Source organism: Bos grunniens, chromosome 1 (assembly GCF_055505025.1).
Source record: "Bos grunniens cultivar Pamir isolate PY7600 chromosome 1, Bosgru_T2T1.0, whole genome shotgun sequence".
In the NCBI taxonomy this organism is placed as follows: Eukaryota; Metazoa; Chordata; class Mammalia; order Artiodactyla; family Bovidae; genus Bos; species Bos grunniens.
In genome coordinates, this window is record NC_141165.1 from 57,747,219 (window position 1) to 58,035,576 (window position 288,358).

At 37.8% G+C, this 288,358-nt stretch overlaps 3 protein-coding genes and 1 pseudogene across 12 annotated transcripts; 2 read left to right on the forward strand and 2 right to left on the reverse strand.

Annotated features, from left to right (window-relative positions):
- Positions 1-6,989: 6,989 nt before the first annotated feature.
- On the reverse strand, positions 6,990-54,805 carry PDCD10 (programmed cell death 10). Of its 9 annotated transcripts, XM_086318270.1 has the most exons (10): positions 54,718-54,805; positions 53,517-53,577; positions 38,020-38,230; positions 25,194-25,247; positions 18,270-18,387; positions 16,461-16,587; positions 11,069-11,147; positions 10,679-10,761; positions 9,762-9,831; positions 6,990-7,476 (listed from the first exon to the last, which is right to left on the reverse strand). In XM_086318270.1, exons 3-9 carry the CDS (start codon positions 38,113-38,115, stop codon positions 9,801-9,803), a joined length of 588 nt encoding a protein of 195 aa, XP_086174396.1. In that variant the 5' UTR covers positions 38,116-38,230; positions 53,517-53,577; positions 54,718-54,805; the 3' UTR covers positions 6,990-7,476; positions 9,762-9,800. The 9 variants fall into 9 exon arrangements, with proteins under 9 accessions (XP_086174396.1, XP_086174377.1, XP_086174345.1 ...); XM_086318251.1 differs by lacking the exon at positions 53,517-53,577; XM_086318219.1 differs by lacking the exon at positions 9,762-9,831.
- Positions 54,806-55,632: 827 nt separating this feature from the next.
- Positions 55,633-138,639, forward strand: SERPINI1 (serpin family I member 1). Of its 2 annotated transcripts, none has more exons than XM_086318174.1 (9): positions 55,633-55,724; positions 107,915-108,182; positions 109,207-109,437; positions 111,812-112,006; positions 113,836-114,040; positions 120,628-120,725; positions 136,466-136,552; positions 137,992-138,081; positions 138,312-138,639. In XM_086318174.1, exons 2-9 carry the CDS (start codon positions 107,933-107,935, stop codon positions 138,386-138,388), a joined length of 1,233 nt encoding a protein of 410 aa, XP_086174300.1. In that variant the 5' UTR covers positions 55,633-55,724; positions 107,915-107,932; the 3' UTR covers positions 138,389-138,639. The 2 variants fall into 2 exon arrangements, with proteins under 2 accessions (XP_086174300.1, XP_086174311.1); XM_086318185.1 differs by having other exon boundaries at positions 55,633-55,713.
- A 76,297-nt stretch (positions 138,640-214,936) lies between these two features.
- LOC147379483 (peptidyl-prolyl cis-trans isomerase A pseudogene) lies at positions 214,937-224,139 on the reverse strand (annotated as a pseudogene).
- Positions 224,140-229,731: 5,592 nt separating this feature from the next.
- LOC147379484 (uncharacterized) lies at positions 229,732-259,909 on the forward strand. The gene is made up of 9 exons (XM_086415307.1): positions 229,732-229,864; positions 232,686-232,711; positions 234,880-235,045; positions 237,896-238,092; positions 243,055-243,148; positions 249,052-249,170; positions 251,769-251,911; positions 256,250-256,447; positions 259,729-259,909. Exons 1-9 carry the CDS (start codon positions 229,732-229,734, stop codon positions 259,838-259,840), a joined length of 1,188 nt encoding a protein of 395 aa, XP_086271433.1. The 3' UTR covers positions 259,841-259,909.
- Positions 259,910-288,358: the final 28,449 nt, after the last annotated feature.

A 288,358-nucleotide genomic window follows, 5' to 3' on the forward strand; every position in this document is an offset into this window, starting at 1 on the left:
ACATGTGAAAACTAGAAGAAATGGACACTTTCCTAGAAAAGTATATTTGACAAGCTGACTCCTGTAGAGATAGAAAGCTTAACATTTTTTTGCATAAGAGAAATAAAATTATCAAACAATTACTCCACAAAAAAACACCAAGCCCAGATGCTTTCATGGAGGAATTAATAAATATGTCTACATAAATTCTGCATGGTAAGGAAACAGAAGCAAATTCAAAATCAGAGATAACAAAATTGGTCCTTAAACATGAAAGATGCCTAACTTTACCCATAGCAGTGAAATGCAGATGAAGGTATAATGAGTTACTAGTCAAAAATTCAAAAGCTTGACAATTTTAAGTGAAGTTTTGGGTAAATAAATGGCCTCATACATTCTTGGCCGAATATGAATTGCCTCAACCTTTATGGAATTTGTCAATATCTAATAAAATGTCATATATATATATGTTGTTGACTAGTAGCAAGCCCACTTCTAAGAGTCTCCTCTGAATGTATACTTCAAACAAACCAGAAATAGGTATGTAAGAACATTCACTATAGCATTACTTGTAGTTTTGCAAAATACTGAATACTATCTGAATGCACAAGCATAGGAGATTGATCAGATAAATAAATTAGGGTACCTACACATGCTGGAACACTAGGCTGCTACAAAAAAAAAAAAAAGAGAGAGAGGATCTCTAATAGACTTAAGCATAGAGTGATTCCTGAAGATATTAAGTGAAAAGAACCATGTGAAATACTAATATACACATGAAAAACATTGCACTTCATTCATCATAAGGGAAATGTCCCTGTGAGATATCATTTTACATGTACAAGAATGCCTACAATAAAAAAGTCATTAATAAATGATGGTGAAGATGTAGAGATACGGGAACCGCCTTAAATTGTTGCTGGGAATGTAAAATGGTATACTACTGGAAAACAGTATGACATTTTCTTAAAAACTTAAACATAAATTTATCAAACAACCAAACATTTCCACTCTTAGGTATCCATTTAAAAGAAATGAAAACCCATGTCCATAAAAGACTGGCAGGTGAATGTTCATAGCAGCAATGTTCATGCAACATTATGCATCTTAGTGAAGAAGGAAGCAACTCAAATGTCTGTCAACTATTTAAAGGATAGATAAAATATAGGAGATTCATATAATGGGATATTCATTAGCAATAAGAGTACTGATAGAAATACTAACATGGCTGAACCTCAAAAACATTATGCTAAGTAAAAGAAGCCAGACTAGAAATATAACATTGTGTGATTCTATGTATATGAAAACATCCAGAAAGAGGTTAAGGGTTCCTGGAACTGGGGAGAACAAGGATTAACCAATATCTGGGCATGAAGACTTTTTCTAGGATGATAAAAGTATTCTATAATTGTGGTCATGTTGCACAACTCTTAAAATGGGTGAATCTTATTTAACTTATATGCAAAGTACATCATGAGAAACGCTGGACTGGAAGAAACACAAGCTGGAATCAAGATTGTCGGGAGAAATATCAATAACCTAATATATGCAGATGACACCACCCTTTTGGCAGAAAGTGAAAAGGAACTCAAAAGCCTCTTGATGAAAGTGAAAGTGGAGAGTGAAAAAGTTGGCTTAAAGCTCAACATTGAGAAAACTAAGATCATGGCATCTGGTCCCATCACTTCATGGGAAATAGATGAGTGGAAACAGTGTTAGACTTTATTTTTGGGGGGTCCAAAATCACTGCAGATGCTGACTGCAGCCATGAAATTAAAAGACACCTACTGCTTGGAAGGAAAGCTATGACCAACCTAGATAGCATATTGAAAAGCAGAGACGTTACTTTGCCAACAAAGGTCCATCTAGTCAAGGCTATGGTTTTTCCTGTGGTCATGTATGGATGTGAGAGTTGGACTGTGAAGAAGGCTGAGCACTGAAGAATTGATGCTTATGAACTGTGGTGTTGGAGAAGACTCTTGAGAGTCTCTTGGACTGCAAGGAGATCCAACCAGTCCATTCTAAAGGAGATCAGCCCTGGGATTTCTTTGGAAGGACTGATGCTAAAGCTGAAACTCCAGTACTTTGGCCACCTCATGCGAAGAGTTGACTCATTGGAAAAGACTCTGATGCTGGGAGGGATTGGGGGCAGGAGGAGAAGGGGACGACGGAGGATGAGATGGCTGGATAACATCACTGACTCGATGGACGTGAGTCTGAGTGAACTCTGGGAGCTGGTGATGGACAGGGAGGCCTGGCGAGCTGCGATTCATGGGGTCGCAAAGAGACACGACTGAGCAACTTAACTTACTTATGACACTGAATTATACCTTATTTTTGTGAAGGCATATATGTAAACCATACACCAATAAAGTTGCATTTTATAAAAGCATGTATATTAAATGACTAATTCTCCCAATTTGCCTGATTCTTCCAGATTTTGCAGTAAATAATCCATGTGCCAAGAAACAGCGGTCCTAAGCAATAACCTCAGATATGCAGATGACACCACCCTTATGGCAGAATATGAAGAGGAACTAAAAACCCTCTTGATGAAAGTGAAAGAGGAGAGTAAAAAAGTTGGCTTAAAGCTCAACATTCAGAAAACGAAGATCATGGCATCTGGTCACATCACTTCATAGGAAATAGATGGGGAAACAGTGGAAACAGTGTCAGACTTTATTTTTGGGGGGTCCAAAATCACTGCAGATGCTGATTGCAGCCATGAAATTAAAAGACACTTACTCCTTGGAAGGAAAGCCAACCTAGATAGCATATTGAAAAGCAGAGACATTAGTTTGCCAACAAAGGTCCATCTAGTCATGGCTATGGTTTTTCCAGTGGTCATGTATGGATGTGAGAGTTGGACTGTGAAGAAAGCTGAGTGCCGAAGAATTGATGCTTCTGAACTGTGGTGTTGAAGACTCTTGAGAGTCTCTTGGACTTCAAGGAGATCCAACCCGTCCATTCTAAAGGAGATCAGTCCTGGGTGTTCATTGGAAGGACTGATGCTGAAGCTGAAACTCCAATACTTTGACCACCTCATGCAAAGAGCCGACTCATTGGAAAAGACCCTGATGCTGGGAGGGTTTGGGGGCAGGAGAAGGGGACGATAGAGGATGAGATGGCTGGATGGCATCACCAACTCGATGGACATGAGTGTGGGTAAACTCTGGGAATTGGTGATTGACAGGGAGGCCTGACGTGCTGCGATTCATGGGGTTGCAAAGAGTCAGACATGACTGAGCGACTGAACTGAACTGAAGCAAACTGGGAGGGTTGGTTTCCCTGCATGAATTCTATCTTTTGGATAAGAAAGGAGGGATATGAAACCATATTTTTTTTCAAAAAAGAAACATGGATAAACATCAAAAAACAGTGGAGTTGGATACCTACTTGGCAGGGTGGGAAGTGGCGCAGAAGGGTATGAGTGACACTTCTCTAGTATACTTTTTGGTACAGTTCTTATGTTTAAGTTACAGTTCTTATGTTTAGAAGCATGCTAATGTTCTATATATTCTTAATAAATAAATGTGTAAGGATGTGAAGAGGGTGGTGTGGGTGAGTTGGGGGAAGGAACCTTAAAGCTGGAAGAAAACTGAAACAAATGAACCCAATTTATTTAGAATAAAGTACATAATCACAGTGACGGAGAAAAAAAGGATTGATCCAAGTAACTCATAAACACAGAGTTAATTACATATCCTCAGTCTTGGGCAGAGTACAGTTAAAGAACTGTAAATGATCTTATACTCTTTTAAGTGTGCTTTCTACATTGATAGGGCAAAAGAAATTCTAAAACTATTTCGAATATACTATAGGACTGAACAAGTGAATACTGATGTTTTGGGGAGTTGGGATTCTGGGGAAGAGACATAGAAATATGGAATGCGAATGTAAGAGTGAACCCTAGGAGGATGGATTGCAATTGGAGGTATTACTGTAAACTCACGATTTCTGAAATCACACATAATACGCATATAACATGTAAAATGTACATGTACATGCAGATTTGTGTGTACATGTTTGTACACGCACATTTCCTAGTTGTCTGAATCAGCCTAGAAGCAGACAATGTCCAGTAGTAATGAGCCCACTCAGTAGCCAGACCTGTGTATCTCTTATCATCCCTCAGGGTTCCCTGGAAAAACCGCTGATTCCAAATTGTGGGACATACTTAAGATAATGTACTTACGGAAAGAAAAAAAAAAGACTAAGTGGAAGCCACAAGGACACAGAAGTCACATTGAAATAGAAGGTCCTCATACTGATCAAATCTAAGACCATTTAAGTATCAAAATAAATAATGAATTATAAGCCATTGAAAAAATAGAAAACCAAAATAAGTTTAAAAATTCATGTGGGTAGATATGGATGAATAAGAGGGTGGAGAGAAAGGAAGGTTCATATTTAGACAGTAGAACAGTGTCAACGGGCATTGGGAAAATCACCATTTTGAAACCATCAAAGTAAAGACTGAATAAGCAAGAATCATCAACGGATACTAAATGCTGGGGGTAAAACACTGATGTTGCTACTTGGCTGCTAATCGTGTGCAGCTCTTTGCGACCCCATGGATTGTAGCCCGCCAGGCTCCTTGTCCATGTGATTTCCGAGGCAAGAATACTGGAGTGGATTAACATTTCCTTTTCCAGGGGATCTTCCCCACTCAGGGATCCAACCTGAGTCTCCTACACTGACAGACAGATTCTTTACCGCTTCCTCAGATCGCTTATCAAGTGCAAGATAAAAACAGTAACTATACATTTGAGAAATTGACCACCACCTTGACCGAGTGACCAAAATTACCATCAGTGAGGAGCAGATGGGTCACCTTATAGTATTCTGACCAAGAATGCATAAATTGAATCTAATCATGAGGAAACCCAAAATAAGGAATATTCTATTATAAAGCAAGGAGTGGGCAAGAGACAGAAGACTATATTTTTCAAAAACACAAGTAAACACCATGAAAGAAAAAAAGCCATGGAAATGACCCAGGGTAAACTGACCCAGGAGTTTAAGAGAAGGAAAACACACAAATGACAAAATAAAAATGGTAAAATCTTAACAATAGGTCAATCTGGATAAAAGACGTGTTGATGTTCTTTGCACTATTGTTCCTCTTGCTAAGTTTTGGTAAATTTGCCATCAACTTGAAATTATTTCCATATGAAAAGTTAGTAACCAATTAGGAAGGCCTTACACTGGGATACCAACCTCATTTTGCCAAACAAGGTTATCACAATAATGCAATCATGAAAAAACCCCAAACTACAATTATATCACTTTGTTTAAAAATACTGTGAGAAGGCATTTTAAACATCTAAAACATAGTTATGGTCTCAAATAAAAGGAGGCCTCTTTAAAATAAATTTAAGATTTATGAAAAAGACTTATCACAATGTCTTCTCTCATTTCTTGCTATGTCAGCTTGGTTAAGGAAACTGTAACCGAACACTGCATTTTAGGCAATGGATAAAGTACAGTTCAGTTGAAAGTGTGTGGAATCTGGAGACAAATGTTGAATTCAAGTCCTGGCTCTAGCAATTACCAGTTTTGTAGTTTTGTAACTGAAGCTCTCTTAGCCAGTTTCCTCAACTGCAAGGCAGATGACAAAGTCATAGGACTGCAAAGAGAATTATAAGAAATTGATGACTCTAGAAAAATGCTTGCTACAGAGGTGCTCAACAAACGTCTCCTTTCTTCCTTCCCTCGGGAGCCACGTTTCTGTTCTCTAGAGTTGTATCTGACTCCCTGACCCCAAAACACAAACCACTAGGATCGTGTAAGAAACTGAATTATCCTGAGACTAAATCTCCTTTCTGGAGGTAAATTTCATGAAAATGGGGAAAAAAAAAAAAAATGGAGATACTGCATAGAAGAATAAAAAGATAAAAACCATTTAAAAAAAAAAAAAAAGATGAGCTGAGGCATGACTGGTTAACAGGTGAGTTTTCTTAAGGAGGGAAAACAGGAAGACAGATAGTACTCGTTCATGTTAGAAAAGTCTGCTGCTCAAAGAAAAGAAAAGCAGTATTTCTTTTCTTCATATATTCACAAGTCTGTTTTGAAAATCACCATTCATCTGCTTCCAAGAGTGAAAAACAGCTTATGCCTAAAATACACAGTATTAAAATCACCAATTATACGTGTTTTACTAGCTAAGTATCACTGAAGAAAAAAAATCAGTATAATGTCTGTAAGTTATGATATTTCATTCAATCGTCTATCAGTTTTTTTGCTTTCTTCCACGTTTCCTGTTTACAGCTAAGTGGATGATTTCCTTTTGTATTGCTAATGACAGCAATTCTTTAAAAATCTATTTTCTAAAATGGGGAAATTTTAAAGAATAAATTGCATTATAGCAAAAAATTTATATTTTCAACAGAAATTAGTTTAACATTTAAAATATAAAAGATAAACAAATTCTGATTTTTTCCTTTATTTTATCATAATTGAAAAATGAAATCACTTAACATGAATACTTGATACATAATTTCCTTAGAATTTCTCTATGGTGAAACAAAACTGTACATATTTAAAGAGTGTATGTAATATTATTAACACTCATGACAATTTCAGACCAACTAGCATTGGTATAGCTTCAAATTACTATTAGTTGTGGCTATTTATGGAAAAAAGGCGCAAAGCTTATTAGGGCCCAGCATACCAGAAAGACTTAATCTTACATTGTCACAGAGCTCAAAAATGGCAGCAGAATGTGAAGACACTACACACTGCCATCTGCTTCTCGTAAGTCTCTTAAAACAAAGGTTGGAAAAATACTCAGTACCTCAAATATAGTAACTAACAAAAATATCTCCATCAACTACTTTTTGCCCAGAGTGATTAAGGACAAAAAAATACGAATTCTTGTTGCTTTATTATCCGATAAACTGCTAATAAGCTCCCCTTAGAAGTTCTTTAGACATTACACCAAGTCGTCTTGGTCTTCTGATCATATATATATTCACATATATATATGCATTTTTTCAAGTAAAGAAATGTTTAACAGATGTAAACTATTTATTGAATATTTGCCACCAAATATTGTTAAATACATTATCTTGCAGCATATCGCTTTCAAGTTAAAATGTCAGAAACAAACACCAATATTTACAATTCTTTTAAGGAATGTTATATAATGACACATTAAGGCGTAAATTCTTTTGGCTTATAATTCTTAAAAGAATGATAATAGCAAAAGTGATGCAAAATCTTCAGTGTGAGATTATGATTAAGCTACATTTTACAAAAATATGGTGTAAGATGGCAATAATCCCATTCAACATCCTGGATTATTAAATCCCTTCAGGAGGGACTGATAATTTATACAGTCAAACTTTAAAATTTACAGATAAAGGCAGTCCAATACTGCCACTGAGAAGTACATCTCTTAACATATACAACTCTCAGGCCACAGTTTTGAAGGTCTGAAGTATCAAGTTGGTTTGATGAATTAGTCGGTTGGCACTTATGAACACATTTATTGCCCTGTTTCAAAAAAAAAAAAAAGAGTAAGTATTAATTTTATCCAAAAAATTAACCCTTTAAAAATATTTATACTTAAAATGCCCGACTAGCAGCAGCAATAAAATCTATTTAAGAACAACAACAACAACAAATGCAAGTTAGTACTGAGTAGCAACTTTTATCACAGCTTGGAAGTGTCCTGCATTATTGGAAACTATCTAGGAGTTACTGCCCCCTAGTGGTCCTGGCTGGCAATAAGGTGTTGGTGGGCTGCTAATGATGGGTGGTGCCTCAACAACCAGAGTTCATTTTATAGGTCAAACATGTAACTGGCCAAAGAGGAGGATTCGAACGTAGTCTCCAGCTGTGATTTCACAGAAGTTATCAAAATAAGACCTGCTAAAATACCATATTCAGTCTCAAAATTTGTATATCAATGGGATGATACTTGGGAAAAGGTTCATTACTTTGAATCTGATTCATCCCTATCCTTACCTTCCTTCAAAAAAAATTGAATTACTTTTAGAATTAATATACTTTTAAAACAAAATAATCATGTGGTTTCAATATTTAAGAGTTGACAATGTGTAAAAGTATGTTCTTAAAAATTACTTCATTTTGAACCACATTTTCTATCAGCCCATCCTCATGTGATCTGGAGCACAGAGCTGATGCTAGTCCCCCTGCATGCCCTTATCAGTTTCTCAGGAGCATAAGCTTGTACAATCACCCCTTAGTATCAGAGAAGGACTGGTTCCAGGAGTCCCCTCAGAAACCAGAATCTGTGGATGCTCAAGTCCCTTATATATAATGGTGTAGTATTTGCAAATAACCTAGGCACATCCTCCAGTAATATCTCTAGATTACTTGTTATTCTTAATATAGTGTAAATGCAATGTAAATAGCTGAAGTACAATATAAATGCCATGAAACTTTCTGGAATTTCTTTCTCCAAAAATTTTCAACTGGTTGGATCCAGGGATTTGGAGTTTCCCAGGTGGCTCAGTGGTAAAGAACCCGCCTGCAATGCAGGAGACGCTGGCTTGATCTCCGGGTTGGGAAGATCACCTTCTCCTGGGGAGAAGGCTACCCACCCCAGCATTCTGGCTTGGGAAATCCCATGGACAGAGGAGCCTGGAGGGCTACAGTCCATGGGGGGCAAAAGAGTTGGACACTGAGCAACTAAACAATAACAAAGGGATTTGGAACCTATGGATACGAAGGGCTGACAGTATCTTTATCTTAGGCATTCCTCAACAAAGGGGGCCTAGGAAAAATTAAATGAATCAATGCAAATTCATCCTCCTATTGAAAAATGGCTCAAAGATCAAGCTCTAATTAATAATTTTCAACTTTGAGGACACAGGGAGAAAACTTGTGGTATGTTATTCATATGCAAATAATGGTAAATTAAAGGAAGCTGCTGAACGGAGAAAAAGTAGTAGCAGGGAACCTGAATAATCCATATGCCTGTTTAAGCTGTTAAAAATAACTTTGGGACTAAGGACAAAGATTTTTAAAAACTGAACCCAAGTGATTCTACTGTACAAACAGGGATGAGAGTAAATAATTTCACATTAATCAAAGTTATGCTCTAAATGAATTTCTACCTTTTAATGTGCTTTTCCCATGTTGTTCTTAATTAATCAGTATCATAAATAATCTCCTTAATGCAAATTATTCTTTTGATGTGCTTTTTGGTTATTTGGACTTAGCAGAGGAGACCAAGGAAAAACAGGTGTAAGTTTATTTTCAGAACACACCTGCCAGCTTATTAAACTAAATCAACAAGGTACATTTTCCTTTACACAACCTGAATAGCAGTATTAAACAACACAAAATTATTAATAATATTTAGCTCAATATCTTTAATTTGTAATAAAATGGAAATATTTCAATCTGTTTGAACTATTAAAAATGACTCTGAAAATCATTATACCTTTCTAATGTATTTTATTACTTTTTAATATTACTACAATAATACTGTAATAGTTTGACATGGATATCAGGATCTTACAATGTCAGTGGTGGGACAGGATGTTAAAGCTCCCTGCCAACAATAGCTGAAATAATCACTGTTTATTCTTCTGCTTCAAGCACTGATAGAAAATGGTCTTGTCCACAAAATTCTATTTGAGATACAAAGAATTCTCTATAAAGTATGAGGTTGCAGAAGACATAGCCTTTGGATCAGTTTATACATTGTATGTACATGTGTATTATACATAAATCACATAGTATTTTTTGGTTTTCTAGAATGTTCTGTAGCCGAGTATATGTAGATTTTAAAATAATATCTAATTTACCTTTTTAGTATACTTTCTGTCTTACACAAAGCCTCTCTTCTAGGACAGTGGATCACAACCTTTTGTGGCCCTTTAAAAACACATGAAGTACTTTTAAAAAAAACCTGAGCCTGGGCCCACTCAAGCCAATGGAATCAGAAGCTCTGAAGGTGGGGTGTCAAGGCACTGGGATTTTAAAACACTGAATACAAGTGATTTTAATGTGCAAAAAGGATTGAGAACCACTGTTTTAACTATAGTACAACAGTTCTTAACAGACCTGTAGCATTCATATCATCTAGAAATTTCTTAGAAATGTTACTTCCTGGGCCCACCCTAGACCAACAGAATCAGAAACTCTGGGTAGGACCCAAAAACATTTTGTCTATAACAAGCCCTCCAGATGACCCTGAGGCTATTAAAGTTTGAGAATCACTGCTTCAGGGGTTGGTAAAGTAGCCCAGTAAGCCAAATCTCACTACTGTATGGCCTGAAAGTTAGGAATACTTTTACATTTTTAAACAGTAAAAATTTTTAAAAAATCAAAATAATATTATGAGACAGTTGAAAATTATTCAATTCAGTGTCTATAAAGTAAGTGTTTATTAGAACTCAGCCATAAAAATGCTCACTTGTTTCCATATTGTCTACAGCTGCTTCTGCACTACAGCAGCAGAGGTGAAGTGCTATAGCTGCAACAAGCTCACCAAGTTAAAATACCTGCCATCTGGCCCTTTTCAGAAAAAGTCTGCAACTGCACTCCAGACTATAGTCATGGCTGGATTATCAAACACCCCCTTTCCATTTTTAATAGTCTATCTTAGTAGTTCACTTAAGTATTAATAATATAGTAAAAGAGTTAAATATATATGGTTTCAGTATTATAGAAAGCCACATAATTTTATAATTTTAAAAGGGGGATAAATGATAATACTTACTTGCCATCTTTAAAATAGGTTTTCAGAGTATCACTGAAACTTTTAGAGTACTTTACGAATTCTTTCTTTTGGTGTTCGAGTGCCTACAGACATCAAAAATAATAATAATAAAAAAATAAAAAACAAGTAAGAAAAGAGAAATAACACAAAGGCCAAAGTCAGAGACAGAAGATTACACAGAATTAAGAATACACCTTATATTATAGATAATCAGTTTTAGGAGTATTCACTTAAATACACATTTAACAGCACATTCAAATTCAAGGACAAATCCAGTCATTAATGATACAAAACCATTTTCAATAATTCAACAGTCTTATTATTCAATAAAACAACTAGATGTAAACCAACATCTGAGGTGGCAGCTTGTAAGGTTTCTACTAAACTTACCCTGCGGTTCTGGTATTGGTATTTCTTGAAGACATTGTTTACTGTATCAAGAAGTTCTTTTATTGCACTAGCTATATCCCTGTTGGGTGAGGAAAAAAAAGAATCTTCTTAAAATCAGTTTCATTTGAAAGAAGTCTCTATACACAGCTATGTTTAAGAATCACTATACTTAATTACCATATGAACACTGTATCAAGCCAAATATTTGACTTGCTGGTTAAGTGGGGGATTTAGCCTGTGTCCTCCTGTGATCCCAGCTACTTTTGCACTGCTGAGGAAATACTACACAACTAACATCAACTTTCCCAAAACATTTTCATTTTATTTAGCATTACCTACTCAAATTTATAAGAGACCTCTGACTTTCATCTTTTCCTGTTATGACTTTTCCTTTCTCATGTAGGTGAATTTGAGCAACTGTATTATTCACTTTTGCCATCTCATGAACAATTATATGAAATTTTGCTATTACATGTAACTCATTCCTGTATTTAAAACACTTCAAATTATAGACCTGATAGTTTCGATGTTTAAACTATTTCCTCCTCAGATGTAGCTATTCTCCCTTAAGACACATTTATCTAGCCTCCTCTCTAACAACCACATATTCTCCTCTTTCAAATCTTTGCTGTCACTATTTTCCTTAGAAAATATATTTATATTTCTGGGAGAGACAAAATCAGAATATTCTTCTACCTTAACCTTTCCAACAATCATCCTTTGACTACACGTGCATCAGCATTTTTCTTCCCTTTCTAAAGAGAGAAGAAATCAATCATTCTCATTTGAGTTGACTTTTCTTCCTATCCCTGTATCATTTTTAAAAATTCTCATCTTTTCTATGTACGCCCTTTTCAATTTCCGTGTTCTAACTTCATAGCAATATTCTAGCAAACTGAACTTATTGTAATTCTGTATTCTCAAACAGCCTCTCAGTCTCTAAGGCAAATCTTCTCTTTTTCATATCCATTCTCTTAGCTGTTAACTGCTACAAATTTTGCTGTTCAAATGCAATGCAAGTGTAAGGAGATGAATTAGTAAAACATCAGTCTAGACTACCCAAAATACAACCTTTTATTACCTACCTTTTAATCACAAATGTCAGATTTTAGTTATTTCATACTTAAAACATTTCAGCTAAACTATTTAAAGAAAACCAAAAAGCTCCGTGTCCAGATTTTTCTGTGTGTTTCACAGTTTATTTTTAGTAAATAAGCATATGGAAATTCTAAAAATTACAAATATAAAAGCTTTTAGTATAAAAAAGCATTTTAGCTTATTCTGCAGTAGTAATGACCTTCTAATTCAATATTTCAATAAATATTTCCTTATTACCTCTTGTAAGTCACTCGTCGGTAACAGGCTGAAACATTAAAACATCAGATATTCAAAAAGGACAATAAGTTTACATAGAAATTATACCTGTCCACTCTTTTTTTTTGACCTCTAGTAATAACAATTTTTAGTTACATTAACTGTTCCTTTATGTTTTCAGGAAAGCTGTATCCCTGTATTGCTGAGACAGGCATTAAGCCCCCTACTGCTTAATGACGGTGTCGTACAACCATCCTATTATGTGAGAAAAATGACAATTTCAACAAATTAAAAAATGTCCAATCTCTGGATATGGAAGATTCTTCAAACACCTGTGGGTTTGAAGTAAGCTTATTCAAAAGGAATACAATAAAGCAAATTACAGTAATCAGACAGCTGTTTATAAGACAACCATATTTTGTAGTGTACTTTATGGAATATTGGGAATCTGTACTTCAAAAGAGAAAAAAGCTCCCCACATGATTCTGCTGATGAACCAAGTTTGGAAACTACTGTTTGGGAACTCAGAACCTAACGTTGAGCTTTGATCCCCTATTTGCCACAGAGCTTTATAAAAACCAAGATTGTCCCTAGGCCTGGCCTTCTCTAAGATAATCTGCAGCAATTTATGTCAAATATTAGATGATCTGTGTGTACACAGAAATGCATCTTCATTTACAGCACTAAGGTTTGCGCCAGAGAAGGTAGTTAACAACCTGAGGGTCTGTGTCCTGAAGAGAAAATACCAGTACACACGCGCGCGCACACGCACACACAACTTCAGACAATTAAACAAATAAAAAACTGAGGAAAACCTGAGGGGTAAAACAATTGTAGTGCATCCCTGGGTTGGGAAGATCCCCTGGAGAAGTGCATGGCAACACACTCCAGTATTCTTGTCTGGAGAATCCCACGGACAGAGGAGCCTGTCACGCTACAGTCTATGGGGTCGCAAAGAGCTGGACACAACGGAGCGACTAAGCATATGCAGAGTTTGGAGTTTATGAATTCTGCGATAAGAGACATATAGGATGGATAGAGTAGGAAGGAATTTTAGCAACTTGCATGTATTTCGTGGGACAACTTTGGGGAAACATATATACTGAAAAGGGCAAGAGGCATCAGAAGAAATGTAATACATCTTACAAAAAACTTGCATGGGACAGTAGAACTTCTGTCACCCAAATTTGTGTAATTATGTTTATACAAACATACTGCAGGAAGGAAATTCCTATGCTGTATGTTCAGTTTGGTCTAGACTGGACACCCTGGAAAAGCTATTTTGAGGCCATCATCAAAACCAACCCTTACAAACCCTCACCTATGAATATTCAAATATAGATAAGGGTAAAGAGTTAAATGCAGAGATTTCTGGACTATTAAATCCAGATTCCACTAGTTATCTATTAATTGGAAAGTATCCTAAGAACTAATTTTATAAAGTATTTGCATAAGCTCAAATGCAGTCAAACAGAAACATTAATCAAATCATTTTTCCTATTCAACTTCATAGAGGGAAAAAACAAATCTTATTGCACAATGCTTTATGTGCTGTGGTGCTAGATTCTGTGCTAGGCACTATGTATACATTTTCAATTCACAACCGTTACCCTCATCTTCACAGGCAGAAACTAGAGTCACAGAAGCTAAGCAACTTACCAATGTCACAAAGCAAACTGTTAGCAAGTCAAACCTAGGTTTGCCGGTATATACAGATATTTGTCATCTGACAGGAGTTTCTTTCTCACACAGCATTTTGTACAGTGCTAAGACAGTAAGTATTTGATATAGGTATATTGAGAAGTATTGTGAAAATAATGAGAGAAGAGGATATTCACCTTAAGTATGAGAAAGTAAAATAAAAACTGCACAATTTGCTGTGCTTGAAGGATAAACTGTTTTTATTTCGGCTCAATTTTATCCACTAATTTGTCAAACAATTAACAGCAGTAACAATATATATCAAAATTTATCTATATGTGTCAGTGATACAAATAGCCACAGCCATCCATGCTAATACACACATGGTTAAATTTCAGTCTTAGAAACAATACATATTATCAACAAAATTTCCACGGCAAGTTATCCCTCTTAAAATGGATACAAAATAAATTTTAATTGCCAGTAATCTTAATTCAGTTGTGCAGAGCACATTCCAGAAAACAGAACTGAAATACTATTATTGCCCCATAAATGAGAGACAAGACCCTAATTCAGCCTCTGTCAATGACTAAGGACAAGGCTCAGAGACTCTTGACATCAACTTCCTTATGATTAAAATGTGGCTGGTAATAAAGTAGTTTTCAAACTCTCTCTCTTTACAGTAACAATGGGTTTAGCAGAGATGAGTCCGGGAGTCCTTGAAGTGGAAAGAGGGTATCAAAATAGCAGGCTGAGGGTTCTGGGCATACCATCTCACTTCCAGCTTCAACCACAACACTATTTTCCCTCTTACCTACTGACATCCAATATACAGGATGTCCTTTACCAGGCCTCTTCCAAACAGCAGAAACATTCTTTTTTTCAATCACTTGATTAGACTGACATTATGAATCTCTATGATTGGCAAGCACCAGAGAAGTCCTTGGAGTCAGTCTGCTTAAGTTCCAACCAGGTTATAGAGATGTAGCATATGATTATCGAAATAAATTATATTATTTAAAAATTCTAGAAATACGTGTTTAAACAGCTGTGTTTGAGATCACTGACAATTATCCTTTTATGGGCCAAACATGTTCACTTTACACAAAACTGAAAATAAAAATCTGTAATAAAAACTACTAAAGAAAGCTGAGGCTTGCCAATAAAAGTAAAAATATTTACCTTAAGGTCTTAGTCTCAGTGACATGGACTTTGACTAGTCAATGGAGTCTTTTGTACTTTCTGATACTCAATCAGAGGACCAAAAAGAACACAGTCATTCCTTGATAGCCGAGTTGGTACCTATTACCATCATTTTCTAAAATGGGTCACACTCCTCCCTCTATCCCAATACAATGTAGCCAATCAGCTAAAATATAATTTTGCTATGTGAATTACAAAGAACACTCTTCCTGTGAGATGTATGGTAATATTTATTATTCCAGGGGAGCCTCCTTCAGTTCTTGAAAGATATAATGTTATGTTGCAGCTTCTTCCAGAAAAAAATCTGTGCTAAATCCTTCCTTTCTAGCAATTTTTTACACAGTCTTGTTCCAATAGTGCTTACCTGCTTTTTTAAACTTGTTTTAATTGGAAGATAATTGCTTTACAGCGCTGTGTTGGTTTCTGCCATACAACAACATGAATCAGCCACATGTAGACATTTGTCCCTACCCTCTTGAACCTCCCTCCCACTCCTTTCTAGCAATTTCTACTTGTTTCACAAAAGGTTGCACTGATAGTCCCACTAGTTATTCCCAGTTTTGTGTTCTACCCATTGAGGTGAAATAAAATTATCAGATTCTTTAGTTTAAAAATACTCATCTAGAAATTACGTTTGGAGTTCCCTTCTGACTCCTCCACCCTCTCACCCCTGAGAATGCCCCTGGGTGGAGGTGCTATGTCCCTGCTTGAGAAGAACACTTCTTGCTGCTGCCCATCAGCATGCTTCCTGGCTGAACTGAACTGTGTCAGCTCAATTTCTTTCACTCTACATCCCAAATACAAGGATTTTGGGAGGTTCACAATTTGGTCAGTATTAGAAAGTGTTATTTACAACTAAGAGTACACCATTGTGCTAATAACGTGAACTATTTCTGAAATAAAAAACAGTATTTGTATCCTTTGTTATCAATCTCTTCAACTACCCTCTTCACTTTAATCTGACATTTACATTCTTCCACTTATGAAGTTCAAACTGCATTCTAGTTTATGTACATTCCATTCTCTGCTTTTAAATGAAACATTCTAAAATATTTTACTATACTCAGAAGCCAGAGACAGTTTAGAAATTAATAAAAAATATGGTAATTTTCAAATTTTTAATTTCAAATTAATATTTCAACTTAAAATTAATGTCATACCACAGTAAAACATCTAAAATGAGTGGTCCTTTTGAAGTACTTAAAAAAGAAAAACCAAACAAGAAGCTGCTTACTTGATTGTCTGCAGAAACCTCACTCTGTCGTTGATCTCATCTGGGATCTTGCTGAGAATTTGTTTAAGTGCTCGTGCCTTTTCATTTAGGTCCTGGAATTCTGGCTCTGGTCGTTCAATCATATACTCTGATGAAATAAATACGTAGTAAAAAACATTATGCAACTTGCTGCCAAATTCAAGTCTAAGAATTTCCAATGTGTTGGTCAAGGAGGTGAGAGGGGAGATAAAAGGCTAGAAAACTAGGAAGAACAAGGTTGCAAAGCAGAATTAATTACAGTTTAACTCAGTTCAGTAGTTGTATTAGGGTCCCTCCAAGTAAAATATCAGAAGATAAAAAAATGAACATCTTCAATATGGGATAAATGGAAATTCCATGAAATCTTAGAAATAAATAAAATTTTAAAGGAAGGCTTAATCAAATTTTTCAGGCCTCTCAAGTTACATTTCACAAGGAACATTTGGTAAGTAATGACATTTGTAACAAATACAATGGCAATATATATCTGCCAATGGTGAATATGAGTTTAATTAAAGAAACCTCTACATTCAACATACAACGGCTCATTACATCAAAACTCCAAACCTACTAAAGTCTTCAGCACATTCTTGAAATCTCACTTAAAACAAAAATACCACCATAGAAAGTCCAACATAAGGCTTGGTATCAAAAAACAGCAACTTTGGTAAGGAAGTTTAGTCAGATGCAGCAAAGGCAAAAACTTCACAACCAGATTCACCGTAGGCTTGGAAACATTACAACTCTACCAACTCATCAATACAACCTGGCCTGACAGGCTGCAGGTGCTCAATCCAGAATAATAATGAGGACTTTCTCATAATTTACAGAATCAGTTAAAACATCTATTTTTGTTCTCCCTTAATAAACATGAGATATTATACTATACATATTATATATATGTTTTTCTAAATTACAGGGAAAATGACTACTAAATTTAAGTGAAACCCAGGGCTTTCTAGGTGGCTCAGTGCTAAAGAATCTGCCTGATAATGCAGGAAATGGGTTCAAACCCTGGGTCGGGAAGATCCCCTGGAGAAGGAGATGGCAACCCACTCCAGTATTCTTGCCTGGAGAATCCCACGGACAGAGGAGCCTGGTGGGCTACAGTCCATGGGGTTGCAGAACTGGACATGACTTAGTGACCAAGCACACAAACATTTCTAATCATTTTAAAAAGCAAAAATGTGAAAAGAGGCCAAAAGGATGATTAGTAATATTGTTCTCTCAAACCTATATTTGAATACAATATTGTAATTAGCCTCCAATTAAAATAAATAAATTTATATTAAAAAATAAATAAATAAATAAAAAGCAGAGACATTACCTTGCCAACAACGACAACAAAAAAACCCCCCACAAACATGCTATACCAAAGTTTAAAAAGAAGAAACTCATTACTTTCAAACTGGTATCTACATAAACTCAACACAAAATAAAACCACCATTCCAAAGAGCTTGTCTCTTCATTAAACTAGAACTCATCAAACGTATTAATTAATAGGGGGAAAAATAAACCATGCAGCATAAACAAATGCTTTACTTCTAGTAACTCAATCTGACAAAAAATAAAAAGAACTACATTTCTATTTTATATGGGTTCGTACCTCCTGCGCCAACCCCCCATTTTCATTTCAAAATAATAACAATAACACTAACAGTAAGAGGGAAGGGAGGAGAAGGGAAAGGGGAGAGGAAGGGAGGAGAGGAGCCACTTTTATCAAATAAGAAAGATTTGGAGGAAGAGCTTTTCAATATCTGTAAGAAAACTAAACAAGACTTTCTGATTACCTTCTACATCATCAGCTGCCATTCGAAGAAGGGACTCTGTGAAGTTGACTTCTACACTTTTTTTCTCTAAAATTTTCATAATTATGTCTTGTGTGAGTCCCGGATTTTCTTTTTCAGCCTATAAGAAAGAGAAAGCTAGTTTTGAAATACAGAAACTGAATCAATATTTTAAAGCCAAAACCTAACCATTCAGAATCTCTTAGGACCTCCTTAAACTGATCAACTTAAAAATAAGGGCAGAAATCTTTGCAAAGCAAGCGTCGTGATGCCATTCACTTATGTATGGGGAGAGTTTGTGCATCCATAAATTACTACAGTCACGATCCAAACTTCCATCTGAACATAATGTATTTAACATTTCCTACTTCTCATTTATACTCTCTTGCAATCAAACTAATAACAAACATAGAAATGAAGAGTAAATATACGTACAGGTATATATATACATAAAGACAGTTTTTCAATTACCTTTTTCAAGAGTTTAAAAACACTGAAGATTTTTAGCTCTTTTTCATTAAGCAATATTTCAACTTGAAAATCAAACAGTAACTCATCTCACCAATTTTTTTCCTTCAGATTCTCTGCATTTAAATTAACAAACTTTCAGGAAAAACAACAACAAAAAAAACCAGGATTCATTTTGGAAGTTTTATTGAAGCTATATGATTCCTTAACTACATTCTCACACAATGATTTTCATTTCCTACTTTATTTTTGCAGCAAGAATATTATTTCCTTCACTAGCTTTCAGAAAACCATTAATCCTTTTACTACCTCCTGAGCTTGTTTCACTAATGAGCTTGCATTGATTCTGTTACTTAAATTCCCTAGGGCACTAAAATCTTCTAGCCATTTCAAGATTGAACATAAAAAGTCCTGAGTTTACCAAAGTTAGTTTTCAAGATTTGGATTTTCCCTTGTAATTCTGCCCCATTTTACTATTTAAAAAAATTTTTGTAATCACACTCTGTTTCTTTTAGGATGCCTGCCAATTTTAATCATTATGCTGATGATTTCCTCTTTTTTTTTGCCCTGGTACTACGTAGTAAATATGATCTATCAAATGGCAATTTATTTGCCTCCTGACGGACCAAGTTATGTTTAGCCTCTGCCTCCTCAGTTCTGGAACCACTGCAGTTTTAGCTTTCTTCAGCTCTTTACATTATAACATCTTGCTTCTTATTAGATTTCAAGTACCAAAAACTGAAAGGTTGTGGAATGAAAGCAGAAAAGAAAACACACACATTTAGTTCAATCCTGGGATCATTTTAACTGTTGTCAAATGCTTACAGGAAAGTCATTTAGACAGATAATAAAGTATGTCCTACTGATTTCTTCTTTAAAATCTGTTTAATTTTCCCTCTCATGAATGTATTTAAGAATCTATTTTAATAAAAAGAGTTGTTGAAAGATAAGCTGTACAAAAAAGGCTTAAGATGGTGTCAACATTATTAACTTGGTAAACTGCCACAAAATAACATAGTTATTTGGTAAGAGTGAAACAAGCCAGTATTTGGTAAGAGTGGTTTATTTTCTCTGAGTAACATTAAATCTACCTACACAATGAATTATCTTAGAAAGTGGGGGATTTTCTATGTGCTTCCAGAGAATGTCAACAGAAAAATACAACTTCTTTGGTTAAGTTATAATAAAGTACGGAAAAAATAAAACGCTTCTGCAAGTCTGAGAAGAACGCTTTCAGTACCCAGTTCATCTGGAGCCCTCACATGCCATAGCTGCAGCATTAGAGTCCTCACAGACATCCCTACTCTTTCTTAGTTCAGTGTTCTCAGTGCCAGAAGAAATACCGAAATACCTAACACTGCTGTGCAGTAAATAAAGTTCAAACAACTTTAGTAAGTACTTACGTCCCAACAACTCAGTAGCCTTTAAAAATCACATGAATTGAAAGAAAAATATTTTATTTATTCTTAAATAACCATGATTTATTTTATTAATGAGATGTGAGAACCTGTTGGGCACTGCACGATTTCTCAAATGTTATTCATTTCCTATTATACATTGATTTTCTTGTGAACTTGCTTTCTATCAACAGCAGTTTCACAAAGATATGACATCACTGAAAGGAATGCAGCCCAGTTGAAGATGTTGAAACTGCAAACTATCTCAAGCTAGTAGTTCACACAGTGTCAAGCTAATGTTGAAATCACTCTATTCCTTCAAATGTTTAAAATATCTCATGACCCCCTCTGAGTTTTCTGCGGGGTCCTGAGGTAGCTTGGCACATACTCTGGGAACAGTAGTTTAGCATCTTCTGGCTGACGTCCTAGTTATGCTACTTTTTATCTTAGAGGCCTCAAACACAACCAGTGACTCAACTGAAAAACCCTTAAATCAGACACTGTACCTATACCTTCAAGTTTTCCTTCAGAATACAATCTTAAACTTTGTGCTATCCAACTTTTATGAAAAGCCAAGGGCAGAAATACCCTCTCTTGGGATCAATGATCCTTAACATTATCAGAAACCTCCCAGAGGGGAAAGCAGGATTGATATCATAAGAGATAATAATCACTAGTATCTTGGGAAAAATTATTTTTCTCCAAATAACAAAAATAGGTATTAAAGCTTGATAAATATCACTGGTGCTATGAACCAAGAACTGGAAACATGAAAATATAACTGGATATAAATACAGACATATGGCTAGGCATGGTTTTTTTCCAAGTAAATTAAAGTTTAAAAATCACAAAAATCTTAATGTTTTTAATGCATGCCCTCCTTTAAAATCATTTGAAATTTTTACCAAACAGAATACAGTAATTAAGAATAAATCAATGCAAAACTAATATACTTTCCTCCAAATAACTCTCACTATCCCTAATTAAAAATCAGTGCCATGCTGTTTACAACAGCTAGGACATGGAAGCAACCTAGATGTCCATTGGCAGACGAATGGATAAGAAATTTGTGGTACATATACACAATGGAATATTCAGTTCAGTTCAGTCACTCAGTCATGTCCAACTCTTTGTGACGTCATGGACTGCAGCATGCCAGGCCTCCCTGTCCATCACCAAGTGCTGGAGTTGACTCAAACTCATGTGCATTGAGTCGGTGATGCCACCTAACAACCTCATCCTCTGTCGACCCCTTCTCCTCTTGCCTTCAATCTTTCCCAGAATCAGGGTCTTTTCAAATAAGTCAGTTCTTCACATCAGGTGGCCAAAGTACTGGAGTTTCAGATTCAGCATCAGTCCTTCCAATGAATAGTCAGAACTGATTTCCTTTAGGATGGACTAGTTGGATCTCCTTGCAGTCCAAGTGACTCTCAAGAGACTTCTCCAACACGAGAGTTCAAAAGCATCAATTTTTCAGCACTCAGCTTTCTTTACAGTCCAACTTTCACATCCATACACGACGACTATTGGAAAAACCATAGCTCTGACTAGATGGACCTTTGCGGGCAAAGTGATGTCTCTGTTTTTAATATGCTGTCTAGGTTGGTCATAACTTTTCTTCCAATCAGCAAGCATCTTTTAATTTCATGGCTGCAGTCAGTATCTGCAGTGATTTTGGAGCCCCCCAAAATAAAGTCTGTCACTGTTTCCACTGTCTCCCCCATCTATCTGTCATGAAGTGATGGGACCAGATGCCATGATCATAGTTTTCTGAATGTTGAGCTTTAAGCCAACTTTTTTACTCTCCTCTTTCACTTTCATCAAGAGGCTCTTTAGTTCTTCTTCACTTTCTGCCATAAGGATGGTGTCATCTGTATATCTGAAGTTATTGCTATTTCTCCCAGCAATCTTGATTCCAATTTGTTTCATCCAGTCCAGAATTTCTCATGATGTACTCTGCATGTAAGTTAAATAAGCAGGGTGACAATACACAGCCTTGACGTACTCCTTTCCCTATCTGGAACCAGTCTGTTGTTCCATGTCCAGTTCTAACTGTTGCTTCTTGATCTGCATATAGATTTCTCACGAGGCAGGTCGGGTGGTCTGGTATTTCATCTCTTGAAGACTTTTCAACAGTGTGCTGTGATCCACACAAAGGCTTTGGCATAGTCAATAAAGCAGAAGTAGATGTTTTTCTGGAATTCTTTCACTTTTCTGATGATCCCACATATGTTGGCAATTTGATCTCTGGTTCCTCTGCCTTTTCTAAATCCAGCTTGAACATCTGGAAGTTTGCGGTTCATGTACTTCTGAAGCCTGGCTTGGAGAATTGTGAGCATTACTTTGCTAGCATGAGATGAGTGCAAAAGTGTGGTAGTTTGAGCATTCTCTGGCATTGCCTTTCTTTGGGACTGGAATGAAAACTGACCTTTTCCAGTCCTGTGGCCACTGCTGAGTTTTAGAAATTTGCTGGCATATTGAGTGCAGCACTTTCACAGCATCACCTTTTAGGATTTGAAATCGCTCAACTGGAATTCCATTACCTCCACTAGCTTTGTTCATAGTGATGGTTCCTAAGGCCCACTTGACTTCGCATTCAGGATGTCTGGCTCTAGGTGAGTGATCACACTGTCCTGAATGGAATACTACTCAGCATTACAAAGAACACATTTGAGTCAGTTCTAATGAGGTGGATAAAACTGGAGCCTATTATACAGAGTGAAATAAGTCAGAAAGAAAAACACAAATATAATATATTAACACATATATAAGGAATTTAGAAAGATGGTAATGACGACCCTATATGCAAGACAGCAAAAGAGACACAGATGTAAAAAACAGACTTTTGGACTCTGTGGGAGAAGGCAAGGGTGGAATGATTTGAGAGAATAGCACTGAAACATGTATATTACCATATGTGAAACAGATGACCAGTCCAAGTTCGATGCGTGAAATAGGGCACTCAAAGCTGGTGCACTGGGACAACCCAGAGAGAGAGGATGGGGAGGGAGGTGTGAGGGGGGTACAGGACGGGGGGACACAAGCACACCCATGGCTGGCTCACGTCAATGTATGGCAAAAACCACCACGACATTGTAAAGTAAATAGCCTCCAATTAAAATAAATTAAAAAAAAAAAAAAAGAATCGGTGCCATGAGTAAAATTTATCCAGATCTATCATATTTAACCAGATTTATCATAACCACATACTTTTAACAGTTTGCTTTTTAATTATACTTTAGAGTTAAAATGTCAGCTTATATATAAGGATATTACAAGGAAAAGCTTAATAAAGTTCATTATTTTATGTCTTTTATGACTGTCAGTGGGTATATAATAAATACTTCAGAGTGAGTCGTCCTTATGAGGACACACAGGAGAAGTTTCTCTCTCTTCTTGGTATCAGAAAAGCCAAAAACCCTTTTGCCTTATCAATATTGTGGTGTGTAACAGATCACTTTTCCTTCTTTGGCCACAAAGATGATTAAAATAGTCCCTATGATGCCACCCTGACAACCAAATATACCATTCAAAATCACACTGATACTTAATGCAAAGAAGAAAATGAAAAACAAATAAACAACAAAAAACTCCACTAAGGATGGTGCTACTTCATTCATTCTCTTCATTAATCCAATGATTTGGCAGGATATATTTAAATAAAATTAGTATGCCTGTGTATACGGGCACTGCATTTAGAGTATTACATCAAAATAGTACTGATCAATACACAAAATGTAATTTCTAGTAGTGAAATAGATGTCTAACGGCATTATTTATGCTACCAGGTAAGCAAGGTATCAATAAGCTAACCTCTGCCATAAAAAGAAATCAAGCTGAATATTCACAGTTTCAACTCCAATGAGACTCAGCTATAAATTTATTCTAGATTTAAACATTAAAATACTTGAAATATAAGTTGTTTTAGCTATTGAAGGGAGAAAACACACAAAAAGTAAATAAAAATAAAAATTTTGGGTATCCTGATACGTATTTAGGTCTTCCCAGGTGGCGCTAGTAGTAAAGAACCTGCCTGCCAGTGAAGGAGATATAAGAGGATCAAACGTGGGTTGAATCCCTGGGTCGGGAAGATACCCTGGAGAAGGAAATGGCAACCCACTCCAGTATTTTTGCCTGGCGAATCCCATGGACAGAGTACCCTGGCAGGCTACAGTTCATGGTATCACAAGAGTCAGACACAACTGAAGTGACTTGGGATGGATATGTATTCAGGATGAAATGGATTAAGTCTTATATGAAAGGCTGCATTCAGTAAGTGAGTAGGGCTATCCAATAGAAATATTTGGTAGGAGCCTATCTGATTTAAAATTCTTAGTAGCCACATTAAAAAAATAGAAAAAACAAATGAAGTTATTTTAAGAGTACACCCAAAATATTATCATTTCAACATGCAATCAACATAATACATATTACTGAGTTGCTTATAAACCTGGAGTACAACTCAATTTGAACTTGCTATGTTTTAAATGCTCAACAGCAACATGTAAGCTAGGGATTATCAACTTAATATCTTCAGGGCAATGAAACAATAAGACAATGAAAAAGTTCACCCTGAGTGACTCAGCTGATCCTCAAAATATCCTCGATGTGATCAACACAGAGCTCTTATTTTCCCATTCAAAACACAGTTTTACACTTATGTTCTATAGTTAAAAACAGCATGAAGAAAATCTTTGGGTTTAACTTTATAAAAGTTTTGAATATGTCAAATAAAACAGAATTTTAAAATATACTCTAAAGCTAAAGAGAAAACATTCTGAAGAAGTCAGTTTAAAAGCACAAAGTGATGAACAGCTGAATGCTACTGAAAGAGCACTTGTTCCAACTCACTTTTTAGAAGTGTTTTAAGCTTTAAAAGTGTAACACTAAAACAGGCACAAGATGACTGAAAAGGTTTTCACTAAACAGCAGAACAAAAACAAAAGAGAAAGGTACCCAAAAAGAAAGGTTAAAAAAATAAACTGACATTTATGACATGGTATTTAGATTTCTTTATAAGATACATTTTAACCACCATAATAATAAATTATCTGTGCCTCACCTTAATGAAAGCTGCTCTCAGTGTCTGAGCTGCGGACAGATTTACTCGTTCTAGCTGCAATAAAAATTTTAAATCATTAATATCAGTTTTCTGGAAAAAATACATTTCTGATACTGCATTTTAAAGTAATCACACTGATACACCCATCAATTAACAAACATAACTTGCTAAAGATTCTGAATCAACATAATTCTTCAAATAGATGATCTAAAATTTTCATTAGAAAGGATGAAAAATTAAGGTCTGTGTATTAGTCCCTTATTTATTCCTTTGGGGCTTCCTAGGTGGCGCTAGTGGCAAAGAACATGTCAACCAACACAGGAGACTTAAGAGATGCGGGTTTGATTCCTGAGTCAGGAGGATCTCCTGGAGGCAAGCATGGCAACCCACTTCAGTATTCTTGTCTAGAGCATCCCATGGACAGAGGAGCCTCGTGGGCTAAAGTCCACAGGGTCTCAAAGAGTTGGACACAACTGAAGCGACTTAGCACACATCACCTTAAAGACTGATTTAAGATAAGCACAGAATTCAAAATAGTCTATGTCCCTAGTAGAAATAAACATATTCACTTAAATTTTTGAAAATGGGAGGATTCAAGATTAACTTTCAATGTTCAGTTAAAAAGAGATGGCAAATTATGTGTGTATCGACTATAAAATGACCAAAACAAAGAAAATATGTATTACTTAAGATTTTTTGTATTTACTACCTTACTCTTTTATTTTTTTAATTGGAGTACAGTTGGTTGACAGTATTGTGCCAATCTCTGCTGTACAGGAAAGTAACTTAGTTATACACATACATTCTATTTTTAATATTCTTTCCCATTACAGTTCATCCACTGCATAGATAGATTACAATATATCCATTGTATATATGTACCACATCTTCTTTACCCATTCATCTGTTGATGGACATGTAGGCAGTCTCCATGACCTGGCTGCTGTGAATGGTGCTGCTATAAACACAGGGGTGATGCATCTTTTTGCATTATAGTTTTGTTCAGGTATATGCCCAGGAGTGGGATTGCTGGATCATATGGCAATTTGTAGTTTTTTGAAGAACCTCTATACTGTTTTCCATGGTGGTTACAACAACTTACATTCCCACCAGCAGTACAGGGGGGTTCCCTTTTCTCCACACCCTCTCCAGCATTTTTATTTGTAGATCCTTTAATGATGGCCATTCTGACTGGTGTTAAGTGGCACCTCACTGTAGTTTTGATTTGTATTTCTCTAATAATTAGTGATGTTGACATCTTTTCATGTTGCCTATTGGCTGTCTGTATGTCTTCTTTGGAGAACTGTCTATTAAGATCTTCTGACAGTTTTTCAATTGGGTTGTCTTTTTGTTGTTGAACTGTATAAGCTGTTTGTATATTTTGAAGATTAAGCCCCTGTCTGTAGCATCATTTGCAAATATTTTCTCCCATTCTGTAGGTTGGTTGTCTTTTCATTTTTTTATGGTTTCCCTTTGCTGTGCAAAAGCTTGTAAGTTAGATTAGGTCTCATTTATTTTTATTTCTAGTGCCTACTACCTAACTCTTTTAAAACTGCTTCTTCATCTCCTCAGTTAGGCATTAAACTAAGGTAAGTCTTTTTTTTAATTAATTAGAAAACAGTACTGATAAAAGGTTTGTTACTTAAATTGAAGACTGTGGGTCATCTGGATTTTACAGATGTTTATATCTGTCTTCTTTTTTTTTAATCAGAATTAAAAAAATGGCTACCAAAAGTCCTGAATTGAAAGTTTAACTCAAATGCTTTTAACTTTTATTATCAAATGTATAAGGATTATAATTCTGAAAGATAAATGTCCTTATTAAACACTGTATTAAGTTGCTTTTCATTGGGCTAAAGAAGGTATACAATTTCATAAAAGTTACTACATTTTTTGAAGAATTAATTGCCAGGCTTAAAATAACTAGCTTCAGTTAAAATCAGATTTTGTTAGTTCCTAAGAATTAGGCCAGTTAACTCAATAAAACTCAATGTATATATTTTTTATTTGGGATAATAATAAACCTTCAAAATCAATGTAATCTTTGTAGATTTTTATGCAAGTATAATATTTCTAAAAAAACCTTATGGTTATAGATCACATAATGATTTCATTATGCAATAACTATTATTTTCAATTCTTTAAGGCAATGAAAACAGTTTTACACACACAGACATACAATTTAGTGACTCTCCAAACAGTTTAAATTAATTTATTTTCTAAATAAGACAGAAATGCCAAGAACCTTATCTCCCTGTGAGTTACTTGCCTTAACAAAAAGAAAAGCATCAAAACTGGCCAAGATTAACAATTTATCTCCAAAATAAACAATGGGCCATTCAATTTAGTATTTATTTAACTTGGCTTCTACAAACCTTGTAAAATCTAACACTGCCCTGGTAAGTAAAAGGAAAGACACAAGGGGATCCAGGTAGGCAAAAATAGCAAGTAAGCAACTAAATAAGATATTAATTAACTAATGAAGGTATACCTCCAAGAAATTAAAATTTCCTCTTCCACCAAATTCACTTAATTATAATGAATCACAAAGATATAGTAATATAGTTCTTCTGATCTCAAGTTCTTATTGTACAAGGGAGGCAGAGGGAGACAGAATGAATGCTTCCTCCCTGACAGGAACCCATTTCCTTGTTCGGGTTTACACCACACTGACCTCTTTAACCAAGTCAAAGGTCTGAGTCAGATGAGTGCCTTTCAAGTATCAGCATTAACTCACTCTGTACTGCCCTAACTGGTATATGAAAGGGTCAATGCAAGTAAAAGGGGTCGCCAGTCAGTGAGCAACTATATAATTAGCCAAGATAGACATCTACAGCTCTAGATTTCTAGATTAAGTTTACATATGTGTATCTTAGAAAGGAGAGAAAGCTCAGACTTAGCATACCGAATCAAGTCAGTGATCTGGGAAGCATCTGACAAGAACTCCACTGGGAGTCATTTGGGATACAGTATTTACCCACACATCTTGCAATAATCCCACCAGGATTTATCACTCATAAGATATTCACAATGCCCAGGCAATACCAGGCATATAGGCACCTACATACATTCAAAAAATACTTTGAATGAAACTTAACCTTTCATCCATAAATTTACCTAAATTGTTTTTTAATATATTTATAATTTCAGCCTCTAATTCTCAAGTAGCACAGTATGTTTACACCTTCCCTATTATAATGGGCTTCTATTTTAGGCCTCTCACATGTGATAGATGATTTCATAATAAAATCATGTTCACCTTACCTGTACTTTTCATTAAAGTATCAGGTTCCAGTAATATACCAGTAACAGCTACCACTGTACTAAGCACATATTATGGACTTAATCATGTATTTTTATAGAGTATCTCTAACTAACCGTCATAATAAATCTGTAACTATCTATCATCATCTCCATTTTATAGAGGAATAAACTCAGTTTGCATAAATTTTCCCAACATAAAAGAGCTAAAAAGTACAGAAACAGGCTTCATACCAGATCTGTCTGGCTCTAAAACCAATACACAAGCCACTTAGCTCCCTGTATGCACCCACCCTGTACTCACCCTTTACAGGCTGGCTTCTGTCCCATCACTGAATCTCTTCAACTGCTTAAGAACCAACAATGTACTGAGTTTCTACCATGTGAGAGAAGTCAGTTTGAGAGATACAAAGAAACAGACTATATTCCTGGAACCCCAGAAGACTAAGTAAGTAGCTACAAAGAAGCTGATGGGATCACTGTCAGCTGAAGTAAAAAGTATGAAGATGAGAGCTAAACTGGTCCTTGAAGAATGTGACCTCCTAAAATCCTCCTCCTTAGTGTTTCTTCAGGGTTGCTAGCACCCTGTGGATATAATGACGGTTATGTCAGTTTGGAACAGATAATAATATCCACTTTGTTTCCAATACTTCTACTACTGGGTCCAGTATTTTTTTAGCTTTTGGGATAATGGTCTTTGACTGGTGTATGTTTAAGGAGCCAGTGGAATCATTTTTCAGCAGTGCCTGACAGTGCATATACCATATTTTAAATCCAAAGAAAAAGGAAAGGGATATATGATGACATTTTTGTACTAATGGATACTGGGACATGGAGAGGCACTCCTGGATCTCTGCCATGTTGGATTTCCATGCCGCCAGTAAAAAAGTTAAGAGAGAGGGAATCAGAGTAAGAGAAAAGGGCACATAACACCTCTCCTCACTTAGAGACGAAAGTGCAACTGGAGGGAAACTATAGGCTGGGTGAGCTTAACATTAAGGTCTCACCTCAACCTCACATTTTGTCTCCTTCTCAGTTGTGTGAGCTCCTCCTGTAACTTACTCTTCACAGCTTTTGCATCCACTTACTGCTGCTGCTGCTGCTGCTGCTGCTAAGTCGCTTCAGTCGTGTCCGACTCTGTGCGACCCCACAGACGGCAGCCCACCAGGCTCCACCGTCTCTGGGATTCTCCAGGCAAGAACACTGGAGTGGGTTGCCATTTCCTTTTCCAATGTGTGAAAGTGAAAAGTGAAAGGGAAGTCGCTCAGTCACAACCCCATGGACTGCAGCCCACCAGGCTCTTCGATCCATGGGATTTTCCAGGCAAGAGTACTGGAGTGGGTTGCCATTGCCTTCTCCACCACTGTTAACTAACTGCAAACTTTTCAAACTTAACTTTTTGGATCATTTCTAAACATATTTTAAAAGCTTATATAATTTTGAATCCATAGAGTGCTTTTATTATATCACTCCCTCTAGAAATAACAGTTCATTTCTGTACTTTATTTTCTAGTATCAAGCCAATTTCTTTTTTTAAAAAAATACATTAAAAAAAATGTTTGATCACGCTATGCAGCATGCAGGATTTTAGTTCCCTGACTAGAGACTGAACCCCAGTCCCCTGCAGTAGTGGCTTGGAGTCTTAATCACTGGACTGCCAGGGAGTCCCTCAAGCCAGTTTCTTAAACCTGAAATTAAAAAAATATATATCCACTTAACACTTGCATTGGAGAAGGAAATGGCAACCCACTCCAGTGTTCTTGCCTGGAGAATCCCAAGGACTGTGGAGCCTGGTGGGCTGCCGTCTATGGGGCTGCACATAGTCGGACACGACTGAAGCGACTTAGCAGTAGCAGTAACACTTTAGTATCAAGTTTTAAACAGTCTTACAAAACCTTTTAAGTTTTTTTTTTAGGTCAAAATAATTATAATTAATTAGTTGGTTCCAAATTGTCTATAAAACCTGCTTCCTCAAAATCAGGCCAATTTCCCCCACACTGATACCTTCTCCCTTTTTCCCACCCTCCCCTCAATGCCATCAAGATTACTGACCATATTCTTTAAAAGAAAGTTAAACTGAGCCACGAATAAAAACTCCACATACATCTCTTGTGATTCAAATGATGATGAGAAGAGTTAGGTTAAAAAAAAAAAAAGCCAGAACAAAAACAGAAGTAGACAGAATCGAGAGGCCACTCATTAAATTTTACGAGTTTACAAAGGCAAAGTGCAATCATCTGTTCTGTACATAGTAAGTCCAATAACTGGCTCTAAAAGAATCAGTTTCTGGGATTGCTAAGTTGTCTAGCAAAAAAATAAGCAGAGCCATCTAACTACTGTAAGAATATCCCACTAAAACATTGCCTAAAAATGTGCACACTCTCAGGTATGATCACAATTTTATATAAAATTATGTGGAAGACTACTTAATAATAAGATCTAATACTTACACATGTCTGGTACTGTTCTAAGCACTATATCAATTCACTTACTTCCGAGAGTTGTGAGAATTAAATAAAATATTTTTTATCCTCATTTTGCAGAAGAGAAAACTAAGACAAGATTATATAGCATAGTAAATGGCAGAGAAGTAAATCAAATCCAAAATATTAACTATGATCACTTCTAAATATTGGGATTATAAGTGAAGCCCACGTCTTCACTGTGGAGAAGTATAAATATTTACTTAAAATTTGAGGTTTGATTTTTTTAATAGGAAAAATATTTATATTTGCCTTAAAAAGTTTTCTTTCAAGTCACCGGGAAAGAACATACATAACATGTCCTTTCCCGGAATGAAGAACCGAACCATACATCCTTCCTCCTCCATATACAAAGAGTCAGCAAAAAAGGACACAGAACGTGAGAACCTGATCTATATAAGACTTGGCCTGAAGTTTCTATAAACTCATTATTCCATAATGCAACCAGGAGACCTATTTCACAGTACATTTACAACACACGCAATATACTTGGACTCTGAACTGTGCAGCAGCTGACTAAACAAGCAGCTTACTTTCCGCATAGCTTCATTAAGTTTAGCAAGCATCTTGCTCCCAGAATGTCATAAATAACTTTCCCCTGTGAGCTGGAGTAACAGTACTAACATTTCCCCAGGTGTAAGGATATCCTACTATCTAAAAATCGGTTCTGCAAAATGGCTTCTAAGCTACCATTGTTAGTTTTATGAATGTAACATTAAAGTGAGCATGCTTTAAAGTTTTTTACTCTTCCCAACACAGTGGACAAAATTTAGTGAATCATTTACCTTCAGAGTAAAACTTTATCCCTATTGTGGTGGTGTTTTTTGTAAAATTAATTTGATATCCATTTTATCTTTAAATATGCAAAGCAGAGAAAAGCAGAGCCAAACTAGATTTTAATTTCCCCATTACTAGATTTATAGAAAAATCCATGTTTGAACTATAGTTAAATAAAGGTATCTTATTTAAGATGTTACAATAATACATTGGAATGCCAGAGAACAATGCTTATATTTTATTAAAAAAAAAAACTGATACCATGATCAATAAACTCAGTATGAGAAATTAGACCCTGAGAAGAGCTACCCAAGTCCGAGGCCAGGGGCGGCGGCTGGGAAGACCAACTCCACGCCCGAGGCCGGGGCTGCGGCCAGGAGGACCAACCCCACCTCCAAGGAGCAGTGGCAGCTCCGGCGCAGGAGGGCCTAGAGGAGCTATCCCACGTTGAAGGTCAGGAAGGGTGGCAGTGAGGAGATACCCCTTGTCCAAGGTAAGGAGCAGCGGCTGCACTTTGCTGGAGCAGCCATGAAGAGATATCCCACGCCCAAGGGAAGAGAAACCCAAGTAAGATGGTAGGTGTTGCAAGAGGGCATCAGAGGGTAGACACACTGAAACCATACTCACAGAAAACTAGTCAATCTAATCACACTAGGACCACAGCCTTGTCTAACTCAATGACATTAAGCCATGTCCATGAGGCAACCCAAAATGGGCGGGTCATAATGGAGAGATCTGACAGAATGTGGTCCACTGGAGAAGGCAATGGCAAACCACTTCAGTATTCTTGCCCTGAGAACCCCATGAACAGTATGAAAAGGCAAAATGATAGGATACTGAAAGAGAAACTCCCCAGGTCAGTAGGGGTCCAATATGCTACTGGAGATCAGTGGAGAAATAACTTCAGAATGAAGGGATGGAGCCAAAGCAAAAACAATACCCAGCTGTGGATATGACTGGTGATAGAAGCAAGGTCCGATGCTGTAAAGAGCAATATTGCATAGGAACCTGGAATGTCAGGTCCATGAATCAAGGCAAACTGGAAGTGGTTAAACAAGAGATGGCAAGAGTGAATGTCGACATTCTAGAATCAGCGAACTAAAATGGACTGGAATGGGTGAATTTAACTCAGATGACCACTATATCTACTACTGCGGGCAGGAATTCCTCAGAAGAAATGGAGTAGCCATCATGGTCAACAAAAGAGTCCAAAATGCAGTACTTGGATGCAATCTCAAAAACGATAGAATGATCTCTGTTCGTTTCCAAGGCAAACCATTCAATATCACAGTAATCCAAGTCTATGCCCCAACCAGTAACGCTGAAGAAGCTGAAGTTGAATGGTTCTATGAAGACCTACAAGACCTTTTAGAACTAACACCCAAAAAAGATGTCCTTTTCATTATAGGGGACTGGAATGCAAAAGTAGGAAGTCAAGAAACACCTGGAGTAACAGGCAAATTTGGCCTTGGAATACGGAATGAAGCAGGGCAAAGACTAAGAGAGTTTTGCCAAGAAAATGCATTGGTCATAGCAAACACTCTTTTCCAACAACACAAGACCCTACACATGGACATCACCAGATGGTCAACACCGAAATCAGATTGATTATATTCTTTGCAGCCAAAGATGGAGAAGCTCTATACAGTCAGCAAAAACAAGATCAGGAGCCGACTGTGGCTCAGATCATGAACTCCTTATTACCAAATTCAGACTGAAACTGAAGAAAGTAGGGAAAACCACTAGACCATTCAGGTATGACCTAAATCAAATCCCTTATGATTATACAGCAGAAGAGAGAAATAGATTTAAGGGCCTAGATCTGATAGAGTGCCTGATGAACTATGGAATGAGGTTCGTGACATTGTACAGGAGACAGGGATCAAGACCATACCCATGGAAAAGAAATGCAAAAAAGCAAAATGGCTGTCTGGGGAGGCCTTACAAATAGCTGTGAAAAGAAGAGAAGTGAAAAGCAAAGGAGAAAAGGAAAGATATAAGCATCTGAATGCAGAGTTCCAAAGACTAGCAAGAAGAGATAAGAAAGCCTTCTTCAGTGATCAATGCAAAGAAATAGAGGAAAACAACAGAATGGGAAAGACTAGAGATCTCTTCAAGAAAATTAGAGATACCAAGGGGACATTTCATGCAAAGATGGGCTCGATAAAGGACAGAAATGGTATGGACCTAACAGAAGCAGAAGATATTAAGAAGAGGTGGCAAGAATACATAGAAGAACTGTACAAAAAAGATCTTCACAACCCAGATAATCACGATGGTGTGATCACTCACCTAGAGCCAGACATCCTGGAACGTGAAGTCAAGTGGGCCTTAGAAAGCATCACTACGAACAAAGCTAGTGGAGGTAATGGAATTCCAGTTGAGCTATTTCAAATCCTGAAAGATGACACTGTGAAAGTGCTGGATTCAATATGCCAGCAAATTTGGAAAATTCAGCAGTGGCTACAGGACTGGAAAAGGTCAGTTTTCATTCCAATCCCAAAGAAAGGCAATGCCAAAGAATGCTCAAACTACCACACAATTGCACTCATCTCACATGCTAGTAAAGTAATGCTCAAAATTCTCCAAGCCAGGCTTAAGCAATACGTGAACCGTGAACTTCCTGATGTTCAAGCTGGTTTTAGAAAACGCAGAGGAACCAGAGATCATATTGCCAATATCCGCTGGGTCATGGAAAAAGCAAGAGTTCCAGAAAAACATCTCTTTCTGCTTTATTGACTATGCCAAAGCCTTTGACTGTATGGATCACAATAAACTGTGGAAAATTCTGAAAGAGATGGGAATACAAGACCACCTGACCTGCCTCTTGAGAAATCTGTATGCAGGTCAGGAAGCAACAGTTAAAACTGGATATGGAACAATAGACTGGTTCCAAATAGGAAAAGGAGTACGTCAAGGCTGTATTGTCACCCTGCTTATTTAACTTCTATGCAGAGTACATCATGAGAAACGCTGGACTGGAAGAAACACAAGCTGGAATCAAGATTGCTGGGAGAAATACCAATAACCTCAGATATGCAGATGATACCACCCTTATGGCAGAAAGTGAAGAGGAAATAAAAAGCCTCTTGATGAAAGTAAAAGTGGAGAGTGAAGAAGGTGGCTTAAAGCTCAACATTCAGAAAATGAAGATCATGGCATCCAGTCCCATCACTTCATGGGAAATAGATGGGGAAACAGTGGAAACAGGGTCAGACTTTCTTTTTTTGGGCTCCAAAATCACTGCAGATGGTGACTGCAGCCATGAAATTAAAAGACGCTTACTCCTTGGAAGGAAAGTTACGACCAAACTAGATAGCATATTCAAAATCAGTGACATTACTTTGCCAACAAAGGTCTGTCTAGTCAAGGCTATGGTTTTTCCTGTGGTCATGTATGGATGTGAGAGTTGGACTATGAAGAAGGCTGAGTGCCAAAGAATTGATGCTTTTGAACTGTGGTGTTGGAGAAGACTCTTGAGAGTCCCTTGGACTGCAAGGAGATCCAACCAGTCCATTCTGAAGGAGATCAGCCCTGGGATTTCTTTGGAAGGAATGATGCTAAAGCTGAAGCTCCAGTATTTTGGCCACCTCATGCGAAGAGTTGACTCATTGGAAAAGACTCTGATGCTGGGAGGGATTGGGTGCAGGAGGAGAAGGGGACGACAAAGGATGAGATGGCTGGATGGCATCACTGACTTGATGGATGTGAGTCTGAGTGAACTCTGAGAGTTGGTGATGGACAGGGAGGCCTGGTGTGCTGCAAATCATGGGTTTGCAAAGAGTAGACACGACTGAGCGACTGAACTGAACTGAACTGAAGTTGATGTAGTATCTCTCAGTCTGACACAACCAGCCACTTCGTTTTCAAATTTCTAACAAAACTTCTAACAACAACTATGAATCATCTGGCAACGTGTTCTAATCTTGGGCCCATTATATCCCACATGTTGTTCAAGTTTCAGATTTCTGAAGAGATTTACTGGTCCATTCATAGCCAATTCTTTTCCTTTCAAGTTAATTCTTCTTACACATGAATAAAGTAGAAAAGGTATACCAGTATTAATCCTAAGACTTCACCCAAATCCTACACGCTACACAACTGTTTTCCAAAGTCAAGCATCACATAAAATGATTTCACCATATGGAGGAAAAGGTCACTCAAACTCTTAGAAAAAAAGCTTTCCTCATTCCTCTTTCATTAACTAGAGAGTTAAACTGAAGTTCAGCAATGCAAATTGACCTTCCATAAACACTCAAAATACCAGATAAATATAGAAAATGCCCCCAGACAACTTGATCCAATAGCCTACAGAGTTAGCTACATAAACATGAAAAGAGGGAGCATCTCTGGATGGAACTGTCATGATGGCTCTTGAAGAACCTGAGAAGTTTAAATACTAAATGTCAAGACAGGTTAATCATCATCTTCAGTGACTCTCTTTACCTCATACCTGGTACAAGGATAACTGAACAGTTAATAATCGATTTGCTTAAACATCTGTATTCCCTGAAACTCTTGAGAAGCATGCTGACTTTTTCTTCCTCATATCTACAGACCCTTGCAGCGGACTCGACAAACAAATGACTGGTATTTAGTAAATATTTACTGAACAGCACTGAAGCACTGCTTCCAACAATACCTATAGTCTTGCAATGCCTGGCTAAAGTGTTAGAACAAAATGGCAAAATTAATGACTGGAGTGTTGGCTACAGCTGCCAGAGATGGGTATAGCCCGTCCTAGAAGAGTGCCTCCAATGCTATCATGGTAGCAGGATAATCAGGACAGGTTTTCCAAAAGATGCCTCCTCTTTGTTTCCTCTCCAGTAAACTTCTAAATTTCCTAACTGCCCAGCTAGGTGTGGTCATAAGTCTATATTCTTGCCAATGAGATGTAAATGGAAGTCTCAAGTACGACTTTCAGAAAGGTTACTTTAAGGACGCTTTATCAGCTGGAAATAAATTCCCACTCCCTGCTTCGTTTTTTTACCCCTTTCAGACAACTTAGGACAAAACAGCAGCAGCTATCCTACATGCTGAAGTGGCCTTGACAAGGGAAGGCAAGCACTAGGATGATGAAACAGAAGACAGGAACCTCAGTTTTTGATGATACTGACTCATAATACTATTAGTCCTGGAGCACTTACCTCCAGAATTTTTTATGTAAAGAAAGAAACTTTAAAGCAAAATAATCTCAAAAATCAGGACCTCAGTTCACCATTAAAAGGAGGGGAGAAATTATCTCTTACAGATCTTCCAGTTCTAAAAACTCTACATAGCTTAGCCTATTAAATATCAACTTAAAAAAAAAAACCAAAACCTAAAATGTATCAGTATTATTAAGTTCTAGAAAATTCCTCAAATAAAAAAGCAATTATATCTTCTCTAGACACAAAGCAATGGTATCTTCCATTTATCAGTAAAATTATGCTTTGTCACTACTCACTCTAACTTTAACTCGGGGCTTCCCTCATAGCTTAGTTGGTAAAGAATCCGTCTGTGATGCAGGAGATCCTGGTTCCATTCCTGGGTTGGGAAGATCCGCTGGAGAAGGGATAGGCTACCCACTCCAGTATTCTTGGGCTTCCCTGTGGCTCAGCTGGTAAAGAATCTGTTTGCAATACTGGAGACCTGGGTTCAATCCCTGGTTTGGGAAGATCCCCTGGAGAAGGGAAAGGCTACCCCTCCGGTATTCTGGCCTGGAGAATTCCACGGACTGTGCATATGCAGTTCATGGGGTCTGGAGAATTCCACAGACTGTGCATATGCAGTTCACGGGGTCGCAAAGAGTCGGACACGACTGAGCGACTTTCACTTTCACCTTTTCACTTTCACTGTAACTCATTAGGATATTTTCGGGCTTGCTCTTCTGGATACCTAAAAGGTGCTAATCCCCAACTCTTCAACACACTAAGCCTTATTTACCACTTTCAGATGTTAGCATATGTCTCTTATTCCAGTGAGGCCTGTCCTGGCCCCTAAAATAGGTCTCACCTGCTACTTTACTTAACACATTTTGTTTTTACACTTCATAGCACTCATCACAATTCTTCATTTATAAAATTACTTGTATTCTTTTGTCCAATGTCTCTCTCTTCTACTATAGCGAAACCTCCAGAGGAAGAGCAAAAGCTCAGGGCTTTTCCCTCACTGTTTTATGTCGAGCCCTGGAACAATGCTTAATACATAGATGGACTCCATTTATATAAGTACTTGTTATATGAGGAAACAAACAAACAAATGAATAAATGAAGCAGACATAAAGAAATTCCACAGGTCATATGAAGAAATGTTTATCCACTTACCTCATTAAACACAGGATACATGACTGCATAGAGGGGCATAGAAACCATAGAAGTGGTCTCAGCTTCATTCTTCATCTCTTCCATTGTCATCCTCATTCAAAAGCCAACTACAGTAGAAAAAGCAGTGCTAAAATGCAGAGGAATCTTCATTCACTGCAGTCTTTCTTCTCTTCTTTGTGATAAAAGAATAAAGCACAAAACATATACTGACCTGGTTAAAGGGCAAGAAAGAACAGATATTTACTATATTAGAATTAAGAATAAAAACTTCAAGTGTTTAACATTTTCATTACAATTTTTTGCTAATCCTTCAATGATTTGGTCACCTAAAAAATAACAAAAACATGGCAACCATCAAAGATTTAAAGCAAATTTTTAAATTGGGAAAATTCCACCAAATGTGATCTATTTGGGGGGAAAAATTGATCTAGTTTCTTAATTAAATAATTTATTTAATATTATTTAATTTTGCCAGTGGCATTTTTTCGAATCTTTGTTCAAAGTTAACACAGAAACTAGGAAGAAAAATCCATGGGTACTGAAAGTTTGGAAATAAAATATTGAGAATTGAACAATATAAGAGAGAAATTTTGCCTTGAGGAGTTGAGGAAATGTGTTGCTTTTGAAAAGAAAGCAACTATATTTAATTCCTTTGCTAGGGTGAAAACTGAGCCTAATTATAAAGTGAAAGAGTAATAGTAGTTAACATATTTATATATTAAATGATACATAATATGTAAGTTCAACAAAAGAAGCTATCAATTTTGAATAATTTGTACCTTTTATAAAGCATTTTCAGATTATATTTTCACATGCATTTCGTCCTCCCAATAACTTACCTTATAGTAACTGTCATTGTAATTTTACAGATGAAAAAGCAGACTCAGATGGTAATAACTTGCCTAAGATCACACATGCAGAGGTCTATGAATTCAGATCTGACACTCCCAAATCAAGAAACAGAGTATCAAGTGAAAACCAAGAACCTCATCTACCCAAGAAAGTACCCAGATGTTATTCATTTACTTTATAAATATATGTTAACCACCTACTACATGCATGTGCAGTGGGGGATGAAAAAGATGTGGTTCTAATCGTTAAAAAATTACCTGATGCAGAATGTGGAAGACCTAAGCAGTTTGAAAGCTACAAAGGCTACTGCTCATAGCTTCAAACACACTCCAATGAACTGTCCCATCTGAGAACTGCTTACTATTCCTCCATATTCCTACCAGTGAAGGGGAACTCAGCACCAACTGACATCAACTGAAAGTTTAGTCTTATTTATGGTAGTTCTAAACATGGAAATTTTTTCCTCTTTCTGAGCTTACATCTGCTTCCTGAATTCACAGAATCAAATAATGAAATAAATAATAAATAAAAGGAAGAAAAGGCCAATTCCTAAATTTTATTCTATAAGACAAGACAAAACCATTATCTGATTAGCCAACTGGTACTTAAATAGACTTCTTTGGTCATAGCATTAAGGACAGAAAGGAGGAACGAAGCTGAAGGCAGGAAAAAACTTAAGAAACCTAATGCATCCAGATCAATAGAACCTGAGTAATAAACAAGAGCAAGTAAATATCTGCTGTTACTATCTGACTACTTAATAAACCACTTGATAATCTGCCTTTCCACTTATATTTAACTGTGAATACCTTTTCATAATAAACTTGGAACAAAAAAGAAGGGCTGAAATGCTGTGATACTAATCAAAGTGAAAATGATGGATACCAGATGTACAGTATTGAGAGTAAATGAAAGGCATAGCTATCTATGAAAAAAGAAAGTGAAGACAGTACAGGGTCAACAACAGAACTTGAGGAACTATTTTACAGAATGACAGGAAAAAAAATCTTTCATTTATTTAATAAATATTTCTTTAAAAAAAAATTTTTGACTATCCATACAATATTGGGTCTAGTACTAATACAGAACAGTGAACAAGACAAGACCTCAGAGACCTTGTACTATAGAAGGAAAGACAAAATGAACAATTGTGAAAACCACACAGGATGCTATGCTTTTATGGGAGAACTAGGTAAGAGGACCAGCATCAGGTGTTTCCAAGAGAAAGACGTCAAAAGTTTTAGATGCTTCTGAATATGGACAATAACCTAAAAATTTTTTTATTTTATTTCTTGATGAGATCAAGTATAACACGCAAAGAGCAGTGTCACTTGTACACAGAGGGCACTACCAGCAGAGGCTGAACTGGTGAGCTGGCAAGAGAGGACTTTAAGTTTTAAAGGATCTCAGTCAAAAGGAGGAAGAAATTAAAGGAGGTAAGACACTGAAGTACGCTCAATGGGATCATTTTTGTCTTTCACTCTTTTGAACACATGCCTATACCCGCATATACAAAGGCAGACACAGTTGAATGGATTAGTAAGGTGGCTAGTCACTTTCTGAATTCCTGCTGATATCTACCTATCTACCCCACTAAACTCACTCGAACACTTAATTTTACCTTTTCAAATACTGGCATTGATTTTTTTAAAAAAACGTTTTGTCTAATAAGTGGTACTGTACCATGTTGGAAATTTTCTCTTAAGATATTATTTAAATTAACTCTCTCTCTCTATAACTGTCTCTTTCTCTAATTTACTTATACATATATAAATACATACATAGTTTTTCTTGCCTCCAAAACTAACTTTACTATCAGCTACTATTTGTCATCAAAAAGACAGTATTATAGCAACATTATGGGCTACACAGGTGGCTGGTTACTCCACAGTTAACCGCGCTTTTAAAACATTGTTCCCATGGGAAAACTGTTCCAAAGAACCAATTTATAGCTGAACTTTTCAGAACAGACAATCACAAGCTGGGCCAAACAGTTTCATTAGTGTTTATATGTGAATAAAAATCAACAATTCCAATAAGGCTTTTTAAATATTAAACTGTTCTGCCAATTTTAACTTCAAGTTAAAATTTTGTTGTCAATCCTTCTACATGCTTCTTCATTTGAAACAGTTCAATAAACAACGTGCAACTCTATGCCAATTTAATGCCAAATTTAGTCTTAAGAGTTTCTGCCACACACTATGCAACCAAGCAAAGGAGTCTGTTCATTTAAAGAACCACACCTGGGTATATCACAAGGCTCAGAATTAGCATTTCCTGAAACAGCCTCACTTTCTCCCTTTGGGGCAGGGCCAAGGTTATTTACTCTCAAATCAATGTGTGAACAAATGGAAGTTCTTGGAATTGATGCATACAGTTCTTGGGAAAAATAGAAGCTTCCTAAGTAAAGGAAATTCTAGACTTGAAAAATATTTGTAAGCAGGTTGTCTTGCTTTTCTCTATAGTCAAATCTAATACTAGCCCCCTTACATGATCCCAAATTCTTATAATTCCTTTCACTTCCCTCCCTAAAGGAGGAAAGTTTTATTTATTTTCGTTGGCTCTCCAAACTGTCCATAATATTTAGCTAAAAGAAGTTTATTAATTCCAGCAGTAAATAGAATCCATGAGTTCATGTTATAATTTATAAGTGTATTTCTTTTTCCCAATAGTGACATTACCAGTAAGCATTAGCAGGTACACAGCAGACCTTAATAAACGTTTGCTGAATGCATAAATTAATCAGACAAGAGATGGGCAATTTATAAGTTGAATCAGTCTTGCTAACACTTTTCAAATACTAAGCCTAGCAAAACAAAAACAAACACAGAAATCTAAATAATTCTATTAACGAAGTCTGGACCCAGTTACATTTACCAGTTTTTATCTCTTTTGGCTATCCCAAGCTCTTCCTACTGTAGTAAACTGAGAATATAAGCATCAGACCACTGCAAATAAAATCAGAATTCCAAAAGAAATTTACAGAAAGCCAAAGGAAAACAAAGGAAACTAAAACAGAGATGATTAATTCTAATGTCTTAATTTTATTAAGGATACAACTGGTGTATAATTTAATAGTTCACAAAATTCTCAAAGGGGAAGCATTCCAACATTGGTTAACCTTGCTTTACACATAAGCAAGACCCAAAAAGTTACCCAGCTTTCAGGAGAAAGCAAAACTTCATGAGAAAGAGTGAAGAGCGCTGCAGTTTCCAAATGCTGGACAACCTAAGCCATCACAATCACTTCAGGGCTTATTAAAAACACAAGTTCTCAAGGTTACTCATGATCGCCAAGAAAGGGTTAAGGAAGCTGTATTCTGAGCAGCCAGCCCAGATGATTCTCGTGAACAGGACAGGTTGGATATCACTGGTATGGAAAGAACAATGGCTAGAGTCAGAAGAAAGGAAAAAAAAAAACTGCTAAGGACAGTCTCCAAGACACAGGTAAAATTAAGTTTAACTCAGCACCTGAGACAAGGGTTTTTGGTCCTCCTGACTTGACAGAAGTTTCACTTAATCACTGGCCTTGTTTCCTCATCAGAAAGTACAAAGGAGGTAAAAACTGTATCATTTTAAAAAAGGCCATGGAACTTTAAAATTCAAGGACAGTAAAACTTTATTCCTGGTGTCTACTAAGGGTTCCAAAGGAATCTCATGGGAAATTAAAAAAAAAAAACTCATGAGATCATAGAAAATATTTACAAATTCTGATAAAGGAGATCTTCTTGAATGATTGACTCAGGGTTTCAAATAACTAACACCACTTTGCTTTCTCTCAAGCACCCAGCATCACAAATCATACCCAGAAACTGAATTTTTTTAAAGGTAGGAATAGATCAGTCTGGCCAAGTCACATAGTTGGAAAGGTGAGCATTTGATATCACGACCTACCTTTCAGGACCTTCTCAGGTCAAAATGTTGTAGCCACTTCCAAACAAGAGACAAAAGTTTAGAGGAAGATGCTAGGAAAAAGGCAGGCAGAGGAAAAGGGCACGCAAGAGATCCTACTTAGACCAAAATGAATTTGGTAAAGAATCTACCTGCTACACAGGACTCGTGGGTTCGATCCCTGGGTCAGGAAGATTCTCTAGAGGAGGAAATGGCAACCTACTCTAGTATTCTTGCCTGGAGAATCCCATGACAGAGGAGCCTGACAGGCTACAGTCCATGGGGTCGCAAAGAGTCAGACACGACTGAGGCGACTTTGTAAGGTTCTAAGAAAGGCTTAACACTTCACCTAAAAGTGAATACGAATAGGGCTGTTTGAATTACACGGTGGTTTACCCCTTACTTTAACCAGTTTCACCTAAGGTCGACAAAGGTCCAAAATAATAAATGGAACATTTCAGAAATAAACAATTCATAAATTTTTAACTGTTTGCCATTCTGAGCAGCATAATGTAATCTCACGCCCTCCAGTCTGAGACCCCCTAATCATAGATATCATCTGCTCCTAACATGCCACTACTCACATCATCATGGCTTGATGATCCTCCTTCAGATGTATCATCAGGTCAACAGTAAGAAAACAAAAGAAGGTCAATAGTATCCTAACACTAAATCACAATGCCCATGTCATTCACCTCGCTTAGTCTTATCACTCAGACATTTTATCACCTAGTATCATCACAGGAAGGTAAGTACAGTACACTAAGATATTTTGAGACCATAATTGCATAACTTTATTACACTGAATTATTATAATTGCTCTATTTTATTATGGCTGCCAATCTCTTGCTATTTATAAATTAAACTATCATAGATATGGATGTATAGGAAAAAAAATAATAGTATATGGAGAGCTTGGTACTATCTGAGGTTTCCAACATCCACTAGGAGTCTTGGAACCTATAGACATAGCAGGGGGAAGTTGTGAGGGGGCTACTGTACTTAATTAACATTATTAGCACTGTCATTAGAGTGGTGAGTAACAAGCACAGTGACTCTAGAACCAGACTTGCTTGGATTCAATAAACTGTTCATTTATCCAATAAATGTACTGGGTAATAACTACAGTTTACCAGCCCTTTCTCTCACAGGAGCCTTCTCTCTCCACAATTTGAGAACCACTGCTCTAGGCACAATCACTACACAAGCATTATGAACAAAAGTAAGTGGTCCAAATGTAAAGGTAAGCGCTGGCAAAAATTATCCAGACCCAGATTTTTTTCCATAATTCAGATAGTTTCAGATCTCAATCTCTCACCAGTAAATTTATCTGTATTGTTGTCACATACTCATGCATTTAAGAAACCTAAACATTAAGACTATAAAATTTTAAAGCAAAAACAGCCATTAGTACATATTCCTCTATACTTTCAAGTCCAATCTCCAAATCTCACAATTTAGAAATAAAAGTCCCCAGAAATTCACATTAATAAACTAAACAGTGACATATTGTAAGTATATATTCTACAGAGCTACTATAACCCATTGTGTGGGACATGCCTGCCACGTCTTCTGTCTGCCAAAGTGATCTACTTCTAGGATCACCTGCCCTGCTCTCTGTGTCCTCCACGGATCACTCAGCTGAGAGCCAAGACCCCCAGACTCCAGGCAGAATGTTTAGAGACTAACGCCAGTGGGAACGTGGCTCTGATTCAAGGTCGCCTTAGGGTATACAGCAGCACAAGTCTGTGGATCTTCCATTTTTTAATACCAAGACCTCTGACTCAGGTACTGTAAAAGTTAACTGCATCACGTCAGTGTAAGAATATTTGGGGGGAGTAGTGTCTAAATCGGAGAAGGCAATGGCACTCCACTCTAGTACTCTTGCCTGGAAAATCCCATGGATGGAGGAGCCTGGTGGGCTGCAGTCCCTGGGGTCACTAAGAGTCGGACACGACTGAGCGACTTCACTTTCACTTTTCACTTTTCATGCATTGGAGAGAGAAATGGCAACCCACTCTGGTGTTCTTGCCTGGAGAATCCCAGGGACGGGGGAGCCTGGTGGGCTGCCATCTATGGGGTCGCACAGGGTCGGACACAACTGAAGCGACTTAGCAGCAGCAGTGTCTAAATACAGAAATCATAAATGGACAAGTAACTAACATTTTCTACATATGTATGGATAGCAGAGTAGTAGGTAAGTGCTCAGATTTAAAACAGGTTTAAGTCTGAATGGGTGATACCATTTAATCTCTTTTTAAACTCAATGAGAAATTTACTGGCAATACTGGCTGAGGTATTCACATCACATTCACACTGAGGTATGTCAGATACTGCAATAAGTACAAAATGCATGTACTTATTGCAGTATCTGACATACAATGAATATTCATATTATTAGTTACTGATATTTCATCCAAGATTCTATGAATCTGACACAGCATCAGGACTGGAATGAGTGTGAGGCAAACCAGATGGCTAGAGCACAAAATTAAGCTCTTACTTGTAGGACACAGAGTGAGTGCCTCTTAAAATTTTGTATACTAAACTCTTTGCTTGCCTCACCCTAGTCCTGCCCCTGCACAGTACACACAAGGATGGGCTAATACTGATTATCACAATGTCAAAAAGGACACTTACAATAGCCTTTTAAAACCTTTCCTTCCCCACTTGCCAAAATGAAGGCATATATAAATTACCTGGGCCACCCAAAAAGTTACAGGTGTCATCCAAAGCAAATTACAGTTTAGGAATTCTTAAAAAATGTGATCATCAAATGCATTTTAAAATTATTTGCTAAGTCTGTGTTAAAATTTTTATTCTCTTAATGTATGTAGATCAATTTAATAAAGAAAGTTGTGGCCCAGAAGCAGGCTTGGTAGAAGAGTGATATCAAGATGTGGTCAAAGAACTTCCCAAAAAAATCTGTAAGAGGGGATAATCTATACAGGAAAACCAAAAGAGAATAGAATCAAAAGGCTTGTTACCTCTGATGGGAAAGGGGAACAACAAAAATAGCAACTGCTATTTGAGCTTCTAAGATATTTCTGCACAAGTTCAGGGGAAAAGACACATCTCTTTGGCAGTGACAATATTCTATTTTCTCCCCCTATTCGAATGCCTAAAGTTTTGTTCAATTCTGGTCTGAACAAAATTTAAATGAAAACATTTGTTGAAGGGTAGGAAGCAAATTTGTTCCTTTGAATGTGTTCATCTTTTGCCCATGAAGTTCTTAATCTAGTGGTTCATGAATTAAACGCCTAATTGCCTTAGTGTTTAAGATACATCTCTATATTCTTTTGCATTAGTATTTGTGAGTTTCAATTTCTCTAATACAACTCTAAAGCCTTCCTTTAAAACCCCTTAGAAATTCAACTTAAGCTCTCGTGGGCTCCCTCGTGGTTCAGATGGTAAAGCATCTGCCTGCAATGTGGTAGTCCTGGGTTCTGTCCCTGGGTTGGGAAGACACCCTGGAGAAGGGAACGGCTACCCACTCCAGTATTCTTGCCTGGAGAATTCCATGGACAGAGGAGCCTGGAGGGCTAAGTCCCAAAGAATCACACACGACTGAGCAACTAACACACACACATAACACACGGCTCAGGCTTACCTGCTCTGTATCACTTATAGTCTTACATTTTCCTTAATAACTCCTTATCGCCTAAGGTTCGCTACAGTATGCAATGTGTATTTTCTTTATCAAATTTCTTTGCACCACAAGACTGCCACAAGGTGCTTAAATGTTGATAAAATTATTAGCCCCAGATATTAGGTTGGTACAAATGTAATTGCAGTTTTGCACTGTTGAAATTTGCTGTTTGATATTGGAATATATTCTTAATAAATGTGGTTATGTTATACATTATTTTAAAGTGCATTTCTCACTTTATGTTTTTTTGCTAATCATTTACTACTTGCTGTTTATTTTATATTTATTTTGGACTATGGAAATGATGTTAGACAAAACGCAAATTCGGGCAATTTTCTCATCTGAGTTCAAAAAGGGTCATAACGCAGCGCTGACAACTCACACCATCAACAACGCATTTGGCCCAGGAACTGCTAACAAGCACACAGTGCAGTGGTGGTTCAAGAAGTTCCCCAAAGGAGGTAAGAGCCTTGAAGATGAGGAGCACAGTGGCCAGCCGTCAGAAGTTGACAACAACCGAGAGCAATCATTGAAGCTGATTCTCTTACAACTACAGGAGAAGTTGCTGAAGAACTCAACATCTCAACCATTTTACAATCACTTGGTATTCGAAGCAAACTGGAAGGTGAAAAAGCTAGTTAAGTGGGTGCCTCGTGAGCTGACTGCAAACCAAAAAAAAAACCATTGCTTTGAAGTATATTCTCTTATTCTACACAACAACAACAAACTATTTCTCGATTGGATTGTTATGTGAGATGAAAAGTGGATTTTATATGACAACTGGTGGTGATGCAAGTTCAGTGCTGGACTGAGAAGAATCTCCAAAATACATCCCAAAACCAAACTTGCACCAAAGTCCTGATTACTGTTTGGTAGTGTCTGATCTACTACAACATTCTGAATCCCAGTGAAACCACTACATCTGGTAGGTATGCTCAGCAAATTGATGAGATGCACCGAAAACTGCAATGCTTGCAGCCAGCACTGGTCTACACGGCCTAATTCTTATCCAGGACAACATCTGACCACACGTTGCACAACACTTCAAAAGTTGAATGAATTGGGCCTTACCTCATTCGCCAGGTTCACCTGACCTCTCGTCAACCAACTACCACTTCTTCAAGCATCTCACCAACTTTTTGCAGGCAAAATGCTTCCATAACCAAAAGGATGCAGAAAATGCTTTCCAAGAGTTTGTTGAATCCCCAAGCATGGATTTTTACACTACAGGAATAAACAAACTTCTTTCTCATTGGCAAAAATGTGTTGATTGTAATGGTTCCTATTTTGATTAATAAAGATGTATTTTAGCCAAGTTGTGATTTAAAATTCACGGACTGAAACTGCAATTACTTTTGCACCAACCTAATAAATGGACTCTGACTCATTTGTTTAACAGTAAGTGAGAATAAGGACAAGATTCTATCTAGATAATGACATTTAACTTCACCTTTAGCTCCAAGTGATCTCAAATAAAAATGCTATTAGTCACAAGAAGAAATGAAGGAGACAGAATGGCATCTGTTTGTATCGTATATACAATTCTTCCCATGACCTTCACTTATAAAACTGTAATTCATTTTTCAAGGAAGGACACCAAAATTAAGGGAGGACCTCAGAAACCTCTCAAGTTTTGACAGTACTGTCAAAATGCCAATTTTATTACGAATAAAGTCATCTGCCAAGTGTCTACTCCTGAATAAAAGGCCACAGCATTATTTGAAATCCTATGGAATTAAACTAGACAGCCTTGTAACAATGTGAACTGCTATAGGGAGCAGTTGCACTCTGGAGGCTAGGTATGACTCATTTACCATTCCCAAATGCCTTTGGTTCCAGCAACATAAGAAGTCTAAGAAGGAAGCAAGAGTTTAACACCTGAGGGTTTTGTCCTTCCTGAACTCCAAACTCCATTAGATTTCCAGTTCATCCTGAAGACAGGATGGCTGAATAAGGCAGAAAGGCATATTTCAGTGCCAGGGACCCGAAGGTAACTCAGAAAAACTATCATTTTTTCCCCCCTTCCTATTGGCTCTGATGCAAAATTATCAAATGAATTGATGCATGTGCAAGTACTTAATATATCAGAAAGACCAAATGTCCATATAATGGTCTTTCCACCCCGCTACTATCCGCTAAATTATAAACACTGTACAGAAGTTTTATTCCTTTCTCTATTTCCTAGTACCTAGCTCAGTAGTCTGCATAAGTAAGTGTAGTCGCTCAGTTGTGTCCGACTCTTTGCAACCCCGTGGACTGTAGCCCACCAGGCTCCTCTGTCCATGTGATTCTCCAGGCAAGAATACTGGAGTGGGTTGTCATTTCCTTCTCCAGGGGATCTTCATAGTCAGTCTAAATCAGCAGCAGGGTAGGAGATGCGATAATGAAAAGCTAGATATAGTCCATGCCCTTGAGGGTGTGCAGTCTTGTAGGGAAGAGAGACAATAAAGAAATACATGTCAAGCTGCCACTTTACATAACTCCGGGGAGCATACCTGTGCCATACTATACATATACTTGCCCTATGCAAATTCAACGGGCACGTTTAACATTTTTCATTTTTGAAGAAAACAAAAAGAAAAATAACTATTGAAATACTGGATGATTTTAACTCCATTCCGCAAATATAAGCCCCTGAATGAAAGTGATAAAGACATGGATCTGCTGCTACCCACCACTGGACTGAGAGCCACAGCTGTCCCCCAAATGAGAGGCTCACCACACTGTGACTCTTGTAGTATAATGTACATATTTCCTTTCCAGAAAGATCTCTGAATAGCAAGTTAAATACTTGACGCAGCACTCAAAGGAAAAGTAATTCTATTCCAATGCTAGAGAAAAAATGTATTTGTTAATGCTATGTCAGTTTCCAATGTGGTAACTTTCAAAATGTTCCTTTTAGAGTAAATTTTAAGTAATTTTTGCCTGCCACCTTGACTTTAGTATCTAAGACACAACGTTTTGTAACTGGAACTCTTTAAGTTGAGCCCTCCATCGGTGCTCAAAAACTAACATCATTTTTACTGCCATGATTAAAAATATAGTGTCTTAACTTCACCAGCATGGATTTAAATCCTAATTCCAAGCAATAAGTGGTTGTGTAAGGTTGCGAAAGTTACTTAACCTCCCTATACTTTAGTTTTCTTAAACTGGGGATAATAGTGCCTCTACATCACAGGGTCATACAAAGATTTAAGGCAATTTTACACATAATATATATTTAACAAATATATGATAAATGAATAAATCAAAGTATCATTATTATACAATCTATCTCTTTCTGGTAAACTTATTGCCAAAGGACTGGCCTGAGTAAACAGTAATGACTACTACTTAATATGTTCCACTGCTGTTACCCAATAATTCATAAGCCAGCTGATGAAAAAGAAAAATCTTTTTTTTTTTAAATAGCAACACCTGATTCTAGACAACTGTACAGTGACACTGAGTTTGAAGACCCATTTCACTTTTTAAGTGGTTAAAAAGAAAGATTATGCACACCAAAAAACGTAAGCGTGACCTTGAAAAATATGATAATATTACATTGTATCTAAGATGCAATTAATTGTGTAGCTAAAATGAGAAAACTAAATTCTACATAGAAACAAAAATGGACCACCAAACTACACAGTTTACCTTTCTGCAAATAAATTATTTCTAACTGCTACAAGAAAGGTGCTTTCACTTTTTACATCATGTGCGCGCGCATGCTTGTACTGCTAAAATATAAATCACTAAGACTGCAACTTTCTATAACATTTCAAATGCAGTAATATACACCATCAATCACACTATTTAACTTCTAAATCACTTCTGCAGTTTATATTGTGGAGAAAAAATTAACATGGAATTAGCTTAAAATTCTTGGCACACGTTACCAATCATAACAACCTTAATAACTGAACAAGATATAAGAAGCAGTACCTCAGTTTTATCCTTCACTTATTGGTATGCTAGGTCAATATGAATTTTATTATCCCCGATTCAAGTAACATAGGGACTTACTTAAAAATATAAGTTTAGGATTTACCAAAGACTTGTATTAATAATAAAAACTGGGCTAAATATGAGCAAGCACTTTTTGACAATATTTTGTGGGACAGTGAACTGGTAAATTCATGAAGCCATGCAAGGCTACAGCAACTCTGAGCTGCTGAATTTATTCTATACCATTATAGTAGTACTATGAAGGATCAGAGAATTTGTTTTCAGAACCAAAACCTAGCACAATTTATTTCTGAATTGTCCTCATGTTTCGAAAATAATATTTTTACTCTTGTAAGTACTGAGGTTTAAAGAAATAAGATATTACCTTAAGACCCACTGAAATATGACAATTTTCATGAAGCTCAAACTATAAGCTCCTTTGAAATAAACACCACTCAGTTTTACAGTCACCTTGTCTAAGGCAAGTTATATTAAAGGTAAAATTCAAAGGAAGATTACTGTGGTTAAAAAACAACAAAGAAAAGGGAAAATCATGAATTTTGTTGAAGACAGACGAGCTAACAGGGAAGAAGAGAATTCACAGAAAGTTAGTTTCTTGCATATCTATATTTTATTATAATTAATGTTGCTTGCAAGAGCAGGATAGTGATAAGGTCTCCAAAACACTGTTATACAGAAATTTTGCTGTAATAGAAAATGATTCCTTTGCCATTTCCACACAGAAAACTAGCCCCATTTTACAGACCTCCAAGAAAGAACAAACATCTTTCTACAATTTGTATCCAACTTCTGTCAATAACCTCTTTTTATCCAAAGGTAGGAAACACATCTCTTTCATGCATTTTTGTATTTCTGCCCCTTGCAGAGTGCTGGATGCACTGCGTATGGACGCACTGTGCATGAAAGCACTTACATTTATTCATACACTCAGCAAATAATTACTGACTACTTAACTTTGTGCTGGACACTGTGTAAGTAATGAGGTAAGGCACATGACAAATAAGGGCCCACTCAGGAAGCTTACTGTCTAGTGAGGGAGACAGACACTTATAAAATAAACACAAAAATAATTAAGTTCCTATTGTGATGATGCTACAAAAAAGTACAGAGTATGGTGAATATATAGTAGGAACTTAGTTTGAGGAAGGAGGAGTCAAAGGTCAGGGAACATTCCCTGAGAAATGACATCTAAACTGAGACTTGAAAATTAACTAGGAGTTGGCCAGACTTGGGGCCTCCCTGGTAGCTCAGACAGTAGAGTCTGCCTGCAAGGCAAGCAGGAGACCTGGGTTCAATCCCTAGGACGGGAAGATACCCTGGAGAAGGGAATGGCTACCCATTCCAGTATTCTTGCCTGGAGAACTCCATAGATAGAGGAGTGTGGTGGGCTACAGTCCATGGAGTTGAAAAGAGCCAGACTTGGGAAGGGGAGGTGAAGCAGTTCAAGCAGGAGGATGAAACAGGTATAAATGCCCCCAAGTCAGGAAAGAGCTTATGCAGGTAGTAACTGAAAGGCACAGTAATGCAGGTAGTAACTGAAAGGCACAGTAAACAAGAAAGGCTGGAGATAAGGCTGGAAAGCTACACAGCAAACAAGAGAGAAACTGTCAGCACTGAATAGAGTACAGGGTAATAGTACCTGAATATTTAAGTAATTTTAAGTCTTTTTCTCATGTAAAAATAAATAAGGAAACTGAGTCTTTATCTCAAAGTATTAAAAAGATCTATAGTTAAAAGACCTGGATTATGCCTTGGTACCACCAGTTACTAGTTACAGAATCCTGCACTTAAAACCAATCTGAACTTCTTTCTTTATTCTCTTTGTAAACAGGTACTCAGTTATACCACCACAGTACTCCAGCATGTGACTGAAAGATGATAAACACAATAAAAACATTATCTTACCATTCTGTTACTGACCAGACAAAATACCAAAACTACAATGACCCTCAGAGATGAAGAAAAGTTAGTGGTACAATCTAACCAAGGACAAAAATTAGCATGCACTAGACAAGTGCGTTCGGAGAAGGCAATGGCAATCCACTCCAGTACTCTTGCCTGGAAAATCCCATGGACGGAGGAGCCTGGTAGGCTGCAGTCCATGGGGTCGCTAGGAGTCGGACACGACTGAGCGACTTCACTTTCATGCATTGGAGAAGGAAATGGCAACCCACTTCAGTATTCTTGCCTGGAGAATCCCAGGAACGGGAGAGCCTGATGGGCTGCCGTCTATGGGGTCACATAGAGTCGGACACGACTGAAACGACTTAGCAGCAGCAGCAGCAGACAAGTGTGTTATATCAATTTCACTAATTCCCAAATTTTGCTGACTTTTGGTTCAAAAGTTCATTCCACAACCTCCCAAATGCATGCCAAAAATTAGAACTCATTTCTCACTTCCTCCAACAAACCAAATGCCTGTATGTGGCCATATAGAAAATATATTAACATTCTTTCTTTACTATCACTGACTCATGATCAGTTTATGGTTTACTTTAACTACCGCACCCGTCTAACATAGCACTGAGTCAGTTGTCTCCACATAATTGTCCACTTGCTCAGCTAGGTCTTCCTTTCTTGTGTACTGCATTTCTTACTCATGGTGCTAACTATTCTTGATTTTACTTCATTCTATAGTATTACACCTCTCTTTTATTTTAAAAGTCATTTTTATTTTAAAAGGAATGTAATAGAACTCCTGATCCTAGAAAGTGTTTTTGCATTCAAAAGTTAAGACATATTGTGGGTAATTTTAATAACTGCAGAGTACATTCAAATGCGCCATATTTCAATGGTCAATGCATACAACAGTAAGCCATGACAGATTACCTGCGATCAGCAGATAACTGATTCTTATATATAAACTTATTAGGAACAAATGTCAATGAATGTACTACTAAAACTCTATTAAAGAACTGTCTAATATTTATGCACTGTAATTATATGTGGTCACAACAATGGATAAGACTGGAACAAGCACACTACTTTCTGCTCAATACAAAACATAAATGTACTATTTTTCCATTCTTTAACATAAAACAAGGATGAGTTAAAACTCATAGATGATAAGAAAAATAAAATATACAAAAGCCTGATGTTATTTACACACACACACGAAAAGAAAATGAGGGGAAGTAAAAACAAAAACGTCATGTTACCTCCAAGAAATGCAGCATATCTTCTTTTCTAGTAATGAGCACACTAAACTGTCTCTTGATGCTGTATTATTTGAAAAAGTGTAAAATAAGTTTCGTGGAAGAATCCCAATCCCATTGTTCTCAGTTGAGAATAATAATAATAATACAGTCCTAAAGTAGAAAGGGAAAGGAGTATCTTTCAAGAGTAAAGATGAGCCATATTGTTACCTTTCTCCTGTCCCATTAACTACCCTTTAAAACGGTAGCACCATTCATTACTGAATATACCTCTAATATGAGGAAAAAACAGCTAAGTTGAAATTGATTCTTATTTTTCCAACAACAGATTAGAGTGAGTGCTTCTTTTATTGAGGAATTCACAGATGGCTTCTTAGAAATACCTAAAATGCATTACTTTGCAACTTCCTCTTCAAAAAACACAACCAACCTCCCCACTTTTTCTTTCTGGTACGGCAGCTCTGATTTAGAAGCTGGATTACAAATGGATTAGAGTCAGAAGATCTGTCCCTACGTGTGTGACCTTGTGCACATCATTTACCCCCTCAGTTTCCTCATTAGCATCCCACTAGGAATACTCCTTGAAACAGCAAAGGTGTAAATACATATTAGGAATTACATCTTTATAAAGTTAAACTTGCCTATTCGGAGCAAAATTACCTCCTTAGAGGGACCACATCATGAAACTGGAACTGAATCCGTAGATCTCTGTCAACATTTTGACTCTTCCTTCTACAGTTCTCTTCTCTCAAAGGGCATAACCCGAGTCACCTCAAGAGTCGACTCCAAGTGCCCCTTCCTTCCTCCACTCCTTCCCTATCCTACTTCTAAAGCTGGGGGAAAACAGCAGTCTCATCTCCCCGCCCCAAGCCACACCTTCAGAGGACCCCACCCCAGGCACATCCGCCCTCTCCCTACTCCGGGGGCAGCAGAGGCCAACCTCGCCCTTCCCCTCCCGCCCCCACCTACAGGAGACTTCCTGGAGGCGTTCAGGCCCGAGCAGGGCAGGCGGCATTTACAAACCCGCTTTACGCCACTCGCGTAGGGTAACCTCGCTTACGCCCATAGGGCCCCGTTCCCAGCCCTGTCCGCTCCGCCTGCCAGAACCAAGCCCTAGTGCCTTAGCCACGGCCCCCATGTGACCCCAGACCTCTTCTGCTCCACGCGGGACCACGGGGACTGGGACAGAACAGCCACACCTTACCGGTTACTGAGGTACTGACTTCACTTCCCACCTTTGAAGCCCTCTTCAACTCCCGGATCAATTCACTCCGGCGACGCCGGAAGGACCCGAGAGGAACCAGGCGTTGTCCGGAATCCTGCCCAGCCGGAGTCGCGCAGGGGCCTATGGGAACTCGTAGTCCCGCTCGCTGGCATCATCGGCAATTCCTGCATACCCAGGACTACAATTCCCGTCAGGCTATGCGATGCAACCGAAGACGATGGGTGGGGACACTTTTAGCCAATAAGGAGAGAGTCCCTGCCTTTGCGGGAGGAGGTGAGAAGAAGAGAGAGAGTGCACGGAAAGAAGAGGAAGGGAGGGGTCAGCTCTCACCTGCGCCAATCAGGATGCAGGGTCGGCCCGGCAGGCGTCTCACCCATTGTGGGGGCGGGCTAGCGGAGGCTAGGAGGGAACGAGGGTGGGGGAAGAGCTTCAAGTGGCTAAAGTGAGGCGGCTGAGCCTCGCGGGCGGCGGGGAAGTCACTGGGGAATCGCCAGGGTGGAGGGAAAGCGAGATGTGGGGATGCGCTCCGGCCGAAGGATCAGTTTCCCCGAAAGCGGCCAAGCACCAGGCACACCGATCGTTCAGACCTGCGGGTCGGGCAGGGATAGGTTGAGCCTAGGCTACTCGCGGATATGCCCTGACGGGGCGGGGAGCTGCTCCAGGTGTCAGGCTACTGCGTGAGGGGAGAGGGGTCACCAGGGGAGGGAAGCGGCAGAGAAGCTGCAGGAGCGCGAGGGAACGCTTAGGTACCAGAGAAGCAGCTTCCCGCTGCCTCCAGCCAGGACAGCAGCCGGAACAGCAGGGGGAGGAGCAACAGCTGCTGAATTCGCCAACTAGAGGAGGGGGAGGCGGAGCTTGGGTCCCTGTAGCAGCCGAAGGCGCAGCCTGGACTCTAGTTTCCCGGGAGAGAGAGCAGAACAGGAGCGGAGCGCAGTCCTCGAAGCCTCAGGTCCAGCATCCCGCCAGGGGTTGCAGGTGTGTGGGAGGTAAGCGTGGGTGCCTCTCCTGGGCTTCTGCTCTGCCCAAGAGAAAGCGTCTTCCAATGGGAATTTTATCAAGGCACAGCTAAAAAGAGTCTCTGACTAAGGTTAGCGAACTGGTGCAAACCCTTTTAGGTGAAAGATATACGTTTTTGGAGTTTAAGGGAGGATAAGGCAGCAAAAGGTGGCTTGACTCGGGGCATTAAGGGCGTGGTTAGTGTTTTTGATCTGAGTTGTACCATTAAACTGTTCTGGGAGATTTTAATATTGAGGAAACCCTGCTAATTGAGGGCAAGGTGGATGATATTTGGGTAGGTGCGTAGCTGGTAAAATACAGAAAATTTTGTCATTGATAGAGAATTACTTCAGAACTGTTTCGCTGGTCAAATAACTTTGCAGTTTTCCTCACTATGTGCCCTTTATGTTGTTTTATCAGATTGTCCTGCTACAGATAGGTTTTCGGTGGTTATACTGCAGGTTTCTAGAATTGCAAGATCTCTATTAAATAATCAAATGCAGTCAGAAATAATCAAGATGACTGAACCTATCAGAAGTATAACTTTTGCCAGCAATCATGTAAAAATGCTTTTTATAATAGAGGGATACTTAGCTTTCCCTGCCAGTGGCTCTAGAATATCGGAACAAAGACCAGGACTCAGCCTACAGTGGAAACGTATGTTGTACTTCACTGCTGCCCCTTATTCGCTCATTTGTGTCTAGTAGTATTTGTACATTTTAACAAACAGAAGTACCAAGAGAGCTGTGCAAGGATCTTTTCTGTTTAGAGATCATGTGCTAAGTGATTTCCCTTAGTATGCATTATGATGGATTCAGACTTAACACATGTAATGGTATTATAAAATAATAGTTTATTCTCAGTACGAAACCATATGTGGTTTCTTTGACTATAATTAAATACCTGTAGATGGAAATATGTTTTTAATTCTAGATAAAGATGAAAGTCCCATCTACCTTTGTGTAACTATGACAGAATTACAGCCTTTTTTTAAAAAGAAAGGTTGTAAAAAGCTATTTGCCCAGTTCATTTTCTTTTTGTTACAGAGGTTCCCCCAGATTACATAGCTTTTAATCATAGTAGCATATTGCAGCACATTTTGCCCAGAAATGCTTTCTTTGTGACAGTTGTATATTTCAGAGTCTGCCTGAATACTTTAATTTGGGATTTTTTTTTTTTTTTTAACTAGGGTCAGTAAAATGGAATAATTGCCTTCTATTTTTTTGTTTCCATGGTTTGCTGATTCACTCATGATTTTTGGATTTTATTTCTGTAACACACACAGAATTCTTTTCTGAAAAGAAATGGCTAGAAAAAATTCATAGCTTAAAGTTCAATCCTACTGAGCGCTACCACTGATAAGCCTAAGTGACTTATCAATGTATATACTCCAAAAGCCCCTCCCATAGTCTCACAATTAGAGAAATATATAGGGGACACATGTTAGAAAAACAGTGTCTTTTTAGATTGTACTCAAGTAGATCAAGTAAGTATTAGAAGCAACAAAGAGCTTAGAAGGAAGAAAAGGCAACAGTAGCCACTAAACTTCGCAACTATGGTTAAGGAAGGGATTTTATCTTTGCTGCATCACCAGAGAGTCTGTGAATCTACATATAGCTGATATGACCTGTGGAAATGATTTTAGGTGGAAAAATGGGTACTAGGGTGTAGTTAGGTTTGGAAAAGATTGTGTTTGCCCTTGTTATTTCTGATTAAGTAGATCATCCTGAATCAGTCTGTTTCTGTCTCAGGCTCTGCTACTGATTCATTTTGTGAAACTGAATACTTGCTGTCACTGGGTTGTTTCTACCATGTAATAATAATAATTAAGAATAATACTGGCACTGAAGTTCTTTCAGGGTCTTTATCAAAAGATCTTTTTGACAGGGTTTGGTTGGGAGTCAGTTAGTAATCAAGTAAATAAGATAGAAAATACATACCAAAACAGTTGAAATTCAGATGTACTTTGAGTCCCAACTATTTATAGGTCTTGATGCTTTGAAGCATCAAAAAGGAATTCTCATTATGAATGAATGAGTCTCTGGTATTAACAGAATTTTTCACCTTTTTCCAAGATATGGATCTTTTTTATTGTGTCAGTGTAAAAGATTGGGTTTCTGTATCATTTGAGAATAAGAAAACCATGTTTTTATAAGGAAGAAAATCATTGGCAGTATGTGGCACTTGAGTATTTGTTACCTTGAACTCTTGACACGTTTTAAATTGGTGTTCACACTAAATCTCAGAATTCTTAAATGTTACTGGTGAGAAGTTCCTCATATGACAGTTTATAGTTTTCTGTGAAGCATTACTTGGATTAAAAGCACATTATTCTGCTCTTTATTTTTACTATTTGCGTATGGCTATCAGAGTATGTATAGGATGAGAAAGGAAAAAAAAATCAGCAGAATGCAGAATGTCTCTCAAGTGGAAGATGCTCATGGGATTAGTATCCTTTAGCTGAAAGACCTGGTTAATTTCAAATTACAATATATATTGGACTTTTTTTTTACATAACATTCTAACTCTAAGCCTATTGAGTAAAAATAATTGAGTAGCATGGATTTCTCTCTAACAGGAGGATTCACTGTTGCATGCAGCACAAAAGAATAAGATTTAAAGGTTCAAGATCAAATGGTTTTGATGTGGGACAGGAATAGGTGGCATAGAGGACAAGGGGGGATAAATATGAGGAAAAATGTATGAGATACATACCCTTAGCAAGAGAAAAAAGAGATTTGATCCTTTTTTGGTTGAATGCCTGTAAGTGATTTCATGACCTTTTTTTCCCCCCAAGTTATTAATTTCTAGAGGCCTACACCCATTGTGGGAGACAGTACTTTCCTACATTATCATTTTAACTGAAGCCAAATAGACATTAATTCATTACATGTTGAATAATCATCGGTTATTGAAGCAAAGTGGAAAGACTACTGCAGGTGTATACGTATACGTGAAACTTAGTATTATTTGGGTATAATATTAAAAAGTAAAAACTGAGGTTTTCCCCTAAATAACAGAAGTACTTGAACTAGACACTAAAGCAAGATACCCCTTGCTTCCTGCCCCTGCCACCTTTAAAAGCCATCTTCTAAAGTTAAACACTGCTTTGAGGATCAAGATTAATTGTCATACAGAGGTAAAGATTTGTTTCTGTTTTATTTTCAGTCTTATGTTTAATGTCAGCATTTAGTCATTAAAGTTTGGTTAACTGTGTTTTAAGTAACAATTATTAGCTCCTGGAGACTCTATGCTCCTTTCCTATCTTTTGCTCTTAGCACCAACATCATGCCCAGCAGAAAGAAGTTGCCCTATAACCACTTACTATTTCAAGAACTTGGAACCAATACTTCTTTAATGTATGTGTTGAGACATCTTGCACTTTGATGAAGAAGTCAGTTGCCCTCACAGAATAATTACTCTACATTAGGCCTTCTGAGAATGTCTTTGTGCTGTTTAGCCTTTACCAAAGTGTTACTTGAGCCCGATTTGATTCCAACTGGGCTGCAAAGATTTACCTACAACTTTGTGTGCCCCCATTTCTAAATTCATCGCAGAGACAAGGAATTATAGGCAAGGAAAAGGGCTCTCCTGCTAGTGGCACTTAAGATCTGCCTTCTACAACCAGAGGAACCTGTGGCTCACCACCATACACCTTAATAAGATACCTTTGTTGAAGCTTATCTATTAAAAATCATATTTCATTCTATAAAAATTGAATTTACTCTTCCATTTTTTCTAATCATTCTTTTTTTAAAAAGTCAGATTTATTGTGTTTAAGCACATGTGGATTGGGCATTTATTGTTTTTGTACTTGACCTTCCAGAAACAATCTGATTAGTGTTAGAATTAAGAATTCAAATGTGATTTTCCTTTTATTATTATAAGACCTTGAGAATTTAATTGTAAATAGTTCTTTAGCAGTGAATTTAATAAGGGCAGATATTTAACTTGTCTTTTGTTTACTTTTTAATATGCCTGTATTAGCATACTAATAGATGGAGTTTGACTTAGATGATTGATTAATCTTCATGTTTCGATGGCATTACTCTTTAGCTCAGCACAGTGTCTTGTATAGAGTTAGCTGAGTTCCTGTCTTCCTCACCAGATGTGTAGTATCTTCAGAATTAAAACTGAGTTTCATTTCCCTTGGTATTTACTTTGACAGCCTTATACATAGTTTAACAATAACAGTCATTATATTTTGACAACCTATAATGAAGCATTCTACATTTTTCACAAACAAGTACAACTAGAAAAATGAAATTTTCTTAGATATCTCTTTTTACACTAAATTCAGCCCACTGCCCACAACAGTTGCTTATATCAAGCTAAATATAAATATCACTGCCTTTTCCTGGATTTCTGAATGAATAAACATTGCTTAGTTAGTGGCAACTTTGCATGTGTGTATACTTTAAATATAAATTTATTAATTCAAAGCAGTTTGGAATTTGTGTGGTCTCTCGTTGTCTCTAGAACTGTGCTGACTTAAAGGTGTACTTTTATGTAACATTCCCCACTATACACATATATACGCATTTTTTACTTTTTTTTTCCTTAACGCCTGAAAGTAGACTTAAAGTACGTGAATACAACATGAGGCTTTCCCTTAACTAAAACTTAACTGCTCTTGAATATTCTATTTTCAGTGAAATGGTTACAATGGGAGACCGTACTCAGACTTATTAAATTTAAATTATTCAAGTATTTGTCGTCTTTGAGCCAGCATGGGCAGAGGATGAGTTCTGAGACATTGACAGAGCTCAGTGCTGGCCTTCCATACAGCACAGCTGCTCAAATGCGCCTGGTCCCTCAAGCTCAAGCCACTGCTTCAAGGCCCTCTTCTGGTTCAGGCTAAGAAAGGAAAGCCTTCTGATCCCACAGCTCATAATTTAGTATGGGAAGGAAGGCAGATGGAATTTACTTTGATTTAATTACTTCATTTTCCTAAGTGTATTGTTTTTCCCAGATATACCAAAGTTCCCAGTAACAGTAACTCAAGTGTCAGAAAGTATTTCTGTAGCACAGTCTAGCAATTCAGTGAATACCTATCAACCCATAGTTTGTTTTTCTGTTAGTATCTTAACATTTTTGAAGGGACCTCCAAGAGCTCACTGGGATACTTCTGATATTTTGCCCCCATTGGACTGCTTCTGTCTTTTTCTTGATAACCTAAATTTTGTTCTGAAACCTAAGTTTTATTTGAGGTCTTTTAATCCTATATAACTTAAAGAGTTAATTTTATTGTTTTTTCACCTTTTAGTAGTATGCTATAGATACTGTATTATGATGTATAATTTTTGCCATTCGCTTGAATTAAATCAGTTATTGGAGCAGTTAATTGTTGTGTACTTCACAAAGTAATTTAAAATCACTGAAGCAATTAATGCCTTTTAGATACATCCAGCCTCCCAGTTAGGTAACCTCTACTAACGATCTAAATCTCTTTTAAAAATAAATGTCAGTAACAAAATTATAAAGACCTAATAATAGCTATTAATTTTTTAGTATAACAACAGATTTAGTTAATAATTATTAATATATAATTAAACATTTTGAAGGAGAAAGAAGTCTTATTGTCCAGGGTTATGTTAAAAACCAAATTTCATTTACATTATGTGGCCAAAATTAATTGACAATTTAAAAAGTAGTTCTTAAGTATGTATCAGTTAGAAATGCTTTCAGCTGCAAGTTTCATGCACAGTGACATAAAATAATGGGGATTTATTTTTTTTCCAGGACAAAAAGTCTAGAAGAAAGTGGTTGTGTCCTTTTGTTTAGAGGCTAGTTGAATGTAGTCAGGATTTTGTCTTCACACTTTCTCTTGTGCCTGATACAAGATGGATGCTTCTGCAGATGAAGACATCATATTCTAGTTTAGGGCAGGAAGACTGAGGAACAGCTTGTACCTATTGAGTTTTTCTCTTTTAATAAGGAAATAAAAGCTTTTCCAATGACCTCTACCAAATGTCCACTGTGGACTTAGTGGCCCATGGCATGTAGCTACCCCTAGCATTAAGGGATGTTGAGATATCAAGGACTTTGGGCCTTTGTAGTGGATGAAGCAGGGGAACAATGGTTTGAATGTAATTTGGGGTAACCAATCAATAGTGTTAGCCATAGTCTGATAATTAAAATTATACTAACTTTACTAACTTTAAAATGTATTCCATCTTCTGACTCATTGTTTCCTGTTTGTTCATTTGGGTTTTTGTTTGTTTTTCTCCCCAGGTTAGAAAACTCTAATCTTCTTACACCAAGTTTTCGTTTCTGACTACCAGAGTTGAAGTCTCTGGGCAAAGGCATTTCCCAAAGACTGATGATATCTCTAATTAAAAGACCATCTAGCCAAATCACATATAACACTTGCCCTGTTCTGTTCATTACAGATATTTTCTGCAGCATTGAAAGGATGTTTCTATTTTTAAATCTGCTTTAAGCCTCAACGTATCAAAGAATCTTCATATAGGTCAAATTGAAAAATATAGGTGTAGTGTAAATGAAAGAACAATTGAATAGTAAACAAAGCTTAAAAACAAATGCTATCTATCAAAAAAAAAAAAAAAGCCAAAAAAGCCACTGCTTCATAGACAGGAACTCACTCTCAAAAAATTTAATCCTGGAAAATGGTGTTATTACCATTTTTAAAATGTAAAAAATATTACCAACATCTATACACTGATTATTACCTAAAGTATTACTCATTCTTATAAAGATACATCATAGGACTTATTAGAGTTTTGTAAATTATGATTCCTGATAAGAAAGTGTGAAAAAAGTTGAAACTGAGACAATGGAAACAAGTATTTCTTCTACACTGAAAGAGCTCATAGTCAAAGATGTTGACCATAGGACTCTTGGCTATATTGCAGTTGTCTGTATTTCCATATCAACATCTTTATTGTCCAGTTCTTAATATTTCCTTTATGTGAACTTATATCAGTGGTTTTATTGAGGCAAAACTCTAGATATAGTCATGTAAATTTCTAAACTACTATAATCTGAAGCATCGAGTTGGGTGTTACACAAAGATGCAACAAAATACATAAAATCATTACTCCTTGGCATAATCTTTTGTCAATATGTTTAACAAAAGATGACATTGTAAGATATATTTGTATAAACAAGGACATGTGATTTAGGATGATGGCATTACAATAGTTGCTGTGACACATGTCCAGAAGCAGAAGAAATTGAACTATGTGGTAATAAAGGAAGGCTTTGAAAAATAAGTAGGCCAGTGTGGTGTGCTGGTGAAGAGCAGGGGACCACAACCTATGGCTGTGGCATACTATCTTTTTTTGTAAGTCAAATTTATTGGAACAGCTTTGTGCATTCATTTATGTATTGCTAAGACTGTTTTCTTGCTACAAGAGAAGAGTTGAGTCATTGTGGCAAAGATCATATGGCCCACAAACTTAAAATATTTCCTATCTGGTCCTTTTTAAAGTTTGTCAGACACTGGTTAAGAATGTGGGTTCTGCTGTTGTACAAAACTGGGTTAAAATTTGGTTTTGTAATCTGTAGCTTAAAGAGATGTTTATATTGATAGAGGGAGATTTCACATAAAGTACATTGTATAATACTTGGCATGTGTTACATACTTATTAAATATTTTATTAAATGTTAGATTTTATTTTATTATGACTTATTATTTTAAGTGAATTATAACTTTTAATTCAAGTAGAAATTAGAATCTCTAAAGTTAAGTACTCCCTACCCCTGAAATAAAAGTTCAGGAAGCTGGGAAGCAAATCATCTAATCTTAAGAAATTTTCAGGAGTTGCACAAAATGTTATATAGAGACAGGGATCTTGATGTAAGAGATGAACAAATGTACAGAATAGTAAAACCAAGACTTTAAAATACAATTAATAAAGACTGACTAGCATATTGAATATTGTAGGAAGCTATGAGAGTCAATTAAAGAGAAATTAAGATACTTTATTAAAACTTAGAGGAAAATGAAATTTTTAAGTGAATTTAATAAAGAAGAGACATTACTACTAGCCTTGGAAAAATAAAAGATAGTAGTAAGGAATACTATGAACAATAATATGATAACAAATTAGGTGACCTAGATGAAATAGACAAATAAGTACAAAAACACAAACTACCAAAACAAGAAGAAATAGGAACTCTGAATGTAAACTCAGAAGTCCTTATGTCAAATCTGACAACAAATAAAAATTATATACTGTAATCAAGTGTGATCTATTCCAGAATGCAAAGTTGGTTGAACCTGAAAATCAGCAGTGTAATATACCATATCAGTAGAACAAAAGTCACATGATCATCTGAATAGATACAGAAAATCATCTGACAAAATCCAATACATCTTCTTGGTGAAAACACTCAACAAACTAGGAATAGAAGGGAACCTCCTCAACTTACAAAGGACATCTGCAAAAAACCCATAGGTAACATCTTTCTTAATAGTGAAAGACTGAATATTTCTCCTTAAGATCAGGAGGGATGTCTGAAGAGATGTCTCCTTTCATCTTCTATTCAGCATTGTGGTAGGGGTTTTAGCCAGGGCAGTTGTCAAGAAAAAGTAATTAAAAGCATCCAGATTGGAAAGGAAGAAGTAAATCTATCTCTATAGATTAACTTATATTTTATATAGAAAATTCTAAGAAATACACACATATACACAAACTGTTAAAGTTCAGGAAGGTTATAAGCCATAAGAGCATAATAAAGATTTCAGTTGTTATTTTTTTATACGCTAGTGAACATTCAAAAACAAAATTAAAAGCAATCCATTTACAATAGCATCTAAAAGAATTAAATATTTAAGAATACATTTAATAAAGGAAACATAAACTGGAAGGTAATTTGTGTTAGAAGAATTAGAAGACTTAATATTGTTAAGATGGCAGCGTTCCCCAAGTTTAATCTACAGATTTAATGCATCAAAATATCAGCTGCCTTTTTTTGCAAAAATTCATAAGCTGATCTTAAAGCATTTAAAAATGCTAAGGACCCAGTGGAATAGAAAGTTCAGGAAGAAACCCTTACATTTATGGTCAGTTGATTTGCAACAAGAGAACAGATAGTCATCAACAAATGATACTAAGATAATGATATATTGTGCTTAGTCTCTCAGTCGTGTCTGAGTCTTTCTGACCCCATGGACTGTAGACCACCAGGCTCCAGGCTCCTCTGTGCGTGGGGATTCTCCAGGCAAGAATACTGGAGTGGGTTGCCATGCCCTCCTCCAGGGGATCTTCCCAACCCAGGGATCAAACCCAGGTCTCCGGCACTGCAGGCAAGTTCTTTGCCATCTGAGCCACCAGGGAAGCCCAAGAATGCTGGAGTGGGTAGCCTGTCCCTTCCTCAGGGACTCTCCCCAACCCAGTAATCGAACCGGGGTCTCCTGAATTGCAGTTTTCTTTACCAGCTGAACTATCAGGGAATCCCGTGATATCCACATGTAAAGAGTGAAACTGGTCGCTAACTCACACCATATGTAAATGTAACTCAAAATGGACTGCAGGCCTAAACAGAAGAGCTAAAACTATAAAACCCTTAAAACATAAGGAGTAAATTGTCATCATCTTGCATTAGTCAGTGGTTTCTTAGGTATGACGCTAAAAGCATAAGTGACAAAAGAAAATAAAAGTAATCATATTTAAAACTTTGCGTTTCAAATGACAAAACCAAGAAAGTGAAAGCATAAGCCACAGGAGAAAATATTTGCCAATCAAACAAATCTCTTCTTGAGAAGAGACATTCATAGGACATATATTCACAGCCACTATGCTATGCTATGCTAAGTCACTTCAGTCGTGTCCGACTCTGTGCAACCCCATAGACGGCAGCCCACCAGGCTCCCCCGTCCCTGGGATTCTCCAGGCAAGAACATTGGAGTGGGCTGCCATTTCCTTCTCCAATGCATGAAAGTGAAAAGTGAAAGTGAAGCCGCTAAGTCGTGTCCGACTCTTAGTGACCCCATGGACTGCAGCCTACCAGGCTCCTCCATCCATGGGATTTTCCAGGCAAGAGTACTGGAGTGGGGTGCCATTGCCTTCTCCTAGGTGGCTAAAATAAAAAAGACAATAACAAATACTAGTAAGGATGTGGAGAAAATTGAACCCTCCTAAAGAAAGGATGGCATCACCAACTCGATGGACGTGAGTCTGAGTGAACTCCAGGAGTTGGTGATGGACAGGGAGGCCTGGCGTGCTGCAATTCATGGGGTCGCAAAGAGTCAGACACGACAGCGACTGAACTGAACTGAACTGAAATTCTTGGTGGGGCTGTAAAATGGTGCAGCCACAATGAAAATGGTTTGCGTGTGAAGTCACTTCAGTCATGTTCAACTCATTGCGACCCTGTGGACTGTAGCCTGCCAGTCTCCTCTGTCCATGGGATTCTCCAGGCAAGGCTATCAGAGTGGGTTGCCATGTCCTCCTCCAGGGATCTTCCCAAATCCAGGGATCAAACTCATGTCTCTTAGGTCTCCTGCCTTGGCCCGTGGGTTCTTTACCACTAGCACCACCACCTGGGAAGCCTGAAAATGGTTTGATTAATCCTCAAAATATTAACCATATATTTAGCATATGACCCAGCAGTTCCACTCTGGACACAAGCCCAGAGAATTGAAATAAAAATATTTCCATACAAGAACTTTTACACAAATGTTTATAGTATTGTTATTCGTAATAGACAAAAAATGAAGACAGCCCAGTGTCCCTCAATAAATACATGGATAAGCAAAGAGTTGTACAACAATGCAATGGAATATTACTTAACCACAGAAAAGAATGAAGTACTGATAGACGCTACAATACGGATGACTCTTGAAAATACTATTCTAAACAAAGCCAGACACAACAGGCCACATTTTATTCTGTATAAAATATCCAGCATAGCCAAATCCATAAAGGCAAAAAAAGTAGATTAGTGTTAAGGGACAGGGGAAATGGAGAGTGACTGCTAATGGTTAGAGGGTTTCTTTCTGGGGTAAAATGTTCTAGAACTAGATAGCAGTGATGATTGCAGAGCTTTTAAAAACTACTGACTTGTATGCTTTAAAAATGAACATATAAAAAGTGTAAGTGAATATAATATGAGGTGATTGTTTTTAAAAATAAGAGTTATAGAAGATCAAATTATAAGGAATCCAGACCAGCAGATAAAAATGAAGGAAATATTCTCATTATATATGATTTGGCCTTAGAACACCAGACAAAATTAATGGAGACTGAAATCCAGCCACACTTTGGTAAACTTGTTTTATTTTTTAATTTTAAAATGAAGGGGGAGAAAAGAACCTAAAGTACTCCAAACAGATAAAAATAAAGGGAGTAAAAACATTAGCTTGTGATCAGACTTCTCTTCTGTGGCATTTAATGACAGAAAGTAATGGAATAATGTATATACAGCTACAATGAAATAAGTTTATGATTCAAAATTGCTTATCGAGATGAGCTAGGGTTCAGTGTGAAGAGCAAAAGAATGATCTTCTCAGCCATACAAGGGCAGACACACACACACACACACCACCACTGCTACAACAACAAAAAATGCTTACTTTGCTGGCCAACTAATCAGAATCAGGGATTCAGGACTGGAACTATAAAGTGATGAAGTGGATGACATTTATTTTGTTTTGTTTTATTTTTGTGTTTTTGTTTTTTTTGTTTGTTTTTGTTTTGTTTTGTTTTTGTGTAATAAAGTTTTATTAAATTATAAAGGAGATAGAGAAAGCTTCTGACATGGGCATCAGAAGGGGGCAGAAAGAATACCCCTGGATGACGTTTAAATAAGCTGTTCCTATTTTGTTTCTAAACAACTCAGATGTTAAAAATGATTCTTATAAGATGCCTTATGGTAGAAAAAATAATGTTCTGTGTCAAATACCCCAGATCACTTCAAAAACACAGAGAAGGATGTATAAGAAAGAATATTAAATCCCTTATTTTACAGATTGTGGAGTCAGTAGATGTTGTTTTATTCTTCATATTCACAGAAAAACAGTATTTAAGAACAGAGGAAATATGTGATCTATGCAAAAAGAAAACATAAGAAGCATGACAAAATGCTAAGCAAATATATTACAGTTATCAACAGATTTACTCTCTTATTGAAAGGTAGAATCTGCCATGGTGGATGAAAAGCAAAAACTTGTTTTTAGAGACAATGCTAAGCAAAGTAGCATCAGTTAAAGTAAAAGAATGGCAATGCAATAATAGACAAAAATAAATTTAATAATACAGAGTGACATATTTGTTAGGTGACAGAATTCAAAGCAAAAACTTTAATCTGGTCAGTAAAGACAATTTATATTGGAAAAGATATAATACACACTGAAGCTTTAATAGCCATGAATCTATTCATGCTGGTCATGTCGCCTTAAAATACATAAAACAATGTGACACAGAAAACATTTTGTTATCAGATCTTTTGTTATCAGATCTGGACTCTAGGGAAACAAGTAAATAAACATGTAAAGCTGAGAATAAGGAAAGGACAAAAGTAGAATTTGGGAGGAAGCAGAAGTGATCACAGTGGCCCAGAAGTGATAGCAGTGATGATATAGATTCAAAGAAGATCTGGGATACAGAATCAACAGGTTTTGTCCCTTTATTAGCTACAAGCCAAGGATTTCAAAACAAGTCAGAGGTCAGCCCACACGTGTGTGTGTGTGTGTTTAAATGTCAGTTTTCCACAACCATTCTCTCTTCTCTTATATTGAACTCCTTGGGTCCCATTTATCACCTTGCCTGCTCCCACTTCCCATGCCAGCCTCTGTGGGCATTTCAGTGTATGACCCCAGGGATGCAGTAAGGGAGATGGCTAAGGAAGAATGACTAAGAAGGTTGTGAATCTGAGGAATAAGAGGAAAATGAATCATTGTAGTGGTTCAAAAAGTAACAATTGTATACACTTAAAAATGTTAAGATAGATTATTTTTTACTACAATAAAAAATAAGTTTAGAGACCTAAAAATGTGGTGATAATTATAAATCAGCTGAAGCATTTAAATCTGTGTTAAGAGGATTATGTTCATTTATCTACATTCGATTTGCTTCATTTCGTAAAAAGTACTGGCTTACTTGACATTGAAACATCCCTATGAAAAAAGGGTCTCCTTGCTTTTAGATTAAGGAAGTCAGCTTTAATTAAAATATGTCTCATTTCCTTTCTTTTCAGTCTTAAAATTTTTGTCGTTGCTTTAGTTTACTTTCATATCATCTTCCTTTTTCTGTCACCCTAATTGGAAAATTTTAGTTTTTGATTTGACACCTGCTTCTTAACTGCCACAAAACATATTAATTATGCTTTTACTATTATAGAAACATAATGTTCAGCTAGCTAACTAGCATGAATAATCCATCACTAAGAATCATTAACTACAGTAATTGCTGTCTTTATACAGGTAAAGACAGTCATTTGATGATATGGCTGACAACTTAAAATCATAAGCCCAGTTTCACTTTAAATATAATAGTGTACCAGCTGATATTTCAAAAAATGTTTTCCTCTTTCTCTCTCTTAGAATAACTTTTAGAAAACCTTTAACAGAAAGATCTTATTTATCGAGTTGATCCAGACTTCATTCACCAAAACATACCTTAGAACCCAGCTTTCTAATCCAGCCATATTTCTTGCGGTAAAATTACTTTCTGCATTCATTAGCCCCTCAAGCCCTTATTCAGAGTCTGTTTACTTTTAATAAGCTGTTTAATTTACTGTTTAATTTGTGTGTTTAGACAAATTGGCAATGGTTCAATAATATAAACCCTCCCATAAAAATGAGAGGGGGGAAAAACTGTGAAACTAAAGAAATGTAGTCATCTGAAAGGTACATGTCTTGAAACCTCAGTGAAGACCTGTGACACGTGTGCCCTAGGATGGTGAGAGGTGCTTAGTTGGATGAGCGAAGAACAGTAAGCTGAGTGACAAAGAGGTTAAATAGTTACATTTCCAGTTTTCTGAGAAAAAAATAGACTATGAGTTTTCTGTTTCATGCAAATGGTAATAGAAATTTTGGTGAATAAGTAGTAAATTAACAGCTATTGGTAAAACACCCAGCCAGGATGACATTTTCAGAGAAGTTAAGAAAAAACAAAATTTTGCTTTTTCTATGTATAGTTACGTATCTATTTATTTGAGTATCAAAAATAATGGTGTTAATATTGGTGTATTTACTTTAGATATGTGCATATAAAGTGACTAATTGTACCTCATGTTGGCTTTTTCTTGTCCTGGTTGAGTTTTAGGAAGCTCTCTCTGAGAAGTATAATTTTATCAGTACAGTTTAGGGTGGGAAAAGAAGAACAAGATGACTGTACATAGAAATTACTGAAATATTAAAGGCCACATTGAACAATGGGTTTACAATCCTATGTTCCTGATACTTGTTTGCAGGTCATGTAGGGACTATTATTGTGAGAGAAGGTAAAGTGAAAGGTTTTGAGGAAGCAGTGGATGTTGTGCAGAGGGAAATCCAGGTACTTTATTGTTTTCTGAGTCTGGGTTTTTACCTCTACTTCCACACTGTGCTAGTATCTTTATATACATACATGATTCCCCTTAATTTCTGTAATAATCCTATGAGACAAGTACTACTTTAGTCCCCATTTCACAAATGAGGAAACTGAGGCACAGAAAGTTGTGTAGGTTATCTCAGGTATCGCCACACAGGATCAAGTTTGTGTTGTTGTTGTTCTTAGCCTAAACATGGCTTACAATCATTACTTCAAAAGTGACCAACATCCTCTGTGTATTTCTATAGACTTTTCCATAGTTACTACACAGCATTTGTGTCATGCACCTTGCATTCTGCAACTATGAAGTCTCCTTCATTCTTAAACAAATGAGAACATTTACGATTGTTAGGTCTTAACCCTTTAAAAAATAAAAGCAATATTTTAAAGTTCTAACTTCACATAAAACTAGAGGGTGTTCAGTGATAATACCAAAAAACCCACTACAAAGTTACTTTAAATCATATGTGTCAAACTTCCAGCTGGGCAGACTGAAATCCTGCCACCTTACCTCATCTGGATTGTTTTTGCAGAGTTTATGTTTTTTGGGGAAAAAAAAATTTCTTTATTTGCTGCAGATGCCACTCCTCTCTATTACACTGGTCCAATTTACACATTTGACATCTTGCAATCCCAGCTTGAAATCATGAAAGTGTGAAAATGAAAGTTGCTCAGTCGTGTCTGACTCTTTGCGACACCATGGAATGTGTCCATATAGTCCATGGAATTCTCCAGGCCAGAACACTGGAGTGGGTGACCTTTCCCTTCTCTAGGGGATTTTTACAACCCAAGGATTGAACCCATGTCTCTGGTCTTGCAGGCAGATGTTTTACAAGCTGAGCCACAAGGGAAATCACAGTCCTAGGTAAATTGAAAGTATACTGAATTATTAACTTTTGGGGGGTGAATATGTCTGATAAAATGAAAGAGACCTATGATTATACAGAGTAACTTAAACTTTCAAAGCGTAGTCCCTACGAACTAAGATTAAATTATAGAGCTGTCAACCATGTCTATTAGTTTCCTATTAATGTTTTCTTTTTCCCCGTAGAAAGAACTGGGAAGTCAGATTTTTCTTAACTCAGACAGAAAATTCAAAATGTGTGAAATTGAAAATGCGTACCCTGATAGATATGTAGATTTCCCAGGGAGTAGTGGTTTGGGGATTGTCAGTAGTCAGAATATGATAATAAGTTGTCAATGATATTTTCAGGCTGTCAGCTTGATTGCCAGGGTGAAATTAATTGGTTAAGTGGTATGCAGCATTACCATGTATGATTTTTTAAATATCTTTTATATCTAAATTAATAATGAAGCTTCTAGAGTTAGCAAAAGATTACTCTCCATGTGTGAAAGGGCAATGTTTTAGAACTATATTCTTTGATATAATGGATTTTCTTCCAACTTATGTTTGTATAATGATAAACTTAATAAAAATGCCAAAATTTGACCAGTTTTGACCTACAAAAAAGAAAAAGACAGTTGACTTATTTTAATGTAGTACATCAACTATTCCAGCCTAGATATTATACAATTGTTTCAAATTGGGAAAGTGTTTTTCACTAGACACTAAAATATGGCTTTTTTTCTTGGCTAGTAATAAACAGGCATTGTGTCCTTGCTTTCTGCCAGGCCCAGTGCTCACGTGGATGGTCATTTTTTTACTTCATCCTCCTAGGTCTTACAAGTATTGGAATTTTCCAGTGCTTGGCCATTGGCGGCTGTTCACCACACCCACCCCACCCCCACACCCCCCCCCCCCAGAAAATCTCATTTGTCTTGATAGGCTTAAATGTGCTGACAACTCCCAAATATCCCTCTCTCCCAGACCTGTACTCTGAACTCTGTGTGCATTTGTGTTTAATCATTCAGTTGTGTCCGACTCTTTGCAACTTCATGGATTGTAGCCCACCAGGTTCCTCTGCCCATGGGATTTCCCAGGCAAGAATACTGGAGTGGGTTGCATTTCCTCCTCCAGGAGATTTTCCTGACCCAAGGATCAAACCCAGGTCTCCTGGTTTGGCAGGTGGATTCTTTACCACTGCGCCACCTGGGAAGCCCCACTCTGAACTCTAACCTCATTTAGCTAACTACACTTCTTTGACTTTTCAAGTGAATGTTTCAAGGGCATCTCAGATTTACCTATTCAAAACAAATTTTCTGATCTCCTTCTTTACTTCTGTCTGTTCTTGGCTCAACTTCCTGCATCCTGGAGAAGGGCACCTCCACCCTGCTCTCTGGTACTGGAGAAACCAAGGAGTCGTCTCTCCTTACCATTACCTATTTTCTATTCAGTCTATCTCTTATATAATAATATTGAGAATCTGTCTACTTCTCTTCTATCTCCATTTTTTTTAGCCACCTTAATCTAGCCACTATCTCCTTTCACTCAGATTGTTACAATAAGCACCCAATTTGTCTTTAGGATTGTACTTCTAGACTTCCTTGAAATCCATTCTGTAAATATCAGCTTCTTAAACTGTTCTCCATTTAGGAGAAAATGCAACATACTTGCTGCCTATAAGGCCCTATATGTTCTGACCCCTAGCTACTTAAAGCCAGCCTCTTCCCTCCCTTTTGTTTAATGATGTCTATCAGTTCCTCACAGTCACAAAACTCTCTCCTGAACTCAGGCCTTTGTGTTATTCCCTCCATGTGGAATACTGCTTCTCTTCTTAACTCTTACTTATCCATCAATGGTCAGCTTAAGTGACACTTGCTCAGAAAGGCCTTTCCTGGTCTTCTCTCATCTAAACTAGGGCCCCATGATTCTATGACATAGCACATTGCCGACTTTTCTTCACTGTACGTAACACAGTTTGTTATTGTTGTTAAGTCATGTCTGACTCTTTGTGACCCCATGGACTATAGCCCACCAGGCTCCTCTGTCCATGGGATTTTCCAGGCGAGAATACTGGAGTGGGTTGCCATTTCGTTCTCCAGGGGACCTTCCCGATCCACATAGTTTGCAATTAGATATCTATATGTGTGATTTATTTGTTTTATATAAGCTCCATAAGGCAGGCCCCTTGTGTATTTGTGTCCAGGGCCCAGTTCATAGTGACTGCTATCAGCTTGAAGTGCAAAACAATCTGTCTTGACATTGGTGCTCAAAGAAAACCAGATTGTTCAGAAGAGCATGCAGTGATGAGGGGCCTCTGAAAGTGTGTTGTATGAAACATGGAGTGGTCTCAAATCTCATCTTTATTTGGGGTGAGTTAACTTTTCTGAGCCCCTAAATTAACCCTTAATACAAGATTTTGAAAGTACATACTTTCTCTGTTTTGTTCACTGCTGTATCCCCAACACCTAAAAAGTCCCTGGTGAATAGCAGATGCTTAATAAATATTTGTTGAGTAAATAAACTTTTGTTTATTCTTTGGCAGAGTTCCTTTCTAGTGACACTCTGAGAGGGTTAATAAAAGAAACCATAGGAAGTCCCTAGTACATGGCAAGTACTCAATAGATGTTGGAAACCCTAATGCCTTTTTCAGATAGTAATTTTTTTTTTTTTTTTGCGAATCACACAAGTAGTTCTCAAAAGCCCTGGATCCCCGTGAGTATTAAAACAGTGGGTAGGTGCATGCGTAATTTCTGTAACATTTTTCAGACTCCTTACACTTACACCTCACCTCCACTGCTTACTAGAGTGTAGGTATTTTTAAGTATATTATATTCCTCAGGTATATTGAAGCAAAAATTGAGAAACACATTTTAAATCTTGCCTAGAACCAGTTGTCACTGGAATAATAACTGATAAAGGCTCCATATTAGAAGGCTGTCAATTTTAGGCAAAAGTATTTTTAAAAATAAAAGATACTATGCAGTAGTTGTATGGTAATGGTACTGTCTCTCTGTAGGTAAAACATGTCAGAACGTGTGCTTGATGGAGTGTTCCTCTGGCTGTATTACTTTGGATTGAATCCTGAAAGCAGTTGCTAGCCCATAATTTGTTTGTTTTTCTTTAAAGAAAGGGGAGAGAGGACAACAGATTTCTTAACCCTCTCAAATCATGTCTTAACCTTACTTCAGGCCCCTTTTTTAAGGGAAATATTTATATTCCCAAGGACTGGTTGGAAGAGACTCAGTCATGCCACATTTACCTTTGTGTTATTTCAGTTTAAGAATTTGTGAGCTCTGCATTCATTTTTATATCAGTTAATTAGGCATGAAATCCAGGAGGGAGAGAAGGGTGAGGGTTAGAATCACCAGAGGATGTCCACAAATCCCAGAAATAAGGGAAGTGAGAATTCATCAACCAACAGAACCACATATTACAGCCCAACCCTGGGCTATGAGAAGTAACTTGAGCCATCAGAACAGATGAAAGTGCCTCTTAAAGCCCTCTACTAGTGTATAATTGTAAAATGTTTACAAGCATTTTATGCAATTGAAATATTAAGCAGTTCTAAGTGCCCTACTTCTATGGGGCATATATTTTCACAGGCTGCAGTTTTGAGCATAAAGCTGTGCTTTCTGTAGTATATGGAGGCTCTTCAAATTTGAATACTTTAAATGTCAACATAAAATAGCATTAAAGTTTAGGATCTGGGTTTAAGGAAATATATGGTGCAAAATCTGATTTTATGAATCTTTGGAACACACTGTGAGTGTCACTAACCAGATCTGTCCATTAGAAATAAAACTACTTCTGGTAGAGCTATCTTCAAGAAGAGAAGTTCATGGAACACATCCTCATCATTTGTTTCATGATAGCGTAGTTCATTTTAAGTTGCAATTCTATGTGTGTGTTAGTCACTCGGTTGTGTCCGATTCTTTGCAACTCCATGGACTTTAGCCCTCCAGGCTCTTCTGTCCATGGGATTCTCCAGGCAAGAATACTGGAGTGGGTTGCCATTCCCTTGTCCAGGGGAGCTTCCTGACCCAGGGATCAAACCCAGGTCTCCTGCATCACAGGAATATTCTTTACCGTCTGAGCCACCAGGAAAGACTGACTCTGTAGTGCTCTCACATGGAATGAGCTAAATCCTTTCATTTACTTCCATTTTGGGATTTCTCAATGTTCCATTGATGGTCTGGGATCCCATTTCAGTTCAGGGCTAAGTTGATCTTGGCCGTGTCTTCTGCAGCCCCATTAGCTGCTTGCTTCCTGGGCTCCCACCAAAACTTTTTTTTCCTCTTACTGACCATCTAATTGGTCTCCCTGAGTTACTTTTCTTCCTTTCCTGCTGTTCACAAACATCATCAAAAACCCTTTCCTGCAGCCTCTAACAACTCAATGAACCCAATCTGTTGTCTGAACTGGTATTCCCAAAAACATATTCATTCAATCCAAATCCCCCTTCACTTTTAATCTTTCAACTCTCCCAACAGGTTACTGGGTCATATCTCACACTAGAAGAATTACAGTTACTACCCCAGGCCTACATTTCATAAGCTTATCTGTAGGGATGCAGGAAGTGGTACATTTTTATCCATGGTACATTTCAGGATGATAGTTTTGAAGTGTTTCTCCATTAAGAAACTGAAAGAAAGCAGATGGTATTGGTATTAAAGTGATTACTCGAAACTGACCTCCCTTTAGAATGAGTTCAGATTTTTGTCTGCAGCACCCGTTTACCTCTGATTTAGAGTGGGCAAGTAACCAAAGGTATACTGGTCCATTCAGTGTTTTAAGTCAATATACAAGTGAAAAATCTGTTCTTGCTTTATAAAAATGAAATAATAGTTCTAAAACTCCTTCATCCAAGCCCATTGTGATATGGCTATGCTTTATGAAAAGATTTGTTATTTTAAACTAAAAGATTGGAAGAGAAGGAACCATAAGAAGACTGTGATTAGTATCGGGACTTTGTGCAATGCAGACCAGTATCACTCACTGTTCATATTTGGAACTGTAGTAAGTGTAAAATACAAATTTGATAGTGTGGTATCAGTAGTTTTTAAAATATCTTGGATTTTGTCTGTTTTTCTACTCTTCTTCTCTGTTTTCTCTAAGATACTAGTCCTGCTGTCATAGTTTAGATTTAGGTTAGTAAACTTAACACCTGTATTATTAACTATTAAATGTGTTGCTGATTTGCTAAAATTGTTTTCTTACTGAACTTCCAAATAAGTATGTCTTACCATAAAAAAAATAAGGCATCTTTCTTATTTTGGAAGATACAGATGAGCATGTGTCCCTTGTAATGAATATGACAGTCATAGCCATGAAAGCAATTTCTGTCCACCACTAAAATTATTTAAATTAGCTATTTGATTTCTCTTCATCAAGAGAAGACAAGAAAGCTAAGTAGCTACAATATGCCATGTGTATACAACATATAATATGTATATTGTATATTGCATATACATATACAATAAACACACAATATACAATATGCTTCTGACTTTAAAAACTGTGTATTCTGAGTCTCAGCTGACTTTTCACTGTGTCAGAAGTCTAAGCCACTGTGTGAAAAATAGAGTTGGTGACTGTATGTAAATGAGATTTTCTGCCTCAAGGGAATCAGCTCTGTGAGACTCAGTAAGCAGCTACAAAGGATTTATTAAAGAGAAAAGTGCATCTATTACTGATTAGGATATTTTGAGAGAAAGGCACATTAAGGAGTAATTTTTAAATAATCAGTTTAGCGAATTACAATATCAAATGACTTCAATGCTGGAAAGAATCTTAAAGATCAAAGACCAACTCTCCCATTTTACTGATGAAGCCCAAAGCTTTCTCTAAGACCACCTGGAACATTCCAGCTTTCTGAAATGACCTCAGTTCCACTGAAGTGCAAGGTCAGCAAAGACAGTGTTTAATTGTTGCTTATATCTGTGGTGTTTGTGCAGTGCTAGGAACATTTTAAACATTCAGAGTGTGAGTCCGTGTGATGAATTAATAAGTGATTTTATGAACAAATGTGATCACCTGTCTGTTTCACAGGGATTTGTGTTATACAAATCATGTTCAAGGTCGATTTTATCTGTTTTCAAAAAGTTCTCATTACAGTAGCCTAATCTGCTGATATCTTAATCTCTCCCTGTACTATGCACCCTGCCCTCTGTTCACACTCGAGCGTGCACAGGCATACACATGCACACAAACACGCATATACCTGTAAGATAGAGTTATTGAACTTGTAATTATGACTTCTGGCTGACCTCTGTATGTTCAGATGATACAGACATATAAATATTTTCTTAAACCTTCTTGCCAATTGCCAGATGGTCAGATCTCCAGCCAGAGTATAAAAGTCAGGGGTATTTGGTACCCTGAGCTTCTGTATCCATATGAGCCTTTTGTCTTTCATTCTTGGAGCAGCCAGGATCTGGTTTCAGTACCCTTTGTCCTTCATACCCTGGGCATTTTTCCTTCTCCACCTATACATTTTCATTTTTTCTCCTATACCACATCGCCAAACAGGCATTTCTTGAAGTGGATTGATTTTAAGCAAGGCACTGATCTGTGAGTTGAATCATCTAAAAGGCCATAGCAAACCTGGGACAATTTGTGAAATAAATAATGATAGTAATGGACTGTAATGCATATAAAACAAATACCCACAAGTCCATACTCATACAAATAAATAACTTAAATACATTAATAAGGAAGAAAAAAGGGACAGCTGTTGCTTGCAGGAGAAGTCCATTTGATGAATGAAGAAAGAATGATAGAAGTAGAAAAATCACCATTTGGCAAACACTGTGTTCATTGCTTCAGATAAGAATAATCAATGGATGTTAAAATTAGTGGCCAAAAGTATGATGAGAAATAGGATATTTTCAGTCTTAATGCATCCACTCATGAGATACTTTTTTAAACATTGGAGGATACTAAGGGGCTAAGTCACTTCAGTCATGTCCAACTCTGTGCAACCCCACAGACGGCAGCCCACCAGGCTCCCTCGTCCCTGGTATTCTCCAGGCAAGAACACTGGAGTGGGTTGCCATTTGACATGACAACAAAATGCAGCGTGGGAACCTGGACAGAATCCAGGACCAGAAAAGGACATTAAAAGAATAATTGGAAACATTTGAATGTTAATTTCCTGGTTTTGATCATTGTGTATCAGTTATAAGTAAGATGTTAATATTTGGAGAAACTAAGTAAAGAGTATATAGGAATACTTTTTGTACTTTACTTAACCTTTTTCTAAGTGTGAAATTATTTCAAGACTAAAATTTGAACCTAAAAATAAATAAATAAAAAAGCTCTAACATCTTCTGACATTTGAAAACTTTTTAAAAAACCTTAAGAAATAGAGAAGTTTTTATGATCCTCCTTTGACACAGGAAATAGATGCCTGTCATTTCTGTGATTTGCTCAAGGCTACCCATTATAGACAGCTTCCCTGGTGGCTCTGACAATAATCTGCTTGCAATGCAGGAGACCTGAATTTGATCCCTGGGTTGGGAAGATCCCCTGGAGAAGGGAATGGCTACATACTCCAGTATTCTTGCCTGGAGAATTCCATGGACAGAGGATCCTGGTGGGCTACAGTCCATGGGGTCCCAAAGAGTTAGACATGATGTGAGAGTTGGACTGTGAAGAAGGCTGAGCGCCGAAGAATTGATGCTTATGAACTGTGGTGTTGTAGAAGACTCTTGAGAGTCCCTTGGACTGCAAGGAAATCCAACCAGTCCATTGTGAAGGAGATCAGCCCTGGGATTTCTTTGGAAGGAATGATGCTAAAGCTGAAACTCCAGTACTTTGGCCGCCTCATGTGAAGAGTTGACTCATTGGAAAAGACTCTGATGCTGGGAGGGATTGGGGGGCAGGAGGAGAAGGGGACAACAGAGGATGAGATGGTTGGATGGCATCACTGACTCGATGGATGTGAGTCTGGGTGAACTCCGGGAGTTGGTGATGGACAGGGAGGCCTAGTGTGCTCTGATTCATGGGGTCACAAAGAGTCAGACACGACTGAGCGACTGAACTGAACTGAACTGAACTGAAGCGACTAACACTTTCACTTTCCCCCATAATAAAGCCATGTGTTCATCACAGCCACTTCTTATCATAGCTACTTTACAAAGTAGAAGGAGAAGGCATTATGATTGCTATTTTGTAGACTTGGAAACAAGAGTCCCAGCAAGAAGAAAAGCTTTACCGCCACAGAGTGGCGGTGAGGGGTAGGGGTGGGGGGTGAGAGTTCAAGTTCAGGTCTTCTCTTTCTCAGTCCAGTTTTCTTTTCATTCATGTTCCCCAAATATAGTTATCTTTCTCTACTATTCAAGAAACATCTGTTCAGAGTTTTCCAGTCAAAGCATTGCACTGAACACTATATATACAAAAATAGAAATTACTTTCTGGAAGCCACTTTCAATGAGGTGAGTTTTTGAAAAGAAATAGAAGTTAGCCAAGTTAAAAAAAAAAAGCTAAGGACATCATTCTGGGCAGGAAAGAGGGTAACTTGGCCCTAAAGATTAATCAAGAGTGCAACAGAATTGGCCTTGAAGCCCAGTATAGTCACAGTTCCTTTTATTTACAACTCTGTAAGCATTTAGCGCCCACTCACTAGTGAAAGGTTCTTACAGACTGCTGTTTAAATGTAAAGTTCATTTTCTTCACCTTAACTTTGCTTTGGAAATTGTTGTAGAATTTACTTGCATTCTGCTTCACTGGCAAGCTTAAATTAGTCTTGCCTGTACATCTCTGTGGGAGAAGGCAATGGCACCCCACTCCAGTACTCCTGCCTGGAAAATCCCATGGATGGAGGAGCCTGGTAGGCTGCAGTCCATGGGGTCGCTAAGAGTCAGACACGACTGAGTGACTTCACTTTCACTTTCCACTTTCATGTATTGGAGAAGGAAATGGCAGCCCACTCCAGTGTTCTTGCCTGGAGAATCCCATGGACGGAGAAGCCTGGTAGGCTGCAGTCCATGAGGTCACACAGAGTCGGACATGACTGAAGCGACTTGGCAGCAGCAGTACATCTCTGTGGTCCAACCTCAACAGTTTCTCTGTATGGTACCACCAATGGGATCATCTTTCCAAAGTTATAATAGTACCTAAGAAAGGTGGCTGGATAACTAATGTCAAGAGAAGATGCACCCGCCTGGCTTTAGAACTCAGCATCACACACTGGTTTGACAGTAGGGCTGCAGAAAGCAACTGACCAGAGAACAAGTGTGACCTCCAGTCCTCTCACAGTGTGTCTCTGGGCTGATCATATCCCCCAGCTGAAATTCTCCAGCTGGCAGTGGGAGATTCTTCAGTTCTGATAGCTTGGCTCCAAGTTGTGTGTATGCATAGTCTTGACTGCTTTACAAGTCTTAACCTGCTAAACCCTTTAAATAGAATGCCTTTCTTGGATTTATCTAACCTGGCCACACATTACATAGTTCAAATTGTCTGAGTTTGCCTTTCCTTCCCTGGTTTCACATGCACTCTTATTAGTCTGTGAGGGAGTATGAATTCCACATTGTGAGGATTTAAGGCATTAAACTCTTAACAGTCATTTATCACAGTCCTACAAATAATTGTATCCAAGTTCAGGGAGAATAAAACCAGATGATTAGTCTCTGCATAATGGGTAATCTTGGATATTTAGCCTTGGAGTGCCATTGTTTTGGTGCATATGTAATTTATACATCTCTGTTTGAGCAAGATTTAATACTAGTGCAACAGCTACTGCTGATGCACAATTAGGGCCGATGAACTCTTTGCTTGTACAATGACTCTGTTCAGTTTGACCTAGAAGTAGAGAAGGCAGTGCCTTTTGTATGGTGTATTCAGTTGTGATCTTTTGTTCTGAGCCTGCCTTCAGACATTAGTATGATAGACTTTTGGGATCATCATAGGTTTTGTTAGGTTTATCTGTTCAAGACTAGCTACCGAGTTTCAAGAGCTTTGAGACTTTAAGAATACAAATAACAACTGAAAATTCAGTAATACCTATATCAATTTGTTAAACCATCCATTGGCCCCAGGTTGAAAACTTTATGGGCCTCTACTTTATGGCTGAGGAATTTGCCCAGATTCTATGTTAATAAAACTAAATTTCCAACTATATCAGTTTCCAATTATATTATCTGTTGTGTTGGCATAAGAGCTTCAAGCCACGTCATCCTTACAGATTTGATTCATATGACAGGGTGGAGGAATGGTGAGTAATACTTTTATTATCTAACTTATGTGATGGTGGTTTAGTTGCTAAGTTGTGTCTGACTGTTGTGACTCCATGGACTATATAGCCTGCCAGGCTCCTCTCTCCATGGAATTCTCCAGGCAAGAATACTGGAGTGGGTTGCCATTTCCTTTTCCAGAGGATCATCCCAACCCAGGAATCAAACCCAGGTCTCCTACATTGCAGGCAGATTTTTTACCAACTGAACTACAAGGGAAGCCCTGATCTAATGTATGTATGTCTTTGAATAGTATGCTAGCTTTCAACCAAAATTACTTGTTTTGCATTAACTCTTCAACACTTGTATATTCTACTGATGTCCTAATTTCATGAGACATTAGAGTGATTTCTGTTGCATAAATGATAGCTTTCACTGCTTATAAAATGTGCTTTGACACACTCAATAATGTCTTCTTCACACTTATACTGCACTGATTACATCTGGCAACCCCATATGGTAAAACTTAGTTACGACCCTTCCAATTAAACTATGGTTGGAAACCCACTTCTGGGGTGCAGCTCAGCTATCTACTAAATTTCTCAGTGACATTCAGGACATGAAATAATTTTGAGACAATAAATTTGCAATATGAATGAGAGCAGATGAGGTTTTCAATCTGTATTAATTTATTTTTCAAAATTCATTACTTATACAGTTTACTTTCCAAGCTAATTCTGACCAAAGATGAGTAACACTACGTTGGCAAAAGTTTGTGCATAAGGTATTTCCATATGCTTAAGCAGAAACTCCCAAGTACCATGTATATATACGAGTAGAATGCAGTGACAGAGAAAGCATGGCATCCCACTCCAGTACTCTTGCCTGGAAAATCCCATGGACAGAGGAGCCTGGTGGGCTGCAGTCCATGGGGTCACTAAGAGCTGGACACAACTGAGCGACTTCACTTTCACTTTTCACTTTCATGCATTGGAGAAGGAAATGACAACCCACTCCAATGTTCTTGCCTGGAGAATCCCAGGGACGGAGGAGCCTGGTGGGCTGCCATCTACGGGATCGCACAGAGTCAAAAACAACTGAAGTGACTTAATAGCAGCAGCAGCAGCAGCAGAATGCAGTGAAAGATGTCCTTAAGGAGGTTCTCTAGCACATGCTCCCAGACTTGTTCTCAGCTAATGACTTTGCATCCTATTTCATGGAAAAAAGAGAACCTATCAAAAGATTGGCACAGCCTCTCACTACCACAGGCCCCTACCTAATAGCTCTCTACCCATGTACTTTGCTTTTTTCTTTTTCTTTTTTTTTTGGCTGCGCCACACAGCATGTAGGATTTTAGTTTTCCAACCATGGATCAAACCCATGCCCCCTGCATTGGTAGCGTGAAGTCTTAATCACCGGACTACCAGGGAAGTCCCTCCATATACTTTGTCTTTTCTCCTGTTTCTATAGATGAAGTGTCTGTGTTTCTAAGGCCACCCCCTACCGGTGCACAGGTTCTCAACCTTCTCAACCTCACAGTTCTGCTCCTGCAATGCCCTTCTCTCCTGAATCATCAATTCCCCCCTCTTCCCCTGGAGCATTAATACCAGAAAACAAGCATCCTGTGTTTCCTCCTACCTTAAGCAAACAAAGGAAACTCTCTTGACTAACCACTTCTCCACCCCGCTGCTGCCCAGCTGCTGCCCAATTTCTACTGTTTCTGAATCATCTCTTCCGGTTCTTCTGTAACTCATTCTGATCAGGTTTCACCTCATCCTCCCTACCCTCTCTGTTCCATCTGTGTTGGCTTCTTGTAGATCTTTGGACTAAACAGACCTACTCCTTCCTCAGGCATTTGCTCTTGGTGGTCCCTGGCCTCTGACCCCAGGTGTCAGTGGCTTGCTTCTTCCTCTAAGGCTTTGTTCAAAAAAATCACCTGTTTAGTGAAAACTTTCCATCATTTTATTTAAAATTGAAATAGTTCTTCACATCCCCTCACTTCTTATCCCCTTGTGCTGTGTTGATTTTTTTTTAACATTCTAATAGGAGAAGGCAATGGCAACCCACTCCAATACTCCTGCCTGGAAAATCCCATGGATGGAGGAGCCTGGCAGGCTGCAGTCCATGAGGTCGCTAAGAGTCGGACACAACTGAGCGACTTCACTTTCATGCATTGGAGAAGGAAATGGCAACCCACTCCAGTGTTCTTGCCTGGAGAATCCCAGGGATGGGGGAGCCTGGTGGGCTGCCGTCTCTGGGGTCGCAGAGTCAGACACGACTGAAGCGACTTAGCAGTAACAGCAGCAAAGCACTATAAAACTTATTTTGTTTTCTAAATAAACTCATTAATTGGGCTTTTTGAGGATTTGATTGTTTAACAGGCAAAGCTGATATAGATCCCCTCTACGACCAAATTGAACGTCCCATGACAAGGAAAGGGCCTGGGCTTGGAGCCAGCCTGGAAGGACATTCTGCTCACCCTCTGAGTGGCTTTGGGCTGTCTACCCTTTCCAAGACTCAGATTGCTCACCTGTAGGTGGGCATAATATACTTAAATCATTCACTCAGTGAATGTTGAGGGCAGTCTAGGTCAAGCAATGGGCTACGTCTTCAGACAGTCCTGAGTGAGACAGAGATGATTCCTGCCCTCGTGGAGCTTGGAGTCTAGGAAGGAGGTAGGTATGTTTAATACCTAGATATGTTCAATAATCCTAGAAACAAATGTAACAATGTTACTCTCTCGCCACCACTGCCTAAAAGCTCAGTTTTCCTGAGAGGCATATGCTAGTTGGTAATCTTCCCAACTTGATTTTCATACTTGATTGCATCCTGAAATATTTCATAAAAAATACAGGCGAGGAGGCAGGGGGTATATGTCTGGAATGATTCAAGAGGTTGGTAATATGGCCTCCAACCTGCATTTTCACCATCTCCTAGGAAATTCTGATACAGACCACACACTGAGAAGTGCTGATTTAGAGAAAGAGTTTTATCATCTTTCTTTTTAATAATAGGTAATAAAAACATTTTAAAGTCATGTCATTTTGAATAAATCATGCTCTCCTAGAAGCCATTTATTCCAAGACTTTGCCTCATATTAATGATATTAATGATCCTTAGAGGCTACACACATGCTATCTAATCTTACTAGGGTCTCAATCTTAAAATAACTCACCCCCCTGAGAACATCTTTGGTTGCCTTGTAGCTTTATTGCAAAAAATACAAAGGGTTTTAAAATGTCATCCATTTATGTGGCTAAGAAGTACGGACTAGCAAAGAGAGCCACAACCGAAAAGAAAATTGACCTCAGAGAGCCTTCCTGCCACAGACACTAAGGAAAGCAATCAACAGATGGTGCTGACTGCTGCCATGATTGAGCCATGCAGATTCAAATGTGAACATCATTTCACTCCGTTAACATAATTATGCTAAGGCAAGTAATTTTGATGTATGACATGTGGCCATGTTCTACAATAAGGTCATAAACCCACAAAATTATTCCTTTGTAAATAATCAGAAGGTGTTAGATATTACTCAATTCAGAATGATTGAAGGTGGAAAATCTGACTTGTGAATTAAAAGCAAAAGGCGGAAAATCTGACTTGTGGGTTAAAAGCACACCAATGACAATTTATTATTTGTCTCTCATTTTTTTGGCCTCTCTGTGCAACTTGTGGCATCTCAGTTCCTTGACCAAGAACCGAACCAGGGCCACGGTAATGAAAGCCCAGAATCCTAACCATTAGGCCATCAGAGAACTCCCTGTTATTTGTCTTTTAACCTATGGTAATGTCATAGATATTATGCGAAGATACCATGTGAAGAGTTGACTCATTGGAAAAGACTCTGATGCTGGGAGGGATTGGAGGCAGGAGGAGAAGGAGACAACAGAGGATGAGATGGCTGGATGGCATCACTGAGTGGATGGACGTGAGTCTGAGTGAACTCTGGCAGCTGGTGATGGACAGGGAGGCCTGGCGTGCTGCAATTCATGGGGTCGCAAAGAGTCAGACACGACTGAGCGACTGAACTGAACTGAACTGAATACCATAGATAGCTGTGTCCAAGGAAAAATTTGTTTTCACTATGTCTAGAAAAAGACAATTGAAATTTATCCTGGTAAATATCCCAGCATTTTGTGTCAGATGACTTATGGTAGTTTGTCTATTTGTTATTTATATTCCTCCAGAATCTACTGAGCAGAATAAGCTAATGTTTTTGAGATGGTTCAAGGGCATCCTCATGAATATCTAAAATTGGGCACTACGTTAATACCCTCATCCTCATAAGAAATGTACCTGTAGTAAGTGGTCCTAGACTTTAAGGCCATTGTGTTATATCTGCATAGTTCAGGCCATAATATTACTTTTATCAGTCCGATAAGTAACTAATGGTACGTCAGTGTAATTTTACTATAATTAATAATTGTAGAAAAGTTTGATCATCTTTTTATGTGTTTAAGAGCTATTAAAATCCTTTGATGTCTGTACTTTGCCTATTTTTCTGTAGGATTTCTGTTGGACTTATTGATTGATAGAGGTCTTATATAGAGTAGAGAACTTATCCCTTATCTTTAAGATTTAAATTGATTTTTCAGTTTATCCCTTCTGTTTTGACTTTACCCGTATGATTTCTGCTGTGCAGAATTTTAATCTGTATGTATATAGTAAAATTTATTAATCTTTAATGGCTCCTGTGTCTTTGTCACACTTAGGCCTTCTCCATTCAACACTGTGTGTATAATACATTTGTGTGTATAGTATATATACATAAAGCATATACATAAAGATAGTACAATATAAATATCTGTTCAGTTCAGTTCAGTCGCTCAGTCATGTCCAACTCTTTACAACCCCATGAATTGCAGCACGCCAGGCCTCCCTGTCCATCACCAACTCCCGGAGTTCACCCAGACTCACGTCCATCAAGTCAGTGATGCCATCCAGCCATCTCATCCTCTGCCATCCCCTGCTCTTTCTGCCCTCAATCTTCTCCAATGAGTCAACTCTTCGCATGAGTGCCCAAAGTACTGGAGTTTCAGCTTTAGCATCATTCTCTCCAAAGAAATCCCAGGGCTGATCTCCTTCAGAATGGACTGGTTGGATCTCCTTGCAGTCCAAGGGACTCTCAAGAGTCTTCTCCAACACTACAGTTCAAAAGCATCAATTCTTCGGCACTCAGCCTTCTTCACAGTCCAACTCTCATATCCATACATGACCACAGGAAAAACCATAGCCTTATATGTATATACATATATATATGAACTATATATATATACATATTTATGTGTGTGTGTATATATATACACATATATCTTTACTTATGAATATATTATTTAAAATCCCCGTACTTTCTCCCTGGAAATTTCAAGTTTCAGTGTTCACTTTTAAAGTTTGATCTATCTGGAACTTATTTTGATTTAAAATACAAACTACTCATCTTCTTTATTTTTAATCCCTGGAAATTTATCTTCACCTCTTTCTAACACCAGTTACCACTTACTGAATAATCTCTGCTACCCCACTGATTTGACATGCTAAATTTTATGATATACCAAATTATATTTCTCACCATTCTAATTATTGAAGCTTTTTTTAAAAAAATTATTTTAATTGGAGGCTGATTACTTTACAACATTGTGGTGGTTTTTGCCATACATCGGCATGAATCAGCCTTGGGTTTACATGTGTTCCCCCATTCTAAACCCCCCCTCCCACCTCCCTTCCCACCCCATCCCTCTGGGTTGTTCCAGAGCACTGGCTTTGAGTGCCCTGCTTCATGCATCAAACTTGCAGTGGTCACCTATTTTATATATGGTAATATATATGTTTCAATACTATTGTCTCAAATCATCCCACCCTCACCTTCTCCCACAGAGTATTATCATAGCTTTTAAGTGCATTTTATTATCTGATCACTATTTTATCCCCAGAGCTTTTCTTGCTATTCCTGCTTTCTAATTTTTTTCTACATAAACTTTAAATTTTCTTGTCTAATTTTTTAAAGTTGTTATTTTTATTGAAATTGCATTAAATGTACGGAGTAATATAGGAAGAACTTACAGCTTTATGATATTGAATTTAAGAATAAGATATCAATTTCCATTTATCCTAGTCTTTCCCCTAATTGTCTCACAATGCCATAAATGATTTTTACAGCTTGTTTGCTTCAACCAGCATTCAGATAAAGTCCAAAAATTACAATTTGTTGATATGTCTTTGAAATCTTTTTAAACCATCTGCCTCCCTGCATCTCACTGGCCCTTTATTTTTACATTTTATTTGTTGAAACAATCACTTGTCCTGTGGAGATTCCTGCCATCTGGATCTTGTTGATTATACCCTGTTGGTGGTGTTTAACATGTTCATCTGTCCTTATTTTAGGAAGAATACTACATAGGAGACAAAATATTCTGTGTTTTCTTTAATCTATTTCTCAGCGACATTTCCATTTTTCTTGTGTATATCTTCCTTATTTCTTTCTGAGTGTATTCCTAAGATTTTTTAGTAATCATATAACCTCTAAGGAGAGCAGCTTGGCACCATTTATCAAAATTGCAAGAACTTGTGTCTTTTGACCTAGCAATTTAACTTCTAGGAATTTATCCTACAGAGGTAATTGCACACCTGTGAAATGATGTATTTCTGAAATTACTCATTGTCTCATTATTTGTAATAGCAAAAGATTGCAATAATCTAAATTCCCGTTGGTTGGAGACTAATTAAGTAAATTATGGCTTGCCCATGTAGTGAAATACTATAACATTGTTAAAAAAAATTAAAATGAGGGACTTCCTTATGTAAGGGTAAGAAATATTTTCCAAGATATATTGCTAAATGAAAAAATGAGGTTGCAAATCAGTATGGATATTATGCTATTATTTCTGTAAGAAAAGGGGACATATATATACTGAATATACATAAGATATTTCTGGAAGATAACATTGATTCACCAAGAGAAATTGGCTGACTGAGGGACAGGAGAGTGTGGGAGAGAGAATCTTCATTATATGCCTTTTCATATACCTTTGAATTTGTACTCTGTGAATGCTTTACCTATTTAATGATTTTTACTTTAAAAGTTTAAGTATTATAATGTATTATATAACAGGTTAAGATCCAAATTAAGATGCTTTATGTTTAAAGCCTGTTGTAGCATTATTTGGCACACAGAATTCACACAGTCAGTGTTGTTGAGGGAATTCCTGCCCAACATGTTTGGCATGGCACAATAAAACTAGCAAGGGGTTTGAAGCCCTCAGGCAAAAGTTCAGCCGCCTTTTCTCTTTCTTAGTAAACTTATCAACGTTGTAAAAATATCTTAAACTTACTAGGTTTCAGTTTCTTATTCTACAAAACAGAATTACCTTCACTTAACTTCCAACTTGTTATGAGAATGAGTGGTAATTTACATTATGCCCAGATGCCTGGTCCATTATGTTATTTTTTAGCTCTAGAATTCCATGAATTAATTAGTCCCTGGGGAGAAAACTGAGGTCAAAGGATATATTTTATGGGAACATTTCTCCTTTTTATTTTGAAACTGAGATATCCCTAATTGTGTTCTTGAATTTTATTAGCAATGCCCTCCTCTTCAGGCTCCCAGCAGCTATATGTAAACTCTCAAGCAATCCTAGAAATGAGAAAGCAGGCAGTGTTTCCCATTCTATTTGGGTGGCCTCTTACCCACTTCTCTTGACTTGAGCTCTGCCTTTCATTGTTTTTTCTCCTTGGGCCTATAAAACTGTATATTTAAAATTATAGTTCTATAGCTCTGTTACAAGCTAAAATCTATGAGGCTCAGGTTGCCCACCATTCAGTCATTCTCTGCAAGGCCAATTATCTGAATTTTTAAAAAGCTAAGTTGAGAGACCTATTTCATTTTATTCCAATTTACTTATAGATGTCTCATCTGCAAGATAGACTCTGACAGATACCTTAGAGTCATAAAAATATTCTCTGAAATTTCTCTGATACAGCTAGCTTTCACATTTTATAAATCTTAAGATGTGTAAGAGGCAGCCCGCACGCAAGGTAACACAATGAAAAGCCAATATCCTTGCCTCCATTTCTCCAGACTCTTCTGGATCCTTTAATTGTTAACCCAGAGGAAGACAGCTGCACCATCAGAGGGTGCTGGTCAGTGCTCGTTCTCACGATATCAGAACCATGAGATAAATCCCTCCATCTAACTGTACAATGATGGGGAAAGCCTTAAGCTGCTATGCAAGGAGAGTGCTAGGGACCATTTCCTGTCAGTGAAGACTATTAAACTTGGAAGACATTAAAAAAAAAAAAGAATTAAATCTATTGATACATCTCTACAGATCTCTGAAAATAAGACACATTGGTTACCATTTGGAATGATTTAACTCTGCTTTGTGGAGAAGTACCCTAGCCATCTCTATTTTTACGTTTTTGCCTTTGCAACATTTCATTGGCTGATTTCCTTGATTCGTCTTTCTACACACTTCCTAAAGCTGTTACTATATTGTAAATATTGTTCTGAAAATTACAGGAAGTGAAACCAGGATACTTTCATATAGCCCATATATCTGCATACAGGTTTCACTTATTTGCCCACACTCAGCAAGAAAAATTACAAGTTGCTTTTTCAGTCATTCACAGTGATGAACAGGAAGAGGAAACCAAAGTACTTTTAGAAATCCCCTGTTATGGTGTGTGGCAGGTTTATAAATAGAATTATCAGGTGGATATTTTCAAATAGCATTAATACAACATTAGTCAATATCAGGAAAATTTTGTATTTTAAGTTTTAAGTGTATAAACAACAAAGCAGTGAAAAATTTTTACATGTTCTTTCTCACTTTCACTTTCCCCATTGTCTATCAGATCAGATCAGATCGGATCAGTCGCTCAGTTGTGTCCAACTCTTTGTGACCCCATGAATCACAGCACGCCAGGCCTCCCTGTTCATCACCAACTCCTGGAGTTCACTGAGACTCACGTCCATCAAGTCAGTGATGCCATCCAGCCATCTCATCCTCTGTCATCCCCTTCTCCTCCTGCCCCCAATCCCTCCCAGCATCAGACTCTTTTCTGATGAGTCAACTCTTCGCATGAGGTGGCCAAAGTACTGGAGTTTCAGCTTTAGCATCATTCCTTCCAAAGAAATCCCAGGGCTGATCTCCTTCAGAATGGACCAGTTGGATCTCCTTGCAGTCCAAGGGACTCTCAAGAGTCTTCTCCAACACCACAGTTCAAAAGCATCAATTCTTTGGCACTCAGCCTTCTTCACAGTCCAACTCTCACATCCATACATGACCACAGGAAAAACCATAGCCTTGACTAGACGGACTTTTGTTGGCAAAGTAATGTCTCTGCTTTTGAATATGCTATCTAGGTTGGTCATAACTTTCCTTCCAAGGAGTAAGCGTCTTTTAATTTCATGGCTGCAGTCACCATCTGCAGTGATTTTGGAGCCCAGAAAAATACAGTCTGACACTGTTTCCCCATCTATTTCCCATGAAGTGATGGGACCAGATGCCATGATCTTCGTTTTCTGAATGTTGAGCTTTAAGCCAACTTTTTCACTCTCCACTTTCACTTTCATCAAGAGGCTTTTGAGTTCCTCTTCACTTTCTGCCATAAGGGTGGTGTCATCTGCATATCTGAGGTTATTGATATTTCTCCTGGCAATCTTGATTCCAGCTTGTGTTTCTTCCAGTCCAGCGTTTCTCATGATGTACTCTGCATATAAGTTAAATAAACAGGGTGACAATATACAGCCTTGACGTACTCCTTTTCATATTTGGAACCAGTCTGTTGTTCCATGTCCAGTTCTAACTGATGCTTCTGACCTGCATACAAATTTCTCAAGAGGCAGGTCAGGTGGTCTGGTATTCCCATCTCTTTCAGAATTTTCCACAGTTTATTGTGATCCACACAGTCAAAGGCTTTGGCATAGTCAATAAAGCAGAAAGAGATGTTTTTCTGGAACTCTCTTGCTTTTTCCATGATCCAGCGGATGTTGGCAATTTGATCTCTGGTTCCTCTGCCTTTTCTAAAACCAGCTTGAACATCAGGAAGTTCTCGGTTCACATATTGCTGAAGCCTGGCTTGGAGAATTTTGAGCATTACTTTACTAGCTTGTGAGATGAGTGCAATTGTGTGGTAGTTTGAGCATTCTTTGGCATTGCTTTTCTTTGGGATTGGAATGAAAACTGACCTTTTCCAGTCCTGGGGCCACTGCTGGGTTTTCCAGATTTGCTGGCATATTGAGTGCAGCACTTTCACAGCATCATCTTTCAGGATTTGGGATAGCTCAACTGGAATTCCATCACCTCCACTAGCTTCGTTCATAGTGATGCTTTCTAAGGCCCACTTGACTTCAAATTCCAGGATGTCTGGCTGTAGGTGAGTGATCACATCATTGTGATTATCTGGGTCGTGAAGATCTTTTTTGTACAGTTCTTCTGTGTATTCTTGCCATCTCTTATTAATATCTCCTGCTTCTGTTAGGTCCATACCATTTCTGTCCTTTATCGAGCCCATCTTTGCATGAAATGTTCCTTTGGTATCTCTGATTTTCTTGAAGAGATCTCTAGTCTTTCCCATTCTGTTGTTTTCCTCTATTTCTTTACATTGATCGCTGAAGAAGGCTTTCTTATCTCTTCTTGCTATTCTTTGGAACTCTGCATTCAGATGTTTATATCTTTCCTTTTCTCCTTTGCTTTTCGCTTCTCTTTTCACAGCTATTTATAAGGCCTCCCCAGACAGCCATTTTGCTTTTTTGCATTTCTTTTCCATGGGGATGGTCTTGATCCCTGTCTCCTGTACAATGTCACGAACCTCAGTCTATAGTTCATCAGGCACTCTATCTATCAGATCTAGGCCCTTAAATCTATTTCTCACTTCCACTGTATAATCATAAGGGATTTGATTTAGGTCATACCTGAATGGTCTAGTGGTTTTCCCTACTTTCTTCAATTTAAGTCTGAATTTGGCAATAAGGAGTTCATGGTCTGAGCCACAGTCAGCTCCTGGTCTTGTTTTTGCTGACTGTATAGAGCTTCTCCATCTTTGGCTGCAAAGAGTATAATCAATCTGATTTTGGTGTTGACCATCTGGTGATGTCCATGTATAGAGTCTTCTCTTGTGTTGTTGGAAGAGGGTGTTTGTTATGACCAGTGTATTTTCTTGGCAAAACTCTCTTAGTCTTTGCCCTGCTTCATTCCGTATTCCAAGGCCAAATTTGCCTATTACTCCAGGTGTTTCTTAAAGTAATGTATGTATCTGCCCTTATTTAGAATGTTTTCCCTTATAGGTCTGTATAACTGATTCACTTTGTTGTACAGCAGAAAGTAACACAACATGATAAATCAACTATACTCCAATAAAAATTTAAAAAATAAAAAAAGTACTTTTTACAACTGATGTTTAAAAAAAAAAATAAGGCATATAACAATTTCCTCAGGGTACAGAGGGTGTGAGCCACAAGGATTTTGTGTTTTTTCTTCTAAAGAAAGAGCCACCTAATTTAGGTTGGTGTTTTGTATTGGTTGGAGAGTTCCTCTGTCAGTTTCTAGCATTTCCAGCAAAAGATAAAGAGAAAAGACTTCTAAGAGGAAATCATAATAATTGTTTCCCCAGATTTCTTAACTAGGATGCCTATTAAAAATATGAGATATTGTGACCTCTGAAAACAGTGAAACAACTGTATGAAATACTAAATAACAAAACAATCTGTTAATGTTTTAATATTTAGCCTGGGACACAATAGATGCTCAGTAAAGTGTAGTTGGAAGCATATGAAGTTGCTGATACCTAACCACTTTCACTTATAAAAATGGTAATTTCACAAGACTTGATCTAATATATTAACATCTTGCCTTATTCATTTGGTGTCAGAATTCCATGAGCCGAAACCATATTACTAAAAGGGCAAGCTGATCTTGGGAATATTATAATTATTAGCCAGGATAAAGAAGTAGACTTGTATGGCCTTAACAGACCCTGAGACAAAGAGAACCTATGCATTTCACCTCAGGATAGTTCAGATGTCCCCAAACCTCACCCATGATCTCTTAAAATAAGGCAAGAGGGTAAAGCTAGGGGAGCAAATTAACAATAGCTGTAGGGCTCCATTATCATGGGGAGAGACAGAGAATCAAAAAAAGAAAAAAGGAAAGAAAAGAGAGAGGAAGGAGGGAATGAAGGAAAGAAAGAAGGAAGGGAGAAAGGGGAGTTGGAAACACTGTAATTATAACCCAGATATAATTTTAAAAACATGCAAATATACTGAATATCTGAGATTCTTCTGTGTGTCTGATCAAGAGCCCTAACCACTACTGTTCTCTGTTAGAAGATCAGTTCAGTCACTCAGTCTTGTCCAACTCTTTGCGACCCCATAAATCGCAGCAAGCCAGGCCTCCCTGTCCATCACCAAGTCCCTGAGTCCACCCAAACCCATGTCCATTGAGTCAGTGATGCCATCCAACCATCTCATCCTCTGTCGTCCCCTCCTCCTCCCGCCCTCAATCTTTCCCAGCATCAGGGTCTTTTCCAGTGAGTCAGTTCTTCGCATCAGGTGGCCAAAGTATTGGAATTTCAGCTTCAACATCAGTCCTTCCAATGAATACTAAGGACTGATCTCTTTTAGGATGGACTGGTTGGATCTCCTTGCAGTCCAAGGGACTCTCAAAAGTCTTCTCCAACACCACAGTGCAAAAGCATCAATTCTTCAGCGTTCAGCTTTCTTTAGAGTCCAACTCTCACATCCATACATGACCACTGGAAAAACCATAGCCTTGACTAGATGGACTTTGTTGGCAAAGTAATGTCTCTGCTTTTCAATATGCTATCTAGGTTGGTCATAACTTTCCTTCCAAGGAGTAAGCGTCTTTTAATTTCATGGCTGCAGTCACCATCTGCAGTGATTTTAGAGCCCAGAAAAATAAAGTCTGTCACTGTTTCCACTGTTTCCCCATCTATTTCCCATGAAGTGGTGGGACCAGATGCCATGATCTTAGTTTTCTGAATGTTGAGTTTTAAGCCAACTTTTTCACTCTCCTCTTTCACCTTCATCAAGAGGCTTTTTAGTTCCTCTTCACTTTCTGCCATAAGGGTGGTGTCATCTGTATATCTGAGGTTATTGATATTTCTCCCAGCAATCTTGATTCCAGCTTGTGCTTCCTGCAGCCCAGCATTTCTCAGGATGAACTCTGCATATAAGTTAAATAAGCAGGGTGACAATATACAGCCTTGACGTACTCCTTTTCCTATTTCATCACGTTACAAAATTGTACTTACCCTTCTGACTGTACATTATCAAGACAAGTTTAAAACTGGATTTGAATGTTCCGATAATCTTTCTGTAAAATTTTTTTTTTAGGTTGGCACACTGTAAAACTTCTCCGGGTATTTTACCTCATTTCTCAGCCTTTCAGGGTGTACTTAAGTGTTAGTAAATGACCATGCAATGAGGTTACTGCTACTTCTTCTACTCCTTCCACTGGCAAATAATTGAGAAGCACCCTTACACCTGGGTATTCTTTAGATTTCTAGAGACATATTAAACTTTTAAAAGCTTTATTACACAAGCAATATTTTAATATTGAAAAAATAGAAAATCCAATATTTTTTTATTGAGAATAGAAAAAACCTGAAATCTGAAAAAAACTGAATATCTCTTTAAACAATGTAGAACTAACACAAGAAGGCAAATACCATAAAGGCCTCTCTTGTGTCTCTCTGTTCTCATCTACATTCCTAGTAACTAGTATAGGGTGTGACATGTAGCTGTCAAGGACAGGTATTTATTGAACGAATGAATGAAATTCAGTATTCACATTGGAAGTTTTAATTTTTCTTTAAGTATCTATCGTAACTCATTAAATATTGTTTGTGTACAAGATGTTCAATACAAATGACTTTGTTTCCTCATCTATAACATGAGGGTCTGGGCAAAGTGTTTCTGGCAGAAATGTTCTATAGTCTTGTAAACAGCTAAGCCTTCAGGCTAGGGAAGAGAGTGAGAGCGAGCACAAGCATTTCTTAAAACATTAATGGGTAAGCTAAGACCATTAATGTCTGGCTTAGTTCCACAGTGGCCTTGGGCCACGCGTGACCATGATTGACCATCAATCATGGTGAGGACTTTTTAACCTATGTCTCTGAAACTATTCACTGAATTTTGCTGTGGGGCTCGCGCGTCACTTGTTTAGCTTTCCTGACAGTATTCCAGAGGAAGTTGGTTGTTGGCAAGTACAAAGTCTCTCCCAATTGTGCCAAACAGAATTATTCATTACCATTTTATGGAAAGCCCAAATCATATATCTAGGAGGACTAAGCACCTGCCAGCTCACCAGTTTTTGTTGATATTGACTTTGTTTTCCTCAGTAATCACCAGCATTAACCAAACGTTTTTGAATTCCAAATGGAGCCTCCTTATGAGTTAAGATCTGAAGAAAGGGGGTCTATTTTTAAAGAAACATGTTTTGTGAGGTCCATGCTGATTTTTCTGTTTTTGTTTCAAGCACTTGTATCATGGTCAGATTATGAAGAGTAAATGTGTTTCGCCTACTTCTAGCTCTACACTTGCAAATATGGTAACCACTTGTTGCTGTTCAGTCGCTCAAATATGTGTCTGTCTTTTTACATCCTCATAGACTGCAGCACGCCAGGCTTCCCTGTCCTTCAGTAACTACTAGCTACATTTAAATCAATTAAATTAAAATTCTTATTCCTCTGTTGCACTAACCACATTACAAGAACCCAATAATTACAAGTGTCAAATGGCTATCTTGTTGGACAAGGAAACATAGGTAATATTTTTATCATTGCCAAGAGTTCTTTTGGGCCACATTTTCCTAACTTTCTGAAGGATACAGAGTAAACAATATTTTGGCTTTTAATTTTAAGAAATTTCTTAGGGCCTAAAGTAGGAAAAGTTTTGGCCAGAGATTTATTTATTCAGAATTTATTCACCGAGTCAAAACAATTTCCCAAGAGGTTATCTTTGTTGTGAAATATTCCTGAAAGTTTATGGCCCCTGCTTCTTACTAGATCGATGATATTGTGGCCCAGGGAGATTACTGAGAAAACCCAAAAGCTCCTTGGAAGCCTTAGCTGCTATCAGAGAAAGCCAATCTTCTCAGTCACTGTTCATCTTCATTCCAATTAGCCTGAGGACTATATATTAATTATATTAATATGTATCAAAGCACTTTATAAATTCTGGGAAGTTTTGGTACCTTTAATTATTTCTCAGCATTACCCGAACTAGTTAGTCCCTAAATGAGCAGACCTCCATTGTCTTTTGCAGGCCTAACCTTCATCTGGGATGCATGCAAAATACTCAAGAACTTTAAAACTATAGGAGAGCAGCTCAGTGCTGGCTGCTATATAATCATTAATTCCACAGAGTTCTATGAAACTCAGAGTTCTATGAAGTCACTTTGGGATACCACTGGTACAATACTAATTCAACCAATAATTAAGGAATAGTCAGTAATTAAGTAAAGTCTAATATCACAGTTCCTTCCTATTCTGCTTATTGGGGTATCCCATGAAAATAAACATTTTTTGAAAGAAAAAAATTCTAACTTTAAGGATTTTAAAAAATAAAGAAAAATTACCTTTTTTCTTTATTTTTAAATATTATTTATAATCTTTTTAAGATTATAATCTTGATTTTCATCCAAATATAAAATGAACAAATGTCAAAGATTTTATTTAGCTCATTAATTAGTAAGAGATCCAGTAACATGTTAAAAACAATTCATGAGAAAATCCAGGAAGCAAATGAATACATAAGTCTATCAGGACTACTGAAATGTATTTGCTTAATAGATGCAAAACTAGTCACTACCACAGGACAATATGCAATTAGTTGCATTCTAACCATCCATATACACTATGCATTTTTATAGACAAGAATCATTTGCATCACTATCAATTCTCTGTAATTTAGAGAGTTGTAAAATTGTTCAAAGACAATGAATGGTCCAAACCCACAGTTAGATAACTTGGAAGAGTATGTTCTAGATAATGCATAAGTTTTCACTGAAGACACCCAGTAAATATCCTAGTCCACTTCCAAGCCTTTTATAATTTTTTATGGTAAATTAAATCTCTATAGGTTTTCTCTCTCCCTAGCTCTGGTCCTTTGATTTGCCTGGCCATTTCCCCCTTGTTGGAGAGATATTTGATGGGCTTTCTTTTTTTTTTTTTTCTCTTGATTCAACAGAACAGGAAAAAGAACATAAATATATATCTTACAGAAAAATCTAAGAGACTATCGAAAAGTGTCCCAGTGGGCCGAATAGCTGAAGGGAGAAGCAAAAGAAAGAAAAAGATGAAAAGATGAAATCATTGATATCATAATTTCATAGATGTTGCAATTACAAAATTAAACCTCTTTGTTTCTCTTATTTCCTTGCTTCTGACCTCTTGGTTTTAATAAACCAAGTTTAAAAAAACTTGGTTTAAAAAAACACCTGTTTTTTTAGAAGGGATATTTAAAAAGGAAAATGGTGTACATGTCTTTTTAAAAATAACACAATGGAATATATTTATTCATTCCATAGTATATTATTCCCTTAATAAGCAGAGTTTAAATCTAAGGCTTCTTGTCATCCTTCTGAATCAACACTGGGCCATTATTTATCATGCGTATGACATGATACTTTACATAATGCATTTTCTGATCAAAAACTTTTAGTGCTTTTGTGATTGAAGTGTAATCCTAAGACATTTCAAATAGTGATGTGTTCTCTACATTTCCGTTTGATGATTTGATTAGTCCGTCACCATACCCCTACACTCCACATGAGTATATAGCTATTTTTGAAAGTTATCAGGATGATTTTGACAGCTTAGCACCTGAGCATTTGTCCTTAGGCTTCTCCGGTGGCTCAGACAGTAAAGAGTCTTCCTGTAGTGCGGGAGACCCAGGTAGGATCCCTGGGTCAGAAAGGTCCCCTGGAGAAGGAAATGGCAACCCACTGTAGTTTCTTGCCTGGAAAATCCCATGAACAGAGGAGCCTGGCAGATTACAGTTTATAGGATTGCAAAGAGTCAAACACGACTGAGCGACTTCACTTCAGTAGTCCTAGTCCTTCACTCGGAGAAGGCAATGGCACCCCACTCCAGTACTCTTGCTTGGAAAATCCCATGGACAGAGGAGCCTGTTAGGCTGCAATCCATGGGGTCGCTAAGAGTCGGACACAACTGAGCAACTTCACTTTCACTTTTCACTTTTCACTTTCATGCATTGGAGAAGAAAATGGCAACCCACTCCGGTGTTCTTGCTTGGAGAATCCCAGGGACAGGGGAGCCTGGTGGGATTTAGCAGCAGCAGCAGCAGCATTCTCCTTTTTATTCTCTTCTGTATATGTGGTCCTCTTTCTTTCTAGGACTGCCATCATACTATAGTCCTTTTGAGGGCAATTCTAGATCCAACGTGAAGCAAGAATTTAATTATGGGAGCCAACATCAGTCGAAATAAGTCAGCTTAGAGAGCAAGGACAAACAAATAGCCTAAAGTTCACATTTTCCAGGCTATGATGCTTATACAGGTAATGGCAACTTGCCTCTCTGTCTGAGAACTAGGTGGTTTCATTGAACATTGATTAAAAGAATCATTCCAATTTCAGAAAAGTTAAAATTGGGGATAAGAAGGAACACCATGCATGTTACAGTTGATGAAGCTTGCTAAATTATGGGTTGTTTAAATATATATTGTTTCACAAGTAATGACTCTCTCTCTCTTTTTTTTTGTATGTGACAAATTCTTTGAAAAATTTCCCAGTTTCATTTCTGCAGATCTAGGTTAAACCTGTCTCTTAATCAGAAACCACAGATCTAGAAACGTCAACTTTCTTGTTCCAAATTTCATCAAGTGAGCTAGAACTAACCAAAATTAGAGTAGTGGTTTCCAACCACTCAATACCTTCTCATGGGGGAAGAGAAACCTTCATGAATTTAAGTATATACACTATAAGTGACTGTCTTATTTTCATTTGGAAATGTTTGCTCTTTTATGTGATTCATTATTGTTGTGAATTTTTTTGCCCCTTCCCAATATATGTACTTGGTAAAGTAAAAATGTAGCAAACCTAAATTTAGTTCCCTCAATTAAAAAATTTTCATGCAAAAATCTGAAAATTTATAGGCCAGAGGGCTTCAAGACAGTGTTCTTTAAAAAAAAAAAAAAACAACTTTTTATTTTGTACTAGGATATAGCTGATTAACAAAAAAGTATTGTGATAATTTCAAGTATTCTTTGCAGTAGACGTTTCTCCCTAGTTAAGTCCCATGGCTGTTTCTTGCTGGAGAAACGACCTTCTTCAGCTATTTATCTCACCTTCTTAAGAACACCTCCCTTGCCTTCTCAACTCAAAATATGAAAACACTTTTTAAAAATTTCAAATAATTGGGTTATCAAAAAAGAAATGTTACATATATGAATAATCAACCTCTCTATAAATAATACTATCTTTTTTTTTATTGTTCTAGCTTTGGGTTCTGTGATTCCTCATACCTCAGTTATAAAATGATTTAGTTCTCTAACCTGTTTCAGTGAGGTTTTTTCTGAAGCAAGATACTCACACATGTGTCCACAACCTACCTGACCAATAGCAATAGGAGAAGAAATGCAAGAATTAACATAGTTTATCCACAGCTCAGCTGCCTTTGCCTTTCCTAGCACCAAAACACAGTCCATTATTAGTCTGGTACTGTAGCCCCTTGTTTTTACGAAGAAAGTATTTTATTCAATAGCTTGAAAATAATCTACAAAGTGATGTTCCGTGTGAGAGTAATACATTTTAGAATGCATGGATTGTTATGATTAATGGTGGGACCCTGGCATTTTGTAGACAAATGTTAATACAGTAACATTTGGGTATCACCTTTTGTGATTTTTCAAGGTGGTATACTTGTTTGTTAATGCACCCCGTGTCCAGCCATCGCACTATGCCAGCATTGGTGACAGTGCCACTCTGTCAGGCTGGAAAGACAGTCTCAGACTCAATAAGGAAACACTTTATCAAAGGCAGTAAAAAATGGAAATGAGCTACTACCTGTGGGCTCAAATTAAATTAGCCTCAAGAACGCAGAAGCCGCACTACTCTTGCTGTTCCTTCTAATGCCGCTGTGTAGACCTTTGGATCCCATGCTGTATTCATTCCACAGATATTTATTGGGCACCTAGTATGTGGGATGCATTAGGTGCTTATTCTGATTATCCTAAGATATAAAAGATGAAAGTACTTCTATTGTGCCTTCCAAAAGCCTCGGAGAAGAGAGAACACATGTAGAGAATTGTCTGTAATAGAAGGAAGCGGTGGTACATGCTGTTGGAGAGGTAGAGATAAAATGTGCCAAGATTTCAGAGAAAGGGGAAATAGATGTTTTAACTGAAGAACTAGGAGGGTATTCATAAAAGAAAAGGAAGTGGTTAGGAACCCTGATAAGTGGTTAGGATTTGAACACATGGAACCAGGTTAAAGTTGTTCCAGAAAGAAAACTACACAAACCAGAAACAGGAGGGAAATTCTGGGATATGTATTGCAAGAGGGATTCTCACTAGAAATGCAGGATCCAGGAAGGAGAGTAATGGATAGAAGGGAATGCTGGCATAGCACAGAAGTGAGTTATATTCAAGACTAAAGATTTGGGGGTTTAGTCTCCGGGCATAAGGGTGAGTCCAAGGTTTTATAAATACAGGAATACCTGTTTGTAACAGCACATCAAGACAGTTCATCAGGAGGATATGCAGTTGTTGGAATGAGGAGGACTGTAGCCCGGAATTCAGAGAATGGCTGAGGGTTCTTGGTGGAGTCCTTAGGAATACATTAAAAGGAAGAACTGCCACCATGGTCAGGGGAGTGATCATGGGATGATAGCTAGGAGGTGTCAGGGATGCAGTATGGTTGAACATAAGGGGAAAAGAGATGGGGAAGCATCAAAGACTTTGACACTGACATTTTTAAAAAGGGTGGGTTTGATTGATAAGACAAAGATTCCTATTTGAGCCACCTTGAATTTGAAATGCTGGCAGGAGTCAAAGACTAAATATCCCAAGAATGATTTGCAATGCACACTGGAAATGAAGATAAAAATAAAGCTAGAGCTAGAATTTTACTTATTTGGGAATAATATGAATAGGAACAATAGTTAAAGTACTTTTTTGTTTTGAGACATCCACCAGCAGGAACAAGAATAGCATTACACGGGAGAAGGTCAGGAACAGATCCAGAGAGTATACCTACTTGATAGAAGGGGAAAGGAAATCTTCCCCTCTCCTCTGGGCAGGAGGTGGGGTGGGGGGGAACCACTCAGGAGTCAGAAGCAACAGAGGTGAAGGGGGCCAGGGACCAAGGGTAGAGTAGGTGGGATCACAATAGCTGGATCAGGCTAGCAGAGTTCATTTTGCTTGCACATGATCTTGCCTTCAAAAGAAGGAAAAATCACTTAACTATAGATCAGATGTCTGTTTCCAGAGGAGTGTTCATTAAATCTTTATTAAGGAGTTTCCTGATATCACTTGCTTCTGCTAGAGATTTTCTAATTTATTAGAATTTCTAATTCTCTAGCAGAACATGTAAATCAGTGTCCTGCTGCTCACTCCCCTGGGAAGAGCCCTGTCTCACAAACCTATGGCTGGTCTTTCCAGGAATCCTCTAAAAGCTTGATGGGACATGATAGGTTTAGACATTTCTTTCCCCTAGTAAGGCAATGTTGCAGAGCTGTGGGTCCATCGAACACTTCTTTCTGAAATGGACCATCTGCTGTAGATCAGGGATTCCTAATGTGAGGCCAGCAAATACCCTGCCCAGGGAATATAATGTTCTGTTCTCCATGCATGCATTTCTTGAGGAGATGATTTACCCTTCACCTGATTCTTAAAAGTATCTCTTTTCTTAAAAAGATGAGAAGCACTGTAATAGATCATGCAGTGTTGCACAATGATGTGAGTTCCTTGAAGATAAGAGCCAGTCCTTATAAATTTTGGTATCTTCCTGATACCTCTGTCAGTCTTGGCTGAATGACTGGGTAATGGTGCTGCATTCAGTGGGCCAGCACTAATGATAAAATGCTCATTTTGTCTCTACAATCTCTTGCTTGACTTAGCAATTATACAAGCCTAGGAAACATATTTTCTAATAATTTTCTAGTGTCCTTTACTAGTATAACTTTCAGCATAAAATGAGTGCTTCAAACATACACATGATCTCATTTCTTTCTTTAATAAGTGTGCAGAGTAGGGATTGATATCTTCATGTAATGAATGAGGAAGCCAAGACACAGAATGCACATGACTTGTCATAAGCCATATGTCATATGTCAGCTATTACTATTATCTCATGGTACATACATTAGTCCTGGAGAAGGGAATGTCTATCCACTCCAGTATTCTTGCCTGGAGAATTCCACGGACAGAGGAGCCTGGTGGACTACAGTCTGTGGGGTCACAAAGAATTGGGACATGACTGAGCAACCAAAACACACACTCATATACATTAGTAAACAAAAATGTCTACAAATGCAATAGAGTTGGCCATACTTCCTGAAATATTTATTGGTTGGCAATGGGTTTTGCTTTTATATGAATGAAGGCTTTTTATTAGCTTAAAATATAACACTCATGTTCAGTTCAGTTCAGTTCAGTTGCTCAGTCGTGTCCGACTCTTTGTGACCCCATGAATTGCAGCACGCCAGGCCTCCCTGTCCATCACCAACTCCCGGAGTTCACTCAAACTCAAGTTCATCGAGTCAGTGATGCCATCCAGCCATCTCATCCTCTGCCGTCCCCTTCTCTTTCTGCCCTTAATCCCTCCCAGCATCAGAGTCTTTTCCAATGAGTCAACTCTTCGCATGAGGTGGCCAAAGTACTGGAGTTTCTGCTTCAACATCAATCCTTCCAAAGTATACCCAGGACTGATCTCCTTTAGAATGGACTGGTTGGATCTCCTTGCAGACCAAGGGACTCTCAAGAGTCTTCTCCAACACCGCAGTTCAAAAGCATCAATTCTTCAGCGCTCACCTTTCTTCACAGTCCAACTGTCACATCCATACATGACCACTGGAAAAACCATAGCCTTGACTAGATGGACTTTGTTGGCAAAGTAATGTCTCTGCTTTTCAATATGCTATCTAGGTTGGTCATAACTTTCCTTCCAAGGAGTAAGCATCTTTTAATTTCTTGGCTGCAGTCACCATCTGCAGTGATTTTGGAGCCCAAAAAAATAAAGTCTGACACTGTTTCCACTGTTTCCCCATCTGTTTCCCATGAAGTGATGGGATCAGATACCATGATCTTAGCTTTCTGAATGCTGAGCTTTAAGCCAACTTTTTCACTCTCCTCTTTCACTTTCATCAAGATGCTTTTTAGTTCCTCTTCACTTTCTGCCATAAGGGTGGTGTCATCTGTATATCTGAGGTTATTGATATTTCTCCTGGCAATCTTGATTCCAGCTTGTGCTTCTTCCAGCCCAGCGTCTCTCATGATGTACTCTGCATATAAGTTAAATAAACAGGGTGACAATATACAGCCTTGACGTACTCCTTTTCCTATTTCATCATGTTACAAAATTGTATTTACACTTCTGACTGTACATTATCAAGACATGTTTAAAACTGGATTTGAATGTTCTGAAAATCTTTCTGTAAAAAAAATTTTTTTTTTACATTGGCACACCGTAAAACTTCACCCGGTATTTTACCTCATTTCTCAGCCTTTCAGGGTGTGCATAAGTGTTAGTAAATGATCATGCGATAAGGTTACTGTTACTTCTTCTACTCCTTCCACTGGCAAAGAATTGAGAAGCAACGTTACACCTGGGTATTCTTTAGATTTCTAGAGACATATACTCCTCTAGAGTATATGTAAAAGGAGACACGTACTCCTTTTCCTTATTGGAACCAATCTGTTGTTCCATGTCCAGTTCTAACTGTTGCTTCCTGACCTGCGTATAGCTTTCTCAGGCAGGTCAGGTGGTCTGGTATTCCCATCTCTTTCAGAATTTTCCACAGTTTATTGTGATCCACACAGTCAAAGGCTTTGGCATAGTCAATAAAGCAGAAATAGATGTTTTTCTGGAACTCTCTTCCTTTATTCACGATCCAGTGGATGTTGGCAATTTGATCTCTGGTTCCTCTGCCTTTTCTAAATCCAGCTTGAACATCTGGAAGTTCACGGTTCACATATTGCTGAAGCCTGGCTTGGAGAATTTTGAGCATTACTTTACTAGCATGTGAGATGAGTGCAATTGTACAGTAGTTTGAACATTCTTTGGCATTGCCTTTCTTTGGGATTGGAATGAAAACTGACCTTTTCCAGTCCTGGGGCCACTGCTGAGTTTTCCAAATTTGCTGGCATATTGAGTGCAGCACTTTCACAGCATCATCTTTCAGGATTTGAAAGAGCTCAACTGGAATTCCATCACCTCCACTAGCTTTGTTCGTAGTGATGCTTTCTAAGGCCCACTTGACTTCACATTCCAGGATGTCTGGCTCTAGGTGAGTGATCACACCATCGTGATTATCTGGGTCATGAAGATCTTTTTTGTACAGTTCTTCTGTGTATTCTTACCATCTCTTATTAATATCTCCTGCTTCTGTTAGGTCCATACCATTTCTGTCCTTTATCGAGCCCATCTTTGCATGAAATGTCCCCTTGGTATCTCTAATTTTCTTGAAGAGATCTCTAGTCTTTCCCATTCTGTTGTTTTCCTCTATTTCTTTGCATTTATCACTGAAGAAGGCTTTCTTATCTCTCCTTGCTAGTCTTTGGAACTCTGCATTCAGATGCTTATATCTTTCCTTTCTCCTTTGCTTTTCACTTCTCTTCTTTTCACAGCTATTTGTAAGGCCTCCCCAGACAGCCATTTTGCTTTTTTGCATTTCTTTTCCATGTGAAACGCAGTCATTTCCCAATAGTTGTGTTACTGAATGACAGATACTACTATCATATAGTGACTTTTATTTCTTGGTCTTATACTAGATAACATTAAATGAAAACAATGTGTCTTTGCTAGGTAAAGTGAAGATGGCACATCAGATAGTAAGCAGTACGGTGACATGATGAAGAGCATGAGCTTTTGAACCCCATTTGGATTTCAGACTTTCCCTAAATACCATTACATCTTCAGTATTAAATACTAGATATGTTTTAAGTTCTCTTTCAGCTTACGATAGTATATGCTAAATTTGTTCCATCTGAAACTAGAGAGAAAACTCATATCTTCTACTTTGATTTTCCCTGGAGAGGACAGAGGAAAAGAGAATGCCACAGCAGCCTCTATGGTGGCTGAAGTCTGTGGACCACCAGGGCAGCTGTGCCCTGGCATCTGGCTTCTGTCTGGATGCTGTTTCCACTGCAGACTCTGTTCTGCAACCATGCACTTCATCTCCCACCAGTAGCTATTCTCGGCCTCCTCACCGCATGGGTTGTGAGAGTTCATATTTACATATCGGCTCAACGTTATCTTCCTAAACAAGCAAAAATTATTCAAACCTTATTGCAAAATGTGTGGGCTTCCCTGGTAGCTCAGCTGGTAAAGAATCTGTCTGCAATGCAGAAGACTCTGGTTCAGTTCCTGTGCTGGGACAATACCCTGGAGAAGGGATAGGCTACCTACTCCAGTATTCATGAGGTTCCCGGGTGGCTCAGACAGTAAAGGATCTGCCTGCAATGTGGGATACCCGGGTTCTGATCTCTGGTTTGGGAAGATCCCCTGGAGGAAGGCAAAGCAACTCCCTCCAATATTCTTGCCTGGAGAATTCCATGGACAGAGGAGCCTGGCAGGCTACAGTCCTTGGGGTCACAAAGAGTCAGACGTGACTAAGCGCACACACACACACACACACGAAGTGTGTGGGGGGATGGATGTGGGGGTGGGGAGTTTGGAACTTCTCAGACAAAAAACTGATACCTGAAACTTAACCCTAAAATGTGAAGGATTTGCAAAGTGACTAGGCAAAGTTCTCTGAAACTGATCAGAAATATTACAGGACTGGTTAAAGCATTCTGACTCAAAAACCTGTCAGAAGCATGCTGCTCTAAATGTGTATTCACTCTGTTAACTGAGTAATGGGGACTGTTTTGCATCATACTAATTAAAATACAATTTTCCAAATATGTTTGCTCACTACCACTTTACTTGTTTTAATGATTATTTGTTTTTTAAAAAATATCAAGAACAAGGAAGCTACTTCATTGTTTGAATAGGTAGTTTAGCTACCAGATGCCTACAGTGACAAAGTGTCAGAATATGAGGAGAGAGGGAATCCTGTTTCCAGTCTGTGCCAGTCAGGCTCTTTGTGGGGAGACAGGACATGTGGAACACTAGTTGCCAAGAGGCAGGAGTATCATTCTAAGATATCTGGGCGGTGACACTGCTTTCTCTTCCCAAAGGAAAATGGTTCAAGGACCAGATGAGCTTGATATTTTGAATAGTTATTTAAATAGAATCGCTAGTTTACTGGTGTGAGCTGAAATAGTCCTATAAGCCTGAGTATGAAAGGATAGTATTGCTGGAGCAAGGCTCCTCCCTGCACAGAGACAGGCACCTAGGACAGCAGCCTCCTAGGAACTGATGTGTAAGGAAAACCACACAGGATCTGCCAAATCTGCTTTTTCTCAGGGTTACCACTTCCTGTGGGTTCAGCAGCTTGGGCTGAGTAAACTGGGGCTCCTGGCAGGTGTGTGTCTGATATCTCCCCTCTAGTTGGTAACCCAGTTGGTGTATTAACTTCATGTGAAAATGTTAGTTGCTCAGTCGTGTCTGATTCTTTGTGACCCCATGGACTGCCAGGGGGAGTAATAGCCCCAGTAGCCCTCCAGGGTTCTCTGTCCATGGGGATTCTCCAGGCAAGAATACTGGAGTGGGTAGCCATTCCCTTCTCCAGGGGATCTTCCCAATCCAGGGACTGAACCCAGGTCTGCTGCATTGCAGGCAGATTTTTTACTGTCTGTGCCATCAAACTGTAGTAAAGGGGTAAAGGGGCATTTGAAAATGCCTAACTTCAGTAACTGATCTTAAACCCTGTGAATATTTTTTGGTTTTCACTTGGATTGTCCTGGGCCTACATAGTTTAGTGTTAGCTAGAATAAACTGTTTCAAAGTCATGACCAAAATATATATGATGAAAGTGGTAGTCGCTCAGTCGTGTCTGACTCTGTGACCCCATGGATTGTAGCCAGCCAGGCTCCTCTGTCCATGGAATTCTCCAGGCAGCAATACTGGAGTGGGTTGTCATTTCCTTCTCCAGGAGGTCTTCCCAACCCTGAGATCAAATCTGGGTCTCTTGCTTTGCAGGCAGATTCTTTACCATCTGAGCAACCAAAGAAGCCTCATATATGATGAGGCTGTGAAAACTGATAAATTAGCCTCACCACACATTGTTAAATATGTATCTATATATACTTAACCTCATGAAGATGGGACCAGGGCTATCTTGTTCCGGGGAGTATCCTCAGAAATCAGCAGCATTACTTGCTCATTTGACTATTAATTGATTAATAGGATCTTCCAACAAATCCCTTAATGAGCTTTTGTTATAGAGACAATAACACTGCATGTGTTTAAAAATTTTGGTTTGCTTTACAGCTTTTCCAAGAAATTATTTTTATTATTATTTTATGGTTCCATTTCTCTGAGGTAGTAATTAATATGTAACTTATTGTTCTCCAGGCTTGAGATTATTCCAGCATGGCTTTTCTTGGACTCTTCTCTTTGCTGGTTCTGCAAAGTTTGGCTTTAGGGACCACTTTCACTGATGAAACCATTGCTGAGTTGTCAGTGAATATGTATAACCATCTTCGAGCCACTGGGGAGGATGAAAATATTCTCTTCTCTCCACTGAGTGTCACCCTTGCAATGGGAATGTTGGAACTTGGGGCCCAAGGGTCTACGCTGAAAGAAATCCGTCACTCAATGGGATATGACAGCCTGAAAAATGGTAAGTGTGCTTAGGTTTGATTTCTCAAAATAGTTTGACTTTAGTTCTCAACTCAATTGTGTTGTCTATATCTGAGGCAGCAGTATTTAAACAGGGTAAGAAAGTGGTCTCACTAAGATGGTATGAGGAAGACAAGCATTAGGAAACCCAAGAAAGTTCTTTTTCTTAGCTGCATCCCTGGCTGAGTTAATCTAAGGAAATGATATCTTTATTATTATTATTATTGTTATTTAAATAAACTTCACTGTGATTAACAAAGGCAAACATGGTTCTTGCTCTGATGGCGTTTCCAATTTAGAGAGAGAGGCATAAATTAATCAATTATCACATAAATAAATGAGAAATTACAACTGTTAGGAGTGCTTTAAAGAAAAAATTCTCTAAATATCAGAAATTTTTATTTAAAATCAACTGTATCTTCATTATTCAACTAGCAACCATGAATTTTTTTGGAATGTTGTATAATACTATCATGAAAATCTTGTATTGGAGAAAATTTCTAGCCAAAATGTATATTGTAATCACTTTGCTATGATGTAAAATTTCTATTTAATATTTCCAATATACATATGAATTAACTCATTAAAAACTTGAGAATTAATACAATTTTGACTGGATTTTCTATGTATAAAGTTAAAAAGTTTACTGAAAGTAAAATTTAAAGGAATATTTTGATTTTTAAACTAGATAATAAAAATTAATTCATATTTCTGATAATTATAAGACTAACTTAAAGTAACCTAAGTACGTTGAAAGAAAACAATCCAAATATCTCTACTTTATAGATAGATAATCAATAAAAAATAAAAATAATAGCAGTAATAAAACTGCAAAAGTTAATCTGAACATCTAGAAATAGCGCAAATCTTGCAACTTCCACACCATGTCAGTGTGGGGAAGAAGCAAGTGCTTCCTCTTCGGGCCTGTTCGCTTAATCCTCCTTGTTACATTTTCATGGTCTTCCACTCTTCAGAGTCTTTCACTGTGTTTGTTCCACTAATAAACATCCTTTGTCATTTTGCAGGTGAAGAATTTTCCTTCTTGAAGGATCTTTCTCACATGGTAACTGCTGAAGAGAGCCAGTATGTGATGAAAATTGCCAATTCCCTCTTTGTGCAAAATGGATTTCATATCAGTGAAGAGTTTTTGCAAATGATAAAAAAGTACTTTAATGCAGAAGTCAATCATGTGGACTTCAGTCAAAATGTAGCTGTGGCCAACTATATCAATAAGTGGGTGGAGAATAACACAAACAGTAAGTTATTTGGCTCCTTTCTTTCTCTAATAGCTTAGTTTGAACTTTCTTTTCCTTCTGACATTATTTGTCCCTTTGTTCCTTTTACATGTTGAATGTTAGATTGCATTTAGTTGAGTATCTACTAATTATTTTTTATAGATTACAACTGATTTTAGAAACCTTGTTCATGAATAAACATTAGAGAAAGATGTTAAGTCTTTTGACATATATAGAATATTGGCACTGATAAATTAATATGAGATGTGTGTCTCCAGTTGGTGAGTTTCATCTGAACAGTAATTTTATTACTGTATGGAATTTTACTACAGCTGACTATTTCATAAGTTAGATACTATTTAGAATGACAGTTGGTGACTCTCTTAACAGTGTGATTAAAATAGAATAAGAGAGTTTAAAAATATTTTTTGACTTTTAAACCACAGAACTTAATTGGTAATCAAAAAATTATACAGGATTCCTTTTAAAAAGAGAAGCCCATTTTAAGCCAAATAAATGGAGAGGGATTAGAAAAAGATGCATTTGTTTTAATTTTTACTTCTAAATCTTATTATCCAAATGTATTCGAACTCTCCAAATGTTTCATATGTTATCATTTTATTTTCCAATTTTACCAAAAAATAATTGAAATTGGAATTAAAAAAAAATAAGACCAAACTGAAAGTAGATTACTTTGGCTGTTCATTAAATTAATTAACTCATGTTGTCAAGACTCCAAAAATAATATTAGTCTTAATACATTTAATGCTGGAACAGCAACAACAAAAGACCCTGATCACATACTCTTTGTCCCATAATCCCCAAAATGCTGACTTTAAAAAAAAAAAAAAAGAAGTGCTGACTAATAAAATGAGAGAGTGCCAAGCAAATATTGGCTCTATGGTCTCTAACTATGAGATTAAAATGTAACATAAAAGAAACACAATTGTGTTTTAACATTCAAAGAGTAAGTTAAGAATAATAATTCACCTGCATCAGACTGAATTATTGAAAGCTGTTTAATTCCAAACTCCCCTTAAACAATTTCAGCCATCACCAAAGTCCCAATGTCTTTCACAATAGATTTAGATAGGAACATTTAAATGATGAGAAATAAGATATCATGAGTTAAATTGGCTTTTACACATCTGTTTTCACTTACTCAGAAGCAGTTGTTGCATTTGGTAAAAAGATATCCAATGTACATGGGGAAACCATTTGAATTGAATGACATTTAAATTACATACATTGTACAAGAGTAAACTTAGAAATGTTTGTTGAATGCTTATTCTGTGTTGGGGGGCTTTCCAGGTAGCTCAGTGGTAAAGAATCTGCCTGCCAATGCAGGAGACTAGGTTCTATCCATGGGTTGGGAAGATTCCCCGGAAAAGGGAATGGCAACCCACCCCAGTATTTTTGTCTGAAAAATTCTATGGACAGAGGAGCATGGCAGGCTATAGTCCACAGGGTCACAGAGTCAGACACGACTGAGCTACTGAGCACATGCACACTCTGTGTTGAGTTTTACGTTTATCATTGCAACTAGGAAGTAGTGAAGCCTGAGATTCTGTTGTATGTGGTTCTGTAGTTTGTGAAAATGTCAGAATACTACTAGTGTTATTTTAGATGGTGTGGGTGTTTTAGATCCCCTTAGTCTGTAAGTGTGTGTGTGTGTGTGTATAACATTTTTTCCTTTAAAAGTTCAGTTCAGTTCAGTCGCTCAGTCATGTCAGACTCTTTGCAACCCCATGAATCGCAGCATGCCAGGCCTCTCTGTCCATCACTAACTCCCGGAGTTCACTCAAACTCATGTCCATCGAGTCGGTGATGCCATCCAGCCATCTCATCCTCTGTCGTCCCCTTCTCCTCCTGCCCCCAATCCCTCCCAGCATCAGAGTCTTTTCCAATGAGTCAACTCTTCACATGAGGTGACCAAAGTATTGGAGTTTCAGCGTTAGCATCATTCCTTCCAAAGAACACTCAGGACTGATCTTTAGGATGGACCGGTTGGATCTCCTTGCAGTCCAAGGGACTCTCAAGAGTCTTCTCCAACACCACAGTTCAAAAGCATCAGTTCTTCAGCCCTCAGCTTTCTTCACAGTCCAACTCTCACATCCATACATGACCACTGGAAAAACCGTAGCCTTGACTAGATGGACCTTTGTTGGCAAAGTAATGTCTCTGCTTTTGAATATGCTATCTAGGTTGGTCATAACTTTCCTTCCAAGGAGTAAGTGTCTTTTAATGTCATTAGGTACTTTTAATTTTTATTGTAAATATTACAATGGTATAAAGTTCTTAATCACTCTGTCAGATGATAGTTTGACAATCTTTTGATATTCTTTCATCTTTTGATTTAATATGAATTTTCATCCATTTGTCTTTTCCTGAATAGGTCTGTTGAAGGATTTGGTATCCCCAAGGGATTTTGATGCTGTCACTCATCTGGCCCTCATCAATGCTGTCTATTTCAAGGGGAGCTGGAAGTCACAATTCAGACCTGAAAATACCAGAACTTTTTCCTTCACTAAAGATGATGAAAGTGAAGTCCAAATTCCAATGATGTACCAACAAGGAGAATTTTATTATGGTAAGACATTTTGGCTTTTTTTCTCTCTTCTTAGAGCACATCAACAAATTTCTAAGAAAAAACATGAAATATTTGTTATTCAGATTTCTTGTCAATCTGATTTGGGCTACAATTCAATTTTCTTGGCCCTATTTTCAAAGACTTTTGATTAGATCCTGAGTGAATATTATATGTTGTGACAGTTTTCCAATATGTTTAGTTTATAAAGTTGATTACACATACAGAGTGACTTTATTCATGTGAAAATATCTGACCTTGTATAAGAATGTTCTGAGTTCCTCCAGAAAGCCATTCACTTTGGGGTAGTTTTCAGTGAACCATATGTTCTACCCAGGTCTTGGTTTGTACACTCCATCACTTTTTGAACTATAAGCATTCTTTTAAAATTTTGCTTTCAGACTTATGTATGTGTGTGTGTGTGTGTGTGTGTGTGTGTGTGTGCTCGGTCACTCAGTCATGTCTGACTCTTTGAGACCCTATGAACTCTAGCCCACCAGGCTCCTCTGTTCACGGGATTTCCCATGCCAGAATACTAGAGTGGGTTGCCATTTCCACTCCAGGGGATCGTCCTGACCCAGGGATTGAACCCATATCTCTTGCATCTGCTGCACTGGTGGGCAGATTCTTTACCACTGTGCCACTTGGGAAGCCCATAAATATGCATGGTCAGGCATAATTATTCATAGTTTCACTTACTGAGAGTCTATAATTTGTGATACAAGTCAGCATCTTTGGCATTATTTTCAGGGATATTTTGTTGGACTTTTCAGAATTTTAGGGTGCTAATCCTCTCTATATACCATGCTGAACTGTGATAATTTATTGTCTTAAGCAGAAATGTAAGTAAGCTAAATATATATTAGAACAAATATTTTATTCTATGCAAAGGTACATTATAAAAGTAACAGATTATAATCACAGTTAATTAAATTAACAGTCAAAATATGAAAGGAAAATATCCATTTATTTGAGAACCAAAATATTTAATGTGGCGTCTAAAGGATATCAGTTAAATGAAAATATTCAGAACAAAAACATTACATTTTTTAAAACTAGTTGCAGGGTTATTTATTTTAAAGACTTTATTATTATTATTATTATTATTATTAATGAAAGCCTGGTCAATTTAGCTAAATTCATGGAACACTAAGCCAATTACCTAATTATCTACTTTGGAGATTTTAATCACCATAAATGCTCTAAATTTCATGTTGGCTGTGCTACCTTGGCCTCAAAACTTTTAGCTGTGGTAATAATAGAGTAGGCTTTCCTGGTGGACTATCCCTGGGTTGGGAAGATCCTCGGGAGAAGTGAATGGCAACCCATTCCAGTTTTCTTGCCTGGAGAATTTTATGGACAGAGGAGCCTGGCAGGCTAGAATCTATGGAGTCAGAAAGAGTTGGACATGATTGAGCGAGAGTACGGGGTATTACATGGTCAGTTTTTCCCTTCTTAGAAATCAGGTGGATATTGGTAAATGTGATTCACATCCAACATGGATCTAGAGCTTTATTTTTCTAATCATGACTTTTCATTTTTTTAATGATATCCTTAAAATATATTCATTTGAGGTATGTCCCTTAAAAATAAAATGTTAAGTCTAGAGAACATGCTATGACACATGTGAAACAGTTCTGGAGATCCTAAAATTAATTTGGTAGGACTGAGGAATCACAATTTCAGGGCCTACTTTAAAATAAATTGTCTTCTTCTCAGATGCCTGAAATTTTTATATTCTATACATAACTTTGGAAGAAAGTTATAACAAATATAAACGTTTTATTCAAGCCTTGATGGAGGCCTTTTTTCTCCTTTCTGTCCTTTTTTAGGGGAATTTAGTGATGGCTCCAATGAAGCTGGTGGCATCTACCAAGTCCTGGAAATACCATATGAGGGAGATGCGATAAGTATGATGCTGGTATTGTCCAGACAGGAAGTTCCACTGGCCACACTGGAGCCATTGGTTAAAGCACAGCTGATTGAAGAGTGGGCAAACTCTGTAAAGAAGCAAAAGGTGGAAGTGTACCTGCCCAGGTGAGAGACTCCTGTATAACTCCCTCTGAAAGCATGGGCAGAAGGTATCAATGAGGCTTCTGACTCAAAGGAACTCTTGTCACTGCTTTTGAATTTTGTCTTGTGTTGCTCTTCTCTTCCTCCTTTTCCTTCTCCTCCTTCTTCATCTTTTTAAAAAATATTCTTTCACACTCACTCAGTTCTGCCCAGAGACACAGGCTGACTCATTTATTTATTCAGTACCACTTATCAAGACCAAGTTTCAGATATGAGTCAATATCCTTAGCTTAATTTTAGAAGATTTTTCAATAGATTGTCTCTGAATATCATTTGCATTGACAGTCTTTGGTAGTTCATTAATATTTGAAGTTGATAATAGCTGGGGGAAAATAACTTTCTATTTTGTTGGAAGTGCAAACAAGTCATGTTTTAGGTGTTAAATGCAATCATAAATAAGCAGGAAGAAGCTTAAAATTTTCCCTGTGGCTGAAAGAATAAAAGCTATGCAGGGCCTAGATATTCTGACTACCATCCACTTCCTCAACCCTTTCTCTGACCACTCACCGTATCAAATCCTTTGTAGTATGTACTGTCTGTGTGCTTGTACTTATACCACAGTCACCTGCCCTTTTATGCCTCTAGGTCTCTATGTACATTTTTGCATTAACCTAAAATGCCCTCTTGGAGTCTTTGCCAGGTATTGTTTACTTGGCCTTCAGGTTACAACTCTGGCACCAATTCTTCTAGAACCAGGTGATGGAGCAGATGATCCTCCCTTTGCCTCATGTATGCACCTCCCTGTTATGACAATGCATTTATGTTACTGTGCATGTTTGCCAAGTCACTTCAGTCATGTCCAACTCTCTGTGACCCTGTGGACTGTAGGTCACCAGGCTCCTCTGTCCATGGGATTGTCCAAGCAGAATACTGCAGTGGGTTGCCATGCCCTCCTCCAGGGGGTCTTCCCGACCCAAGGATTGAATCCACGTCTCTTACTGTCTCTTGCCTTGGCAGGTGGGTTCTTTACCACTAGTGCCACCTGGGAAGTCCCAAATTACCACCCCAAGCAGAATTAAATTTTTTGTAGGTCTTGATTTTTTTTCTGTCGATTCTTTTAAAGTCAGTTCTCTCTCCCATCCTAGAAACACAATAAGTGTTTGCAAAAATCAAATCCAACTGAAGATATTATTCTGCCCTGAATACCTTAAAACCTAATAGGGAAGCTAGACCAGTAAACACAAACAACAAATTTATAAACATAATGTGTAAATTCTAGGCTAGAAAACAAAACCCAGATAAACAGCCAATAAGCATGTACAAGTATGTATGTGGAGTACAGTTCCAATATTCATTCCATATTAAGAAAATTTTAAAAACATGATTAATATGAATACTGAAGGATGATAAATAAGATATTAGTATTAAAATTGAATTACTAAAGTTCATTGTTCACGCATGCATGCTAAGTCTCTTCAGTCATGTCTAACTCTTTGCAATGCCCCCCACCCCATCGAATTCCTCTGTCCATGGGATTCTCCAGGCAAGAATACTAAAACTCATTAACTAATTCATATTTATTCCTTTAATAACAATAGGAATTATCATTTGAAAGTCACATTTGGTATAAATACTTATTTTTCCAAAACTTTAGCTGATGTTTGTTTATGTTAATGAAAGACTGTTTGAAACTATATACATTTTTAGCTAGAACTATACGTGCACTTTATTTTAAAGTTGTATATTCATAATATACAGCCATATATTTCTTAGTCTACATATGAAAGTTAAGGTAATCATAACCCCAGTTTTTTTTCTTTCTGGCTAATGTACTTAACTTGTATAACTTCCCATGATAATACATTTATGTAGAAAGATTTCTGTTCTCAAGGAGAGATAGCCAATGAATATCTAACAAACAAAACCAAGGGTTTTTATAATAGGTGATCATTTACGTCTATTATTCGGTACATGAGGGCTTCCCTGATGGCTCATTGGTAAAGAATCTGCCTGCCAATGCAGAAGACGTGGGTTCATTAACTGGGTTGCGAAGATCCCCTGGAGAAGGAAATGGTAACCCACTCCAGAATTGTGGGAGTGTCTGGGAAATTGTCTGGGAAATCCCATAGACAGAGGAACTTGGCAGGCTATAGTCCATGGGGTTGCAAAAGTGTAGGGCACAACTGAACAATAACCATTTAATATATGAACAATGTATCTTAACTCTAAAGGAACCATTTACTTTTCAATATTAATCTTTAAATAACTAAATCTGATTTAAACTCTTATCTACTGACCTTTTATCATTAATTTTGTATTTTCCCTTGTATTTTATAAGGAATTCTTCTTGATGATATCAGAAATTCAGTACAGAATTAAATGCATCTTTTACTAAATTCTATGAATTAGCTGTAGCATTTCCTCAAATGTTTAATTCTATGAGGATGCAAAGTTATTTGGTATTTTAAAAGAATTCTAAATGAATGCTTAATAAGTATCATATATTGTAATTCAACCGTATTCACTAGAAAATGTGGCCTCCAGGTCCTGTCCACTGAGAAATTGAATGCGGCAGCAGAAGAAAATTAAATTTTCATTTTCTAAGAGATACTCTTCAATTATGAAATAGTTTAGCTTGCTTGCTTGCTCATATTAATGCCTGTTACTAAACTAGGCACAGTTAATTACCATGTATCCATTTTGCCAGAAGTACTACCAATTCTCCTTCTGCATGGCTAATGCATAGAGTGGGAGGCTAAATAGCTACATAAGATAAATTGGGTTTCCTTTTTTAAGAGATTGACTGTTTTCAAATGCCAGTGTGTCAGTAATAATCAATGGGAACCATCCACCCTTCCATTTTACAGCTTTAGGACCCAGCAAATGTTCATTGAGGGTAATGATTAGGGTAATGATTTATGTGACTTTAATTTTAGCAAAGGTAAAAATTTTCTAATAGTTGTGTTCCAGCTTTACTCAAGTGTCTGTCTTAAAGGGCTTATATAGCTTGCTTGTTTGTTTGTTTTTTTTCACATGAAGACATTAAGAATTGAACTTAGTATTTCTGAATTTGCCCACATTCTGGTCCTATCTGACAGGTATTTACTTTCTATTATATCAGGTTTTATACAAATTGATTTAAAATGCTTTCCTTAAGAGGCATAGGGTATTTGGGAGTTGGGGGAGAGTGGAAGAGGCAATTACTTTTGTACTGTTATTTTTTTCCCCCTGAACAATAAATCCTACAGGAATCAGATGCTGAATTGAAATTACATTTTTATCCAAAATACAAGAATCTGTTCAGAAGAGGGTAAGATTTCTATCTCTATGTGATATTACCAAATCCAGTGAAATACCACAAAGTTTATACAAAGTCATACGTACATCTCTAAGATTTAAATGGGATTGCCAAATATTCTTCCAATTTATCCATGTTAGAAAATATAATTTGGCTACTATATAAAATATATATTATTTATATATGCATAATATATGTAAAATATTTAAAAGCACTGTGGAATAATGCCTGCCCTAAAGTAACGATCATGTAATTATTATCTATTATTACTATTGTTTATTTCTAAGTCCTAGTATTTATCTTTTGTTAATCTATCTTTATACATACTTTTCTCTAAGTAGGATTTCTAAAACCTGATTCTAATGAAATTGCCATCTTCATTATATATTTTTACTTTTCTGTTTTTACTGATAGAGTTTAGGTATAAAAAGATTTTTCTAACATCAGAATCAAATCTCTATTTGGAATGCAGATGGACTGGCTGTAGTTTCTTTCCACTCTGACCTTTGTAGTCTCAGATTTTTCATTTGTGATCAGAGTGCTAGAAATCAAAGGATAAGTGGTTCTCTATTTTGTAATGAGAAACCATCCTGCTACTTTGAAATGCTTGTCTACTAATAAAGCACTTCAGTTCCATGCCTTAAAAGAAAACCGGTGCATAAGCCATCTGATTTTGTTCTTTAACATGAATGCTTTTATTAGATTTTTCTACAAAGGGTTTGATTGATTCTTACACATTTTTTTTTACAAATGTCCTTATATGTAATATATATTTGTTCTTTTCTAACACTTGCTTCACATAATCTCCAGTGTTTCTGCCCTCCATATACCTCTTTAATTTATTCAGATATAATAGAAAGTTGCAAATATAAGATTACATCAAATGCCTTTACAAAAACAGCCATGCCTTATGGTTTTAAAAAAAGCAGTGTTGTGGCTTTTTATTTTTAAAACCAGTGGGTGAAATGTAAGATCTTCCTGTAGCTTGTTTGTCTGTTTCTAAAGAAGCCATTGTTGGAATTATGGTGATTAGTAGTGGGGGGACTTTTCAGTCAGGAAGATCTCAGCTCATATCTTTATTCTGCCACCTACGAGCTGTGTGATTAGGGCAAGTTGCTTGGTAGGCTGCAGTCCATGGGGTCACTAAGTCGGGCACGACTAAGCGACTTCCCTTTCACTTTTCACTTTCATGCGTTGGAGAAGGAAATGGCAACCCACTCCAGTGTTTTTGCCTGGAGAATCCCAGGGATGGGTGAGCCTGGTGGGCTGCCGTCTATGGGGTCGCACAGAGTCGGACACGACTGAAGTGACTTAGCAGCAGCTTAGTGTTGTTGAACTTCAGTTAGTTCTTCTGTGGAACAGAGATAATAATACCTATCTCATAGGACTGTGTGAGATTATCACAGGGATGATTAAATGAGATTCTAAGCATAAAAGAATTTGCACAGTGCCCAGGACATGGTGGCACTAGCGCTAATGGTAAAAAACTCTCCTGCCAATGGAGGAGATGTAAGAGATGTGGATCTGATCCCTAAGTAGGGAAGATACTCTGGAGAAGGAAATGAAAACCCACTCCAGTATTCTTGCCTGGAAAACCCCACAGAGAGAAGAGCCTGGTGAGCTACAGTCCATAGGGTCACAAAAAATCAGAAATGACTAAAGCGACTTAGCACTGCACTGCACTGGGACTTGGTAAACACTCAGTGTGAATGTTACACATAGCTGCAATACAGTAAGTACTTTAACAGTATCTGCCCTTTGTTTCATGCCTCCTGCATGATAGCACTGTCCTAAGACATTTGGAAACCTTATTTAATCTCCTTAATGATACTGTGAAGTAGGCATTATTATTGCCATTTTCCACATCCCAAAATCGAGGCTCAGAAATTAGGGAACTTGCCCCAAATCAATCTCTATCAAATACCATCTTCATCTGAACAGCCTCAGAAGTGTGAAACAAATGAAGCTGGTTTTAAGAAGTAAAAAGGATTCCTTACTGACACCTTCCTTCACGTCCCTATTTTAGGCAGATCAGGATATACATACTACCTGGATCATATCTCAGCTCTGCCACTTATTAGCTATGATCCAAGGTGGAGCTCCCTTGGTGGCTCAGCAGTAAAGAATCTGCAATGCAGGAGACCTTGGTTTGATCCCTGGATCAGGAAGATCCCCTAGAGAAGGAAATGGCAACCCACACCAGTATTCTTGCTTGGGAAGTTCCATGGACAGAGGAGCTGAGTAGTCTACATTCCATAGGACTAAAAGAGTCAGATACGACTTAGTAACTAAACCACCACCATCACAACTTAATCAAGTTATTTCATTTCTCTGCCCTTCAGTTTCCTCTAATATTAACTGCAGATAATAAGAGCTACCTCAAAGGGCTGTAGTGATATTTAAATTAATCTGTTTTTATTGATCTATTTTATACTGTTGGAAAAGTTTCTATTGTATAGTAAGCTCCATCTGTGACCAATAAGTAAATGAACAAATAAATAAATGACAAAGCATACACAGAAAACACTTTAAAATTTCACTCAAGCCATTGAATATATTCTGCAGTATATTTTCCTACTCATCCCACTTTTTATTTTCACAGTCAGTATCTGCTTTTTGTGGTATCAAAGTAAACAATGTTTAAGTGCAAGTTAAACTTGGATATAGACAACATTTAGTACTTAGTTTAATATGTTTGCTATACATTTACTCGTCTGTTGGTTTTCTCCTGATTATTACTCCTGTTTATAGCAACCATTCTCTTGTCATTCTTCTTAAAACCAGAAAATCAGAAATGATGCTAGTATAACGTTTAGTGACTATTACAAACTTAGCTTTTTAAGGACACAGCCCATTGCCTAAAAACTTGTATATTTATGATCTGTTTTGATTAGAAGGCAACAATATTTTTAAAAGGAAATAGTACTAACCAGCTGTTTTCACATTTTATAAAAAAATTAATAAAAAGCCTTTGCTTTTAAAAACTGTGGTTGTTTATTAATACAGTCATATTTGGTCCATATTTTTCACTGGAAATATTGGTGATACAATGCATTGATTTGGAAGAGATTCCATATTAAGACCAACATGACTCCCTATTTATTAATGTAATACTATTCTGTTATGTTATTCTTTTTAATACTCCCTCTTTTTACAATAATAACCAAATGCTACATGCAGTCAAAAGCCAGTTTTAGCATAATTTATCCTCTATAAAATAGACTTTTAAAAAATCAACATATCTAACATTTTATTCTTGTCCCAGGTAACAATATGCTGTAACTAAATACTTCTTCCGCTCTATGTTCTCCAGGTTCACAGTGGAACAGGAAATTGATTTAAAAGATGTTTTGAAGGCTCTTGGAGTAACTGAAGTTTTCATCAAAAATGCAAATCTGACAGCCTTGTCTGGTAGGAAATAAACATCAATTAAAAAAATATATTCCAAAAAGCTTTTTTATAATGATGATGGTGAAGCCTCTGTTTATTACAGAGTTCTGAGGTAAAATATATCAATTGCCAGATAAATATAGCAAATATATTTAACTTCTATAAGAAAATTATAAATACAGTCATAACACTAAATTTGTTATTCTGATTCATGTCTTATCTTTGACAGTAGATTATATTCTCCAGAAGACCTCTCTTATACATCTTTGAATTCCCCATAACATCTGACAAAATGCCTTGTAGATAATCAATAGATGTGTTGATTGAATATCTCAATGTATCTGGTTATAATAAATCATGTCCATGGGGTCGCAAGAGTCGGATATGACGTAGCGACTAAACTAAACTACTATAATAAATCATATAGGAAAGAAAGAAGGCAGAAAGGATAACTGAGTACCCACTGTGAGAACTAGATGTTTTAAAAAGAATACCTGTGAGATGATGTAAATATTGTCCTGCTGCTGCTGCTGCTAAGTCGCTTCAGCTGTGTCCGACTCTGTGCGACCCCATAGACGGCAGCCCACCAGACTCCCCCATCCCGGGGATTCTCCAGGCAAGAACACTGGAGTGGGTTGCCATTTCCTTCTCCAGTGCAGAAAAGTGAAAAGTGAAAGTGAAGTCGTTTAGTCGTGTCCGACTCTTCACAACCCCATGGACTGCAGCCTACCAGGCTCCTCTGTCCATGGGACTTTCCAGGCAAGAGTACTAGAGTGGGTTGCCATTGCCTTCTCCTAAATATTGTCCTAAGTCTTCAATAAAAAACCGTGGTTTTGAAGAAATAGCTTCAAATATACTTGGCGTATTAGCTGTTGAGTAATTTATTTTAAATATCCCACAGGAAAACAACCAGTTAAATTATTTGATTTCCTAATTTGATCAGGATAAAAATATTAACGTATTAGTAATAGTACTGTTAAGGTACTTAGAAATGTACAATTCTTTTGGAAATACTTTAAAGCAGCCAATTCTAAGACACTTGTGAGTATAAGTCTTAGTTAGATTAGATAATTATTTTCTATTATTTCTATAGAACATGGGAAATAATCCTTTTTCTGATGAGATAAAGACAGATATATATCAAGAAAAAAGATACTGAATAGGTAGGGCTTCTTTATATGCAATTTATTGAATCAAAGTCTCCAACTATAGAGAGAGTAGAGGTGATAAAAAAAAAAAAAAATCCTTAGCCTTTCATGTGTTTATAGGAAAGAATTTAGATTTTTCTCTCCTGAAGCAGCAACCTATAGAAAAATCAAGCTGACTGAATAATAGCTTCTCAACCTGGAGTGTGAATAATAGCTTCTCAACATGGACTGAATTTAGAGAAGTGGATGCGTCCCCCCCGAAATTGCATATAGGGGTGCATGCGTATATATGTGTGTGTGTGTGTGTACAAGAAAGAGAGACAGGGCAGAGATAGCAGGTACATAGCTTTCAAGAATTTCTCAAGGAGTCTACAATGAAAAAAGGTTTTATCCTCCCAGGTTTTGGCTTGGGAAGCTTGTTTTCTAACCAGCATTCAGCTTCTGGCAATGAGATGATACTGATGTATTCGATACCACAACTTCTACCTGTCATTTAGACAACTTACATCTCAAAACACTAATAGAACTTTTCTACATGTCTACTATATAAATGTTCCTGTCCTCACGAGAGAAGTGAATGTTCCCTGAGGAAAGGTCCTCATGGCTCACATCCAGGCTCCTAGGGCTCTGAACTTTTGAGTAGGGTTGTCAAGAAGATAGGACTGGTGGAGATTCAGAAAGTAATGTGTACACTGTACTTGAGTCAGAAATATATTCATGGTTCGAGCATAGGATAATTTAAAGTTCTTACGCTCCTTTCCTTAGGAATTCAGATAATCTGTCTGCTATACTGGCCAAATTCCAACTGGATAATTATATTTTGCTTTCTTACCATGGCTCTATTTTCAGTTTGATTAAATATTCCTCACTGTCTCACCCAAACATCTAGGCAGTTATTTCGCACATACAGAATATTTGCTGCTTTTCAGTCCTGAGGGAGTATCGTTGTAATGGCAAATCAATTATTGTGATTAGTGTGGCTTAAATTTTTTCACATATCTGGAAGGTTTATAAGGTAATATTTAATTGCCTTTACTGTCAGGGACAGTAGAGCATAAATGTACATATTAGTGCAGATTTGAAATCACACTAGTCTTTTTCGGAGTTCATATAGTCTATAGTGGAAAGTCTCTGCTCTTTGAACAAGCCTCCATCAGCATTGAATTTGTCTCAGCATCCTGCTTGCAGAGGCATTCCCAGTACTTGACCCAGGGCTGACACATAGTTGGTACACAGTAGACATCTGCTAGGCTTCCCTGGTGCATTGCAGGAGATGTACGAGATGCGGGTTCAATCCCTGGATTGGGACGATCCCCTGGAGAAGGGCATAGCAACCCACTCCAGTATTCCTGCCTGAAGAATCCCATGGACAGAGGAGCCTAGTGGGCTGCAGTACATAGGGTCACAAATAATTGGACATGACTGAATTGATTGGGCACACACAAACATCTGCTAGAGGATAAAACAAGGGAGAGAAGGAGAGAATAGGTTTATCTGGGGCCACCTTGTCTGCTATATTTCTTGGATCATTTAACTCCTTAAAATATCAGTAAGAAATCCAGAATTGGCCTCAAATGCTACCCAATTGAGATTTTCAGGATAACTGATCTAAGGTTAACTTCTCAAGCTTTCAGTGAGAATTCCTTGATTCTTAAATTTCCAGTTTTGCCAGAGTCTTGGAAATCCTGGCATACCAGCCACCCCAGCTAATACATTCTTCATTCTCTTTCTCTTTCCCTCTCTCTCTCTCTCACAAATATACACATTACCTTATAAATCATTAATTCAGAAACCTTCTAGTGACACAACTATAAAACTTGCGTCTCCATTCCTCTAAATTCAATAGCATTTATTCCCTGCATCATTTTGGGGACACCATATGCTCTGTCTTATGTGGTTGGTGTCCTTTTCACATGTATACTTCTTTTCCCCAAATAACATGAAAACCTTGCTGATTAAAATGTTTATGACACTTAGTAATCCTCGCAAGTACCTAGGAAAATTATAAACATATATTTGATTACTACTTTCTGCTTTAATGAAAATTTCATGGTGTTTAAGTTATACAAATTAATTATATTCAGTGCCACATCTATTCCTTTCATTTAACAACTCTTAGTAAGGCAGAGAGGGTGAGCAAAGTACTAAGTCATAAAAAGGAAGAAATGATTATGATGTTATACCTTTGACTGTGTGGATCACAATAAACTGTGGAAAATTCTGAAAGAGATGGGAATACCAGACCACCTGACCTGCCTCTTGAGAAATTTCTATGCAGGTCAGGAAGCAACAGTTAGAACTGGACATGGAACAACAGACTGGTTCCAAATAGGAAAAGGAGTATGTCAAGGCTGTATATTGTCACCCTGTTTATTTAACTTCTATGCAGAGTACATCATGAGAAATGCTGGACTGGAAGAAACACAAGCTGGAATCAAGATTGCCAGGAGAAATATCAATGACCTCAGATATGCAGATGACACCACCCTTATGGCAGAAAGTGAAGAGGAACTAAAAAGCCTCTTGATGAAAGTGAAAGAGGAGAGTGAAAAAGTTGGCTTAAAGCTCAACATTCAGAAAGCTAAGATCATGGCATCCGGTCCCATCACTTCATGGGAAATAGATGGGGAAATAGTGGAAACAGTGTCAGACTTTATTTTTCTGGGCTCCAAAATCACTGCAGATGGTGACTGCAGCCATGAAATTAAAAGATGCTTACTCCTTGGAAGGAAAGTTATGACCAACCTAGATAGCATATTCAAAAGCAGAGACATTACTTTGCCAACAAAGGTCCATCTAGTCAAGGCTATGGTTTTTCCACTGGTCATGTATGGATGTGAGAGTTGGACTCTGAAGAAGGCTGAGTGCCGAAGAATTGATGCTTTTAAACTGTGGTGTTGAAGAAGACTCTTGAGAGTCCCTTGGACTGCAAGGAGATCCAACCAGTCCATTCTGAAGGAGATCAGCCCTGGGATTTCTTTGGAAGGAATGATGCTAAAGCTGAAACTCCAGTACTCTGGCCACCTCATGCGAAGAGTTGACTCATTGGAAAAGACCCTGATGCTGGGAGGGATTGGGGGCAGGAGGAGAAGGGGACGACAGAGGATGAGATGGCTGGATGGCATCACTGACTTGATGGATGTGAGTCTCAGTGAACTCCAGGAGTTGGTGATGGACAGGGAGGCCTGGCGTGCTGTGATTCATGGGGTCGCAAAGAGTCGGACACAACTGAACGACTGATCTGATCTGACCTGACCTGCTCTGAAGAGATACACAGACTTTTGAGGAGAGAGACATAAACAGCTGGACTTAATTAAGGGAAGAGTGACAAAAATGTTTTATCTTAGAGTGGTTCTTTTTTAAAAAATAATTTTATTTATTTATTTAATTTTGTCTGTGCTGGGTCTTCACTGCTGCGTGCGGGCTTTTTTCTACTGCAGGGAGCAGGGGCTAGTCTCTAGTGGTGGTGGGCGGGCTTCTCATTGCAGTGCCTTCTCTTGTTGCAGAGAATGGGCTGTAGGGTGCACAGAGTTCAGTAGTTGTAGTTCGCGGGCTCTGGAACTCAGGCTCAACAGTTGTGGTTCATGGGATTTGTTACTCCGTGGCACGTGGGATCTTCCAGGATCAGGGATCGAACTCCTGTCTCCTGCACTGGCAGGTGGATTCTTCACCACTGAGCCACCAGGGAAGCCCCAGGCTGTAGCTTTTAAGGTATGCAAGTCCCTGCAGCCCTGCGGGCCCACAATTACAAACACTGCTGATCTCCAGACCAGATCTCAATGTGTCCCCGGGTGAAAGTTTGCAAAAATCAGGGCTTCAGGGGAGTGAATAATTTCTTTCTGGGGAGGGACCAGCAAGTTGTGGTGAGGCCCAGAGAGGGCTGAAGGAGGGTGTCTTCCTGCCTGCATTCTCTGCGAGCGCCTCTGTAGCCTGTTCATGGAAACACACCTGCAGCCTGTCCCTCAGGTTGAAGCTCCAGGACAAGGCAATGAGCCTTTTTCGCAGGCAGACTGAGGTGGTTTTAATTTACTGTCTATGCAGTGCCCTGGGGGTAGGAGCCTCACAGAACTGTCTCTCTGGTTGTTACAGTTTGGGGGGGTGGCCAGAAATGCAAACCCCTCTGGCCACAAGGACCAGGCAATTAAGGGGCCTCCCTGAATGGACTGTGCTCACTCCCCGGCTTTAGTGATGCAGGTGAAGAACACTGGGGGAAGGGCACACCCCTGCCTTTAGAAAGACTGGGGACGAGCTCTGGGAATGGGCACACCCAAGACCAGCAAGGCTGAGCCTGTGCAAGCAAGGTACAGGGAGAGAGCAAACACAGAACTCATCCATGCCACTTCTCTAACTGCTGTCTTTGTGCTGAATTCTGGAACAAGCGAGACTGTGTCATTTAAAAGGAATGTCTCAAGTCTCCCCAGCCCCTGGGTCCTCTGGACATAGGCCCCTTAGGTTTCCAAAGCCAGATACTTGGGGATCTCATCTCTGCAGGGTTGGGTGAGTAGCTCTGGACCAGAAATCCCTCCCTACTGGGGGTCTTTGCACCAGGGTGTGGGATTTTTGGTGAGACTGATCCTCTGCCTCTCCTACCTGTCTCCATGAGGCCCTTTGACTCATTGTGACCCCTCCCATTGGTCAGCTGCTTATTCATTCTTTTCTAGCAGTCATTGTTCCATACATAGCAGTAGATTTGGTGTCTGTGGAAGCAGAGTTCAGGATTTTGCTCCATCACCATCTTAGACCACCTCCTCATAAGTATGTATTTAAGCTTTTAAATGAGCAGAATATTATGACTATCTTAGAAAATGATAGCAGTGGTTGCCTCAAGGACAGAGGCTGTAGGTGAGAGAGGGCTTTTCACTTCATAGGCCACTGTATTTGGTTTGGAAATTTACCTTGTGTATGTATGACTTCTTTAATACTCTTTGGTAAAGAATCTACCTGCTAAAGTAGGAGATATAAGAGAAGCAGGTTTAATTCCTGGGTCAGGAAGATCCCTTGAGAAGGAAATGGCAACTCACTCCAGTATTCTTGCCTGGAAAATTCCATGGACAAAGAAGCCTGGAAGGCTGCAGTCTATGGGGCCCAAAGAATCAGACATGACCGGGTGTACATGCACACATTTAAAAACGAAGAAAATCTTTTAAAAATAACATTATTAGCAGAATTTATAAATTTGAAAGCACCCAGAAAACAATTCGGTACTGTTGGGATGCTGTTACATTTTTAAATCATGTAATGAAAATTTTATCTTTCTTCAAAAATAGGCAATGTGATTTAGCAGTGAACAACAGCAACAACAAAATACCCTGCTTCACATTCTCTTGCTTCTGGAAAAACTGAGTGACTTGAGAGTCCTTTGCTAAGACCCCTTGAATCCACTCTTTCATTTTCTGTTCCATGGCATCTACTTTCATTTCAGACTCTCATTACTGCTGCCCTAGACTATTTCAATAGCCTCCTAAACTGTTTCCAATCTCTCTTCCATCTAATCTGTCTTATCTACCACTGCCAAGATTAATCGCCTTAAAACTCACTCTCAGATCATTCCAGTTCCTGTTCAAAGCCTCCCTGCAGTCTGCCGTGCACTATCCACACTTCTCATCAGGACATTCAGGCCTCAGCTCCCTCCAGCCTCAGCTCCATCTGATTCCTTACAGACAGCCTGTGCTCCAGCCAAACTGAACACTTGCTCGGCACCCCACATCCCCCCAGCACCCCATCGTTATGAAATCTCTCCCACCTGAAATATCTTTTGAACTGAGCCTCAGGTCAGATATCCCTAACTTTAATAAGTCATCATGATTATACCAACCAGAAGCTACCACTCACTCCTTAACTACTACAATATTCTCTTATTTTTCTTATGTCACATATCATGTCTAATCTCCTAAAATTATTTATGTATTAGGTATCCCCTGCCAGAATTTAAGCTCCCCCAAATTGATCCTTATGTGTGTTGCTTTCTGCTTTGTACTGTCTGAATGAAAGAACAAATAAGATGAGATGCTCTGTATCTGTGGTGTTTATTTTTTCACCTCGGTTTGATGTCCATTACTTTTGACGCTAAATTCCATTAACATAAAACATAGTAAAGACTCCTATAATAAACATGGAACCTAGAGAGTGCTGAGAATCATTTTCTTCTCAGGCTGTATTTAAAATGCTCATCTAGTTGCAGTGAGGATCCGGTTATAGAGTAGGGCTATTTTTGTAATGGAAATGAATGTCAGCATTTGGATTAATAGATAATCCTCTTGGAAGGTATAAGGGGAAAGAGAAAGAGACTACTAAATCCTTCAGCACAAAGTATGAGCTTTAATAAAGGACCCAATAAAATAAAGGAATTAAGAAGACACAGCAAAAGCCGTATTCAGGTCAGACTCAAGTATGTGGATTTGTGCTTTACTGACTCTTACAACCTGCCCTTGTTTGTTCTCTTTCTTCTTCTGCCTGTAAGTCAGAGGGCTGCCTTTCTCTTCCAGCTATGGTTCCAACTGAAACCATAATTCCACTTCTCCCCCTACTTTTTTGCCTGGACTGTTGCAACAGCTGACAAAGTTGATCTTCTTGCCCCCAGCTCATTGCTCATCCAATTCACGCTTTCCAGCTGCTGCCGCAGGTATCTGCTAAAATCAGAGCAGTCGTGTCCTGTTCCTTCTGAACGAACCCCAGGCTCTCTAGCATCATGATCCAAGCTCTTAAGATGGAGCACATTCCCTGCCCCTTCCCTCCTCCTATAGCTCCGGCTTCAGTTGGACTTTCAGGTCATCACCACTGCTCCTCTCACCTTGCAAATATAATTCCTGACTTGGGAATGGCCTTGTCCCCTTCCCTAACTTTCACTCTTCTACTTATTCTTCAAGAACCAGTTCATATGTCACCATCCCTGAGCAGCTTCCTGGACATCGTTCCCTTCCTAGATGGTTTTTCTCTCCGTCATCTGAACTCTGATAGTGCAAAGTGCTATCAGAGTTCTACTTTTCTTTAGATTGTTTGTTCTCTTACCTGTCACTAAGCCAGGAGCTCCTCAGAAGCTGTCAGAATGTGTCACAGATGTCTTTCTGTCCTCAGAGCCCAACACAATGTGGGAAGCAGGATAGATGCTGGATGGGAGCAAGCCCTTAGGAGATGATCCTGGGCCCTGCCTTGCTCCAAGTTGGGGGCTTCTCTCGAGGCTCTGGCCCTCCTCGCTCCCCATGCTCCAGTCACACAGGCCTTTTCTGGGTCCTTGAACACACCTGGCTTGTATCTGCATTGCACTAGCCTTTCTCCCGTTTTACCAGAAACTCTGCCTTCAAGTCTGTCCAGCGCTGACTCCTCTGTATTCTTTAGGTCTCAGCTCAAATTAATCTCCTTAGACAAGCCTTTCTTAACATCTGATATCAGGAAGTTCCTCTTACCTGCCCTAGTCACAGCTAACCCATCACTTTACCTTATTTCTTATACTTAATATACCCTGAAACTGTGGTCTTTCATTGATTCTCTTTTTAAAAAATCATCCTTGTTATTTAATGTCTGGACTTCCGAGGTGACTCAGTGGTAAAAAGTAAAGTGAAAGTGTAAAGAATCTGCCTGCTAATGTAGATAATGCAGGAGATGTGGGTTCAATCCCTGGGTCAGGAAAATCCCCTGATGTAGGAAATGGCCACCCACTCCAGTATTCTTTCCTGGGAAACCCCATGGACAGAGGAGCCTGGCAGGGTTGCATGGAGTCGCAAAGAGTTGGACACAACTGAGCGACTGAGCACGCATTCATTTAATGTCTGCTTTCCCTCCCAGGAAGGAACTATTTAGTGCATCATAGTACACCCAGTCCATGGGGTCTCGAAGAGTCGGATACGACTGAGTGACTTCACTTTCACTTTTCACTTTCATGCACTGGAGAAGGAAATGGCAACCCACTCCAGTATTCTTGCCTGGAGAATCCCAGGGATGGGGGAGCCTGGTGGGCTGCCGTTTATGGGGTCGCACAGAGTCGGACACGACTGAAGCGGCTTAGCAGCAGCAGCAGCAGCATACCCAGTTCATCAACAATATCAGGCACACAGGTGCTCAGTACATGACTAAGTGAATGAGTGAATACATAAATGAATATTTGCTGGTCTATCACAAAATCTATGTGGAAAAACAAACAAGCAAACACTATTCCCACCTTGAAGAAGCTCAGATTCTTAAAACCTTTCTAAAGGTCGTGGGTGGGCCTGAAGCTCAAAATATTTTAGCAGCTAAATTACAGAGACAGAGACGTTTTTGGTACCCCAGGGTTCTGTTATGGAACTCCGTTCATTTGTTATTTTAAGCCTGTCCTTGGTGACGCAGCAATCTATTTAAATTGACTGTTTAGGAACAGTGCCACAAGGAAGTAGTGGCATCCTCCCGTATAAAGGCTAGCCTGCCAGCATATGTCCATCACAGACACTCAGAGCCTCTGGTGTCCTGAACAACACCTCATGCAAGCAAGGTACTCGATAAATATTTGCTCTGCGGCTGAATGAATACCTTAGTATTTTGCTCTGCTTTTTTGGGGAAAGCTTGTATGATCTCCCAGCTCTTCTCTGGGGGATCTAGGGTTTGCTGGCCCTGTTCCCATCTCATCCATTGTGAAAAGCCTTGCACCATGCTGCCCAGAGGAAAGTAGGACCAGTTATTTGGCAGCAGTGTCTGCAGTGACCAGAAGACTGCTTGGGAACAGTGTGTGGATTTCTTTTTTTTTTTTTTTTTTTGGTGTGTCTATTTCCCAATGGTTTCTTTATTTCCATTTTTAGAGAACAGTTATCTTTTCTCTAAGCAATAAGATAAACTCATCAGTGTGAATCTCTTTTAACTCCCCTCACATAATGATTCCTCAAATACCTGAGTGGCTGGCAGTGTGCCTGAAATTGGGGATTGAGACAGAAGATGAATAGCACAGGAAGGTCCAGGCCCTCAGGGAATAAGTGTCTGGCCTAGTAGGAAAGATGGCCTTGATTGACACATAATTACACAAGGATGAGCAATATTGGAGGGCAAACACAGAAGCTATGAACTTGCCTGTATTCCTGCATGACCTTATCTCCTTCTGTGATGTGCTGGCAGCATACTCTCTTAAGCCACTTACAGCTTATATTTTATTTCAATGTAACTGCTTGAAGTTTGTCCCAAAAGAAAAACTCAGTATTCATGATGTGATTTCTCACTTTTTACATGTTCTCTCCTACTTGTACATCCAAAGAGGTGGCATTTCTCTCAAGGTTAAGTGTCCTGAGATTTTGTTTACAACTGCAGAAGCCTGCTGTCTCTGGTGGGGTTGGGACATTGGTTTCAATCTTTATTTGCTGTCTTTGAAATATATATGATAACATTGGTTGTTGAGTCACATTCCCTTTGCTCTTCCACTCAGTTAGATTTTCTAAGTCTTCTAGTGTGTGTGAGGTCTTTGTATTCTTTCTGTCTCTCTGGGACTGTTTTCCATCTACTCTGAATTAGTGTCATATGTTTTATTTATTATAATAAACTCTATAGCCATAATTGTGAACAGAATTGTGGGGCCTGTAGAGTGACAATACCTGTAGAGTGACAATACCCACGGTCTTACTATTAATATATGAAATAATTAACCCCTTTCATTTGGGCTTTCCTAGTGGCTCAAACACTAAAAAATCAGCCTGCAATGCAGGACACCGGGTTTGATCCCAGGATTGGGAAGATCCCCTGGAGAAGGGAATGGCTACCCACTTTAGTAGTCTTGCCTGGAGAATCCCCATGGACAGAGGAGCCTGGCGGGATATAGTCCATGGGGTCACAAAGAATTGGACACGACTGAGCAACTAACACTTTCTCTTTCTTTCATTCAACAATTACTAAATGTTGGATTGTGGACTTCTCTGATGGCTCAGTGGTAGAGCAGCCGAGCAGGCTACACAGTCCATGGGTTGCAAAAGAATCAGATACGATTTAATGACTAAACAACAACAAAATGTTGAATTAAATACTGGTAAATTACACATTACCAGAAAGCTCCCTCTACTTAGGTTAGTTCGCCCCTTAGGCTCACTAGATGCCAGAAGCCAGGGGCGCTAAGAGGAAGGACACAATCCTTGCCTGAAGGAGGTGGAAAATCCACTGAAAGAGAGAGATAACAGTATAAATATGATATATTATGAAGGCTTAAATAGAATTAGATCCCGGGTTCAGAGGGAAAGTGCTTAGTTCTACTTTAATGGGGGGTAGGAATCAGAGGAGAGCAGAAAAGTCCTGGTAGGGTTGGGAAAAATGTGAAAGTGTTAGCTGCTCAGTCGTGTCTGACTCTTTGCGACCCTATAGACTGTAGCCCACCTGCCAGGCTCCTCTGCCCATGAAATTTTCCAGGCAAGAATACTGGAGTGGGTGGCCATTCCCTTCTCCAGGGGATCTTCCCGACCCAAGGATTGAATCCGGGTCTTCTGCATTGCAGGCAAATTCTTTACTTCTGAGCCACCAGGGAAGCCCAGGTAGGGCTGGAAGCTGAGCCTTAGAAGATTAGTGTCTGACTGTACAAGGGTTTAGAGAGTTTCCAGGGAAACAAAGACACAGAAGTGATGAAGTGTGGTATGCTCAAACCACTGCAGTTCAAAAAATCTGGAACACAGTGTGTAGAGTGAAGAATGCTAAATGAAAGAGGCAGAGTCAACCTCACGGAGGCCTTCATACTGCATCCTGAGCAGGCATGTAGGTATGTGATATACTGAATGGGAGATGGGAGGGCGGGCTAGCAGGTTAGAGGATAAGGGTTTAAGTAGGGGAGTAGCAAAAATTGGTTTGTGTTTGATGGTCATCCCAGAGGAAGCTTGTGATGGGAACTGGAGGCAGAGCAGTTTTAACTGCTGACATCCCCAGAAACTCATTTTAAAAAAGGATTTGTATATGCTTCTAGGTTTAATTTTCTGATTTTAAAGAATTTTACCTCCATGTTAATAAGTGAGTTTGGTCTATGATTTTCTTTTTTTAGACAGTCCCAACCTAGACAGCATATTAAAAAACAGAGACATTACTTTGTCAACAAAGGTCCGTCTAGTCAAGGCTATGGTTTTTCCAGTGGTCATGTATGGATGTGAGAGTTGGACTATAAAGAAAGCTGGGTGCCGAAGAATTGATGCTTTTGAACTGTGGTGTTGGAGAAGACTCTTGAGAGTCCCTTGGACTGCAAGGAGATCCAACCAGTCCATCCTAAAGGAGATCAGTCCTGGGTGTTCATTGGAAGGACTGATGTTGAATACTTGGCCACTGATGTCCAATACTTTGGCCACCTGATGCAAAGAACTGACTCATTGGAAAAGACCCTGATGCTGGGAAAGATTGAGGGCAGGAGGAGATGGGGGATGACAGAGGATGAGATGGGGGATGACAGAGGATGGCATCACCGACTCAATGGACATGGGTTTGGGTAGAGTCCGGGAGCTGGTGATGGACAGGGAGGCCTGGCGTGCTGCGGTTCATGGGGTCGCAAAGGGTCGGACATAACTGAGCAACTGAACTGAACTTGTTTAATTTTAATAGCAAGGTTAAGACTACCCAGAGATGACTTAGATTGCTTTTATTCTCTTTCTAGAGTCTGGAATAGTTTTATCTCAGAAAATTCTATTCCTAGAAGATTTGGTTAAAGTTCCCTAGAAAACCATCTAAGCTTGGAGTCTTTAATTTTGAGGGCTGGGGAAGATTCTGTCTACTGATTCAGCTATTTTAATGCTTATTGGACTATTCAGACTTTCTATATTTTTCCTTGATTCAACTTTCTGATTTATGTATGTTTGTAAAATTGTTCAGTTCATGGCAAATCTTCTATTTCAAAGTTATCCACATAAAGGAGCACAAGAAACTTTGAGGGGAGGTGGAAATATTCTTTATCTTATTTGTGGAAGTGGGGTCATAGATATACGCATCTATCAGAATTTACCAAATTGTGTATTATAAACAGATACAGTGCATAGTAAATACTTTATATCCCTTAAAGTTGATTAAGCTTCCCTGGTGGTGCTAGTGGTAAAGAACCTGCCTGCCAGTGCAGGAGATGTAAGAGATGCAGGTTTAATCCCTGCGTCAGGAAGATCCCCTGGGGAAGGGAATGGCAACCCACTATAGTATTCTTGCCTGAAAAATCCCATGGTTGGAGGAGCCTGGTAGGCTACAGTTCATAGAGTTGCAAAGAGTCAGACGTGGCTGAATTGACTTAGCACACAAAGTTGATTAACATTTATACGCAGAAAATTATGCACAGTATTCTTTGTGATTTTTAAAAATTCTCTTCTGTGGACACTCTTTACCTAGGTGCTGCCTCTTTCACACTCAGGGCCATTGATGTGTGAGCCTGCCTTAACTGGCAGGCTGATAAAAACAGACGGCAGAATCCGAAAATAATATAGCACCATTTAAATACTAAATAGTTAATATATTTTACTTTCTTGGATTTCAGTGTTTTGCCAACTAAATTGTTTTTACTAGTTAATGCAATTGATATTTTTCTTTTCATTTGCTAAAAAAGACTAGTTGTCTGGATTTGAGAGAGCTAGTTATACTTGTTTAATGTAAAACTTTATGCCTTCTAATTTTCTTCTAGTTATCAAATGCATTCTAGAAGAAAATATCATAATATGTGAGATGGACTATTTCATAATGCAGGGCTTATATCTTATTGCTAAATATGAGCTGAAGAAGGAATAGATCTTTAAAAAGTATGATCAGAGATGCTACCAGTTTGTCTTGAGGCTTATTCAGAACAAGCAGGAGCGTTTCAAGAGGTGTACCAAAAATGTTGTCTAACATCATTTTCTAACCGTATCAGATAATTATGTGTTTTTGAAAGTAGTACTAAGCAGTTTAATGGGAAATCAATTCTGCCTTTACTGAGTGGTGCTCGGCATCAGCAACAAAGCTAATTATCTTAAATTTGAAGTAGACCTCCTGGGATGAAAAAAAAAAAAAAGTACAAACTTGAGTAATCCTTTCTCTGCTTCCTTGTGCTACTTTTTCTTTTTTCTGTATTTGAGGTACCTCCTGGTTGTTTTGTTTTAATCTTGAAGAGAAGTTGGAAGCCCAAGACTGAATGCTGTTGTATTGTATCATTTGCTAGGGCTCCCATAACAAAGCACTGCAGACTGAGTGGCTTAAACAACAGACATTTATTTCATCATAGTTGTGGAGGCTGAAAGTCCAAGATTAAGGTGTCTTCAGGGTTGGTTTCTTATAAGAGCTCTCTCTTTGAGTTATAGATGGCCGTCTTCTATGTCTTCACATGTTGTATTAGTCAGGGTTCTCCAGATAAAACAGATCCAACAGGATGAATGGATACACACACACACAGATGGCTCGGTGCATTTGTGTCTATATACACATTTACACACACACACACAGAGATTGAGATTTATTTTAAGGAGTTGGCTTGCACAATTGTGCAGGAAACGTGGGTTTGACCCTGGGGTTGGGAAGATCCCCTGGAGAAGGAAATGGCAACCCACTCTAGTATTCTTGCCTGGGAAATCTCATTGACAGAGGAGCCCGATGGGCTACAGTCCATGGGGTCACAAAGAATAAGACACAACTTAGCGACTAAACAACAATAGCAATCTCCAAATACAGTCCTATTATGAAATTTTGGGGGTTAGAGCTTCAATATATGCATTTTAGAGAACAAATTCAAGCTGCTACTGCTAAGTCACTTCAGTCATGTCTGACTCTGAGACCCCATAGACGGCAGCCCACCAGGCTTCCCCGTCCCTGGGATTCTCCAGGCAAGAACACTGGAGTGGGTTGCCATTTCCTTCTCCAATGCATGAAAGTGAAAAGTGAAAGTGAAGTCTCTAAGTCGTGTTCCACTCTTAGCGACCCCTGGGACTGCAGCCTACCAGGCCCCTCTGTCCATAGGATTTTCCAGGCAAGAGTACTGGAGTGGGGTGCCATTGCCTTCTCCGAAATTCAAGCTACAACAGCCATCAACTTAAAAGTAAGCATAACTAGAAAGACAATTCAAAGGGAAAAACAGCCCTCCTAATATTAAAAGTGTTATTTAGCCTGACTTTAAGATAAAGTGTGTTTTTGAAACCTGAGATAAACCAATTAACTGGCATGGGAAATAACTTTTTAATATATTCATATTTCTACAATCTAGAAGTCGAGTTTGTTTTCCTTTGCCAAGGATATTTATATTATCACAGTAATCAGAGATTAGATTTTTTTTTAATTTCTTATTTAGGTTATATGTGGATTTCTACCCATTTTCATTTTATGTTTTTAAGTTTCAAGTTAGCGAGAAACAGATAAAGAGTTTTTCTTGAATTATGAACTAATTTGAAATTGTTATTAAAAACAGAGCCACGTTTTGCTTTTCCTGGCAATATACAAAACAAACGATGGGAAAATTACCAATAAAATGGAGGAGAAAGTTAGCAAGAGAATCTAATATAAAAGACAAAACAGGAAATACATCTTCAACAGTTCTCTCAAATCATAAAAGTAATCTTACAACAGTATCTCATATGTTTTATATTAGTACCTTATGTCACTTATGTTTTTCAGATCTGTAAAGGGTAAAGTGCTTTCCTATCTCTGATACCAAAAAAAAAAAAAATGCTTCTGTCATCTCTCTCTTTTTTTTGGCAGATAACAAAGAGATTTTCCTTTCCAAAGCAATTCACAAGTGCTTCATAGAGGTCAATGAAGAAGGCTCAGAAGCTGCTGCTGCCTCAGGTGCCAAACTCTGGTCTTCCCAAATCTCACCTTTTCTAGATTTGTATTCTTAAAGCAGTCTTGGGTGGGGGAATGGGAGTCATTTTTAGAACCAAGTCATAAAACTGATGCTGCCCTCGCTTAGAAGTCAAGCTAATGATGAACGTGCTAGGATTTTCCAAATAGGGTATGAAACATGCATTCATTTCAGTGCCCCATACAGAATAACTCCCATCTCTAATGAGAGGCAGGAGGAGACTGTCAGCTATGCAGAATAGATTTTCCTGCTGTGCTGTCCATTTAAATATTTAAAATATTTCCCTGCTGCCCCGTTAAACATTTTTCTTTCTATTTAATTATTTGTGGGAGTTAGTTCTTAAGTTTGTCAGTGAAGAGCTTTGATTTTTTTAAAAGCGCATGCACAAACAAGCATACATGGTAGCATGCAATACAAAATTTTAAGTTAATAATAAAATAATAATTTTAAATGAAAATTTTAAAAAATTTACCTAAATCATGCATCCAAAAAAAAAACCCAACAACAATAACAGTAAACGTCCTTAATTATTTTGAACATTCTGATTTCCTTAGTTAAGTAAGAAGGATTTTTCTTTTCTCGTTTATTTGTTTGGTTTTTTTTCAATATCATGTTCAACAGCCATCACCAAATTTTAGGAGGATTTTTCCCTTCTCTAGTAAAATGTAACACATCATGTTTGTACACATTTTTAACCTCCACATATATTTACCCGTTACAAGGATCTCATCAGTTAAAATGGTGTTTGGGGGAGGAAATAGAAACAGTAGTCTCAGGCATCGAGAAAGCTTCAAATCTTACATCATTTAATCTTGGCCTATTCCTGACAACGCATCACCCTGCAGCAAGTATAAAATGATTATCCCACAATAAGGATCTCAAGGGAATTCAGTTTCCCAGCTGTAGGAAACATCATTGAATCTCTCCCTGCTGTATTTTCTCTTTAATCACTGCTGTTCTGGCCACTTGCTAGAAGCCTGGTGACTTGCTATGTAAAATCCCCATTTCAGATAAATGATTATTTGGTAATATAAAGAAACTGGGGGAGGGGAAAACTGGAGGAGGGTATTTGGTTTTTTGTTTTTGTTTTTTTCCCATTTTCCTTAAGTCATTTTATTAAAGCCATAAGTATTTGTCTGAGGCCGAGAATAAAAATTTGTAATAGGCGTAATAAATTAACCTCTGTTTTCGGTGGGGTGATGGGAGGAAACTGAGTGTGTGTACATGTGTGTGTACGTATTTGTTTTTCTTTAAGATCAAATAGAGATGTTAGCTCATTTACAATTTTTCTCTCTTTAAAAGTCTTTAAAATCTTGCTTTGTATAAATCATTACCTTTGTGCTGAACATAGATGGTTTGGAGAAATTGCTTATTAGTCCCTGCATCTCCACAGACATGTAATTACTTTCTCTCTGTGCTACAGGAATGATTGCAATTAGCAGGATGGCTGTGCTGTATCCTCAAGTTATTGTCGACCATCCATTTTTCTTTCTTATCAGGAACAGGAGAACAGGTAAGTCTGTTGTGAGAACAGAACTTTATTTATGGCCAAAAAGAAATCATTTGTTAACTGAAAACATATTCCTGCATTTTTATCAGATAATTTCTAATGTTCAAATGATTTTTTAAGTGACAATAATTTATTCACATTCTTATCTTTAGAACATTGCTAATTGTAAGCAAGAAGGAAAATAAATAGCTTTTGTTTCAACTCCTTTTTTGTTCACTCCCTACCCAATGCAGGTACAATCCTATTCATGGGACGAGTCATGCATCCTGAAACCATGAACGCCAGTGGACATGATTTTGAGGAACTTTAAATCATTTTATTTGAGTAACAAAGAAAACAGTAACTAAGCACATTATGTTTGCAACTGGTATATATTTGAGACTTGTGTTTTACAATATATCTTAAAATAATATTTAAAATAGTTCCTGAAAAAATAATGTATGTAAATTATAAGCCAACTTGTCAAGGAACGTTATCAGTATAATTGAGATAATGGTCCTGTCATGTCATCGTGTTTGTTGTGCTAGTATTTAAAATAAAAGTACATAGTGAACATGTGAACAGCTCTGTTTTTCATTTTAGAAGCTGTAACATATAGATACCTCTACGTAGAATTTGGAAACAGTGGTACTTCTGGACTTCTTAAGTCTTTCATAATTGTGCAGAAACAAAGCACCAAAGTAGATTAGTGTTATTCACTTATACATAACAACTAGTGAGGTATTTTTGTGGACAGCTACTCCACAAAAACTCTGATTGCTGTTTCTCTGAAGACAGTGTATAGTTTAAAATAAAAATCTGCAAACTGAACATCTTTTATGTGGCTCCATGAAAAAAATTGTTAGGAAAAAATTGGGGCTATGCCAACCCATAGTTTATAGCTATAGCTTATTGACTATGTCTTTAAAGATCCACTTGGCTTCGTAAGGGTGATATAGATTACAAGCCTGGTATATCACCATGTTTTGCTGCTGCAAGTAAAATCTGACCTACAACTTAGGTCCCCCAAGTTGCCAAATAAGCCAGATGAGCAAATTAAAAATATGCCCTCTGGTATGTCACTGGAGAATAAACTAGAAAAACTCTGCTGGTACAGATACTGGAAACTAGCAGGTCACAGGCCGAAAGCTGCTCACAGGGATGTTCTTGTTTGTTCTGTGTAAGAGGTTTTCCTTTTTTGAACTTAAAGATCTGTAATTGGAGTATCGCATTCCTTGTTTTTCCCATTGGTTCCTGATGGTTCTGGAATACACTTGTGTTTGAGACCTCTTGAGAGATACGTCCTTTATGTAATGTTTTGCTTTTATTTTCTAGTACAAATGTTGTCAATTCCAGTGGGGACAGTATCAATTTCTTAAGTTCTCTAGTAAATTATTTTGTTATCCTGTGGCTGAAATAACGGCATTCCTTTGTTGGGGGATGGGTGCATGGGGGAAGGAATAATCTCATCAGATTCCATGAATGGAACCAGACTCATTTAATGCCAAATGTTTGATTCTTTAATTAATAATTTCTGAAAAGGTTCTAAATGTTTCAAAATTTAACAGAAACAGTTTGATTGTGACTTTCTTGTATGTTAGGTATTTGGAGCTGTTAAAAGGATTGATATTATTAACTTTAATTCTGTTCAGGAGAGCTGTGGTTTAGAGCAAGCAGGCCTGACTTTGACATACTGAATTCTAAACTGAGAGGAAAAACTTGAAAATCTGCATTTTTAAAAAGTTCCTTTGGTGATTTTGTTATACACTAAATCTTGAATATTGCTAAAATAAAGGATACATGTGGAACACTTAAATATTATTTGTTTGCATGCATGAGTACTCAGTCGTTCAGTAATGTCCAACTCTATGACCCTGTCGTCTGTAGCCCACAAGGCTCCTCTGTCCATGGGGATTCTCCAGGCAAGAATATTGGAGTGGGTTGCCATTTTCTCCTCCAGGGGATCTTCCTGACCCAGGGATTGAACCCACATGTCCTGTGTCCCTTTGTATTGGCAGGCAGATTCTTTACCAGTGAACCCCTGGAAAGCTTCACTAGTTTCAGATCAGATCATGTGGTTAATTTATAGAAAATTAGATCAATCAATGAAGTACCCTAAATTGGTTTTTTATGTGTAATGCGATCACTTGGGTATCTAATTAAAAATGCAGATTCTCATTTAGTAGCTTTTGGGTGGGACCTGAAATTCTACATTTTTAACAAGTTCCCAGGCCATGCCATTACTGTTGGCCTGTTGACTCAGGCCCACTGACTTAAGTGGAGCAAAGCTCCACTTAACATAGGTTTACCTATTGAAACAGAAAAATTTTATAATTTTCATGCAACTTGGAGAGATTCAAGAGAGAGGGTTGTAGTTTACATTAAGAGTGCAGTAAATTTATTAGAAAATTATTGTACTTGAGAGTTCTTTTTTCTATTACACACTATAGAAAAATGCAGACTTCCTTCGCATATTAGAACACTTGAAATATAGTCTTTAAAAATATAAAGACATTTATAGGCAATGCCCACAAAAGAATTTATGAGTATCCAAGGACACAATATTTAACATTTAATCTTTTACTACTTGTATATTCATAAGACTTATAGTTTATTCATAAAGCTGAGGTTATTGGAGACCAGCGTTCTTGTTTTCATTTATAATGTACACAGGCTGTTGATTCAGTATGGATATCCTGAGTTTGTGATGTTCTTTATTACCATTTCACTACTTCTTAAGCATTACCTATATTGTTATACCTGTGTAGCCATCAGTCAACTAAATGAGTTACCTATAAGGGACAGTAAACATCATTAGACAAGCATGTGAATTTTATAAAGTCCAAAATGTAATTTTTATTTGCTGATATAAAATTAAACTTTACCATTCTGAATGGTTACCTTCAGTTCAGTTCAGTTCAGTCACTCAGTCTTGTCAGACTCTTTGCGACCCCATGAATCGCAGCACGCCAGGCCTCCCTGTCCATCACCAACTCCCGGAGTTCACTCAAACTCATGTCCATCGAGTCAGTGATGCCATCCAGCCATCTCATCCTCTGTCATCCCCTTCTCCCCCTGCCCCCAATCCCTCCCAGCATCAGAGTCTTTTCCAATGAGTCAGCTCTTCGCATGAGGTGGCCAAAGTACTGGAGTTTCAGCTTTAGCATCAGTCCTTCCAAAGAACACCCAGGACTGATCTCCTTTAGAATGGACTGGTTGGATCTCCTTGCAGTCCAAGGGACTCTCAAGAGTCTTCTCCAATACCACAGTTCAAAAGCATCAATTCTTCGGCGCTCAGCTTTCTTCACGGTCCAACTTTCACATCCATACATGACCAGTGGGAAAATCCATAGCCTTGACTAGATGGATCTTTGTTGGTAAAGTAATGTCTCTACTTTTGAATATGCTATCTAGGTTGGTCGTAACTTTCCTTCCAAGGAGTAAGCGTCTTTTAATTTCATGGCTGCAATCACCATCTGCAGTGATTTTGGAGCCCAAAAAAATAAAGTCTGACACTGTTTCCCCATCTATTTCCCATGAAGTGATGGGACCAGATGCCATGATCTTAGTTTTCTGAATGTTGAGCTTTAAGCCAACTTTTTCACTCTCCACTTTCACCTTCATCGAGAGGCTTTTTAGTTCCTCTTCACTTTCTGCCATAAGGGTGGTGTCATCTGCATATCTGAGGTTATTGATATTTCTCCTGGCAATCTTGATTCCAGCTTGTGTTTCTTCCAGTCCAGCGTTTCTCATGATGTACTCTGCATAGAAGTTAATAAGCAGGGTGACAATATACAGCCTTGACATACTCCTTTTCCTATTTGGAACCAGTCTGTTGTTCCATGCCCAGTTCTAACTGTTGCTTCCTGACCTGCATAGAAATTTCTCAAGAGGCAGATCAGGTGGTCTGGTATTCCCATCTCTTTCAGAATTTTCCACAGCTTATTGTGATCCACACAGTCAAAGGGTTTGACATAGTCAATGTTTACGTTAAAACATTTCAAAACAATTTAGATGTCCCTTAAATGAAAATGGAGTCTACCTTATTATTAGCATGTTTATGGAGTGCTTAAAAATAGAATATTTGATAATACCAAGGTTTTCCTATTGTTTTGTCTTGTTTATAATTTCTTCAATATTTCCTTTCTATTGAAAAATAAATCTTTTTTTAGTTTCTTTTTATTTAAATTGGGGTGTAGTTGATTTACAATATTATATTATTTTCAGGTATACAACATAATAATTCAAATTTTTTATAGCTTATACTCCATTTAAAGTTAATATGAAATACTGCCCGTATTCCCAGTGCTATACAGTATATTTTTGTTGCTTGTTTATTTGTACATAGTAGTTTTTACCTCTTAACCTCCCTATTTTATCTTGCCCCTCTGCTCTTTTTCTCCCCATTGGTAACCACTAGTTTTTCCTCTACATCTGTAAGTCAGTTTCTTTTTCATTACATTCGCTTGTTTTATTTTTTATTTTTTTATTTATTTATTTTTTTTTTATTCTTCCAATTTTATTTTATTTTTAAACTTTACATAATTGTATTAGTTTTGCCAAATATCAAAATGAATCCACCACAGGTATACATGTGTTCCCCATCCCGAACCCTCCTCCCTCCTCTCTCCCCATACCATCCCTCTGGGCCGTCCCAGTGCACCAGCCCCAAGCATCCAGCATCATGCATCGAACCTGGACTGGCAACTCGTTTCCTACATGATATTTTACATGTTTCATTGCCATTCTCCCAAATCTTCCCACCCTCTCCCTCTCCCACAGAGTCCATAAGACTGTTCTATACATCAGTGTCTCTTTTGCTGTCTCGTACACCGGGTTATTGTTACCATCTTTCTAAATTCCATATATGTGCGTTAGTATACTGTATTTATGTTTTTCCTTCTGGCTTACTTCACTCTGTATAATAGGCTCCAGTTTCATCCACCTCATTAGAACTGATTCAAATGTATTCTTTTTAATGGCTGAGTAATACTCCATTGTGTATATGTACCACAGCTTTCTTATCCATTCATCTGCTGATGGACATCTAGGTTGCTTCCATGTCTTGGCTATTATAAACAGTGCTGCGATGAACATTGGGGTACACGTGTCTCTTTCCCTTCTGGTTTCCTCAGTGTGTATGCCCAGCAGTGGGGTTGCTGGATCATAAGGCAGTTCTATTTCCAGTTTTTTAAGGAATCTCCACACTGTTCTCCATAGTGGCTGTACTAGTTTGCATTCCCACCAACAGTGTAAGAGGGTTCCCTTTTCTCCACACCCTCTCCAGCATTTATTATTTGTAGACTTTTGGATCGCAGCCATTCTGACTGGTGTGAAATGGTACCTCATAGTGGTTTTGATTTGCATTTCTCTGATAATGAGTGATGTTGAACATCTTTTCATGTGTTTGTTAGCCATCTGTATGTCTTTTTTGGAGAAATGTCTATTTAGTTCTTTGGCCCATTTTTTGATTGGGTCGTTTATTTTTCTGGAGTTGAGCTGTAGGAGTTGCTTGTATATTTTTGAGATTAGTTGTTTGTCGGTTGCTTCATTTGCTATTATTTTCTCCCATTCTGAAGACTGTCTTTTCACCTTGCTAATAGTTTCCTTTGATGTGCAGAAGCTTTTAAGGTTAATTAGATTCAACATATATGTGATAACATACAGTATTTGTCTTTCTCTTATTTTACTTAGCAGAATATCCTCTAGGTCCATACTTGGTTTTGCAAATGGCAAAATTTCTTTCTTTTTATGGCTGATTAATATTCCATACATATACATATGCCACATCTTTGTTATCCATTCATCTGCTGTTGGGCATTTAGGCTGCTTCCATATCTTGGCTATTGTAAATAATGCTGCTATGAATCTTGGGGTACATGTATCTTTTCAAATTAGTGTTTTCATTTTCTTAAGCTGTATGCACAGGAGTAGAATTACTGGATCATATGGTACTTATATTTTTAGTGTTTTGAGGAGAAAAATTAAAAAGTATAGGCCAGTTTCATTTCCTTTAAAATGTGTGTTAGCACACAAACACACAGGCACACATATATGATGTGCACAGCCAGCTTACGAAAACTTTTCTATTTGTCTCATATCTGGGGGGAGGAAATCAACAACAATCATACATTTTCTGCTTTTACTTTAAATCATTTTTCCAGCTTCACTGAGGTATAATTGACAAACAAAACTGTATATATTTAAAGTTTACAACACAATGATTTGATGTACGTATATGCTGTGATTAACACAACCAAGTTGATTAACAAATATATCACCTCGTATGGTTACCTTGTGTGTGTGTGTGTGTGTGTGTGTGGTGAGAATGCTTTAGATGTATTCTCTTAGCAAATTTCAAGCATATAATATAGTATTCTTAGCTATGGTCAGCATGCTCTGCATTAGATCTCCAGAACTTATGCATCTTATAATCAAAAGTTTGTATCCTTTGCTCAATATCTCCCTATTTCCCCCACCCCTCAGCATGTAAAACCACCTTTCTACTCTCTGTTTCTATGAATTTGACTGTTTTTTGAGGGTCCCACATATAATTGATATCATACAGTATTTGTCTTTCTTTTTATGACTTATTTCACATAGCACAAGGCCCTCCAGGTTTATCCCTGTTATTATAAATAAGCCCCTCAACCCTGGCAACCACCATTCTATTCACTTTCTATGTACTCTTACTTTTTATTTTATTTATCTTTTATTTTTAGATTTTTCATTATGAGACCATACAGTATTTGTCTTTATCTTATTTCACTTAGCATGGTGTCCTTCAGATTCATCCATGCTATTGCAAATGGCAGGATTTCCATCTTTTTATGACTGAATAATATTCCTTTGTGTGTGTGTGTGTATATTTATGTATGTATTACACAGGAATACATATATTACACTTGTATATATATGTATTTGTGTATATGTATATATGCGTTACACAGGAATACATATATTACATTTCTTTATCCATTCAAACATCAATGGATGTTTAGGTTATTTTATGCCTTTATGAATAATGCTGCAATAATGCAAGAGTACAGATATCTCTTCAAGATACTAATTTTTATTCCTTTGGATATATACTTTAGATATTAAACCCTTGTCATATATGGTTTGCAAATAATATTTTCTCCCATTTTTTAGATTCCCTTTTCATTTTGTTGATGGTTACTTTTGTTCTACAGAAGCTTTTTAGTTTGATGCAATCCCATTTGTTGTTTTTGCTTTTATTGCCTGTAATTTTGGTGTCATATCCAAAAACTGATGGCCAAGACCAAAATCAGGATCTTTTCCCCTGTGTTTTGTCCTAAGAGAACAAACAGAGAGAATATGAAACTTAACTCCGCTGCTTTGTTTCCTGTCTGCCAACTAAGTTATTCCTGAGGGAATTCTGAAGTCTCTACATGAACGTAAAAATACTTCATGTAAAGAACTCCATCTTATGAAAACTGGGAGAGATATTTCCACAAAATAATCAGTCTACAGATAGAATACAGTTTAACATTAATAAGCTAAAAACTAAAGGTGCATCCTAAATATATTGGCTTCTGATTTTGATGAGACAAAGATGCACAGAGTTGTGAGAAAAGTGTTTAATTAATGAAAATAAAACCAATTTCAAATAAGATACATACTGTCCTTTGTCCAAATCTGGGCCTTATTATAAGTGAAATATAGATAAACTTTTCCTCTTGTTGAAAATTGCAGAGATCTTTCTCTATTTGGGGGAAAATTGCATAATTATTTGTGACATATGGCATGTTCCAGAAAATGTTTCTTTAGCAGTCATCATAGCTACTGGCTGATATAGCAGTTTTTTGTCTTCCTCAAATAGAAGACAATGTTTCATCTCTCCCCTCTTCTGAAAGTTTCGTGATAATTCACAAACATACAAATCTGATATTTGTTCACACAATTGCTCTTTGTCTGTTATTTAAGGAAAATTGCCAGTGGAGAGCATATTCTCTTCCATATGATTGAGTCACCCCTGCTTCAAATATTTTCTGCTTAAGTATTTATAACCAGTTTCCTATGGAAAAACACAGATCGTGTGGCAAGAGAGAAAACCAAATTTAAACACCAGATCTGCCACTTACTAGATGTCTGTCCTTGGAACCAGTTGTTTGATTTTCATCTGCGTATTGAAATAGTAACATCTACTTCGTAGGGTTATCTGAGGATTAAATGATATAATGTGTATGAGGAATACAATAAGTACTTGACACATAGCAGTCAGTCACAAAAGGCTAGCTGTTAGCATTACATGACCATATTTCAGCTCTTCTAAGGCACATCATTTTTCAGATTTTAACATTAAGAGAATGGAGTGATCAATGGTGTCTTACAATTGCTGGTGAAGGTAACAGCCATGACTTAGATGGTATTGCTTGTATACGCAGCAATCTTGTTACATGATGGCAGTCTAACTCTTGACTTCTTAGTCCACAAATACTGAGAAAGAATCATAATGACTGTCTGAGGAAGCACTGTGAATTGTCTAAAAACTTTTCATTGATTTTTCTGTCAGATAAAGTGCCAGTTTCAAAACTTGTGAAACAGGTGTCAATAGCTTAAGGGAAAGTCCTAGAGACAAAAGTTACACTCTGGGAATGTCTGTGTCATGCCACGGCTCTTAATAGCATGGAGGACAATGGTGTGGGCAAACGCAGACCTCAGTCACCGCATAGGAAGGGACTTGGAGCTGGACTCTGTTGAAAAACATTGCATTTTGTTCATATTTTCACTTTAAAACATACATAAGTATGATCCATAATAAAATGTATTTAAATAAGTCTAAAAGATATACTTAATGTCTCAAATGAATTTTGAAATACACCTTCTGTTTAATGTGTCATAGTTTAACTGAAAGCAGGTTTTTCCTTCTAAGCTTACATAAAACAAAGGAGTGTCCTAAAACTGATGTCTTGAATTGGACGAAATATATTAATCACAGCAAGATGTGTGAAGGAATCATATTTGTTAAAGTACATAGTGAGTGGAAATGTTGTTATATATCATTTTCAAAGGAGATTGCGTTCCAGACTTTTAAAAGAGGGGAGGGAGGCAGTGTGTGAGCAAGAAAAGGAAAATGGGAGCAGAACAGCAAATATGCACAAGCTACCTGCAAATGGTAATTATTTTCAGCAAAATGACTCTACAATATCTAAAGTAGACTGAACTTGGTCATTAAAAAGCATCTGAAAGAAGAATTTTTCTGGCATTCATCACACAGAAGTGAATGTTAATGACTGGAATATGTGTGAGGAGGGCAGAATGGGAGGGTGGGAATATTGAATCTAGTTTTTCTTTTTTTCTTAATTTACACCTCTTAATGTAGTTTAATGACATTCTAACCTTACATACTCTACATACTAATTAGAGGCAGTCCATGAGGAAGCTGATAAGTATCAGATTAAATGGCAGAGGTTTAATTTTGTCCTGAAAATTTTTTTCCTTCCAATAAAAACCTTTCTTCCAATAAGACTGTTTTTAATTAGCTGGTCTTGACAATTCACAGAAGCTATAATCACACAATACTTCGTTAGCAATGGAATTTTAATTTTTAATTTCATTGTCTGCATGGATCAATTTCTAGGGCCTTTCTTGTGTCATAATGATGCCAATGGAATAAAATTTTAAATGAATGCTAGATCTTGGTATTTTCGAAAGAAAATATTTTTCTAATTGAAATTATCCAGAAGTATTTACTTGAACCAAATAAACTGGATTGCATTTTATTCATCTGACTTGTATTTCAAATAGTAGTTACTGAGTTTTTTCATTAATATCTATTCCATTAATAAAACTAAAACTCTTTAGCAAGAACTAAAATCTTAGATTTTGACCTGGGCAAGTTTTAAAAGGGAAATTGACATGCCACAAGATGTCACTGTAATCCTAATAAACCAATAAGGGTAGTAACTGCTTTTATTTCAACATTAAAAGAAGTTAGGTGAGAAAACACTCAAAATAGGCACAAAGCACTTGGTAATGTTACAATCTATCTTTTCAAATCTATACACAACTCTTAAAAAATACACCTTGGAATGAGCCTCTGGTATTCAATGACAACTTTCATAGAATAGAATATGAATCTTTCATTCTTTTGAAATAAAATCATCTTCATTTTTATGACAAAATTCTATCTAGCCTATTTCTGATTCAGATTTCAAGTAGAATAATACTTTGGACTGATTGGAAATAAAAACTCCAGGTTTAAGATCCACTGAAAGCTCTCTATACCAGTTCTATGATGCTTTTGATGGAGATAAAATTGTGAGAAAAACACAGTGTAGGCCATTAAAGAAAAAAAAAAAGGAAAAAAAACTCTCTTGGTAATATACTTGAGACAAAAACCATAAATGAACTACTCATTCTTGTTAACTTCCCTGTAGAAAATCTTCTGATTCACATCCTACAGTCAAAGCACACAGATTAAAAGGGCATCTATGAACCTCTGTTTCAACTATAGTGACAAACTCATGGGGAAAAGTGAGTTTAGTTGGTTATTTTACTGATAAAACAACCTGTCACTTATTAAAGAAAGTCCTTTTAATGCTCTGAACATGTAAAATGATACTACATTCAGAAGTTTTATGCTGTAGTTACAAGGAACTGATTGTTTTGTATATATTGATTTGGGGGCATTTTTAAAAAAGTTGTCCCTTTTTTAAAAGGAGTGTCTCATCAGATAAACGTTTTGAAAAACAAATTCTTCTGTACACCTGAAACTAGTAAAATACTGTAAATAATTATACTTTAATTTTAAAAGTTACAAAAGCAACTCATAACCAGTTTTACGAAAGCCTTTCTACCAGTAACTTTGGTCATCACTTTTCTTTTACTGAAGTTTTTTCCATATGTATTCACTTAATTACTAATTTATCATGCTACAGAGAGCTACAAAGATGAATGAGATACAGAGCCGCCAGACTCTTAAGGTTCTTGATATCCAGCTGAAGAAAGCAACTCTATTAGCAGATGATGTTGGGGTAGGAGCTCATACCGGGTGCAGCTGGGGCAGAGATGAAAAGGTGAGTTCCCCAAGAGGCAGAGTAAAGAGGTCCAGTCTATATAAATTTCAAGCAGGAGGCAACATAGACCTTTAGATGACTGCTATTTGTTCACTAGATATGCTGATTTATTTTTCTCTACGATGAAAAAAAACCTGCCAAAATGCATCATTTCAGCTTTCTTTCTGCTTTGATAAATTTACTTAACTCATCAAACCATTGTTAATGTGAAAGAAATGTAAGAGATTGTTTACTTGAAGACAGAAAATATTCCTAAAAAGAAGTTCTCTGAAGCAATGCTCATGTGGCTGCATAACCATATTGAATTCCACACTTGCTTGCTTCTGCACATAACTTACTGCAAAAAAAAGTGCTTGTCTATTGATCTCCTGGTCTATAAAAAAGGAAAAGGTGAAAAACATTAATGGAGAATAGAGATATAGCGAAGCTTAGGAGTTTATCTTGTCAGCTAGAAGTTCTCTCCTTATTAGTAAAGCACGTTTGATCCCTAAACCTAGTCTCTGGAGTTAGAAAAATGAGTTCTCCCCTGTAATAGTCACAGCTAGACCTTCCCTTTGGAAAGCCCCAGCTCAGGCATAAACATCTCCGTTGGCCTTGATATTCAGGGTCATGTAAAAAGATTATTCCAGTGCTGGCACAGAAAGATCTCTGTGGTCAGAGCTTGTATATCATTACAAGGTGACAAAAGTTCCTAAGTGGTAGATTTAGAGCCATGGACAGCATATTAAAAAGCAAAGACATTATTTTGTCAACAAAGGTCCATATAGTCAAACCTATGGTTTTTCCAGTAGTCATCCAGTGCGGATGTGAGACCTGGTCTATAAAGAAGGCTGAGACCGAAGAATTGATGCTTTGGAACTGTGGTGCTGGAGAAGACTCCTGAGAGTCCCTACTACAAAAAGATCAAACTAGTCAATCCTAAAGGAAATCAATTCTGAATATTCATTGGCAGGACTGATGCTGAAGCTGAAACTCCAATACTTTGGCCACCTGATGTGAAGAGGTGACTCATTGGCAAAGACCCTGATGCTCAGAAAGATTGAAAACAAAAGAAGAGGGTGGGAGAGGATGAAATGGTTAGACAGCATCACTGACTTAATGGGCATGAATTTGAGCAAACTCTGGGTTGAGAGTGAGTGAAGGACAGAGAAGCTTGATGTCCTCTCACCCACGGGGTTGCAAAGAGTCAGATACAACTTAGCAGTTGAATAATAACAACAGATACATGAGCTGTTTCTGAACAATGACCTGGTCAGAAGTAAACAGGAACAAGTTCATTCTTATGGTCTTCCAACATTGGGGCAATCCCTTTCCAAAAATGTCACCAAAACCACCAATTCCTGGGCAACCCCTATAAGGGAGCCATGGAGTACAGTACCCACCTAGTCACATCTGGCATTTGCATCTTTTGAACCACTTCTTTGCTATATGGGGGATAAACCTAAGTATAGGCAACCTAAACTAGGTCTGAGTTATTTCCATATCCATCCTGCAACCCCAACTATCTTCCTTGATCTGACCTAGCACCTGCTATTACTTCTTTTTTTGACTTAAAAAAATCTTTTTAGTATTTGTATTTACAAAATTGAATGTAAATGTTTTATCAGTCTTTAGGTGTGTTTTGTTTGTTTGTTTTTAACTTTTTATTTTGTATTGGGGTATAGACAGTAAAGAATCCACCTGCAAAGCAGGGTATTGAAGTTCAATCCCTGGGTTGGGAAGATCCCCTGGAGAAGGGCATAGCAACCCACACCAGTATTCTTGCCTGAAGAATCCCATGGACAGAGGAGCCTGGTGGGCTACAGTCCATGGGGTCGAAAAAGTCAGACATCCTGAGTGATTAAGCACAGCACACGTAGCCCATTAACAATTTTGTCAGTTTCACGTGAAGAACAAAGAGACTCAGTCATACATGTATTAATACATGGATCCACTCTCCCCCCAACTCCCCTCCCATCCAGGTTGTCTATGGCTTTTCTTAGAATAAAAATGTCAGCTACTGTCAAGAAGAAGATATTTTCTTCAGAGAATTAGATTTTTAAAAATTAAAAACAATTGGCAAAACAAAAAGCTTCAATAGCAAAAAAAAAATACAATCCCAAACCATCTGATTATAAAATAAGCAGAGGACCAGAGTAGATATTTTTCCAGAGAAGATATTCAGATGGCCAACAGGTGCATGAAAAAATGTTAACACTACTAATCCTCAGGGAAATTCAAATCAAAACCTTTTAGAATGGCTGTCATCAAAAAGACAAGAAGTAACAAGTATTGGCAAGGATATAGAGAAAAGGGAATGCTGTGCCTTCATAGGAATGTAAACTTGTGCAGCCACAATGGAAAACAATATGGAGGTTCCTCAAAAAACTAAAATTAGAACTACTACATGATTCAGCAAGTCCACTTCTGGGCATATATCCAAAGGAAATGAAATCACTATCTCAAAGAGATATCTGCACCGCCATATTCGCTGTACCATTGTTTACCATAGCCAAAACATGCAGACAACCTTAAGTACCCATGGATGGATGACTGGATAAAGAAAAGGTGATATATTATTCAGCCATAAAAATCCAGGAAATCCTGTCATTTGCTACAACATGGACGGACCTTGATGGTATTATGCTAAGTGAGATACTATATGATATCACTTATATGTGGAATCTAAAAAAAACTCAACTCAGAAACAGAGAATAGATGGGTTGCTGCCAGAGTCCAGGGTTTGGGGGAGTGGAGGTTGAGGGTGGTCAAAAGATATCCCCAAAGCCAACAGTTCATAGGATAAGATATGACTAGCTCTGTGACAAAAAATGACTACTTTTCACCACTGTTTCATTTTCTCCTGGTGTTAGCAGAGGAGGGTCTGGAGACTCCTCCTCCCATGGGCCTCTGTTCTTGTTAAGGAGGCAAAGAAGAATCTGAGGTCTTACACACTGTAAGAGAATTTATTGAAGATAAGGAAAGAGAGAACAGAGTCAACACCTCAAGAGAGAGATGGGCCTGGCCAAGGGAGGCAATGGCCCTGGAGAGCTGGAGTGCAGAGTTTTTAAGGCAAGGTTATTTGCATAATCCAGGAGGTCATTGACTGACAGTCTTGATTGACAGCTGCAGGTTATGTAACAAGAGGCTCTACTCTGCATGTCCTTCCCATAATTCAGTCTGTTATACTTAGATGCATGCATTTATAGAATATTTATGAACATTTAATGAGTACAATGGCCACCAAAGATTACCTAAGTACATGATAGTGTGAGGTGTATGCATATACCAGAGTAAGGAAAGTCCTGCCAGTCAGTCAGTGGGGGATTTTTTCCAGTCCCCTGTTTTGGAGTACTGATGGGGGTATATCTGGGGTGGGGTTGGTAAATAGCTTGGTAGGATTAGGTGGCCATTGAATGTTTAGCCAGTGGGGTCACCTCTCTTTGCTCGTAGCTAACTTCCTGCCTAACACTCCGAACCCAGCAAATCCCAGCTTGCCCCAGTTATGTGCAGTCAAGTAACTAAATTTTGACCAGCTCTTTCTCTCCCCTTATCTGTTGACTGGGTGCAGAAAATCTCTAGTGGAGCTCAGGCCTTCAGAGCTGGAAGAACCCCAAGAGGGATGGAGCTTGGTTTCCTGAGCCGCCACTTGTAGAAGAGATGTCCAGAAGAGCCATGAGACCAGGAAGATGCATTTGACCTGTGCAGGAGCAAAAACTAAAATATGTATAGTTGAGTCACTAAATTTGAGTTTGTTTATTATAGCAGTTTGCCTACTGTGACTTTTCTAGGCATACATATGACTGATTTATTCTTATAAGCATGCTGTATACCTTTACACTTTTTTCCATTTTCCTTTTCCTTGACATTTTGTCAAAATAATACACTACATAGTATACTTACTCCAGATACCAATGTGGTCTCCAATCAACATATTTATTTTACATTAATGTTTGATCATTATGAGGTTGCTTTCATTAGAAACTGAATAGAGTTCCCCTGGTGGCTCAGATGGTAAAAGAAACTAATGAACAATGCAGGACACTATTTTCAGGAAGGATTTTCAAATGCTGGCAGCCTGTACAGCCCCCTTGCACAAGCCTACTGTGTCAACTAATAACTATTGATAGGATTTTTACCACTTCTCTGCTTTTGATTCTAAGAGCCAGGTATTTGAAATAGCTCGTTTCCTGAACCAGTCAGCCCCAGGACACTACATCTTTTGCCCAGTTATCTTTCTCAGAAACTTCAACCTGCACTGAAGAAGAGCCCTGACTGGTAGATCACCCTCCACACCCTCAAGCCAAGGCTGCCACAGGTATTCACAACCCTTATTCCCCTCCCATCTCTTATCAGGCCAGAGCCACCAAGAAAAGCAGCTAGGCAGGATAATAAGATATCCTATTCATGAATATTTATTCACTTATCAATTTATTCATCTTTCATTGAGCACCTTCCGGCTCTGTGAGGTCACAGAGAAACCAGAGAGCTTGGCTCAGACCTTACCTTCAGAGAGCTTACACTCTTACAGAAGGAGGTAGAGACAAATGTCCACTAAGGTAGTTAAAAGCCTTAAGAGATATGTGATAGAGGGAAGCTCTGTTAAAATTAGGTCACGCAAACTTTAGATTGTGCCTTTTATTGCATGCAATGTAAGACATTTAAAAAACATTGTCTAAAAAGGAACCTATTAAAGCATTTTTTAAAATAGCATTTGTTATTAGCCTTCTGCTGTAAGAAACACTTCCTTTAGATTCATTTTCATGCTGCATTTATTTAAATATATTTTCCTGTTATTTTGATTTTTAGTTTGGGTCTTTATTTTCTCTTAAAAATCAAGATGTTTACTGATATTTTATAAACTAACCTACTTTGGGAGTATTTATGGCATTCTCATTTCACAGGCATAACACAAATTAAAACAGTGCTAAGATACTTTGAAAATATAACATGCAGTGGAAGCTCCAAGTGATAACAGAGCAGATGAGGGAAGCATTGCAGGCAATTAGTAGTTTTGTGTGCTTTTCTCCACCAAGAGACAGAGTTCAAGCTATCAATATAAGAACTCAGCTCTGAATTCTTAAGTTTCAAAATCAAAACAGAACTGATGAAATCCCAAAACCCCAAATGTCAAGCAAAAACAAATAAAGGCAATGGCCTAAAACAAACGATCTGCCCCAAATATTATAAGTGGCAAAGATAAAAATAGAGCGATTTTTAATAAAATTATAGGAAAATAATAGATCACTGAATATGACCTTTGAAACATATTTTAAAATTGATTTTTAAAAATAAATAGTTCTATTCCTTAAGTTCTAAAATCATGACACATTTAGTAAATATAATTATCAAGTAATAATTTACCTGGTATTAAGACTGTGCATATTTACAAGGTAGACCTTAAAAGTTTTGCAAGTATGAAAAGAGTATTATCAGAGTTCCTCTAATGGTGACTATTCAGCTTTGATCCTGACCAAGAACACTTTATTTCACTGTTTTAAAGAAAGTATGACCACAGCTAGGTCTTGGCATGAGGTACAGATGTGGCAACATAAGCATTATGGACACTTAGGCTGTGCACACCTCAGGAACAGAATTTTTATCTTTGTGTGTTTTGCACTTCCAACTAGCCCTTAAAGGCCTCCCGGGATGCGTAATTTATTCTAAGGGAATAGAAGTACAAATGTTTTCTGCTGTAGTTCTTCCCCGCCCATGGCCCCCATGTAATCAATTATTTGCACTTAAAGAGAACCTGGTTCAACTCCGCATTTTATAGTTGAAGAAACAGAGACCCAAACAAGTGCAGTTCTTGCTGGACTTAACCATTATTATCAACTTAACCATTGTGTTGACTCTTGCACTCTCTGTGCTGGCCACTATGCTTTATATATTGCACCATATCATCCTCTTACTCCTAGGTGCTATTTTCATTTCCATTTATTAATAAGGAAACTGATGCCCGAACCATTGTATACTGTGCTCAGGATCACACAGCTAAAATGTCATTCATGGGGCTTCTTTCTTCAGAGCCAGCATTCTGAATCATTGCACCAGGTGGTTGTTGGTTGTGGAACCACAGAATCCAAGCCTCGGGACGACCAAGTATAGTTGGTATAGTTATTAAAAAACTCGCCACATTTTAGGCATTCAAAGATGCTGTTGAGCAAATGAATGAATGAAAATTAAATGCATAAAACATAGTGCTTTGTCATCACAAATTTATCTGTGGCAAATTTTCACCAACACGTTTGAAGGAGTGGTTCCATCCATATAATTAGTTAGACATCAGTTTCAAGATTATCTTTCAAAAATTACTTGTACATTACAATCACTATGTTGACAGAAAATAAAATATAAGGTAGTTCAGAGGGGAGAAATGTGTGTTATCTGTTGAGAACAAGGCTGAGACATCTGAGTGTGTCTTGAAGAAAATAAGAATAAATGTAAAGAAATTATCAATGATAAAACTGAAACTCTAACATTTTAAAAGAATTAATATAACATCATTTTTTGAAATTTCTAATAAAAATCTATGTAGAATATAATAATAATATTTATGTAAAACATATCCATATTTCCCTAAATGGGAGCTGATTTCTATTCTAAAATAGTGCCATCTGATACTTCTTTTTTTTTTTTTTTTTTACTTTTAACAGTTAAGTTTTTTTTTTTAATTTTATTTTATTTTTAAACTTTACATAATTGTATTAGTTTTGCCAAATATCAAAATGAATCCGCCACAGGTATACATGTGTTCCCCATCCTGAACCCTCCTTCCTCCTCCCTCCCCATACCATCCCTCTGGGTCGTCCCAGTGCACTAGCCCCAAGCATCCAGTATCGTGCATCGAACCTGGACTGGCAACTCGTTTCTTACATGATATTTCACATGTTTCAATGCCATTCTCCCAAATCTTCCCACCCTCTCCCTCTCCCACAGAGTCCATAAGACTGTTCTATACATCAGTGTCTCTTTTGCTGTCTCGTACACCGGGTTGTTGTTACCATCTTTCTAAATTCCATATATGTGCGTTAGTATACTGTATTGATGTTTTTCCTTCTGGCTTACTTCACTCTGTATAATAGGCTCCAGTTTCATCCATCTCATTAGGACTGATTAAAATGTATTCTTTTTCATGGCTGAGTAATACTCCATTGTGTATATGTACCACTGCTTTCTTATCCATTCATCTGCTGATGGACATCTAGGTTGCTTCCATGTCCTGGCTATTATAAACAGTGCTGTGATGAACACTGGGGTACACGTGTCTCTTTCCCTTCTGGTTTTCTCAGTGTGTATGTCCAGCAGTGGGATTGCTGGATCATAAGGCAATTCTATTTCCGTTTTTTAAGGAATCTCCACACTGTTCTCCATAGTGGCTGTACTAGTTTGCATTCCCACCAACAGTGTAAGAGGGTTCCCTTTTCTCCACACCCTCTCCAGCATTTATTATTTGTAGATTTTTGGATCGCAGCCATTCTGACTGGTGTGAAATGGTACCTCATAGTGGTTTTGATTTGCATTTCTCTGATAATGAGTGATGTTGAGCATCTTTTCATGTGTTTGTTAGCCATCTGTATGTCTTCTTTGGAGAAATGTCTATTTAGTTCTTTGGCCCATTTTTTGATTGGGTCATTTATTTTTCTGGAGTTGAGCTGTAGGAGTTGCTTGTATATTTTTGAGATCAGTTGTTTGTCAGTTGCTTCATTTGCTATTATTTTCTCCCATTCTGAAGGCTGCCTTTTCACCTTGCTAATAGTTTCCTTTGATGTGCAGAAGCTTTTAAGGTTAATTAGGTCCCATTTGTTTATTTTTGCTTTTATTTCCAATATTCTGGGAGGTGGGTCATCTGATACTTCTTTATTGAAGCTTTAATGTCATCTACCAGATATTGAATGAAAGGGATAGCAAAGCATGCAAGAATCTATTATAATCTACCAAAATCATGTCTCAGACTTTCTAGGAAAATATCAATTTAAAAGAGATATTCTGCCCACACTACTTTTTATAAAACACCCAAGTGTTTCTGAAATTTCCAAGTTTTGATGACAACATGCCCTCTCCCAGACATTTTCTCAAAGCCAAAAATCAATAGATTCAATATCAACTTATTTAACGAATATTTACTGTCCATCTATTATATGCCAGGCCTCAAGAAGAGAGGAGTGAGAATTATTCCTACCCTTAGGTTCAGAAAAATAGGTAGCTTTATGTCAACTTGATGGTAAATTGTACATTAAAATTCAGTTGACCTTTAAAAAAGGCTAAAACTGTCTCTTTCTGCTGGATGTGTGACTGCCTAGGAAGCTTCCATTACAAAGAAGCTAAAATAGCTTTTTCTTCTACATTCTTTTTAGTATTTTAGAGTGTAAATGGTTTTTTAAAATTTTAAATGAGAAAATTATGTCATTATAAGTTTAAATAGAATTTACCTTTATATAAGGGGAATTTATATAAGAATATTTGCATTTTAGTGGCAAAATCAGATAATCCCTGCAAGATATCACAGCCAATGTATTATCTGATTCATCATGTAATATTTTTTAGTAGTGCTCAATAATCTCAATACTTTTGTGATTTTTAAAAGATAATATCTATTTATTTGTATAAAATATGAACTGGGTCCATCAAAACTGGAATGGATGAATAGATTATTTCAGATTCATACAATTTAACACTATATATCATGGAGGAATATGAAAAAAATCTCAAAAACATAGCATTGAACAAAATTTCTATAAAATTTTAAGCCACACAAAATAGTACCATATAATGCTAAATGGATGTACATAGTAAAAATATAAAACCCTGTTTTGATCAAAAAGACAAGATATGAGATCAAACAAGGGTATCCAAGGGAGGAAGATATCAAATGTATGTGTCATACAGTCCAACAGTTACCAGCAAGTAGAGTGATTTTAGGGCTCATCTGCCTTTCCTCAAGCGTCCCAGTGCTATCTGTAGTCCAATGTCAAGAAGTGGTTGTTTCCTATAATTTAAATTTTTAAGTTGTTTAATCCTCTTATTTCCTTATGGTTTGAAGTGCAAGTATTAATTAATTCTGAAAAATAACCTGAAAGAAGGAGGGAAGGGAAGGGAAGGAATAAACTCAATAAAGCACTTTGAGTTTCCAGTTCTGAGATGGTTATTATGTTATACCCCACACTTTTCTATAGGTTTGAACTATGTCATAATTTTATAAATTATTTAAGATAGAAATAAGAGAACATTTGAAAACCTTCTGACAAGCCAAAGGAGAAACGAATTTTCATTATGCTACCACCATAAGTCAACCGTCTAGAAATAACAACTGCGACTGTATTCTGTAGTCATATGTATGGGAAATGACACCATGCTTTTTGTTGCAATTTAAAAAGTTATATTATACATATATTTTCAAAATATTAAATACTTATTCTTACATCTTTCCTGAATGGCATTTCATTATATGTCTATAACATGCTTTATTTAATCAATCTTCCCTTCCTGAAAAAGTAGGCTGTTTTAATTTTCATAATTTTAAATAATGTTTTAATGAATATTCTTGGATGTATTTTTTTTTCATAACTGTGATAATACCCTTGAATATGGTCTTATAAGTAAAATTTATGGGATTAATCATGTTTTAAAATTGCTTTCCAAAAAGATTATATTAAGTTACATCAATAGACTATGTGACAGCCCATGCTCTCAGAGTAGCATCTATTATTTTTTTTTAAATCTCCAATAGTTACATAAAGTGGAATTTTACTATTTTGGAAAGTATTTCATGCCTTTTGTCTATATCTTAACTAGACATTTATCTGTTTTTTAATAGTTCTGTAAGATTTTGGTATTAAATACATCAATATTTTTGCATATGTTGTAAATATTTCCTCCATATTATGTTTTGCCTTTTTATTTTGGTTTAGAGTGTTTTTAATGTCCCATATTTTGTAAAGTTATATCCATAAATACTTCTCTTTATGTTTTTGCATATATATATATGTATAAGATCACTTATGTAATTGTTAACATTTCTGTTTCATTTTGATATTCAACCCATATGGAGTTTATTCTAATATATTTGGACATATGGTGCTAGGATCTATTTTATTGTAGATTATTACAAATAATTGATCAACCGTTTCAAAAGCATTCATTGAACAATTCAGACTTAACCTACAAACTTAAACTTTTTTCAATACTTAATTTTTATATTTCCTGTTTGTGAATTTTGTATTTTCTTCCCATATTCAGACAAAATATCAGTCCACAAAAAGGTGTATTTTTAATACAGTTTTGAAAGAACTTTAAGAATAAGTTTGTGTTAAAATTTTCAACACAAAGTCACTGTGGTAACATTTTTAATGCAATCTATATAACTTAAATTATTGGTTTTTCTTACTTTCACTGATCTTAGAATTCTAGTCCTACTCATGCCTAGAGAAGAAAAAAGTATTGAAACATGATCTATTGGTTACTGACACCTAGAACCATTATATTCAAAATCCCAGGAATTTGAACTCATAACGAAAATAATTAAAATATACCAAACACAAAGATAGACAATACTGGCTTAAATGTTAGGAACAGGAAATCACAAAGCTGGAATATATTAGCCTTGACTTAAGCTACTGTATATTATCATTTAAGAGATTATCTAAGTTTTACATCTCTGTGATTTGTTTCTCCTTTGGGTCAGTGGGCAGAATGAAAATTCATAGGATACGATCTGAAAGTTCTTATTCTTATCCTCTTTCTCGCCCAGCCCACATACAGGGAGTACCTGCACTCATACATTACCTCTTCTCAAATTACATGGAATACACTGCTATGACCATGGAAGAGAGAATGTTCATAAGGTATTTCTTCATTGGACAAGCGTCCCTGAGCCTTAAAATCTATAACTGTTTGGTTTTTCATTAATTGTACTGTGTGTATGTGTTAGTTGCTCAGTCACATCAGACTCTTTGTGGCTCCACGGACTGTAGCCCGCCAGGCTCCTCTGTCCATGGAGTTCTCCAGGCAAGAATACTGGCGTGGGTAGCCATTCCCTTCTCCAGAAGATCTTCCCGACCCAGGAATTGAACCTGGGTCTCTCGCATTGCAATGCGGGAGACCTGGGTCCGATCCCTGGGTCGAGAAGATCCCCGGAGAAGGAAATGGCAATCTACTTCAGTACTATTGCCTGGAAAATCCCATGAACAGAGGAGCCTGGTAGGCTACAGCCCATGGGGTCGCAAAGAGTCGGACACGACTGAGCGACTTCACTTTCCTTTCATTTCACTTTCCTCTTGCATTGCAGGCAGATTCTTCTTTACCATCTGAACCACCAGGAAAGCAATGTGTACAATTTAACTGATAAAAATTTATGGATGATTAGGCTGAATCTGCTCCAAAGAATACATTTCAGACCTTATCTTTCTAGGTTTCTAGAAGAGTTAATTTTGCTGTATTAGAAATTTTTTTAATTGGAGTATAATTCCTTACAATGTTGTGTGGGTGTCTGCTGTGCTGTATGTATACATGTATCTCCTCCCTCCTGAACTTCCCTCCTACCTACCGGACCCCACCCCACTAGGACATCACAGAGCACAGAGCTTAGCTCCTTGTGCTACAAAGTAGCTTCTCACTAGCTATCTGTTTTACACATGGTAGTGTATGCATGTTAATACTACTCTCTCAGTTTGTCCCACCTTCTCCTTCCGATTCCTCAAGTTCATCCCCTACATCTGTGTCTCTGCCCTGCAAATAGGTTCATCAGTACCATTTATTTTATACCAAACTTGAGAAGAATAAGCTACCATGTGTCCATCACTGAATTTCAGAAACTATCAACCTTTTGTGATTTCTGTCTCAACACCTCCCTCCTTTTCTTCAGATAACACATTCTCCTAGTTTGCTTTTTATTCCTCTGGGAGCTGCTTCTCAGTCTTTTCTTTAAATTGTTAGTTTCCTCTTACATGCAACCACTCCCATAGCTTTATTTACCAACTCCTAAATTCCTATGTCTGGCTCAGATATCTGTGAGGGAGAATACTAAACTCAGTGTGACTGAATGTAACACATCCTCTTTCATATTCTCCGCAGTTCAGTTCCTCATTTCATGCCTCAAGAAATGATATATCCATCTAATTATTTATTCCATAAACAGAGATATGATTCTTAATAATCTTCTTTTTCACAATAAATTATCAAATTACTCAATCCAGTCTCCTAAACACTTTTCAAATATGTCTACTTCTTTCCATCTCCATTGTCAACACAATGAACACTGTCTGATGAAATATAACGTAATCCATACATGCAAGTCACCCATATAATTTTATATTTTCTAGTAGTTAAAAAGGTAAAAAGAAATTGATGAAATTGAATTTAATAAGATGTATTAACTCAATATATCCGAAGTATTACTATTTTAACATGTAATGAATATAAAATATTGTTAATGCAGTATTTACATTCTTTTTTTTCCTTACTAGTTCTTTGGAATCTGAAGTGTACTTTATACTTATAGCACACTGTCATTTGGACAAATCACATTTCACAAGTGCTCAGTAGCCGCCTGTGGCTAATGCCTCCCATATCAGACTGAGCAACTCTAGTCCACCCTCTGACCATCTCTTTTTATAGGGTCTGTTAATGAGCTTCAACCATGCCCACTTGGTACCCTTTAAGTTCATTCTTCATGGGAAGCCAGAATAATTTTTTCTCAATGCAAAACTGCTTTTACGAGTAAGCTTAAACCCTTTAGTGACTTCCCATTTTTCCCTTTGGCTAAAGTTTGAAACTCCCAACATAACCCACCACACTTTCTACAATCTGATCCCATTTGATATCTCCAATCTGTGTATTTCAAAGTTTTTTTTCATATCATAGCCTCCATACAAGTTTGAAATATTTTTGCTCTTATCATCCTTAATTCTTAAAGCATAACTTACAGAAATTTTCTTTGATACCCCTTTCCTCTTGCTTCCCCCAGAACAGTTTAGAATTCCAATAACATAGCCTTACTACATACAGTACATTTATTTTATAGCAGAAATGATTTGTTATTAATTGTTCAAAGTAGGCCTCCCATTGTTTTTTTGTGTTTGTTTGTTTTGGAAGGCACTGCACAGCATGTGGGTTCTTACTTCCCCAACCAGGGATGGAACCCATTCATGGAACCGAACCCCTGCACTGGGAGTGCAGAGTTTCAACCACTGGATGACCAGTGAAGTCCCAGGCCTTTCATTTTTGTTCATCTTTATTTTCTGGCATCAATAACAGTGTTTAGCAGTGAATAAATAAATATTGAATGTGTGAATTTGACCCTCTTAGCATTATTCAAGAGAATAATGAGAAATAATGAGAAAAAGTCAAGGTTGCCATGATCAGATTAGATCAATTGACACCCCTGGGCTAGGGAATGGATTCTTCTACCTTGAGCACAAACCTATTCCATTCTTGAAGAAAATTAATGTTCTGCTAAGACAAAAAAGAGAAAAGAGGTGGCTATTGGGTAGGCCACCAATATTGTCTAGTAGAATTTCCGATTTACCATTGTGATAGACTGCTCACCTACTTTGGCTTACATCAGCACTGAGAAAAACAAAGGAGAGCCATCTGGAGATAAATTTGTGGATGGAGGAGTTTTTTGTTTTGAGCTGTAAAAATAAAGAGGAAGAAATACTATTTTTGTCAGGGTGCACCAAAGACACAAAACCAATAGGATATATAAAGATACATAAAGAGATCTGTTATTAGAATTGACTCATGTGGTCATGGAGCCCAAGAAGTCCCACAGTCTGTTATCTGCAAACTGGAGAACCAGGAAAGCTGATGATATAGTACAATTTGTGTTTGAAGGCCTCAGAACCAGGAGCTGTGATGTCCAAGAACAAGAGAAGATGAACATCCTAGCTCAAGAAGAAGGAGAGAGAATTTGCCCTTCTTCTGCCTTTTGTCCAGTCAAAAAGGGACTGAGCACATCCCTTAATCCAGTCAAGTGGACACATAAAGTTAACCAACACACACGAATTATTAACCAGTATTCACAAACATTTTCTTGCATCACTGCATTTGGTCCTCCCAATAATTCTGGACAACTTCATTAACTTGGTATTATTACTATTATGCCTAATTTATAAAAAGTGAAAGTGAAAATCAGTCATGTCCAACTCTTTGTGAACTTTGTGAACTCTGTATGAACTACAGCCCAGCAGGCTCCTCTGTCCATGGAATTCTCCAGGTAAGAATACTGGAATGGGTTGTCATTTCCTTCTCCACGGAATTTATAAAAGAGAAGTCCCAAATCAGGAGCATTCAGTGATTTTTCCAAGGGAATTTGGCAGTTAGATGCTACAACTTAAAGAGGGACACAGGTGATCTTATTCCCAAATCCAGACTCTTTTCCCCTACACCAATGGTTCTAAGTATCAGCCTCACCAAGCAACTTACTTTGTAAATCAAATTCTTTGGTCCCACCCCCAACTAAAGAATCAGAAATTCTGGGAGTCCAGCACAGCAACCTGTATTTAACAAGCCTTCCAGAGGATTCTGATGCACACTTAAGTTTGAGAATCACTTACAACACCCTGCTGCCCACATTTCCTGCTCTCAAGTTGATCAAAGTTTTTTCTAGTTATTTTAAGATTTGAAGAAGAAAAACACTGCTATTCTTGGAGATGAACCCAAGAGATCTTGATATGGACACTCGGGTACATTATAGGAAGCCAAAGTTATATTTACCCTACTTTCAGATTCAAAGGGCTCTTGAAATTAAGAATCTATCCAGTAGACTCCTTTCCCAAGGTTACATTCCTGAATTAAATGACTAGTAGCCAGTTATTCTCCATATATAGCTCAAGTTAAATTTTTATGTGAGCAGACAAGGAAAGCTAGGGAAAATGTCTCAGAGAACTTATTTTCTTAACAATGAGCAACATTAAACTCTCTCCTCTGCCAGAGAAGATGAAATATTGTATGACATCTCTTCTATGTGGAATCTAAAAAGAAATGATACAAATGAACTTACAAAACAAAGGGACTCATAGACTTAGAAAATGTACTTATGATTGCGGAAGCGATAGTTAAGGACTTTGGGAAGGTTAGGTACATATTGCTTTATCTAAAATGGATAACCAACAAAAACCTATTGCATAGCTCATAACTGTTCAATGTTATGTACCAGCCTGGATGGCAGCGGGGTTTGGGGGAGAATGGATACATGTAGATGTATGGCTGAGACCCTTCACCATTCACCTGAAACTATCATGACATTGTTAATTGGCTATACCCCAGTAAAAAATTAAAAATTTTAAATAAAAAAATCCATAAGATCCTCCTTTAAAAGAACTTGTACTATTAACTTATTATCTGATTAAAGTTACTGTAATTATCTGGGGGGGGGGGAACCTCTCTCCTCTGCTGAAATGAAAGCCCTTTACTTTCTAGTTTTCATATTCTTCTGTGACCCAAACTTTTTACCACAACTTGCAATGTTTTCTGCTTCTTAAAAAAACAAAAACATTTCAGGGACTAATAATCATCTTTGACAAAGATGCTCTAATTTGAGCACAAGAGAAATTTGTTTTCTTCCAACTTTTCCATTCTTTTGCCATATTTTCAAGACCACAAGAATCCTAACACAAAAATCATGGGCTTACGCTTTGTGTACTAGCTATTCTCCACCTTTTCAGCGTATTTTGTGAGAATAAAAGGAATCATAGACCCAGGGTCAATTTCAGGCCTAGTGGGTATATTGGGAAAGTCTGTCTCCCTCTCCTAGTTTTGGAACCCTGTTTACTCTGCTGGTAATCACCTGGCCATAATGATTATCCACAGGCTTCTGCTATTGCTGGATTTTCTGAGTCCTACTCTGTCTTACTTTATCATATTTTCTCCCCAACAGCACATCTCATACCTTGAATCCTATTAACATTTATCTCCACCCAAGGAGGAAGCACTGTGCTGACTTTGAAGTCATAGCTGATGACCTTGAACAAGCTACTTAGTCCTTTAGTTCCTCCCCTATGAAATGGGCATATGCAGTGGTTCTCAAAATGTAGGGTACCTTAGCATTACCTGGAGGGCTTGAAAAAGAGAAAACAGAGTGCTGGGCCCTCCACAGAGATTCTGATTCAGTAGGTCCAGGGCAAGGCCTGAGAATATGCATTTCCACAAAGGTCCGAAGTGATGCTGATGCTGCTTTTCTAGATCTCACACTTTGAAAACCACTGAAACAATGTCATTAGGATGAGAAATACTGTTTATAAAGTGCTTGATTCAAAGTAACCACCTCGTGAATGTTACCCTCCTGTCCTCCACCTCTACATGTCCTCAAAGCAAAGGAAATAGATGATAAAAATGAATTAATGACATTGGATTTGAATGAAATTGAGCTAAATGCAATTATCTTTGGGCTAGGCTTTTCTGGAAGCAAACCAAAAGAGATATTTCTGTGGAAAGAAACCAAAGAAGATATTTTAAGTAAATGAATCTTTAGAAGCTATTAATAAATATTGGCAAGGGGGATCAGACAAAGGACATTCTTATACATCATTAGTAGAAAGAAAATGCATGTAATTTTAGAAGTTGATTCGGTAGTATCTACCAAAATGTGAAAGATGCGTATCTTTTGATCCAGCATTTCACTTCTAGAAATATATCCTTCAGAAAGACACATGAATGCACAGGAATATTGTGCAACATATTTGCAAAACAGCTTCTAAACTCAAGAAATGTAATTTTTTTTAAGTCAACTTGATTTATACTTCAAGCCCATTGCACCATGTGGTAAAAATAAATCTAATTCATTTCAGGATTCATTTCCTGACATTTTTCTGGAATTGCATCTGAGAACCAGGACGCATGCAGAGAAAAGAGGGGTTGGGGTATGCGTGGATACTTGGCTTTTTGTCAGAATCCAGCCATGCTGTCATCTTCTGACTTGGCCATCTTTGTATTGGTACTTGGTAGATTTTATACACAGATGTCTACTTCCTTATCACAAGATTTCCTCCTTGTGGTCCCATCCTGCCTGCTGCTTCTACAACTGCCATACAAGATGCCAGACACTTTTGGGAGGCTGGGACCCTCATTCCTTTGATGCTACTTTCAGATGCTTGGGACATTCTGATGTTTTTGTGTATCATAAATTCTGAGGTTTTCTGGGGATCTAATCAACTACATAACTACTTATTTGAGTCCCACTAATAAAGTAGATTAATAAAGTTCAACTGCTAATATTCAGTGTCACAGATTGCTATTTGAAATCTTGAATTACTTTTAGTTTTTATCAAATACTAAAGAAAAGAAAATAACCATTTTAATGGTGAAAAATCTTGTTTTCAAGACAAATCCCAGAAGTAAGCCACCCTTAATCAGTGACTCAGTGATTATAACTTAGCAACATGCAAGTCTGTGTTAACTATATTTAGCTTTATTTTTGTATGCATTGAAATGAGCCTCTGATGGTCAAAATAGTTTTATGTTTTAAAAATGATAGCAGCTGCTTATCCTTAATTTTGAGAATATTCAGGGAGCTATTACTCTACCTTTTGCCCAAAAGACAGGAATGACTTCACTGTTTAGATGCAGAAAGAAATATTCAACCAATGCTACTTGGAATAGACTTCTTTAAAGCATATTTTGATTGTGTAACTGTTCTGAACTAAACTTGGCTTGTAAGTCTCTGACTGTTATGTAACCTCTGAGAAAACATTCAATACAAAAGTAAGAAATAAGAAGAGAATTAAATGAAAGACAATAATGTTGAAGCATTTCAGCATATGCATTTTTAAAGCACACATAATGTGCCAGATGTTGCAGATTCAAAGATAGATTGAACACAGTTCCTGTCAATGAGATCTCAGACTAGGTGGGGAGATAATCAAGTAACAGAAGATTCCATCAAATAATAAATACAAACTACAGAGCCAAACAGCCTTTGTCCTATCTGAAGAAAAGCTTCACAGTGGAGGTAATATTTAAGCTGCGATGGAAGAGACACATATTCAAGAAGCAGGGACAGAATTTTACCGAGACAAAAGTATCTTATTTATTAGAGACTGTTAGCTCTGTGTTGAAAGGAAATATATCTAATTTATCTACTACATCCTTAATGCCTAGAAGAGTGCTTGGACGCATAAGAGATGATATACATTTGTTGAATGAATGAAAACATGATTTTAAACAAAAATGAGCAGTTCCTGGTGGTTCTATCTGGTTAAAGCAGAAAGATTGGTGTTAATAGATGAGAGGCTAAAAAGTTGGGTATGGACCAAATTCTATAACTATGGTCTTCTAAGGAATTACAATTTTGTCTTCCAGACAGTGAGAAACCATTAATAGCCTTTGAGTAGGACCATGACACAAGTGAGTCTGTAGTAGAATGTTGGGATTAGCACTGTGTGCTTGGGACTAGAGTTCATAACTGAGAACCAATGTTAAGTATTTCACATTATAAAAAGAACAGTCAATGATTCAGGCAACAGGTTTTACCCTGACCTCCCTTAATCATCACCTCCCTTCCCACACATGCATACAAGCAGCACTGGGAAAATGAAGAGAGGGAGTATAGCATTCTTGGTGAGATGGAATGTCCCCTCCCTTGGCCAGGATGCCTGGGTAAACCTATAGCCTCTGCTCCCTCCTGTAGCCTCCATGCCCCTTTATAGGAAGCCACGAGAATAAAAGTGATCCTCTTATATTCTATCTGAGGGCCATGGGACTTCGGAATGGCTTCTTCCCTTTGATTTTTCTTTACAGGAAAATTACAGAACAGTCTCTTTTTCTAGGCAAACTATTACAGCAAGCATCCTGCTTTCATGCATTTCTAGACTAAAAAGGAGAGACCAGTTTCTATGTTTCAATCCAAAAGCCACCTTCAAGTTTTCCCAATGATTCTTTCGCCACACTCTCCACTGCATTCTGATGCCCCATCAGTGTGTTGCCAAGATCCTGCAACTGATCAAACATTCAGCCAGGAATAGAAGCAAAATACGTAGCTCTGTCTCTTGCAGTGACCTTCAAGCTTTAATTTCCACCTCCTACTTTCAAACCTTATCACTTGGCTTGAAAGTGGATGAAATATGCCTGCAGGAAGGAGAGGCTAAAAGCCCTTTTCTACAAACAGTGCCCTTGGGAGTGTACTGTTTGGTTGAAGTTGGGACTGTAGAAGAAAGAGTTCCCCCACATTCTAATTCAGAGGGTTGTTTAGCCCAGTTTCTGGCTGCTGTTTTTGGAATGTGGGGCTAGATAGCACTTGTCCTTATCTATAGGTCCTAGAAGCCAATTTCAGGGCAATAGGAAAAGTTTCACTCAATATTCAACATTGTTTTCCAAAAGAAGTATAAAGTAAGCCACTTAGGCAATTCTAAATTTTTCTAGCAGCCATATTAAAAAGGTGAAGAGAAAGAGTTTGGAATTAATTTTATAACATACTTCACCCCAGCTTATCCAAAATATATTTCAACATGTGATCAATATAAAATATTAATTTAGATAGTTTTCATTTTTGATACTGTCTTCAAAATCTAGTGTGTATTTTATAGTTACAGGACCATTTAAATTTGGGTTAGACTCATTTCAGTGCCCAGGACCCATTTTAGACAACTCTGTTACAGATTATCTTGTGAGGAAACCTAACAATGGTTTTTTATCACTCATAGAATAAATCCAGCTTTCTGTTACAAACATGTTTGTGCTTTAGACAATTTTTCTGAAGGGTGAAGGGGCAGGCACCTTCCCTTACCATAGGCTTAGAGATTTCACCCTCTTAATATGTCCTTACCTATTAATCAATTATATAGAAACTCAGCTGTTTTAAAATATCCTTTAAAAATATTTTTTTTGTAACTCAGGTTATTGCTCAATTAAACAGAGAAAAATATCTAGAATAAGTTTTCTTTGAACTTTGTATCACAACTTTTAGAAAGAAACTGATGAAATTTATTATCTCTTAAAACACAAATCAAGCTTTTCTTCCATGAAGGCAGCTCAATATAGCTCTTTGCAGATGGATGGGTCTACTTCAATGCCCAGGTAATCGAACACAGGCTGGATATGCCCCATCTGTTCTGTTTCAGATTTATTTCTTCAGACAGAGCAAGAAACAATCAAAAATCAGAGGTAAAATTGAAGTCATTACTTTTCAGATTTTTTTTTTCCTGTTTTCTTGGTTTGGCAGCTTGCCTCATTCCACAGAGACTTTATGAGGTATATTTGTGTCTTAGATTTTTGAAGGTGAGAACTGTGGTCTAATCTGTATTCTATAGGTTGCCTAGCACACAGAGGGTCCCCAATAAATATTAAACAGGAAGACTTTATTGAACCACTCTACACCATACACTTCCTAGTTCATCCATCATGTCAGCTTCCAGGGCAGAATCATTATGAATAGATGGGTGGTTGGATAGATTAATGAGAGAATTTATTTGATAGTTTGCTGCCAAAATTTTGCTACCTGTAATTAAATCATATTTCTTGGTCTTTTCCCATGAGTCACAAGGAGAATACCTTCACTTATATTAATAAAAAGCCTAAGTCTGTATAAATACAGAGTAAGATCCTTGTCTCTGAAAATTTTAAAGGAAGTTAAAGCTCAATAAGCTCCATTTCCATCAACCCATAAAACTAGAACCCCCTAAATGACCTTCTGGCACCTCAAAATCAAAATACTTTAATGATGTCAGGATATGTGGAAGTCAATATAATATTGACTTCCAGTTATTCAATACTGAATTATACTCAGTGTAGTTTTAATGCTAAAAGGATTTTATTTCTTCAAAGCTATTAATTTATTAAATTCATTGATTTTAAAAGATTATATAGAATACCTATTATCTTCCAAGCATTATTTCCAGATCTGGACAATAGATAAAAATTCCTACTTTAAGCAAGTTTACAATCTATTGGAATACTTAATTCAATAGGTACTCAGTTAAGATATTTAAAACATTTAACCAACTATTTTCATTTAATTCCAGTATGTAATGATTTAATTCATTCTTACAAAACATAAAATCCAAAAAGTAGATAGTAGAACCAAGACAACAATCAAGATTATTTGATTTAAAAATGTATGTTCTTTCACAGTACTGTGACAAGTACTTGTCTTTCTATTCAATTTGTTCAGGATTAGGTTAATATAGCTACAAGATCTCTTCTAACTCTAAGACTTTTTTTTCTAGCTCTGTAATAAAATATTGTAATGCAAATTAAATCTAAAAAATGTGGATATCAATTTGAAAGTGAATATAATAAGTCTAAAGATAATACTGAAAAAATGACCCACACCTAAAGAGTTTCTACAAGGGAAATTTATGAAAAACTTGAGCATAAAAGGGCAGTACAGGCATATCTTTATAAATTTGATTCATATGACATAAATCATATAGTAAACTGGAACCATTCTATTTGATATTCAAATATATTACCACCCACACTTCCAGAATTGTTCCAAAATGTGTTTCTCAGACTGATTAAGATTCAATTGTTTTCTTATAAATCATGTGTATGCATTTCATGAATGCCCTCCTCAAATATCACCTTCTCCCTTCACCTGAAAGCCTCCAACAGTTGGACTGCTTTATATTACTCTTGAAGGCCCATAACAAATATGTTTATGTTTTAAAAGGTGGATCAGATAGTAAAGAATTTGTTTGTAATGAGAGAGACCTGGGTTCAATTCCTGGGTCAGGAAGATCTCCTGGAGAAGGGAATAGCTACCCACTCTAGTATTTTTGCCTGGAGAATTCCATGGACAGAGGAGCCTGGCAGGCTATGGTCCATGGGGTTGCAAAGAGTTGGACACAACTGAGCAACTAACATTTTCACTTTATATATCAGACCGCAGAAGGACTTCCCTGGTGGTCCAGGGGCTAAGAATTTGCATTGCAATGCAGGGGACAGAGGTTTAGTCCTTAGTCAGGAACTAAGATCCCCACGTGCCTGGAGTAGCTAAGCCCGTGCACAGCTACTACTGAATCCTTGAGCCACAACTAGAGAGTCTGTGTGCCACAATGAAAGATCCCACATGATGCATGAAAATCCCACATGCTGCAACTAAGATCCAACGCAGCCAAATAAATAAATAAATGAAACAAACAAAAAAATTTAACTTAAAAAAAGGTGGTAGAGGGGAAAAGTAATGTTGAGAAGGAGTTGGGAAAGACAATCTCTTAAATATTAGAGACCATTCAATTATTTTAAAAAATCACTTGTCATTTTTTAAAAAACCATTTGTTTTTAAAATTCTGAAAGATGTGCTATTGTTCTGGCCCCACTGACTTGTTTAAAGGCAGGCTAGTTTCTAAAATTAACTTGTCTTTGAAATTTGAATCACAACTTGAAGAAAATTAAATAACTGTTTTCTCTTACACTACCCATCAAGTTTCACTGTGTACTGAGGCAAGCCAGGGCACCCCAGTTGTGAATGAGATAATGGATACCCTCAGTGCCATGGCATTCTGAGCTCCTCAATTTCACTCTATATTATAACTGCTTTCTCAAATTTTGGTTTCTTAAAGAATTTGCTAGTACCTCAACATCAAAATGATACCTTCAAGTTCCCTTCCTGAACTTCTCTTGATTTCATACATCCCAATAGCATTTATTCAATAATTTTACATGCCAGATGCTATTTCCCAGAGATGCAAAAATAACTGTTTTGCTACTTGCTTTCAATTTATTCATAACCTGGAAAGGAAAAGAGATATAAGGAATAAAAATGGAGTTGGCATAGAGATAGAGACAGGCATATCCTAACAGAAGTATCATGAAAGGGTCTCTAGTCTAACTAGGACTCAGAGAGAAGGTGTCCTCCGGGAACTGGGGAATGACGCCCAAGAGAATCCAAAAGAGCAACTGGGATTCCTCAGTTAGGCACGAAGGCAAATCGCCCCTGCATTTTTCTGGAATGTATACTCATCGTGTGCTCATGATTAGTACATTCCATATGGCATACCTCCCATTCTAGACAGTGAGTTCTATGAGTCAAGGCCCATATCTGGCACAAATTTTTCTTTCACTGGGCCTAGAATGATGTCTTTAACATCAATTCTCAAACAGTCCCATTCTGCAGTACACAGGTGATTTGGGATTAAGAGATCTACAAGCTTAGCAAAAAGGTTTATATTAATTACATCACAACCACATCTTGCAAGACTTGACATTTTTCTCATATTAAAGCAGATATAGACATCTGAAACCTTTTAAGAAATAACTGAGGGGGGGAGGAGCCAAGATGGCGGAGGAGTAGGACGGGGAGAACACTTTCTCCCCCACAAATTCATCAAAAGAGCATTTAAACGTCGAGTAAATTCCACAGGACAGCTTCTGAGTGCCGGCAGAGGACATCGGGCACCCAGAGAAGCAACCCAACTCTTCGAGGGGAGGTAGGAAAAAATATTAAAAACAAAAAAAGGGAGACAAAAGAGGGAGGGACGGAGTTCCGTCCCGGGAAGGGAATCTTAAAAAGAGAGAAGTTTCCAAACATCAGGAAACCTTCTCACTGCCGAATCTGTGCCGAGCTTTGGAAGCACAGAGGGCAACATAACAGGGAGAAAAAATAAATGAACAATTTAAAACTCGCAGATTGCGAGCCCTACAGTAACTCCCCCAGCAGAGAAGCAGCGCAGACGCCTGCATCCGCCATTAGCAAGACGGGGCTGGGCAGGGAGGCGCGGCGTGGGCTGCATCGCTGAGAGTAAGAATTTGGCCTGAATACCCTGAGCGCTGTCTGAGCGAAATAATTTGGGCTAGCAAACCAGACTGTGGGATACCTACCACTCGAAAAGCCAGCCCTAACCTAAGACCGCCGGGCCCGCGCACGAAACAAAGGACTGAGCAGAGATAGCCGGCTGCAGACCTTCCCCCTCCGGTGACAGGCAGCCAGAGCCGGAAGGGGGCAATCGCAGCCCCAGAGAGACATTATCTATAAAATTGTAAGCAGGCTTCTTTGCTAACTAAAACTTCTTGGGGGTCTGGACGGTCAACATCTGCCTGAGAAGGTGCGCCGGTTTTACATCCAGATAACCGAGTGGCGGGGAGGCGATAAGTCGCAGCATTGGCGCTCGCCTGGGAAGAGCAAATTGGCGCTCGGACCTGGGAAGAGCACAAAACGCAGGCCCAACTGAGTCTGCGCCTCTGAGGACTACCCGAGTGCCTGAACCTGAGCGGCTTGGACCTGGGAGGTGCATGCAGCCCAGGGCCAGCCTCGGATTGTTCCCGGCGGAACAACCTAGAGTCCGAGCAGTGTGGACAGGGAGGCTACACGCGCCGTGAGCGGGGGCAGACCCAGGGTGGCTGAGGCACTGCGAGCCCACGCCAGTGTTATTTGTTTGCAGCATCCCTCCCTCCCTCCCCACAGCGCGACTGAACAAGTAAGCCTAAAACAAACAAACAAACAAAAAAAAGTGTCCTCCACCGTGCCCTTTGAGTCAGGGCGGAAACCAGATACTGAAGAGACTAGCAAACAGAAGAAGATATAACAGAGGGAAACGCCTTGGAAGCTACAGGCAATAGATCAAAACCCTGTGGTTACTACGGACTACATAGGAAGGGGCCTATAGATCTTGAGAAATATAAATCTGACCAAGGAACTAGCCAAAAATGAACTGAACCCACAACACCCACAAAAAAAAAAAAAAAAAAACACAAAAAAGTCCTAGATATATTTTTATTATTTTTACGATCATTCTTTCTTTTTTTTTAATTAAAAAAAAAAATTTTAAGTCCTCTATTGTTCCTTTAATTTTCACTTTTATAACCTATTACTTTGCAAAAAAAAAAAGGAAAAAAAAAAAAAAAAAGACCCTATTTTTTTCTTCTTCAGCAAACTTCATATATATATATTTCATAATTTTTTGACCTTGGTTTTTTTGTTGTTGTTGTTTTTGTTTTTTTCTTCTTTTCTTTAACATTGTATTTTTGAAATTCCAAACTCTACTCTAGATTTTTAATTTTCGCTTTTTGGTATATGTTATCAATTTTGTACCTATAGTTTTTTTTTATATAATTTCTGTGACTTTTTTTTTTTTCTTCTTCTTCTCTGCTTCTTTCTCTTCTTCTTTTATATAACATTGTATATATGAAATTCCAAACTTTACTCTAGATTTTTAATTTATGCTTTTTGGTATTTGATATCAATTTTGTACCTGTATTTTCTTTATAATTTTTGTGACATTGTTCGTATCTGTTTGTTTGTTTTCTCTCTTTATTTTTCTTCTTTTCTTTTTTTTTTTTTTTTTTTTTAACATTGTATTTTTGAAATTCCAAACTCTACTCTAGATTTTTAATTTTTGCTTTCTGGTATTAGTTATCAATTTTGTACCTGTACTTTCTTTATAATTTTCGCAACCTTGTTTGTTTTTGTTTGTTCGTTTTTTCTCTCTTTCTTTTCCTTCTTCTTTTCTTTAACATTGTATTTTTGAAATTCCAAACTCTACTCTATATTTTTAATTTTCGCTTTCTGGTATTAGTTATCAATTTTGTACCTGTACTTTCTTTATAATTTTCGCGACCTTGTTTGTTTTTGTTTGTTCGTTCTTTCTCTCTTTCTTTTCCTTCTTCTTTTCTTTAACGTCGTATTTTTGAAATTCCAAACTCTACTCTAGATTTTTAATTTTTGCTTTTATGTATTTGTTACCAATTTTGTACCTTTAAGGACCCAATCTTCAGGACCCATTTTTCACTAGGGAGTGAGATTACTGGCTTGACTGCTCTCTCTCCCTTTGGACCCTCCTTTTTCTCCACCAGGTCGCCTGTGTCTCCTCCCTAACCCCTCTCTACTCTACCCAACTCTGTGAATTTCTGTGTGTTCCAGACGGTGGAGAACACTTAGGGAACTGATTACTGGCTGGATCTGTCTCCCTCCTTTTCATTCCCCCCTTTTATCCTTCTGGCCACCTCTGTTACCTTCCTCCTTCTTCTCTTCTCTGTATAACCCTGTGAACATCTCTGAGTGGTCCAGTTGTGGAGTGCACATAAGGAAGTGACAACTGGCTAGCCCACTCTCTCCACTATTGATTCACCTCATCTCATCTGGGTCACCTCTAACTCCCTCCTCCCTCTTCTCTTCTCCATGTAACCCTGTGAACCTCTCTGAGTGACCCTCACTGTAGAGAAACTTATCATCTTTAATGTAGATGTTTTATCAATGGTGTTGTATAGAAGGAGAAGTTTTGAAACTACTGTAAAAATAAGACCGATAATCGGAAGCAGGAGACTTAAGTCCAAACCCTGACTCCAGGGAACTCCTGACTCCGAGGAACATTCATTGACAGGAGCTCATCAAATGCCTCCATACCGACACTGAAACCAAGCACCACACAAGGGCCAATAAGTTCCAGGGCAAGACATACCAAGCAAATTCTCCAGCAACAAAGGAACACAGCCCTGAGCTTCAAGATACAGGCTGCCCAAAGTCACCCCAAAACTATAGACATCTCATAACTCATTACTGGATATTTCATTGCACTCCAGAGAGAAGAAATACAGCTCTACCCACCAGAACACCGACACAAGCCTCCCTAACCAGGAAACCTTGACAAGCCACCTGTACAAACCCACACACAGTGAGGAAACGCCACAATAAAGAGAACTCCACAAACTGCCAGAATACAGAAAGGACACCCCAAACTCAGCAATTTAAACAAGATGAAGAGACAGAGGAATACTCAGCAGATAAAGGAACAGGATAAATGCCCACCAAACCAAACAAAAGAGGAAGAGATAGGGAATCTACCTGATAAAGAATTCCGAATAATGATAGTGAAATTGATCCAAAATCTTGAAACTAAAATGGAATCACAGATAAATAGCCTGGAGACAAGGATTGAGAAGATGCAAGAAAGGTTTAACAAGGACCTAGAAGAAATAAAAAAGAGTCAATATATAATGAATAATGCAATAAGTGAAATTAAAAACACTCTGGAGGCAACAAATAGTAGAATAACAGAGGCAGAAGACAGGATTAGTGAATTAGAAGATAGAATGGTAGAAATAAATGAATCAGAGAGGATAAAAGAAAAACGAATTAAAAGAAATGAGGACAATCTCAGAGACCTCCAGGACAATATTAAACGCTACAACATTCGAATCATAGGGGTTCCAGAAGAAGAAGACAAAAAGAAAGACCATGAGAAAATACTTGAGGAGATAATAGTGGAAAACTTCCCTAAAATGGGGAAGGAAATAATCACCCAAGTCCAAGAAACCCAGAGAGTCCCAAACAGGATAAACCCAAGGAGAAACACCCCAAGACACATATTAATCAAATTAACAAAGATCAAACACAAAGAACAAATATTAAAAGCAGCAAGGGAAAAACAACAAATAACACACAAGGGAATTCCCATAAGGATAACAGCTGATCTTTCAATAGAAACTCTTCAAGCCAGGAGGGAATGGCAAGACATACTTAAAATGATGAAAGAAAATAACCTACAGCCCAGATTATTGTACCCAGCAAGGATCTCATTCAAGTATGAAGGAGAAATCAAAAGCTTTTCAGACAAGCAAAAGCTGAGAGAATTCTGCACCACCAAACCAGCTCTCCAACAAATACTAAAGGATATTCTCTAGACAGGAAACACAAAAATGGTGTATAAACTCGAACCCAAAACAATAAAGTAAATGGCAACGGGAACATACTTATCAGTAATTACCTTAAATGTAAATGGGTTGAATGCCCCAACCAAAAGACAAAGACTGGCTGAATGGATACAAAAACAAGACCCCTACATATGTTGCCTACAAGAGACCCACCTCAAAACAGGGGACACATACAGACTGAAAGTGAAGGGCTGGAAAAAGATTTTCCATGCAAATAGGGACCAAAAGAAAGCAGGAGTAGCAATACTCATATCAGATAAAATAGACTTTAAAACAAAGGCTGTGAAAAGAGACAAAGAAGGTCACTACATAATGATCAAAGGATCAATCCAAGAAGAAGATATAACAATTATAAATATATATGCACCCAACACGGGAGCACCACAGTACGTAAGACAAATGCTAACAAGTATGAAAGGAGAAATTAACAATAACACAATAATAGTGGGAGACTTTAATACCCCACTTACACCTATGGATAGATCAACTAAACAGAAAAATAACAAGGAAACACAAACTTTAAACGATACAATAGACCAGTTAGACCTAATTGATATCTATAGGTCATTTCATCCCAAAACAATGAATTTCACCTTTTTCTCAAGCGCACATGGAACCTTCTCCAGGATAGATCACATCCTGGGCCATAAAGCTAGCCTTGGTAAATTCAAAAAAATAGAAATCATTCCAAGCATTTTTTCTGACCACAATGCAGTAAGATTAGATCTCAATTACAGGAGAAAAACTATTAAAAATTCCAACATATGGAGGCTGAACAACACGCTGCTGAATAACCAACAAATCACAGAAGAAATCAAAAAAGAAATCAAAATTTGCATAGAAACGAATGAAAATGAAAACACAACAACCCAAAACCTGTGGGACACGGTAAAAGCAGTCCTAAGGGGAAAGTTCATAGCAATACAGGCATACCTCAAGAAACAAGAAAAAAGTCAAATAAATAACCTAACTCTACACCTAAAGCAACTAGAAAAGGAAGAAATGAAGAACCCCAAGGTTAGTAGAAGGAAAGAAATCTTAAAAATTAGAGCAGAAATAAATGCAAAAGAAACAAAAGAGACCATAGCAAAAATCAACAAAACCAAAAGCTGGTTCTTTGAAAGGATAAATAAAATTGACAAACCATTAGCCAGACTCATCAAGAAACAAAGGGAGAAAAATCAAATCAATAAAATTAGAAACGAAAATGGAGAGATCACAACAGACAACACAGAAATACAAAGGATCATAAGAGACTACTATCAACAATTATATGCCAATAAAATGGACAACGTGGAAGAAATGGACAAATTCTTAGAAAAGTACAACTTTCCAAAACTGGACCAGGAAGAAATAGAAAATCTTAACAGACCCATCACAAGCATGGAAATTGAAACTGTAATCAAAAATCTTCCAGCAAACAAAAGCCCCGGTCCAGACGGCTTCACAGCTGAATTCTACCAAAAATTTAGAGAAGAGCTGACACCTATCCTGCTCAAACTCTTCCAGAAAATTGCAGAGGAAGGTAAACTTCCAAACTCATTCTATGAGGCCACCATCACCCTAATACCAAAACCTGACAAAGATCCCACAAAAAAAGAAAACTACAGGCCAATATCACTGATGAACATAGATGCAAAAATCCTTAACAAAATTCTAGCAATCAGAATCCAACAACACATTAAAAAGATCATACACCATGATCAAGTGGGCTTTATCCCAGGGATGCAAGGATTCTTCAATATCCGCAAATCAATCAATGTAATACACCACATTAACAAATTGAAAAATAAAAACCATATGATTATCTCAATAGATGCAGAGAAAGCCTTTGACAAAATTCAACATCCATTTATGATAAAAACTCTCCAGAAAGCAGGAATAGAAGGAACATTCCTCAACATAATAAAAGCTATATATGACAAACCCACAGCAAACATTATCCTCAATGGTGAAAAATTGAAAGCATTTCCTCTAAAGTCAGGAACAAGACAAGGGTGCCCACTTTCACCATTACTATTCAACATAGTTTTGGAAGTTTTGGCCACAGCAATCAGAGCAGAAAAAGAAATAAAAGGAATCCAAATTGGAAAAGAAGAAGTAAAACTCTCACTATTTGCAGATGACATGATCCTCTACATAGAAAACCCTAAAGAATCCACCAGAAAATTACTAGAAATAATCAATGACTACAGTAAAGTTGCAGGATATAAAATCAACACACAGAAATCCCTTGCATTCCTATACACTAATAATGAGAAAACAGAAAGAGAAATTAAGGAAACAATTCCATTCACCATTGCAACGGAAAGAATAAAATACTTAGGAATATATCTACCTAAAGAAACTAAAGACCTATATATAGAAAACTATAAAACACTGGTGAAAGAAATCAAAGAGGACACTAATAGATGGAGAAATATACCATGTTCATGGATTGGAAGAATCAATATAGTGAAAATGAGTATACTACCCAAAGCAATTTATAGATTCAACGCAATCCCTATCAAGCTACCAACAGTATTCTTCACAGAGCTAGAACAAATAATTTCACAATTTGTATGGAAATACAAAAAACCTCGAATAGCCAAAGCGATCTTGAGAAAGAAGAATGGAACTGGAGGAATCAACCTACCTGACTTCAGGCTCTACTACAAAGCCACAGTTATCAAGACAGTATGGTACTGGCACAAAGACAGAAATATTGATCAATGGAATAAAATAGAAAGCCCAGAGATAAATCCACGCACATATGGACACCTTATCTTCGACAAAGGAGGCAAAAATATACAATGGATTAAAGACAATCTCTTTAACAAGTGGTGCTGGGAAATCTGGTCAACCACTTGTAAAAGAATGAAACTGGACCACTTTCTAACACCATACACAAAAATAAACTCAAAATGGATTAAAGATCTCAACGTAAGACCAGAAACTATAAAACTCCTAGAGGAGAACATAGGCAAAACACTCTCCGACATACATCACAGCAGGATCCTCTATGACCCACCTCCCAGAATATTGGAAATAAAAGCAAAAATAAACAAATGGGACCTAATTAACCTTAAAAGCTTCTGCACATCAAAGGACACTATTAGCAAGGTGAAAAGACAGCCTTCAGAATGGGAGAAAATAATAGCAAATGAAGCAACCGACAAACAACTAGTCTCAAAAATATACAAGCAACTCCTACAGCTCAACTCCAGAAAAATAAACGACCCAATCAAAAAATGGGCCAAAGAACTAAATAGACATTTCTCCAAAAAAGACATACAGATGGCTAACAAACACATGAAAAGATGCTCAACATCACTCATTATCAGAGAAATGCAAATCAAAACCACTATGAGGTACCATTTCACACCAGTCAGAATGGCTGCGATCCAAAAGTCTACAAATAATAAATGCTGGAGAGGGTGTGGAGAAAAGGGAACCCTTTTACACTGTTGGTGGGAATGCAAACTAGTACAGCCACTATGGAGAACTGTGTGGAGATTCCTTAAAAAACTGGAAATAGAACTGCCTTATGATCCAGCAACCCCACTGCTGGGCATACACACTGAGGAAACCAGAAGGGAAAGAGACACGTGTACCCCAATGTTCATCGCAGCACTGTTTATAATAGCCAAGACATGGAAGCAACCTAGATGTCCATCAGCAGATGAATGGATAAGAAAGCTTTGGTACATATACACAATGGAGTATTACTCAGCCATTAAAAAGAATACATTTGAATCAGTTCTAATGAGGTGGATGAAACTGGAGCCTATTATACAGAGTGAAGTAAGCCAGAAGGAAAAACATAAATACAGTATACTAACGCATATATATGGAATTTAGAAAGATGGTAACAATAACCCGGTGTACGAGACAGCAAAAGAGACACTGATGTATAGAACAGTCTTATGGACTCTGTGGGAGAGGGAGAGGGTGGGAAGATTTGGGAGAATGGCAATGAAACATGTAAAATATCATGTAGGAAACGAGTTGCCAGTCCAGGTTCGATGCATGATGCTGGATGCTTGGGGCTGGTGCACTGGGATGGCCCAGAGGGATGGTATGGGGAGGGAGGAGGGAGGAGGGTTCGGGATGGGGAACACATGTATACCTGTGGTGGATTCATTTTGATATTTGGCAAAACTAATACAATTATGTAAAGTTTAAAAATAAAATAAAATTAGAGAGAAAAATAAATAAATAAATAAATCATCTTTGTCTGGAAAAAAAAAAAAAAAAAAGAAATAACTGAGTAACTCAGTTTTCAAAGGCCGTGAAAAAAACTCTAAAGTATCATTTCTATTTTGCGTAGTGTGTGCATTTGTCAAATCTCACCTAGAACAGTGTAGACAGCATAAGTGAATACTGAATTAACCATCACTTTAGCACTGATGGTGCTAAAGAAAGTAACCTGTCACACCATACATCAAAATGATAGCATTGAAAAGCAATGCAAGACAAAGCAGTATCAACTGAAAGAGACTGATTGAACTGTAGCCTCCTTATCCGTCTTCTCTCTCCTCTGTTGTCAGTCCCAGGAATTCACAGCAGGATACCACACAATGGTGGTATATATAATGTGTATATATTTTATTATAAATGCATACAAAATCCTGGTAAATACAGTCCTAAATGCTTACAGCAATTATCTCCAATTGGTATGTTAGAATCAAATAGCTTCTTTTATTATTTTCCTTTTTTTCTATTTTCTTTTGTCAGTGGATACATATTACATTGATAATCAGAGGATCTACTATACCACTGAAATTTTAATCCTAGCTTGTCTCACTGTGTATGTGATGAGTGTCCTGATTCAGCCTGCGATTTTCTCTCTCTCCGAAGTCCCATGACGTGGACCCTGGTCTCTAACCAGTATATTTGTCATGAGTAGGACATCCTGTGGTGTTGGAGAAGACTCTTGAGAGTCCCTTGGACTGCAAGGAGATCCAACCAGTCCATCCTAAAGGAAATCAGTCCTGAATATTTATTGAAAGGACTGATACTGGAATTGAAACTCCAATACTTTGGCCACTTGATGCGAAGACCTGACTCATTTATTTGAAAAGACCCTGATGCTGGGAAAGATTGAAGGTGAGAGGAGAAGGGGACGACAGAGGATGAGATGGTTGGATGGCATCACAGACTCAATGCACATGAGTTTGAGTAAACTCCAGGAGTTGGTGATGGACAAGGAGGCCTGGCATGCTGCAGTCCATGGGGTTGCAAAGAGTTGGACACAACTGAGTGACTGAACTGAACTGAACTGAACAGAGGACATCCTCATGAAAATTTTTTAGCTTGAAGAGAAAGAGGGCATTTGAAATTAGAAATCCTGGGAGAGGCATTTTGGAGTTAATCTGCACACAAATGCTGGCTGACATCAAATATTTTATTCTCATTCCCACATTCACTGTAAACCCTGACTCTGTTTATGTGGAATGTTCAAGTTACACGTTATGTATGCAGATTATTACAGCAAGCGACAGATTCTCTCTTCTTTGATCTTCAAGGTACACAGTCCAACCATAAAACAATATTCAACTGTCTCTCTTTTATAGATATGATTGTAGACTGTAAACTCTTTGAGAAAGGCTTTGTTTCTCCTTTTTGTAACTCCACAGAGATGAGAATTCAGCTGGTTTAAACAGAATACCTTATTCACTTCTGTATTGCAGTGGGAAAGTTGAGTGCCCTGGGGAATTTGAAAATGCGATGTTTAAAAAAATATATTTTTATGCTCCTTTTAAAAAATGGCCTCACCAAACACATGTTATAATAGATATTTGGAAATCTTCCTCATAATGAATGAACTATTTACCAATCTATACTTCATCGTAAATAAAATGACGTGTATGCGGTTATTGTTAAAATCATACCTTAGAAATATAATAGGCTGTCTAAAACAAACCTAGGAACATAAGAAAACAAATAAAAATGCCCCTCCCTGAGCAGTTAATTTCTGCATTTTTGATAAATCTTGGCTTGCTTACAAGAGATTGTTTCGTTTGAAAAAAAATGAGATAAACAGTTCACATACCTATCGGGTGACTGTCATGTAGGAAACAGAAGTAGTGAATGTAAAATGGTATTTCCTAATGAATTTAGAATATGAAACCCTGAGATTTTGTGAGATGAGAATTAACTGGTTCAGGATAAGGATGAAAAGGATGAATTCATCAGGAGATAGTCCTTTGCTGTCCAACTGAGTGGGATTTACATTACATTCTTCAAACAGCAGGGCCCCAGAGGACCTGGAGAGCTAGACATTAAAATCAGATTCAGGGCTCCAGGCATGAATGAGACAAGCCATGTATACTGACAGCAATTCTCAGTAATCCTTGGGGCTTCCCTGGTGGCTCAGAGAGTAAAGAATCCACCTGTAATGTGGGAGACCCAGGTTTGATCCCTGGGTTGGGAAGATCCCCTGGAGAAGGAAATGGCTACAATTCTGTTTTCCTTAGTTCAAGACTTTTTCAGCAACTTAAACCAGAGAAAAGGTGGAGAAACACACACCACTCAAAGATATTAACTTTAAAACAATTTCATACTTTTTCTTGGCTCAACTCTAACTGAGAAAGGAGATGGCTTGGTAGGCAGTGTTTCTCAAATCCAAACGTGCACACTGGTCACCTGGAGGTCTTGTCTCCCAAGTTGCTGATGCTCCTGAATTCAGGACTGGGTAGCAAGCACCCAGAGTACCAGAGTCCTGCATGGTACACTGAATCTGTTGGGTTATGAAGGACTGGAAAAGCTCTGCCTTGTTTTCAAAGCCAACCATCTAAATCAGTGGAAGGTAGCATTGGGTGGGGTGTAGGCAGCCCCTGATGTGATGGGAAGCTCCAAGCCTGATCTGAACTCTGCACTTGCTCAGGTCACATCAGATGCATGTGATGTTCAAGGAGAGGCCAGCTTCATTCCTTGTGGGGCTGGAGACCGACAGCTCCTAGGATCACAGTTTAGACAGCGGAGGTCACCTGCTGCCACAGTGTCACAACATCTGCAGTCAAAGCATCATGACATAAATGACAGTGTCCTCTTTTAGAGGAAGCAAGGTGGAGCACGGGAGAGAACACTAAATCCCTGCTCTTGTGGCTTCCCAGAATCCAACTTTCCAGAAGAAACTGAGTCCCTTCCTTCTGTCCCCACCTCCTGGTGGAGTGTTGAGCTAGATCTTTGCCTCAGTTCATCACTGCAACATTTTCAGGGCTCCCCAAATTTCTCTCTGGGACCAGAAATGTGGCAGCATCTGACCTGTACATCAGGCAAGATGCAAGACTGTATGAATCACAAGCTGGAATCAAGATTGCTGGGAGAAATAGCTACAACCTCAGATATGCAGATGGTTCCACTCTAACCACTGAGTGGCAGAAATTCAAAAGGAACTGAAGAGCCCCTTGGTGAGGGTGAAAGAGGAGAGTAAAAAAGCTGGTTTAAAACTCAACATTCAACAAACAAAGATCATGGCACCCAGTTCTATCACTTCATGGCAAATAGAAGGGGAAAAAGTTGAAGCAGTGACAGATTTTACTTTCTTGAGCTCCAAAATCACTATGGATGGTCACTGCACCTACAAATTTAAAAGATGCTTGCTCCTTGGAAGAAAAGCTATGACAAACCTAGACAGCATATTAAAAAGCAGAGACATCACTTAGCTGACAAACATCCATATGATCAAAGCTATGGTTTCCCAGTAGTCATGTATGGATATGATAGTTGGACCATAAAGAAGGCTGAGTGCCTAAGAATTGATGCTTTCAAATTGTGGTGCCAGAGTAGAGTCTTGAGAGTCCTTTGGACTTCAGGGAGATCAAACCAGTCAATTCTAAAGGAAATCAACCCTGAATATTCACTGGAAGGACTGATGCTGAAGCTGAAGCTCCAGTACTTTGGCCACCTGATGCAAAGAGCTGATTCATTGGAAAAGACCCTGATGCTGGGAAAGATTGAAGGCAAAGGAGAAGGAGGAGACAGAGGATGAGATGGTTGGATGATATCACTGACTCAATGGACATGAGTTTGATCGAACTCCGTAAGATAGTGAGGCACAGAAGAGCCTCGTGTGCTGTAGGCCATGGGATCACAAAGAGTTGGACGGGACTTAGTGACTGAATAACAACAGCCTCCCTTCAGCCCTTCAAGACACATTTGTGCAGATCAGAAAATGACCCTTCATGTGGGAAGAAAGATGTGGGCAAACTGAGGGACCGTGTGTGTGTGGAGCAGGGCTGGTCCTGGGTGGGCACTTGCAAGGCACAACCCACACGACTGCATCAGTGCCTTTCCTCCGGCAGCTCCCTAACACAGAACCATCAGCCTGCTGAGAACCACCCAGATCCTTGAGAGTGTGTCTAGCTGCCAGCGAGTAGATGATGATTTGCGGGGGAAAACTGCTTGGAGCTCTTCCAAAGAGCCCTCATCTCCCAATACCAGCAGCATCCTGCCTTTCTTGGCTCACATTGGGCTCCACCTTTGGGTGAGGCCACTTCTCTCAGAACCCTTTCTGCCAACCTGCAGGGCCTGCAGGAGGCCTTAAGGAGAACCCAGAAGGAGGCCAAGACTGCTAGTAGTTCAGGAGCCAACAACCTGGGGGAGATGCCTTAACACTCCCCTCACTGGACTGAGATGCCTCTTCTGCAGTCCTAGTGGGGAATCCACCCTGGGCTCTGCAGAGCCAGAACAGCCTGACTCATTCTGCTGCTTGTGCCAGAAAAATCATCAGAAATAGGCCTGAATCCTTGCCAGGTCTGCATCGCCATGAATTCTGTGTACTATGACCTTAAATAGCCTAGATAAGCCAGAAGCCTAAAATAGTTCAACTCTTAGAGTAACAGAATTTAGTCTTCTTCTCCTTCCTTAAGTTGAATTCTTAGTTGTTAAATTGTAGGCTTTCTTTGTTGCTGTAAAAATGTTCAAGGCCACAATTCTATAGATTTTGAAGTGAAATGCTCAGAAGAGTAATTAATTTGCCATAATTAGCATCTGATTTCTACTCTGATCTGATGGGTGTTTAGAAGAGTACTTTTGGTTATTTATTCATGATTTTGTCATTGAATCCTAGCTTTAGTGGATTGACTAAAGAATATATAGCTTCTATTGCTCTTTGTGAGATGAAGTATATGACTCACAATTGAATATGCTCTAAAATATGGGAAAAGAAAGCATGTTCCCTTTCAGTAAAATATGAATGTTTTAAATATATGTATGTGTAATTGTAAATATTTGAAAAGGAGTCTGCTGAACTTATTTTTAATGCATTATATCTTTAGTTGATTAAATTATCTTTGTATGTGTGAAAGATTTTATTTTATGTATTTTTGATGCTGTGTGCCTGGCAAATAAAGATATCAACTTTGCTTTGTACTTTAGCTTTTACCATGATAAAAGAGCCCCTTTGTCTCATTTAATGCTCTTGTATATCTTACTTCATTTGATATATCAATATTGCCAGCCCTTCTTACATTTTTATTTGTATTTGCCTCTGTGATCTGCATATCCTTTTCTCAATTTTTATCTTCATTTTTATTTCAGGTATGTTTCTGATAGATAGTATATATCAGTATGCTGCTGCTAAGTCACTTCAGTTGTGTCCGACTCTGTGTGACCCCCATAGACGGCAGCCCACCAGGCTACCCCATCCCTGGGGTTCTCCAGACAAGAACACTGGAGTGGGTTGCCATTTCCTCCTCCAATGCATGAAAGTGAAAAGTGAAAGTGAAGTCGCTCAGTCGTGTCTGACCCTCAGCGACCCCATGGACTGCAGCCTACCAGGCTCCTCCGTCCACGGGATTCTCCAGTCAAGAGTACTGGAGTGGGGTGCCATTGCCTTCTCCGATATATCAGTATACATCAGTATATATTTTAAAATTCAATTTGATATTCACTGTTTCATGATAGGGAATTTATTGTGAAGATTAATAGACTTTTAGTCTCATCATATTTAATACTTATTAATTTTTTCTGCTTCTACTATTTATTAATTTTTCTATTTTTATCTCTCTATGTATTTTTGCTAATCACATTAGGCCTTTTTATGGAAAACATTAATCATTAAATTAATGGTGTTTGATGAATCTCCATACCTCTAAATATTACCTTACGAATGTAAGAATAATACTTTAATTTATGTGTCTGTTGTTCAATTGCTAAGTCGTGTATGACTCTTTGCAACCCCATGGACTGCAGCAAACCAGGCTTCCCTGTCCTTCACTATCTGTCGGAGTTTGCTCAAACTCATGTCCATTGAGTCAGTGATTCCATCCAACCACCCCATCCTCTGTCGCCCCCTACTCCTCCTGTCCTCAATCTTTCCCAGCATCAGGGTCTTTTCTGATGAGCCAACTCTTTGCCATCAGGTGGCCAAAGTATTGGAGCTTCAGCTTTAGCATCAGTCTTTCCAATGAATAGGGTTTATTTCCTTAGGATGGACTGGTTGGATCTCCTTGCAGTCCAAGGGACTCTCAAGAGTCTTTTTCAGCAGCACAACTTGAAAGCATCAATTCTTCAGTGCTCAGCCTTCTTTATGGTCCAACTCTAACATCTATACAAGACTACTGAAAAAACCAGAGCTTTCGCTATATGGCCGTTTGTCAGCAAAGTGATGTCTCTGCTTTTTAATATGCTGTGTAGGTTTGTCATAGCTTTCCTTCCAAGGAACAAGCATCTTTTAATTTTGTGGCTGAAGTCACCATTCATGGTGATTTCAGAGCCTAAGAAAATCAGATCTGTCACTGTTTCCAACTTTTCCCCATCTATTTGCCATAGAGTGATGGGATCAGATGCCATGATCTTCGTTTTTTGAATGTTGAGTTTTAAGCTAGCTTTTTCACTATCTTCTTTCACCGGTATCAAGAGGCTCTTTAGTTCCTCTTCTCTTTCTGCCATTAGAGTGGTGTCATCTGCATACGTGAGGGTATTAATATGTCTCCCGGCAATCTTGATACCAGATCGTGATTTTGCGTGATGTACTCTGTATATAAGTCAAGTGCAGGGTAACAATATACAGCCTTGACATACTCCTTTCCCAATTTTGAACCAGTCCATTGTTCCATGTCTGGTTCTAATTGTTGCTTCTTGTCCTGCATACAAGTTTCTCAGGAGGCAGGTAAGGTGGTCTGGTATTCCCATCTCTTTAAGAATTTTCCATAGTTTGTTGTGATCCACACAAAGGCTCTAGTGTAGTCAATGAAGCAGAAATAGAAATTTTTTTTTTCTGGCATTCTCTTGTTTTTTCTATGATCCAGCGAATGTTGGCAATTTGATCTCTGGTTCCTCTGCCTTTTCTAAATCCAGCTTGTGCATCTGGAAGTTCTCAATTCACATACTGCTGTGACCTAGCTTGAAGGATTTTTATCATTACCTTGCTACCATGTAAAATGAGTACAATTGTACAGTAGTTTGAACATTCTTTGGCATTGCCCTTCTTTGGGATTGGAATGAAAACTGACCTTTTCCAGTCCTGTGGTCACTGCTGAGTTTTCCAAATTTGCTGCTTTAACAGCATCGTCTTTTAGGATTTTAAACAACTCAGTTAGAATTCCACTACCTCCACTAGCTTTCTTCATAGTGATGCTTCCTAAGGCCCACTTGACCTCACACTCCAGGATGGCTGGCTGTACATGAGCAACCGCACCTTAGTGGTTATCTAAGTCATTAAGAACTGCTTTTGTAGAGCTCTTCTGTGCATTCTTGCCACCTCTTCTTAATATTTTCTGCTTCCCTTAGGTCCTCACTGTTTCTGTCCTTCATTGTGCCCATTTTTGCATGAAATGTTCCTTTGGTATCTCTAATTTTCTTGAAGAGAAGTCTAGTCTTTCCCATTCTATTGTTTTCCTCTATTTCCTTGCATTGTCCACTTTAGAAGGGTTTTTTTTTAATCTTGGTTTGCTCTTCCCTGGAACTCTGCATTCAGTTGGATATATCTTTCCCTTTCTCCTTTGCCTTCTATTTCTCTTCTTTTGTCAGGTATTTGTAAGGTCTCCTCAGACAACCACTTTGCCTTTTTGCACTTCTTTTTTCTGGGGATGGTGTTGGTCATCGCCTTTTACACAATATTACAGCATCTGCTCTCTCCATAGTTATTCAGTTCAATTCAGTTCAGTTGCTCAGTCCTCAGTCGTGTCCGACTCTTTGCAACCACATGGACTGCAGCATGCCAGGCCTCCCTATCCATCAATAACTCCTGGAGTTTACTCAAACTCATGTCCATTGAGTCGGTGATGCCATCCAACCATCTCATCCTCTGTCGTTCCTTTCTCCTCCTGCCCTCAATCTTTCCCAGCATCAGGGTCTTTTCAAATGAGTCAGCTCTTTGCATCAGGTGGCCAAAGTATTAGAGTTTCAGCTTCAACATTAGTCATTCCAGTGAACATTCAGAACTGATTTCCTTTAGAATGGACTGGTTGGATCTCCTTGCTGTCCAAGGGACTCTCAAGAGTCTTCTGCAATACCATAGTTCAAAAGCATCAATTCTTCAGCACTCAGCTTTCTTTATGGTCCAACACTCACATCCATACATGACCACTGGAAAAACCATAGCCTTGATTAGACGGACCTTTGTTGGCAAGGTAATGTCTCTACTTTTTAATATGCTGTCTAGGTTGGTCATTACTTTTCTTCCAAGAAGTAAGCGTCTTTTAATTTCATGGCTGCAGTCAGCATCTGTAGTGATTTTGGAGCCCAGAAAAATAAAGTCTGACACTGTTTCCACTGTTTTCCCATCTATTTCCCATGAAGTGATGGGACCAGATGCCATGATCTTAGTTTTCTGAATGTTGAGCTTTAAGCCAACTTTTTCACTCTCCTTTTTCACTTTCATTAAGAGGCTCTTTAGTTCTTCTTCACTTTTTGCCATAAGGGTGGAGTCATCTGCACATCTGAGGTTATTGATATTTCTCCTGGCAATCTTGATTCCAGCTTGTGTTTCTTTCAGCCCAGCGTTTCTCATGATGTACTCTGCATATAAGTTAAATAAGCATGGTGGCACTCTGTCTACCAGCTCTAATCCTTTGAATCTATTTGTCACCTCTACTGTATAATCATAAGGACTTGATTTAGGTCATACCTGAATATCTAGTTGTTTTCCCTACTTTCTTAGATCTAAGCCTGAATTTTGCAATAAGAAGGTGATGTTCTGAGCCACAGTCAGCTCCAGGTCTTGTTTTTCTCTGACTGTATAAAGCATGAGATGTAAGAGATGTGGGTTTGATCCCTGAGTTGGGAAGATCCCCTGGAGAAGGAAATGGTAACTCACTCTAGTATTCTTGCCTAGAGAATCCCATGACAGCAGAGCCTGGTGTGCTACTGTCCATAGGGTTGCAAAGAGTCAGACATGACTGAAGCAACTTAGCATCCACGCATGTATCTTCACCTGCAAAGAATATAATCAATCTGATTTCTGTATTGATCATCTGGTGATGTCCCTATGTAGAGTTCTCTTATATTGTTGCAAGAGGGTGTTTGCTATGATCAGTGCATTCTCTTGGCAAAACTCTGCTGACTTTTGCCTGCTTAATTTTGTACTCCAAGGCCAAACTTGCTCATCACTCCAGGTATCTCTTGACTTCCTACTTTTGCATTCCAGTCCCCATGATGAAAAGGACATGGGGTGTTAGTTCTAGGAGGTCTTATAGGTCTTCTTAGAACTGTTCAACCACAATCATGGAAAGCTAACCAAAATGATCACATGGATCACAGCCTTGTATATGTCTTTCCTAACACATAAAAATTAATATTTTATTTGCCCACCATCTCCTGTCCCTGCTTCCCCCTCACTCCCTTTCAGAGGAAACATTTCTACTTGTCCCCACCCCTTCATTCTGAGCCAATCCCCACCCTTGCCAACAGCCAATGCTTTGGTTTTTAGTAACAGTTTCATATTTTTAATGTTTTATATCCTGGCTAAATATTCTCAGACAGCATTTTCCTTGGTTCAGGAGTAACTACTCATAACTTAAATACATTCCATGCATATTATCTTTTCCATTTTTTATCTCTATATTTTAAAATCCATCTCATGGTTCAGCATTAGAAAATTCATCACTATGATTCATTAAGTAAACAAATTAAAAAGTAGAACATCATATTGCTTTTTTATGCTTTTGGTTTTAGTAGTATCCTTTCACATTCATAATCCAGATCATGAGATAGGCAAGATTTTATCTATCAAGGCTCCCCTTCATTACTCTGCCTAACAGAAAAAACATCGCTGCCATTTTAGTCAACAGTTAATCTTTACTATAAAATATTCTAACACTAAATGAACCTGCAACTCACACAGTGATGCTTAAATCTCATTTGGCAAATCACCAAACTAGCAGATTCTGAAACATGGTATTCTATGAGCTTTAGGGTGTGGATGTGTCCAGGCCTTCCATGAGAACTGACCTTAAATACTTCACAAATACCATACCACCCAGGAATTCACATTTTCTTTATTTAATATAGAACTGTGAAATCTGTAGAAAATAGCTGAATAATTATTTCTTAACTATCTCCTGCTATTAAAATAAGAACTATGAAACAAATCAAGGGAAGAGAAATTTCTTTGATTATATTCATAGCTTGCCCCTGTCCAAATCACATATGAAAGGATGTAGACAAATAGAAATTAAGATTAAACTTTGAAGTGGCTGAAGAACTTCCCTAGGATATAGTAAATATATAAACTGAAAGCTGATGTACGTCATGAATTCAGTCCTAAACAAATAGACTGAAGGATCACAATGGTTTTGTGGACATTTTTCTTTTCTTCTTTTCCTACTTTCCCAGACTTCTACAAAGAGATCTACTAGGAGTAATAAAAAGATAAATAAATTTTAGTGATGCTAAAGATATGTATAAACAAATTCTCTTCACTAATGGTAAAGGTGCAAATTAGCATAGACTTTCAGGAAGACTGAGATGTATATACAGATCTTTCTCAACTTACTACGGTAGGGTTACATCACCATAAACCCATCGTAAGTTGAAAATACTGTAAGTTGAAAATTTGTTTACACCTAAACTACTGAATGTCATGGCCTAGCCTACTTTAAACATGCTTAAACACTTGAATTAGTTGGGAAAGGGGTAAAATTGTCTAACATGAAGCCTATTTTATAATGAAGCGTTGAGTATCTCATGTAAGTTATCGAATACTGTACTGAAAATGGAAAACAGAGTGGTTGTAAGTTGTTTTTACCCTCATGATCCCATGGCTCACTAGGAACTGTGGCTGCCGCTGTTGCCAGGCATCACAAGAGACTATCACGCTGCATACTGCTAACCCAGAAAAAGACCAAAATGCAAAACTTCAAAGTACAGTTTCTACAAAATGCATATAGCTTTTGTACCATCGTAAAAATAAAAAAATAAGTTTAAACTACTATAACTTGGGGATTATCTGTACTTTTTTTGGTATATAATTGCTTTACAATGTTGCATTAGATTTTACTGTACAACAAAGTGTATCAGCTATATGTATACGTGTATCCACTCCCTCTTAAACCTCCCTCTGCTCCCCCATCCTACCCAACTAAGTATTCACAGAGCACTGAGCTGAGTTCCTGGTGCATACACTTTTAAAAATTTTAATTTCATACTTTAAAAAACTTAATTTAAAAACTAAATTTAAAACTTAAGAAACTATTTAGGTGGTTGGGCCAAATGTATGTAAAAGTAGGTTCATTCATTGTTCTCAATACAAAAGTAATTGAAAAAACTGTACAGACATCTATTAAGAAGGGCCTGGTTAAATAATGTATTGTATATATTCAGCAATTTATTAATAAAATGGCCATTTAGATCACTATATATATATATTTCTTTTTATTTTAATTGGAGGCTAATTACTTTACAATATTGTAGTGGTTTTTGCCATACATTGACATCAGTCAGCCATGGGTGTACATGTGTTCCCCATCCTGAACCCCTCTCCCATCTCCCTCCCCATCCCATTCCTCAAGGTCATCCCAGTGCATCAGCCCTGAGCACCTAGTCTCATGCATCAAACCTGGACTGGTGTAGATCACTATATATTAACATTAAATAATACCCGCAATATACTACGTCAAAAGGCATAAATATATAGAGAAATATGTCTAATTAGAGAAAGTCTATGTATACATTTATAAATACAGTACGTGGGAAATGTCTGGAAGGCTGTGATCTAAAACCTTATTGGTGCTGTTTTTCACAGGAATGGGGACTACTTTGACCATACTGATTATACTGTGGGCATTTTTTTTTATAAATGGCTGCCAGTATTTTTTGCTTCTTTTCTTCTTTATTATTTCCTACTTCTCATTTTCCTCCCTTCACTGAGTATTGACTCATTTGAAATGAATAACACACTCATATTCCAATGAAGAAGAGATTAAAATAGGATAAATATGAGAAAAATAGGGAAGATATCTTACAGAGCATAAAAATGTGGATACTGGCACCTTAACTTTTGCAAAACGAAAAGGAGAAACAAAAGAGTCATTGACTTTTTTGAATGCTGACATTTTAAATTCATTCCCATTTGAAGTAGCAACATGGATGTTTGCTATCACTACTATTATGCAACACTTCTGGTAAAGTTATATATTACCCTTGTAATTAAAACCTGTGATGGATTCATTTTGATATTTGGCAAAACTAATACAAGTATGTAAAGTTTAAAAATAAAATAAAATTTAAAAATAAATAAATAAAAAAAAATAAATAAAATTAAAGTCCACATGTGTAAAAATAGCTAGCTCATGGGAAGCTACTATAGAGCACAGGGAGGTCAGTTTGGTGCTCTGTGACAACCTAGAGGGGTGGAATTGGGGCCAGGGTGGGGGTTCTGTCCATGGGATCACAGAAGAGGTGGACACGACTTAGTGCCTAAACAAAACAAAATGGCTGGTTCATGCTGTTGTAAGGCAGAAACAAATACAAAATTATAAAGCGACTATCAAAAATAAATTAAAAAAAATTAAAATCCAACAAGCTTTCTAAACCAACATATTATAATCAAGACTAGATTTTACCTCATGGAGGTAAAATTTTAAATATATTTCACTGCTAAAATCTCCCAAAATAAAATGATATAAATGAGAAATTATGAACTAGTGCTGTAAGATATGAATTCTTTCCAGTAGGCTGGAGGTTGGGAGGAACATGAAAGAAATTTCCAGAAACAGAAAACAGCATTAAACTTATTGCAATTTATTTGACATTTTAAGTGTAATCACTCTTCATTTTTACAGCTACACATAGGGTTGATTCAGGCACATACTAATAAGTAAGATGTACAGGGTGCATCGTGGTGAAACTTCTGGTAACTTTCCCAAGTCTCTGCATTTATTCTTATTTATTCATGTGTAAATCATTCATTTTACATATATCTTCCTTTCTACTAAATTAACATTTAGGATATAATCAAATTTTATTTTTTAGATTATTAACAAATTAAAATGTTAGTGACAAACACAAACTTTTTTTTGCAGCTTTACAGAGTAAACATGAACTCTTAAGCTTTAGAAAAGGTTAATGATTAAGAAGACACCAAATATTAGATGGAAAATGCTTCCTTTATCCTGCTTTTTAGAGAAAAAGTATTGGGTTTTCTATAAAATGATAGGTCCTTAATACTCCACTGGACTGAAAAAAACAAAAACGGAACCTCTTTCAAATGTACGCTGTCAGTACATATACTTCAAATAGTATTTTTGAAGTGTGCTGTTTTATAAATATAAGGTCCTTCAACAACTTCCTACTTCATAGCAGAGTATCCTCTCTCCACCCAGAGTATTACAGTGCCAGCCTGAGTTTTAACATCACTCACCTCTTCTTCCAGGTCACAAGACAACTGTTTTTCATTAAGATGCTGGAAGGAATTGAGGTGTGGATGTGGCCAAGCATCAGCTACTTAGACTCTCACCCTTCATTTTGTTCCTAAAAGCAGATATTTAGTAAATGACAAAACTGTGTTTTGAGTTGTATTCCACCGTGACTGCAGAGCATAGAATTGTTCAAACATGTTATTTTGTAGATTTGTCACTAGAAAGCAGAAGTATTTCTGGTTCCCATAGAGATTAGATACTCATATTTGTCCATAGGAGAATTTAACAAGTCTTCTGATAATACTTTCCTAAATTATTCTTAAATATAGCCAGCATGAAACATATGATATTCAACTGCACTCAAGTTTTTAACATTTGCAATTTAGGAAATTTTGAAGTAATTAAAAAAAAAAACTTTTAACAAAGGCAATAAAAAGTAATTGCTAATTACTTACTCTGGGTCAAAAAGATTGATGTAAACTTTTCAAGTGTCTTTTTCCCCTAAGCCTACACTTTGTTTTTCACTTTGTAAAACTGCAATCAATGGCCGTCCTCGAGCTTCTTTGCTTTCTTGCATCCCTTTGCTGTTATTTCAGGAAGGATGGATACAACAAGCCCTGAGGAAAAAGAGCAACAACTCAAACTTAATAGTTGAATTTCTAATGTAAAAGAAAGACATTACTGAGATTCAAAACAAATATTTTCTCAAGTTCCAACTATGATTTTTGTCTGTCTCCTTGGTGGTTTCTGACTTGCCAGTCAGAGCTGAAAAGCTCCTTCCCTGTCAATGCAAGCCAGGAATGCTAATACATCATCTGTCCTTGAAGTGGAACAAATATCCTTTACTAGCACAACTGATCCAAAATGAAAAAAAAATTATTACAGCAAACTGTGATGGTTGTCAATAAGGACACTTTCATTGTGACTATTCATTCACCACATCATGAACAACTGCAGTATCCTCTTATCCAAATGAGAAATACCTTTCCCACTCAATCGTGTCTTTACAAAGTTAGGGAGCTCTATTTTAAACTTTGCATTGAAGACACTTCTAGTTACAGTAAATCATCATATACACATTTATTAATTCATTTTTTCCCCTGAACTCTACCCCTTCAGAAAACCATGTGATGCCAATGATGAGCATGATGATTAAGCGTTTTGTTGGTGAAGTCTTTCCAGGCCTCAGCTAAATCAGCACAAGAACTGACAGGATAATACCCAGTTCATAGGGATTGTGAGAATAAAATAATACAGCTAGCATGTGCCTAAAAAAAAAAAAAAAAAAAGGAATAACAGGGCACAGATGGATTCTCTTCCTCCAGTACAGGAAACAAAGCTTAAGACCTAAACTAACTTCACTTTCAGCCTCTCCCAAGAATGCAACCTTTCATCAGTTAATCTGGGATTACCTGATCAGAATTAATCAATCAGCTGGATAGACTCCTTCCTTTTCCCTAAAGGATGGCAACCGTGCCTGAAACAGTCCACTCTTTGTCAGAAACTTCCTTTTTCATACCCTCCTGCCTATAAAAGACTTTGATTGCATACAGTTCCCTGGAGATCCCTCCTATTTGTTAGACAGGATGCTACCCAACTCATGAATCACTGAATAAAGCCAATTATATCTTCAAGTTGACTCAACTGAATTTGGTTTTTTAACAATGTGAAAGTCAATCAGTCGTGTCCGACTCTTTGTGATCCCATGGACTTTATAGTCCATGGAATTCTCCAGGCCAGAATACTGGAGTGGGTAGCCTTTCCCTTCTCCAGGGGGATCTTCCCAACCCAGGTATCGAACCCAGGTCTCCCGCATTACAGGCGGATTCTTTACCAGCTGAGCCACAATAGAGAGTGATAAAATAAATACTAGCTAATTTTTCAGTCATAATTTGAGTGAACTATTTGTATTACTTTATTACGAATAACTGAAAAATATTTTATTTGCTGTGAAAGTAGCCTAGAGTACTCAAAAGATCTCTGTATAAAAAAACTAGGTCCTTAGTACTGCATTTTGAGATACAGTTCCCATACTGCAGTCTCACAATTGTCTTTATAAAAATGTGTCAATGCTGAAAAAAACAAAGGAAGAACGAATTTTAAGAAAGGCTCCTCTTTAAAGGTCTAGCTTACATAAAAGAGGAAGCTATGATGAGGGGTTGTGCCCTCTTCAGAGGGGTTGTCCACAAAGAGAAAATTCCTGACTGTTCCCTCTGTTCATCTGATGCTTCGATATTGTAGACATTAAAATAGGGCCAGCTAACCTACTTCCATACTCATTGACCCAGTCTTTACAGTTCACCATAGATTTTAGAAAAATACTCATGACTTATTTTAGCAAACAGTTCTTAAAATGCATCCTTAAAATGAATAACAATATTTCAGTATTAGAGACTTCTATCCCATGAGCAAATATGTTTCACCCCAAATCCAGCATAAACGATCTAACAAAGAATTATTTTTCCAATAATAGACATTGCGATCTGATTTGTTGCCCCACTCTGCACTAGCAACTGCACTATATTTTATTGCCTCTGTGGAAAGGGACTGTTGCCTGGCAATTCACTAAACAAGTAATGCTGCCTGCCTATCAAGAGCAAACCTTCAGCTACTGCACATACAGCTCCCTCCCTACCCATCCTACCCTCCCTACACACCCACGAGGTTGTGTGTGTGTGTGTGTACACAACTTTTAGTGACCCAGTGGATTGCAGCCTGCTAAGCTCCTCTGTCCATGGGATTTTCTAGGCAAGAATATTGGAATGGGTTGCCATTTTCTCCTCCAGAGAATCTTCCTGACCCAGGGATCCAAACCTCGTTTCTTGTGTCTCCTGCATCTCTTGAGTCTCTTGCATTGGCAGGTGGATTCCTTACCACTGTGCCACCTGGGAAGCCCCTCCCAAGGTTGTACCCTGAGGTGAGTTCAAGACAGAGAAAAACAGTAAGAATCTGTACTTTGGATAGTGAGTGAAAGTCACTCAGTCATGTCCAACTCTTTGTGACCCCATGGACTGTATAGTCCATGGAATTCTCCAGGCCAGAATACTGGACTGGGTAGCCTTTCCCTTCTCCAGGAGATCTTCCCAACCCAGGGATCGAACTCAGGTCTCCTGCACTGCAGATAGATTCTTTACCAGCTTAGCCACAAGGGAAGCCCTCAATAATTTGGATGCATAGCTAAGGAACCAGAGAAGGCAATGGCACCCCACTCCAGTACTTTTGCCTGGAAAATCCCATGGATGGAGGAGCCTGGTAGGCTGTGGTCCATGGGGTCGCTAAGAGTCGGACACGACTGAGTGATTTTACTTTGACTTTTTACTTTTCATGCATTGGAGAAGGAAATGGCAACCCACTCCAGTGTTCTTGCCTGGAAAATCCCAGGGACAGGGGACCCTGGTGGGCTGCCGTCTATGGGGTCACATAGAGTCCGACACAACTGAAGTGACTTAGCAGCAGCAGCAGCTAAGGAACAATTTCCACGAGCCCATAGTCTTGCATCTTTTCATACATAAAAAAGCACTAAATTCATTAGCTGAAATGTCTATGCTTTGTGATTAGCAATAATCTTTTGATATTTGACTACATGTTTTATTCCAGCTAAAAATTCCTTTATATCCTGGCTCCTCTTTTCCTTCTTTGGAGCAGTTTTTCAGAGCTATCTGAGAGGCTGTCTCCTAGGCTATAATCCTCGGTATGATCCCCGAACAAAACTTAATTCACCACTTTTAGGTTGTGCCTTTCTCACAGCTTACATTGGCTATTTCAGGTTGGACATGAAAGGGTTAAAAGTGAACTTTCTGAAGTGTCATGGTCTTCTCATTCGCATTTCTGTTCAGTTGCAGTGAGTAGCAGCTACTCTCTAGCTGCGGTGCGTGGGTTTCTCATTACAGTGGTCTCTCTTACTGCGAGCTCTGGGGTCCGTGGGCTTCAGTAGTTGTGGCTCAGCCCCTCTAGAGCTCAGGCTCAGTAGTTGTGGTGCATGGGTTTAGTGGCCCTGCAACATGAGGAATCTTCCCAGACCAGGGATCGAACCTGCGGCTCTTGTGTCTCCTGCATTGGCAGGCAGATTCCTAACCACTGGACCACTGGACGACTGGGGAAGTCCTAAATAGAGTCTTCAATTTTCTCATGTATTTATGGTGTATGCTTCCTGATTTTTTCTCTTCTGCACTAGAATGTGACTGCAGACTGCAACAGAGGCCTTCTCTGTCTTGTTCACCGTCATGTCCCCAGAATAAATGGCAATGCTTGACACAGAGCAGGCCCCAAGTATTTGTACTACAATATACACCAGGTGCTCTTCTAAGTTATTTAATCCCTACATCAGCAATATGATGTAGGGTCTATTATTAGCCCCATTTACAGATGGGTAAATTAAAGAACAGAAAAATGAAGTCATTTGTCTAACTTAGGAGCTAGTAAGAGGCAGAATCAGGATCTGAACTCAGGCAGGCTGTCCCTAACACTCTTATTCCAGCCAATAACCTCTGGTGATTATGCATCTATTCATACCTGTGTATATTTACTGCATAAGTAAATGAAAACTTCTTTCTGCCTGGGTGCATGGGACATTAAATTATAACTAATCCTTTTGGATTTAATTCAAACTTCTGACCATAGACAAAGTAATGGCTCATAACAGATATAATGATTATCCCACCACACACTTTGTACTACGTCATTTTTTTTTTCAACTTTAACTACACTGCTTTTTCACTATTGTGGTTTTACAACACTTTATGACTGAAGTACCACATTCATAAAGTTATGCCTCATAAATGTTACACACTCAGCATTTTCATGAGTAGTTTTAAAAAAATCTTAATGCAGACAGATTGCTCCCAGTTTATGTTTCCACATCTTTTGTGGGGCAACAAATTTTGTGACTAGTTCATTTTATAATCCTGACTGACTTCAATCAGTGATTATTTTCTATAAACTAGAATTGTGGGGGGGGAAGGGGACACTTCCTAATATATGGGAAAATCCAGAACTGAATATTTGAAATTGGAAGTACCTGAGAAAATCATGGTGTCTGTACATCTTTGACATAAATCTCATGAAGAATGATATATTTTCTTTCCTTGTCAAGTCATGCAACCAAAGTCAGACTTCTACCAAAACTGACTGAAAATGTAAACATTCAGATGATCGGTTTGGTGGATGCTTCGCCAAATTTTCTAAACTCCCAGTTACTTATAAACCAGTTACAGAACAGCCATGGTCTGAAACAATATATGCATCGTTATTATGAAGAGGATCAAGTAACCATGCATCCAGAAAATACCAGGTATGCCTGATAAGCCTGCCCCTTCTTCCAAAATGGTCCCCAAGGGACTGGGCATCTCCAGAGTATTGTTGAAAAAACACTGAAGTAGACAGATTCTAAATTTCTTTCCAGTGCTAAAGTGCGATAGTGGTCTGAGAAGCCCTCAAACTTGGAACAGTAGGTCATACAGATTAAGCTTAAAGAGTAATATACTATAATTCATTGATAAATGACTATTGTTCATTTAATGCAAACAACTTTTAGAGCTAAATTCATGCTTTTTGAATGGACTTTTGCACACATTAAAACATTTAATTCAATGGTTATATTCCTCTCTGAGTACATCATAGAATCTATTGAGGTTAACAATTTAATTGGGATGTCTCAAACTCCATCACTCACCAAATGGGTGGCTTTGGTCCAATTACTTAACCACTCTCAGCTACAGTTTCCTCAACTATAAAGGGTAAAAAATCATAACAATGATTGTTTTAGTGTTGCTAAAAGGATTAAATGATGCCTATTCCCTACCTGACAAGTAGTAAGTTATACATTAAACGTTCATTAGTAGAAGAACCAAGAGTAGTAGCTACCATACTTAGAGAGCCATCAATTCTGTTTTCCAAGAATTCTGCTAGTGAGAATTATATTTTGTTTTGTTTCAGTTGCATTGCTGTATACAAGAATGCTAACTTTTGTCTTTAAGATTATTCAAATAGCAAGTCAGGAGAAAATCTATTTGTCAAGAGTCTGTCTCAATTGACTAATAACCTCTAAGGAAGATAAAACTGCATGCCTTTCTTGGGATGTTGTTGTTTAAAAAGATTTTGAACAAGAGAAAGAAATGAAGAGTCCCTCTCAAAAGAAAGTCCAGTTTGGTAGTGAGAAAACTTTAGGGACAGTTGAGTAGAATGCAAGTCAGTAACTAGCTTTCTCATTGTGGGGAAGAAACACTAAGAGCCCATCCAGAGTTGAGAGGCAGGAAAGGGGATGGAAGGAAGACGAAAGATGAGACTGTCATCATTCACCACTTCCACCTGAATAATTTTGAAAAATAAAGTAATAGAAATGAGGAGAAAGGAAAAGTCACCATTTTATCCCCCCATTGTGATTCAATTAGGAAAAAAAAAAAAGAGGCAGATACCAATAGTCTCAGGTTGTGTTCTCTTGGTGGCAAGATTTGCTTGTTTCTGTGGCTCTCTGAAGTTGAAGGCAGTGTCTGCTACTAGAAATAAAATATGTGGCAACAGTAGCCCAAGACACGGAGATCCTCAGAGTGGCTTCTGAGAGGGTTCGATGTAAAGTTGGAAGAGTCTAGAGAATTCATATTTGAGCAATTATTGGGAAAGAATAAACTAGGTTAGGCACTACTTGTTCCTAGACTTAATGTTTTTCCAACCTGCAAATGAGATTTTTTTCATATTCATATCAAGAATAAGGAACATAGTGTTTTGTGCAGCTCCTATATTCCAGACACAGTATTAACCACTTTATTACCTTTTATCTTATTTAATATTGAGCAGGTGGAATTATTAGCTCCATTATATAGCCCAAGAAACCAAAGCTTAGAGAGATTAATTAACTTGTTCATATTCATACAGCTGGTGACTGGTAGAAATGGGATTTGTAATTATTTGATGCCATATTTGATGGTGAACACAGCCTTTTATATTTTACAATAACTTTTCATTTTGTTTTATCTTTGAAATGTATGTTCATCATAATAAACAAAATACAGATAGGCAAAATAAATATATCTTTACATTAAAGGGTTTAATTTGCTTAAGTTATTTCAAAATCTTACTCAGCAGTTTTGCACACTTCTCTTCCTAAGGAGGGTTAACTTTTTGAGGGTTTTCTTTTGTCCACCCACTATTCCTGGGATAGTTCTTTTACCCATTATGGGCAATCAAATGTATGTGGACCAAATAAGTCCAAGAGAAAGTTGCTTGTTGGGGCTGTCACACCAGCATGAGGTCACATTTTTTAACTGTAGTTTCCAGAGCTGGGTGATGATACTTGGCCAGACAACCCAATTTCCTGGATATAGAGCACTGTGATGCTATAATACCTTCACAAGTGCTATCAGAAAACTTGGTTAAGAGTGAATATCATGGAAGTGCTTGCTCCATAATTTTCTACTCTCGAAACGTCTTTGAGTGGTAACATTCACAGACAAGAACATTTTTTTAATCTTCAATTTTCTCTTATTTTTGAATACTGTACTTGATTTTGCAGGAAATGTGCTCAGTGAAAGAAAGAACAAGAGAATATGGTTGACAAAGAATAAGATAATAAAATGTATGTATCAAACTTAGAAAGTTTAGGTTAGGGAATTTTACTCTTTAGGTGAGTCCTTATTTAAAAAATAATTAGAAATAGGAACCCAAAGATGAAAGCATTCAAATAAGATTCGTGGCCAGCTGTTTCTTTTGATGGATATATTTTATCATGCATTTGAGCTACAATATTTATTTATCAGGAAGAAGAAAAATTTAATTATAAAATTATATAACATCCTTTCAACATTTGATCTTACTATTTTCTTCACAGGCATGTTGGAGAGTCATTTCTTTGTATTACTATGTCCAGACAAGATCTTTGTTGTCTTGGGGAGCTTCTCCTCTCACTTTCCAAAATACGGTCCTCATGGGGGCTGCTAATCACATTATTCTTCCCCCATCTCCGCCCCAGGATGGGCATGGGTGCCAGACGGGGATCAATCACATATGTCACCTTTCTAGTCATGGAAATTAGCTAAGGGACAGATGTATCAATAGGACTCGGGCCAATCTGAGTACCTGCATAGAATTTTTCTAACAGAATCTGGCAGGAAATAGCTTTGTTTCTTGTTAGTTAACAAGCCTTCAGAATACAAGCCCAGAGCTTTCTGCTACCAGGTCTTGCCTTGTGGGGGTCACAGGCCTAAGATGATGAAGACATCAATCAAAAGTGGAAAGAAGTGTGTGTGTGTGTGTGTGTGTGTGTGTATGTGTGAGAGAGAGAGAGAAATCCAGTGTCCCTGAGGCTAAATCTACTTTCCAAGCTTTGCCTTTCTGCCTTTCAGAGCAAATAATTTGCCCACTTGCAGAGCAAGTTCAAGCTAAGTTTTTGTCATTTAACTAAAAGTCCTGACTAATAGCCAAAACTCAGGGTGCTAAGTAAACAAAATCTGCAAGACATCTATTTTCTAGCTTCTATTCCCCTTGACATCTGTCTTGAAATATTTATATAGGAAATGTTGAAGTCTTTTTGGCAACAGCATAAAAATCATATTATTCAACAAACTTATTCCATGCCTTTTTAGGGCCAGGCATTGTGCTAAGCACTTAAAATACTAAAGAAACTGAGGCAAGAAAGTACCCTGTGTCCATGGCAGAAGCATACATAAAAACCAGTTACTACAGAACTGTGTTGGAGAAGGAAATGGCAACCCACTCCAGTGTTCTTGCCTGGAGAATCCCATGGATGGAGAAGCCTGGTAGGCTGCAGTCCATGGGGTCGCACAGAGTCGGACACAACTGAAGCGAATTAGCAGGAGCAGCAACAGAACTGTGTAAGAAAGGTTTTATCTCTTTTTAACTTTTTGGCCGAGCTGGACAGCACTTGGGATCTTAGTTCCCTGACCAAGGATTGAACTGGAGTGCCCAATGTTGGAAGTGTGGAGTTCCGACCAATGGACCACCCGGGAAATCCCAGAACAGCTTTAATAAACATCTGTGGAAAGTGTCATGGGCACTCAAAGGAACAAGCAAGTTCAACACTTGAACTCTTGAGTGTATTTTGAAGAACAGTAGAATTTTACCAAGCAGAGAACAGAGAAAAGGGGACTATGGACAGAGGAAATAACAAGTTGCTAGGTCATGGACATATGAAAAAGATACATGTCATGTTTGGGGAATAACAAAACCTTTGATGCAACTATAGCATAATGTTTTAGAGTTGGATAATGGTAAGGGAGAAGGAAATGGCAACCCACTGCAGTATTCTTGCCTGGAGAAGCCCATGGACAAAGAAGCCTGGCTGGCTGTCTTGGTGACTCTACGGTCACCAAGAGTCAGATACGACTGAAGCGACTTAACAAGGACAACAACAATGGTAAGGGATTTGGCTAAACAATTAGGCAGAACTCTGTCTAAAAAGTCTTAAATGCCATGCTACGAAGCGGACTTCATCCTACAGGCTATGAGAAGCCATCTGAAGTTCTCAGTCAAATGAATGACAGAATCAAATTTGGACATACATGGATGTAATGAACATGTGCAAACTCATCACGCAGTAAACAATTATATCAACTCATGTGTGAGGTTGGACAACTTTTCATACTGTTAAGAGCAGTTTATATATCTTTTTCTATGAATTTTCTGTAGACCACTTCTTGGCCTTTTTCATCTCAATTTATATATCAGTATACCTTTCACTGTATATTTTGCAAATAGTTTTCCCAGGCTGCTACTTGTATTTTTTTAATTTTGTGAATGGTATGCTATATTTTTATAATGAAAAAAAAATTTAACTTTTACAAGATAAAAATCTGTCAATCTTTTTTCTCATTGCTTCTAGATTTTGAGTCATATTTAGGAATGTTTTCTTATCTCCTGACTATAAAGGAATTCACTGAAGCTTTTTCTACATGGTGTTTTTTTATATCTTTGATTTAAATATCTGATCTGTTGGGAATTTATCCTGGCTTATGATGTAAGAAATGGATCCAATTTAATTTTTCTCCATATGGCTACCCAGTAATCAAAACAACATTTATTTAAAGGTCCATCTTTTCCCCAATGATGTGTGAAGGCACCTATAATGTATATTAATTTCCATATGGAATTGGATCTATTTCTGGATTTTCTACTTTTCCCTTTGGTTTATATGCCTATTCATGTGCTAATATAAATTGTTTAACTTACAGAGGCTTTATAGTACTGTAAAAAGTCTGATATGGGACTTCCCTGGCAGTCCAGTGGCTAAGACTCTGCTACCAATGCAGGCGGTGCTAGTTCGATCCCTAATCAGGAACTAAGATCCCACATGCCAAGTGGTGCAGACAAGAAAAAAGAAAAAAATCTGACACAGGTTTTTCTCCCAGTCTTTAAGTCAGGGAGAATTGACATCTTTATGATGTTGCCTCTTTCTCTCCCAGAATCGATATGTTTTTCCATTCATTAAGATCCAGTTTTTTTCCAAAAACAATCCCCAGTTTCGCTTAAGTTTTGGACATTTCTTGTTAAATTTATGTTATTATTTTTCTCTTTTCTTTATTTTCTATCATAAATGGAGTCTTTAATTACACTTTCTATTTTTGTTTATGCATATATATGTTTATAAACATACATACATACATATATATCCTATTAATTTTTGTATCCTTACTTTATAAACTGGGGCTTCCCTGGTGGCTCAGACAGTAAAGAATCTACCTTCAGTGCAGGAGACCCAGGTTCAATCAATGAGCTGGAAAAATCCCCTGGAGGAGGGAATGGTAGCCCACTTCCATATTCTTGCCTGGAGAACTCCATAGACAGAGGAACCTGGTGGGTTGCAGTCCATGGGGCTGCAAAGAGTCAGACACGACTAAATAACTAACACACACACAGACAAACACACACACACACACATTTATAACCTATTATTTTATTCAAATTCTCTTACTGATTATTGTATTTTTTCCATGGATCCTCTTGAATTTTCCAGATATATAATCACATCTTCTCTTAATAAAGTTTTACCTACTTGTTTCCTTGTCATAATCCAGTAGTTGCTTTCTCACATCTAACTGCTTTGGTTAGTATCTGCAATATGATGCTAAATATTATGGATATGGTAGGTATCTTCTTGACTTTAGAGGAAAAGCACTACAACATTAAATATTAAACATCAGTTTCCTTAGCTTTGGGAAAACTGATTCAGGGATTGTAATTCAGGGATTGTATATTGATCTGTAAGATTTAGATCTATCATCTTAAGGCTTCTGTAAGAAGACATCAGAGTGAGGACCTCCAGTGGATATGGATGGCTCTGTTTTCTTAGGAAAAGCTCTAGATGGGATATTTACTAGGTCCTTATTTTTTGCCAGATACTGTGCTAAATGCATTACATGAATTGCTTCATTCTAACCTAATCACAAGATATTAGAGTTATTATCATTCTCAAATTCCAGGACAGGAAACTGAGACAATGAGGTTAAGTAATTTATCAATATCACCTAACCATTAAGTGGTCAAACTAGTATTAGAATCCAGGCAGCCTAATGTCAGAGCTTAAATATAACTTCTATGTATGTGATGCTGACTCATAGGATTTGGAGAGAAACTAGTTATTCACAGCAGCTGAAACACGGGGAATGAATTGTATCCTTAAGATTGTATAGAGCAATAGTGAAGAGTGATGAGAAAAGTGCTGAGAGACGAAGCATGAAAGAAGCAGGCAGAAGAGGAATCCAGGGGAGACAGTGAGAAGGGGCAGGTAGAGAGAAAAACAAAGAGAGTGTATACCGTGGAATTAGAAAAGAGTCAGCAGTGATGGAGAATTCTAGTAGGGAATATGGTTTATTTTCTGACCCTGATTCTTTATTTTCAGGTTCCAAAATTTTCCACCATGTTCATCAATTCTTGTTTGTTTGTTTGTTTCATTATTTTCCAGGCAAGAATACTTGGCTGGTATGAAATACTGCAGGATAGTTACAGCCATTTTAATGAAATGTTCACAGAATTGTAAAACTGAAAAAAAAAATCCCTTATCATAAGGGAATATTAGTATGTTTCCTTAGGAAAATTACAAACTAACAAAGGTTCACATTTTGCTTAAATATATTTCAAGTTATCAGTCAACACATAAGTAATATGAAATCCCACAAAAGGAATTTGGTTGATTATAATCTCTAGCAGATTCTAAATGGTGGCTTAGACGGTAAAGTATCTGCCTACAATGTGGGAGACCCTGGTATGATCCCTGGATAGGGAAGATCCCCTGGAGACGGAAATGACAACCCACTCCAGCACTCTTGCCTGGGAAATCCCACAGACGGATGAGCCTGGCAGGCTACAGTACATGGGGTCGCAAAGAGTCAGATATGACTGAGTGACTTCAGTTTCAGCAGATTCTAAAAGTCAACTTTTGCATATGGGGGACAACATTAAATGCTGCAGTATTACATTATTTTAACAGCCCTGGTTTCTTCCTCCTCACCTACTCTTTAACTGGAACTGCCATATAAGGAATAATAAACAACACAGTGGTCAAAAGAACAAATGCCTTATCAAAGCTTTTTTTTTTTTTAAAGGTTCTATAACTAGTTTAGCATAGCAGTAAATATATTGGCTTGTCTTGTGATGTTTATGTCATGTCCTTCTTTGTAAGATATAAAATGCAAGATCAATGTGGTTATCCATTTGGCCTTGGTTGAAAACATTCCAGTACAACATTGCCATTCATCTTCATAGTCATTTAAATGCAATCTGTTACTCAGTTTTGTGATTTAATTTTATATTTTATGGAGTTGATAGGATTCCAGAATTGCTTTCTGAATCATCTGTCTTATACACATGTAGGGGAAAGCTTTAATCCTTCCATCTCTATGCAAGGAAAACTGTCACAGAAATCAAGCCCCCAGAAGGAGTTCATCAAGAGCGGGGAGGGTGGAGAGATGAATCAATAGGGTTTTATGTTTCCGCAACTCATAATTTTGAGTAATCTTATAACCAGTTTCCTTTTGAGAACGATTTGTTGAATATGGTAACATCTGCCATCTACTGGCTGATTTGAAGTACCACATAATGAACTCAGTTCAGCTCAGTCGCTCAGTCAGGTCCGACACTTTGAGACCCCATGGACTGCAGCATGCCAGGCTTCCCTGTCCATCACCTACTCCTGAAACTTACTCAACTCATGTCCATCGAGTCGGCAATGCCATCCAAATATCTCATCCTCTGTCACCTTCTCTTCCCACCTTAAATCATTCCCAGCATCAGGGTCTTTTCAAATGAGCGTCTTTTCTTTGCATCAGGTGGCCCAAGTATTGGAGTTTCAGCTTTAACATCAGCCCTTCCACTGAATATTCAGGACTGGTTTCCCTTAGGATGGACTGGGTGGATCTCCTTGCAGTCCAAGGGACTCTCAAGAATCTTCTCCAACACCACAGTTCAAAAGCATCAATTCTTTGGCGCTCAGCTTTCTTTATAGTCCAACTCTCACATCCATACATGACTACTGGAAAAACCAAAGCTTTGACTAGATGGAACTTTGTTGGCAAAATAATGTCTCTGCTTTTTAATATGCTGTCTAGGTTGGTCATAACATTTCTTCCAAGGAGCAAGTGTCTTTTAATTTCATAATGAACTAGAAAATTTTATTTTTATGTAAATAATATGGGGATGGGGTGGCTTCCCAGGTGGCCCAGCAGTAAAGAATCTTCCTGCCAATGCAGGAGACACAGGAAACGTGGTTTGATCCCTGGGTCAGGAAAAATCCTCTAGAGTAGGAAATGGCAACCCCGCTCAAGTATTCTTGGCTGGAAAATTCCATGGACAGAGGAGCCTGGCGGGTTACAGTCCATGGGTTCACAAAGAATCAAATACAACTGAGCAACTGAGCACGCACATAGAGGAGGGCAAAGGTTTTGGTCATTGCATTTCATCTACATTTTCTGTTGTTGATATCACACAGATTTTTAACAAACTATTTTTTTTGTGCCAAATTTGATCTAATAATTTACTTTCTTTGTGTACTCATGTTCAAAGTAAAGGGGGAAGAAAGCAGAAAGTAAATAAAAAGAAGAGAAAGAAAAATAAACATTTTTTAACCTGCTGCAACAGAAGATACAAACAGTAATAATTTAACTATATTTCTTAAATTGTTTCACTTTTAGGAAGATTCCATTTTATCATTGAACAAATGTTAATTTATTCTTGAAACATAATTAAATAGACTATTTAAATAAAAACATCACAGATAAAAATGAGTGCATAAATCTTGCCCTTTATTTTTACTATTGCTAACCTATCATACAGATGGTAAAGAATCTGCCTGGAATGCAGAAGACCTGGGTTCGATCCCTGGGTAAGGAAGATCCTCAGAGAAGGGAATAGCTAACCACTTCAGTATTCTTGCCTGGAGAATTCCATAGACAGAGGAGCCTTGCAGGCTGCGGTTCACATGGTCACAAAGAGTCAGACATGACTTAGCTACTCACACAAACTATTACATGCAATATTTTACCGTCTCTGACAGAACTGACTTTAATTGGATAGTCTCCATGATGAAAGCGGAGAGAGCAATGGCACCCCACTCCAGTACTCTTGCCTGGAAAATCCCATGGGCGGAGGAGCCTGGTAGGGTACAGTCCATTGGGTCGCTAAGAGTAGGACATAACTGAGCAACTTCACTTTCACTTTTCACTTTCATGCATCTGAGAAGGAAATGGCAACCCACTCCAGTGTTCTTGCCTGGAGAATCCCAGAGACGGGGGAGCCTGGTGGGCTGCCGTCTCTGGGGTCACACAGAGTTGGACACGACTGAAGCAACTTAGCAGCAGCAGCAGCATGATGAAAGTAATGATGGATTTTCCGTCCTTACCTTATTCAGTTCTCAGCAGCACTTGACATAATTGACAGACTCCTCCCTCCTGGAAGCACTTTCTTCACTTGGATTCCAGGACACCATATTCTTCCTGCGGCACCAGCCACATAATTTGTGGGCCCAGAGCAAGATGAAAATGTGGGCTTCCTTGTTCAAAAAGCAAGGGAAAAAATATCTAAAGGTCATAAATCATAAAAAAGCTTTTTCCTTTCTTCCACTGTCTCTCCCTCAACTTATCATTTTTTTTTGCCTTTCAATGTTGTTCATAAATAAAGAAAAATTTAGAATTTAAATTATCAACATGAATTTTACCATTCAGTTTTACAATATGCAATGCCAGAGTTAATGAAAATATAAGGGCATTTAAGTCATATGAATTACACAGTTCATAGTTTGCAGCCAATGCATGCATATATATTTTTTATTTTTCCCAGAACAGTGGAAGTGCTGCACAGGACTAATTCGATTATTTTTATTTCACTTCTTGTGATGCATTCATTCTATCAATACTCTCTACTTTGGCTAATAGATGAGAAAAGGAGGACTGAAAGGAAAAGGCTCTATGGGTTCTTCTATCTTTCCCGCTCCTTCTACATTACCCTTTCCAGTGTAAATGGTTGGCTAACACAGAGAAGTAACGTAAGCAGCTCTTTGCAGTAGACAGCCCTCAGCAGGAGGCCCCTTTTCTTGTCACTTTAACAAATCTATACTGTAACTAACTTTTAAACCAAGCACCACCATCCTCTACTCATCTCTGGCTCTACCACACCTTTCAAATCTCTTAATCACACAATGCCTTGCCTAACCTGTTGGTTCTTTTTGTAGATCAAAGAAGTAGAAATGAAGAATAAGTAATGAACAGATGACTAGATCTCTTCCTTAGCTTCCCTTTCAGTAATCTTCCTAACAAATTGTGTGACCATGTGAAGAAGATAACTTCTAGAGGAATGTTTCGAGGAGTGAAAAGCCCACACACAAGTCTGCAACAGTGGGGGATGGTGATGACCCTGACCCCCTATCTCAGTGATTAACTGAAATTACTTCCTTCCTTTCCTTTAAAACTTTCATGGCCCAGCAGAATCTACAGAGATGATTTTCAGGGAACACTGAGTCTACCTCAGGCTTTCCTTTCTACCATTTGTGAGAAAACAATTGCTTTTGTAAGCGATGAACATCAGGACCCCATCAAATGTTAACAGCAGCATAAGTAAGAAAGGACAGGATAGGGTTCTTTGGTTGTTCATGCTTTTTAGGTCACCATTGCCTTCCTCTGCTCTAAAAGCAACTTTTGGTTTGAACAGAAAGTACCGCCTCTGGACGCTGTCAGCACCAGCACCACCCTTGCTCTGTTGTAGGTGTAATTCGCTTACCTGTCCTTGATTTGAGTCTCACTGAACACCCAAGCAACATGGGTCCCCTAGAACTCTGTGCTTATGCAGCATCAGGAATGTTAATGGGGGTGTCAAGGAATGGCCGATATACATAATGTGTGTATCTTCTCTCCTCACTTGCACATTCCATTGTCCCATCAAACTTCACCTACAAAACATAAGATCAAAGATAAGTAAGAATTGGTGGCAGCTGAGCAATCAAGTATGGGGCCCTTCTGAGTGCAAAGCGCTGTGCGCTGCATGGGTTATACACCCAAGAAGCTTGATCTGCTTCCTGGGTTTCCTCCTATATTATTGGCTGCACCTTCTCAGTCTTCCTCATTGGATCTAGATATTACGACTTGCATAAGAGCTAAGCCTCTTCTTTCATTTATTTTTTCCTTAGGTGATGTCATCCAGCCCCTAGGCTTCAAATGTCATCTATGTGGGGATTACTCCTTAATTTGTTCTACAAACCCTGACCTGTCCTCTGAGCTCCAGTTGTACATATCAAACTGCCTGCTTAGCCTTTCCACTTTGATGTCTAGGGTGAGGGTGAAAGTTGCTCGATTGTGCCCAACTCTTTGCAACCCCACGGACTATATAGTCCATGAAATTCTCCAGGCCAGAATACTGGACTGGGTAGCCTTTCCTTCCTCCAGGGGATCTTCCCAACCCAGGGATCGAACCCAGGTCTCCTGCACTACAGGCAGATTCTTTACCAATTGAGCCACCAAGGAAGGAAGCCTCTTATATCATCTCAATCTCCACAGACTTCTGCCTCCTCTTACCATCTTAGCTCACTATTCACTATTCACTTTATCACTTAAACACAGAAGTCTTTATTATTATTATTGTTATTATTCTCCTCCAGTTCCCTTAAATCTAAATCAAACACAATACCTCTCAGCTTTACCTCTACAGTATATCTCCAATTGAATCACTTCTATCTACCTGAGATCAGCCCTGGGATTTCTTTGGAAGGAATGATGCTAAAGCTGAAACTCCAGTCCTTTGGCCACCTCATGCGAAGAGTTGACTCATTGGAAAAGACTCTGATGCTGGGAGGGATTGGGGGCAGGAGGAGAAGGGGACGACAGAGGATGAGATGGCTGGATGGCATCACTGGCTGGATGGCATCACTGACTCGATGGACGTGAGTCTCAGTGAACTCCGGGAGTTGGTGATGGACAGGGAGGCCTGGCGTGCTGCGATTCATGGGGTCGCAAAGAGTCGGACACAACTGAGCGACTGATCTGATCTGATCTGATCTACCTATGGGACTTCCCTGGTGGCTCAGTGGTAAAAAATCCTCCTGCAAGGTAGGAGACACCAGTTTGATCCCTGGGTTGGGAAGATCCCCTGGTGGAGGGTACAGCAACCCACTCCAGTATTCTCACCCTGGAGAATCCCATGGACAAAGGAGCCTGGTGGGCTACAGCCCATAGGGTTGCAAAAAGTTGGACAAGTCTGAAATGACTGAGGACACATGCATGCACGTCTACCTTTGGAAAGAAATTTAAGACACCTAAGACACTGCTGTTTATTTCCTGAACTGCTGTAATGGCCTCTTAGCCCAGTCTTTGCTTCCATTTGTTTCTCTGTGATTGTTTCTCCACATGGTAGCTGGGGTGATCTTTCTAAAAAGAGAATCATTTCACAAACTTTCCCTGCTTAAATCTCATGAGTGGCTTCCCAGCATATTTTAAATAAAATCCAGACTCATCAAATGACCCTCAGATCACGTCTCCCCTCCTGACCCTATGTTCTACCAGCCTCTACCTGCGTCCCTGAGTTCCAGTAGCTTCACCTTTCTCCTTGCTGAAAATACCCCAAGTTCAATCTCATCTTAGAGTCTCTATGTCTGCTGTTCTCTCTGCCTGGAATACCTCTCCTGTCCCATTCTTCAAATTGCTCACTTTTTCAGTTCTTTCAGTTCTCTGTTCAGATATTGTCTTCTCCTGAATGGTCTTTCCTGGCTATTGTACCTAAAATAGCATCCTCTCCTGCTCCCCAACCTTATATACTCTGCCATTACCCCGTCTTATACTTTTCAGATCACCTATCTGTAATTGTACTCCTTACCCATTTGTTTGTCTGTCTCACCCACTAGAATATAAACTCTAAAAGCACAAGTCTTTGTCCATTCACTGCTGTATCTTCAAGGCTTAGGACAGTGTCTGGCATGTAGAAGGTGCTAAATATTTCTGGAATGAATAAAGGAATGCTTTATCTTTGTATCCATGGAACCTAGCATAGCACAATGTTTTGCTCAATGCAACCGTTCAATAAACATTGTGGAAGGAAGGAGGTTGGAAAATAATTTCCATTTCTCAGTTTATTAGCTCTGTGTAAAATAATAAATAGCTTACTTAGTTCTTGTGATTGGCATCTAAAATATTATTTCAAAATTAGATGAATTCTACCAACATACTTTACTTTTTTAAAAAATATATTTTATTATTCTACTAATAAGATTAAAATTGCTTTTTATTGGAGGGTGAATGGAATTAGGGTTTAAATTGCAAGAATTTCTTTTTATGATCCATGATAAGAATTATTAGTCTCTCTCTCTTTTTTTTTTCTTAAAGCTCTGATTTACCCTACTACAAAGGTATATACACAAAATACTTAATTTTCTATTTAGTTGTAATAGTCTCACAGGCAAACGTCAAAATGAGGTTTGAATTATGCTTTGTTGATGGGTGACTGATTGCCTAATGAATATCTAAATAACATTTCGTTGCCTTTGTTGATAAATATGACATTGTATTTTCATCTATTATGCATGAAAACTGATAAATATAATTGCTATAACTTTTGGAAAACAAGCATTTAGGAGATCTCTTTAAGTACAACAAAAGCAATATTACATCTTAATAAGACTAACCTTGTTCTAATAAATTCAGTAAATATATGGTGACAACATTTATATGGCTTTTTCATTTGAATTCAGTATATACACAGTTAATGAAATAGCTATTTTATTATGAATAAAGTCAGGATCTGGAAAGTAGATATAGATAGGTAGATATAGTTAAACGAATGTAGCTGTAGTAAAATATGGTTTTCCTTGTTTGTTCACCTTTCCACCTCTCTTTCTGAACCAACTCTCCACACCTTCAGGAATAGTCACCTCCTTCTGGGTTGAGTTCAATAAGCATTTTTAAATAACTCACATCCACAACACGAAGTGTGCTAATACTTGGAATGTAATCACGAATAAGACATGTTTTCTGGTTTTTTTTTTTTTTTTTGAGGTTCACAGCTTGTTGGGAAAAGTAACAGATATCTTCTTATCCCCCAAAAGTTAAAATATAGGGGTACTATAAAGATATTGCCAGAGTAATAAGAAAGCAATGTGGACTAAATTATTTTGAAGGACAAAGAGGTAGGTTGTGTTAAGGTATGTGGAGAGTGTTAGAGAAAGGGCAATTAGAATGAGACACAACACATGTGCCTTGGAAATATTAATATTTGAAATGTTCTAAATAGGCAACCACTCTGAAGTTCTCAGATATCACACTATACAATGAAACCCACTGAAGGGTTTCAGGCAATGGAGTGATGGAGGCTAAAGTTGTCACATACAGCTGAGCTTCTCAACACTTTCAAGTTTGTACAAATTGCTTGGGGATCTTCCTAACTGTGAATTCTGATTTAATATGCCTGGTGAGACCTGCATTTACTACAAGCTCCCAGGTGATGTGCTGGCTGATTACTGCTCTGTGAAACACTCTTTGAGTAGCAGCATTTCAGGGGAATTTCCTTAGGAGTACCCACTAGGGGCAAACATGATAGGTTAGGAAAGAGATGAGGGTCTAAGGTAAAGCAGTGGTGGAAACTAAAGACTTCTTGGGGCAGATTGAAAGACTTTTCTAACGGATTCAAAAAAAAAAAAAAAAAACTTACAAAATGTCTAGTATCTTACAGTGAGTACCCGTATTTGTTGTTGCTCAGTAGCTAAGTCCTATTTGACTCTTTGTGACCCCATGGACTTAGCATGCCAGGCTCTTCTGTCCTCCATTATCTCCTGAAATTTTCTCATATTCATGTCCATTCAGTTAGTGATGCTATTCAACCATCTTATCCTCTGCCGCCCTCTTCTGCCTTCAATCTTTACCAGCATCAGTGTATTTTCCAATAAGGCAGCTCTTCCCAACAGGTGGCCAAAGTATTAGAGCTTCAGCTTCAGCATCAATCCTTAAAATGAATCTTCAGGGTTGATTTCTTTCAGGATTGACTGATTTGATCTCCTTGCAGTCCAAGGGACTCTCAAGAGTCTTCTCCAGCACCACAGTCTGAAAGCATCAATTCTTCCTTGGATGCTCAGCTCAGTCTTCTTTACGGTCTAACTCTCACATCTCTACATGACTACTGGAAAACCATAGCTTTGACTATACAGACCTTTGTCTGCAAAGTGATGTCTCTGCTTTTGAACATGCTGTGTAGGTTTGTCACAGCTTTTCTTCCAAGGAGCAAGCGTTTTTAAATTTCATGGCTGCAGTCACCATCCACAGTGATTTTGGAGCCCAAGAGTGGGAAAAATCTGTCACTGCTTCCACTTTTTCCCTCCTAGCTGCCATGCCATGAAGTGATGGGACTGGATGCCGAGACCTTAGTTGTTTTTAATGTTGAGTTTCAAGCCAGTTTTTTCACCCAATCTTGTTTCACCTTCATTAAGAATCTCTTTGGTTCCTCTTCACTTTCTGCCATCAGAGTGGTATCATCTGCATGTCTGAGGCTGTTGATATTTCTCCTGGCAATCTTGATTCCAGCTTGTGATTCATCCAGCCTGATATTTCGCATGATGTGCTCTACAAATGTTAAATAAGCAGAGTGACAATATAGAGCCTTTTCATACTCCTTTCTGAATCTGAAGCCAGTCTATGGTTACATGTTCACTTCTAGCTGTTGTTTCTTGAATTGCATACAGGTTTTTCAGGAGACAGGTAAGGTGGTCAGGTACTTCCATCTCTTCATGAATTTTCTACAGTTTGTTGTGATCCATACAGTCAAAGGCTTTAGCATAGTCAGTGAAGCAGAAGTAGATGTTTTTCTGGAACTCTCTTGCTTTCTCCATGACCCAGTGAATGTTGGCAATTAGATTTCTGGTTCCTCCGCCTTTTCTAAAACCAGATTGTACATCTGAAAGTTCTCAGTTTACCTACTGGTAAAGCCTAGCTTGAAGGATTTTGAGCATTAGTTTGCAAGCATGTGAAATGAGTGCAATCGTACAGTAATTTGAACATTTTTTGGCATTGTCTTTCTTTGAGATTGGAATGAAAACTGACTTTTTCCAGTCTTGTGGTCACTGCTGAGTTTTCCAAATTTGTTGACATATTATGACTTTTCTTGTATAGTTCTTCTGTGTATTCTTGCTGCCTCTTCTTAATCTTTTCTGCTTCTGTTATGTCCTTACCATTTCTGTCCTTTATTGTGCCCACCCTTGCATGAAATGTCCCCTTCATCTCTCTAATTTTCTTGAACAGATCTCTAGTCTTTCCATTCTGTTGTTTTCCTCTATTTCTTTGCTTTGTTTATTTAAGAAAGTCTTCTTATCTCTCCTTGTTATTCTCTGGAACTCTGCAATTTGTCTTTCCCTTTCTGCCTGGCCTTTCCCTTCTCATATACCCATCACCTAATTCTACAATTAACATTTCATTATACCTTCTTTATCATATTCATCTATCCATCTCTCCATCTATCCATCTATTCATCTATCCATCTCTCAGTACATTCACCTGTTGTTCCTTTTTCAATGTATTCCAATATAAGTTGCAGACATCCCCTTGCAATAAAAATAAAAATTTAAGATCAATTGAAAGTGTGGGTAAATTGAGTTTGGGTTGTTTCTTAAGTTAATGTTGATGAGGAAGAATGCATAAATAAAAGTTTATGGGGTGTATTGAGCTCAACCCAATAACACTGAACTACAGATGACCATTTAATGTAAGTATTATGCATATATACATGCAACATCTATTGTTGTTGTTGTTGCTCAGTCCCTCGGTTGTCTCCAGCTCTTTGCGATACCATGGACTGCAGCATGCCAGGCATCCCTGTCTTTCACCATCTCTCAGAGTTTGCTCAAATTCATGTCCATTGAGTTGGTGATGCCATCCAATCACCTCATCCTCTGTCATCCCCTTCTCCTCTTGCCTTCAATCTTTCCCAGCATCAGGATATTTTCTAATGAATCGGCTCTTCACGTCAAGTGGCCAAGATATTGGAGCTTCAGCTGCAGCATGAGTACAGAATGTTCAGAACTGATTTCCTCTAGGATTGACTGGTTTGATCTCCCTGCAGTCCAAGGGACTCTCAAGAGTCTTCTCCAACACCACAGTTTGAAAGCATCAACTCTTTGGCACTCAGTCTTCTTTATGGTTCAACTCTTACATCTGTAGATGGACCTTTGTCTGCAAAGTGATGTCTTTGCTCTTTAATATGCTGTCTAGATTTGTCACAGCTTTTCTTCCAAGAAGCAAGTGTTTTTTAATTTCATGGCTGCAGTTACTGTCTGCAGTGATTTTGGAGTCCAAGAAAATAATATCTCTCACTGTTTCCCTTAGTTATTCTTCTCAGTTAAAGATACGGACTGGGAATCATTAGCTGGTAGTTAAAATAAGAGTAAATGTGAGTTTTCAGACATAGAATGCACAAATAAAAGAAGATCAAGGGTAATGGTTTGAAAAAATGACACTTAAGACATTAACAGAAGTAAAGTGATGAAATAAAGGAGATCTAGAGGGAATTAGGGAAACAAAAAAGAATCAGCAGAGGAAACAGGGACAGAAAACTTTTCCTTGTAAATCTTTCACTGCTTGGGAATAGTGGTTTTAAAAAACGCTGACATTACACTGTATATTTATGATATAATCTATATTATATTTATATATTTATATTTTAAAATGCAGAAATTATACCATGATTAGTCAATCTCAACTTCACACTGCCTTGTGTACATACCAGTGGGAGTAAAGAGCCATTCAAAAAAGATGTTATTAAGTCACTTTCTCACTGAAACATCAATAAGTGTTCCTTGTTTTGGCTGGAAAAGGGAAGGCAACTAACTGGACCCCCCCATTCTTGTTTCTCAAGTAAGGGGTCCTTTTAAGAATCACTGACCCATAGACATAGGTATATATCACAATGAAAAGTAACTTTCACTTAACTTGAGACTCTTAGGGCATTGGATGTGGTGAGAAAAAGGTCTCTTCTTACTTTAGATTTAATAAGACATCTAAAAATTCATTTCATAAATTACTTTAAAAATTTTATATTTTGGTTCTACATTATAGCTATTTAATGGAGAAAGAAAGAGTTAAAGAGGAGGAAACATATGAAAAAGAATTATGGATGACAGGAAGAAAAAATGGGGTAAACCAAGTAAAGAGAAGAAAAAATAGAAACAGGGAAAGCAAAAGATCTTCCCAGGAGGAATAACTCCGTGTTTTATTGGAGAACCATGTATTGTCTAACGAGGTATAGCCGAACTTTTCTTAACAAGGATCATACAGTCAGTGTTTTGGCTTTGCTCTGTTATAACTTAAATTCTGCCACTGTAATATTAAAATAGCCATAGAGAGTAAATTTTTTAAAATGCATGTGTGTGTATGTCTATGTTTCAATAAAACCTAACTTATAAAACTCATGCAACCATCTGGATGGATGGCATGTTTTGCTGGCCTCTGCAATAGAGCAAAGGTCAAAAAGTTGGATCAACAAGCTATTTCTATAAGGGCCGCATATACTTCTGTAGCATATTCTTCTTTGTTGCTATTGCTTGGTTTTTGGTTTGTTTTTACAACCCTTTAAAAATGTAAAAAGTGTTCTTACCTACAGGTCCTATCAAAAGTAACTGTAGGACAAATTTGACCAGAGGTCAGGAGGTTGCCTGGCCTTTATCTAGAACACACCTTCTTGTCTTATCTAATTTCAATTTGATGGGAGCTATTAACTCTGTGCTTTATAAATAACTGATACAATGCGGAATAATTTTTATCTATAGACAATGATACTCAAATTCTGTTCCACAGAAGTCCAACGGTCTCCCCTCACTTATTATGGAAGAAGAAGTTAGTTTCACTTCTCTTTGCATATAATTTTAACATTCCAGATTTATGCCATTCAGGTATGACCTAAGATTATACAGTGACCTAAGATTATACAAACCCCTTAAGATTATACAGTGGAGAAGATACATAGGTTCAAGGGATTAGATCTGGTAGACAGAGTGCTTGAAGAAATATAGACAGAGGTTATGGAATTCCAGGTGAACTATTGCAAAGTTTAAAAGATGCTGCCGCTAAAGTGCTGCACTCAATATGTCAGCAAATTTGGAAAACTCAGCACTTGGTCATGGGACTGGGAAAGATCAGTTTTCATTCCAATTTCAAAGAAATGCAATGCTAAAGAATGTTCAAACAATCATACAATTGCACTCATTTCACGTGTTAGTTTTACTGAGTCCAAGCTTGCTCTGCTTGCCACAGGATAAGTCAATGAATCCAAGACGAAGTGTTGGGATCAGGAAGGGACTTTATTCGGAGCAAGTTGACTGAGAAGATGGCAGGCTAGTGCCTCAAAATAACCATCTTATCAGGGCCTGATTTCCAGATTCCTTTATGGATCAGAGATGGGCAGTGGAGGTGAGGAAACAAAGTAAAAAAAACTATTCAATCCTTGCAAATGTCCCCTAGTATGGCAAGCCTCAGGCGGGGGACTGTGTTAGTTTCATTTTCTTACAGTCCTTTGCAGGTGGGCAGTTCAGGTTATCTCTCTGAGGCAGGCCATTATTTATCTTACAGAAGTGGCAAGATGAGGGTTAAAGTCACAGAAGCAGATTCAGCAAAAATTCAAAATTAACCTTTCTAGCATGGTAAATGAGTGCAATTGTACAGTAGTTTGAACATTTTTGACATTGCCCTTCATTGAGATTGGAATAAAAACTGACCTTTACCAGTCCTGTGGCCACTACTGAGTTTTCCAGACTTGGTGAAATATGAGTGCAGCACTTTAACAGCATCATCTTTTGGGATTTTAAATAGCTCAACTAGAATCCCATCACCTCCACTAGCTCTATTCATAGTAATGCTGCCTAATGCCCACTTGACTTCACACTCCAGGATGTCTGGCTCTAGATGAGTGACCACACCATTACGGTTACCTGGGTCATTGACACCTTTAAAAAATAGTTCTTCTGTGTATTCTTGCCACCTCTCCTTAATTTCTCCTGCCTGTGTCAGGGCCTTACCGTTCCTGTCCTTTATCATGTCCATCCTTGAATGAAATGTTCCCTTGATATCTTCAATTTTCTTGAAGAAATGTCTGCTGCTGCTGCTAAGTCGCTTCAGTCGTGTCCGACTCTGTGCAACCCCATAGACGGCAGCCCACCAGGCTCCCCCGTCCCTGGGATTCTCCAGGCAAGAACACTGGAGTGGGTTTCCATTTCCTTCTCCAATGCATGAAAGTGAAAAGTGAAAGTCAAGTCGTTCAGTCGTGTCCGACTCAGCGACCCCAAGGACTGCAGCTTACCAGGCTTCTCCGCCCATGGGATTTACCAGAAGAAATGTCTAGTCTTTCCCAATTCTATTAATCTTCTTCTTCTAAAAAAGCTGGAGGAGGGCATGGCAACCCACTCCAGTGTTCTTGCCTGGAGAATTCCATGGACAGAGGAGGCTGGCAAGCTATAGTCTAAGGGTTACAATGAGTTGTAAGTAACTTAGCATGCACACCCCTAAAAGAGCAACTCTTTATGACTGGGAAACATTACTCATTTTACTGGACACTGGCAAAACAAAGTAGAATTCTTGGCATATATATTTTTGCAAATGAACAATTTTTAAAATGAGTTTCATTGGGATTTGGCTGGTTGCCGCTTCTACTGTAGAGAACATAATTTTCATAACCTATTGGTTAGCATGTATTAAGTAAGAAAAGATGATATATATATAAGAAAAATTTTAATATTCTAAGAATCAGCAGTAATATAACATCAGATGTGAGGCAACTCCAAATAGAATACTATTTAGTTTATTTTCTTACTTCTTTTATCAGAACCATCCTGTACTCAAAATTTAGGTCTCCAGAGTTTAGCTAACTCATCCCATTATTTATCTGAAAGCAAGCAAGACTTTCTTCATATTTCACATAAACCCCTTGTGTACAAATGATGTTATCATACCATAACACATGAGTTATATTAGCATGACATGCCCTATGTCCATCTGTGAGTTTCAGGATGATAAATCTGCTAAATAAATATCAATAAAATGTTCCTACTCCATTATGCACAGTCCAGCAGCCTGCTTCCTTCTTAGAATTGACTCCAGAGCAGTGACTGCCAGAGACCCAAAGACGGACCACAGTTAGTATCAGCAAAGCCAAGGGCAAACAGGGAAAATAAAGAAAACATAATAGAGTGGTTTTTTTTTTTTTTTTTAAACAGAGACAGTTTGTTAATTTAATGAAATATTTTTTAAGATAGTATTTTTCTTACATGGATTATGCAATCTTTTAATTTTAGAAATGATGAATGTATATAGTATTTTTGCTGTTTTTGGTTATTTTATATAAAAAACTGTTAATTCATTGCCAATTAACTAATTTTTTGTGTGTATTTAGAAAAGACTCAAAATGGAAAGTACTACTTTATGACTTTGCAGCATGAGCTACTTTTAAGTGAATTCAACTTTAGATTAAAAATTTATATTATACATAAACATACACATGCAAAGGGGTTTCCCAGTGGCTCAGAGGTAAAGAATCCACCGGCAGTTAGGGAGATGCAGGAGATGCTGGTTCGATCCTTGGGTTGGGAAGATCCCCTGGAGGAGGGCATGGCAACCCACTCCAGTATTCTTGCCTGGGAAATCCCATGGACAGAGGAGCCTGGCAGGCTATCGTCTACAAGGTAACAGAGTTGGACATAACTGAGCAACTGAACATAACACAGCACATGCAAATATACATATAGAAGATTTCTCATGTAGCAAGGATATTTAAAAAGATTTAAAATGCCAGAAACCTGACCCATCTCATACATTCTATTAATCATTTTTGCCTAATAATAATTTCTTCCAGCTTAAGTTTAGAACTCTCTTAGTCTGCCTTTTAATGGGTGCTGCTCAAGTCCTTGTTCTGCTTCTCTGAAGGTAAGATCTTTTTCTCTCCTAATTAATAAAGTCATCTCTCAAAGAACTCCCAATTCTCTGGTGTCACCTCATGATTGAGTACCTGTTAGGTACAAGACCCTAGCCAGGTCCTCAAAATTCTGCTACACGGAGCACAGAACTGTTCACATCGCAGGAAAAAGAAAGGGCAAAACCTTGATTTGTCTCCAATTTAACCTTACAGGAAGGAAATGAACGCTTTTTCTCATGGTTATTTTCTCCCCAAAGAATGGAATGTGAGGCAGAATCCATACATCTGCGTTAGAAATGCCATGGAATTTTTCTCAGTTTTTCCCTTATTTGCCTATCAGTTATTCTTCACACTCTCATAGGAAAATATGCACTTGTTTTTCTGAAGATTCTAGATCAATCTGTTGGGGACTAAAGTGCATTTCTACTGAAAGAAGGCTCTTGAAATGTTTTCTTTAATCTATGCCTTTGTAAACACACAAACTTTTCTCAAGAGTTAACACAGTGAAATATTCTGCAGCTTAGTGACCACTTCTCAGCCGTGGACTCCCTCCATCTTCTGATTCAGAAGGATGGCTCTAGACGCTGCACTGTTGCTCATTCATTTAACCAGAACTTATTTCATGCTTATGATATTCTAGTCACTGTGTTTGGCATGAGAGATATCAAGTAGTGAATGATATACACAGGGAAACTACTATGGGTATTAGTTACTTAGTATAAGGCAAAAAGATCATTATGGAGAAAGAGCAGAGGAAGGCTAGTTAGTTACTCATTTGTATATGTCTGGAAGAATTTGGTAGAGGTGAAGACTATCCCCGAGTAATCTTGTTTGATAGTACTCATTATAGGGCACCATCTCCAAACCTACGCTCTTCATCTCACCCTTCACTTCCTGAGTGCCCCTCTGCTTTCCCCTGCTGCAGTTTTGCCAACTGGCCTGCCCTTCCTGGCATCATGTTCTGAGTTCATTTTTCCACTATTCCCTGGTTTCCATTTCCATGGAAATTGCCAATTATTAACCAGCTTTTTATCAATCTAAATCTTATGCAGAAATCCATTTATAAAATAGATACAAGCACAACTCTGCCTAAAGTGTTGAAGGGGATGTGGGGGCTTAGATGGATCACCTTGCCTGCCTAGCAAATCACCATTTCATGATAAAATACAATAAGTCAAAATGCATCAGCAGTACTCCTAGTAAATATTCAGGTTCATTTTAGAAAGGCTTTCTGAGTGTCAAAAATAAAGCAAAACAGTATTTTTTCAATATCTGTAGGCAATGCATCCCTGTAAAGAAATAACCACTTAGTGGAACTCACATGTATAAAAGAGATTAGAGCAGTAGGCTGTTCATTTAAGCTCATTTTGAAGTCCAAATATACATTACTGATAAAGATAATCAGTGAGGAAAATAGGGCTATTTCCATGAGCACAGAAATTTGAGATTGAGCTTATGAGTGGCTGTTGTAGTTTTATTATACCTCCCCAGCATTTTACTTCTCATTCTATTTCCTTTTTCCTTCTCTCACTTCTCCTCCTTTTATCCTTCTTCCTCTCTGTGGCTCTGTCTTTCTCTCATACACACACACACATGCACACACACACACACACACACATACTCTTTCCCTGTCTCTGTCTGTGTATGTGTGTGATTGACATATAATAAACTGCACAGATTTGAAGAAAACAATTTGATAAGCTTTGACATATGTATATACCTGTGAAACCATCACAATCAATATAACATACATTATATTGTTTGTTATCATTATCCAAAAATGTTTTAAGTACACCTTCATTATCCCATTATTTTTTTCTTAAATATAAAACACAAGTCAAATTTGCTGGGTTTGTCCAGAAAAGTCAGCAATGGTGATATTGCTGGGTTTTCCATTTCAAGGCTCTCCATGGCTTCCACAGTATTCTTGCCCTCTTTCACCTTGCCAAAGACCACATGCTTGCCATCCAACCACTCAGTCTCAGCCTGGCAGATGAAAAACTGGGAATCATTTTTGTTAGGGTCAACATTTGCCATGGATAAGATTACAGGACCTGTATGCTTCAGGATGAAATTCTCATTATGAATTTCTCCCCAGAGATGGCACTGCCACCAGTGCTATTATGGCCTCTGAAGTCACCACCTTGGCATATAAATCCTGGAATTATTCTGTGAAAGGAGGAATCTGTGTAACCAAATCCTTTCTCCCCAGTTCTCAGAGCATGAAAGTTTTCTGTTGTCTTTGGAACTTTGTCTGCAAATAGCTAAAAGGAGATGTGGCCCAAAGGCTTGTTGTTGATGGTGATATTGAAGAAAATGATGAGGTTGACCATGGCTGGTCAGTGCAGGAGGCTTGGGGTAGGACCACCTGCAAGGCTGTAATCCTATTCTTGCTCTGATGAATGGTGGGCATATTCCCTGCCCAATTTCCAAACAAACAGATCTGCTTTCTGTTACTATAGATTACATTTCATTAGTTAATTCATTTTTATTGCTATGTAATTCCCTGGTATGAATATATCGTAATTTTTAGTCCATTCACTTCTTTTGGCTAGAAATTTTGTTTGTTTGCAGTTTTTAATTTTTAATTTTAACCATTCTAATAGATGTATAATGGTATCTTGGTGTTTCAGTTTGCATTTCCTTAATGACTGATGCTTTTCATGTGCTAATTCATCATCCACATATGTACTCTACTTAAACTTCCTTTCAAATATTTTGCCCACTTTTTTAGTTCCTTTCCCTTTCTCCTTACTATTGAATTTGAGAGTTTTTTATATATTCTGGATATATTATATGTATTTGCAAATAATTTTTCCAAGTTGCTTGCCATTTCTTTCTCTTACAAGTGTCTTTTGAAGAGCATAAGGTCTTAATTTTGATGAAGGTTAGTTTATCAATTTTTTTCTCTTTTATGGATAATGCTTTTGTGTTACATGGCCTCCTTATTTGGCCCATGGCCTCTTTACATCTGCAAAGCCAGGAATGGCTAGCTGTCTTTCTCTGACACCAATTTTCTTTGCTTCCTCTTATGTTTAAGGGCATTTGTGATTACATTGGATCCACCTGGAGAAACCAGAGACTCTTCCCTGTCTTGAGGTCAGCTAATTAGCAACCTTAATTCCATCTGTTATCTTACTTCCCTTTTTCTAAGTAAGGTAACACATTCCCAGGCTCTGGGTATTCAGATATGGACATCTCTGGGGGAGATATTACCTGACACAGGGTGAATTGTGAGTCCTTCCATCTAGTGATGCTATTTTGTTTTATAAGACCTTAAGTTTTCCCTTTTATCTTTGTCTCCACCTCCTAATTGCCAAAGGGAAGTTCTCACTTCTTTTTTCACATTTTTCTCTCCCAGAAGTTACTTATTTCAAAGATGTCCCCTTCACATCATGCCTGGGCTTTTTCATCTGGCATACTCTGAAGTCTCTTCCCTAATAATCCTTCCTCTGATTTGTGTGGATATTTTCATAACACATCCTGGTTAGGCTGGACTTAATCTTTTCTTACGATAGTTTTAGATCTACATTGGACTCCATCTTTTTCTGTCCTTTCCACAGTTTTTCTTGCTCAGCTTTTGCTTTCCTTGAAATACTGCTGTGGAGTGAGGCTAGGGCTGACAAATGAGACACACGTGAGATGAAAAAAAGATTCATCTTTTTTTTTTAATTCATAGTTATTTTGAAGTTTTAGTACTTTCTGTTCTCAAGGTCTGCTGAGTTTTTGTGTAGACACACTCTTCCCTTCCTTTTGTTTTGTATACTTCTCAGAGGACCTAGTGTGTGTGTGCTGCATGTTAAGAGGACCTCTTAGGGATCTGGTAACTAGTCTGCTACCACTGTCTGAAGCTACCCACAAACTCTACCTTTTGTTTTTATTTCACAATATTGAGAAAACACTCCATTATACAGAGAAGCACTTGTAAATGGTAGCCTTTTTTTTAATAGCTCACATTCCACATTTGGAACACTTCTTATTTTAACTGGTCCTGAAACTTAAGAGAAAAATAGTGTGCATACTTAGTCACTCAGTCGTGTACAGCTCTTTGCAAATCTTTGAACTGTAGTCTGCCAGGTTCCTCTGTCCATAGGATTTTTCAGGCAAGAATGTTGGAGTGGGTTGTCACTTCCTACTCCAGGGGATCTTCCCCACCTAAGGATCGAACACGAGTCTCTTGTGTTTCCTGCATTGGCAGGCAGATTCATTACCAAAAGCGCCACCTGGGATGCCCATAAGAGAGAAAAGGAGAAGGATGTTTTCAAAGAGTTAATTGTCTAACATCAGGTATCAACCTGGGCTTCCAGGTAGTTGTCAAAGAACCTTAGTCAACTTGAATCTTGATTGTTTTGAGGACAGTTCAAAAGTAGTTTTAATTTTGAGATATTACTTTTTTTAATGCCAGATATATCAGTGCCTTGTAGTTCCTAGTAAGCATGCTGGTCCTTTCTTTGTGACATAGATAACCGTTTGAGTGTTTGATACGGAGAATGACTAACAGAATCACTCTGCATGTTGTGTTTGAGGAGAGAATGTGGGGGGGCATTGTTTGCAACAGGAGACTAGTGAAGTGTCTGTTGCAATACGACTGTTAAGAAATATGGGGGTCTCACATCAGTGTTCACAGAAGCACTACTTACAATAGCCAAGACATGGAAGCAATCTAAGTGCCCATGAACAGATGACTAGTTTAAGAAGATGTGCTATATATGTACATTGGAATATTACTCGGCCATAAAAATAATGAAACGCTATTGAGGCAATATGGATGGACCTAGAGATTATCATACTAAGTGAAGAAAGTCAAGCAGAGAAAGACAGATATGACGTGATATCACTTATATATGGAAACTAAAAATATGATACAATGAGTTTATTTACAAACGAGAACTAGATTCAAACTTAGAAACAAGTTTATGGTTACCAAAGGAGAAAGTGGGGTAGAAATAAATAGTTAGGGATTAACAAATACACACCACTGTATAAAGTTGATAAACAACAAGGACCCATTGTGTAGCACAGGGGACTATATTCAATATCTTATAATAACCTATCATGGAAAAGAATCTGAATATATATTCTGAATATCCTTGCTTCACACCCAAACTAACACAATATTGTTAGTGTTCATTACTATAGTTTCTATAGTTCAATAAATAAATGAGAAATATGGAGTCTTATGGTACCATAAGTAGCACAGGGAACTTTGCTTGATGTTATATGGCAGCCTGGATGGGGAGTGTGGGGAAAAATGGATACATGTATCTGTATGGCTGAGTCCTTTTGCTGTCCACCAGAAACTATCACAACACTGTGAACTGGCTATATTGCAATACAAAATACAAAGTTAAAAAAAAAGAAATATGAGGTCTGTGGTAGCCATGGAGTAGATGGGAAGTGGCCAGATTCTAAATATATTTTGAGTTAGAGCTGAAAGGATTTCATCAGGGATTGGATGCAATATTTGAAAGAAAAGAGTAGTTAAGGATGATTCCATGATTTTGGGTTTGTGTAAATGAAGGATATAAAAGGGGTTGATCTGGATAGGAGATTTAGAAGTTTATTTTGGGAATATTAAAATGGAGGCGACTGTGAAACATCCAGAGGAATGTCAAGTAGGCAGGTAAATATATAGGCCTGGAATTCAAGAGAGAGAAGGGGGGTCTAGGATGGAGTTATAAATATTGGAGTCATTAGCATAGAAATTGTTTTTAAAACCATGAGACTGGATAGGATCATTAATGGAGTGAGTTAAGAGAGAAAGAAGTCTAAAGACTGAGATTTGGACACATTAGTATTAAGACATTAGTTGGATGAGTAGGGAACAGCAAAAGAGATCATAAAGTAGAAAGAAAACCAGTGGAGTGTGGGGTCCTAGAAGCCAAATGAAGAAAGTACTTCAGGGAAGAGAGTAACTCGATGTTTCAAATACAGTGGCTAGATCAAGGAAATGAAAACTAGGAACCAACCACTGAATTTAGTGACTTGAAGGTCATTAGTGGCCTTGCCAAATGTAGTTCTAGTGAAGTAGTAGAGTGAAAACAACACCTGAATGAGTTCAAGAGGGATGGGAAGAGAACTGGATGCAGCAAGCATAGACAACACTTGCAAAGCTTTCCCCACACTGTAATGGATGTGAAGCAATGGGATGAAGCTGGATTGAGAAATGGATCCAGGGCATTTTTGTTTGGTTTCTGCTTTAAATGGGGAAAATCACAGCATGTTTATACATTTGTGGGAATGATGCAGTGAAGAGGAGAAATTGATGATGCGGAAGAATTTCTGGACCAATGGTCTTGAGTAGAGATGAAGGGATAGGCTCTAGTCCACAAATGAAAATAGAAGTGCTGATGTCATACCTGTAAACGAGGAGAAAGCATGGAAAATAGGCAGGAAGATGAGAGTAAGTGGATGAATGGATGATGGGACCCTGAGGGAACTTCTTTCTGTTTGCTTTGTGGAAGTAAGGATGGGAGCAGAGATCTTGGAAGTTAGAAGATAGAGAAGAAAGTGTGAGGATCAACTGGGAGACTGGGGAAGACACTGGATCTGAGGATTCTGGCAAAGTCAGAATGAAAACTTTGAGTATGAATAGCTTTTGCCAGAGGTAGTGAAACTATGGTGTGTTTTGGGGGGCTAAAAGCTAAAAAGATTAATTAAGACCAGTTTATAATTTAATTAATTCATCTTGGGATAATACTGGTTTACAATTTTTGGACTTGGGGAAATTCTGAGGATGCTTAGAAATGACAAGGGTAAAGAAATGTCTGCCATTTGGCATCTCTACTCATCATGGGAAAAATAGTCAGAAAATTTGAGATCTAATTATTATAGATATTTGATAGCTTTTCTTAATTATACTAACTTGGACAGAAACAAATCAATTGTGGGTCTTTACCAAACATATCAAATGATATTTTTTAGCATAAAAAGTTTTTATGGTAAGTTTCAGCCTGAAACATTTTTGTAATATAAATTCTAACAGAAACATAATGTAGAGAATGTGTTTACACTCTTTTGATATGAAGCAGATCTCTAAGGTTCCTGAAAATTTTTACCTATGGATGGATTGCCACTGCATGGAAAAAGAAATGGAGACATAATGCTTTTTTCCAGGACATGCCAAACATCTTGTTTTGAAATGAGGTTTTGAATAAAATGGTTTCCTGAATGTCTTGTTCTCTGAATCAGTAGAGACTATCAAAGTGTTTACTGTGCTTCTGGCAAACAACAAGTTCTCAGTCCTCAAAAGCACAGCTCACATTTTCTATTTGGAGGAAAGAAGGCATGCAAGGAGCAGGCTGAGAGAACTTTTATCAGCTCCTGAAGTTAAAAATTCACAGTGCTATCTACACACATAGCAGGTACTATAAGCAGACTTCTTGAATCAGTAAATGAGAATACAATATGATATGATCTCCTTTTTCTGTGACAGGTTGTAAACATTTGCTTTGAAATACTTTTTCTTTCCTTGTGCTGAACAAGGCAGAATTCCCTACCTTCAGGTCCAAGGTGTTTTATCTGAGCAAGTTTCAAGCTGGAATTAGATAACTTCCCTTTTACTCCTTCTGCTTGTTCTGAAACTACAGAAGAGGAGTATGAAACCAAATACTGAGGGATACATTGCATGAGTACCACTTCAACGAAACCCAAGCCAGATGCAGACAATTCAAGAAATAATAGAGCTGAAGACAGCACACTTTTCAGGGATGCCAGGGCCATTTGCTCCCTCTGCTATAATTTATGTTTCTGTAGTCAAGGTTCAGTTATACCACAGTTTAGAAAACTCCCTGGAAACAACATTCACCATTAGCTGCTCCAGGAGCACAGGAATTCCTTTGATGAGCACTAAGAGATTGGTAACAATACCTCCTAAAGGGCCAGGTTGCTAGGTAACAGCTTGTTTCCTTGGTCACGGTGAATACATGGAAGACCCCAAAAGGAGGCTGTTGATTCTTGCTGGACAGCTCTTCTGGGAATGGGATGAAAAATGTCTTCAGAAAAATAGGTTTAGGAAGGCCAGAGGAACTTTATGCACCAACAAGACATGTCTGAAAGGTAAGCAAATGAAATGTTGTAAGTGGTCTTATTCATTCCTTGAGAGAAAACAGACAACCAGAGGTTTGTGTGTTCCTGGATTAAATTTCATTTAAAAATGTAAAATAATGAAATCTGGGTTACTGATGACTGTTGCTTAGAGAAATGAGCCACCGCCTCTCCTATATGCAGGCAACTGGCTACAAATGCAATTCAGGTAATCTATCTAAACTGCTATAACAGAGAGCTGGACTTACAGTCTAGTAGTGGTACATTTATAGCTACACACAGCACGTTAAGAGAGCGTGTGTGAACTTCAGGGGGAAGGTCAGATAGGACAGCCAGAAGGAAATATCTATTAGTTAATATCCACTGCCGCTGCTGCTGCTGCTGCTAAGTTGCTTCAGTCGTGTCTGACTCTGTGCGACCCCAGAGACGGCAGCCCACCAGGCTCCCCCGTCCCTGGGATTCTCCAGGCAAGAACACTGGAGTGGGTTGCCATTTCCTTCTCCAATGCATGAAAGTGAAAAGTGAAGTCGCTTAGTCGTGTCCGACTCTTCACGACCCCACGGATTGCAGCCTACCAGGCGCCTCTGTCCATGTGATTTTCCAGGCAAGAGTACTGGAGTGGGGTAATACCCACTAATTATAGTTAATATTAGTTTCATCTATGAGTTACATTTAAATGAAATAACTACCAGAAAACAGGACTTTTACTAGATCAATAAAGTCATAAATCAGATTAAATTAGAGGCCAAAATCCAATACTTGTTTCTTCATTCCTAAATTTTATAGCTGTTTCATAAATGTTTCTCAAAGCATGCTGATAATTAGACAATATATGATTAGGTCTCTTAAGGACTTGAATGTTTTGTCCTTATATGAGTTTAAATTGGCTCTCATCCTTAAAAAAGTGAGATTTGCACCTTCACAGGATGAAATTCATCGTGCTTTCATGACTGTGTGAAATTTATTTATAGCTCCCTAAATTTACTGCCTATAGTTAAGATAGGAATCATGCTTAAGCAGGGATTTAAAGGCTAAAGCAGTTATATTACAGAAGTTTTCTTTTAGTTAGCAAACTCTGAACATCTCATCTTAGCAGTATGTAGATGTTATGTTGATTTTAATGTCAAAAACTGAAATAATTAGAAATGGGCAGGTGAATCAATAGTTTTTAAATGTGTAGAAGTTTTGTGACCAGTTATAAATTTATTTTTCCTACTTGCTAACACCCTTGAATACACTGTACCAAGAGGAAGTTTACTCATGAATTCTGTAAAAAAAAATGATATTTATGATCAATATTATTATTTTTAAGCTAGTACATTTTCAGAGAAGGCAATGCACCCCACTCCAGTACTCTTGCCTGGAAAATCCCATGGACGGCGGAGCCTGGTGCTGCAGTCCCTAGAGTCGCTGCAAGTTGGACACTACTGAGCGGCTTCGCTTTCACTTTTCACTTTCATCATTGGAGAAGGAAATGGCAACCCGCTCCAGTGTTCTTGCCTGGAGAATCCCAGGGATGGGGGAGCCTGGTGGGCTGCCGTCTACGGGGTCGCACAGAGTCGGACACGACTGAAGTGACTTAGCAGCAGCAGTAGCAGTACATTTTATAAAATTATTTCAGAGACAGGGTAAAAGTGATAACCAGGCTGCTAATTTAAACTTTAATCTTCAAATTTTGAAGGAGTGGGGAAAGAGTGGGAGGGAGGGAAGGAAGGAGACAAAAGGAAAAAAAAAGTTTTCTTAGTGCCAGTATTTGTTCGATCACATTTCTGCACATCATGAAATAAGCCTTGATCATACTATCTTCCTAACATACTGTTAATTTCATTTGAAATTTTCTAGTTTTTTCTCTGTTAACAAAACTACCTAATCACATATTGTCCTTTAGTGTATATATTCTTCTCCCTTTCAGTGTTACATGTGGCTGAATTTTCAAAACTGTAACAATATAGGTAGTAGTAAAACATTCCTCAAGTACTGGGAACCTTCTAAATAGCAGATATATATGTGGTTACAATAACATTCTAAAAATTTCTAAATATAATTTTATAAAGAAAACATAGAGGTATCTCAGTTTATCTTCATTGTTCCTAGGATTTTAATATAACTTTGTGTTTCTAAAAATATCAATGAGCCCATTAATAGATACTGAAGTTTACAAGCTTTTCCTCTAAAGAATTTTGATACATTTGTCCTTTTACTCTTGTTGCACCTTAATATGGGGGCCTATTTGTGTTTATAGGAATGCACATGGGGCTAGAGGAACAGGAACAGGAAAAATTCATTAGAATACAAGGTTACATAAAATTAAAATCTGACCATTAAGATAGAAATAAAGAAATGACAATTTTTGTTGTATATTTTTCAAAAGTATAATTTGTTCCTCTATGTTTTTAGAATCAACAATCTAAATAATTTCAGATATATCTGTTAAAATTCTGGGCCTTAGGCACTAAAATTTTAGGGATATTTGTAAAACACATGAGTATTTTAGAACATTCATTGCTATATGATTACTTAATTTATGAATTTAGTTCTAGGAACTTAATTTAGAGCCATCAGAAATTTGAATGCAATAACATGGTATACCAAATTTGCTAGTTCAGACACTAACATGTTATAATTGCAAAAGACTTCTTGATTTCATGAAGCCTCCATTCTTGGTGTTTTACAATATCTCATCACCATCCCTAACATGTAGATAGCACAATCATCACCTGTTTTACAAATGAATTAACTTATACATAGGCATAGAAAGGACAGGATTTCTGGATTTTAAAAGATAAGAAGAATTGTCAGAGTAATCAGAGATTGGATTGATATCTTCTTTCAGCCAAATTTAATGCTCTAGAGTTCATGGTAAGTTTCCTCTAGCTGATAACCTAAGTGCATGGGTTTAGCAAGATCCCACTAGATCTGAGAACCTCACTCAATAATGTCGGGGGAGAAAGAAAGCATCTGAGGACTTGGGGAGCGTCCTTTGATAACTGAAAAATACAATTGAGCTTTTTCTTTTTCTTCTAAATACAAAGCTCTCATGATGCAGCACTAAATATAAATGGAACATTTAGAAATGGAGTTGTAAGCAATGCCATCTTGACCACGCTGACTGTCTGAAGCAGCCCCCTGGCCTTCTGGATGGTGTGTGTTCAATACCGCCTCCTTCGCTTCACCTTAGAAACTCGGCCATCTGCCACTTCCTCTTTTCCTCTCCTTGCAAAGCTACATAATCTCCAACTTGACATTTTAATTAAACAGATAGCATCCCTTTGCAGCCGACAATTTATGAGGCTTATCAATTCCTGATTGTAAACAACAATGCAATCTTCCAATGAAAGGGGCTCATGAATTGATAACTTATATTATTGTTGTTTTTTGTCCTGCAGTCTCAGCTCACCAGATTCCCTCTTGTTGGCCATTCTACACTTTTTGAAACCAAGAACAGATGGCCAATTCAGATAATACCACTTATTTTAAAGACATCATAAATCACTCCTGACAAATGCTGTACTGTTTTAGTCATGGCAACATTATATTACAGCATTAATAAAATTAATTTCTCTTTCGTAAGGTTTAGAGTTGCAATTTATGATAATTGTTTGTTCAATGCAGGCAGAAAGATTAAAAATGAGTAAACCAAAATACTAACTAAACTATAAGCCTGGTTTTATTTTCCTTGGGGAGGGAAGACATGAGAGGGTTTTTAAAACAGCTTGATATCACCTGGAATGATGTTCTCATAGGTTCTACTACTAAAGGCTTACCATTTATTTTCAGTAAAGAGTCAGTGCTCAGATTTACATGTTTTATTAACTATTGAATTATTTATCTGTAGTTAAGTGAAGCAATCAGAATAGGAAAAATCAATACTAATGATCTTCCCTAATAACACCTGCATCTGAATAAATGATACAGATTTACAGTTATTTAAAGAATCACAGTAACTTGTCTGAATCTTATTTGAATTGTAGTAATTAAAAACACTTGATCATTTACTTGTTTGACTTGGACAAGTTATGCCACCTTTTTGGGTCTCTGCTTCCTCATCACTAAAATCAAAATAACAATGTTACGCACTTCGGTGATTTTAATGATTAAATACTTTGGCCACCTGATATGAAGAGCTGACTCATTGGGAAAGACCTTAATACTGGGAAAGATTAAAAGCAAAAGGAGAAGAGGGTGGCAAAGGATGAGATGGTTGGATGGCATCACTGACTCAATGGACATGAATTTGAGCAAACTCTGGGAGATAGCAAAGGATAAGGAGTCCTGATGTGCTGCAGTCCATGGAGTTGCAAACAGTTGGACACAACTTGGTGGCTGAACAACAACAATGATTAAATGAGTTAATCTCTGTAAAGTTCTTAGTGTAATGCCTAGCACATAGCATATGATTGCTAATGCTAATACTAAGTCACTTCAGTCGTGTCCGACTCTGTGTGACCCCATAGATGGCAGCCCACCAGGCTCCCCCGTCCCTGGGATTCTCCAGGCAAGAACACTGGAGGGGGTTGCCATTTCCTTCTCCAATGCATGAAAGTGAACAGTGAAAGTGAAGTCGCTCAGTCGTGTCCGACTCTTAGCGACCCGTGGACTGCAGCCTACCAGGCTCCACCGACCATGGGATTTTCCAGGCAAGAGTACTGGAGTGGGGTCCCATTGCCTTCTCCGTAGCATATGATTAATAAATGTCAATTATAAAATCATTATATTAGTAATAGTTGTCATCCTGTAATATTGTTGCCAAAAAAACACAAAACCAAACCAAAAAAGCTTTTAACTCAGGCAGAGTCCGCATCATCTTCTGAATATTAAAGGTAAGGACCCACCAGAGGTGCTAAGTGACCCAAGGTCATAGCAGTAACAGTTTTACATTCCCAGGACTCATGGTTTTGCACTCTGAACGTCAGTGACGTGTGCATGAAGGCAGATGGGGTAGAAGTTTGGATTAGTTAGATAACCTGGAAGATGCTCTACCTTTTCTTTTTTTAAACTAAAGGATCACAAATTATCTTTCTTTGCAGATATTTTTCCCCCCAAACTGGACCAAAGTAAACTTCTATATGGAACTTGTGATAGAAGTAATGGAACAAAGAAGAGCTTCAGAATTCCCCAAAGGTTTTACTTCACGATGTCAGCACACTGCTCTTCACCACTGCCCTCTGGTGTATGTCCAGGAGGAATATACGAGTACGAGAGAAAGAATTCAGCCTTTGAGACCCACAGAAAGTAATCACACTGAAAGAGAGTCAGACTAGTTATCTACTGGTTAGAATCTTCTCAGATAATCTGTCCTTAGCTGAAACTCTAGACCAAATTTATTTCATTCCATTCTGGCAGGAAAAAAGCCAGTGAAAGAGAAAGAAAGAGTGCGGATGTTATTTGCCTATTTATTTCTGTTACCAAAGTTTTAATTACTTTCTGTTATTCGTAAATGTCTAGTAGCAGTCAAGATAATTGCACAAATAGTTCTTCCAGTTTAAACTCTCAAATAATCTAATGTAAATTAAGATAATGAGATGATTTTCAGTTACTTGTAAATGTGATTTTCCCTTGAAGCTGTTGTACGTGGTCTTGCAGCACTGCCCAACCAAAGCACAGTGAAAACCCAATCAACTGGATCTTTCTTATCAGACATTTTGGCTTTGTGAATTTATGGTTCCCTGTGCTCTCCTTTAAACAAAATAAGACCATTTCTCACATTTTAGGTTTAAAAACAAGAGAGAGAGAGACACTTCCAGATTTTCCTATTGGGTCTGCTTCTCATCACTGTGCTGTTGTTCAGCTGTGAAGTTGTGTCTGGCTCTTGGTGACCCTATGGACCGCAGCACAACCCCATGGGCTTCCCTGTCCTTCACTATTTCCCTGAGTTTGCTCAAACTCATGTTCATTGAGTCAGTGATGCCATCCAACCATCTCATCCTCTGTTGTCCCCTTCTCCTTCTGCCTTCAATCTTTCCCAGCATCAGAGTCCTTTCCAATGAGTCAACTCTTTGCATCAGGTGGCCAAAGTATTGGATCATCAGCTTCAGCATCAGTCCTTCCAATGACTATTCAGGGTTGATTTCCTTTAGGACAGACTGGTTGAATCTCCTTGCAGTCCAAGTTGGAGAGTCTTCTCCAACACCACAGTTTGGAAGTGTCAGTTCTTCAGTGCTCAGCCTTTTTATGGTCCAACTCTCACTGGAAAAACCAAAGCTTTGACTATACGGACCTTTGTCAGCAAAGTAATGTCTCTGCTTTTTAATACACTGTCTAGGTTTCCCATAGTTATTCTTCCAAGGGGCAAGCGTCTTTTAATTGCGTGACATCAGTCAGTGTAAGCATTGATTTTGAAGCCCAAGAAAATGAAATCTGACACAGTTTCCATGTTTTCCCCATCTATTTGCCATGAAGTGATACAACTGGATGCCATGATCTTAGTTTTTTGAATGTTGAGTTTTAAGCCAGATTTTTCATACTGTTTATAGGGTTCTTAAGGCAATAATACTGAAATGATTTGCCATTCCCTTCTCCAGTGCCCCATGTTTTGTCAGGCCCTCATCCCTGTGTAACCATGACTAAAGTTCAGAATCACAGAAGAGTCAGTCATGTCATTATCCTTATTTTCCTGATTTTATTTTGGCAGGAAATGGCTAGCATATTTTCATGAAGACAAGAGAACCAAAAGTCAGTTAAATGTTTATCCTCTGTTCATCTCCTGAAATACTATTCCATTTTGCCTTATTTTATTCTCCCTGATTGTTGGCAAAACTCTGGTTAGAGATAGCAGGATTTACCCGCTTCGGGAATAATAAATTTTGCACACTGTAATGTTTTTCTAATGTTTGTTAATTTGTTACCATGGCAAAGTATTCTTTGGTAATGTCAAGAAAACCATGTCCAGGTTATTAAAGAATTGCTCAGTTGGGGAATATTGGAGAGGTATATATTTTCTGATGGAGGGATAATTTTTTCCTTGATAACAAGGCACAGTTTTATTTACTTAATGGCATAGTAGCACTATTTTTAGAATATGATGTAATGGCTATGCTCGTCTACTCTAACACATCAGTTAATACATGAAAAATGAAAGACATTTCTACATTATACTTCATGAAGGCAACTTCAATATACAAGAGATGTGTCAGTTTCTTGTAAGCAAAATTGCTACAGACCTTCATAATAACTGTGCCATAAAATATAGAATGCTGTCTCTTAAGATTCTCAGAGCCTGAAAAATAATCCATCAAGTGTAAAAAGAGGCCAGAGATAGATACAGTTTCTAGTTTTATTTAACATGGAAAAGCATACTCAGATATCATTTTTAAATTGACCTAAAGTAATATACAGTACCAATTACAGAAAGAGAAACATAACCACTCCTGAGGAGAAAGGGAAAAGTGCAAGAATAACAGTAAATAATAAATGCAGGAAAGCAAAAAGACATTTTATATCTCAGTGGCATAACAGTGGGAATACAGAGAGAATAGGACTGTTTTTAAGTGAACTATTTGAGCAGTATTTCAAAGTGAGTAAAATTGATTAAAGAACCTGAATTTTTAATATGTTTGCCACCAATTTGAGGAAATATAATAGGTTTTGGGGAAATTTCATGGAAAATGGAAGACCCAGATCAGTGGGAAAACCAGTAGGGAGTTTAAAGCTTATTTGGCCTAAGCCAAATCTGTACCAGGAATGGTATTCCAAAATTAGGGCTGATTTCCTTGTTCACATCCTATGAGCATGTCTTCGTGTGTACCATTAGATTTACTTTTCTAAGATGTGCAGTCTCTGTAGACAGTCTTACCTGGAGGAGAATTTGCCTTAAGTGACTGTCAGCCATAAAAAATGTGTTTAAGACTATGACGGAATTCCTAGGGTATCATTTATCTCTCTTATAAATGGAAAAGCTGGTGCTTATAATTTGTGGCTATTGTTTTATACAAAGATGTTTACATTTAAAAACTTTAAGCATTTTTTTAAATGTTTAATTGGAGGATAATTGCTTTACAATGTTGTATTGGTTTCTTCCATGCAAAAATGTGAATCAGGCATAAGTATTCATATATCCCCTCCCTCTTAAACCTCTTAAGCATTTTCTTTTGCTCAGCTCCTCAGGTCAAAACACAAGCGATCAGAAGACTTGTCCATCTAATTCATCCTACAGCTCCTATCTGAGTGAGACACACACTCTGTGGGCTCTCTCCAGGAACAGAACACTATATTCTCGTTCCGATTCTGGAATATCATCCCTGGTAAGAATTTTTTAATTAGTTCTTTACTTAGTCATAAGTTTAACCTGCATTTTACTTAACATTTTACACTTTTTAATAAGTGTATACATGTCTTCCAAGGTGGCACTAGTAGTAAAGAACCTGCTAGCCAAGGCAGGAGCATAAGAGATGCGGGTTCGATCCCTGGGTAGGGAAGATCCCCTGGAGAAGGGTATGGCAACCCACTTCAGTATTCTTGCTTGGGAAATCCCGTGGACTGAGGAGTCTGGCAGGCTACAGTCAGTAAGGCCACAAAAAGCTGGACTTGACCAAAGCAACTTAGCACACACGCATACATGTCTTAAACCTATCCTTGTAACTGGGGAGAAAATGAAAGTTGCGACTCTCAGTCCCAACTCAGAAAGGAAAGACTCTGGGGTGGAGGAAGGAAAACAAAAGAGATAGAGATGAATAGAAAAGATAATGACCAGAGACATAACAATGGTGTCCCTTCCTTTCCCCACTGAGTTCAAATTCTGTCTCTAGTCTAAAAATTATCTCCTTTCTTTATGGAATATCCTTTGTCCACAAGATAAAAAAATTTCTTCCTAAACTCACCATTTCTAAGATTGTTCTTCAACCCATCTAAGTGGAATCACAAAGTTTTGTCCCTCCTTTCCTTCATTCAAAAATTTTCCAATTGTTCCTTGGATGAAAATAAGTGATTTCTATGTTTGCCTCTCAAATTACAGAAAATGAGTTTTTCAAGCACAAATACCATATTTTATTTAACTTTCTATCTTTAGTGTCTGAGATAGCACCTGCCACATAGCAGGGGCACCATATTTATTTTCAATAAATTAGTGAGTTGAAATGAAGCATTCTAGTTTCAAAAATATTTATTGAACCAATGGGTTAATCACTTGGTTCATCAAAATCAAAAAAGGAAGAAGAACAGGGTAAGACATAGGAATATTCACCAGTCCTTTAAGAAGGAAGCATGGTCACACAACTGCAATATGTTGACAGCCTTTCATAGATATAAACAAAGAAATGCAATGGCTCATTTTCCTGTGATGCTAGAAACCCCCAAATCAACCACATAACTCCTTTAAAAAACACAGTTTTTTTACCCAAAATTAGATATCAGTTGAAAAACGGAAACTTTATTTTCAATATAGCTTTAGCTTAAATTCATTTTTTCCCCAGCTGTGGCAACTACAGGAAATTTAACTTAAAAATTTTTTTATTCTATGATAGTAACAAGCAAAAAAAAATTCCAAAAGCACATAACAGATTGGGAAAGATGCTTCCACAAACATGTAAACTGAACAACCAAAGATAGACTACATTTTTCAATAATCTAAAATGTGTTTGTGTTTCTTAGTTTTTTAAAAATAGTTCTGAAGAATAAGTGAATTACTTGAAAGTATGTTAGCGAATCCCCAGATTGTCCCAAAGAATTTCTCAAGCATTAATTAACTTTTTAATGTTGCTGTTAATCAAGTTAGAGAACTTTGTTATTTTTAAAATGAATATGGAGAAGGAAATGGCAACCCACTCCAGTACTCTTGCCTGGAGAATCCCATGGATGGAAGAGCCTGATGGGCTACAGTCCACGGGGTCGCAAAGAGTCAGACACGACTGAGCGACTTCATGAGTCATAAGATGATGCCCTGGGCATATACTGATGAAATTTCTGAGCCCCAAAGACAAAGAGAAAATCTTGTAAACTTCCAAATAGAAGGCATTCCCAGCAAAGGAGAGAGAAACAGACAGCCTTCTCAAAGCCACAATTCTGAACACTTAAGACAGAAGAATAATCATTACAAAGTAATGAGACAAGGGACAGTATTCTAAGTTAAATTTCTACAACTGACCAATAAGATCACTCTTATGTGAAGGTAAAGGAAATTTTCAGATGTGGAAAGATAACCACCTGCATTCGCCTTCTGGTAAAATGACTTGAGGAAGTATATCAGCAAAAATAAGCATAAAACCATGCTAAAGGTCTCACTTTGGAAGAGTAGGATAAAAATAGTTATTATTTAACTTTGATAAAGTGATACAGAAATTTAGTTACATGATAAAGTGATACAGAAATTTAGTTACACTTAATTTAAATATGAATGCAATTACCAACATAATTTTAAGTACTGGTGGAGGATTTAACTTGTTAAACTTTTTAGAAGTAATAAGGGAATAAGAAGAAATAAACAAAAAATATAAAATAAGATGGTAGAAATCAGACCAAACATATTAGTTATCCTAATGAAAGTAAATGGACTGAATTTCCCTGTAATAAAAAAAATCAGATCCCAAGTCTTTTCTTCCACAATATTCATGTTTCAATGAAAAGAATGTGAGGCTTGGAATTAACCAGGTCTGGCCATTTTACTCAACAATTTTCATCGACCTAACTTCCCTGGAAAATGAGCCCCACAATGAAAGAAAATACATCACTTAGAGAGGGGAAAAAACATCTGCTTCAGAGAGAAGGAAGGGGAGGAGAAACAGGGAAGAAGGTAGGGGTGCATTCACCACTCACAGCACTGCAACACCCAGGAGCCCCTGTTATTGTTCTTTAATAGCTTCAGAGAGAAAACAGCTACCATTTTTTAGCCAGCCAGAGCTAGGTTTCTGTTCCGGTTCAATAACTACCTACCTATATGACCTTGAAGAATTTTCTTAAATCTGAGCACCAATATTGCCATCTATCAACTCTCACTGATACTCAGCAGCAGAAGGTAGGGAAGATGCTTCATGGTACAGCTCTCCATATCCTGGGCTAGAGATACCCTGGACCCAAATGGTAATGATAATGATTAAATCTAGGAAGGTTACTCAGAAGCCCTAGAAAGAGTGTTCAAATACAATTTCAACTGTTGTACATTTTTGAATGGCTATTAAAAAGGAAAGTGTGTTTTATTATTTGAAAAAAAAATAGTCTCAGACATTCCTCTCAACTATCTTCAAGCACATTTATTCAACCTCCCAGAGACTTCTGAAACACTGGTGCCACTTGGTTCTTCATTCAGTGGCCACCCCATTTCCCTCCCTGTGCAGCTTGCACAGTCTGCCATTATGATGGATTACATAGCTGTGCAACCAATCACTGATGGCTGTAAATCTTTTAAATGTCTTTAACAGGTAATACAGTCATACAGTTCCAAAATAAAACCATGTCAGATGTAGAAAACAAACTTACAGTCACCAGTGCCGGAAAGTGGGGGGATAAACTGGGAGATTGGGACTGACATATACACACTACTATAAAAAATGGGGTTTCTCTGGTGGCTCAGACAGTAAAGAATCTACCTGCAATGCAGGAGACCCAGGTTTGATCCCTGAGTCGGGAAGATCCCCTGGAAAAAGAAATGGCAACTCACTCCAGTATTTTTGCCTGGGAAATCCTGTGGACAGAGGAGCCTGGCAGGCTACAGTCTATGGGGTCGCAAGAGTTGGACGTGACTGAGCTACTCAACAACAGTAATAACAGTATAGCACAAAGAACTGTACTCAATACTCTGTAATGGCCTATATCAGAAATGAATCTAAAAAAGAGTGGATATATGTATAACTGATTCATTTTGCTATACACCTGAAACTAACACATTGTAAATCAACTATACTCGAATAAAAATTATTAAAAATAAGTAATAAATAAATAAAATGAATGTGTTTAAATATTCATGGACCAACTAAGGTCATTCAGTAAGTAAGTAATGAAGGTAAAAGATCAAAGTTAAATGATTATTAAAAACCCACCTCTTCCCAATTTATTTTGAGGCAGCTTGCCCCAAATTTTGCTTTATAGGATGGGCTAGTTCCATGTGCTATGCTAAGAATGAAAGGTTCTATGGTTTAAAACTCTAGGAAATACTTTGTAGTACAGACTCACAATATATCTTAAGATACTAAAGGTTCAGAGCAGTCCTGTAGTAAAGATAAATGCTTAGCTTGGTTTAATCCAGTGCCTCATAAGCTTATTTCATGATGAAAATGTTCTTTATGTTAGTCACACAGCCTCAAGCAAAGAAAAATTATGCAAAATACTGTTCTGTGAGATGAATGTAGTTGTTCCAAATACTGTACTGGCGCTTCTTCAAATCAAATACCCTTGATTTGCCTGTACAGGTATAACACGGCTAACAGAAGAATCAATCTATGGTGTATGTATTTAACATGTTCTTTGCTGAGTAATATGCCTTTTAGTTTGTGCTAACCTTGAAACTATCATAAGTCATGTAAGATACTAGGAATTTTGATTGGCTACAACTTTGGTAGTAATAAACAGCATAAAATTGCCCCAGATGTGATCTTGACACATATTCTGGTCAACAATACATTGTCCAGAACAAGAAAGATGAGCAGAGACCCGAAATATTTCATTCAATATTGGCACACATTTTAGGAATAATGTCAATAAAATGGAACTCTTCCCAAGGAAAACCACGCTTCTCCTGAATAGTCAATAACTTGTAAACCATGATCTATAAGTAATAACTAAATGATAAAGAGGATGACAACTATTATTATACACTTAAAATAGTAGTCACATGCGAAGGGATTCTTCTGGGTAGCCTCAAAAGGCAGAGCTTTTGTAACTGGACTAACTCAGAGGGATTACTTCAGGTCCATATAATGAAGAACCTTTAACAATTACAACTATTCTAAAATAGAATGAGATTCCTCATGAGCTATTCAATAAATAGCAGAGGACAGATTATTAGAGGTGATGTAAAGTGGATTCATGAATGGGTGCATATATTTATTTGTGCTATCATTTGTCAGCAAACATAAATCAATTGCAGGTGTTGGAAGATGCAAAACTGAATAAAAATAAATAATTTAGATTGGACGAACATAACATCAATAAGCACATCGTTAGGTACCTAGAGTTCAATTTAGCTTAATGTTTGGATTGGTTCACATTACTTGTACACATAAAGTAAGTGAACTATTTATCACCAGATGATATTTCTCTTCTCTCTTACTTTAAAGCTTCCATCAGATTCTTTTAAGTACCTCACTTGGCACAAAGTAGAACAAAATGACATCCAAGGAAGTCAACTGCGTTGCCCACGAGTAAGAGAAGGTAAAGGAACAGAAGTGTGTGATCTTTTTGTACATGCTCTTAGTAGATGTTTTTTGAAGATAACAAGACATTACTTGGGGATAAAAACCTGTATGACCCAGAGGTAGAAAAATTTCCTTTTTCAAGACCATATAGTTGTTAATATAGTGAAACCACCTTTAAAAGCATACTCTTTTTCCTTTAAGATTTATTCATTTGTTTATTTTACTTTTGGGCTGTGGTGGGTCTTTGTTCCTGTGTGTGGGCTTTCTCTACTTGCCGTGAGGGGGGACTACTCTTCATTGCAGTGCACATGCTTCTCATTGGGCTTCTGTGTGGGCTCTGGGGTGCAAGGGCTTCAGTAGCTTCAGTGTGTGGGCTCAGTAGTTGCTGCTCTCAGGCTTTAGAATGCGGGCTCAGCTGTAGTGGTGCATGGGCTCAACTGCTCAGTGGCATGTGGGATCTTCCTAGACCAGGGATCAAATCAGTGTTCCCTGCGTTGCAAGGCAGACTCAACCACTGACCACCAAAGAAGCCCTAAAAACATAATCTTATAGCTGATCATATAATTAATAATGTTCTATATTAGAAAACAGAAACAGAAGAACCTGTAATTCAATTATCCAGAAATAGTCACTGTGACTTTTCTTTCCATTTAGTCTTTTTTTTGAAAAGCATGTATATATTTCCTTACAAAATAATGTGGACATCTGTATTTTTTGAGTTTTTTCACCTGATATTGTGAGCCTTTCTTTCCTCCATGTTATAAACATTACTCTAAACAAATTGTTTAGAAGTTGCATATCTTTCCATCATAAGGATATTATTAAATTTATTTAACCAATGATCTTTGTTGGAGTTTTATGATCATGAATAACACTGTTACTTCAGTGGATGACTTTAAGCTGGTTAATCCTACATTGATTAAAAAAGCATTAAAAGAGAATCTAAATAAACCAGTAGTCTCATTATGCATTTTCACTAAACATTTTAAACTTGGTAAAATAACCAAGGCTTTATTATTCCTCTTTCATACTGTCAGATTTTATAAGTGTGCCGGTATGACAGTATGAAGGATTTTTAATCTGAAGCCCTCGATATACATAATGTTTTATTTCTAGAAATAGCTGCAATAGATTATAAGTTCTATAGGAACAGAGACTGTTATCTTTTTGCATCCTTCTTAGGTGGATGAAATAATATTAGACATAATTCCTGCTGCAGTGAGCATTTGGTCTTTACAAAATATCAAGTATCTTGGCTAATTTACATCTGTATTTGTAGACTTGCAGATACATTGTCTATCATACAATTGTAATATTGATATAAGAAAAGTTGCTATAGGTATATTCATCTGCCCATTTCCACCTCTCAATTGCATTACTTTACCCACTAATGCTTTTCTTCGTTCACTCAAACTCAAATGACAAAGGTGATTAAAATAACATCTTTTTATAAAACTGTGAGTTAAATATGCTCTTATGGTTTAACTCTACCATATCTATTTGCAGCTAAGCATTCACTGCTTATATAATAAAACATTATTTTATGTAATAATTTAGATTATATATTATATTAATATATTTTATAATAATAAAATATTATTAGATAGTACTATTAGAGGTAAATTATACTTTCCTTTGGAGACCTTAGAATATTTTTCTAGGAGCAACAAATTATGGGAAATTAGTGACATGTACGCACTTCTATATTTAAAGTAAATAACCAATAAAGACCTACTTTAAAGAAATTTTAATGAAAAAAAATAAACAATAAAAAATAAATTATGGGGAATTAGGAAGGAAGGAAGGAGATCAGAGGCCATGAGGCCATGTATGTCACAGGTACAGAGTTCATCAACAAAAGAAAGAGAAAGGGTTACATAAGGAGCTAAAGAAGGCAGAGTTTAGTACGCTCTTAAACTTCAGTGTGTGCACAAGTTACCTGGAAGTGTGTGGAAAACACGGATTCCCAGGCCCTATGCCTGAAGCATCTGATGTAGTTAGTATGCAGTGGGGCCCTGGAATCTGAATTTATTAAAATTATTATAGGCGATTCTGTTGCAGGTGATCTGAGATCCCTACTATGGGAAAAACTGGTTGAGGGGGCTTGGAGAGAGGCAGGAAATGAATACATTTGAATAGGAAGTGAAACACTGGGAACAGAATGTAAGCGTATCGGCATTTACGCAGGTGTATGTGGGAGGAGGTTGTTGATAATTGTGGCAGCCACCATGAGGCAAAATAAATTGCATTTGGAGTGACAGGTTGAGAGTTGAGATTTAGAGAGAACTGCAAAACTGAAGAAACTGGAGGAGATGACAGGAGAATAAAAATCTAGGAGTAAACTGAAAAGGAGCATGTGTAAAGAGTCCAGCTGTCTCCCTCCTTCTCTGATCTAAGCAGGCAAGTCATGTGCTGAGGTCATCACTCAGCAAAATCAGCCCTCATGAAGATCCCAGTGGTCATTCATGCAGAGGATATCATCGCTCTCCAGAGATAAGGCACATTTTGCTTCCATTAGGCCATTAACAACACCCAATCTCTCGCAAGTGACTGGTCGTAAAAGGAATGGAACATGATCTAGGGGATAGGAACCAGTGAAAAATCCCATCAACTCAAGCCATGAAGAAAACAGATGTCCCTTGTTCATTGCCCTAAATTTTGTTAAAGTGTTTTTTGTATGAGATGGAGAACAAGTACATTTCAAAAGCGTTCTAAGAATGCCCCCTCTTTTTAGATTAGATCCTGAAACACCCATCAAAATTACTGCAGTTGATCTTAGTTGCCCCAGTTGTACATTCAGGAAGAGTTCCCAAGAAAAGAAAGGTTAGCTGGTGTGTGATAAACAGCAATTTCCCAGGGCTTTGATTGCCAGATAGAGACTGACTTACCTCCTCCCAATTAAACGAAGCCAAAGAGCATATTGTTGGCAGAATTACCTGTGGCGGATTCATTTCGATATTTGGCAAAACTAACACAATACTGTAAAGTTTAAAAATAAAATAACATTAAAAAAAAAAAAGAATAGAGTCTTCCTGTTTGAAAATCCCCCAGCAAGTTAATTCAGTCACTGCTGTTAGGAGTTAGAAATCTGATGAAGGGACAAAGAACAAGCTCAGAGATGGCAGGTGAAAGCCAACATCCCTGGGCTGTCAGATATTCCAGATTTCAGTTCTCAGCTGCTGAGATATATCTTCAATTACCAAGCAGGTCTGAGGTTTTTTTTAATAAAAAGAATCCAATTTAATACATCTCCTCACAGTGGAAGTGACCTTTGGCTTCTAACTTCAAAGAAATCTTTGCAAGCTGCTTTAAAAAGAAATAATTGAAAGAGCAGAAGATCAATAGATATCAAACAAAAAATACAGGGCAGAGTTTAATAACTCTGGTATAGCTATTGCACAAAGAAAGCTACCAAATTTGGTGTGGGGGAGAGGGTGTAAATAAAGACAATAAATAAAGACCTCAGGTTTCTGAGGTCTCCCCAGTCAATGAGTTGACTGGTCCAGTTTTTCCAGTTCTATAACTTTTAATTCCAATCATTCTAATCAATGAAGAAGGTGATTTCCTAGTACAAGGATATTTAATTTGTAAAGTAGCTGGGATACTACCACCTTCCGGCTATGTAATTTCCTGAGTGGCAACATTACAACTTGTTATGAGAGAAATGCCTGAAAGCGCAGGTTAGATTCTTGGCTTCCACCTGTGTCTGATGAAAAAACTGATGTTTTTGTCAAAATAATGAAGCATTGGCCTCTTGCTCTTATTGCCTTCCATAAATCCATCTCAAATGGACTCATTATCACCCATCAGAGTCCAGACAGACTTGCCACAAAAAGCAAAGTTTGTTCTTGATACCTTCAATATCGTTTCTGTGTTCTTTTCATCTTTGAAATCATGCATTCCAGAAAAAATGGAGTGAGGAGAAGTGGGTACAAATGGTGCCAGGTCTGACTCTTAGAATACAAGATGTTAGAGTTGGGAGCAAATTAAAATCAAACCCGGTGGCTCGGCAGTAAAGACTCTGCCTGCCAATGCAGATGTGGGATTGATCCCTGGGTGGAGAAGATCCCCTGGAGAAGGAAATGACAACCCACTTCAGTATTCTTGCCTGGGAAATCCCATGGACAGAGGAGCCTAGTGGGCTACAGTCCATGGGGTCTCAAAAGAGTCAGACATGACTCAGGGACTAAACAACAAAGTTTAGGGTAGCTTTCAGGGGCTTGATTGGCATCAGGAGAGAGTGAAGTGTGCCTGTGGCAGCATGATAGGAGTGTCAGGGTCTATGACAATAAGAAAACCTATGTTGGTCTAAAAGTATTAGAAATAATTTTATAAATTAGAAATTTATAAAATCTTTATAAAATATTGTGAACTTCAAACATAATTTCTCACCAAATTCAGCCTTTGATGGGCCCTTGATGCTAGACTTCCCCATATTTTCGCAGACGTGGAAAACTGAACAGCTCAGAAAAGTCAGATTAATCATCTGGAGTCAGACAATTACCTGCTACTTAACTCCAGACTGAAAACAAAATACCCTTTCCCCAACCCTGGAAGTTATGTGCAAACCTGATTTAGAGGACAATAAGGCTGGAAAATAGCAGGAAATGAGTTTGGAAATGGGGACCTGGATAAGATTGTAGAAACCATTGCCTGATGAACTAGGCTTTTCCATCTTTATTTGATAAGCAATAAGAAACTTCTGAAAGGTTTTGAAAATATCAGTCCCATGGTAAACGCTGTTTTTAGGAGAGCTGGGTAGCAATTTGTGTCATTTATGCTGAAGAAGAGAAGATTACAAAGCAGGAGATCTAACAGAAAGTAGCTACAGTTCAGATAGGAAGATGTGAGTGCCTGGACACTGAAAAGGAAGGGACAGATTCTCAAGGGGAAAACTGGTAAGATTAGGTGGTTTATTGAGTTAAGAGACAAAAGAGAAAGAAAGTCAAGAGTGACTTCATGATCCCTAAAGAGAAAATTACATGAAGATTAAAGCCACTATACTGGTGATTTTTCTCACTTGCTTGAGCTAGAAGTAATTGATGTAAGATTAAAAGTTAACTCCACATGTTGACTTTTCCCTACAGTTAATAGAGGTCATTCCTCCCTTTTAATTACTCTAGAAAGTCATCAAATTTTCTCTGAACCTCACAATATTTGTCATAGTACTGTGCTAAATTGCATTTAAAAAGAAATCTATATGTGAGAATTTAAGTTAAAGCTGACTTTTGATCCTCTGCAGAAAACTAGACCATAGGTAGCAGATTGTGAAAAATTTAAATTAAAATAATCTACAGCCCTATTTTTTTTCTGATAACTGTATTCACTTTACTGTAAACTGAAAAAAAGTAAAACAGATGAAAAAGAAATAAAATTGCTGATTTGTTTGCTATTTCCTTTCTCTTGTATAACTCATCTGGTGATGGGAAGGCCTAGGAAGTAAGCTCATCAGAGATGGCCTCAAGGTTTCTGGCAGCAGGAAGAGAAACACAGGAACTGGGGATTTAAATATTTAATAATCATTTCTTGATTAATCTATTATTGTCATACCTGGGCATCTGATTTAGTGTTTTCACATTAGAGGTTTCACTGTATTTTGTTTGGAAGACATGAGAGTTATTCAGCAAATTTCAGGGAAAATAATTTTAAACAATTAGAAAGTGTTCATAGTGGTCAAGTCCTGGCTCCTCTTCTGTCCCCATCTCTCCCCCAGCCTGATTAGGCAGGCAGAAGTGTATTTAGTCACATACATCACATTTTGTTAATGCTCACACTATTGGGGCATAAGAGTTCAATCCTATCTCCCTCAGTCCTAATATCAAGTGGAAGTTTAAAACAACCAGTCAAGCATCCAGCGAGGGTGTTGGTCCTGTTTTCCGGAACCTACTTCCAAGATCTCACCTTGTGATTTCTTCTCAGGACCCTCTGCCGAAGAGCTGCTCTTCAGAGAGGAGGAATGTACTTTGCCTTCACAGGAAAGAGTCCTTGAGAAAAACAAATGGGAAACGTGGCTGCAGGAAAACTGGGAGGACTGCACGGTGAGAGCTTAAAAAAAAAAAAAAGTATATTTCCTTCGTTGACTAAATTATGGCATTTTTTAGAAAGATCAATTGCCAGAATAAACATCAAAACACATTTAAGCACATCTCTAGAAATTTCTCTGAAAATAGTTGTGACTGGTGATCCATCTCTTTTCCCCACCCTTTATCTTCATCAAGAAATGCTACTTATTTTCTAATCATTTTATATTGATATTGCTGAACTTTGGAAAAAGTTTAAAAGAACGGAGAATGAAATTGTATTTTTGATAATAAAAAAGTCAAGTGTTGAATGATAATCCTTATCAATGAGTTTATGATGTAGTCTGGACTCTGAATGATGTGGTAAAAGCTAAAAGTTTTAATGATCTAGGGCAGCCACTGGGGTCTGAACAGAGCTATCGTGGAACAAATCAAACTTTCAGCAGTGAAGGATTTGAGATGTTGTTTCTTGGTGCTGAAAATGACTCAGCTGGCTGAGCCACTAGCATTGAAACAGTTCCCATAGTTGGCTCTCAACCATTACCCACCTGTGAGGTTGCCATCACTCAAGCTTTCAAGTCATGGTTAAGCAGAGGACTGAAGACTTAACTGTGAAAAATAAACATTGGTAGCAATAAAAGAATAATGAACTTCTTTATAACAGAGTAAGATGCCAATATTTTTGAGGCTTTTCAAAGTGATCAAATTGCATGTGAGGATTTTAGGAAATCTTCCAGAAATGAGACTTATTGGGATCTCCCAATGCCTCTTCTGTTTCACAGATGAATCTTGTATGTCATAGAATTCTAGAATTAGGGGTTGGGAAGGAGCTTCAGATTGGGTCTGGTCCAAACACTTTCAAAAAGGAAAGGAACGTTTAGAAAAAGAAACTATTTGCCCGAGGTCACACAACTTATTAAGGGAAGCTAGGAAAGTAGAATATTGTTTCCCAGTACAGTGTTTTCTTTTCTTTCTAAAATTAATTTTAATTAGTCACCTATAATGGATACATTCCACTCTTTAAAATTTATATAGTGCACCTACTTATTTATTTGAAAAATTTAAATAACACACCTAAAACTTTAACCTCCACTCCCAGGATTCTTTTAAAAGTAATTATTCCAGTGTATACAAGCATTTGTTCTTTATAGCTGTCATTTAAACCGTGGATATATTGCAAAGGCCAATGGTACCTTGCTAAAAATTTCTCATAGAAAGTTTTATTGGCCTTTAGATAATTGTACTGCAAGCGAATGGCTAAATGAAGCCTAATCTATTACAGAAAAACTTATTGGGAAAAGCAGCCTATTTGAGAAGGTGATGTTTAATGTGGGAATGATAGATATAATCTCAATATTTCTTTAGTTTTGTTTAGAATGAAGACCTTTAATATTCTGGGAAAATAGAACTTAAAGTATCAAATTTCATAATGTTTAATATCTGAATATATCAAGACCTTTTTTAGATAGAGATATCTGTATTTCTTTAAAAATGGTAAATTATTTTGCTTCAATTTAAAAAAAGGAATGTCATCTTATGCAATAATTTCTAGTCACAGAAATTTACGGCAAAATTTTGGAAACAAAAAAAGTAAACTTGACTTTTAGAAATAGAGTTTACAAGAGCAATGCTACCACTAAGAGTGGTTTTAATCTCTTTGACATCAAAGTTGACTCATGTTAAAAGTAACAATAAAATATCCACTATCTCAGAAATATGTCACACTGCAGCTGCTGCTGCTAAGTTGCTTCAGTCGTGTCCAACACTGTGCAACCCCATAGACAGCAGCCCACCAGACTCTGCCGTCCCTGGGATTCTCCAGGCAAGAACACTGGAGTGGGTTGCCATTTCCTTCTCCAATGCATGAAAGTGGAAAGTGAAAAGTGAAAGTGAAGTCGCTCAGTCGTGTCCGACTCTTCGCGACCCCATGGACTGCAGCCTACCAGGCTCCTCCATCCATGGGATTTTCCAGGCAACAGTACTGGAGTGGGGTGCCATTACCTTCTCCAATGTCACACCTCATATATGTGTATACCCCTGGTTATTTTAAAATGAAATCACATTTTCCATCTTTTGAATGATGGCATCTAACTCTGAAATTTTTATAAATGAAATTTCTGAGTATTTCCAAGGAGGCTAAAGACCTGGGTGCGATCCCTGGGTTGGGAAGATCCCCTGGAGAAAGGAATGGCTACCCACTCCAGTATTCTGGCCTGGAGATTTCATGGACTGTATAGTCCATGGGGGTCACAGAGTCAGACACAACTGAGTGACTTTCACATTCAAAGATAACTAATCACATAAACCCAAACAGTGCTTTACCCCCTCTACTTTTCATATCAGAAAAATTTCAAAATCTAAGGATCTTTCCATCTCTATCTGCCACCTCCCACCTGGTGTTTAATTCTAAACAATCCAGTCAATATCTTCATCCTCCTTTCCTATCTTGAAAATCTCTGCAATAATTGTGAGTATTTGGATGTGTGAATATTTTAGAAGACCAAAAAACAAAACAGTAAAAACTGCTGACTTAAATATATAACAGTTAAAATTAAAAACTATTTTTAAAAGTTGACAAAGCACTTGCTTTTTCTTTTTATTTGTTTTTCCCTTCAGAATTTGAACCTTTCATTTCAGGATTTGGGGGACCCTTATCAAGTTGAAAATTTTAACAGGATTCTTAGAAGACTAATTCGAGTTGAAACCCTCTGGTTAGTGGACAATTCACTGGTGGATTTAAGTGCCTTAAGATTGCCAAGGTACCTTCTCCTTAGCATGTCCCGTTTCTAAGTTAAAGTCAAGTCTTTATTATATGGGTACATGTGATCAATGTCTTTACCTATTGTGGCTCCGTTCATGTGGTCAGGCCTTGAAAGTGAAAGTGCTTTTTGATTCATTTTGATATTTGGCAAAACTAATACAATCATGTAAAGTTTAAAAATAAAATAAAATTTAAAAAAAATAAAATAAAAAAAAAAAAAAAAGAAAGAAAGTGAGAGTGCTAAGCGATGTCTGAGCAAGGCAAAAAGGGAAATTTATAAATCAAACTGTCACAATTTAGCAGGAAAAATCTATTCCTTTTCAAATTAATATTGTTATTATCAGTTCTTAGGGGAATAATTAATAATCATAGGACATATTGGCAGAAAAGCTTGCTATGTTCCTTGTGTAGTGAACTGGAAATACAATCACATTATATATACATTATCATTGTAAGATAGTGATTTTTAGTCATGTTTATTGACCATTTACAGGGAAAGACTCTATAGGTAGTTAACAAGAGTCTTGACTTCAGGTTCACTTGCTTTAAAAAAGAAATTTTTTTTAAACTGGGAACATTTTATTTATTTTCAATTTAATCTCTTATTTGATTTAAGATAAAATTCTTTACATTCTAATAGAGGGGTAGGAGTTGTCAATGAGAACAGTGACAGACATAAAAGAAATTTTAATTTATGTGGACTCTTTGATGTCCCAAGGACACTAAAGATAATATTAAAGATAATCTGCCTCCTTGCTCAGGATTGCTTGAGAACTCTGTGGGGAGCTGCCCTTTGCTTCACCAAGCAGATGTATAGCTAGAGCAAGCTGTGGTAGCCATCAGAGGGGCAGACAGAACTTCCCAGAAAAGAATTAGGAAATATTAAGCAGCAACAAGAAGGAAAGGTAAATCCTCGAGCGAGTTAAGTTACATCTCTGAGTCGGGGCTGAGGCGGGGCAACGAAAAGAGCTCATCACAGTTAACAGGGGAGCGAAACGGGCCAGCAGACAGAGGAAGTGGCAGAATATGCAATGATCCCTGAAGATCTTCAGTCATTTTCAAAGTCCCTTCCCAACTTTAGACAGACTTGTGTAACATTTGATTTTACTTATGTTCTTTTCAAATGACAAATTAAAAAATACCAAAATAAAAGTTTTCAGAAGAATCTTAATATCACTGCCATTTTAATTTATTCAGTTTGTTGTTCAGTCACTAAGTCATGTCCGACTCTGTGACCACACGAATTACAACATGCCAGGTTTTTCTGTCTTTCACTAACTCCCTGAGTTTGCTCAAACTCCTGTCCACTGAGACAGTGATACCATCCAACCATCTCATCCTCTGTCACGCCACTCTCCTCTTGCCCTCAATTTGTCCCAGCATCAGTTACTTGATGTTAATTTGTTCAATTTTTCCCCTTAGCCTCTCTTCTAGGGACAAAATAAGGATGTATTGGTTATATTTTGTAATACTTATTTAAATAAATGTATAAGAAAAAATATTAATAGTCACATAGCATACTTTAGAAACACTACGCTAGAAGACCATTAATTTGGGGTATGTGAATTTGACTTGATCCAAATCAGTAAACTTCCAAATTTTTCCTATCTTATATAAAAAAGAGAGAAAAAGGGAAACTCTTATCATTAAAGAAAAGACGACCCAGTTTTAGTATTCTTTAGATGTATTCTTTTGGCCTTTCTTTCTTCAGAAATACAATGTATAATGTAAATTATATAATTGCAATTCAGACTCTACAACTGTCAAATCAATGTATCAAGAGAGTAGAAAATTGATGCATGTATATTCATAGCCTCCTTCTCTGTTGCCCCAGGAGAAAAATCACACTTGGTTTGTCAGTCATGTCCCCTAACATTATCCAATTGACTGAGGATCTGTGCGATGGTGAATATGAGAGGCTGATTTGGCCTTGGAGTACAGAATGAAGCAGGGCAAAGGCTAGTAGAGTTTTGTCAAGAGAATGCACTGGTCATATCAAACACCCTCTTCCAACAACACAAAAGAAGACTCTACACGTGGACATCACCAGATGGTCAATACCGAAATCAGATTGATTATATTCTTTGAAGCCAAAGATGGAGAAGCTCTATACTGTCAGCAAAAACAAGACTGGGAGCTGACTATGGCTCAGACCATAAACTCCTTATTGCCAAATTCAGACTGAAATTGAAGAAAGTAGGGAAAACCACTAGACCATTCAGGTATGACCGAAATCAAATCCCTTATGATTATAGTGGAAGTGACAAATAGATTCAAGGGATTAGATCTAATAGACAGAGTGCCTGATGAACTATGGATGCAGGTTCATGACATTGTACAGGAGGCAGGGATCAAGACCATCCCCAAGAAAAATAAATGCAAAAAGGCAAAATGGTTGTCTGAGAAGGCCTTACAAATAGCCATGAAAAGAAGAGAAGCAAAAAAAGCAAAGGAGAAATGGAAGATATACCTATTTGAATGCAGAGTTCCAAAGAATAGCAAGGAGAGATAAGAAAGCCTTCCTCAAAGATCAATGCAAAGAAATGGAGGGAAACAATAGAACGGGAAAAACTAGAGATCTCTTCAAGAAAATTAGAGATACCAAGTGAATATTTCATGCAAAGATGGGCTCGATAAAGGACAAAAATGGTATGGACCTAACAGAAGAAGATATTAAGAAGAGGTGGCAAGAATACACAGAAGAACTAATACAAAAAAGATCTTCATGGCCCAGATAATCATGATGGTATGATCACTCACCCAGAGCCAGACATCCTGGAATGTGAAGTCAAGTGGGCCTTTGGAGGCATTACTATGTACAAAGTGAGTGGAGGGGATGAAATTCCAGTTAAGCTATTTCAAATCCTAAAAGATGATGCTGTGAAAGTGCTGCACTCAATATGCCAGCAAATCTGGAAAACTCAGCAGTGGCCACAGGACTGGAAGGGGTCAGTTTTAATTCCAATCCCAAAGAAAGGCAATGCCAAAGAATGCTCAAACTACTGCACAATTGCACTTATCTCACACGCTAGCAAAGTAATGCTCAAAATTCTCCAAGCCAGGCTTCAGCAGTACGTGAACCATGAACTTCCAGATGTGCAAGCTGGATTCAGAAAAGTCAGAGGAGCAGAGAGCAAATTGCCAACATCCATTGGGTCATCGAAAAAGCAAGAGAGTTCCAGAAAAACATCTACTGCTGCTGCTAAGTCACTTCAGTCGTGTCCGACTCTGTGCAACCCATAGACGGCAGCCCGCCAGGCTCCCCCGTTCCTGAGATTCTCCAAGCAAGAACAGTCAGATACAACTGTTTACATGGCACACACCTAGGAAAGAGTGGAAACCTGAAGTTATCAAAGATATGGTTAAGACTGCAAAATATCCCTATGGAAAATGGAAGGAAACAAGGGAAATGAAAATAATGGATGTGAAAAATTACAATGAAATGTGCGGGGCGGTTCAAAGTGAATTTAATTTGTCATGCTGCTGTGTGACTGTCATCTCTCTGTTTAGCACCATGTTTACTGTTCAGTTCAGTCGCTCAGTCGTGTCCGACTCTTTGAGACCCCATGAATCGCAGCACGCCAGGCCTTCAGCGATAATTATTTACCAAGTGTCTTTGTGGGCCATGAGGTTTATAAATAAATACCCTGTGTTTCCCTCAGAGTATTAAATCCCAGCTTATGCATAAAGGAATTTTTCTGTAAGGCAAGGCGTCAGTGATGGATTTGGAATTATTTTCTTTAATGGCATGGTTTTATACAATTATGGTTTTAAGGCAAAATATTAAGAAGCATTATATTCTGTCAGGAAAATGTATTCAACCTCAATGCCTAACACATATTTCTGTTCCCAAGGGTAATTTTAGCTTTCTTTTGCATTAAAAAAAAAGGACTTTAAAAAAATTTTTAAATACTATTTTCTCAATATTGAATTTAAGTACAGAAAAGTAGAAAGAAAGGAAAACAATTATAATCTCACTACTTAGGGGCAATACTCTTCAGAAGCTTTGAGTGAACTTTTATATTGCTGAGATTTCAAGCAGCCCTTTACTCTTTCATCCAGGACTTATTGAGAAGTCACCAAGAACCAAACACAGTGAAAAGAAAACATAGTCTTGCCTTAGACAAGCTTTCAGTCTTATCTGCCCTGTTTATTTTCTCTTAATATTTTAATATACATATTTCGTTTTTCTTTCCCACCATATTTGTAGAAAATGTCCCTGTCACACCTTTGAGGTGTCATAGTCTAGGTGAGGCATGCTAGTGCTTTGCAGTATTTGGTAGTTCACCATCCTCTTTAGGAGACAAATGACAGGATGTTTATATTTTATATACAGTTGCAGAGTTTTAAATATGAACAAAAACCATCTCACATCTTTCAAGCAATTGCCAAAGATCCCTCAGATACAGCATTTATCCTTGGCTGACAACCATATTGAGACTCTGACTGGGCTGTCCAGCTTACGGTGCACGCCACTGGAATCCCTTATGCTCAAGAGGAACCCTTGTGAATTTCACCAAAACTACCGAAAACGGTGAGGTCCCAAATGCTTTAAGTCATCTTTTCTACTTCATTGAATGTTATACTTTTAACCATTGTTCCCATCTTGCTTAAATTTGCTCAGCAGGTATTTAGCTTATCTACTGCGTGTTGAACAATTCATGCTTCTAATCTCACCTAAAGTGAGATTTGAACTGATTTGAACTGATCTTGTGTGTGTGTGTTTAATTTTTAATATACTCTTCTGTCAGTTAATTTACAATGCTGTGCAAATTTTAGGCTCCTCCTGTAATGGGACTATACATAAACTTAGATATTTAATTTTAGACTTGCAAATCCTATGCATTTTCTCTCATGATATTCAGCAGATGTCTTTTATAAAATTTCTAAATGTAGGTTCTCATCAAGGCCCAAGTGACCATCTTATAAACTGTTTATTCTCTGGTTTTATTTTCATATCTTTGGGCCACAAGGGCACCATTAATTAAGTGAATACAAAAAAAGTAATTGATTCGATCTCCTCTGGTGGTTGAAAGAGCTGGAAACCTTCCAAGAATAAACCATTTTTATTTCTTTGTCAATATTAGGAACATTCTTAATGGTGATAATAATGGAATCTAAACAACCTTGAGTGTGCACCAAGTAATATGTCCATCCATTTATCTGCAGCTAATTCCCAGCACCACTATTAGTACGTGTGTGTGCTCAGCTGCTTCAGTTGTGCCTGAGTCTTTGAGACCCTGTGGACTGTAGCCTGTCAGACTCCTTTGTCCATGGGATTCTTGAGGCAAGAAAACTGAAGTGGGTCACCATGCCCTCCTCCAGGGGATCTTCCTGACCCAGGGACTGAAACCATGTCTTCTGCATTTTCTGCAATGCAGGCAGATTCTTTACCACTGAGCCACCTGGCAGCCCACACTGTTAGTATACTTATGGAAATTAAAATGGTAGAAACAAGCAACTGAGTTCTAGACCTATATTTGCCCCCAGATGACCACAAGTCATCTCATTTCTCACTCTGAATCTGTCTCACAAAGGGTTAGATCATTTCTAGGCTCCATTCTGGTCTGTGATTATAGTCCTTCCTCCACATCCAATTTCCACAAAATATAGTTCTCTCACCACTTTCCTTTCTCATACTGGCATTTTCCCATAATAGCAACTATATTCTAGAGGCCTGTATAATATCAGACTCTTCAGTCCATGATGTGCAATGAAAATTGTCAAAATAAAAATTCTAATCTCTGTTGTTACTACGTAAATCTCATTACTGCAATTGTTTTCCCTTTGACTATAGTCTGAAAGCAAAATTTCATATTCTGTGACAATAAATTCTCAAATTGATATTATATAAGCAAAATCTGGTGGCACAGTTGCTTTAATATTGAACTAATATTTAACCAAAATGATGTTTTGAAGCTTAAAATTAATTCTATTTCCTATAGTCAGAGGAGTTTTAGTTAGACGTTTCAATGTCATTCATAAAATAGCACATGTCTGTCTTAAAAATATTTATTAGTATTGTATTTCAGTTTGGTTAATTAATATGTGGGATTTTAGAAAACACTTTGGTCCCAACTCAGTCATTTGCCTGTCTTCAAAGAATGCCTTATAACAATAGTGTTAGATTAACTGTCTGAAATCTGATATGCCCTGAAGTCTCACTATAAAGCTGTCTTCAGAATTCATGAGGTGGTATAGAATTTATGTGGAAAAGAAGGATATAATGAGGTTCTTCTATTTGTTTAGTATTAATTCGATTGGATTGAGTCCAAGGTGCATACATACTGACAATCAGTCTACAAAAAGCCAGGTTGTATTGACCAAGGTAGTGCAGGGTTGCTTTAAACAGAAAGATGTGGTCATTTTAAAGCATGAGAGAAGGATTTAAGTATTCACTCCTACTGAAGCACTAAGCTGAAGTCTCAAGTTCATCCAAATTTAGGTTTAATTATCTAGCCAAAAATCCACATGAGGATTACAGCGGCATTCATTTTGTCACTGGGTACATTTGTGTTGAGGATTTAGGCCAGACTTTCAGTGATCCTTTACATCACGATCAGAATATTTAAGTATAAGCTTTTCTTGATCACTGACACCTAGAATTGTGACTGTCTTCCCTTCCTCCTTTGTTTCAGATCCTCCAATAAGAAGACAGCACAGTTCAAAAGAGAAAGGACTTAATGATAGAGCTAATGGTGTAAGTCCCAGGAGGTAGAGGGCAGCCCACTTCTTGGGACACCCACAGGCAAATTCTTTTACCATTCTTCAGAAGTCAGGATTATCTTAGTTCACCAATAGTTTGACTTTAAAAAAAGAAAGGGGGGGGACTAGGAGTTCCTGCCAAGTCTGAAAACTGGAGCCAGAAGACAGATTTTAATCTTTACTCCATCACCTACAGGCTTTATGATCTTGGATAAGTTGCTTAAAATAGGGGGTAAAAACTAACTTGACAGGATTGTTTTGAGGATGAGATAATGTGCAGAAAGCATTTAGAGCTAAGAAAATCATGCAGCCAATGGGAGTATTCCAGGAGGCTGGCACCATCATTAGTCGGCATGGCATGTCTCCTGAAAGGTTCAGCATCTTTCATCCTGAGCCAACGCCACTGTCTTCCATTTCCCCTGGCCTGAGCCACCAGAACTCCCCAATCAGGAAAGCTGTCCACTCGAAAGAAAACGCTGCTTTATAAAGCTGCTAGGCATATGGCTACTGTTTAACTGGGTTGACATGAAAGACCACCTCCTGAAGCTGGAAGTGACTGTCTAAATTTGAAATGTGAGCTCCTCTGTCAAGAGAAAATAACTCAGCACAAAATTGTTTCCCACCCCCTCTTATAACTCTCATCCAGAATTCTTCCTTAACTATCACTAGACAACTCGGACTTGCTTTACTTTAAAAAACAGCTTCCAATTTTATAATGTGTACATATCTCATGATCTCATTCTTTCTCTCATGGTTAGTTAGCTAAATCCACTCATTGATTTTTTTTTTCTTCATAGGACATTTAAAAAACTGGAATGATGTTCTCTTATGAAAACAGAGTGTATGCAGTTTCACTCCTCTGCTCAATACTTAGAATCTGCTGAACGATCTAGTAGCTTCCAGAGAGGCAATCTATGACAGGGTCATCAGCTCAATCAACACAAATTGTATTTTACCTTAATGTCATTGCAAAGATAAGGAAAACAGAATAAAGTGATAGCCACTCATCTTCCTTTTAACAATAGGCAAAGTCCACTCATTTACAGAGTAAGTGAAATACAATTCTTTTGTTCGGTACAGTTACTTTTTTTTCTTTAACTTTTGCTTTAGAGTGTTCTCCTGTTTGCCAAACTTAAAAATGCTGGATGGGATCCTGAAGCTACCAGAAGATACTCCACCACCAGAAACCAATATTTTTTCAAAAATATGTATTGTATCCTAATGAAATCTGTATAGAAACAAGCCACCACCATTGTTTTTAAAAATGAATAAACAAGAAATGTATGACTAAGTATTATGACTTGTTTTATATATATATATATACACACACACACACATATTATATATTTATATATCTATTGCTTTCCTTTTATCCAGTTTTCTCCAGTTTTTAAAATTCTATGCCTTATCAGTAAATAAATTTTGAGCACATAGATTTTAAATAATTTAAATAATTTTATTTTATTAATTTACTGTTTAATATTTTTAGAAGTTGTATACATAAAATACTAAAATGAATATATAACATCTATTTAAAAACATAGAATTAAAGATTTTTAAATGATGGCGATAAAAATTTAACATAAATAAGGGCTCTATGGTTTTCCCATGCTCCAGGGACTCTTCTGGTCCACCCCTAAGACTATAAGCTCCTTACTTAGAATGTACTGCTTTAAATATCTGAACCTATCAGAAGGAAAAGGGACGATTAGAAGCACCTTGTACAATTTTAAATCACATGCACTGGATTCTTCATTTTAAATATTCTGTCATTTATTAGTGATTTTCACACAGCAGAACTTTAGGGAGGTCCTAAGCCATATGCTATTCATGGAGTACTTAGAAAATAAACAATAATGGTAAAGCTTCTTTTTAGAGAATTTCACAAATACAATTTTGAGACTGCCTTCCCTATGTGCTAATAAGAAAGAACACAATTCACTTTCATTGCTTTCAAAATTTACAGAAAGGTCAACACCCAAAACAACTTATGACTATATTTTTTTTATTGATAAAGATCAATGGAGTTGCAGAATTAAGGTTTTCCTAAGATGGTTTATTGATTATCTAGAGATCCTAGCATGAAATAAATAACATGCTTTCTGAATCATTCTGCCAACTAACTTCTGCTTGTAAAATTATATAACAAAGATTCTAACAAGACCAAGACACAGGCCCTTCCCTCAAGGATCTTATGAATGATTGAAGATTGCACACAAAGACCTTAAAGTCAAAGAACTGTGTTATGAATAGCTATTATATGAGTAAGTGAAAGGAAGAGATTTCATTTTAAATTACAGGAAGCCATCTGAGATGGATATTGAAGAATCGTAGACCTTCCCAGGTAGTAGCAGGTTCTTCCAGTCAGATAACACAGCATGAAAAGGGATACAAAACCTAGAAATTGTATCTAAGTTAGGAATGGGCCTGGCTAGAAAAATCAGAGAAGTATATTGACAGTGGTTTAAAAAAGACTAAAATATTAATAAAAATAGCTGTAACTTTTGAATATCTATTATGCATCAGACATAGGACAGAAACTGTACATTCATCTTTAAGTCCTCAAAAAACTGTGAGGTTGTGGTTATTATTTTATAGGCAGGAGTATCTGAAGCTCAGAGGGGTTAAGTAATTTGTTTAAGATTGATGATAAAGGTAGGTCACATGGCAAACCCAAGATTCAAACCCTGAACACCTTTCAACACTTTTGCTGTCTCTTCTAATAATTTGGTTCTAATTTTAAAATTCAAGATGGTACTTTTGTATTTCTAGCAACAGCTTAATCTTCCCAAATTCTAGCATCACAAATCCTAGTATTTTAATCATAATCAAGAATTCACTATTCCTTGAACGTATCCTAAACTTTTCTTGTTCAAGTTTTTCGATTTCTGCAATACTTTTCCTTTGAAAGCACCCCTGAGAACACCTTTCTCCTTTCAACGCTCATTTTGAATAGTATTTCTTCCAAAACTCTTCCCTCATCATCTCAATCAGATCTGTTTTCTCTGTAAAAAGTACTTTAAAAAAATATTGGTCTTATGGCATATTTTCTCATTACTGCTTCTATTTGATTTAAAAAAAAATTAGATTTTGCCTGCTTTCAAAAAAAACAGGGACTTTACTCATGAAGTAAATAAGAAACTGGGACACATTTCATTTTAGGTGTTTACACATGTAACCTTCTGCCTCTCTAACTCAGTGTGGGAAAATACTTTCAGTAAAGGCCCAGAGAGTAAATACTGTAGGTTTTATTGGCTATATGGTCTCTGTACTAACCACTCAACTCTGCCATTTTTAGTGCAAAAGCAGCCATAGACCACATGTAAATTAATGGGTGTGACTGTGTCCCAATAAAACTTTTGTTTAAGAAAGTATATGATAGGTTATCATTTACTGACCTCTGCTCTAAATTTTAAGGTCATATGGTTGGTTTTCTTTATGAGTTTTTTTTTTTTTTTTTTTGATAACGTGTTTCTGTTTTTTGTTTTGGTTTTGGCTCCTAGGCTTGTGGGATCTCAACTCCCTGAACAGGGATTAAACTTGCACTCCTTGCATTGAAAGGTGAAGTCTTAACCAGTGGACCACCGGGGAAGTCCCTCATGTGGTTGATTGCTTTACTCTTTATCAGTATTCGCTGCCCTCCCCAGAAGAGGTGTATACTTGCCCCTACTCTTTGAAGTCAAATGTGTCAAGCAAATTGATTTGGCCAGTGAAATGTAAATGAGTCTGACGCAAGTCACTTATAGGCAGAAACTTTGAAAATGAGTTTGTGCTTTGTCACACTTTCTTTTCTTGCACTTACATTAGCAGGCAAATTTCCAGATAATGGCTACTCCATCAGTCTAGGTCCTTATGTGAATATGGTGTGAGGCAGACCTGCAGTCAACCTACAAAGGATGTACAGCAAGAGAGGGTGAACACATGTCATTAACCTATAAGATTCCATTTGATGATACACCATAACCTAGCCTTTCCCAACTAACAAACCTCCTCAAATTTCAATTCAGTTCAGTCCCTCAGTTTTGTCTGACTCTTAGCAACCCCATGGACTTCAGCACTCCAGGCTTCCTAGTCCATCACCAACTCCCAGAGCTTGCTCAAACTCTGTCCATCTACTCAGTGATGTCATCCAATCATCTCATCCTCTGTCATCCCCTTCTCCTCCTGCCTTCAATCTTTCCAAGCATCAGGGTCTCTTCCAATGAGTCTGTTCTTCCCATCAGGTGGCCCAAATATTGGAGTTTCAGCTTCAGCATCAGTCCTTCCAATGAACATCCAGGACTGATCTACTTTAGGACGGACTGGTTGTATCTCCTTGCAGTCCAAGGGACTCTCAAGAGTCTTCTCCAACACCACAGTTCAAAAGCATCAATTCTTTGGTGCTCAGCTTTCTTTATAGTCCAACTATCACATCCATACATGACTACTGGAAAAACCAAAGGTTTCACTAGATGGGCTTCTGTTGGTAAAGTAATGTCTCTGCTTTTTAATATGTTATCTAGGTTGGTCATAACTTTTCTTCCAAGGAGCAAGCATCTTTTAATTTCATGGTTGCAGTCACCATCTGCAGTATTTTTGGAGATCAAAAAACTAAAGTCTGTCACTGTTTCCATTGTTTCCCCATCTTTTTGCTATGAATTGATGGGACCAGATGCCATGATCTTCGTTTTCTGAATGTTGAGCTTTAAGCCAACTTTTTCACTCTCTTCTTTCACTTTCATCAAAAGGTTCTTTAGTTCATCTTCATTTTCTGCCATAAGGGTGGTGTCATCTGCATATCTGAGGTTATTCATATTTTTCCTGGCAATCTTGATTCCAGCTTGGGCTTCATCAAGCCCAGCGTTTCTCATGATGTACTCTACATAGAAGTTAAATAAGGAGGGTGACAATATACAGCCTTGATGCACTCCTTTCCCGATTTGGAACCAGTCTGTTGTTTCATGTCCAGTTCTAACTGTTGCTTCTTGACCTGCATACAGATTTCTCAGGAGGCAGGTCAGGTGGTCAGGTATCCCCAACTCTTTCAGAATTTTTCACAATTTATTGTGATCAATACAAAGGCTTTTGCATAATCAATAAAGCAGAAGTAAATGTTTTTCTGGAACTCTTTTGCTTTTTTGATGATCCAGAGGAGGTTGGCAATTTGATCTCTGGTTCCTCTGCCTTTTCTAAAACCAGCTTGAACATCTGGAAGTTCACCGTTCACATACTGTTGAAGCCTGGCTTGGAGAATTTTGAGAATTACTTTGGTAGCATGTGAGATGAGTCCAACTGTGCGATAATTTGAACATTCTTTGTCATTGCCTTTCTTTGGTATTGGAATGAAAACTGACCTTTTCCAGTCCTGTGGCCACTGCTGAGTTTTCCAAATTTGCTGGCATATTGAGTGCAGCACTTTAACAGTATCCTCTTTTAGGATTTGAAATAGCTCAACTGGAATTCCTTCACCTTCTCAAATTTACAGACAGAAACTTTACTTATTCAATACAATAAAGTGTTTGATATTTGGTATTGCCAACCAAAATAGCAGAATTGGCATGTAAAATGTTGAATAAAGAGAAGGCAATGGCACCCCACTCCAGTACTCTTGCCTGGAAAATCCCATGGATGGAGGAGCCTGGTAGGCTGCAGTCCATGGGGTCGCGAAGAGTTGGACACGACTGAGCGATTTCACTTTCAATTTTCACTTTCATGCATTGGAGAAGGAAATGGCAACCCACTCCAGTGTTTTTGCCTGGAGAATCCCAGGGACGGGGGAGCCTGGTGGGCTGCCGTCTATGGGGTTGCACAGAGTCGGACACAGCTGAAGCGACTTAGCAGCAGCAGCAGCAGCAGCAGCCTACCATCAGAAACCATAAATGGGGTGGTATAACTACCAAGTAGGATACAATTATAATACTTTCAGTAAAATGTATTAAAAAAGCTTTAATTAGGGCAATAGTGCTGGAAATAGACATAAATTATTGAAAGGTTGTTGCTGAATCACGCAAAGATGCAGGGATCCTTGGCCTCCGGAGGAGAAGAATTCAATCTGGGGCCAGAGACAAGGCTTGATCGCTCAGAGATTTTGTGTAATAAAGTTTTATTTAAGTATAAAGGAGATAAAGCTTGTGACATAGACATCAGAGGGGGTAGAAAGAGTACCTGCTTTCTAGTGTTAGCAATGGAGTTATATACTCTCCAATGAATCCAAAGATGTCTGGAGGTTGTAAAGACCTCACCAGACCTATTCCCATAATTTACATTTTAAGATAACAGAATTAGCCAGAAGGTTTAATCCAGAGATTGTCCTCAGGCAGGATACATTATTGTTATATAATCTTATGGAATGTAGATGGAAAAAAAAGTTTGTCCTTTGTTCCTCCTTGAGAATTCCAGACCCCTCTCTCCTTGGGGACCCCTAGACTTCTTATCAATCTGCCTAGGAAATGACTCTCTAATTATGAAGACATGAAAAGCTGGGGAGTTACGACAGCCAGCAAATTGTTTTATTATTTAAATTACTTTGAATTAAGTTATTATCTGCAAGCAAAAACAGTCTAATTACAAGGAAAATCATGGGTTTCATAAGAGGTGCTGGGTGGTAGATAGCTATGAAGAATAATGGCTAAATGCAATGTAATTAGGGTCTCAAAATATGTGTTACACTATTTCTAAGAGAAAGCTTGTATTGAATAGCAATCTGATTTTCTGATCTAAGAGGTATAGGTCCTATGGTCAGTGTGGCCAGAGCACATTGACTCAAGTTGGTGATGCTTACCTACACCAGAGGGAACCAACTGGACCAAGGGCAATGGACTCAATAAAAGCTAAATCCCAAATTGAGGCTATTTATTCATTGTGGTGCCAGCAGTTCTAATAGCTATCAGCAATGATATTATATGTCCAATGGTGGTATTGCTATTATTTCAGATAAATCTATTCACTTGACCTGTGTAAAATACTTCCTTGTATATTCTATAATCCCCAGAGATCTGAACCACTCACTCCCATAGCTTAAACATACTAGCAGGCATACGTTATTAGGAAATATGCAGGGATTTAAAAAAAAAATCAGCAACAGAGCTATTTTTGTAGGAATTTTGTACATAGGTGCCAAAGATTTTCTGGCCATATTCTATTTAACTCAACAGAACCATATAAAGTTCCTACTATAAAAATTTTAGGTACATTCATCCTTCAACAGTTCTAATATTCAGTTCTTCTTCAATACACAGAGTGATCGGCATAAAAGGATATCCTAAAATCATTTACTATTTCACGTCTGTGTTTGTGTCCCAGTTTCATTCTTCCCCTGAATGAAACACGTGTGTAGGTTCATGATTTTCTTAATGACTTTAGTTCAAAATAGTGGCAGGAATTAATTGTGTAGATACTATTCACAACTATGACTTTCTGAGAGACAGCACAGTGCAAATAACTCCTTCATTAGAAAAGTATTTCAGGGAGAGAAGCTCATTCATGTACGAAGAAATCTTACATATCAACTAGTCCAGCTTCTCAACAGCATCCAGTGAGTGCTTGGATCAACTCTATATTATCCAGTAAAAGGCTTTCCAGCTTACATTTGAGCAAATTGAAGGATTAAAAACATTGAAGAAAACTATTTTTGATCCATCTGAATCTCTGGGAAGTTCATCCTGTATTGAACTGATGTCTGCCTTTTGCCATTTCCAACTAACTGTTCAAATCTTTCATATAAGTGTAATTAATTTCATCTTGTAGGGAATTTTCTTCAGCTTCCAGGTTCTTAAAAGTACCCTGATATTTTCTCTTATATTACAAGGAAAATGTAAATGATTAAACTAATTAATGGGGTGAGGATGATGAAGGAAGGGCAGAAAAGCTAACTAGAAATCCCCAAAGTTAGAAAAGAATTTAATGAATTCCCTGTGTCAACTTTTAAAAAATTAAGTGAGCAAGCTCACTCTTCAATTCCTTTAGAAGTCATCTGCTTCCAATTATTATTTCTTTCCAGAATAGAACAATTATAACTAATTGCTTGTCATTATACTACCAAACTATGTTAATAGATGCTCATCTTTTTAAAGGCTAATTGCAGTCATGAAACAAAATTTCTAATTGATTTTAGAGCTTTGGAGCAGATGCATCAATATTTGAATTGTGCAGGTGTATATTTGCTTAGCTGCTTTTTTCTCTTTAAAAGACGTATTCTATCAGTTCTGTTCAGAATTTCTAAAAGGTTGTGCTGTGCTGTGCTGTGCTTCACCGCTCTGTTGCTTTGCGACTCTATGGACTGTAGCCAGGCAGGCTCCTCTGTCCATGGGGATTTTCTAGGCAGGAATACTGGAGTGGGATCTTCCCAACCCTTGGAATCAAGGCCAGGTCTCCCCCATTGCAGGAGGCTTCTTTATCATCTGAGCCACCTCCAAAATATATTACATTATAATTATCATTGTGAAATATATTACTGCTAATTAAAAAAAAGTTTCTCTAAATTCTCAGTGTCCTTGAGCTATAAATATTTTAAAGTAATTTTCATTTTATATTGTATAGTCTAGCTATTTTGACAATGTCTAAAATGCAAGTTGCTTCAAGAGCTGGATTCATCTTAATTCTTCTTTATACCCCTCCAAAACGAAATTTTGTTCTTAATGAATATTAAGTGGATGAATGTGAAATCTGAGTATATTCTCCTTGAGGTTAAATCTCTAGGGTTGAAAAAAAGTTATATCTAAAAAAAATACATTATAAGGCTGACAAAATATTTTATGAACACCAAAAATCTCACTGAGACAAGGACTCTTGTGGGACAAAGGAGAGCCTTGGCATTGCCCCAGCTTCTTTTCTGTCCATTTTCTCACTCCTTCCCCTAACCAAATCAGACCTCAAGCCAGCAGTTCTGCTGTCCCTTTTCCTTCAGCTCAAGGAAAGAGGGCTGAACTGCCTAGACACTGATTACTGACTCCATAGCGTTTTTTATGGGTGGAGCTTATGAGGTGGCTTTTATTTTCCTAATTCACCTTTTTCTATATTTGGAATGTGGTAAGGGCACCATCTTTCTTCTCCCTTTCCTCCCTCCCCACCTCTGCCCCTTCTTTCTCTCTCTCAAACAAACAAACACATACACATACTTCGCCTGTCACTGTCCTGCTGGCAGGAGACTTTGCCTTGGTCTGGGAGATACGTATGCCAATCTGGTGGTCCAGGTGTTGTCACTGCTGGGCAAATAGAGCCAATGTTCTTTTGTTTGCTTTTGTTCTATAAGAATGGTCATTTCCTAATGTCAAATCTGGGCTCAGCAGGATGGCATCCCCTCACATATCTAGCTGGGGTGTAAATTCTACTAAATCACAGTGTGTGTAATTTACTAGACTTTGCCAATGGTCTTTGGGGCAGAGACTTAAGTTATAATAAGATGTCCTTTTGTTTAACTAGTTATTGCTCTTTTCATTTATCACCTTCCTGAAAATTGTGGGAGGTAGGATTCTAGCATTCCTGAGTCCCATGGCCAAAATGCCATTTAAATAAATCTTACTCTACTCTGAATATTAGAGTATGTGTTTGCATGTGTGTGCATGTGTGTGTGTGTGTGTGTGCTGTCACTCAGTTGTGTTAGACTCTTTGAGATCCCATGGACTGCAGCCTGCGAGACTCCTCTGTCCATGGAATTCTCCAGGTGAGAATACTAGGGTGGGTTGCCATTTCCTCCTCCAGGGGATCTTCCCAATTCAGGGATCGAACCCACATCTCCTGTGTCTCTTGCATTGCAGGCGGATGCTTTGCCACTGAGCCACCTGGGAAGCCTCATGTGTTTACATATATACATACAAATATGCTGATAGATTTTGTATTAAACATTGAATAGAATTTTACCTAAGTAAAACCTATAAACAAAGAAAATAATACCTTGATTATGTTTTATTGATCCAACTCTTACACATTCTCAACCTATTGTCAATCTGGTCAGAGAGAGTTAATGCTATTCTCTGCCTATTGTATAACACAGAAAGCTAATAACATGGCAAAGCTTTGTTGTGTAAATTAAGGATTAAAATAAGGAACCAAAGTGAATGTACATTTATCTCACACAGAGCTATAAAATTCAAGCAAATAGCTGAATATTGGTCTGTATTATTCCGAAGAATTATGGCTTCTCTCTTTGGCTTTCTAAACTAAAAATAAAGACAAAGCAATTGATCACTGAGTAAAAAGATCAAGGATGCCTTTCAGATGAATTTATATTAAGTATCTGTAGGGTATATTGCCATCATTTTTTAGAAGTAAAACTCATTTTGGTGAAAAATTGTGTTTTAAAAGGTTCATTTATTTCCCTTTTGCAAGCACACACCTGTTCAATGACTGGATATATTTCCTCTGCTTTTAAGACCATTATCTGTCTAAAACACATTTTTAAAAAGCTGTGTGTCTTTTCTCTCAGTAAATTACCATGGATAAACATAGAAAATGGCTCATTGGTGGGAGGAAATAAATTTATGAAAAGCAAATGAATTTTATCATGCATTGTTATTCTAATACTCTAAATTTTAGGTGAGGGTTTATGCACATCTTTGGCCTGGCTCCTCCCACACTTAACTCGCCACAGTTTTGTAACCTACACAAAAGAGCACACATAATCTAGCTTTGATTTAAAAGTTGTAACAGTGTGTGTTTCACTAGATAAAAATCTGATATTTTATAATATTTTTAGTAGTGGGGGTGATGGAATTCCAGTTGAGCTATTTCAAATCCTGAAAGATGATGCAGTGAAAGTGCTGCACTCAATATGCCAGCAAATTTGGAAAACTCAGCAGTGGCCACAGGACTGGAAAAGGTCAGTTTTCATTCCAATCCCAAAGAAAGGCAATGCCAAATAATGCTCAAACTACTGCACAATTGCACTCATCTCACCCACTAGGAAAGTAATGCTCAAAATTCTCCAAGCCAGGCTTCAGCAATTCGTGAACCGTGAACTTCCTGATGTTCAAGCTGGTTTTTAGAAAAGGCAGAGGAACCAGGGATCAAATTGCCAACATCCGCTGGATCATGGAAAAAGCAAAAGAGTTCCAGAAAAACATCTATTTCTGCTTTATTGACTATGCTAAAGCCTTTGACAGTGTGAATCACAAGAAACTGGAAAATTCTGAAAAAGATGGGAATACCAGAGCACCTGACCTGCCTCTTGAGAAATCTGTATGAAGGTCAGGAAGCAGCAGTTAGAACTGGACATGGAAAAACAGACTGGTTCCAAATAGGAAGAGGAGTACATCAAGGCTGTATATTGTCACCCTGCTTATTTAACTTATATGGAGAGTACATCATGAGAAACGCTGGGCTGGAAGAAGCACAAGCTGGAATCAAGATTGCCGGGAGAAATATCAATAACCTCAACTATGCAGATGACACCACCCTTACGGCAGAAAGTGAAGAGGAACTAAAGAGCCTCTTGATGAAAGTGAAAGAGGAGAGTGAAAAAGTTGGCTTAAAGCTCAACATTCAGAAAACGAAGATCATGGCATCTGGTCCCATTACTTCATGGAAAATAGATGGGGAAACAGTGTTAGACTTTATTTTTTTGGGCTCCAAAATCACTGTAGATGGTGATTGCAGCCATGAAATTTGGCAAAACTAATACAATTATGTAAAGTTTAAAAATAAAATAAAATTTAAAAAAAAATTTTTAAAAAGGAAAAAAAATAAATAAAATAAAATATGATCCATCTGCTATTTGCATTTCACAAAGTAATGTAAGCAATTACATTATATTCATTGGCTAATCCTATTCTAATCATTGGCTAAATCTCATTTTCTCATCTAAACCAGAATTGAGTTATACAAATACAAAAAGAAAACTCAAAAAAAAAAAAAAAAAAAAAGAGACGCTTACTCCTTGGAAGGAAAGTTATGATCAACCTAGATAGCATATTGAAAAGCAGAGACATTACTTTGCCAACTAAGGTCCCTCTAGTCAAGGCTATGGTTTTTCCAGTGCTCATGTATGGATATGAGAGTTGGACTGTGAAGAAAGCTGAGGGCTGAAGAATTGATGCTTTTGAAGTGTGGTGTTGGAAAAGACTCTTGAGAGTCCCTTGGACTGCAAGGAGATCCAACCAGTCCATTCTAAAAGAGATTAGTCTTGGGTGTTCTTTGGAAGGAATGAGGCTAAAGCTGAAACTCCAGTATTTTGGCCACCTCATGCGAAGAGCTGACTCATTGGAAAAGACTCTGATGCTGGGAGGGATTGGGGGCAGGAGGAGAAGGGGACAACAGAGGATGAGATGGCTGGATGGTATCATTGACTCGATGGACGTGAGTTTGAGTGAATTCCGGGAGTTGGTGATGGACAGGAGGCCTGGCGTGCTACAATTCATGGGGTCGCAAAGAGTCGGACAGAACTGAGTGACTGAACTGAACTGAACATTTACTTAGCAGCCACAATATGCAAGACTATGCTAAGATTTTTCAAATCACCTGTGTAACTTCTACACCATCCCATTTTATTCGTTTATTTATTTTTGGCTGCACTGGGTCTTTATTGCTGCGGGGGCTACTCTCTAGTTGCGGTGTGTGGGCTTCTTATTGTGGTGGCTTCTCTTGTTACAGAGTACAGGCTCTAGGCACTTGGGCTTCACTAGTTGCAATGCAGGCTCAGTTGTTTTGGCATACGTATGCAGTTGCTCCATGGCATGTGGGATCATCCCAGACCAGGGATCGAACCTATGGCCCCTGCATTGGCAGGTAGATTCTTCACCACTGAGCCACCAGGAAAGCTCTACCCTATCCTATTTTTCAAATGTAATTCTAGCAGTAGATAAGGTTTAGGGATTTCAGGATCCTCATATTGGCTGTTCAGTCTACAAACTCAGGATTTTTTTTTTTTTTTTTTTTTTTGCATTTGGGCCTTCAAATCCACCTGGGAGCAGATATTCTTCCCCCTTGAGTCTTGACTGAGCAAAGTGGAAAGGAGAGAGGAGGTAGATGTGGTCTAAGCATAATTGGACATGTATCAAGTGTGATGGTTAATTTTATGTGTCAACTTGATGAGATCATGGTACCCAGTGTCAACTTGACTGGGTCATAGTGCCTAGATATTTTATTTGGCCAAACATATTTTAGATGTTTCTGTGAAGCATTTTTTAATTTTAATTTTTTGGATGAAATTGATATTTAAATCAATGTATTTTGAGTTAAGCAGATTGCTGGCTATACTGTGGGTGGCCTCATCCAATCAGCTGAAGGTTTGAATGTAACAAAAGACCACTTCCTCTACTCCCATCTCTCACCCCCACTGTAACCACCCACCCCCTCACCTCCCAAAATTCTACCAGTGGGTGGGCGTCTGACTGGAGCTGCAACATTGGCTGTTCCCTGGGTCTCCAGCTGCCATTTTACTCTGCAGATTTTGGACTTGCCAGCCTCTATAGTTGTGTGATCCAATTCCTTAATAATAAGTACATAAATATGTTATAAATAAATAAACACACGCATGCCCTATTAGTTTTGTTCCTCTGAAGAATCCTAATAGAGTAGATAACCAGCCTATGATGTGTATCTCTTGTGTGCTTCCTATTCTCTCTGAGACTTCTACCCACCAACCCAGATAAGAGATCATCATTTCTGTTTTTATTCTAATTTCTGTGTGGTTGGAAATGACTTCAACATATCCCTAACTTTCTCTCCTGCGGTTTCCTTATACACCATGCCTGAGTCCACCAGCATCTAACTTTTGATACTTAAGGCTATTTTGAAATTCAAGAAACTCTTTTCTTGCTCAAGTGTCTAGTTGTTATCATTGAAAGGCAAGTTTTCAAAACTATTATTTTTGCTATATACTTTCTGAAGTTCATCTTGAAAATCAAGGTGAATCACATTTTTTTATCCTTGGTTTTCATCTTCCCACCCTAAAGCAATAGCTGCTTCATTATTTATGCTAACAGAGGCAAAGCAAAATAATTTATGAAAAAAAAATTTGATCCATGAGCTAATATTTGTAAATATTCTCACTCTGCAAGAGTTGCGTAAATGTGACTCTCAGCGTTGGCTTTACACTGGAATTATCTGGACCTTCAAAACTATTAATGCCCTAATTTCATTCCCCAGAGATTTTGATCAGGTCTATAAAGTTCAGCTGTTACGATTTTTACTAAGCCTGTTAGGTGATTATAATGTACAACCAGAGGTGGGAACTGATATTTTTTTTTTTTTTTGGGGGGGGGGGGAACTGATATTAAGCAAAGGCTCAAGGACTGGGTTCCAATGCCTGTTTTGCCAAGAACCAGCTCTGAGACCTGGAGGGATGCACTTCATCTATCTGGGTCCAGTTTACTCATATGCAAAATGTGGAACTGAGTTTCAAGGTCTTCAGTGAACTGTCCAACACTAACATTCTATAAATCCATCACTGTGGTAACTAAAAGGGTGACCTCCTTCAGTGACTGGTTGAAGTATCACAAAAAGAGTGTAGTCACACAAACAAGGTTTCTACTTTGCTCTGAAGTAACATACAACAGGGCTTCCCTGGTGGCTCAGATGGTAAAGAATCTGCCTGCAATGAGGGAGATTCAGGTTTGATCCCTGGGTCAGGAAGATCCCCTGGAGAAGGGAATGGCAACCCACTTCAGTATTCTTGCCTGGAGAATTCCGTGGACAGAGGAGCCTGGCAGGCTATAGCCCATGGGGTCCCAAAGAGTTGGACATGACTGAGCGAGCGACTAACACACATACAACATGTAACAGCTAAAAGAACTCAATGCTCTTTTCACTACAATGGTCTTTCCCTGTTGTAGACTGTGGGATTGTTTAGGGACCAACACCAATTTAGAAGCACTGCTCTGTGCAGTGCCACCCCCTCTGTTCCTCAGGGAAATTCAACGAGATAAGCCTCAAGTACTTTTTTTTTTAATCTTGTTTTCTTTTTTTTATGTTTTATTTATTTATTTTTTATTATTTTTTTAATTATAAATTTATTTATTTTAATTGGAGGCTAATTACTTTACAATATTGTATTGGTTTTGCCATACATCAACATGAATCTGCCATGGGTATACACGTGTTCCCCATCCTGAACCCCCCTCCCACCTCCCTTCCCATCCCATCCCTCTGGGTCACCCCGGTGCACCAGCCCCAAGCATCCTGTATCATGCATCGAACCTGGACTGGCAATTCATTTCATATATGATATTATACATGTTTCAATGTCATTCTCCCACATCATCCCACACTCTCCCTCTCCCACAGAGTCCAAAAGACTGTTTTATACATCTGTGTCTCTTTTGCTGTCTTGCATACGGGGTTATCGTTACCATCTTTCTAAACTCCATATATATGCATTAGTATACTGTATTGGTGTTTTTCTTTCTGGCTTACTTCACTCTGTATAATAGGCTCCAGTTTCATCCACCTCATTAGAACTGATTCAAATGTATCAAGTACTTTTTATCTTGAAAGCATGTGTCTCAAAATATGTAAAGGAATTGTCCTGCTCTCATTAGTTAAGTATTTTGAAAATGTGGATTGTGTACAAGGAATTTCAAATGGTGCATTAAATTACACTGAACTGCATGGTAGATTCTTTCTTTTTAATTCTGTTTTATTTCTCTTGATTAGTCAATAAAAAATTAGTTTATGCTAGGATATCTTTTTCTAAATTCAAACTTCTGTTTATTGTTTAATCATTGCCTTTCACTTCTCCAATTTGAAAGATGAACATAGTTTCTCTTGTCTTTACCTTTCCTGCCTTTTCCATATCCCAACAGCTGTCCCTGTTGGGATATCTTTGTTACATAGCTAATGTTTCCTAATGTATTGTCAGAAAGAGATGTTACAGTTCAGACTCAAAGTTTAATGCAGGGAACAGTATTTAGTTAATATGCAATAAATGTTGTATTTTCACTCTAAGATATGTTATATATATGCAGGTGGATTTCTATCTAAATAGATATAAAGCTTCCTTTTAAAGTTCTTCTGTACCAGTAAAGAAGAATTCACCTCACTGTCATGCAAAGATTCAGATGAAATTATTGAGAAAACATTTACTTGGGAAAAGATGCAAGAGAGTCAGACCTCAATTGGACTGGCTGATCAAATAAAAATTTCAAGTGTTTAAATGGGAAAATAAGGAAATTACTAGTTGGGAATTGAAATATTTTATTTTGTCATTGGCTGGATCTGCATCAGAAGTTGGAGATGACAGTAGCTTTTTTAAATGGGATGAATAATAAATGTTTATTGGCCATGTCTTACTATTCTACCTTATCATTAATTACAAATAAATTATTTTTTAAATGATCCAACTATATGTGTCTGTATGAGACACACTTTAGATTCAAAGACACAAATAGGTAGAAAGTAAAAGTATAGAAAAAGATGTAATATGAAAGCAGTAACCAAAAGAGAACTGGAATGGCAACACTAATATCAGACAAAACAGACTTGAAAGACAAAATTGCTAATGGTGACAAAAAATACAATGACATTTTTTTTTTAAATGACAGAGTCAATCTATCAGGACCTGTATTAATATTACAGGAATTTCTTGTTTGAGGAGTTATATATTCTGATACTGTCCAGCTAGTCGTATGTAATGTTTGGACTTCGCTGGTGGCTCAGCGGTAAAGAATCCTCCTGCAATACAGGAGATGCAGGTTCGATCCCCAGGTCAAGAGGACCCCCCTGGAGAAGGGAATGGCAACCTACTAAAATATTATTGCCTGGGAAATCCCACGGACAGAGGAGCCTGGTTAGGCTACCATTCAATAGTGTAGCAAAAAGTTGGACATGACTGAGTGAGCATGAATGAGGACATTCTTTTTACTTGTCAAACAAGTCCATTCTTCTCACTCAAGTTATTTTTAGTGAATGGGGGTCTTAGGTGAGGTTCTGGTACTTTGGCCTAAGGAGCTTATTGGAATACCCACCAGTATCTAACCACATCATCTGATTTGCATGTAGCCCAGAAAACTTAAAGAAGACAACCTGAACCTAGTTTCTATTGAGGAACAGGAGAGTCTAGACTAGGGAGAACCCCATTGGAATTCCTGAAAGAATAATCCCTATAAATAAGGAAAGACCCTGGCCTGATAGACCAGATTCAACAGTGTAGTCTGTCCCAGAGAAAACTGCAACAGACTGGAAGTGAGGGTGAAGTAGCCATGAGGTGGGTCTGTGTGGAAAGTCCGTAGGCATGCTCTCAGTAGAGACCTAAAAACTTCCCCACTGGGCAACTTTATTCGTCTTCTCCAAGAGAAGAAAGTGAAGAATATAATCTAATCAACTGGAAAGAAAGGTAAATTAGACTCTGATACTGGGTAGGAAAGTGGATGGGAGACTAGATTATCCAGAGATACCAGAGGTCAAGTACAGATCAGGACCAAGAGGAGAAGCCTGAGGAATGCCTGAGCCAGGCAGCCTGGAGCTGTGTACATAAGCAACTAGCTCACAGCAAGAGCAGATGCTTGAGTAGAGGAAAGGCAGATTCATCCGAAGGCATTCAAACTGAGTTTGAAAAGTCTTTTGGGGGAACCCAAAAGAGAGATTCAAAAGGACTAGAAATGCTAAGAAAAGTCTAGAAAATTATACAAAGTTCAAGGAAGTCCATATCTCATCGATAGCTACTACTGGTGCAGCAGCCTTAGGCATAAAGTACAAAATGAACTCATGAGAGAAATTGAGAGTACCTATTACTATGAAGCAATGTATCTGTGCACACTGTGTAAAACGTTTATTCATATATGGCATATGTAATCTTCACAATTTTTCCATGAGGTAATATTATTTCCATTACATGGCTCAGGAAACTGAGACTTGAGAGGTTAGAGTGACTTCCTTGATATAACCCAGCTAGTAAGTGTGATTGCTGGCTCAATCCCAGGTCTTACAACCCCCAAGCCAATGGTTTTGCTGCATCACCTCCAGTCTTCACAGCTTTCAGTACAGATCTACCAGGACCCAATTTTATAGACATTCTTCAGGAGCCCAACATGCATTTTCATCACTCACAATGGATTTCACAACAGACCTAGTAAAAAGCTGATCACATGCTGCCTGGAAGGCAAGATTACTTTCACCTGGGGCCTAGACTTAAAACTCATCCTTCTTATCTCAATACTGGAGAAGGCAATAGCACCCCACTCCAATACTTTCACCTGGAAAACCCCATGGACCAAGGAGCCTGGTGGGCTTCAGTCTATGGGATCGCTAAGAGTAGGATGTGACTGAATGACTTCACTTTCACTTTTTGCTTTTATGCATTGGAGAAGGAACAGGCAACCCACTCCAGTGTTCTTGCCTGGAGAATCCCAGGGATGGGAGAGCCTGGTGGGCTGCCATCTATGGGGTCGCACAGAGTCGGACATGACTGAAGCGACTTAGAAGCCGCAGCAGCAGCATCCCAATACATGTAAAGCCATTCCCTACTGATATATAATCTCAATAGCAGAAGTCTTTCAAACTTATAAAAGTACAGTATCTGGAGAGATATATTTCACATTAGGGTGACCAGGGAAGCAGAGAGAGAGGTGCATGTATGTGGTTGGTGTTGTATATGTGTGTGCATTCAATTGCTCTGTTGTGTCTGACTCTTTTGTGACCCCGTGGACTGTAGCCCACCAGGCTCCTCTGTCCATGGGATTTCCCAGGCAAGAACACTGGCATGAGTTGCTACTTCCTTCTCCAGGGGATCTTCCCAACCCAGGGACTCAAGATTAAATGTGGGGGAATAGATCTTCTTATTCTCTAATCTCTTGGACTGAACAAAAATAGAACTAAGATTCGCTTCAAAATCTTTAAACACCAGTTTTCGTGATGTAATATGGATCATTAAGGTGGGATCCAGCACCCTATACGTGCACTATTCTCCACTAAAATGCCATTTTTAAAGCTGCTGTTGCATTATACCAAGATATCTCAAAAGACTAAATGCATCACTTTTTGGTGACAGAGTTAAGTGGTGCACTCAAATGTAAAATTTGCTATTCCATGAAAAGAACAAAAGAGACACATATTTTAGATTTTAAAATTATAGTCATCTACAGTAGTACCATCAATACCCCAATTACCACCACCATCATCATCATTAGGGACCATTGTGGCATATATGACAGAGAGGGAAAATAATTTAATATACCAAAAAAAAGTTTAGGTTTCTTTTCTTTTTTAGCAAAGAAATGTAATCAATATTAAATGACACATTCTTTATGCTATTTTAATATTTCTAGAAATTAAGCAGTGGGGAACCAACCAAGAAAGAACAAAGGCCAAGGTGAGTAGAACAAGAGTAATTTCTTATGAGACTTTCCTGGTGGCTTGGTGGTAAAGAATCTGCCTGCCAGTGCAGGAGATGCAGGTTTAATCCCTGGAGAAGAAAATGGCAACCCACTCCAATACTGTTGCCTGGGAAAGAGCATGGACAGAGGAGCATGGCGGGCTTCAGTCCATGGGCTTGCAAAAGAGTTGAACATGACTTAGCGACTAAACAACAACAATTTCTTATGTGGTAGATATATACCCATATCCTAAAACAAACACACTCCATTCCTCATTTTTCATCTCTATAACCTATGGAAATTTCATTTAGATGATGTGCTTCATCAAGGTCATCACATACTTCATAGAAAATTGTTCAATTTCAAGACATGCCTTAACAATCTATGGAAACTGTTGTTCTCAGCTTCTAGTTTCCATTTTGGGCTTGGGTCTCATCTTCCATTGGAAAACATGTTGCACTTGTTCCTCGCATGGAAAATCTAATATCATGTAAAATATCTCAGATAGTAGACAAATAAATAGTATCTTATTGGTATCTTGTTGATGATCTATAAAAAGCTGAGACCAAATCTGGTTTCCTACATTGTAAAGCATTGAGTTTATTCCATAACTCAAGCTTTCTTGGCAGAACTTTGCCCGTGGGTAACCATGGAGCATATATAGTTGTTTACAGTGAGTTTCCTTATATCATAAAATACAAGGAGTCTTCTAGAATTTAAGATATTTGCCCTTGTGTTATTCACAGTTTTTACTAATTAGCTTGCTGTTTAGTTTAGCTGACTTTTTTCTCCTTGAGGTAAGACTTTAATGATGTGTGAAACAGAATTGATTTACATTCTACCACAAACTCCTTAATCTGAACAACTACTCCAGATTATTCTCATGTCATTGCAACTACGTTATCAGAATTTATTCTCAAACTAAAATTAAACTCTTACCCATATTTGCTGACAGAATAATCACCATGATGTTCACATCATATGTATATATTTATATATATACATATATATTTATATGCATACATATATAATATATTTCTATGTGATAAATATATTCATATATTTATTATATAATATACATTTACATATAAATTATATATATATATATAAAGGAATCGCCATGTTGGCAATATCTGTTCATTTGCCAACTTGTAGTGAAAAGAACTTTGCTAGCTTTATCTGTTATAACTTGCTTCCTTTATCTTTCATTCATTCCTGAATAGGCTGTGGTGTCACTGGAAAGTGGTTCAGCTATCTTCTTTGTGGCAGAGTCATACAAAAAACTTCCAAGCAAAAATCTTTACTACAGTCTTCTGCCTACTGCTGCTGCTGCTGCTGAGTCGCTTCAGTCGTGTTCAATCTGTGCGACCCCATAGATGGAAGCCCACCAGCCTCCCCTGTCCCTGGGATTCTCCAGGCAAGAACACTGGAGTGGGTTGCCATTTCCTTCTGCAATGCATGAAAGTGAAAAGTGAAAGGGAAGTTGCTCAGTTGTGTCCGACTCTTAGCGACCCCATGGACTATAGCCTACCAGGCTCCTCCGTCCATGGGATTTTCCAGGCAAGAATACTAGAGTGGGATGCCATTGCCTTCGAGTCTTCTGCCTAAGCCTCAGCAAATATATGTAATCTACATTGTAGATAACCCATACAGCACTAACATTCATACGTGAAATATAATGTTTATGTGTGAAAGACTGAACATATAGACTATATACCAATACTTCTTTCAGCTTTTCATTTCATTATTTTTTCTTACAAAGAATTCCTTTAGATTTAAATATATTTCTTTACACCATGAATGCAAATCTTGCTTAAATGTTTATGATTTCATTATTTCTTTAGCCAGTACCTTTTCACTGAAGTTTTAGTACTTCTCTGTTAATAATGGCCACAAAATTAAACACCATATATAAGTTATCATTTTTCCAATTAAAGAAAGTGACAGTTTTTTCGGTCTTCCTTTCTTAGTAATCACATATTTTACTTCAACATTCAGAAAAAAAAGTCTTTTCTCTTGACAAAGAAAAAGAGAGAAAATTCTGTGAACTAGGCTCAGAAAAAGGCCATCTGTAAATTAGGGTTAAGTATAAACAATATAAATCTGATATCAAATTTTGCTAACAATGTTAAACTATAAACTTAAAATTCTGAATCAAAATGTAAAATGACTAAAAACTCTCTGAAGTATCTAATGCTTACTTGTTCTCAGATTTCTATACACTTTGGGGTTATGACTGACAAACTGTCTTTAAGATATTACCCATGACTGTATGCAGCTGAACCAAAAGCAAATTACCACCCAGCTTTAGCAGCATCTGTACTGATCTATATGCTATTAAACAAGATGCGTTTGCTATCATCAACTTGGTTACCATTGTATGCCAACTGCTATAATGGTTTCTATATTCTTACTCCCATTTTTCTATGTTTTCTTTGTATTATGTTGTTACAAGCCAATAATCAACAGCTTGCACATTGGTACTGAATGCAGAACCCACTCTGTCACTTAACATAATTATCTATCTATCTACCTACTTACCTATGTATAAGGAAAGAGAGTTGAAAGACTTATTTTAAATCTGTTGTTTGTATTATTACCTTTCATTATGTTTTATTATAAATAAATCTCTGTATGAATCAGATTTATTTAGCCATTGAAACCCTAGTGTCCTCTTCTATTTCCAGAAGTGTGTCCTGGTTTGATTTTCAGTTAAACCTTAGCAATGCCCCTAACCTCACCTCAGAACTTTTCTTTAGTAAAGCTAAGGATAGCATTTATTGCAAAGGGGTTCTTTAAATAGAAAATCTGACTGTTTCAGTATCTCCAGATTCTCCATTTAAAAAACGCTTTTGTAATAAATGATATCTTTTGTTTTACTAAAGAAAAGTTCTGAGATGAGGTTAGGTCCCCAGTGGCTTAGTGGTAAAGAATCCGCCTGCCAATGTAGGAAGACGTGGGAGAGGTAGGTTCGATCCCTGGGTCTGGAAGATCCCCTGGAGGAGAAAATGGCAACCCACTCTGGTATTCTTGCCTGGAGAATTCCATGGAGGAGCCTGTCAGGCTACAGTTCATGGGATCACAAAGAGCTGGACATGACTAAGTAACTTCCCAGAACACACATCAGTATCTCCTTTTCTCATCTTGATGAGAAAAACAACATTACCTTCTTAAAGGGTTTTAAAGAAAGATCACACAAGACTCCTTCAGAGAGGAGAGGGAAAGGTGCCAGCAGCCCTGGATTTCAAAGAGGAAGGTATTTAAGGGTTTTGTGAGAATTAGCACATGCCTCACTTCCTCACAGCTACCATGGAAGGTAGCGAAACTGCAGGATGCATGATTTAACAATGAACCCATGGAGACAAGATCCAAGACATCAAGGCTCTAAACTTGGCAAAGTCTGTGCTGTCGGAGCTTGGCAGAGAGGAAGCCCAGCAGATTGCCTCCAAGGCAGCATGTAAGTCTATCAGGAGAAGAAACCAGAGACTGTTTGCCAAATTTTCCGGACCTCATTAGATTCCCAGGACCTTTACACATCCTGGCAAAGGAGAGAGGAGGTCAGTGATGAATAATATTTCCTACTATTTGGATAGTAGGGGCTCAGAGCAGAAATGTGACTTAGAGAAAAGAAGAGCTATCGAATCTGCAAATTAATATCTACCATAATATCTATATAATAACAGCTAGCAGACAAATTTCATATCCAAGAGATTCAGAAAACCTTTTTAATGCTATTGGCTATGGGACAAGTGATCTCAACACACTCAACTCCTAGACAGATCTTCATGACATTCATTCAATTATTTGCTCATTCACCAAAATAAACCAAATTTCTTCTATGTTTAGGAACTGTTTTAGGTGCCATGGATACAGCTGGGAATAAAAGAGACAATAGCTGCTGTGCCCCATGGAACTTTTAGCCATTTAGACAATAAATAAGGTAGGCACAACCTGTAGTATCTTGCATGCTAAGTTGCTTCAGTCATGTCTGATTCTTTGCGACCCCATGGACGGTAGCCTGCCAGGCTCCTCTGTCCCTGGGATTCTCCAAGCAAGAATACTGGAGTGGGTTGCTATGCCCTTCTCCAGGTGATCTTCCCATACCAGGGACTGAATGTGTATTTCTTATGTCTCTTGCATTGGCAGGCAGGTTCTTTACCACTGGTGCCAGCTGGGAAGCCCTGTGGTGTCTTACAGAGTCATAAGTCCTAAGGAGAAAAATAAAGCTCTAAAGGGAAACTTGGATTGTTGAGTATAGGCTTAAATTTTAGAGGGGTAATCAGGAAAGGAGTCACTTAAAAGGAGACATCTGAACAAAGCCCTGAAGGAGGTGTGCAGCAAGGATATGTGGAGGGAAAGTATTCCAGGCACAAGGAATAGCACGTAGAAATCCTGTATTTGGGCAGGTGTTTGCCATGTTGGAGGAAATGGGAAAAGGACACTGTGACTGAAGCAGAATTAATAAGGCAAGAGAAATCAAAGATGAAACCCAAGAGGCAGTGAAGGTCAAATCATGCAGGGCCTTGTAAGCCAGTGTAGTTTCTGGCTTTCATTCCAAGTGAGATAGGAATGATTGGAGGCATGTGCATGGAGGAGTGACATGATTTGACATATATTTTAAAAGGTCATTCTGGTGACTATAAACAGGTTTTTTGTTTTCCCAGCAAAATCCAGCTGCATGGATTCAAGTGAAGTAATCACATGATGAAAGAAAGCTTCACTACTTAATTCCTGTTCTTTCTTGGTGTTGTATTAAATTCATTCTTCTTCCAGTCTGGTCAACCAACTGTCATTATTAGTAGACACAAAAACCACAATCTGTATTGTTGACAGGAGTGAATGATGGAAGGCTTCCTAAAAAGCAACGATATTTACACTCTGTAATTGGTTTTTAAAGGACTTGGCTCTGACAGAACTGCTACTTTGGGACAATGACAGCTCCAGCCAACGCCCTGGAAGGAAATGTGCCTCTAGTTCAATTCAGTTCAGTTCAGTCACTCAGTTGTGTCTGACTCTTTGCGACCCCATGAATCACAGCACACCAGGCCTCCCTATCCATCACCAATTCCCGGAGTTCACTCAGACTCACGTCCATCGAGTCAGTGATGCCATCCAGCCATCTCATCCTCTGTCATCCACTTCTCCTCCTGCCCCCAATCCCTCCCAGCATCAGACTCTTTTCAATGAGCCAACTCTTTGCATGAGGTGGCCAAAGTACTGGAGTTTCAGCTTTAGCATCATTCTTTCCAAAGAAATCCCAGGGCTGATCTCCTTTAGAATGGACTGGTTGGATCTCCTTGCAGTCCAAGGGAATCTCAAGAGTCTTCTCCAACACCACAGTTCAAAAGCATCAATTCTTCAGCGCTCAGCTTTCTTCACAGTCCAACTCTCACATCCATACATGACCACAGGAAAAACCATAGCCTTGACTAGATGGACCTTTGTTGGCAAAGTAATGTATCTGCTTTTGAATATGCTATCTAGGTTGGTCATAACTTTCCTTCCAAGGAGTAAGCGTCTTTTAATTTCATGGCTGTAATCACCATCTGCAGTGATTTTGGAGCCCAAAAAAATACAGTCTGACACTGTTTCCACTGTTTCCCCATCTATTTCCCATGAAGTGATGGGACCGGATGCCATGATTTTCGTTTTCTGAATGTTGAGCTTTAAGCCAACTTTTTCACTCTCCTCTTTCACTTTCATCAAGAGGCGCTTTAGTTCCTCTTCACTTTCTGCCATAAGGGCGGTGTCATCTGCATATCTGAGGTTATTGATATTTCTCCCAGCAATCTTGATTCCAGCTTGTGCTTCTTCCAGTCCAGCGTTTCTCATGATGTACTTTGCATATAAGTTAAATAAGCAGGGTGACAATATACAGCCTTGACATACTCCTATTCCTATTTGGAACCAGTCTGTTTTTCCATGTCCAGTTCTAACTGTTGCTTCCTGACCTGCATACAGATTTCTCAAGAGGCAGGTCAGGCGGTCTGGTATTCCCATCTCTTTCAGAATTTTCCACAGTTTATTGTGATTCACACAGTCAAAGGCTTTGGCATAGTTAATAAAGCAGAAATAGATGTTTTTCTGGAACTCTCTTGCTTTTTCCATGATCGCAGTGTTAGTATCTGCTGATGTGTGAGAATACATCTCACTAATTCCTCCTCTCTTATTGAACAGTAATGTTACTAAACCAAAGGAACAAATTATTCAAATAAATCTTGTATTTTTATTCCCCCTTTTTCTTTCTTTTGGTAAGTAGTCACAAATGTAGGTATTTAATTTCATTAATTGTGTTTCTCAGTAATATTTCTCAATTTTTTTTTGTGGGAAGCAACTAAAGCAGTGCTAAAGGGAAATTTATTACAATAAGTTCATTTACTAAAAAGGAAGAAAGATCCAAAATCAATAACTTAAGCATCTCAAGAAGCTAGTAAAATGAGGGTAAGTTAAACACAAGGCAGATAGAACAAAAGAAATAATCAAGATCAGAGCAGAAATCAATGATATGCAAGATAGAAAACAATAAAAAGAAAGAAAGAAACCAAAAAGTTGGTTCTTTGAAATATTTCACAAAATTGATAAAGCTTTAGCTAGATTTTTCAAGAATAAAAGTGAGAAGACATAAATTACCAAAATCAGGAATGAATGAAAGGACATCACTGGAGACCTACAAAAATTAAAAATATTGTAAGGACAAATCAAACAATGTGATACACTGTATTAACAAATTGAAAGATTAAAGCCATATGATAATCTCAATAGAAAAAGCCTTTGACAAAATTCAGCACCCATTTATGATTAAAACTCTTCAAAAAATGGTCATAAAAAGAACCTACCTCAACATAGTAAAGGCCATATATGATAAGCCTACAGCAAACATTATTCTCAATGGTGAAAAATTGAAAGCATTCCCCCGAAGATCAGGAACAAGACAAGCATGTCTACTTTCACCACTATTATTCAACACAGTTCTGGAAGTCCTTGCTACAGCAATCAGAGAAGAAAAAGAAATAAAAAGAATCCAGATCAGAAAAGAAGACATAAAGCTCTCACTGTTTGCAGATGACATGATACTGTACATATAAAACCCTAAAGATACTATCAGAAAATTACTAGAGCTAATCAGTGAATTTAGCAAAGTTGCAAGATACAAAATAAATACACAGAAATCACTTCTGTTTCTATATACTAACAATGAAAAATCAGAAAGAGAAATTAAGGAATCAAACAATCCCATGCATCATTGCAACAAAAAAGAATACAATATATAGGAATAAATTTACCTAAGGAGACAAAATAACTGTACACAGAAAATTATAAGACAGTAATTCCAACAACACAAGAGAAGACTCTACAAATGGATATCATCAGACGGTCAACACCGAAATCAGACTTATTTTATTCTTTGCAGCCAAAGATGGAGAAGCTCTATACAGTCAGCAAAAACAAGACTGGGAGCTGACTGTGGCTCAGATCATGAACTCCTTATTGCCAAATTCAGGCTTAAATTTAAGAAAGTAGGGAAAACTACTAGACCATTCAGGATTATACAGTGGAAGTGAGAAATAGATTTAAGGGACTAGATTTGACAGACAAGTGCCTGATGAACTATAGACTGAGGTTTATGACATTGTACAGGAGACAGGGATCAAGACCATCCCCATGGAAAGAAATGCAAAAAAGCAAAATGGCTGTCTGAGGAGGCCTTACAAATAGCTGTGAAAAGAAGAGAAGTGAAAAGCAAAGGAGAAAAGGAAAGATATAAACATCTGAATGCAGAGTTCCAAAGAATAGCAAAGACAGATAATTGATATTTGGCAAAACTAATACAATTATGTAAAGTTTAAAAATAAAATAAAATAAAATAAAAACACATAATAAAAAAAGAAAGAAAGAAAGAAAGCCTTCCTCAGTGATCAATGCAAAGAAATAGAGGAAAACAACAGAATGGGAAAGACTAGAGATCTCTTCAAGAAAATTAGAGATACCAAGGGAACATTTCATGCAAAGATGGGCTCAATAAAGAACAGAAATGGTATGGACCTAACAGAAGCAGAAGATATTAAGAGGTGGCAAGAATACACAGAAGAACTGTACAAAAAAGATCTTCACAACCAAGATAATCACGATGGTATGATCACTCACCTAGAGCCAGACATCCTGGAATGTGAAGTTAAGTGGGCCTTAGAAAGCATTACTATGAACAAAGCTAGTGGAGGTGATGGCATTCCAGTTGGGCTATTTCAAATCCTAAAAGATGATGCTGTGAAAGTGCTGCACTCAATATGCCAGCAAATCTGGAAAACTCAGCAGTGGCCACAGGACTGGAAAAAGTCAGTTTTCATTCCAATCCCAAAGAAAGGCAATGCCACTGAATGCTAAAACTACCACACAATTGCACTCATCTTACATGCTAGTAAACTAATGCTCAAAATTCTCCAAGCCAGGCTTCAGCAATATGTGAACGGTGAACTTCCAGATGTTCAAGCTGGTTTTAGAAAAGGCAGAGGAACCAGAGATCAAATTTCCAACATCTGCTGGATCATCAAAAAGCAAGAGAATGACAGAAAAACATCTATTTCTGCTTTAATGACTACGTCAAAGCCTTTGACTGTGTGGATCACCATAAACTGTGGAAAATTCTTAAAGAGATGGGTTACCAGACCACCTGACCTATCTCTTGATAAACCTATAAGAAGGTCAAGAAGCAACAGTTAGAACTGGACACGGAACAACAGACTGGTTCCAAATTGGGAAAGGAGTACGTCAAGGCTGTATATTGTCACCCTGCTTACTTAACTTCTATGCAGAGCACATCATGAGAAACGCTGGGCTGAAAGAAGCACAAGCTGGAATCAAGATTGCCGGGAGAAATATCAATAACCTCAGATATGCAGATGACACCACCCATATGGCAGAAAGGGAAGAGGAACTAAAGAGCCTCTTGATGAAAGTGAAAGAGGAGAGTTAAAAAGCTGGCTTAAAGCCCAACATTCAGAAAATGAAGATCATGGCAGCCAGTCCCATCACTTCATGGCAAATAGATGGGGAAACAGTGGAAACAGTGTCAGACTTTATTTTTGGGGGCTCCAAAATCACTGCAGATGATAATTGCAGCCATGAAATTAAAAGATACTCCTTGGAAGGAAAGTTATGACCAATCTAGATAGCATATTGAAAAGCAGAGACATTACTTTGCCAACAAAGGTCCATCTAGTCAAGGCTATGGTTTTTCCTGTGGTCATGTATGGATGTGAGAGTTGGACTGTGAAGAAAGCTGAGTGCTGAAGAATTGATGCTTTTGAACTTTGGTGTTGGAGAAGACTCTTGAGAGTCCCTTGGACTGCAAGGAGATCCAACCAGGCCATTCTAAAGAAGATCTGTCCTGGGTGTTCTTTGGAAGGAAGGATGCTAAAGCTGAAACTCCAGTACTTTGGCCACCTCATGTGAAGAGTTTACTCATTGGAAAAGACTCTGATGCTGGGAGGGATTGGGGGCAGGAGGAGAAGGGGACGACAGAGGATGAGATGGCTGGATGGCATCACCAACTTGATGGACATGAGTTTGAGTGAACTCCAGGAGTTGGTGATGGATAGCGAGGCCTGGCATGCTGCAATTCATGGGGTTCCAAAGAGTCAGACACGACTGGGCGACTGAACTGAACTGAATGAAAGAAATCATAGGTGACATAGACAGATGAAGAGATATTCCATGTTCCTGGGTAGGAATAATCAATATTGTGAAAATGACTATAATGTCAAATGCAATCTACAGATTCAATGTGATTCCTATCAAATTACCAATGGCATTTTCAGAGAACCAGAACAAAAAATATCACAGTTCATATGGAAACACGAAAGACCCCAAATAGCCAAAGAAGTCTTGAGAAAAAAGAATGGAGCTGGAGGAATCAGCATTCCTGACTTCAGATTATACTACAAAGCTACAGTCATCAGGACAGTATGGTACTGGCACAAAAACAGAAATATAAACCAATGGAACAAGATAGAAAGCCCAGGAACAAACCCATGCACCTATGGGAACCTTATTTTGACAAAGGAGGCAAGAATACACAATGGGGCAAAGACAGCCTCTTCAATAAATGGTGCTTGGAAAACTGGACAGCTATTTGTAAACAAATGAAATTAGAACACTTGCTAACACCATACACAGAGATAAACTCAAAATGGATTAAAGACCTGAATGTAAGACCAGAAACTATAAAACTCTTAGAGGAAAACACAGGCAGAACACTCGATGACATAAATCAAAGCAAGATCCTCTATGACCCTCCTCCTCGAGTAATGGAAATAAAAACAAAAGTAAACAAGTGGGACCTAACTAAATTTAAAAGCTTTTGCACAGCAAAGGAAACTGTAAGCAAGGTGAAAAGACAACCCTCAGAATGGAAAAGAATAATAGCAAATGAAACAACTGACAAAGGATTAATTTCCAAATTATACAAGCAGCTCATACAAGTCAATACCAGAAAAACAACCCAATTAAAAAACGGGAAA

What these genes read in the sequence shown, in the direction of transcription:
- PDCD10 (XM_086318198.1), bottom strand. Translation starts at nt 38,115, where the DNA reads ATGAGGATGACAATGGAAGAGATGAAGAATGAAGCTGAGACCACTTCT. An exon ending in TGTATCCTGTGTTTAATGAG is followed by an intron (nt 25,248 to 38,019) that starts GTAAGTGGATAA and finishes TTTTTATTGCAG; the next exon opens with CTAGAACGAGTAAATCTGTC. An exon ending in ACCAATACCAGAACCGCAGG is followed by an intron (nt 10,762 to 11,068) that starts GTAAGTTTAGTA and finishes TGATGTCTGTAG; the next exon opens with GCACTCGAACACCAAAAGAA.
- SERPINI1 (XM_086318174.1), top strand. Translation starts at nt 107,933, where the DNA reads ATGGCTTTTCTTGGACTCTTCTCTTTGCTGGTTCTGCAAAGTTTGGCT. An exon ending in GTGGAAGTGTACCTGCCCAG is followed by an intron (nt 114,041 to 120,627) that starts GTGAGAGACTCC and finishes TATGTTCTCCAG; the next exon opens with GTTCACAGTGGAACAGGAAA. An exon ending in TATCAGGAACAGGAGAACAG is followed by an intron (nt 138,082 to 138,311) that starts GTAAGTCTGTTG and finishes TACCCAATGCAG; the next exon opens with GTACAATCCTATTCATGGGA.
- LOC147379484 (XM_086415307.1), top strand. Translation starts at nt 229,732, where the DNA reads ATGGAAGACCCCAAAAGGAGGCTGTTGATTCTTGCTGGACAGCTCTTC. An exon ending in TTGCCCACGAGTAAGAGAAG is followed by an intron (nt 243,149 to 249,051) that starts GTAAAGGAACAG and finishes ATTTCTTCTCAG; the next exon opens with GACCCTCTGCCGAAGAGCTG. An exon ending in CACCAAAACTACCGAAAACG is followed by an intron (nt 256,448 to 259,728) that starts GTGAGGTCCCAA and finishes CTTTTGCTTTAG; the next exon opens with AGTGTTCTCCTGTTTGCCAA.